The sequence below is a fragment of the Pinus tabuliformis genome, chromosome 1_1 (genome assembly GCF_031772625.1).
Source record: "Pinus tabuliformis cultivar Carrire ecotype Pingquan chromosome 1_1, CPIR1, whole genome shotgun sequence".
Taxonomy (NCBI): domain Eukaryota; kingdom Viridiplantae; phylum Streptophyta; class Pinopsida; order Pinales; family Pinaceae; genus Pinus; species Pinus tabuliformis.
This window is the reverse complement of record NC_142297.1, coordinates 966,757,784-967,020,859: the sequence shown is the minus strand read 5'-3', so window position 1 is coordinate 967,020,859 and position 263,076 is coordinate 966,757,784. Positions and strand designations below refer to the sequence as shown.

At 38.5% G+C, this 263,076-nt stretch overlaps 1 protein-coding gene across 3 annotated transcripts; it reads right to left on the bottom strand.

The window, feature by feature from the left end:
- Window positions 1-19,951: 19,951 nt before the first annotated feature.
- On the bottom strand, window positions 19,952-177,452 carry SWI3C (SWITCH/sucrose nonfermenting 3C). Of its 3 annotated transcripts, none has more exons than XM_089393066.1 (9): window positions 177,255-177,452; window positions 176,597-177,145; window positions 155,378-155,922; window positions 154,727-155,102; window positions 154,531-154,604; window positions 154,020-154,165; window positions 122,871-122,941; window positions 122,570-122,763; window positions 19,952-20,675 (listed from the first exon to the last, which is right to left on the bottom strand). In XM_089393066.1, exons 1-9 carry the CDS (start codon window positions 177,289-177,291, stop codon window positions 20,223-20,225), a joined length of 2,445 nt encoding a protein of 814 aa, XP_089249192.1. In that variant the 5' UTR covers window positions 177,292-177,452; the 3' UTR covers window positions 19,952-20,222. The 3 variants fall into 3 exon arrangements, with proteins under 3 accessions (XP_089249192.1, XP_089249195.1, XP_089249193.1); XM_089393069.1 differs by having other exon boundaries at window positions 155,378-155,634; XM_089393067.1 differs by having other exon boundaries at window positions 176,597-177,171; window positions 177,255-177,406.
- Window positions 177,453-263,076: the final 85,624 nt, after the last annotated feature.

Sequence of the window (263,076 nt, the reverse complement as noted above, 5' to 3'; positions counted from 1 at the left end):
TCCTAAGGATCCAAAGGGCGTAAGGGCCCTCCTGAAGAAAAAAGAAGATGACCTTAATGCATGAAGAAAAGGTTGAAGCTGCTGCCCACAGAGCACCCTCAAACAGCAGAGTTACAAAAGGAAAAAGAGGTCGATGAGCAACTGAACCTTATAATGCAGCTCAACCAGAAGGTCGTCGATTTGGAGAAAGAACTTGAAGGGGCATTACAAGATAAGCAGGCAGAATCTACATCCCAAGTTCCTCCAACCACTTCAACCACTGCAACAACAACAGAGGCAGCAGTAGCCCCTGTCACAACTGCAGCCACAACAGAAGCAGCAACAACAAGAGCTCCAGACTCCAATACAAGCATGGAAGAATTGACTAGGGCTATTAAATAAATGGAGCTCCAGGCCACTGAAATAAGGCAAGCCAAGGAAAAATTGGCAGAGCTGGATACCAAATATGATAAATCAAAAATGACTGTGGCAGAGCAAGGAAGAGAAATAAAGGCTCTCAAAGAAAAGCTAAAGGCCTTAGAGAAAGAGCTGAATCTAGAAAGCACCATGGCTGAAATAAAAAGAATTCTGTGGGCTAAAATTGACCAATCCATCACTAAACGATGGAAGTCAATTAAAATTGTATATGAACAAATGGATTTAATTGGCCAAGCACAGATAGAAGTTCACAAGGCCAAAACAATGCTGGGAAACAGGCCTGAGCAAGCCAATAGAATGATTTATTTTTTGAATAACCAAACTAAAGAAGAACTGGCAGCCTTCGACATTGTCAACAGAACAGAGGCTGTCCTCACATCTAAAAAGGTGCTAACTCTAAGGAATTTTGTACAAACCGTGGAGAGGAGATGCTATGAGATACAGGCTGAGGTGGATGAGTACCAACTCAAAATGGCAGTATTGCAACAAAAGGGACTGCCCAGCCTACTAAACGGTGCAGGAAGACTGATCTCCCGAGAACAATATGCCACCAGAATGTCAAATTATATTGAAAATCAAATCACTGCATCTGGCAGTACTTCTGAGGAAACAGGGCCTCCAACAGGACAAAGTCTATACAATAAACTTGAAGGTCTGTTTTTTATTGAAAATGAAGTAAATCACCTTTTTGAAATTCCTCCAAATTTTTACAGATATACAGAGGCAGATGAAACTTTAGTGAAGATTCGAAGACATCAAATGCCCAAAGAGGATTGGTGGCAGGCAATGCTTCAAATTTTGCCACAATAGCCTCAGCTGCTCAGTCATTGCCAGCTCCAACTCAGCAAAAGTCAAAACAGCAGAATAAAGACAGCATTAAAGGCAGCTGAAAGGTGACTCAGCATATGGACAACGACAGCAAGCCCAAGAGATAAGAAATACGCAATTTTTGGACAGCGTATCCTCAGCCGACTCCAACAGCCACAAAGTCAACAGTTTCTGACTATTTTGGACAGCTAAGGCACTGAAGAGTTATTACAACATTTACTTCCTTAGCTACCATGCTCCAAGAGTTGGCACGACATTAATGAAACATTTATTTCATCAGCTAGATATTTTCCTATGTAAATTATGTATATATACCTCCCCTCGCAGCGTATAAGGGGTTGGTGATTTTCATTCTAAGGCAAATATATTGTATACTTTCAGACTATCTAATACAAAAGGCTGGAGAAGTTCAGTGATTTCCTGAGAAGTTTGATGTCTTGCTGATGCTATGCATGCTGTTGCAGAATTCCTGTGCTGTCTAGTGGACCAATAAGTTTTCTCTATCTATGTTTTGTCTTCTTATGTTTATCTAAATCATATACATGTTTCACTAATCTAGCAGTAGGGAAAAGGAATAGTACAGGAAATGTTTGATTACACCTTGTGCTCAATCTCTATTGCTGTAAATGTCTTCTTCAGAATTGACCATAAACATGAATTCTTAACTGCTCATGTTTTCGTTAATTCTATAAATATGAATGTTATGTAGAAATTCTTCACTGCTTCTAAATAATATTCTCACTGTTCTCCATACCAGTTTGTTGAAAGATTCTTAATTGCCTTTCATGCCCTGGTTACATCACATTTAATCACAGATTCAAAGAATTGTTTCTCAAACACTTATCTGGCTCTGCAGCAGCACCATGGTAACAACACAGACATATCAAGCAACTCAAGCATCACAGACTCCATGCCCAATGGCCTAGAACTCCCTGGTAAAGCACACATATATATCTTGACTGAAATCACCCTCCAGCAAATTCCTAAACAAAACCTTAAGCATTATAACTAGCCTAAAATCTTACACAAACAAAGTTAAATCATAAAGAGAGAGCCCTCTCTAGTCACAGGTAGGCTAGAACCTGTGACCAAAAGATTGGTTAGTGGTTACCTCGGCCGTATTCCCTTGGGAGTCAAAGGGAACAACCTGAGTGATAACATTATTGGCGACTCCACTGGGGACAGAGCATATTTTCAGCTACTGTCTGTTCTTAGACAGTGGTTCCAAAAGCTTAAACAGTCCCTTTAAAACAGTTCTAAAAACAGCCTCAAAAAATACCAAAAACAAGTTCAGAAGCTGGCTCCTAAGAAAAGAACTAGGCACACCAGGTCAAATCCTGACCCAAATCCCCCACCTGTTTTTGATAATCCAAATCTCATCCCTAAAACTCTTAGGAACCACAAGCAACCAGAACAATCTCCTGAAGCTAGCCCTGAGGCAGTTCAACAAAGTCTTATCCCAACCCCTGCTAAGCCATCTGTTCACCTTCATACAAGTCATTCTTCACCCTCTTCATCATCCACTTCACAGAGTATATTGTCCACACCCAACACACAGACTGCGGTTATTATCCCTGTTGTCTCACTTATTCCCCCAAATATGGCTAACCGTTATGCACCACTTCAGTTACCTGGTAATCCTGGGGCTATGCCTCAGGACTACCAAAGCAAGGTTACTTATTTTGATGGAACCGGTACATACACTGCCTTACAGCATACTAAGAAAATGCAAGATTACTTTGAGAACTATGAGATAGATGATGATGATGTAAGGATGAAAATTTTTGTCCAAAGTTTGACAGGTGAAGTAAGAACCTGGTTCAGGGCCCTGACCCCAAATTCAATAGCTGATTCGGGTGCCCTTTATCAGTCCTTTTTAAACCGATGGGAAAAGAAAAAGGACCCTCTGCACATTCTATCTGAATATGACACCATAAGAAGAGGCCCACAAGAAACTGTCCTGGACTATTGCACTAGATTCAACACTATTTATAATGTTATTCCTGAAAACCTGAGACCTCCACCTTATTTAGCATTGATTAAATTCCCTGATGGATTTGATGCTGATATGGCATATCAACTGAGAGAAAGAGCCCCTGCAACTCTAGCAGACATGCAAAACATAGTTGTTAGTGTAGAGGCAAATCTAATTGCCAAAAGAAACCGGGCCAGAACTGAAAGGAGGACTACTTTCAAAGAAGAACCTTCATCATTCGAGCAAAAGCTGGATGCAATCATCAAAGGGATGGATAGACTTGGAGATAGGGTAGAAACCATAGAAAGAAAATCATCATGGGAAGGCCAAACAAGCAATATTAGAAACCCAAACTTCAGAAAGAATCAAAATCCTAATGTTGGTAGGACTGATCCTGACCAGCATGTCAGGCCTCCTTTTCAAGAGAATTATGCTGAGGCTTCAACATCTAGTGAACCTAGTGAGGATCCTCACATCAATCTAATGGGTTTGGACAGTGAAAATCAAGTCTTTTTGACACAAGAAGACCAAGAGGTTTACAATGAAAATCAATTCCATACTAAATCAGGAGAATCTTTCGACTTTAAAGAAGGATATGATGCAGTTGTGTATGAGGTGCACAAACAATACAAACTAAGGAGTAGAACAATAGAGGTACCTACACCCCTCAAACCAAAGGATAATAAACAACTAAAAAAGATCAATGAAGATACTACTCTCCCCAAATCAGTTGACAGCTCAAAATCACCGGCCACAAAAGTAACTGTGGAGGACATTTCAGAACAACAGTCCTCTCAAAATCAGCCAGGTTTGCCCCATCAATCAAAGACAAAGGCAGATACTCCCATAGGAAACAAACATGGCACCGGTGTCACTCAAAAGGATCCTAACTATGAGCAGAAGACCCCTGATAATTCAGCCGAAAAGGAAAAATCTGCAGCACTAAATGCCAAATTTCAAATGGAAAAACCTTTCAACTTGGAAACAGAAATTAGTAAGCTAAAAATATCAGTGCCTCTTTCAGAACTAGCCAAACATGACATATACAGACAGCAGATCAACAAATCACTCCAAATATCAGACAATAAAGATGTTGTGAATGTCCTAGATGATCAACCAGAGTTGCTGTTCGGACCTGAGGTTAATGGAAAAATAGAGAATGGAGGGGTGCCACCCTTTTATGTCAGTCTAAACATTCATGATAAGGTCCTACATAATGCAATGTTTGATTCGGGGGCCTCACACAACTTAATGCCCAAATCTGTGATGGAAAAACTTGACTTAGACATCACAAGACCCTACAAAGATCTATTCTCATTTGATTCAAGCCAAGTCAGGTGCTTAGGTCTAATTAAAGACTTATGTGTCTCCCTAGTTCAATACCCAACCAAAACTATCTTGATGGATGTAGTGGTAGCTGACATACCACCTAAGTATGGCATGCTCTTGTCCAGATCTTGGGGGGCCAAACTCCAAGGATCTCTGCAGTTAGATATGTCCTATGCAACTATCTCAGTCTTTGGGCAGCCAAAGAGATTATATCGGGAGACTTTGATGAAATATGTGGTAAGCAGTCAAGACAAGCCTCAAAACTTCCCAATCTACTCAATACACTCTGACATGGACTCATTTATTCTCTACAATGCTGACATCTGTCACAAAGCCTATTCGGAACTATTAATGACAGTACAGACTGAGGAGTTAGATGAGCAATGTATTTGCAAAGACCAGGGGACCATGGGCATAGCTGATAAAAAGAATGAGGAACATGATGTGCCAACTAACTTGCAAGAAACCAACCTACCCATGATCCAACTTCCTAGTGATCCCAATCTAAATCTTGATCATGAAACCTTATGGTATCTTGAATTTGATGGCTCTGTAAACAAGTTAGGAGCCGGAGCAGGAGTCTGGATCCATAATATGCACAATGACCAAGCTGAGGGCCATGCATACAGACTAAACTTTCGATGCACCAACAACATGGCTAAATATGAGGCCCTTCTGTTAGGTCTGAAACTCATAAAAAATCTAGGTGCAACTAAAGTTTCAATCTTAGGAGATTCTGACTTGGTCATACAGCAGATGAAGGGGAATTTCACCACAAATGATCTGAGGTTGAAAGCATACAAGGGAGCAGCTATCCAAGTACTTGAGAGCTTCTCACATTCTCAATTAACCAAAATTTCTAGAGAACTCAATCTACATGCTCACAGTTTGGCAACTTTTGCCAGCACTTGTAAGTCGCCTTTCAAAACCAATCATACATTTACTGCTGAAATCAAACACAGACCTTCAGTTCCAGATAATATCAAGAATTGGCAAGTCTTTGAGAATAATACACAAATAAATAACTTTCTCACTTTAAAGGAAGAATTTTCTGGTATGAATATTGACACAAGCACTAAAGATGACCAACCACAGTTATGCACAATTACACAGAAAATATCAGCTGAAACAGCTGATTTAGTGTTGCATCCTACCACCTTTGACAAAGAAACTATACAAGAGCTGAAACAATCAGATGAAGAAGAAATGGTTGAAGCAGAAGATGAGGTAATTGACCTAAAGGATAATTTTTTGCCCATAGGTCTTACCCCTTTGGAGGATCTGTTTGATTCAAATGATATCTCAAGAAAACCAAAAATGCAACCACTAAATGCTGAAATAGAAGATTGTAATATTGGGACCCCTGAAAATCCCAAAATGGTCAAATTATCCAAAGCATTACCACCTGAGCAGAAACTGAAATACATTGAGTTATTTAAAGAGTTTCAAGATGTCTTTGCCTGGAGCTATGAGGACCTTAAATCCTATGATACATCAGTTATCCAACACACTATCCCTCTGAAAGAAAATCAAAGGCCTTTCAAACAAAAGCTTAGGAGAGTCAATCCAGTCCTACTTCCCCTTATTGAAAAAGAAGTTAAGCGTATGTATGAAGCTGGGATCATTGCCCCAATCAGATTCTCAGAGTGGATTTCAAACCTAGTGCCTACCAGAAAAAAGACAGGGGAAATCCGACTATGTGTTGACCTGAGAAATCTGAACAAAGTATCCCTCAAAGACCATTACCCCTTACCAAAAATGGATCATATCTTGCAAAGGGTAGTGGGAGCTGCTAGGATCTCTTTACTAGATGGTTTCTCAGGATTCAATCAGATTTTAGTACATCCGGATGATCAAGACAAAACTGCCTTCACAACACCTTGGGGAACATTTAAATATGTCAAAATGCCTTTTGGACTTAAAAATGCAGGGGCCACATTCCAAAGAGCAATGGATATTGCCTTTGCCAAGGAAATTCATGACTTCCTAGTTGTCTATCTTGATGATTTAACTGCCTTTCCAAAATCAGATCAAGAACACTTAAGACAAATTTCACAATTTGTAGAAAGTATGGCATATCACTGAACCCAAAGAAGTCACTATTTGGGCTGGAAGAAGGCAAACTCCTGGGACATATAATCTCAAAAGATGGTATCAGGATTGACCCGGACAGAATTCAAGCTATCCTACAAGTACCTCATCCAAGAAACATCAAAGAACTACAAAGCTTTCTAGGAAAGATCAACTTCTTGAGGAGGTTCATCCCTAATTTGGCTGAACTCATTAGACTACTAAACAATATGCTGAGAAAGGATTCCAAGGTCAAGTGGACTATGGAAGCTAAACAAGCCTTTGAGGATATCAAGAGAGCATTGACAAACACACCAGTCCTCACAAGCCCTAGATTTGATCAAGATTTCCTTATTTTTTCTTTTGCTTCTGAGCATACAATTGCTGCTGTTTTGCTGCAAAAGGATGACCAAGGATGTGAAAAACCCATTGCATTTTTTAGTAGAGCCCTTAGGGATGCTCCTTTAAAATATCAGATCATGGAAAAACAAGCCTATGCATTGGTAAAGGCCATCAAGGAATTCAGAATTTATATCCTTTACTCTCACATAACTGCTTATGTTCCTAATGCAGTGGTCAAAGATATTTTAACCCAAGATGGGATTGAAGGCAAGAGGGGCAAATGGATTGCCAATATCTTAGAATATGACATTGAGATTAAGCCTATCAAACTGATAAAAGGACAAGGCCTAGCTAAACTAATGACTGAAACCAATTTTCAAGCCCTTCACATTAATGAATTGGACAACGAACAGGAGATGGCGACTCCACAAATCAACCAAGCCTTTATGCAATCTCCCTGGTATACTGATATATGTTTTGTATTATTGAACCTGCAAGCTCCTCCAGGGTTGTACAGAACCAAGAAAAGATTCTTAAAGATGAAAGCATCCAAGTTTTGCATTATTGACAATGTTTTGTTTTGGAGAAATCATGAAGGAATCCTACTCAATTGTTTAACAATAGAAGAAACTGACAATGTCCTCAAAGAATTTCATGCAGGTGACTGCGGGGGACACTTATACTGGAAATCTACAGCTGATAAAATCCTAAGGGCTGGATTTTATTGGCCTTCCTTGTTTTCCGATGTGAAGAAATTTGTAATGTCTTGCCACAAATGCCAAATTTTTGAGGGCAAGAGGAAACTACTGCCTTTACCACTCAAACCAGTTTCAACTGAGAGACCATTCCAGCAATGGGGTTTAGACTTCATTGGGGAAATTCATCCTCCATCCTCTGGCCAGCATAGGTGGATTCTCACTGCCACAGACTATTTTACCAAATGGATAGAAGCCATCCCTTGCAGGCAGGCCAATGACTCCATTATCATACAATTCCTAGAAACCAACATCTTGTCCAGATTTGGCTGTCCAGACAAAATTATCACAGACAATGCTGCAGCTTTTAAATCCAAGAAAATGATCAGTTTTTGTCACAAGTATCACATAACCCTAGGTCATTCCACTGCCTATTACCCTCAAGGTAATGGCCTAGCTGAATCTTCCAATAAAAGTCTCATCAACATCATCAAAAAAGTTCTGGAAGAAAATAAAAAGAATTGGCATAAAAAGTTGGTAAATGCACTATGGGCTGACAGACTCACCACCAAGATATCAATTGGCATGAGTCCATATGAACTGGTCTATGGGATAGAAGCAAAGTTTCCTACATCTTTAGGAATTCTTGTCATCAAACTGCTGCAAGAAATACAAGCTGAGCCCAATGATATCCAAAGAAGAATTAATCAAACAATTCATTTACAACAAACAAGAGAAGAAGTCTATCAAAGAACTCAGATTCTACAAGAAAAGCTTAAGAGAATATTTGACAAAAGAACCAAAGCTGAAGATTTCTATATAGGAAATAAAGTGTTAAGATGGGATTCCAGAAGGGAGGACAAAGGCAAACATGGTAAGTTTGATCTTTTATGGAAGGGACCCTATGTCATCTATGCTATACAAGGAAACAACACCTATTTTCTAAGAAGTTTGGATGGCTCAAACACTGAGGAAGGCCCAGTTAATGGGAGAATGCTCAAGCATTATTTTGACTCCCCTTGATCAAACACTAAACATGCATGTATTGTACATAAATATTTGTATTTCCAGTATTTTAAATTACAACAGATAAGTAAAGCAGCAAAGTGCATCATAGTTTTGAGAAGACCAGGATGAAATACTATGATATTTTTTGGGAAATTTGGATCCTGGCATTTGGGCAACAAGCAAAGCAAAGGGTGACTATCAAATCAACAAGAGAAAGTTTGAGAAACAGGTAAAAACAGATCTGCAAATTCACAGCAAATAAGCTTACTTGCTGCTGCTCGCAACCATTTGGGGTCCTAACCATTGGGCTCCAACAACAGAAAAATTCAGCCAGCAGCAAGGGAGCAGAAACTCAGGCAATCTGACCTGCTGTTCTTGGATTTTCATCTGGAAAAGCCATCCCCAAGTGGAGCCACTGTTAGCCTCCTATACCAATAGGTTCTCATCTCTCATGATTGACAGTGGAAGTGCCAAAAATGCTCACCTTCCATGCCACTAAGGTTCCATTTTTGTGAAGAGAGTAGACATGTTAAAAAATGTAAAGAGGGTATGCCTTAAAAGAAAAATCAAAGGGCAAGAAAATGAATTGGTCAGAGAAAAAATAAAAGAAATGAACCCCAAACAAAGACCATGAAAGTGGCTAGTTCAAATTGCCACTACTACCTTGATGGGTGGCCCAACAGCTCAAGCTGGGCCTCACCATGTTTTAAATTGCATGTTGTAGATTAGAGAGGAAGTACCTTTTCAAACAGTTCAAGCTTGACAGATGACTAGGTGGATAGAGAAAGAAAAGAGCCCAACTGCTTAATCTGGGCCCTTGGAAGTCATAAGGGTAGACTTAGATAGGAGGGCAGCAGAAAGAAAAAGAGAATTATCAGGGTTTGCAAGGCTAAGTGCACCCATACAAAATGAAGAAAAAATGTTAGGCATAATAGGCAGGGTAGGCAGTTGAAGGTTGCAGAAAGCAAGATCCAAGCACATCACTTGGAGTAAATCAAATGTTGCCATCAGCAGGAGAAAGGCAGGAGAAATGGCCTATGTGGCATACTACTAAACCATCACTAACTCCCCTCATCCCCTTCAAAATATTTTACTAATCTCCCCATGAGCACTGTAGGATCTGCCTGATCAGTCCTCCTTACACTCTTCATTTGTACAAATTTCATGTCATAAATGACCTCTTTCTTTGAAAAGAAGCCACATTTCTTGTGTAAAATTTCTTTTCATTTTGATCTACTTCCTAACTAAGTTTGATTCCTGAAAAGCTTAGTATCCATCACTTCCCATTCTCATTCCCCAACCAGTACTAATTACTAACTGTATCTACATTAAATCCCCTATGTTCCCCTTTCCCTATTATTATAACACCATGGTGTATAAACCCCAAACAATGTATAAATATCCCCCCTTTAGCATTATAGCTAAATAGCATGTCTAAGGGAGACATGAGTCCACCAGGAACTATGGTCAACCCTGTTTTGGGATTACTCTAACCTCTGGTCAGAGTAATAACCCACACTAAACCCACATTTCCCCTCTTTTCCGAAAATTTCATAAAAAACCCCTTCCCTCTGCTCAAACCTAACTCTAACCCTTTGTTTCCCCCTGACAGATGAATTCACACCCCAAAAAACCCACAAAAACCCCCTAACCCAAAGTTCTAAACCCGTGCAATTTAAATAAATATTTTATTATCGGGCGGGACCCAACCCAAAGTTGCGCGATCGATCACAGCGCCCGCCAACCGTCCATCATCCACCGTCCCCGATCCAACGGTGGGCGGTCTTTTTTAAATCCCGACATGCCTCCCTTTAACGTCCGGGGAGATGGCGGTATTGGTGGCCGTACCCAGGACGCGTGGCAAGCGGCGGGGTTGTTCGGAGCCCCCCTCCCCGATACCGCCTTCGCCCAAAAGCGGTGCGGGGAGACCGCTTACCACTCTCCCCGATACTGCCCCTCCGCTGTCACGTCGGCCCCCACGTCATCATGACGTCATGCCACCTCCGCCCGCCCTCGCTCCTCGTGGCCCTCCACCTAACCATGCTACCCCACACTGTCCACCACCCTGTCCTGCCACGCTGGCCTCCAGCTCAGCGCCCACGTCACCCTCCGTACCCCGGGCCCGCCATGACGTCATGCTGACGTCATCGGCGGAAAAGCGCCAATGTCCCATTATATCCAAATTTGTCGTTAAAACGCGCGTTTTCGGCCGTTTTGTGTCATTGTCATTTGAAATAGTCGCCAGAGACGTTGTAAGTTGTCCAAGTGCGAAATTCACCTCCAACCGCCAAATTCAAAATTGGAGCCGCCACAACTTGTCAATTCAGCTACATTGAGCACCCACTGTTCGACCCGGAGGCTTTCCGCGCTGTTCATCCAGGTATTCACCACAATTCTCCTGTTTTTCCCCTATGCATGCCATTTCTCTGCAAATTCTCCATTAAGCACCTGTCAAATCCCAAATTGAAGACTGTTTACCACTTAATTTAGAACTAAAGCACCCTGCATTGCCCTCTGCTCCATAATTTGATATTGAAACAATAATTCACGGTCTAAAACTAACAAATTCATCCTCGAGGTGCTCGGCATTGTTCCCTTTTGCCGAGTGCGTGCCCAAAGCTGCATTTCACCAGCTTGAATCCTCCACACCCTCTGCAAATCATCCTCATCAATTCACCATCCCTGTGAATTTACTAAAGAACAGCAAAGGCAAGCCTGCATAGCCTGCTTTTCCTACTTTGAAGACAATCTCTATCACTGTCTGAATTCAGTCTGTCACTTGTGCTTTGAAGAGCCTTGCAAACCATTGCACTTGCCTTGTTCAAATTCAGAAATCACATAATGGCTGCTCCTGCACCCACAGCTCTCAGTGTTGCCCCCATAAATGCACCAAATAAAGACCTGGAGTCCTTACCACTTGTTGATAGAGATTTCCTCATCCAAGACTTTGTGGGTGATAGGAACCATTTGCAGACCTTTAGGGAATTGAGGGATGATCACTTAAACAATAATGACAAATATGGGATATGGGAAGTTCAAAATGATGCTTAGACTCATAAATGCCCCTTTGTGCGAAATGGGGAAATGTTGGACACATAATCTTTCAACATTTCGAGTAGCTATAAATACATCGTAAATAGTTAGGAATCTAAAGAGTTACAAACATTATATAGGAAATGAATACAAAGAGTCATATTCCTAACGTATTAAAGAATGATTCATATGAACAAAAAACATCAAACCTTGTGGAGTTAATCCTCAGTTTGACACTACAAGGGTTTGATTCAACAAGTTCACAAGCTCCTACACCTATTTTGGTACCTCACACCTTGAATTGTAGTTATTTTGGCTACTCATGTTGCCACAACCTTGAAACCTCAAATAACAAGCCATTTGTGTGTCTAAAATGTTGGGCATGTGCTCAACCCTTCATCATTTCTACTTGTGTTATGTGTACCATAGTTGCCACATCTCTACCACTCAATGCATGTAAGCTATTTGAGTCATTAGAGCCATACAAGCCTTCAAGTATTCTAAGAATGAACTATTTATTAAGCTTCATTCCAACATAAGAATCCCAACAGTCCAAAACCAACACCACTACGACATATCCCTCATTCAAGGAACCTTCGAGACATTGCTTATTGGAATTATTGTAATTGATGTCAAAGAATTAATGTTGTCATTACAATACACATGACAATAAGGTTTACAATTTTAATAAAAAAAAGAAGTGCACGTGAAAAGTAAAAACCCCATGGTATTGGGTTTGAAAGCCTTTAGTATTTGTCCATGGTATGTGAAGAAGTGAAATAAAAAGAGAATTAATTATTTAATTAATAGGTGTCGTGTCTTTGTGAATTAACATGTCTCTTCATAAAGGGTGGTGATAAAGTACAAAAATAGAAAGTAATGAGAGAAAGTGGGTGGATAAAAATGTAGTATTCTTTTCAAGAAGTGTATGAGCAAAGATTGAATATCATTTCAAGAGGGGAGAGTGCGAATTCAGTTTCAAGTCAATTTGGCATATTCGCTATAACTTAGCTTGAAGTCAAGTTTGGGTGCCTACAAGTATTTGTAACAATAGCTTGGTCCTTATAAAAAACTATAAAAATAACTTGATGGTTTTCTCCCAAAAGGTTTTCCATGTAAATCTTGTGTTCCATGTATTGCAATTAACAAATCTCTTATGTGATTGTTTTATTATGGTTGATGAATGTTTGAAGAAGTAAAAAATTGTCTTTTTACCGATTCACACCATCTCCTCCCGTCCCCACCCCCCAAACAATATAAGGGTGTGTTCAACATCGCTATCTTAATGCTCATTGAATTGGGATCCATCTCTGCCACATGTCATGCATTCAATCCTTCGGGATGTGGAGTTCCAAATGATTCTTTACCATTTTTGCCTCATTGACTACTAAAACCTTCATAGATACTACTCAAGTTTTCAAGCATTCAAGCTCTTTGGATATTTGAGCTGCATATGGGTTTTCCAATTTTTGTTACCTTCAGATCTTGAAAATATTGAATGTTTGCCATGTATCCCTCATTCAAGGACTCGAAATATGCTATTTGTGCTCTACTCTGAATGTTGACCACCCACTACTACATTATCAGCCAAAGCCCTATTGAGTTTTGTAGCTCCAAAGGTACTTCTAGTCTTGTGTCTTGACTAGAAGGACCTTGATTTGTCTCTTTAGGAAAGTGTGTGAGTTGCACGCATACAAATGTGTTACATGTGACATGCATGAGATGTGCATGTAAAGCAAGCTAAATTTATGACTTGTACTTGAATTTAAGTAGAGAAAGCTAAAGATATAAGAGTTAACTAAAGTAAAGTCACTTATCTTCAGTTGACGAGTTAATTTTGCTCATAAATTTTACTTTAGGAAAGTATAAATTGAGCCTAAAGTGAGGAGCTAAGACACAACAATGTCGCAAGATTGAGAGAAGCTTCTCAGTGAGCATGTGTTGGGCCTGAGAGAGTGCAGTGAGGTTGTGATCACTTTTGTATTTTCTCAATTGGGCCATTATCCCCCGGTATGAGAGCCCAAGTAAGTTATGTGATTAATTTATTGATGAAGATTTGTTGATTGGGCAAATATTTATTTCTGTATGTGATTCAGATCAAGTAGTTTTTGTTTTTGTTATATTTTTGTGTTAGGAATTTGGTCATGTATGTGTTTAGTTAATAATCGTTGGAAACTGAATACCAAGTGTTGGATTCAAGTAAATTCTAACATGGTATCAGAGCCCCAACTCTCAATCGATCTCAGAATTATAGGTGTCAAGTTCGTGTGACATCACCAAAGTCAGTGTGGTTGGGATCATACAAACCGGAATAATTTGTTTTCTAAAGGCCAAGAGAAAATTTCTTTTTTCACGAGCAATGTTTTGAGTAAAAAAATGGTGGGGCGATTCAAAAAAAAAATGGAAAATAAGAAAAAATAGGGCAATGTTTAAAAAATTAAATAAAAATAGGCGCAAATTACTATTGGTCATTGGGGTTTGAGATGACTACTAAGTTACGTTACAAGGGTAGGTTGGATGGAGCAGGAAATTTCAGCCCATAAAAAAAGATTGTTCTATTGTTTGAGCAGAAGTTGTGGAACATCGTGGAGAAGGTTGTCACAATTCTTGCAAATACTAATTAGTTGGTTGAGTTTAATAAAATGAGTGTGAAGGCACAGAGAATAATCTCGGACTCCATTAGAGAGCATGTTATACCTCATGTGACGAGAAAGAAGTATGTCTTTGATATGTGGGCATCTTTAACTAAGTTGTACCATAGTACAAACCAAAACAGAAAAACGGTGTTGAAGGAGAAACTAAGAAACACCAACATGTCTGACTCTGACACAGTTACATCATACCTAACCAAGATCACTTGAATTATAGATCACTGGGCAATGATGGGGGAACTTATATTGATAGTAAACATTTGGTCAGATCAACCTTGAGTGGCTTTCCTTCGAAATGGGATGTCTTTGTTGATGGTATCTTCACACGAGAGAATCTACCTAGTTGGGATAGATTATGGGATGTTTTCATATAGGAAGAGATAAGGAAATGTTCTAAAACTGCAAGCCAACATGATGATAATGATGATGAAGAGAATTTTGCTCTTGTTATAAAGGGCAAAAGTAAAGGGAAGTGGGGGATCTGCTTCTATGAAACACTTGAGCAAAGTAAAGTGATTTGTTTGTCACAACATTGGTCACTATACGAGCTAGTGTCCATACAAGGAGGACGATCAGGTGGCTACATCAACATCAACAAAGATTGATGACTTTACAGAGAAATTTGAGAAGGAATTTTCTCTAGTTCCTTGTGTTTCTGACAATGGTATTGTTGTGTATGAGAACAATGGGTTATGACTAATAGACAGTTGAGTGTCCAGTCACATGACGGGTTAGAGGTCAATGTTCTGCAATATTTCACAAACAAGCCCAAATTGCAATGTGTTTAGTGGGACTAGTACCAAGCATCCAGTGAAGGGGATTAGGTGTGTCAAAATCTAGCTAGAGTCAAGAGGATTTCTAAAGGTGATAGGGATTTTTTTGTTCCAAGATTGACTGATGGTACATGTGCTCTTAGTATCAACCTTGGAGGATGTTGGCTATAGAGTTTTGTTCCATGATGGACAAGTGCTTCTATATTCAGACGGAGCAACTTTGGATGCAGCTGTAGTGCATAGCATCAAACAGGGGCAATCATACAAATTGTTGGTATAGTCTATCGGTATATCCAAGGGGATCTTGGATACAGGGACAACGTCAATTATTGAGAGGGAGTAGGTGGCAAGGAAGAGTGATTCTTCAAGTACTAATAGGAGCCTCAACTGGTATGATATGACATTGTTAGACACTCAAGAACAAGATTCTATGAGCATGGTTGGAAGGAATAGGTCTTCAGATCAAATTCCATAGCAAGTAGCAAGGAAGTCTTCTAGTTCATGGGAACAACTACAACAGTGCATAATGTGGTGGTGTTTGAGACATATCTACTTGGAGGAGGTTCATCTAGAAATACCTCCCTCGCTAAGAGGGAGTGTTGAGTTTTGTAGCTCACAAGGTACTTCAAGTCCTATGTCCTAACTCGAAGGACCTTGATTTACCTCTTTAGAAGCTTGCATGCGACATGCAAAGTGTGCGAGTGACTTGCAACACATGCGAATGTGTTACATGTGAGATGTGCATATAAAGCAAGCTAAATTTATGACTTGTACTTGAGTTGAAGTAGAGAAAACTAAAGATAGGATAGTTAACTAAAGTAAAGTCACTTATCTCCAATTAACTTGATGAGCTAATTTTTGTTGTCAATCTTAGTTTAGGAAAATTATAAATTGAGCTTAAAGTGAGGAGCTAAGACACAATAGCAGAACAAGATTGAAAGAGGCTTCTTAGTAAGCATGTGTTGGGTCCGAGAGAGTACGGTGACGCTGGTGATCGGTTTTGTACTTTCTTAGTTGAGCCAGTATCCCTAGTACAGGAGACCAAGTAAGTCTTGTTATTACTTTATTAATGAAGAACTATCGATTGGGCAGAAATATGTTTGTGTATGCAATTCAGATTGAGTAACTTTTGCTTCCACTATATTTTTGTATTAAGAATTTGGCCATGTATTCGTTCAGTTAGTAATTGTTGGGAACCAAATATCAGGTGTTGGGTTCAGGGAAATTCTAACAAGCCCTACCTAAAGAAGCCATCCAAACCTTCATGTATTCAATGGCTTGTGGATCTTTTGGATCCTTGGCCTTTGTTCTTCCCTTCATGGATTTGAGTTGCCTAGAACCCGTGTGACAACTTGTCTAAGGACAGCCCCATGGATATGCCTATTGCCAAGATTTTTGTTGTTTTCACATGATACACTTTTGAGGATGTGCACTTGAACTCTGTTAGCCTTCATGACCATTAATATTGTGAACTCAAACCAAAATATGGATCATCGCAAGTAAAAACCCATATTTCGTGATGTTACATCACTGGTCTCTCAACAATAAAAGTAAATTGTTATCATTGGTATAGCTTAGGGCCAAGGGCTTGTAAACACAAGCCCACTTTGCATTCCATCTTATCCAAGGATAAGACCACAATTTGAATTTCTTAATGTCCTATTGAAACGAAAGACTGAAACAACAAAATACCATACTATAAATAACGGCAACCACAAACAATCTTCTAGGTTTCAACTACAAAAATTTTAAGCATCCCACTTCCATAAAAGGAGCTTGCCAACAAAACACTACTCTTAGGAACAAAAGTTTACTTGAAAATGATGGAATAAAAAAGAATTTGAAGTTTAACATGAACAAGTCATTGAAAGGTCACATAAGCAACCCAATGGAAGTGGGAAAACACAACCACAAGCTTTGGCCAAACAATAGATCAAAGAGACAACATAAAAAATAAACTCACTGAAGAAAAGGATAACTCCCAGGAAAATAGGACTAAAAAACCTGATGACAAGTCGTTTCACAAACAATGTTTTAAAACTCTGACTCCGACTCCAACTCGGCCGAGGGTCGACTCTGACTCCGACTCCCACTCGATATCGACTCGGCCGGCTCGATTTCAATGACTCGGTCGTTGTAAAAAATACATTAAATAATTATTTTTTTATAAAAACACATAATTTTAAAGATTTTCATTCATGTTTCCAAACACATAGCATTAGAATATAGATGGAAGACAACATATGATCAAAGTAGGGTCATGAATATATCCATTATATCAAAATGGCACCCAGTGCATTGTCCAATACATACACGATGATGATATAGAAATCAAAACAAAAACATGTAACCAAGGAGGCTATAAATGGCCTCTACAACAAAAGTCTATGACCAGTACCACTGGCTACTGCTAGAGTTGCCAACATCATCTGGCTCAGTGTTACTTGTGAGCGGGAGCGAAAGTGGGGAGCATGAGCAAAAATGAGAGTAGAAGCGACATTTTCAGAAGCTCCTGGTTTGGGAGCGAATCCCAGAAGAGTTCGACAACCAATGTTACTAACATCAAGGTACATAGAGGGATTGGTGCTCTTGATTAAATACGAGTTCCATACCCTAATACATGACAAAATTCAATGGAAACATTGCAATGCTCCAATCTTGAAATCCTAAAAAACTGGTAAGTCTGCTGAATTTTGAATGAAATCTAAAATTCTATTTCTCCATATGAAATCCAATGAGGCCGGAACCACTCTCAAACATCCTGAGTCATTTGATGGTAATGTTAAAAATTTAAGTAAAAGGATGAAAATGAAGATCAAGGAGAATGCCACTTTTACTTTAAGAATTTAACATTACCATGAAATTTGAATAGCATATCAATACTAGGAGAGGGCAATGGACCCCAAATAGCATTTAACTAATTTAGAAAACACCTTGGAGTCCCCAACACTCAACTAATAGTTAATTTTTTTTTTTTAAATATGAAAAATATCATTTTTTTTGGGTTACACGCTGCATTCATTGACTCCGCCGAGTTATTGCAGAATCGGCCGAGTTGACCGAGTCATGACTGACTCGGCCGAGTCATGCAATAACTCAGCCGAGTCAATCATGACTCGGCCTCCCGTTCCATTTTTCTGCCAGGTCACAAAAAATCCCAACGACTCAGATCAACTCGGCCGTTTTTTAAAACATTGTTCACAAATGATTACTTGATACAACTCTTAATATATTACATGATATGCTTCAGGTATTGCCATCCCTAACTGGAGACATCCAAAACATTCTGCTGGAGAGGATATACCGGCAAGTCTATCTTGTACCATCAAGTAACCAGACAATGATGCTCTAACGAGGACAGCCTAAAACCTATGACCCATCTACCTTTTAGACCCATATACGACTAAAATCAGTGAAATCACAACCAAACTCGATGAATATATGACCAAAATAGATCCAAAAAGTAGAATAGTTATAGACAATTCCAAAACGTATAGCTCTTTCTGCCTCTCAAATGTGTTGGTTGCAAGCAGCCAAAAATAGGACTTGCTGATATAGAGGTTTCATCCTTGCTGTACATAGCTCAGATATCAACTGATTGCTTGCCTGGAACCATTTTTCTAATATAAACTCCAAGTATTGAATAAGAAAATTTAAATAATCATCTGAATATGATAATTTTCCATATATATCTCCTGCTGACTAGTATATCAAGCATGCAATTCTCAGATTGCATCACACAATCCAATTGGATCCATTCCTCCTGTCACGCGGAAGACAACTATATTGGTCTGACAGCAATACATCTTTGCAAAGTGGAAAAGCAGTATAATTTGAGAGGTAATAGTTTACATCTTTGCATAAGAAGTATACAGTCAAGAAATCACCCTTTACACACCCTTCTCATTCAACCTCCTGAAAAGATTAATTACAACATCTGATCACAAGGTCACTGTTCACATGACATTCTGTTTGATTTCCCTTCACTCACCTCTCCTAATTCTCTCACTTTACCAAAAGGGAAAAAAAATTTAAAATATGTCAACCAAATACCATTTTATTAAAGTTCTTGCTCCAACCTCAGTTCAACAAGCAGAATCAGTAATCAAACACCAAAGCTTTAGTCATTAGATGTTGAAATTGTCCAACTTGTTAGTGCATCAGTAGTTGACCAATCACAGACCAGAGCAGAAAGACGAATAAATCTTATGAACCCAGTTCACTAAGCAGTTACCACCTGCTTGAATCAAGTATTTAGACATTAGAACATTTGAACTACTCTGAGAGGCCTAGTAATGGTATATTAGTATTTTGAGATTTAGAATTTACACACTGGCAAATTTGAACCTCACGGATGGACAGGACTTTCAGTAGAAAGTTTTTAAAGAACTGAACATGTTTAAAAACATTGCAACTTCCACAAGAATATAAGGTAAGGATCACCTAACTATCAAAAACTAAGGGAATACTCCATATTAATCGAATTTCAACCCAAAATATTTTGTTGTGGAGAAAATTGAGCATTTAATCTCCATTTTTTCCTTTGCTGCTTTGTAGCTTTACTGGAAATACTTGAAAAAACAAATGTAGACTTTGAGGTCTCGATGATGACCGTAACTGGATATTGTGAAAAATTTTGGGAACAGATTGCTTAGATGGGTGTAAATTTTCTTTCGTAGTTTTCTGGTCCAATTTTATGCTCGCTTTATGGACATGGTCTAGCTGTAAGACCTGTAATCACAATACTGAAGGACAGTCTCATAAATCTAAAAGATTCAGTTGATCAGAAACAAAGGCGCAGCCACATACTTCCACAAACAAAACACAATCTAAATTACAATATAACATCATTAACCCTGTAGGAACAATCTCCATTCACCTGAGGAGCAGGACAAGCAGGTCATGAAAATATTAACAGAACTTCTCTTGCATATCACAGCTATTATCTTGTCACAGACCATGCTTGTCATTGATCGACAAAGAATGAACCAAAAATTGCTAAAAATGCCCTTGGAGCATACTTGAATAACAAACTATAGAAAAATATGCAAACAGCTCAAACAATGAATCTACAATACATTGATGCTTGCAACAGTTTGTTTTAATTTGTACTTGTGTTAGTTCCGGTGACAGGTCTCAACATGTGAGCCACAGTGGAATTTGCAGCACTGGACCCCATCAACACAGAGCCAGGGGCTCCACCTGAAAACGACTGCATTGTAGACAAGGGCATAGAGGATCCAGCACCACCTGGTCCATATGAAAACATAGATGGTCTAGCCATGAAAGGCATAGCTGGGTGAGCTGAAGGACCATAACCAGAATGGGGAGCTGACGGCACAGAAGATGAGATTACAGGCCTATTATTCATTGCAGATACTGCTACAGGCCCTGCAGCCACTGTAGATGACCCACCAGATCCAAAATGACTTGACATAAGACGAACACGCTCAGTTGTCAATCTCTGCCTTGACCTTTCAACCTGCTCACATTCCTTTGACAACACAGACTCAATCTCTCCAAACTGCTTCAATTTGATCTCGGTTCTCTTTAACTGCATTCATAAGCCATGACAGAAATCAGATTCCATAAAATATAGGCTAATAAACGGGACAATTGCCAGTTTCAAAATTCACATTGCAATGCATCTATTATACTGTTACCCAACATAAATATCTGTAATCACGGTAGATATATTATTTGAATTTTGAACATGCTTCAGAGCTAAAGTAAAAGAAAATCCTGAGGCTGCATCATTTTTAAACATTAACATACCTACAAAAACAAGGATAATCTCTTGCTAACCGCCCATAATGTTATGCAGACATCTAGGTATGATATAGGAGCCAATGCTATGCATGTTAGGGACAATATGCATTCTGAGGAGACTTCAACATGGTCTCTCTTCTTAAGTCTGAAGAACGTTGGCATGCAACTGCAACAGTCTAGCACCCAGTGCCCTTTCCAGTATGGGATACTGAATTCGATTATACATATTACAGTGGGAGACAGCAATTCCATGGACTATCAAGTTTCATATACAATGGGGCAGAATGATTGTTAGATCGAAGGAAGGTAAAGCAAATCAAATTCCAAGTCAACATCAGTATACCAACAAGGGATAGAAATGTACCCTTTTGATCAGCTGAATCAACTATTGTTAGATCGAAGGAAGGTAAAGCAAATCAAATTCCAAGTCAACATCAGTATACCAACAAGGGATAGAAATGTACCTTTTAATCAGTTGAATCAACTAGTCAGCACGTTAGAATCACTGCTCCAAATATTTTAAGATTATAAGACAGGAGGGGCTAGGACAGAGTCACCAGATTCGCTCCCTCCCCCCACATGTCACGAAATCATGTCAGGCACGATTCTCAAGGGACACGTGTCCAATTCGAACCTAGAGCATGTCATAGAATTGGGATTCGTGCCCTACAGGAATCCAATTTGTGCCACAAATAATCACCATTTTCAGACACATGTCCGCCAAAAAGCAACCCGTGGGCTTGATAAAAGCCAGAATTGGGCCGCTTTTGCTCATTTGCAATCATTGTTTGGCAGCTGTGGGACTGTGGGAGCAACCAGCAAAGGAGATAAACATGTTTTGGAGGTAATTCAAGCTATAGGCATCTGGATTTCTATTAAAATTGGCAAGTAGGGCCAAACTCCATGTGGGTCATCTTATTTATGGCAGCTGATATTTTTATTGGATCCCTCTCATCGAGATATGTAGGATTGATCTAAAGATCATCCGATTCCGATAAGTATTTATGAAGTTATGAATTTATTTGTATTATAAGACATATTGTCAAGTCGGCCAGCATCCTAAGTAGGCTCAGAAGCCCAATAGTTGTGTCTATTCATCATCTATGTTTTAGTATAAATATAGAGGACTTGAAATCATTTGGAACACACATCCTCTTCATGTGTGGTCTCCTCCTCTCCACGTCTTTGGGTTTTGGTGAAGGCGAGACACAATGAAGATACGCTGGCCCAAAGATGATGCCCTAACCACAGTAAGCCGCAGGCTTATGAGGATGATCTACGCAGCAAACAGAGACCTTATACGTTGATCATGGAGACCTTATACGCAGTTCTTGAAGACTCTTATATGCAAGTCATATCATTGTTAAGAAGAGGCCTAATCCGCAGAAAAGGAACTCGAACTTCTTACCTTAGATTGGGCTGCAGGCAGAGGACACTTCAGCGTGGGAAAGAGGCAGTGTAGGAGCCTTTTGGAGCTGTATTGAAGTCTGTTCACACTCGCTGGGAGGCCGAGTTATGTAAGGAGAAGGGCAGGTCTGTTGTGGCACGTTGAAAGGGCAAGAGAACTCTGTTTGGGCCAAACGTAAGTTACAGGTAGGCTGTGTGGTAGGCCACAGGCCATACCACCACAGCAAAGCACTTGCGTGGGTCTGTTTTGGGGCTGTATTGTGCCCTAATCTCCAGCGTGGAAGCAGAGGGGTCACACTAAGGTGGGCCGCAGGGATTGAAGGCTGTTTGAGGACTGTTCAGGGATTGTTTGAGGGCTGTTGCAGTGTGCTAAAGTGCCCTAACCAGGAACAGTCAAGGGCAGTGTGGGACAACAGATTTGGAGGCAAGGTTGTTGTGTATTGGGTCAATGTGTTGACCAGTTTTGAATCAGATTATTGAGCAGCCTGTGTAAGCCATGATTTGCTGACTTGTGGTATAAAAGATGATCTCACAAACTTGATCTTGATGTCACTAATATGTATGCGCATCATGATGATCTCAGCGGAAGGAATGATGATGGAAGATGCAGCATGATGGGCATGTTAAGCATGATGATAAATAGGACTGCATGATGATGAAAGATGTAGCATAATGGGCAGCATGATGATGAAAGATGCAGCATAATGGGCAGCATGATGATGAGAGCAGATGAGAGCAGCTCAGTCATCAAGGTTCAACACTGTGACAGTACAGCATGGTGTCACACGGTTATGTGCAGCAAATGGACGAAAGACAGCACTATGATAGGTGAAGGAGTCACCTTGGAGAATCAATTGAAGCAACATGTCTTCAACTGATCTCATATAGATATAGAAAGTCAAAGTGTTGACTTCTGTTGTAAATGTACTATCTCTCTCTCTTTCTCTACTGAACTATTGAAGAACATAAAAGAAGAATTGATCAAGGGTTTCCCCACATTGGGGTTTGTCCCTGGCTGGCGCCACATCTTGTGTCCTCTTGTCTTGGCCTGTCTTCTGCGATTTATATTTATGTTCTATCTGCAGTTTACTTTAATGCTGATGTGATTGCTAATCTGGAAAAGATATCGAGCTAACTGTGAAAATTGAAATAAATTGCTCTAGCATAGAACATACCTAAAATTAACATGGTATCAGAGCTAAGGTGAAGACAATGCCCAAGCAAGAGTGAAAGAGCAATCACTGAAGACAGTCAGGAAAGGACAAAAGGATCAATGGGTTCCTCATCCCTCTTCTAATTCACTAAGGGTGAAGTCAAAGCAAAGAATACTATCAGCATGGTGCAGCGGAAGTTTTTGATGGCCTACCTAAAGATCACTTCATTGGAAAGATCGGATCTAAGGATGGAAGGAAAGGCGGATGCCTTGGTTGCAATCAGTTCAGCCATTATACAAATGGCAGAGACACATCTCTTGATGAAGATAAACAATCATTCCAGGGACATCTTCAATGATGAAAGGAATGACAGGTAATGCAGTTCATCAAGGAGAAATGGTCGACTCTTCAAAGAAAGCAAGGAACCCCAATGCTTCAAGGCACTTCATCGAATAGATGGGTGCACTCTCTAATTTGGTAGAGATAGAAACAATCATGGGATTATACTTGGAGTCGATGCCACCTATCCTTGAAAGGATGTAGGGAATGATATCCCTCAACTGAATGAGGGTAACTCGATTCATTTACAGAATCTCTTTTAAATACTTGATCGGAAGAAGAACCTGGTGTCGATTTCAGCAATGGAAGTCAAAGGTTTCAGGGTGGCAATCATCAATGGAAGGTACGTGTTTGAAAATAGAATTCTCAAGATGTTCTTGAGTTCAGGGTTGTATCAAGTTGCAGGAAGTCCACTGGGGACCATGCCCATTGACACATAGCACCAAAGGTCTATAAGTCAGATGGCGACAGGGATGCCTGAACTCAAGAAGAGCATGAAGGTACATGTCTGAGATGTACCGAAGGAAAATCCTACAAGTGGACCATTACCCTTATGTAGCAGGTCCACAGGTTTGGAACAACTCAAGGAGTTTGAGATTCATGATCGGGAATCTCATATATGCAGGTGGAAGAAAGCCCACTATGGCTTGAAGTAAAACACCTCGGACCTAATATGAGAGGATTGATAGCTGTCTGATGAAGCTGAGATTCACTAACAGTGAAGCCGACCCAAACCATTGTTTGAAGGTTGTGGATGATAGACCTCTCATACCGGCACCTTATGAGGACGACCTATTTCTGACAGGTGCATATCCTCTCATTTGCAGAAGTAAGAGGGAGTTGGATTCCGGATGTGGAATGATAAACTGCAAGCCTGTGACTACCTCAAGAATCTTAACTTTCAGAAGTTATATGGTAGCGATGTCGGACCAAATTTGGGAAATGCTTCTGAGTTTCATAAACTCATTCGCGTTGATGTTCTTGGTGAACTTCTATCCGGACATATGTTTTGCAGTTAGCATGGTGAGCTCATATTTGGTTGAGCCTCACTGGATTGGTGCCAAGAATCTTCTGAGATATCTTCAAGGCACAATCTCTCATGGATTGAGATACACTGCCGGAAATATGAAACTGCATGATTATTCGAATGTTGAATGGGCAGGCAGTGTGGAGGATCACTAGAACACTTCTCAGTGCTAGTTCTCTTTGGATTCTGCTTCGATATCATGGATGAGTAGGAAGCAGAAGTCGGTTGCTATAAGCACCACCGAGATCGAATACATAGCTACGAGTATGATCTCGTGTGAAGCTGCATGGTTGCAGTAGCTCTTAAGTGAGCTGATTGTACACATGATGAATACCACTGTGATTCTCTGTGACAACCAAAGGTGGGATTCAATTATAGAGGAATCTTGTATTCGATGATTGCTCCAGCAGATAGACATCAGATACTGCCTTATCTAGGATATGGTAAGTCGATGAGCAAGGAGGCTCCATCGTATTGAGATGATGTACAGGTCGCTACACTTTGTTAAAGCCCTGAGGAAAGATCAGATTTGTGATTTTCTCAAATTTGTGATTTTCAAACCCTTGTAAAAGGGTCCTGCATGTTGCATACATTGAGCTCTGGGACCTTTGGGGGCTTGCGGTTCTTACTGGAGCAACATACGACCACAGGGTGACTCACCCTCCCCTGGTGATGCGCATTGGACATGATGATTCACTCTCCTATGGACAAGATGATTCACTCTCTTGTGTGGACAAGATGATTCGCTCTCCTGTGGACAGGATGATTCGCTCTCCTGTGGATAGGATGATTAGTTCTCCTATCGAGGCATCCTACCCATGCAGTCCGAGACTCATGGGAAGTACCTCTCATCTGATCAATGAGAAGGGAAATGAGGAGAGGGACCATAGTAGTACCGATGGATGCATCGTTGTATCTACCGTACTCCCTATGCTAGGATGACCTTCATTGATCTGGGATCAATGATACTGGTCTGGGACCAGTTGTAGGAGTTGTACCCACTATGACACTGACTTCGGGTCAGTTGAGGACTGGTCTGGGACTAGTGGTACATACTCTGAGACTGACTTCGAGTCAGTAGAGGACTGGTCTGGGACTAGTGAGAGTGGTACATACTATGACACTGACTTCGGGTCGGTTGAGGACTGCTCTGGGACTAGTGGTACACACTCTGAGACTGACTTTGGGTCAGTGGAGAATGGTATGACACATTCTCGATCAATTCTTCTTCTTCATGGTTCAGCAGAGCAGAGTTGAGCCGAGCAGAGCAAAGCAGAGTAGAGTTGAGCTGAGAAGAGCAGAGCAAAGCAAAGCAGTGCATGGCATTGATGGCAGAGATAGTACAGTTGAACATATGGATCAACGGATGGAGTTCTCCCTAGTTGAGAGGGAGTGTTAAAATTGGCAAGTAGGGCCAAACTCCATGTGGGTCATCTTATTTATGGCAGTTGATATTTTTATTGGATCCCTCCCATCGAGAGGTGTCGGATTGATCTAAATATCATCCGATTCCGATAAGTATTTATGAAGTTATGAATTTATTTGTATTATAAGACATATTGTGAAGTCGGCCAGCATCCTATGTAGGCTCAGAAGCCCAATAGTTGTATCCATTCATCATTTACATTTTAGTATAAATATAGAGGACTTGAAATCATTTGGAACACAAATCCTCTTCATGTGTGGTCTCCTCCTCTCCACGTCTTTGGGTTTTGGTGAAGGAGAGACACAATGAAGATACGTTGGCCCAAAGATAATGCCCTAACCACAGTAAGCTGCAGGCTTATGAGGATGATCTACGCAGTAAACAAAGACCTTATACGTTGTTCATGGTGAGACCTTATACGTTGATCATGGAGACCTTATATGGAGTTCTTGAAGACTCTTATACGCAGGTCATATCATTGTTAAGAAGAGGCCTAATCCGTAGAAAAGGAACTCGAACTTCTTACCTTATATTGGGTTGCAGGCAGAGGACACTTCAGCGTGGGAAAGAGGCAGCGTAGGAGCCTTTTGGCGCTGTATTGAAGTCTGTTCACACTCACTGGGAGGCCGAGTTAGGTAAGGAGAAGGGCAAGTTTGTTGTGGCACGTTGAAAGGGCAAGAGAACTTTGTTTGGGCCAAACGTAAGTTACAGGTAGGCTGTGTGGTAGGCCGCAGGCCATACCACCACAGCAAAGCACTTGCGTGGGTCTGTTTTGGGGCTGTATTGTGCCCTAATCTCCAGCGTGGAAGCAGAGGGATCACACTAAGGTGGGCCACAGGGATTGAAGGCTATTTGAGGACTGTTCAAGGATTGTTTGAGGGATGTTGCAGTGTGCCAAAGTGCCCTAACCTGGAAAAATCAAGGGCAACGTGGGACAACAGATTTGGAGGCAAGGTTGTTGTGTATTGGGTCAATGTGTTGACCAGTTTTGAATCAAATTATTAAGCAGCCTGTGGAAGCCATGATTTGCTGACTTGTGGTATAAAAGATGATCTCACAAACTTGATCTCGATGTCACTAATATGAATGTGCATCATGATGATCTCAGCGGAAGGAATGATGAAGGAAGATGCATCATGATGGGCATGTTAAGCATGATGATGAATAGGGTTGCATGATGATGGAAGATGCAGCATAATGGGCAGCATGATGATGAGAGTAGATGAGAGCAGCTCAGTCATCAAGGTTCAACACTGTGACAATACAGCATGGTGTCACACGGTTATGTGCAACAAATGGACGAAAGGCAGCACTATGATAGGTGAAGGAGTCACCTTGGAGAATCAGTTGAAGCAACATGTCTTCAACTGATCTCATACAGATATAGAAAGTCAAATTGTTGACTTCTGTTGTAAATGTACTATCTCTCTCTATTTCTCTACTGAACTATTGAAGAACATAAAAGAAGAATTGATCAAGGGTTTCCCCACATTGGGGTTTGTCCCTGGCTGGCGCCACATCTTGTGTCCTCCTGTCTTGGCTTGTCTTCTGCAATTTATATTTATGTTCTATCTGCAATTTACTTTAATGCTGATGTGATTGCTAATCTGGAAAAGATATTGAGCTAACCGTGAAAATTGAAATAAATTGCTCTAGCATAAAACATACCTAAAATTAACAACTTCCCTTCCATTTTTTTTTCTAATTTTGCTACAGCAGTCGTCTGTCCATTTTGTTTACATTTTTATTTATTTTTACAGCAGTCATGGCTCAATCAAGGGCTATAGACAAGGGGCAAAAAAAGGAGAGAAATATCCCCATTGTTAATGTTGAGAAAAACATCAATTTAGCAAGACAAGAAGCTCAAGAAAGTAAAATCCTTTGTGGAAGAAGTATGTTACAAGAGATCAAGGGCCAGGCAGCAAGTTCAAGGGAGGAGGCAATGTTCTTTGGAGATGCAGCTTTTGCAACACTCAATTTAAGAGCACCTATTTCCATGTGAAAGCACATATGTTGGGCATACCATCTTGTGGAATTGAAGCATGTTTAGAAGTGACTTCATCTAAGAGGAAGGAATTAGAAAGAGAGACCAATGTTGGTGTGGCAATGGTGGCTGCATCATCTAAGAAAAACGAGGATGAGGATCCCCTCCATTCTTGAGGAAAAGAAGTGTCAGTTATCCATTTGGGAGTTCCAGTGGGGGTTCTGGTCAAGCAGCAAAAAGGAGGACACTTGGTCCAATGGACAAGATATTTCAGCAAGAGAGGCGAGAAGAGATTGATGTCACCATTGCCTTCTTTTTCTATCTCAACTTCATATCATTTAATGTTGCATAATCACCTTTATTTATTGAGATGTGTCAAGCTCTAACTCAAGGGGCTCCATCGGGGTATGTGCCTCCTGGGTCAGAGGCTTGGAACTACATTGTTGAGTAATGCAAAGAAGGAGGTGAATAAAATGCTTGACCCTATTAAATCAGCATGGCCAACATTTGGGGTTAGTATTGTTTTTGATGGATGGATAGATGCAGTACGCCATCCACTCATCCACTTCATGGTATCTTCCTTGAACAGACCAGTTTTCTTGAAAGCAGTGGATGCTCTTGGAAAATACAAGGATACACAATATATGGATGAGTTGTTCATTAAAGTTATTGAAGATGTAGGTTTTGATTCTTGTGTGCAAATTATTACAAACAATGCACCTGTTAGCAAGGTTGTTGGCATCATTGTGGATGCTAAACATCCACAAGTATTTTGGACAACTTGTATTGTCCATTCCTTGAATTTAGCACTTAAATCTATTATTTTTGATGTGCCTTGGATTGGAATTTATTGAGGATGCATAACATATCCGCAACTTTGTGCAAAGTCATACCAATGCCCCCACAATCTACAAAAAGTACACACATCTATCATTGTTGAAGATTGCAAATACACGGTTTGCCTCTGCATTCATCATGCTGAAGAGGTTGAGGGAGGTCAAGACTGCTCTTGGGGCCCTGATTATTTCAAAGTTTTGGTCTTTTTGGAGAAAGACAAATCAAGCGACCTCAAAAAGAGTCAAGGACACAGTATTAGATGATGTTTGGTGGGAGAGGATAGATCTTACTATTAAGATCATGGACCCTATCATTGCTTTGTTATGATTTGCGAATAGAAACCAACCCATCCTAGGAGAGGTTTATGAGGGATGAGATTCCATGATTGAGTTTGTGAGGACCATTATTTTTCAGAGTGTGTGCCCTGAGTATGAGACTTCAACAGAGGCCTTCTTCGCCACCATACAAAATATTCTTGTTAGCAGGTGGGGCAAGAATTGCACACCTTTGCATTGCTTGGCTCACTCATTGAATCCAAAATACTATAGCCATAAGTGGTTGAATGGTGGACCTTCATGCAAATTCCCTCCTCACATGGATGGTGAGATTTCACTAGGAAGGAAGGATGCATGGAGATGGATATTTCAAGATAGAGCATCCCTTGATGAGGTGGATGATGCCTCTGTAAAGTTTTCCACTAGCACTAGGTGATTTGCAAGCTATGATGTTATTAGAGACAGGGGGCTAAGAAGCCCTATTCTTGGTGGGAAACTCATGGGGAAACATGCCCTCCTCTATAGCAATTAGCCATGAGGCTCCTCTCTCAAGTTACGTCATCCTCTTGTTGTGAGAGGAATTGGAGCACATATGGGAATTTGTATAGTTTGAAGAAGAGCGGGCTTCAGCAGTGCAGGGCAGAGACAATGGTGTATGTGCACACCAACCTTCATCTTATTTACAAGCCGAGGGAGGAGTGATTGAAGGGAAAGGAAAATATGTGAGATGTGCTTCCTGATGATATGCGTTTGGACAGCAGTGTTGAGTTGCCATTGGCCAACATGGATCTTAATGACCCAGTGTTAGAGCCTGTCAATTTTGATGATGGTGATACTCTTGAGGGGTCATCCTCCACACCAACAGAATCAGAGATTACATTGGATATAGAGGAGGAGGATGCAGAAGAGAGCAGTGGTGGTACTGATGTTGAGCTATAGGCATAGCCTATAGCCTGCTGGCAACAGCCTATGAGATTCTTCCTTCCTATTCTACAGTTCCAAGTTCTAATGTCTACCTTGTTTTGTATTTGCTATTTTCCATTGGCATTCCTAGTCAGAAGTCTGCAAGACTCAGTACGAGGAGGATGCAAAAGAGAGCAGTGGTGGTACTGATGTTGATGAGCTATAGGCATAGCCTATAGCCTGCTGGCAACAGCCTATGAGATTCTTCCTTTCTATTCTACGGTTCCAGGTTCTAGTGTCTACCTTGTTTTGTATTTGCTATTTTCCATTGGCATTCCTAGTCAGAAGTCTGCAATACTCAGTACCTATGTAATACATTTTGATTTTGATGACTTAATGAAAAAATAGCAGTTTATGGTTAATTTATTGTGTTGATGGTTAATTTCTAGTTGTAAACTTGTATCATTGATGAATCATGACTATATGCATAATGTTACAAACTTACAATGTACATGTATGAATCTATGATTGAATTTGTTACTTGTATCATCATGAGAATTTCTGTAATATCATAGTATGATGTATTTATTAATTTTTTTAATATATTAATATTAATATATATAATGTGTCCTACATGTATTGTTCTAGGGGTCTTCATGTCCTGTGTCGGAATCTCGTATTTTCGTGTCCAGTGTGTCTTGTGTCCCCATGTCATGTGACTTAGGGCTAGGATTATGAGGCCTATGAAATAGATGGTCAATGGTGATGCATCATCCCAGTCCCATTTCTAGCATCTAAAATGCAAACAGAAGATGGGCAATGCAACAAATTTCTTAGTAACATTTCAAAAGGACCTTAATTTCAGTACACTTTAATCTTATGCGGAACACTCTTATGGAGCTTGTTAAACAAGTTATTTCTCAAAAGGTTGAGTCTCTTGGAAGAGTTTATCTTTCTAGGAAAGCTAGAATTAGACAAAATGAGACATCTACAAGAGAGCTCACGGATGAGAAATGTCTTGACCCTCATAGAGTTCAGTGGAGTTCTACAAGCAAATGAGGCATGTGTTTGGCTTCACATCCTTGAAAATGTGTCAAGATGCTATGGTGTTATTGAGTTGGTCAATGCAAAGGGGTTTGGTGGGAGGATTGCATCCAATCATACTCCTCAATTTCTCTTAGAAAATAGCTACGGCTTTGTCCAGGAGGATTAGTTTATTGGTTAACTTGGAACCACAGTCTCAAAGAAGCAAACGAGGTTTAATAATGGCATGTTTATTCTTGATAATTTAATATCTATATGGGAGGGGACTAAGTGGCCCTAGGAGTCTGGCCAAAAGGTGCTTTTTTAAGATATATTTTGACAAAGCATAAGAAAAGCAACTTGATCCTTAATATCATAAACTAGTTGAGATTTGGCTCTTTCTACCCTCATTCAGTGGATATTCTCTTTTTGTAGGCATCGACAAGTGCTAGTGTGAACAGTGTACATCGTATCCCCATTCCTCTGTAGCTAAGTTGCACGAAGTGTCGAAACGTTTTGGGGTTTCCGAAACGGGTATGTTTAGAAACATCACTTCCAAAAAAATGGAAAAGTCAGCCGAAACGTCATATATATATATATATATATATATATATTTATAAATAAGTGAATAACACATTATCTTGCAAGAAAAGAGGGAATAAGACCCATAGATGACAATTTAGAAGGAAAACCAAGTCTATATTAATTGTCGTAAATGATTATATGATGGTCATGTTTCGGCAGAGTTTCAGTCGAGTTTCAGAGTTTTGGGCACGGGTACAACCCGAAACATCGGTTCCTAGAAGTTCCGTGCAACATAGCTCTGTAGTGATCTATTAGACAAGGCCATCCTCCTGCTCCTTATGTATTTCTAATTACAGCGGATGACTTGAGACTTTGAAGTATTTATTTATCTCTTGGTTAACAACTTCTCAAAGTCCATGTTGCAGGTGACCCTGCCTTAATGCCTGAATTGCTTCAGTAATCCATGGGGGGGGAACTATTATTTGTCTGGACACATTTGCAGAAGTTGTTGGAAGGACCATTAGTGAGGAGAAAGCAAAGATCCTTCTTATTGGCCAGGATGATCCCCCTAATTGTTTGAACTTTGAATCATGAATGAAGGATTATAAAACCTGTGGAGAACATTCAGTAGTTGGGTATTCCTTTTATTATTCAATGCTCTCTTGTTGCTCAGTAGCAGTGGACAATCACCAAGATGGAAGAAACACTGCAAGCCTAGAGTCAAAAATTGAAGACAGAATTCTAACAACAGGGCACATATAATAGTCCTCGTCTTTTCCCTCTAGTGCAGCTTACAAAATGTTGGAAGAAGAAGAGTATGTACGACTCTGTAGACATTAGCAATTAAATTGCTGCACAGAGGCAGGTCCCTTGTCCCAATATCACATGGTTCGGGTTTGAATTTGGGCTCGATTCAAGTTCGAATTTTTTGATGGGGTTCGAATAAGGTTCGCCATTAGGATCATCTATACACATTTTCTATATGTACAGATATATTAACTTGAAAATAAAATATAGGATAAACTTGGAAGAAATTAACATCAATAAAAAAATGCTATCACGAACATGGAAACTGCAAGGATAGATTACAAGCTCGAGTTGTGACATGAGGTTATGAATTTTGATCTATGGACTTGGTTAATGGCCATGAGGTTCAATGAGGTTCGAAGAACCTCAAAATCTTTTTAAGTTTCACCAAAATTCGAACCTCAAGGTTGAAGTTCAACGAACCTTGTGACATAGCCGGGGGTCTCGTACACCAATTTGGTTTTTGGCTAGGCCGTGACCTTAAAATTAGATGATTATTGTTGTTGTTGTTGCAGTACCTTGTGATCTGTCTTCTTTGAGATCTTAGCTCTGTTCTTCATTTCTTTTCTGCAATAACCTGTGTGAAAGACTCTAGGTGCACAAAGCTTGATTTGGGTCCATTGCCTCCTCATTCCATTGAGGATTCACCATTCAAATGTGTGATACACAATCAACAAACACAACAAACATAGCATTAACACACAGTCACACACAAGCTTATAACTGGAGAAAACCCTCAAGGAGAATGAAAATTATTCATACCATGGAAGTTACAACAAAAATTAGCAATTACAACTGTGACAAGCCCAACGAGAGTATTGCACTGTTGAACTACAGTAGCCTTCAAGCTTTTGGAGATCTAACAGTTCCACTGAATAAAACTAGGTGTTGAGAGCTAAGCTACTGCCATGGATCCCTTCTTGGGTGGATGAGTTGGGCAAATGCTAGGAATAGAATTGATCAAAATAAAAAACAATTGCTGCATGAAAATAAAAATTTCCATGAGGAATTATAATTGTGACGCTTGATTGTTAGGTTCTATGGTGATTGGTATGTGCACACAGGAAAAATGCATAGGGCAACAAAGCACACACACAAAACACAAAGGGAAAGCAAGCGCACAAAAGAAGTCTCTGCCAAAGTTGCCTAACTCATTGGTGAGGTCAAACAGTTAGTGTTGACTTGGACTTCATTATTGTAAAAACTCATGCTACTCTAGAAATTAATTGAAAAACAGAGTCTTAGAAATAAAGACTCTTTTTATTAATTAAAATTTTATAATTGTACACTTGTGCTAATCTAGAAATTAATCTAAAAATATACTAATTCATTAATACACACACACACAATTTTAGTGTTAACATAATCCAAAATTTCAGTGACAACTCATTTCAAACAAGCCTGAAGATACTACATACCACAGAATTTGTTCTGAAATTAGGTTATATATACAAGCAAAATAATTGTTTTTTTTAGTCTTTTATAGATGGACTATTGACTCTAGTCGTGAGACAGACTTGATGGTTCAATTTGACTTGCATTTGACTTATGAGTTAAATTCGTAACTATGAATCCAAGGAGATGACTATATTTTGTTTCCTTCAAGAGTAAAGTAAGAGTTACAGAGTGCACTCAGACTCAAAAGCTTTTGCTAAAATTGCTAGCATGAATGCACCTGTTGTACACTCTTCCTTAGATATCAATAAAATGGAGTACAATAGTACAAAATAATGAGAACAAAATGCTAGAGTGGCATGCAAGGCATGCATGACAAGTCATATCGAGTATAAACTTTAAAGCTTCAGTTTTTTATAATAAAGCTAAAAGTTAAAATTACAATCAACATTTCCAATTTTGACTACTTGTTCTCATCACATAGTTTATAGGTGCAACTAAAGGAGCATTTGAGGTATGAACTGCTATATTATGCAATGTCTCTAAGGGAGGAATATTGACTCGTAACAATATTTATTGTTTTATCTAGTTGCCTAGACTAGATTGACATAAATAACTTCAATAGGTATCTGAGTGCTTCCAAAACCGGTGTTTATGGTCAATAAAATTTACCAGATTCCATTGGCAATTACTGATCTACCTTGCATGATAAAATTAGTTTTGATTGTCCTCTTTTTTTTAGAAACGCTTCGTATGTTAGTTCACCAAGCAAATAATAACATAAAAAAAAGAATACCGTGACATTCCTGCCATAAAAGAACCAAAAATGCACTCACATGATCCTGCACCCTGACAGGAAATGAATCAACTTTCCAGTGGAATATACCAAGTTTGACTATAACAAGTACAGCAAGTTCCAATATTCCAAGGGGCTGTGACTTCTCATTGAAAGTAGTTATACACAATTTTTTACACAGAAAACCAATTGCAGTTAGCCAAATTGTTCCACAAAGATTTGCAACTTTTGTAACAATCAAAGTTTCCCCTACAAGAGACCCTATTCTCATACGCAAGGCAGTAAAGAGGACAATAGCTTCAGCATGGAACCATGCCCAAAATGTCCTTGCAGATTTGCATTTCCTAAAAACATATTCAATGGTTTCATCCATACCAGAAAGGGTTCAAGCAACACTTTTAACACCCAGTTGATAAAGCCTAGTCTTAACAACCAACCCTTGAAGAATCGCAAGGCATCCCATTCTTGTGTTTGAAAAAAGATCAAGATCTCCAAATGCACTGGGACTTCCTAAATTGAGACACTTAGGTTCAAGCAATCCCCACCTTTTGGTCAAACAAAGGATGTTAATGAAAGTGTGTCATGCCAGATCATCAATGTCTTTGCAAGAACGTAAAAGGGCACTTTTCACTACTCCCATCCCCAATCCTTACAAAGAGATGGCCTGACCTTAAATGGACCTGACCTATGAAGCTGCATTTTAAGGAGACAAATTTCCAAAACCATACAACAAATGGCATCATAAATAGTTGTCTAAATAACTTAACTTTTGGGCTTGATTAAAATCTGTTAGGTGTGCCAATGTTGCTGCTCGTGATTTCATGAATCCTTCCAAAAAAAAGAGACCTCTTTTGGCTAATCTAGTGGTTCAACATGGAAGAGCGAAGGCCTTAGTAATACAAATTGTGTCACAAAGTTGAAAGGCTGTTAAATACCATAAATGAGAAGAACCGGCTAGATTTGGTGTTAAAGCAAGGGGTTGCCAAGCAGCATTCCCTTATACTGCTTGTAATACTTATTTTCTAGAGAAAACAACTCCTTGAGTGCTTACATCAGGAAGGCTCTTGTGCAAAAATCCCAAGCCACCAAAGGAATCCCTTTCTTAATTAATTAAACAAGGGGGATTACTGCATATAGAAATCTTTGCATGAATGAAAAATAGAGTAATCCATGCAATAGGATAAGATAATATAATTATATTAACATCTGACAAATGGTACAAACAACATGAATATAATCATGTAACATCATAACAAATGTATAAGACCATGGCAAAAGTACAGTGACAGAAAAAAAAGAAGAAGAGTTTGGGCAATTCATGAACATGTCAGGAAAGAGAGAGTGAAAGAGAGAGATCAGACAATGAGGTTGATGACGTCAAGGGCTCCTGAGTCTGATGGCCAAGGGCAAGGGCCGAACAGGGCACTGGCTCGCTTTCAAAGTTCTCCGGAACCATCAAGGGGTCTGATTATATGATTCTTGGGGGGTGGACGAGTGAGGAAACTCTAGTTGCATCATTGTTAGCTCCTCTAGTTATGGGAAGTAGTTTGACGAGTAAGAGGTGCTCTACTCTGAATCTGTTTGGGGCTAATCTCTCTAAAAACCGAGAACACATGACCTGATGCATGGATTGGTACCACCAGATTGGTCTCAATAATATCAGTTAAGGAGAAACCTAAGGTCTTACCATTCTACTGCATGTTTCTCTTCGAAACTTTGCCTACAACTTGTTGCTTTGATCTGACGAATCAACAAGTAAATAGTAGATGATTAGTTCAGTCAACTCATGACAAGGTATGGTGTACAGGAGCTAAGATATGTGGCAGAGGATCTACCCAATGAAGAGGGCTAAGTATCTTTGGTCCTTGTATGGGAAGAGAGTAGAGAGGAAGCCCCCTGAATCCCTAAAGAGGCAGTGATAGCAACCTCTAATCTCATAGTACAAGGGACAATGAAAGATAAGGTGCATCTCTGTTTCTAGTTCCTAAAGCTGATACACCTGGCAGATCCTATCAAATCGTGGCATGTGGTGATCTGTCTCTATCCAGAGTCAATGAGAGCCCACTTGAAGCTATCCCAAATGGATCCTGAGCCAATGCATATAATACCTACGCGTTTAAGGAGGTGGACAATGATGCCAACCCACAACCCAAAAATGTGCTTTAGGTAGAAGGGCATCTTTGATCATAGATTCATCAAAGGTGAGGTCCAAGTGAACTGAATGTACAATCTATAGATACCTTCTCTGATATCCAGATTTAGTACCCCTGACTAGTTGGCAAGAGAAGTCTCAACACATCAAGGGAGAATCCTAACGAGAAAAAGGTGCTTTGGGTAGATAGTAATCAACTGGAGACGTTGAGTGCCTTTGAGAACCAACCTTGTGCTCGGCCCAAAAGATGATCTAAAGCGAGAACCTTCGAGGAGCAAAGTGCAAGGTAGGGATACCTCTCTCCCAATAGCAGAGTCTCTGAGAGATTAGACTCTATGAAGGAAAATGTCTCCCAAAACCTTCTTGGATGACAAGCTACGGATCTGCCTGGTTACATATAATAATGCGCCTAAGAAGCAAGGTCTGCACTCCAACTTGTTAGTGTTTGTAGCTCAAACAGGTATTTCCATGAGGGTGTCCACTATTGGCAATCATCATTAAATATATACTATGCTTTTCCCACAAGTTCACTTTATTAATTAGCGCTTTTTTTATAGAAGTGACTTTTAATTAATACAATGTTATGAATATAATATTATAAAAAGAATAAAGATATCATAAATAATAATAATAATCATAAATAATGATCAATTAAACAATGATTAGTACATTGAAGAGGCATGTCTCTAAGGACATGATCGTTCATGAAGGGGCACTTGTCCAAATATGTAAGTGGGCCCTCATTTGAAATCAAATATCATATATCATATATCGCATATCTTCTGTACATTCAACATTCTTATATTAATATATTATTGTCCTATAATGGATATTTACATATTTCAGATATTCTAAATATTTCATTGCGTATACGAACCTTGTTCGTTACATCTGTATCAGATCCGCGTTCTCCAATCCCAACCTTTGGTCATCAACCCTCTGTCAACTTCATTGCCATTGCAACTAAAGCATTTCGCTACACAGTTTTCTTCAAGGTCCTCCATTTTGTCATTGGGCCTGTTGACCACTGTAGTGTACCCAAATATTTTTGAAGACTCCATGCCCAAAGGATGTATCAGAGGCTTCATGTACCATCAGACTTTACCATATCATCATAATTTTTCAACTCTACTTCTTCTTCTCATCTTCTTCTATTGTACTCAAATTCCACAAGCCCTACGGGGATGATGTAAAGTGATGCTAGTAGGATGAGTTGTGTCATGTAACAAGCCTAAGTAACTTGGGACCTTGTCATGAAGTGAGTTTACTCTAGGAGGTTTTTTTCACTCTCTTAATTATTATATCCAAACATAACCCCAAAGCCGGAGTACAGCTTGAAGGTGAGGCCTTGCGTGAGTCCAAGTGTCTAGAGTCGTTGTATATTACCATACTAAATCACTGTAAAATTTCGTGGAATTTGATTAGGTGTAGGGGTCATTTTTTAAATTTTTTTAATTTCTCGCAGGGCGGAAATTTGAATGTAATATGTAATAAGTGATGTTTAGAGAAGTTGTATGGGGTATGTGTGCTCAAAATTACACCTCACACCCTCAACTTTCTACTATGATACACTTTGAGGGGTAAAAAATAAATTCTAAACCCTCAAAACCCACTTTTCCTTAGTTTAGCGGAAATTTGGCAATAAATTAAATGGAAAAAAAATAAATAGCTCCATGTGACAAAATGACATGGAAATGACTTGGAAATTATCTCAAAGAAATGAGTCAAAGGGCCAAGTGGAGGATGATTTGGCACCTTGCATTATAAATACATGGACCACTCAAGGAATTCGAATTTATGGCTCAAGAAGTTGCTGACTTGGAAATTCGAATTTGTTGAGTTAATGCACATTTGGGGGGATTTGGGAGAATATTTATCAGAGATTTTTGTGGAAATTTGTCCCCCCATTGGTTTCCACCCATCTACACTTGTCATTCCATCATGAAACACGATTTTGCTCAAGGATTGTGTGGACCTCTCTAGAGGAAATCGAACGGCCACTTGGGAAATTCGAATTTGCATGTAGAAGCATTGGGATTGTCACCCATTTGTCTTGAGATTGTCACCATTTTCCTTGGGATTGGCTCCCAATCTTCTATATAATAGAGCCATGGGCTCTCACTATGTATCAATTGTTTCGAGCTATTGTGCTTGGGAAAGCTCTGCTCTTATGTACACTTGTTCTCATTTGCAATAAAAGACTTTGGGGCTCATTCATGAGTGTTGTTCCATTAGAGTACTATGATTGGCTCATTATTGGTATAATTTCCTTTGCTCATGCTTTTGATTTATGTTATTTCCATATGCTCTTGTAGATTTGTTAATGTGAAGCTATCTTGCATTGGCAATTGATTTAGGAGTATGCTCTAGGTGTAGAAATCTCTAGCTATTTTCCAATAAATTTCTAGAGTTCTCTTATCATTACATTTGCTAAATCTATATGGGACTAATGTTGGATTGAAGTTTTTGTAGAAGAGAATCTTGTTGGATCAAATATCAAGCGTGAGGGGAAGTCTTTGGAGAGACCAACCCACTCTTAACACATTCTCCAAGGAGCTCTCATTGCTTCTTTGAATTCCATAGTTTATCTTACGAAGTGATTTTCTTGTAGGGATTTTCCTTTGACATAGCTTGTACACAAGCAAATACTTCTTAATTTAAATCTCTTTAAAAAAAATTGTGTTCATTGATTTATTCAGCTATTTAAGAGCATTTCCCAAACTAGGCAAGTGATGGAGTTCACTCCCATCACTTGATTTAGTTGTGTATATTTTTTTGTATCATACTTACATGCTCTTTTTACACTAATCTTGTCTTAGTTTTGCAGCCCATAGTTGGAGTTTTGACACAAGTGCCTTAAGGAAAGACTATTTAACTCTAATTAGTTTTCTTGTAGGACCTCTCAAGCATCCAAGATTTATTTCAAAGAAGTCGTGGACACTAAAAGGAGCTACAAATAAGGATAGGTCGTGGGCTTTTATGAAGATTGTAATTTTCAGATTTTAGCAAGTCTCATTGGCCCTTGAGGTTGCTATTGTTGGAGAGATACTATACCTATTTCTAGCTCCAAATCTTGTACTATTTCCCTTCATCTTTTGCGCAACCCTCTAAGAGGCTTTAATTCCATTGTAATATAATAATAAAAGATATATTTTGCTTGTGGGAGCTTGGGTTTTACCCATGGCATCCCTTCTCTCCATTTAGGGAGAAAAATATGTGGGTGGATTAACTTTTGCATTCTCTAGGTTTCCATTTTAATTGCATGCTTAAAATTTACACAACCTCATCATCACATTTTATTTTGCATGCTTAATTTGGGAATTTACACAAACCTCACTCATCACATTTTTGTTTTTGTTTAGATAAGTTTGCTACAATTCAACTTAAGGCTTTGCATTCTCTATTTTATATATTGTTTTGAATTACAAACACTTTAATTTGAGCAATCTACTCTTCACATGCAAGCATTTTGATTTCTAGCAAACTTTAATTTTGTTTACTAATTCATTTCCATTTAGTGTAACAAATTGTTTCATGTATACTTGAGTTCATGCTTCATTTCTAATGCTACATTGTTATCTTGAGTATTGGAGCATTCAATTGCCTACTTAAAACAACTTTGTTTCTCAAGCAAATTGATTGCATCATTCTAGTTTACTTGCAAGCTAATCTCCATTTGAAAGTTATATTTGCAATATATTGTTGACCACCATTTCCTTACTTTGAAGCATTGCAAATTTAATATTTCCTTGGGAGAACGAACTTGCATTTCATTTAAGCATTTTAGATTAGCTTGCATTTCTAATTTACCTCTAATTATAAGCTTTGTTGATAGACATTATAAGGAAAAGACTTTCTTGGAAAATTATTTCAACCGGTACGAAGTAAGGCAAAGAGTGTGTGACCCTGCAGTTATGGAGGTGGTTTGTACTCTTGTAGGAACGAAGGCACATGTTGGCTCGTAAGACTGGGGGAAAGGGTATTGTTAACTTCATCGTCGTGTCCTCAGCCCCTCTTTCTTATAGTCACTCCAATTTTTTACCATTTGACAAGATTTTAAAAGGAAGATCTCTCACTTAGATTAGGCATCTAGCTTATAATTAACCAATATAATTGCAGCTAACTTTAGTTAAGTGCATTTCATATTAACACACTTTACTTTTCAAGATATTTTACTTGCAAATTATTTATATCCTTGTCATGATGAAAATGTTTTGAATTGATTATCTCACTTGGGAAAGTACCATATTGTTCATTTTGCAAAGTGAAGTTTTAGCTTGTTTCATGTTACAAAGTTATTTTATTTGCCTCCTTACATGCTCTAGCATTGTGAATGATTATATTTTGAAAGCATTTCTTTGGAAGCAATTTTAAATCTTGCTAACATCTTCTTGAATGACATGGTTACTTATGTTTCACTATGAAACATTTTTGAAGCAAGTGTTATTTATTTTAAAGAAATATTGAAGGCACTGGTATTATATGCTCATCTATGATTTATGTGTTGATGGTTATTGAAGTATATTTCATTTCATATTTGCTCATAATCTCAAGTAATCCAAATTAACCTTGACATCTCCTAGAAACCTCACATCACCTTTTAAACTTAGCTTTTCATTTAGGGACCACCCCCCTTAGCTTTCTTAGGAGAGAGTTAGGAATAGGTGACAACCCCATCTCTTAGTTTTTCCACCAACCACACCTTGTGTGGTTAAGGGTTTTTCTCACTAACTTAGGTGTGTATGACAGGAGGCAACAACAACGTATTTGGCCATTCTTTAAAAAAAAAATTATAAAAAAAGGTAGTTCCATGGCCAAACTCCAGTGCGAAGAAGAAGAAAAAACAATTTATATAGTATTAAAAAAAGGAAAAAAAAATAAAAAAATTGATATTAAATATATACATATATAAACAAAAAATTGAAATATATATATATATATAATTACATATATATCCATATAATTTTTCATTGCTTATTACATATTTGACTTTATAAATTTTTTAATAATATATATATATATATATATGTAAAGTCGAAAAAGAAAAAAATCAAATTAGCGGTTACAGTCTGCAACACCACCAACAACACAATTACGATCTTCAACTAGACTCTCTTGGAGCGCAGCTGCAACCACTACCGCTTGGCACATGCACCTTGTCGTCGCGTTCGCAGTCGCCTGTGCCCATCCTATCCACTGCATTTCCCTGTCGCTATCCTTGTTCACGTCATCAGCGCTTCCCATGTCGCCGTTAAAGCACCCATCGAGTTCGACTCCAACCACCACACCCGTCTGTTGCCACTATCGTTCTAGTCGCCTACCTACTACCCCATTTTCCGTCGTTAGTCACCTTTTGTTGCCATCATTGTTATACAAATAGATTGAAGACAAAAAAATTAAAGCATTGAAACAATAGAAATGTCACCACTCTCCATTCAAGTCATGACCATTAATTAATACAAGATTTTCAATTTCCAAGGTATTTTTGTTCGAAACATTGTCCGTAACCATATGAAGTATTCCATGTTAATATATTAAGTGAAGGAAACCACTCGATGAAAATGATACACAAGAACTATATACAGAATTGAGTGGAGTCGTATTAATAAGCATTGAATAATTAATAGTCAAAATACCAACTACCTTATTTTATATTGAATATAAAAATCAAGTGCTTTGGAAATTGATGAAAAAGTAGTATAAGATTCAAAAGTCATCTACGAGATCATTTTTAAAAATAAAAAATTTAATTATAGAAGCATAGAAGTACAAGTTTAATTACAATTACAAGAGCATAGAAGTAAAGAGAGTCGCATAAACACACAACCTTTTCCATAATATTGTTTTTATATTACATGAAAGTACAAGGTACTATCAAAGAAAAGTGAGAGTATTAACCTAGAAGTTAATTAAAAAATAAAAATAAAAAATTATTACAAACATTTTAATAAAAATTCTAAAGAAAGGAAATATACCTCAAAAGGTCAAGAAAAGAACAGAAGATGAGTTCCACATATAAGTCAGCATTTTGGACTCAATGTCTGTTTCGTAAATCAGAAAATGCGTACCGGTGGATGTTGAATTTGTAACTATGGTTGGTCTTCATAATGTACTTTTGGTCACTTGATGTAATGATATTTATCATTGTAAAACATATTTATAAATGCTTGAGCCAAAGTCTCATTGCAACTTTTAAAAGATGTAAATTTGAATTTTTAAAATGAAATTTTTGGCACCAAAAGTGAAAAGTCGGATTTTTTTAAAATGAGCAACTAGGACCAAATTCCACTTTGGGCAGCTCATTGACATAAGATGATGTTTGGACAAAATTCCTCTTTCTGAGAGGACCAAAATTGACCCTGGAAGCACTAAAGTCGGACAAGGAGAAATATGTTTTTGATATCAAGCCCACAAGTGCTCATTTGTTCAAGGTTAGCTTGGGGTCAATTAGACAAATTGAATCCCCCTCCATCACATATAAATAAAGGCCTTCAAACTCATTTGGCACATCAACAACACACATCATTTCTTCTATCTCCTCGATTGATTAGTTCATACAGATATGAGGCATTCCTAGTCTTCTTCACACATGCGAGGGTTTGGAGGCATCTTTGACTTTTTGCAGTAGGACAGTTTGACTTGGGTTTGACCAAGTTTCTCACCTTGGTTTGACTCACTTTGACCAGAAAAAGTTCAATCTTGGGAGGCCGAGTTGTTTGGCACAAAAATTGAGGAAATCTGGGCACTTTGACCGGCGTTGACTTCAAGGTTGACTATTGTTTTGACCGCAGAAAATTACAGCAGACTTTCTCTCTCCTTTGACCAGATTTGATTAAACTTTGGAAGACTGTTTTGGGTTGATTCTGACCAACATTGGGCGTCATGTTTCACTGACTTTGACCGAGCTCAAGAGGAGTTGTTTGACAGCTTCATGGACTTTTGAATGCTGACTGGTTAGGGCACATTGACTACTATTGACTTTTCAGAATTGCAGACTTTCATCAAGATTAGATTTGACTTAGGATATTGGTTTAGATTCTCTACAAAAGTCAAGTCAAATTGACTTTGACTTTCATAATTGTACTCTATTGGATATTCTCTCTACTGAACATTTGTATTTGATAATAAGAAGGATTGATTAAGGGTTTTCCCCCTCTGGAGGATTTTCCCTAGCTTTAGCCAAATATTGGTGTTCTCTTGTCTTAACTTGTCTTTTGTATTTTATTGTTTATGTTTTATCTACAGTTATTGTCAATCTGAATTAATGGTTTATGTGATTGCTAGTGAAAATTAAAGTCGAATTGTCATTGGGTTAATAAAAGGACATTGAAAGAATTGTTGCAAACATAGAACATACCATTGTTATCTAAAATTAGCATGGTATCAAAGCTAAGGTGAGGACATGCCCAAGCAAGAGAAAAAGCAATCACCAAGATATTTGTTGACAAGGACTAGTCTCTATGGCTGCTACTTCATATTTCAAGACTGAGGATAAGCTCAATGACAAGTCAGATTATCATGCCTAGAAGATGACTCTTGATCTAACCTTGGAGAAACATGAAGTATTGGACTATGTGCAAGGGAAAGTGGTGGAGCCTCCACCAAATGCACATGTTGCTGCTAGAACAAAGTATAGAAAAGGTGAGGTCAAAGCTAAGAAAATTTTGATTGACTCCATTCAAAAGCATTTGGTTGCCAATATTTTTGATTTGGGGACTTTTAAGGAAATATATGATAAGTTGGTTGCGATGTTCAAAGTGAACAATGCAAATCAAATCCTCTTTCTCAAAAACAAGTTGAAAGATATCAAGAGGAAAAGTTGGACTCTATCAAATCCTATTTCATGAGAATAATGTGAAAATTTCTAAACTGAAATTCTACTACTGCAGCAACTGATTTATTTCACCTACCTATTATTCATAATAAGTTATTTACGAAATCCCTTTAGCAAATATTAAAATAAATTCTACTGAAGTTATCACACAATTACACAGAGAAAAATACATGCACGAGGACCAATCACATCAACACAATTATTTTTGGACCATTGTCCCCGGAAAAACCCAATGTGGGAAAACCGATGCAACAAATGAGGGCTTTATTAATCTTCAACAACAATTGCTTTTACAAGGAATGATTTTACAGAGAAACTGAAAGAAAACACCTGAGACTTTCCCTTTGAGACCTTTTGACACTTTGGGGACCCTACTTCCACTTCTGCGTCACCCCTGAATCACTCTACATGGCCCAGCGTGGCTCTACGTCCCTCTGCATCTCTCCTCTGGACTGCATCTCTCTCTGCACTGTCTCCCATTGTCCCTACGTCACCATCTCCTTGGTCACTGCCTGTTGTTGATGCCCTCCTCTTCCTCCACCCTGCAACTCTCCCTCTGAAATCTATCTCCTCTGCTTGAGAATCGATTTTCCTTGAGATACTAAGCCGGTGTGTCTCCAAATGATCCTCAATTTCTCTCTTATACTTTTCTTGTTGACGAATCAACGATCGAGATTAAGTCCCTAATCAATGGCTAAGATTAAAACAGATGTGATCCTCGTCTCTTAGAAGATTCTCACCCTTATCTTTATTAATACCCATTAATATTTTTATTTTCCTAAGTTTAAACTTAGGAACCCATTAAAAATATTAATTATTTTAATAACTCCTCATCCTCTTGAATTTCTCAAAATGATTTCTGGCTCTTGGAGATCTTATGTGCCTTAGCCTCTCCTCGCAATTTCCACGCTAGAGCACATCTGATGCTACCAAAAATCAACAAATAACTCAAGTGAAGAATGACCTACTATCTATTGGAGAAGTTACTGCTCACAGGGAACTCACTCTCATTGCTCTTGGAGGTCTTTCAAGACCATGGGATGCATTTGTCACCACCATTCTCAATAATGACAGGATACCTGGTTTTGATGAACTATTGCCTAGATGCATTCAAGAGGAAACAAGGATGATGGAGAGAGATAACTCCTCCAATGGAAATGAACCTATTGTTTTCTTTGCACATGCTAAAAGGAGAAATGATTCAAAGAGACAAGGTCAAGGATCTAAGAAGGGATTCAAAGGAAGGGGCAAAGGAAGATGCTACAATTGCAACAAGTTCAACCACTATGCTAGAGAGTGTCATCACAAGAAAAATCCTCCAAGAGATGACAACAACAACAATTACAAAAGCAATAACAATCAAAGAAACAACAGGTACAACAATAAAGGAAAAAGGGATGCTCACACTGCCCGAGAAGGAAATAATCGACCTCCCAAGAAGACGAGGAATGCTAGGTATGATAAAAATAGTGTTGTAGAAAAACAAGATAAGTTCTATTTAATTTTTGCTCTATCTACTGCCTCTCCTTCGGATATCTTGGATCATTGGTTAATAGCTAGTGGAGCCTCAAGGCATTTCACTGGATATAAGGAGGCCCTCTCAAATTTAGTTGAGAGGAAAACTAATTTAAAGATTATTCTTGGAGATAATGCCACCTACCCCGTGAAAGGGATACGAATTGTTACTCTTCACTTGAACTATGGTCAAACCATACATCTTCATGAAGTCTTGTATGTGCCCGATTTGAAGAAGAATTTGGTGTTTATTTTTGTGATGGAAGACAAAGGCTTCAAGGTAGCTTTCATTGATGGAAAGGTACGTGTATGGCATAGAAACTTCAAAGGTGCTTTTACTCTTGGATTTAGGGTTGATGGTTTTATAAAGTTGGTGGAAATCCTTTGGGAGAATTGTCAAGTGATACCTCTATTCAATGTGAGCCATAGCACCGAAGGTTTGCCCACTTATATTACAAAGCCAATGTTTTAAAACTCTGACTCCGACTCCGACTCGGTCGAGGGTTGACTCCGACTCGGTCGACTCCGACTCGGTATCGACTCGGCCGGCTCAATTTCAATGACTCGGTCCTTGTAAAAAATACATTAAATATTTATTTTTTATAAAAACACATAATTTTAAAGATTTTCATTAATGTTTCCAAACACACAACATTAGAATATAGATAGAAGACAACATATGATCAAAGTAGGCTCATGAATATATCCATTATATCAAAATGTCACCCAGTACATTGTCCAATACATACACGATGATGATATAGAGATCAAAACAAAAACACATAACCAAGGAGGCTATAAATGGCCTCTACAACAAAACTCTGTGACCAGTACTACTGGCTACTACTAGAGTTGCCAACATCATCTGGTTCAGTGTTACTTGGGAGCAGGAGCGAAAGTAGGGAGCGAGAGCGAAAACGGGAGCAGGAGCGACATTTCGAGAAGCTCTTGGTTTGGGAGCGAATCCCAGAGGAGTTCGACAACCAATGTCACTAACATCAAGGTACATAGAGGGATTGGTGCTCTTGATTAAATACGAGTTCCAGGATCCATACCCTAATACATGACAAAATTCAATGGAAACACTGCAATCCTCCAATCCTGAAACCCTGAAAAACTGATAAGTCTGCTGGATTTTGAATGAAATCTAAAATTCTACTTTCTCCATATGAAATCCAATGAGGCCGAAACCACTCTCAAACATCCTGAGTCATTTCATGGTAATGTTAAAAATTTAAGTAAAAGGATGAAAATGAAGATTAAGGAGAATGCCACTTAAACTTTTGTAGAGAGGTAGGAATTAAGAGGGAGGAAATTGTTCCATATACTCCGGAGAAAAATGGTGATGCTGAAAAAAAGAATTGAACTATTATGGAAGCCACCTATGCCATGATCTATGATCAAGGTCTCTTGAAATTTTGGTGGAGAGTGTTAGGTCCCTATAATACTAGTGATTACCCCATTACTATTGTAGTTGTATCCCTTATTAATATTGTTGTGCCCCTATTGCCCCCATATTGTTATTATTGTTCCCCATAGAATCCCTCTATTGTTATTTATGTAGCTTTATATTATTATTGATAAGTCGGCTGAGTTATATTGTGACTCCTTAGATTCCTATATATAGAAAGGAGGTTTTGTCATTTGAATCATCAAGGAATCATTCATTTGTGTAATGTAAAGGACGTTGCCCCCGCGAAGAGGCTGAATTCTAAGGCGTTGATCTATCTTTTCTATCTTTTTGTGAGCTGGTTTCATAACATTTGGTATCAGAGCTTTGGATTCTAGGGTTTCGCTGCTCCAAACAGGTCATCGTGGCATTTTTGCTATAACTTTTTTTCTGCGACGTTTTAGAAGCTAAAAAACAAAACCCATTTGAGACGAGATCGCACTGAAGCTCGGGTCCGAATTTCAGAGCTTTTCGCGCTATAGTTGTGGAGATATGATTTGAGGAAGTTGGTCTTTTTGCAGACTCCTGAATTACATTCCAAACAGGTGACCTGGGGAAAATCGTCATAACTTTCTCTCTGGGCATCAGATTGAAAATTCATAAGAAGGTATAGAAAGAGAATGAATTGTAGTTTCTTGTATATATTTTTCAGAGCCAATGGTCGAACAGGGACACGTGGCACGTCGTACAAGTTCGCTGTACTGAGCTAGTCTATAATCAGGTCAGTGTGGGAGATTTGGCATAACTCTTCTTTGAAGAATCCAATTGGGATCAGACTAGTGGCATTAGAAAGAGGACACAAAGAGCTACTATAGGTTACAATTTTAGAACTGGATGATCTGAAATTACAAAGATACATCAGAGGCAATATCGAGCTCCTACAAAGTGAAAAAAAAAAGTGTGTAGATTTTTTTTTAAATTTTTGCTTAAGCTTGGTTTGAAAAATTATTTTGAAGGAATTCAAAGGGCATAGTAGAGCATTATTATCGGTAGCTGATGCCCCGAGGAAAGAAAATGCAAACACCTAGTAAGCAACCTAAAAGCTCTAGCATGACTCATGAAGAAGAGGAAGAAATGCTACATGATATATCAAAATTACAAGACCAAGTGCAACAAATTTCACTCTCAGAAAAACTAATAAAAGCTAAGATAAATGGCGTGGAATCTAAGATAAAAGGCGTGGAAGCTAAGATTGACGATTTGAAGATAGATTTGACGCAGATTTGACAAATTTTCTACAAGAAATACTTACTAATGGTGAAAGGGTAGTAAAGGAAACTCATGATGTGAACAAAGAAAATGTTAATCATAATTTCATAGACTCTAATGTTGGATCAAAAACCCACCATATTCCAAAAATCGATATGAAGAAGTTTGATGGGAAGGATCCCGCGACATGGATATTACAGATGGAGCAATTTTTCGATCTCAATAATGTGCAAAACACACAAAAGGTATGTATTGCAACTTTATATTTGGAACCAAATCAGTTTGTATGGTATCAATGGCTTTTCTCTCGTAAACAAATTATCACTTAGGCAATTTTTACGGAAGAATTGACAGCACATTATGAGGATACAAAAAGCAACACTTTTTTTAGCCAATTGATAAGTCTCAAACAAAAGGGTTCAATAATGGAGCACATAGAGAAATTCAAAAAATTGAACATAAGGATAAAAAATATTCTAGAGGAGCATAGGATTGATGTGTTCATAGGGACTTTAAAGGATAATAGCCAACATGATGTTTGCCTTTGGGAACCTGATTCATTAGAAAAAGGCAGTCAAGTTAGCAAGAAAAATGGAAAGCAAAATTATGGCAATCAAGAAGCATACCACTCACAACTATAAAGATGGAAGTGTTGTTGCCCCTAGTCTTCCACAACCTATAAGGTTGACACCACAACAATTGGAAAAAAAAAGAGCAAAAGAGCTTTGTTACAGTTGTGATAGCAAATACACTAAAGGTCATAAGTGTGCTGAGAAGAAATTATTCTACATAGATTGTGAAGAGGAAGAGGAAAAGGAGCAAGAAAGGTCAAAAGAAGAGGATATACTCCAGGAACAAAGTCTAGATAAAGAAGAAATGAATCCGACCATATCTTGTAATGCATTAGTTGAAATTACCACTCCTCAAACCATCAAGATAGAAGGACAAATCAAGAAGAAAAAGGTAATAGTGTTGATTGATTCAGGAAGTACCCACAATTTTATTCATTGTAAGGTAGCAAAAGAATTGAATTGCTTCCTATATCCAGCACCAGAGTGTCAAGTGATGGTTGCAAATGGAGGAACAATAAATTCCTCTGGAAAGTGCCATAATATCAAGCTATCCATGGGAGAACATGTATTGACTAGCCCAATGCTTTCCATTCCAATGGGAGGTGTTGATGTTGTACTAGGAGTCCAATGGCTACAATCCTTGGGTACAATAGCTTTTACTTTTCAAGAACTTTTCATGAAATTTTATGCGGAAGGAAAGGAAGTTGAATTAAGGGGTATTGCAGGGAAACCGAGAATGATAATCAGCTCTAACGGTATGACAAAGCTTCTAAAAAAGGAACAAAGAGGTGTAATTGCACAATTATGTTCGCTAGATGTTTCCACATCGAAATCATCTATTTCTCCAGATCTCCAAAAAGTCTTGGACAATCATTCCAAGGTATTTGAGACTCTCAAAGGTCTCCCACCTATTCGTGATCATGATCATGCTATTCATCTGATTCTAGGAAGTGTTCCTCCAAACATCAGGCTGTACAGATATCCCTATGCCCAAAAGAGTGAAATTGAACGTATGGTTGCAGAAATGATAGAGGGTGGTATAATTCAACCTAGTCAAAGTTCTTTCTTTGCTCCAGTAGTATTGGTGCACAAGAAGGATGGATCATGGCGCATGTGTCTGGATTATAGGGAGCTCAACAAGCTCACTATTAAAGATAAGTTTCTCATTCCTGACATTGATGAATTACTATATAAATTGCATGGATCAATTTACTTCACCAAGTTGGATCTTTGTTCAGGATATCATCAAATCAGAATGAACACTGAAGACATTATGAAAACAGCATTTAGAACTCATGAGGGTCATTATGAATTTTTGGTCATGCCTTTTGGCCTTACCAATGCACCTTCTACATTTCAAGGTTTGATGAATTCCATTTTCAAACCCTTCCTTAGAAAGTTTGTGTTAGTATTTTTTGATGATATACTAATCTACAGCAAGTCGTGGAAGGATCATGTTGAACATGTTGACAGGGTACTAAAACTATTGGAGGAGAAACAATTATATGCAAAAAGATCCAAATGTTTCTTTGGAGTACAAGAGGTGGAATATCTGGGTCATATCGTATCTCATGAAGGAGTTAAGGTAGACCCTAGCAAAATTAAAGCCATTAAGGAATGGAAAATCCCCACATCCATAAAGCATCTGCGAGGATTTCTCGGGTTGACAGGGAATTATTGCAAGTTTGTTAAGAATTATGGGAGAATAGCAACACCTCTAACAACATTATTGAAGAAAGATGCATTTTCATGGACTCCATAAGCAACAAAGGCCTTCAAACATCTTAAAGAGGCAATGTGTCAAGCACCAGTCTTAGCTACACCGGACTTCACAAAAACCTTTATTGTGGAATGTGATGCTTCAGAAAATGGAATTGGTGTTGTTTTAATGCAAGATGAAAGACCCATTGCTTTTGAAAGTTGTCCAATCAAGGGAAAATTTTTACACAAAGATATTTATGAGAAATAAATGTTGGCAATACTACATGCACTTAAGAAATGGCGACCCTACCTAATGGGAGGACACTTCAAGGTAAAAACGGATCATGGTAGCCTTAAATACTTTTTAGAACAAAGATTATCATCTGAAGAGCAACAAAAGTGGGTCACAAAGATGTTGGGTTATGACTTTGAAATCATCTACAAAAAGGGAAGCAAAATGTGATGGCAGATGCACTCTCAAGAAAGGACGAGGATGTGGAAGCATTGTTGTGCGCCATTTCTATTATCCAACCATATTGGATAAACAAAGCAAGGGAGGAATGGAAGAATGATGAAGAAGTGTAGGCACTTATTCAAAATTTACAACACGATTCCAGTACATTTGATACATTTAGCTAGAAAAATAATTCGTTATGGTACAAAGATCGCTTATACCTCTGTAAGAATTCCCAACTCAAACAAAAGATTCTTATGGAATTGCACACTTCTCCCTTAGGAGGGCACTCAGGATTTTTAAAAACTTACCACAGGGTTAAGAAGAAATTTTTTTGGGATGGCCTTAAATCAGATATTCAAAAGTTTGTGGCGGAATGTTTGGTTTGCCAACAAAATAAAGTTGAAACAATTAAGACCCCGGGTCTATTTCGATGGATTTTATCACAGGTTTACCCAAGTCTGAGGGAAAGAGTGTCATCATAGTGGTAGTTGACAGACTTACCAAGTATGCACACTTTTGTGCATTATCACATCCATTTAAAGCCAGTACAGTTTCTACTGCATTTATGGAAACAATTCAAAAGCTACACGGAAACCCAAAAATTATTGTAAGTGACAGAAATCCCATTTTCACTGGAAATTTTTGGACAGAATTATTTTCTTATCTCGGTACTCAGTTAGCTCATAGCTCATCTTATCATCCTCAATCTGATGGGCAAACTGAGATAGTAAACAAATGTTTGGAAGGATATCTTCGTTGCTTTGTATCTGATAAACAGACACAATGGGTCAAATGGTTGCCTCTGGCTAAATGGTGGTATAACACTTCCTTCCATACAGCAACCAAAATGACCCCATTTATGGCACTTTATGGATATCAACCACCATCCATCACATCATATTTAAGAGAAAATTCTAAGGTTCAAGCAGTGGAAAATCACATCGAGCATCAACAACAAGTCCTCCAACTCTTAAAGGATAACCTCGTGTTGGCACAAAATAGAATGAAACAACAGGCAGATCAACATCGCAGTGAAAGAAGTTTTGATGTAGGTGATTGGGTATTCCTACAGCTACAACCATATAAACAAATGTCCCTCAAGCAAGCTAAGAAGGATAATAAATTATCACCAAAGTATTATGGTCCGTACAAGGTGTTGCAAAAGATTGGTACGATAGCATACAAATTGAAGCTTCCTGCAGCTTCTCGAGTGCACCTAGTTTTCCATGTTTCATGTTTAAAGAAGGTTATAGGCGACAAGCTCCCAGTTCAAACAATATTGCCATAACTTGACGAGGAAGGAAAAATTATATTGGAACCGGAAGCAGTCACAAAAACAAGAACTCGATAGCTACGAAATCGATCAATTTCGGAGTATCTCATCAAGTGGAAGAACTTATCGACTGAAGATTCCACATGGGAGGATGAGAATTTTATACAGAAACATCCAGAACTACTCAAGCGTTGAGGACAACACTTTTTTGAAGGAGAGGGGCATGTTAAGTCCCTATAATACTAGTGATTACCCCATTACTATTGTAGTTGTATCCCTTAGTAATATTGTTGTGGCCCTATTGCCCCCATATTGTTATTACTGTGCCCCATAGAATCCCTTTATTGTTATTTTTGTGGCTTTATATTATTATTGATAGGTCGGCTGGGTTATATTATGATTCCTTAGATTCCTATATATAGAAAGGAAGTTTTGTCATTTGAATCATCAAGGAATCATTCATTTGTGTAATGTAAAGGAGGTTGCCCCCTCGAAGAGGCTGAATTCTAAGGCGTTGATCTATCTTTTCTATCTTTTTGTGAGCTGGTTTCATAATAGAGAGAAGTTGCTAACACTGTTGTATATGTTCAAAATAGAAGCCCTCATCAAGTTTTGGATTTCAAGACACCCGAAGATGTTTTCATTGGTAAAAAGCTTGACGTTTCTCAATTTAGAATCTTTGGTTGTCTTGTGTATTTTCATGTGCCTAAAGAGAAAAGGAACAAGTTAGACACTTCTGGGAAGAAAGGTGTATTCGTTGGATATAGTGAAAAATTAAAGGCATATAGAAACTATGTTCTTGGTCAAAGAGAGGTAAAAATAGAGATGTTACCTTTGATGAAGACACTGCCCTCCGGAAAGCCAAAGATCTCCCCCTCTCAAGGAAGGATGATGATGATGCTGAAAAACATAAAGAACCTACAATGGATGAGCCTATGCCCGATGTTGATGGCTCGATGGATCCTCTTGATCCACCTCCTTGTGAACCATCTACCTTAAAGAAAAGACCACTGTGGCTTCGGGATACTCTTCAAGATGTAGAAAAACATTATGACCCTAGAGGAACATTTCCAGAAAGTAAGAAGCCTAACAAATATCAAGGATACTTGGCTGCCATGAGCACTATCATTCAAACCGAACCTTGCACTTTCGAAGAAGTTATAAAGCACTAGGTATGGAAAGATGTGATGGTTGAGGAGTATGAGTCAATCATTAAGAATGGTGTTTGGAAAGTGGTGCCTAGACCCAAGGACAAGTTTGTGGTGACTTCAAAATGGATCTACAAAATTAAACATGGAGCTGATGGAAGTGCTGAAAAATATAAGGCAAGATTCGTGGGTCATGGTTTCTCTCAAAACGAAGGAGTTGACTATGATGAAATATTTGCACCAGTTGCTCGATACACCAATATCTGATTTATAATTGCTCTTGCTGCCAATCAAGGGTGGAGCCTAATCAAATGGACGTCAAGACTACTTTCCTTCACGGCTCACTTAAGGTGGAAGTCTACTTGGAAAAACCTCAAGGGTTCAAAGTACAAGATAGAAGAACATATGTATGCAGTTTGAAGAAATCCCTCTATGGATTAAAGCAAGCCCCTAGGGCTTGCTATGAAATGATTGATAGCTATCTTATGAAGTTGGGATTTACAAGGAGCTATGTTGATCCAAACTTATACTTCAAGGTTGAAAAAGACATGCCACTTATTCTGGTCTTGTATGTCGATGATCTATTTTTGACTGGTGCAGACCCTCTCATTTATAACGTAAGAGGGATTTTACTTCCGAATTCAAGATGAAGGACCTAGGATTGATGCATTACTTCATAGGCTTCGAGGTATAGCAAAAGTCGAGCGAGATTTTCCTTTCTCAAAGGAAATACATTGTGAAGTTGTTAGAAATATGTGGAATCGTGGGATGCAAGTCTGTGTCTACTTAGATGGAGCTAAATTTCAGGAAATTATGCGGAAAAGTTGTTGGTCCCGAATTGGCAAATCCTTCTGAATATAGAAAACTTATGGGGGCCCTGATGTTCTTAGTGAACTCTTGACTGAACATATGCTTTGTTATATCTACTTTGTGTTGAAGAATCTACGGAAAATTAGGTGTAGTATGATTCTTCTTGACTTGGTAACAGTTTGTAGAGTCTTTTTACTTTTTCTTGTTAGCTTAATCTTCTTCTTATTATTATTAATGCATGTGTGTATACTTCATCAAACTGCTGCCAAAAACATAAAAACAAGAACACAAATGTTGGCTCTCTACCAAGGCCAAAACCTCTCTCTCTTAGAGAGGAAAACCGTTCAGTAAGTTTCTCTTATTGAAGCTTCCTATTGATCACTGCCAAACCCTAAACGCTTGATTGGATGTCCTCCAAGCACAAGTCAAGTCCTTCCTCTTTTCTGCACTTGGTTCCCCGACACATAGACTTCCTCCTTCCGGCACTTTGTTCCCCGGCACTTCATCCTCCTTTGTTTCTTGTCTAGAGATAGACCTTCCTTGAGTGAGCCTTCTAGGTGAGATGTTCCTCTTCTATCCATGAACAAATGAGATCCTTCTTGAAGTATGGTTGTAATACTATTTTGTTGCCCTAGTTTTTCCCACGTGAGGTAGGAACCCTAGAGAATTAGGGTCCTTTTCCTTCCCTAGAGACATATGCTCCTTCACTAGGCTTGGGAGTCCTTGTAGACTTGATTTCTCACCCAAACAATAATATTTCATGGATTGTTCTCTAGCTGTTGTAATTTCGTAGACTTACCCTCCTCTTCTTCGCACATGTGATTGTTTCTAGCCCTAGAAACAGTCCTCTTCACTTCGGCCTTCTTCCTCCTTCCTTCTCTTGTCTTGAAGACCCTTTAGACTAGGCTTTCCCTTGTCTTTTTCGGCTACTTCACTTCACTAATTTTAGAGATATATGAGTGTGTTATAGTGGAGTGGATAGCCTCTATATATAGAGCACTGTACCTCGTTTTAGGCCAACCTTTGAACAATTTGAAGGTCGACTTGTTATGCTTGCTTCGGAGGGCTTCTTGTGGAGGACGTTGCTGCATGGAGGGGACTTGCACTTGTCTTGGAGGTATTCCTTTGAACTTATACATAGTGTAACATGCCCTCTAAGGGTCTTATAAATATATTGACCTTTTGACTTCCTAGAAGCACTTAACCATGTGCTTGACCTACTTCAATGAGCAAGAAACTCATTGACAAATAATATAGAAATAATATTTCTTTTCTTGAATAAATACAAATATCAAAAGTACATTTATGAAGACCGAACCTAGTTACATTTCCTTCAACACTTTGAGCGAATTTATGGTTGAGCCTCATCATATACATTGGATCGCTACAAAGAATCTTCTACGATATCTTCGTGGCACTATCAACTATGGACTGAGATATACTCCCAAGAATTTGAGGCTACATGGATATTTTGATGTTGACTGGGTTGGCAGTGTGATAGATAGAAAAAACACATGAGGATGTTGCTTCTCTTTGGGATCTGCTCCGATTTTTTGGATGAGCAGGAAGCAAAAATCGGTTTCTCTAAGCACCGTCGAAGCCGAATATAGCTTGTTGTGAAGCTATTTGGTTGAGGAAGCTCTTCAGGGAGCTATTTGAGCATGTGTTGGATACCACATCTTCGTTTTCATCATTTTACTTAAATTTTTAACATTACCATGAAATGACTCAGGATGTTTGAGAGTGGTTCCAACCTCATTGGATTTCAAATGGAGAAAGTAGAATTTTAGATTTCATTCAAAATCCAGCAGACTTATCAGCTTTTCAAGATTTCAAAATTGGGGGATTGCAATGTTTCCATTGAATATTGTCATGTATTAGGGTAATGGAACTTGCATTTAATCAAGAGCACCAATCCCTCCATGTACCTTGATGATAGTGACATCGGTTGTCGAACTCCTCTATCATGACCCTCCTAAAAATGCACGCATCACTCAAACAAAATCTTGACTTGACATGCTTTGCTTTTTCTATCTTAATGCTTAGAGGATGATATTAATGACAAAGATCCCTAGACAGATACAGAGGTAATGACAAAGATACCTCTGGATATTAATGCTTAGAGGGTGATATTAATCACAAAGATCATGATTTTCCAACAAGACTAAAAAATTAGAAATTTCTCGTGGTGGAAAGAGGCCCAAGCATAAGAAATAGATAATAGATTTACTTGTCTTTTCTAGTTTCTAGTAGTTTTTATAACTATTGAATCTTTCATATTTATTATGATATTTTTTTAAACAACATATGACAATTTAAGTTTGAAGTTGGCAATTATACCTCATTAGTAATGAATTATGAATATGATGCTTCATGAAAGTTGAAGGTTGTTTCATTTCATTTCATTTTATAACATTTCATTTCATGTTAGATATTATTTGTTGTAATGGTTACACTTAGCTTACAAGTACAAATTTGGTGATCAATGCTGATAAATGTTATATATTGAATTTTGAAAGCTTGAAACTTTAAGATTGATGAATCATGAGACTCAATATGTCGTATGTTACTATGTTACTAACTTGTGGAGGTGGTTGATGAAGATTATAACTTCTAGATGATTGTTTTTATATGGTTCAATCTATGTTTTACTATGTTTTTTATATCTAATTCAGTTTTTGTTGACATATATGTATCAAAAAATTAATATATATATATATAACACTCTTGGATTCGCTCCCAAACCGGGAGCTTCTGAAAATGTCGCTCTCGCACCCGTTTTCGCTCCCGCTCCCAAGTAACACTGACGGGGAGCAATAAGGCTCCAACACATCAAGATTAATGAATAGATTGCTAACATTCTCATGAAGCCCTTGGGGAAGGCCAAGTTCTTAACCTTCCGAGAGAGACTTGGAGTCGTGGAAAGACCCTCTCATGAGGATCCCACTTGAGTTGGACATTGAGCTGTAAGAGCTCCTGGGGGACATGGGGTACTTCTTGGAGCTGAGCATAGGGTGAGTGGTTCAGCTTCCCCTGTGGAGTATATACCCCAACGTGATTGAGCATAAGGTGAGTGGTTCACCTTTCCCTGTGGAGTATATACCCCAACATGATTGAGCATTAGGTGAGTGTTTCACCTTCCCCTATAGTTGATGACATATGCATAGGATGAGTGGTTCAACTTTGGAAGACTACTTTGGGATGATTTTGACCAACATTGGAGGTTGAGTTTGACTGATTTTGACGGAGCTCAAGAGGAGTTGTTTGACTATTGTGTTGACCATTGACTACTGACTGGTTAGGGCACATTAACTGATGTTGACTTTTCAGAATTGCAGATTTTCATCAAGATTAGATTTGACTTTGGATACTGGTTTGGATTCTTTACAAAAGCCAAGTCACATTGTCTTTGACTTTCATCATTGTACTCTATTGGATACTCTCTCTCTGCTGAACATTTGATATTTGATAATAAGAAGGATTGATTAAGGGTTTTCCCCTTCTGGGGGTTTTTCCCTTGCTTTAACCAAATATTGGTGTTCTCTTGTCCTGACTTTTCTTCTATATTTTATTGTTTATGTTCTATCTACAGTTACTGTCAATCTGAATTAATGGTTTATGTGATTTCTATTGAAAATTAAAGTGGAATTGTCACTGGGCAAATAAAAGGACATTGAAGTAATTGTTGCAAGCATAGAACAATTGTTATCTAAAATTAGCAGCACCCCTCCAAATCAAGTCGGCCCTGGCCAAGAGACATGTCCATTCACCCTAGATAGACTACTATATAAAGGTAGTTCGAGCTCCTCATTTGGGCAATTCGCATTCCTTTCTCAAGACAGTTTCTGGGGAGTGAGAGAAGAACAAGAAGGACAAAGAAGAAGGTCGTATTTTCTCTCTCCTCTCTCTCTCTCTCTAGCAACTCGCACATGTGAAAGAATCTCTCTCTTTATGATTTGTAGTGCTTGGGGCAACTGTTGCGGGGAACAAAAAAAATTGGGTTACTGGGGCAACTGCTGCAGGGCCAAAATTCTAGGCAACTGGTTATTTTAGGAGGGCCAAAATTCTAGAAGTTCAAGATCAAGAGCAAAGTGCATGATCAGTTTGTGTGACTTGACTTGGTGGAGAAGACCAAGTTTGACCATGGGTTTAGGTGTCTTTCATTGAACAAGAAGAATTTCTCTATTGAAAAGGTTGTTGGGTTTTTCCCCATAGTGGTTTTTCCCAAGGTAAATCTTGTCTCTCTTTTGTGCATCGTGATCTCTATTGTTCTATTGTTCTATCGTTCTTTATTGTTGAAATTCTGAAGTATAATTGTTGAATGATATACAAAATAAGTTAAAAGAAGATCTAAATCAAAAGTAATCATCATAATTTCAGAAATAATCTGCTAACCCTAATTGTACTAGAAAATCAACAATGGATTCATAAAAATTGCAAAATATGTTGTCCAATATGTGGGAAATTATTTAGTACAGAAGAACATCAAGGTAATGAGCAAATGCAAATGAAAAAATTAGAGGAAGAACTCACAAAACTTGAACAAAAAATTGAGGTGTCAGAAAAGAAACATAAAGATCTCGAAGATATGTTTTACAACGTGTCAAAAGAAAAGGCGGGAATTTTGTGTGTAAGGGACCATAGTAAAAAATTACATGTGAAGGTTAAGAAGCCCAAAGATACAAAGAAAAAATTAGAAGAACAAAAGGAATGTCTCGAAAAGAAATTCAACGAGAATCTATCGGAAAAGGAAGAAGAAAATTTGCACTTAAAAATCCTTAATCAAAGGTTAATCGAAAAAATAAAAGATTTAAAAGATGAAAAGCTTGAACATCAAAACACTAAAAATAAGGTTGATGAATCGAAAACTGAAGAACTCTTACATCTCAAAAATCATAATCAAAGACTACTTAAATTAAGAAACTTTAAAATGATAAGAAATCATTGAAAAACAAATTAGAAATTATCATGAAATAAGTATCAAAGTCTTCAGACATAACATTCCAAGTTGAAGAAAAAGGAGCAAATACCAATCCAATCAATATCACAACTCAAGAAGATGAAAAATCAGTTGAAGTAAATACTAAAAACATATTCAAATGGTGCAGTACAGAGGATGAAAATTCCAAGTGAAGATTTCGTAACCAACACAACAACAACAATACCTGAAGTAAATCAAGAAATTACCACACGAATGATAAGGGGAAATCAAATCAGAAGAACTAATATCGACATAAAAATCACAAGACCATACATCTCAATTAGTCTACGTATTTGTATTGTATAACTCGGAACATTAACAACAGACATGTGTTCCAAAAAACACTGATGTCTGCAAAATCCAGTCTTACGATAATAATTTATCCCAACTATCAAATAATTGCAAAGCTCCACAGAGGATTAATTTAGGATGGTTAGATCCCTTCTCAGTTTGACAATTTTGTTTATCACTGAGACGATCCTATCATCTTGTATCATCGAATATGACAACGAATAATTTAGGATGGTTAGATCCCTTCTCATTTCAACAATTTTGTTTATCACTGAGACGATCCTATCGTTTTGTATCATCAAAGATGACAACTCGAAGAACTCCAAAAGATACAAATAGAATACAAGAGAAGGAAACAAACAACACGCCTTGTCAGCAATAAGCATTAAGGACAGTGGCCAACAACCTACTGTAGAATGGCGTTGCATAGAGGAAGAATCAGTCTATCATCAGTGCATGAAGGCCATGATCCATGATTAGAGTTTCTCAATGTTTTTTTGGGCCAAGGCATGCAACACAGATGTGTATTTGCAGAATAGGAGCCCGCATCGGATTTTGAAGGATAAGAGACCAGAGGAAGCACTCATAGGCAAGAAGCCTAAGATAGGACATCTCAAGATATTTGGTTGTCTAGTCTACATCCACATACATGTGGAAAAGAGGACAAAGTTATAATCATCAAGTGAGACGCACATCCTAGTGGGATATAGCAAGGATTTGAAGGCCTATAGAGTCTTCCTGACATATCAGCAAAAGGCATTGGTGAGTCGAGATGTCAAGTTCAAGGAGAACTTGGCATCTAGGAAATCTCAAGACTTACCAACAATTGCAAAGGGATCTTAAGAGGAAGAACCAAAGGAGGAGCCGAGAGTAGAGACTTCCAGTAGCACAGATAGCTAGCCATCAATGCAGGAGTAGTAGTTGGCTCCTGATATCAGTTAGGATGCCTAGGTGGGTGAAGCAGACCATGTGAGATGCTCGGCAACATGTCAAGCCTCCCAAGACCACTTTCAGGGAGAGTAGACATTCACGGAACTTTCCAACATACATGGCTTTGATTACCAACATCATAGAATCAAAGCCTTCCAGATTTGAGGAAGCAACCAACGAGCAGGTGTAGAGAGATGACATGGTGGAGGAGCACAACTCATCACGAAGAATGATATCTAGGAGATTGTGTCGAGACCAAAGCGAAAGTCAGTTATGAATTCCAAGTGGCTTTATAAGGTAAAGCATGCAACATATGGCAGTGTCGAGAAATACAAGGACATATTTGTGGCTTGTGGGTTCTCTCAAAGAGAGGGAGTAGACTATAAGGAGACTTTTGCTCCCATAGCCAGATACTCCTTTATTTTGTGAAAATTCCAAATAGGAATCTTATTAAGAAATAGGAAATTATTCACTTAATTGTTAATTTTATTTCACAATTTATTTGTTGTTTGCTTCGACAAATACTGAATAAATCACACTGCAACCTACACAAATAAAATTGTGGAAGAATAAATGTTGGAAGAAATTCTTGCACACACACATAAAATAACACAATTATTTTCGGAGAAAAGTCCCCGTTAAAACCCAACTTGGGAAAACCGATGCAGCACCTGAGGGTTTTAATATTAAGCAATAGTGAAAAATCTAAGTACAATCTGGATGCCTGAAACTGGCAATCCATAGCAAGAAAATTTGGGCAAAATACTGAAGGGAAGGGATTTCCCTTCTCCCACAGGCAATCTTTGTCATAACTTGTCTTCAGAAAACTCGGCTTCCAAACCCCAGCATGAGCCTCTCCTACGTTGTCTTTGCTCTATTTTCCACACATGTGGTTCGAAACTGCCACTGATGAAGTCGTTATGCCTCTAGTTGTTGATGGAGTCATCTCTCCGACCTCCTAGAACCTCTGCCTGGCCTTTGAAACTGAAAACATGTTTTCCTCACTAGCAAATCGATTTGCGTGTTGAAGCTATTGCGCAGAGCCTCTGCGCTGCCTCTCTAGGATAACTCGGCCCTCTTGTTGTTGCTTCTCCAAATCTAGAAATATTTCCTCCAGATCACTATCTCTACCCCTCTCACACTGCTTTGATCTCTAGCTCTCCAGCAACTGACTATTGCTACTCAGGAAATTGATCTGTCAAGAAATCGAACTACTCAAGAGTCTTCTCCATCACCACATCAACCTCCTCTTATAATCCTTTGTTGGAGCACCAATGGCCAAGATTAAAACATAATCGATGTCTAGGATCACCTTGGAGTCCATCTGTGTGAGCTTCTAGATCATTCACGCCTTGACTTAATTAATACTAATTAATTAATCATATTCCCTAAGTTTAGACTTAGGAATATTTAAAAACTGGTTAATAATCTAATTAAGTCATTTCTAGGTGAAATTTCTAGAAACAATTTCTGGGTTTTGGAGATTTCATGTATTCTTGCCTCCACAAAATTTCGTGGCTAGAGCACATTTGATGCTAAAAAAATTAACACTTCCTCTTAGCGAGGAATGCGTTCTAGTGCTACTGCACACCCTATAGCAGCACCCTGTCTCTGCATCATCTCCTGTCACGCTGCTAATATCTGGCCATACTGCCTACCAACCACTGCGCAACTCTGATATATGTTGCATCTGTGTTGTTGTTGCCAACATTGCATCTGCACTACAACTCCCTCTTCATCTGTTGTTGCTACAAATACAACATCTGCGACTGAAAAGCATCCAAAATACTGAATCAACTGTGATCAGTATGATGCATCTGTCACCCGAGTCTCTGACTACTGCTATTATTTGCACTTTCACTGAAGAAGTTGCGTTGTTGTTGACTCTGCACTGTGCCAACTGCACTGCTTCCAACTCCGCACTGCACTCCCCAACATCTGACTGCTACTAGTCTCTGCGACTGTCACTCTGTCATCTGACTGCATCAATTATCACTGATCCATCCTGCTACTGAAAAATTGTGGGTCCTCGTAGCTAGGTAATGATCCAAGAGGTGGACTCCTCATGGATCTTGCCCATCTGTAGCGCTCTGGGGCTATAGCACCAAGTCACCCCACTTCACTCCTAGGGGTATATTAGCAAACATGGTGAAGTATTCCTCTAGCCTGGAGGACATCCTATCAATCATTGTTGATGTTGCCTACTAGTCCTACTTCTCCTCGTCCTTCTTCCTGAGAGGGCATTGGGTATTGTAGTGACCAAGCTCACCACATCTAAAGCACTTGACCTTCGACAGGTCCTTATTCTTCTTCCTCTGCTCTCCATGTCCCTGACTGGGACCCTTCAATGCAAGGGCCACATTATCCTCCTCCTTCACCTGCTTCTGCCCACTGTTGTTGTCACTGATGGAGCTCTTTAGAAGAGCCCGCCTCAACTCCTCCTACTGCAACTCAGCCCACATCCTGTCCCAATATGGTAGCTTATCCCTGCCCAATATACTTCGGACAAAACCTTGCCACTCCTCAAAGACATTGTTTAGTGCCAATATCACAAGCTCTATGGGTTGAAGCGTTGCCCCAAGTTCCAAAAGATGACAACTGGTCTCGGACCTCCTGAATCCTAGTGAGGAAGGGGTCTATGCATTTCCCCTTTTGCATCCTGATGCATCTCAGCTTCTCCTCCAATTACAACTTCCGTTGCTCAGAAGTGCCCTGATATAGCGTGGCGAGAGCATCCCACATCTCTTTGGCAGTATCCTTGCCAGCTATGTGTGAAACTATATGGTCTCGACCTCCATCCAGGATCAACCGCTTCGCTCGTGCCATCTCCTTTCTATACTCCTTCAGCTGATCTACGTCTTGAGGAACTGCCACAACGTTGTCTATATAGAGCTTCAAGCCATATTCATCCAATAGGAAGGACATCCTAGCCTTCTAGATGACATAGTTGGAGGAGCCATCCAACCTATCTTGATCTCTCATCCCAATTGTGGCCATCTCAACAAAATGTTGAAAATCTCCTCTTTCCTTCTGCTCAGTTGCTACTCAACTATTCGCACTCCCTTCTAGAGTGAGAAGATCTGCTCACAACGACTATTGATCTACAAGGAAAAATCGAACTTCTTGAGACTAGAAGTTCCCTGAGGAAAATTTTCCCTCTATGTGTGTTCTTCTTCCTTCCACCCAATGCTAGCTCTGCTCTAGCAAACTGCTCCAAAATCACTGCATCATGCTCGAGATCTGCTCTATGAAAATACTAAGTTGCTCCCTCTACCTCTGGAATCACTCAATCTGGAGCAATGTTGCACGAAGCACCAACGGCCAAGATTAAAACATAATCGACGGCTAAGATCATCTTGAAGTCAATCCATGTGAGTTTCTAGATCATTCACACCTTGAGTTAATTAATACAGATTAATTAACCCCATTCCCTAAGTTTAGACTTAGGAAATATTTAAAAATTGGTTAATAATCTAATTAAGTCATTTCTAAGCGGAATTTCCAAAAACGATTTTTGGGTTTTCGAGATTTCATGTATTCTAGCCTCTCCACAAAATTGCATGGCTATAACACATCTGATGCTACAAAAACTAACATATTCAAGTAGTTATTTTGATAGCTTTTGAGATGGGATGGAGCATCCACCAAATGGATGTGAAGACCGCCTTCCTCAACGACATCATTGAGGAAGAACTCAACATTGAGCAGCCACATGGCTTTGAGTTCCATGACAAAGAGACGCATGTATGCAAGCTTAAGAAAGTCTTATGTGGACTCAAATAGGCGCCCAAGGCCTAGTATGCGAAGATTGACAATTATCTACAAGGCATAGGGCTCACCAAGAGTGAGGCAGATCCCAACCTATACTTGTTGAATGGATTTGAGCCCCTCATTTTGGTGTTATATGCCGACAATCTCATTCTAAGAGGTTCAAAGAGACTGATTACAGGTTCTAAGTCAAATATAGCATTAGAATTTGGGATGAGGAATATCAGGGCAATGCATTACTTTATGGGACTTGCGGTTTGGCAACAACTAGGCGAGATCTTCCTTGGACGAGGGAAGTACACTCCAGAGATTCTGAAGAGATTCAGGATGGAAGACAGACAGTAGACCGATGACCACTTTAATGGTGACCAACCTAAAGAAGATTGATTCTTAAGTTTCAGAGTTGGCAGACTCCAAACAATACAAGCAGTTGATTGGCTCACTAATATATCTAGTCGACACTCGACCAAATGTTAGCTATGCTATTAACACTATGAGCTAGTTCATGGTGGAACCAAGGGAGGTTCACTAGGTTTCAGCGAAGCACATGCTCATATATTTGCATGGCACAATAGGATATGGATTGCAGTACCTTGGTGGAGATGGTATGAGATTGCATGGATACTCAGATTCAGAATGGGCAGGAAGCGATGCAGATAGAAAGAGAACTTCTGGTTGTTGCTTCAAATTGGGTTCAGCAACCATTTCATGGTTCTGCAGAAAACAGACCTCAGTAGCATTGAGTTCAACTACAACAAAGTACATGGCAGCCAATCCAACTAGTTGTGATGCAATTTGGCTTTGCAAGCTACTCACGAGATTGTTTGGTCAAAAGCTTGATCTGACAATGATCCACTGTGATAGCCAAAGTTGTATCAAACTCTCAGAGAGTCCAGTGTTTCATGAAAGGTCGAAGCACATTGTGATCAAATACCATTTCTTTAGAAAGAAGATGTTTAAGGGAGCAATCAAGCTCCAATATATTTCTATAGAGCAGTTGGCAGAAATTTTCACCAAGCCCTTGATGAAGGACATGTTTGTCTAGTTTCAAGACAAGCCTAGAGTGGTGGAGAATACCTTCCTCGCTAACATGAAGTGTTAGTGTTTGTAGCTCATACAGGTCTTTCCATGAGGGTGTCTACTTATGGAAATCGTCATTAAATGTATCCTATGCTTTTTCCAGAAGTTCACTTTTTTAATTAACATCTTTTTATTAAAATGGATTTTAATTAAGTGACTAAAGCGAGTCAGTTAATGATTTAACTAAAAGGGAGCCATTGATCTTACGGTTAGATCTTAACCGTTGAGAATTTGGTTTTTGGCTCATGTCAAAGTTATAAAAGAAAGAAACAGCAAAGGACAAAGACACACAGAGAGCATTCATTTCACAAGTCACATGAGTGAAGGAGAAAATCAGAGATCTAATTTTCACCGATTGGTGAGGAGTTTCAGCTACAATTCACCCAGGAGAAGGTAGTTAGTCAGTAACAAGGAGAAGAGCAATCGTACAACCTAGCAAATCAGGTCATATGGATTGCAGAGCATGTCATATGAATTTTGTATAATCATACAAATTGCAACCCTGAGATGGCACCTCTCCAACTCTTCAAAAAGCCACTAGTGTAGAACTATGGTTTAAAGCTTGGTGAATGTATGACCCACTATGATAGTTTGATAGTTCTTGGGATCATAACAGCTCCATGATTTGTGGATCGAACGAATAATATGTCTAGTCCAAGAGGGGATGATGCTTGAGCATACCACACAATTAAATAAATAAATGATATGTGAATCAAGGGGGTGGGCACCACGCTTAAGGAATTCAACCTAGAGCCCTTCCACATCAGCTACCTGATAGGTATACATAACTCTCACTTCTCTCCTAATGTCCCACTCAAAGAAAAGGTAGCAAGCTGGGGGGAGTTGACATAGGTCGAAGGTTGTCGAGGAATAACATAAATGAACGTGGTGTACGAGAAAATTGTCTAGGGTCAAGATCAGGAAAAATGGTATGGAATAGAGGTAAAAGGGCATGCCAAAAGGCTTTCTAGGAGTGGCACACGAGATTACAAAGTTCTCGCCTCCTCTTGGCAAGAAATGATCATTTTTTACAACAAAGGAGGTAATTGTATGGTTTGTGAAGGTGAGGGGAGGAAGCGTGTGTGAGGGTGAGATGAAGCTGCTTGTAGAGGGATTTGCATTCATCATCAAACCACCAATTCATGCAACAAGAGCCAGGGTTAGATTTGCAGGTGTAGCAACGAGTAGAGAGCACGTAGGAGTCAAGGTCCATTTCCACGAGGATCAAGGAAAATATCTCATATTCGGTTGTGATTGTGTCCAATGACCTGAAGAGGGAATGAGGGAAGCAATACCTTAAGGCGAGTGGTGCAAGATGCAATCTAATCCTTGTTAAAAAGGAAGGTGGTGCAAGGGGGTAGCAAGGTAGGTTGAGGTGGGGAAGGGGGAGGAGAAGTAGAGAGGGAGAATGCAAGGATGGCATGGTATGCTAGGGGAAGGTGAGAAACTAAGAAGTGTTGAAAGTGTGGGAGAGGTCATGGTTGGCCCCCAAAGTGATGCATAGGAAGAGGAATGTTTTAAGGGGATGAAGGGACCTAATAAGGGGGGATTTCCTTGTTGACTAAGTCATGTGGTGTTTGTCTTCAAACTCGACTGCAATGTCATTCGATACAAGTTTCTCTAGGCAAAAAGAATATACCTAAACCAACGACCCTAGACCAACCCATTTACTTTATAGCTTGCATTGATGCTCTAGGATTTAAATTCAATTGTATTCATTGTAATCTACAAACTAACTACACACATCGCCACATCAAAGCATCAAAAGTGTCTTGAAACTTTCTAACAAAGCTCACATGGGCATGGGATTAGGTTGGACTCCATATTCTGATAATCTATGAAAGGTGAATAAGAATTCTATTGGTTAAGAGGATATCCCAACGAGTAGAGAGCATGTAGGAGTCAAGGGCCATTTCCATGAGGATCAAGGAAAATATCTCATATTTGGTTGTTATTGTGTCCAATGACCTAAAGAGGGAATGAGGGAAGCAATACCTTAAGGCAAGTGGTGCAAGATGCAGTCTAATCCCTGTTAAAAAGGAAGGTGGTGCAGGGGGGTGGCAAGGTAGGTTGAGGTGGGGAAGGGGGAGGAGAAGTAGAGAGGGAGAATGCAAGGAGGGCATGGTATGCTAGGGGAAGGTGAGAAACTAAGAAGTGTTGAAAGTGTGGGAGAGGTCATGGTTGGCCCCCAAAGTGATGCATAGGAAGAGGAATGTTTTAAGGGCATGAAGGGACCTAATAAGGGGGGATTTCCTTGTTGACTAAGTCATGTGGTGTTTGTCTTCAAACTCGACTGCAATGTCATTCGATAAAAGATTCTCTAGGCAAAAAGAATATACCTAAACCAACAACCCTAGACCAGCCCATTTACTTTATAGCTTGCATTGATGCTCTAGGATGTAAATTCAATTGTATTCATTGTAATCTACAAACTAATTACACACATCGCCACATCAGAGCATCGAAAGTGTCTTGAAACTTTCTAACAAAGCTCACATGAGCATGGAATTAGGTTGGACTCCATATTCTGACATCGACCCTCCCTAATTTGATAGTTACAATGAATGGTTGTTAGTGGGGGACAATCTATGAAAGGTGAATAAGAATTCTATTGATTAAGAGGATATCCCAACTAGTTGTTAAGCCTTTGTCTAGTTTGGGTAAAAATTCAAAGGGACGAAAAAAGGCAGGCATAGTTTTACTGATTGAGTACTCAAGAGCTCTTAGTTTTGTTGAAAAGTGTAACTATGTTCGGTCTTCATAATTATCATTGTACTTGAATCAGGGGGGGGGTCATGTTACATACCTGTGCCCGTTTTGGAAACTCATACCCGTTTCCCCGTATCGTGCAATTTAGCTATAAAGGTGTTACTAAGTACTAAACTAATTCTTAAAACAACTATTTGCAATGCTCTATGAAAGAAAAATTCGAATCACTGATTAGAGAAAGAAATATGAGGCAGATATATGAAGGTCTAAGAGATATATAAGAGACCACCTTGTACCACAAGATGCGATTTCCTGGGGAAACTTTCTATAATGCGAGCTTTTGTGGCACTATAATTTTGTGACAATAAAGACAATACATTTTCTGCGGATCTGAACTACTGTGGAAACATATTCTCGATGGCATTCGAACTTATTGTGGATTATTGCTACAATAACCATTTCACAATTCATCTAGAGTTCAAGAGAAAATCCTTGTAGGGGACCAAAGATCTATAAAGCATCACTATATGGGAGCAAGGTTGTCTCTTTGTGGTAATTATCCTCTGTAGAAAATTGTGAACATTGTATGCTAGTCTTGTATAATGATTTGAATTTGAAAGAAGAAGTTGAGATCTATCTCTGGGCTAGTAAGAAGACTTTAAGGAGAACCAACCCTCAGCGTACGAAACTTCTCTGTGGCATCTAAGTATACTTCACTAGCTAGATTCATTGTCCATGTTACCAGTGTATGAAGAAAATATTTGAAGTCTAATACTTGATATATGATCTCTGGTCTGAAATCTTTTGAAAGACTTAAATATTATTTTCTTTTGTGACGAATCTCTTCACCATTGAAGAACATCGCATATATACTAATCTATGCTAAGAAGGCTGAAGTTGTGACATGAAATATGAGGCATGTAAAAGTGAATTTGTTTACGAGTATGCGATCAATACAAAAAAGTTTTTTGACACTTCTATAAGGTCTATCTTAAACTATATAAGGCAGCTCGACTCATTTGGAAACCATCCACTTTTGACATCCTAAAAGACCATCATCTTTGTAATCAATAAAATTATGTGGCACTATGATTATATACCCAAGGGACGAAGGAGAGAAGTGTGTTGTAGTTAAAGGAACCAAAACCTTATGGATCATCACTAAGTCATGTAAATGTACGAATGATGAAGACATACAAAGCAACATCTTTCATGACATTCATGGCAACATACCTAAGTTTATTATGAGACCTTTGCTACCACAATGGACGAGGTATCTAGAGGATAGAAGTATGACAATTTGTGTCCAAAAAAATGACATCTTGCATTACTTAAGACATCTTTAAAAAATAATCTTTCCAAAATCCATCTCCATGGCTCATATTCTAGTTTGCAAACCGAAACGTTGAATGTTCTGTGGATGAATTGTGATTTGAAGCTTATCTTTGCAACACCAGCACATGCACTTGTCACATTACCCAGATCTCCTTCATATACATAATAGAAGAATGAATAACATCAACGAAACCGACCTGTTTGAAAGGAACCAAGACAAAGAAAACAGCTTGACAGAGTTGAGACACATATATTGAAGACAAGTCAACTGATCGGATCCTTGCAAAGAAAAAGGTAAGGTTGCAGAGGTATTTATAATTTATGTGTGCATCTATGTTGTTTATGTTAAGTTCATTAGGTCATGGTGATGATCACTTGAAAGATAGAAAAAGGGTTTGCATAAATATATATTAGAAACCATGACATATAAGAGATTGTTGATAATAGTTCATTGTGTATGGAGACTAAGTCTTGTGAGCAAGAAATGAAATAGATAAAAGGCATGTCAATAGTATCATTAGGGTTTTGCAGCGTACTTGTGGAAGTTTTGCAATTCTTGAAAAATATGTCTTGGTCACTATGGAGGATCTAGGGTTTGAAAAACCTAGCTAAGATTTGGGTTAGAAAAACCCTAGAAATAGAAACCCTAGCCAATTGTTTCCATTGTAAAAAGAAAACCTAGGACTTGAGAATGACAAGTATGACATCATGCTGATGTCAAGACAAGGTTTGATGAAAAATGTCCAAGATTAAGAGGGAGTTGACTCTCCTCAAAAGCATAAGTATCTACTTTCTTTAATTATTATTGTTGTTATTTTTGTCTATGCACTTTTCCTTTTTGTTCTTTCATAGTCTTCTAACAAAGATTGCAGGTTAAGAGAAGATCTATCTAAGCTTGACTAACAAATGGAAGATTTGAAAGAACATAGCAAAGCTTAAAAACAAGAAGAGAGTATGCATCAATAGAAGTCATTTATATGGTAGCAAGAAAGCACGATTTAAAAGGGAAGAAGTTTACCTGTCTCAACTAGAAAGAGGAAGTTGTTAGATCTTGATCAGTTACAATACTACTTGAAGTTTGGCAGAAAATCCAGAGGAGTTTATGATCAAAAGAAAAGATGACAAATCAATGATAAAACCCTTTGACAAGAAGAAGAGTTATAATATCGTTGTATCAACAGCTGATTGATTTGACCCAAGAACACATTTTGACAGAACTTGTATATGAAGGAAGTATTGTTGACCTCAGAGGGAGCTAGCAGCAAAATTGACATGAAAGATTTTGAATCATGACTAGAGGTCATTATGATTGATTTGGCAACTATAATAGTGCTTGGGATATGATATGACTTCCAGGAAGAATATACGGAAGTGTGTACACTATAGAGGCAGCAAAGGCAGCAAATTGATACAAGAAGCCATGAAACAGAACGTTGATCACATGATGATATGATGAGTTCAATTGGAAAGAGGGAGCTATAATTGGCTCTACTTTCATTGGTTTGACAGGCACTATTGTTGACAAAATACTATTGATGATCATTGGAAGATGATATAATTTCTTGAAAAAGGGCATGAAGGTAGAACCCTATCACGAAGAAAGAATATGTGTGTGTGATCAACGATGAAGAAGTTTGGCTCCATAAGATGTTTGACAAACTACTTGATGACATGTTAGAGCTACCTGAAGATTGACAAAAGTCCAAGAAGGTCGAAGCTCAGTATGATGTGATGCAAGATAAGAGCCCTGCAACTACTACTAGATCTCCACGGAAGACCAAGTAGCTTATGAATGAGACAAGCTAAAGCTTGTGGTTATGTCTCCCTGGTTGAGAGGGAGTAAGGATTTCCTCCCTAGTTATGAGGGAGTGATGGTGGACACCATATTCTCCATGTGCCATGCACTATGGCCAGGACTTACAGTCGCAAGCTTATTGAAGACATTGGTAGGGAGAATGGAGGTTTGGATAAGCAGTTGGGACCGATACTCCTTGAGGAGTGGAAATCCAAGATAAGAGTAGCCCCGAGCACCGATATTCTTTGAGGATAGGGCAAGGTATCCAAGATAAGAGTAGCCTTGAGAAGGACTAATATTATTTGAGGATTGGTAATCCAAGATAAGAATAGTCTCCTTGGTGAACATCTGAATGGGGTGTGTGCCTTGAGATGTTGTGGTGATGGTGTCCAAATGTATTCCTCCTAGCATTGTTCTTTAATCTAGTGGATTGTTAGAGCTTGTCAGTCAAGGCCTTGTTATTTTGTATTTAACAATGTTGATTATGATGATGATGCTTATCAATTTGAACTCTTATAAAAATATTTCAAATTGAGAGTATCCTTGTATCTTGTTATGTAAATAATAAATATGAATACCTCCCTAGTTAAGAGGGAGTGTTAAAAGTGTAACTAGGTTTGGCCTTCATAATTATCATTGTACTTGTATCAATATGTATTTCTTGTAAAAGAGAAAAGAAGAAGAAAAAATCTTATTATTATTATTTTCTAGTCAAAGCATGTTCTTCATGCTTCTAGGGTTTATTGAGTCAAAAGAAAAATTAGTCATGAGTCAAAGTCTCATTTGGACTATTTGTAAAAAAATAAAAATATTTTATTTGAGTCAAAAGAGTCAATTTTGTCACCACAAGACCAAGTCAACTCTCCAGATGGACAGGTCAGTCAGCCCATAAGACATGTCTCCATCAAACAACTATATATTGGCAACTGTGCTCCACATTTTTGTAACCCATCACTTGATTTCTGTGCAAGAGAAAGAAGAAAAATCAGCAAAGTCCAAGGAGAGAGAAAACAAATAGATTTTTGCCCTAATTTTTGTTCACACGTGCGAGTTTCTCTTGCGGTTTTCTGAGATTGTTACAAGGCCGAAATTTCAGGGCCCGAGATTTCAAGGAGGTCAAATTTTCAAAGATGGACCAAAGTTCAGAGAATTGACCAATGTTGACTTTTGTTAACTTTGTTTTGATGAAGATAAATGGAAGGAGGGCTAACTTGGGTCTCTGTGGCAGTTTTGGTCATTTTCTTGGGTATTGGTTATCTCACTTTGATATGATTCTATAAGAAGAGAATTTTTCTTGGGTTTTCCCCCTTGTGGAGTTTTTTCCCTAGCTTGGAGCCTATATCTTTGTGTTCTTTGTCTCTTGTGATCTTCATGTTTTGTACTTTTGGTAATTGCTTGATGAAGAAGAAGAACATAAAATTTAATAAAGCCAACAAACATTCACAAGTAATAATCACGACATTCAAATCAACACTAATCTACAAGCCTATTGGTTTCTCAACAAATTTCATCAAGGGGTAAGTTGGGAGTAGACAGTTGTCCCTCAATTCTTAGTTGCCCATTTCTATGGAGTTGTCGATACTAACTATTGTTGGTGGATGCTTGTTTATGGTTGATCCTCTTCTCCTTTCTTTTGTTGGTCGAATTTCAATTTGTTTGATTCTAGGTAATTCTCCCCACCCCCAAATGATGCAAAGTCCCCAACATCAAGAGCCTAGTTTTGTGCAACTTAAGATCACCAAAGTAGCTCCTCCTCTTGCTTTAGGTTGATTGTTCTCCAACTCAAGGGGGGCTTGCCTAAAAGATAGGATTGTTGAGGCTATAAAGTGGGGTCACAAGGTGATTGATTGAAGAGAGAGCTGAAGAAAAATGAGTGAGAGTAGTATACGTAGAAGAATGAATGGTGTGGGAAGGAGACATGAAAAGAACCCCAAGACCAAACGCCTAATCATAACTTGGGCAAATGGATTCAAGGAAGAAAAGATCAAAGAGGACTAACTCATGAATATTTCTGGCAATATGGGATGCCATGCATGCCACATATCAGCCCTAACTTGCTGATTTTTATAGCAGCAACTATCTTGGAAGACTAGAGGTGCCATACTTGAGCATTGTTATAAAAGTGAGGTTATGCTAATCTAGCAAAAATTGAGTTTGTTATATGAATATTTATTATTAACACAACAAAAATTGCAATAAGAGGGATATCATCCTCCTATTTCTCTATCCAAATGACGCATAAATCACTACAAAGAAATCATAACATGATGCAAGGATTTCCTACTACAAAAATCAACATATAAAAATCAAATGCATGATGAAAGCCTCACAATAAATGATAACATACCTCAAATCCTCCAAAAAGATCCAAGCATGTGGTATATAAACGAAATCCAAGGGGAGAGCTCCTCAATTCCCAAAGTCTCAACAAGCATGACAAATTACAATGGAGAGAGCTCCTCATATAGATAGAGCCTCTTATCTCATACAATAAAAAATCTTTTTTTGCGAACTCACTCCATCACAACTCGAACAAATATTATAAAATTGTAGTTAGATCCCCCTCCTCAATCCATGGTTGACAATGTCATAATATGTTCACACAAGCTTCTCAAGGAGAACTCCCCACCGCCCTCCAAAAATAGGAAAAATATTACACCAAGAATTTCCAATAGAGAGCATACTACTAAGAATAAGAATGATAACTAGATCATCATCCAAAAGCTTCACAAGGGTTCACCCTCCAAGAATAAATGCATGAAAATTATAATTAGATCATGTTCAACCTAGAAGGTTGTGTTCAAGGGTTCACCAAAAAAAAGGTGGCAAAGTGCACCCTCCAAGGCACATGAGTGATAAAACAATAAAATACTTCTCCTACGAGATTGTTCCATAGCGAACCTCCAAAAATACCAAGTGGCCCACATGTGTGAATCCCAAGGCAACCAATTCCATGGATTAATGCAACGTGCCAAGTAGATGTAGTGCTCCACAAGAAATGGTTAAATCAACCTCAACATGTGTGCACAAAGGTTAACGATGAAATAACACCAAATTCCAACCTCCCAATCTCTGCTTTGAAAAGCAGTCGGCTCGAAACCGACTCGGTCGAGTTGGTCCGAGTCATGCCCTCACCAGGTCGACTCGACCTTCAAAACAGTTCGGCCAGCTTGATGAGAGCGGCCCGAAAAAGGACCGAACAATGATTTTTTTCTTGCTTTTTGGGGACCCCAAACTGATTTGTAATTTTCCTATAGGTTATTTGGGGTCCATTCCCCTCTCCTAAACCCTATAAAACCCACCCAACCCCTCTCATTTCCTCACAACCATCTCATTGCATTTGAGTGAGAGTTTGGGAGGAGTTGTGGAGTTTGTTTTTGGAGCAAAAGTGAGGAGTCTTGGGCAAGCATTATAGCATGAGTGAGGAGCTTCTTGGGCAACCATTTGGAGCAGCATTGAGGACTTGGTTTGTTGGAGCAACCTTGAGGAGGCAGTTTGTGCCTAGAGGTATTTTTTTTCACTTGTAAAAATCTGTTTATCCTTATTAATTTTTATGTACAAATCTGGAAATTGAAAAGAGTGTTTTTTGTGAAAGAAATGAACATTGAAGCAATGCTATTTTTTTTGTTTTCATTTTCAGATTTTTTGCTTTCATTTCCAAGTCAAAAAATGGAACCTAGAGTGAAAGATGTTGCTTGGGCATATGTTGAAATGGTTGATAGTCAAACGCATTGCAAATTTTGCCATAGAAAAATTAAGGAAGGTCTTGGGGGCATTAATAGGCTGAAACAACACTTAGCAGGGATTAGAGGCCAAATTATTCCATGTGAATCAGATGAAATTGGGGAGATTAGGAAGGAATTGTTAGCCAACTTTCAGAAGTTTAAAGAAGAAAAGGCTAGGCAAAAAGAGTTAGAGGCTGAAATTGGGAGGAAGAGGATTATAAAAAAATGTTGGCTACCAACCCCCATTTTGATTTTGAGGGTTCTTCCTCTATCCCTTGTATTGATGCGTCCAACCCCTTCCAATATGTTCCTCCCTCTTTGGAGTCTATTCAAGTAAACGGTAAGGGTAAAATGAAAAAGAAGGGTGATATGAATATCAAAAGTTATTTCACTGTCACACCCTCCTCTCCATTAGATGCACATGGTCCTCAAGCTAGTGGAACTTTGCAGCCCACTTTAGATGACCATTGGAAGAAAGAATTGATGGAGACTACTTGTGATTACATATGTAGATGGTGGTATGATGATGATATCCCCTTCAATGCTTCCCGTTCACCATATTATGAGCCTATGTTTGATGCTATACATGCTACGGGAAAAGGCTTCAAAGGCCTTACTATGCATGAGATAAGGGGGGATCGTTTGCAGAAATAAATTGCCTCCATTAATGAGTATTTGAAATATTTCAAGGACTCATGGGCAAGAACAGGATGTACCATCATGTCAGATGGACAAACTGATCAAAGGAACCGTACCATCATAAACTTTCTTATCTTTTGCCCATAGGGAACCATGTTTCTAAAATCAGTTAATGCCTCTGATAAGGTAAAAGATGGACAAGTGTTGTTTTAGCTATTGGATGAGGTTGTTGAGGAGGTGGGGGTGGCTAATGTTGTTCAAGTCATCACAGATAATGCCTCTAACAATATTCTTGTTGGTAAACTGTTAGAGGAAAAACACAAAACCATCTTTTGGACCCCATGTGTTGTGCATTGCATAAACCTCATGCTTGAGGGTATTGGCAAATTAGATTGGGTCAAAAACACTGTAGATGATGCCAAAAGCATAACAAAATTTATCTACAATCATTCATGGATTTTGAGCCTTATGAGGAGACACACAGGGGGCAGGGATATTATTAGGCTTGCCATCACTAGATTTGCTACTCATTTTTTGACATTGCAATTTATGCTTTCACAACATAGAAACTTGCAAAAGATATTTTCCAGTGAAGAATTGAATCAAAGCCAGTGGTCTCAAAAACAGGAAGGCAAAGAATTGAAAAGAAAGTTAATGAGCAAATATTTTGGAGAGAGGCAGCAGAGATTGTGAAGCTTGTTGAACCACTGGTTAAGGTGTTGCAGTTGGTGGATGGGGAAAGATTGGTTATGGGCTTCATTTCATTTATGAGGCTATGGATCAAGCAAAGGAGCAAATAAAGAGGGCATACAAGGATAAAGTGGCTAAGTATGGGCCCATTTGGGCACTCATTGATGAAAGATGGAACAATCAACTCCATCGCCCTATACATGCAGCTGGGTATTTTTTGAACCCACGGTATCATTATAAAGCTAAGGCAACAAGAGCTCTGAAGGGGGAGGTTAGAGATGGATTAATTGACTGCATTGATCGCATGATCCCATTAGAGTGTGATCAGTTGGAGATACCCCGACAGGTCACAACCTTCAGTAATGCCTCAGGTACGTTTGGGAAGAACCTAGCAAAGATTGCAAGGGAAGCAAATGAGCCAGGTAAACAAAATTTTCAATTTACAAATTCTTAATACTTGTTTTGTTAAATCGTTTATAATTTGAAAGTTGGATATAATTTGTAATTTTGTTGAGCTAACTCATTACACTCCTATGTTTTTTGCGGCACAATGGTGGGAGGCTTTTGGTAAGCCATTGTCTTGAATTGCAGAAGTTTGCAATTCGTATTTTGAGTCAAACTTGCAGTGCTACTGGGTATGAGCACAATTGGTTTGTTTTTGAGAGGATTCACGCGAAGAAGAGAAACTGTATCGATCAAAAACGGTTAAATGATCTAGTCTATGTCCAATACAACCTCCGACTCAGACGCAACCAATCGTTGAACAAAAGCCCTGATTCAGATCCCATTGTGTTGGAAGGCATTGATCCAACATCAGATTGGGTAGTGGAGAGTAATCCAACAGAGTTTGATTCTGATGAGGATCTTGATTTGGATTTACAGGTGGAGGCATCATTCGAACATAATGTTCAGTTGAATGCAGATCCTGATTCACTTGTACTAGCCTCAGGGCCAGCCCTAAGTCCTCCAATTGCAGGCGCTTCCTCTGCTCAGCCACGACAGAAGCGCATATCTCGTCTATCTCAGCTTGCAGCCGCTGCACAGCCTGCTAGTGCTACCACTTCTACAGTTGCAGTTGGAGATGATGAGGAGGAAAAGCCATGGGTTGCCTGTCTGACTATGATCCAGAGGTTGAGCCAGATGATCTTGGCTCCTCTAGCAGTAGCCAGTAGTACTGGTCACAGTTTACTTTTGTTGTAGAAGCCATTTCTAACCTCCTTGGTTATGTGTTTTTGTTTTGATCTCTGTATCATCATCATGTATTTTTTGGGCAGTGCACTGGGTGCCATTTTGATATAATGGATATATTCACGAGCCTACTTTGATCATATGTTGTCTTCTATCTATATTCTAATGTTGTGTGTTTGGAAACATGAACGAAAATCTTTAAAATTATGTTTTTTATTAAAAAAAAAGTATTTAATGTATCTTTTACAACGACCGAGTCACTGAAATCGAGTCGATACCGAGTCGGAGTCAGAGTCAACCCTCGGCCGAGTCGGAGTCGAAGTCGGAGTTTTAAAACATTGCTCCCAATAACCACCAACTAATTAAATCAACATGACAATGTGTGCTAATAGAGAGGGTGCACTCCAGTAAGTGTTGTCTTGTGGAAACAAGATGTATATCCTAGTAAATATGACCATTATAGCAACATATTAACAAAATTAGGACTCCAACTGGGTTAGAACCCCTGGGGCACGTCACCTAAGGAACCCCCATCAAGGTAACAGATACTACCACAACCCATCCATCACCTAAGCACATCAACATCAAGCATGTCCCCACCATATATCAAAACAAGAGGATCATGTTGAACACCCCTTCTAGTGACAAGAATATTACAAAATCATCACATATAGTCACTAGGAAACTCCAACGTCATGAAACATATACCTCCTAACACCATCATCAAATCCCTTTGGGGGCTAGAGCCATCATCCATGAAAAAGATGTAGCATATCCAAGATAAACAAGTACACTAAAATCACATTATAATGAGATAGTATGATCTAGGATACCAGCAAAAATGTAACCAAAGGGTGATTAACAAGGAAAGCACATGTAACAAGACTACCAAATCAAAAAGAACAATCATGCAACCAAGGAGAAGTGAAAATGTCCCAACCAAAATCCATCATAAAATGATTCAATGCCACGAAGAGAAATGAAGATTTTTTCTTTATGTGACTTATAGAAGCAATTCTTAATTTATGAGCCACAAACATCCACACAAAATTAACTTTTATGCATAAAATCTGCCCTCAAAACCCTAGCGGCTAGCCCTAGATGTATAAGAATGGGCGAGAAGATGACAATTGATTAAATTAATGGATGATCAACACACCAATGATTAGTGACTTAATCTACTAGAGTTTAATGGGGTCTTTTATGGTTAAAATTCAAGGAAAAGACTTTGATGGAGTAAGGGGGGGCGACTAGGGTACCCACTTTTGAAAACGTAACTATTATTCTTATGAGGTGAGAAATTAAATATATTGAACGCGCATTGAGAGTTTCCCTAGAGGCCTCAAAGAGAATAATTTTACATGCAATAATGTAGCAAGATTCCAACAATAATTAAGCATTTAGTCATGGCACATATAGAAAACCTACTTCATAAACTTAAACATGCAAAATATCAATGATAAAACATAAAACTTACAAATCCTCCACAAAGGCACTTCTTTCAATCCCAGCATAACATCTCCACACAAAAATCGAATACACAATAAATTTGCACCACCAAAAGATCTCATCTTGCCCATAGAGGAAAAGAATAGAAAATCTGATGATGAAAGTGAAATGAGAGTCTTTATTTATATGAGACGTACCACACTCATTTCTACAATAATACAAGTAAAGATTCCTAATTACAAGTTTACTTCGATTGTTCCACAAGGGAGAGGTTACAAGCCAACCTCATAGCTCAAAAACATCACAAAATATGCCAAAATGCCCACAAGTGTGGAAGAAAAACCTCCCCCACCATGGCGTCATCCTCCAAATGAGTTCAAGATGCCACAAGTGTGTCTTAAGTGGACTAATGAGCGCTCCATACTTCAAAATATAACTCTAAGATCATGGGTATGGCACCAAAGTTCCTCCATACTATGATGTCATCTCCAAAGTGCCCAACGCCACCCTTTAAAGGGCATGAAAAAAAGGTGATTTGGCACTCTTCTACTCATGCATTGAGGCCTAGAAGTGATGTGCAAGCTCTCTCCTGTCATCTCAAGGATGATGACCATCATCTAGGCTCCAAGACAAGTAACACCCATGAAACAGTGTCAAGATTAGCTTGGGGGCATCATAGATCCACTAGGCACATCATCAATATCTCCAACAACAAGCTTCATGGGTTGTGTTTTAGAATTTGGCAGTATGCCTTGGAGTGTCAAGTACCATGTGGGGTCATTAAGTAGCCCAACGCTCTGCTCTAGATGGGCAATGTTGCATCTACAAGGTTAAGTCCTCCCTTTGGAATGGGTAAAATGGCCCATGGAATGTTGTTGAATGGAGTGATAATCATGTCTCCAAAGGCCTCTGCTACTCCAACAATATCACCTAACAAAACCTTACCCAATATCAATTGAAATCACTAATCATTAGGGACAATAACCATAAATGCATCACAGTGGACCATACCTAATGTTGGGGACATAGTAATACTTCACACAAATATCACATTCAAATGTCTAACTAGATCAAGTCTTGTAAACGAGTTACCTCCTATTAGGGATGGTTAGATGGATAACCCTATTAGGCGTTTCCAACCCCCAAGGGGAAGTGATAGGTCCCAAGCTAGCCCATCAATTCATAGGTGTATGTCCATCAATTCATAGGTGTATGTAAGAATGATTGTTGCAGAGTGGGAAATAGTTTAGAGCAAGATGCCATAGTCAAGTGACCAATTAATGGAGGTCCAACATCCTAAGTATCTATATGTAAGGAGCGAGCAATTGTGGAAGCATTTGTTACCCCTCTAATGCGCCTTTTACTTCTTTATGATTTGTTTTGATTTGGACGCATAGCTCAAGAGCCCAAGCTTGCTTTTGAGATTTTGTATTTATTACCCTTTTAAGATGAGTTGGTTTATCGCTCATCAAGGTTGGGAAAATAGAAGAGTTCTTTTTAATAAATGAAGCATCATGTGCTTGAGGAACTGGGCAATGGCTACTAAGGGGGGTAGATTTGATGCTAGGCTTTTGCCCACATGCTAATCAAATGTCCCAGCCATCTTTTGCATTTTATCTTTCTCTTTCATTATGGCTTTCTTATGCTTTTATCTTTCTTTTAGTTACATGAACCTCCGGGACAAAGTTTCCCAACCCAGACTCAAGGATGAGGATGAAGAGGTGTCAATCCCATGACTAATGACCACTGGCCCAAAGAAAGGAGAGGAACAAGGGGAAATGTGGAAAGTGGTAATATGGGCTACCTTGGACATGCTACTTTAGTTAGAGCTTCCCAGTAGTTTCCTTCCTAGAACACTAAGGCCTTAAAGGAGGTCCCATTGCACAAGAATCAAAGACTAACCTCCCAAGTGAGGTGAGGTGACTATAATATAGTCAAAATCAATCAATCATCCAGTTTGACCCTACCCATGGATGACCCACTTCCTTCAAGAAGGAATGTCGGATGGGAGAGAGAAATAATTCTTGGAGCAAGTGGAGCATCCTCGCATCATGTCATGTGTTGATCATACGGGGTCGTTAGCTGTCCAAGGAGGAGGAAAAATTTCTCCTATGGGTTACCCACTTTTTGGTTGGTAACAAATCCAATGTTCCAACGTACCAACGACAACTCTCCATCAATGTGATGAAAATCACAATTTGGAACCTCATACAATATAAGGTGTAAGAACAAGATCCAACTCAGGGACATGCACTTTTTGTGAAGGATGCATGAGAACCTCAAAAATCTCTCATCCAACATATCAAGAAGATAGAAGAAACAAACCATGTCATGAGATGGACACACATCAGCATCTACAAACTTAACATACTTATCTCTTTTACATCACAAAGAGTTCAAAATTCAATTTCAACGATGCCAAGAAGATACATGAAAGTAAACTAATGATCTCAGACACCCCTAAACAGAACTCTTCTTCCATGGGTTTGTCCTTTAGATTACTTTGCTCAAAATCACAAGAAGATACTCCATCAAAATCAAAAGTTTGAGAAGGGTCAAAACTAACCAAACTTCCAACTTTTGAAGTGGATGAAATGAATACATAACCAACTATCCCCTCCTCAAGATCTTCAATGGAAACATGATGGGCTCCTTCATGTGCTTTATCTTCCAGAGGGGATGAAGGAAATGTTTCAACAACCATGTCTTCTTCACTTGCAGTTGTCCTAAGAGCCCCAAAAACCTTCACATACTTGTCTTCATTATAACAAGGATCTTGATGTTAGAGTAATACTTTAATTAAATCAGCAGGTGAAGAAATCTCATTCCTACATAAATTCTCATATCATTCTAATGTCTCATCCTCAAGGGTATATGCAAAAGTCATTATTCTAACATCCTTGTGAAAAATAAGAGAATTTGTCATTACTTCAATGAATGATGTAACATGTAACAAAGTTGAATCATGATACCCATGTAATAATATAATGGAAGCAAGCAAATCTAGATCATAACCTTCAACTAGAAATCTCAAAATGCCCAGGAAACCAAATGGAGCATAGAAATCAACCAATTGTAGACTTGATGTCGTGATCTCTCACCTTTAAAACTTCAAACATGAACATGAAATCTACAAACAAATGTCTTCATACCCCATACAAAAGAAATGTTGCCACCAAGATGAATCTCCAATGCCTTCACATTGTTGTTTGATTCACCCTACAGGGAACAACGTCTCAAAAATCTACAAGGAAAAAGGGTTGCATTGCTCCAATGGGATCACTAAGATAAGAATATGATCTTAAATGGACACCATCCTCAAAATATGTATGATTTACAAATGTCTGTAAGAATATGGACTTTATCCCCAACAACGCCAAAATGTTACAACAAAATCTAGCAACCCAAAAGATGTAAACTCCAAAGAAACAAGGGGTTAGTCTTGTGCAACTCAAGAAGGCCAAACATCCTAAATTATTACCTAAACTTTTGTTCACCGCCTCATTCATTCTCTCCATCCATTTTGGGATGATAAAATGAACTATCCTACAAATCTATGCCTAATTTATTCATCAATATCCTTGAGAAATGACCAAGAAATACCATACCAATCCCTGAAGTAATGGTCTCTGGCAATCCATGTAACCTCACAATATCCTATAAAACAACCACAAGCAAAAACTCATATCACTATTCATTGCACAAGACAAGAAATGCAGCGTCTTGGAAAACAAATCCACTACTACAAACACAAAGTCATGACCTCTTTGCAATCTAGGCAAACATAGGACAATGTCCATCCATGTATCTTCCCATGGTACCCTTAGTGGAGGCAACAGGTTATACTTTCCAATATTGTAACTCCTCCCTTAGTTGTCTCGCAAATTTCAATGTCCCTAACAAAAATTATGGGTATGACATTGAAATGTATTTCTTTAAGGTGTTGATCAAATCCAAGAATTGTGTGCAAAAAAAATCATACCATATTAAACCCACATACAAACAATGTAAGCATGGGGCATAGTTCCCAAGAATATTATTAAGATGAGTTACAAAATAATATAATAGAAGAAATTCAACTAACCCCAAATACATCCATATACAATGATCATATGTTCATTTTCCCCAGATGGGGTGACACACACAAGCTACATGGGGAAAGGCGTCGTCGTCATCTCACCCATTAATATATTGTGCAAACATGGCAACACCTTCCCCCTCGATCACCATATAGCACATCATATCAACCTGGAAGAGGCTATTCCTTTACACCATGATCCTCTCGCTGAGACTGCACACGAGAAACCATTCAATGGCTAAACTTTCTCGGTGCACTCAAGGTTCATGACATCTTAACTCCTCTCATCCTCGTCAGTCGCCTATCACATGTGATGTGAAGCTCATGGCGCATATCAGACCATCACAGTGGTCGAGAATTACAGTGCTTCTTTTTGGTTTGCGACCTCAATGCAATGGATTTGGGTAATTACATCAGTTTTGGACCTCATTTGGCAATTCAAATTTTAGGTTTATATCTATCTCAGGCTCTGGCCATTTGTCATTAGTTATTTAGCCCACTCACCTTTCCAATTTTTCTAGAAGTCTCTTTGGGAACAATCATCTTAGCAGATGCTAGTTCTCCCCTACCTTCTTGGCCAGTCCTCCTCTTCAACTTTTGGTTTTCCTAATCCCTTCTCTGAGTATGAATTCAATCTCTTCTGGCATCACTCGTCTCGTTCAGTTCCTTTCATATTTCTTGAAATCGCCTCTCCTTGGCACCTTCCTTTGCCACTAGCACCCCCTCATCCCTAGCCTCCTCGCCATTCATCAGGAAACCTTTCATCTCCTCGCCTTTTGAGCTACCACCTACCCCTCCCCTCGACTCGCCTTCCCCCTCTGGTAATGCACTACAATGCCACGACAATGGGCTCATACTCCTCCGCAAATCTAGTAAACGAATTGTTACTGTCGAGCGAGAAATAGTTGATGAACGCTAGTTCCTAACAAATTCTGAAGTGCTAGTAGAGATGGTGGATTGGGTACTCTGATATAGGGCACTCACAATATCACTTCAATTACTACATGCACACTATTGACCTTTATTGGCATCTCAAAGCATTGTTGGATAGGGTGCTAATAGACCAAAACAAGGCTCGAGAGGAAAACCTCCTCTAGTAGGATTAGCGCCATGTGCTCTCGTGATCTATAGACTACAAAATCAATAAAATTTATGTTCACCTAAAATCGCAATCTCATGCACCAGGTTTCTCACCAAACGGCACCAAGGACCCTATCTTGGTTGACGCCTTCAGCGCCAGCAAATATTAATGCAGTCTTGGTCAGCGGCTTTTTTCTTTCCTAGACTTAATTTTTTTAGTTCAATGATGAAAAATGGCCCTAATGCCCCAGTGTCTATAAATGTCTTTGTTCTGTTTTGGTAAAAAATCAACAACCTCTTCATTTGGCTTTGGTGGAAACTGCAATTCTATTTTCGGTCCAATTTCCCTAGGGGCAAACCAATATAGAACTATGAACTTTTGATGCAAATCTGGCTTCCAGGAATAGAAAATTAACTTCACATTTAAAAAAATAATAAAAATAAAAATAAAAAAATTTGATCACATGCTCATTTTTATAATAATGGCCCCCTTAACCTTGTGTATATACATATTCCAAATAATTATTCATGTAGGTCAAATATAAAGCCAACTTACTATTTACTTATACATGTGACTCCATAACATACCCCCACTAGGGTCATGACAATAACTCTATTGAATGTCTCTTGCAAATCCCTCACCACAGCAAATGGAGGTCATTTTTTTTGTACAATGTTTGTGTTGTATGGAAGGCATGGATTAGGCACGATGCCTCAACTTTGATGACCTTTTCATTACATTGACTTCAAGAAAGCCTATGTTTGGGATGAATTCTTTCATCCAAGCCAAAGTTAGGAGATTTAGACTCATCAAGACTTAAAATGACTACTCAATTCAGGCTTGGCTGGACTCATCTTGCCCTTGGCCTTTGCAACAACTGATCAAATTGGATAAAAAATACATAAAATTTATGTATTCAAGCTTCTGTGATCCATAATGAATTAAGCAAAGTCTTTCGAAAGAAATCACATAAGAGAATTTTTTGGCCGACACGTTTTGAACTAGTGTTGCGGGGAGCGCCCCCCCCCCCCGGATCCTGCTCCCAATCCACGCTCCGGACGAAAGCGTGCTCCCAAAAAAAAAATTCGCTCCCTGCCTTTTCTAGAGCGTTTTGCCTTTTTTGCAATTTTTTTTTGTAGTAATGTTTGAAATGCAATTTGTTTTGAAAGAAACAAATAATTTTTGGGCGGGGCAGCTTAATGATCAAGTCTATGGCCATAGTATTGATATGCTATTCATGGTAATGTTAAATTCTTAAAGTAAAAGGATGAAAATGAAGATTAAGGAGAATGTCACTTTCATTTTCATCCTTTTACTTAAATTTTTAACATTACCATGAAATGACTCAGGATGTTTGAGAGTGGTTCCGACCTCATTAGATTTCATATGGAGAAAGTAGAATTTTAGATTTCATTCAAAATCCAGCAGACTTATCAGTTTTCATTGAATTTTGTCATATATTAGAGTATGGAACTCGTATTTAATCAAGAGCACCAATCCCTCTATGTACCTTGATGTTAGTGACATTGGTTGTCGAACTCCTCTATCATGACCCTCCTAAAAATGTACGCATCACTCAAATTAAATCTTGACTTGACATGCTATACTTTTTCTATCTTATGTTAATGCTTAGAGGGTGATATTAATGACAAAGATCCCTATATAGATACAGAGGTAATGGCAAAGATACCTTTGGGTATTAATGCTTAGAGGGTGATATTAATGACAAAGATCCTGATTTTCCAACAAGACTAAAAAATTAGACATTTCTCGTGGTGGCAAGAGGCCCAAGCATAAAAAATAGATAATAGATTTACTTCTCTTTTCTAGTTTCTAGTAGTTTTTATAACTATTGGCTCTTTCATATTTATTATGATATTTTTTTAAACAATATATGACAATTTAAGTTTGAAGTTGGCAATTATACCTCATTAGTAATGAATTATGAATATGATGCTTCATGAAAGTTGAAGGTTGTTTCATTTCATTTCATTTTATAACATTTCATTTCATGTTAGATATTATCTGTTGTAATGGTTACACTTAGCTTACAAGTACAACTTTGGTGATCAATGCTGATAAATGTTATATATTGAATTTTGAAAGCTTGAAACTTTAAGATTGATGAATCATGAGACTCAATATGTCGTATGTTACCATGTTACTAACTTGTGGAGGTGGTTGATGAAGATTATAAATTCTAGATGATTGTTTTTATATGGTTCAATCTATGTTTTATTATGTTTTTTATATCTAATTCAGGTAGACTAGTTTGAATTTTTCAATTGTTCCCCACCACTTTCTTGAGGCATGATACATGGAAGACGGATGGATTTTTGCAGTTAGTAGCAAGGCTATCTTGTAGGCTACTTCTCCAATGCACTAAAGCACTTGATAAGGTCCATAGAATTTTGGAGCTAATTTCTGACAGCCCTTGCCTTTGAGTGATGTTTGCCTGTATGGTTGCAGCCTCAAGAATACTTGATCCCCTTCTTGAAATGTGCACTTCGAACGATGTTGGTCTGCCTGTTGCTTCATGTGTTTCTGAGCTTGATGTTAGTGACATTGGTTGTCGAACTCCTCTATCATGGCCCTCCTAAAAATGTATGCATCACTCAAATTAAATCTTGACTTGACATGCTATACTTTTTCTATCTTATGTTAATGCTTAGAGGGTGATATTAATGACAAAGATCCCTATATAGATACAGAGGTAATGGCAAAGATACCTTTGGGTATTAATGCTTAGAGGGTGATATTAATGACAAAGATCCTGATTTTCCAACAAGACTAAAAAATTAGACATTTCTCGTGGTGGCAACAGGCCCAAGCATAAAAAATAGATAATAGATTTACTTCTCTTTTCTAGTTTCTAGTAGTTTTTATAACTATTGGCTCTTTCATATTTATTATGATATTTTTTTAAACAATATATGACAATTTAAGTTTGAAGTTGGCAATTATACCTCATTAGTAATGAATTATGAATATGATGCTTCATGAAAGTTGAAGGTTGTTTCATTTCATTTCATTTTATAACATTTCATTTCATGTTAGATATTATTTCCTTTGTAGCGTTGACACACATCACATTCAGCTACAAAAGTAAGAATGTTTGTTTTCATGTTTGTCCAAAAGAAGGAACGACGAGTGCGAGCATAAGTCTTCTGAAAGCCTGCATGGCCGGAGATGAGTGCAGCTCTGCCAAAATGCGTGTTTTGAGGGTGGTTGTCGGCGATATCACTACTCTATCCTTATAGCAAAGAATCTCATCCTTCCAAGAGTAGCCCAATGTGGAATTAGGATCTGCTTTCAAGTTATTAATGAGTTGGGAGAGAGAGGGATGTGAAAACCATTCATTGCGGACTTCTTCAATCCAATCTGGAACGGGAAGAGAGATAGCAGGGTGTTGTCATCCTCAAATTGGCATGATAAAGCATCCGCTACTACATTTTCGCGCCCTTTCTTGTAAATTATCTCATAATCATATCCCAGCATTTTGGCCAGCCATTTATTTTGCTAGGGTGAGGATAGACGTTGCTCCAAAAAATATTTGAGGCTTTGATGGTCTATGCAGATTTGGAAACACCGCCCCAATAAGTATGGTCGCCATGTGTCTACTGCATGTAAGATGGCCATCATCTCCTTCTCATAGGTATATTGTCCCAGATGTTTCCCACTTAGTTGTTGGCTGGTGAAAGCCAAGGGTCGACCTTCCTGCATTAAGACAACCCCAATACCAGTACCTGAAGCATCACATTCAATCACAAAAGATTTGGTGAAGTCAAGTAGTGCCAATATGGAAGTGGAACACATGGCCTGTTTGAGAGCGATAAACGCCTGTTGTGCTTCATCAGTCTAGAGGAATGAAGTTTTCTTGAGAAGGTTAGTGGGGTTTAGCAATGCGACCATAATTGCTGACAAATTTGCGATAGTACCCTGTGAGATCCAAGAATCCCCTCAAACTCTTCAAGGTCTTTGGTTGGTGCCAATCTTGCATTGCCTGAATCTTTTTGGGATCCACCCTGACACCTTCACGACCCACAATGTGGCCCAAATACTCGATATCAGAGCACTTTCTTGGGCAAAGTGAAGAATTTTTTTTTATTTTTTGTAGTAAATTTTTGGGGCGGCGAGTTTGCAGATCAGAATTATAAGTTCGGTTGCAAAATTTGTAGAATCTAATTGCAGATCTAGATTCTTTGCGAAAAATATCCAATTTCAAAAAAAAATCGACCGAATCAGAGTTCGAATGAGGGAGATATCGCTAATTAAAAAATCAGTTGTGTTGCAGAAAATTTTTTACCAAAAATTCATGGACAACGGATCTCCAGTTAATTTTTGTCGTTTTTGTGGGGAATTTTGAGAAACAAATTGCAGATCTGAGATCCTCTTGAAAAATTACCAAATTTCAAAAAAAAATTGGCCGAATCGGAGTCTGGATGAGGGAGATATCGCTGATTTAAAAATCATCTGTGTTGCAGAAATTTTTTAACCAAAATTCTTGGACGGCAGATCAATGTTTTAAAACTCTAACTCGGTCGAGGGTCGACTCTGACTTGGTATCGACTCGGTCGACTCAATTTCAATGACTCTGTTATTGTAAAAAATACATTAAATATTTTTTTTATAGAAAAACATAATTTTAAAGATTTTCATTCATGTTTCCAAACACAACATTAGAATATAGATAGAAGACAACATACGATCAAAGTAGGGTCATGAATATATCCATTATATCAAAATGGCACCCAATGCACTGTCCAATACATACATGATGATGATATAGAGAACAAAACAAAAACACGTAACCAAGGAGGCAAGAAATGGTGTTATCCTCCAAAATAGATTGTAAGTCATCTTCAAAAGGTTCATCCTCCACCATGATGTCATCTAGGAGAGACCCTACGTCACCCTTTTCAAGCATGTGAGTGACATAGCACCCCTAAGTGTAAGCATTAGCATCAAAGAGGTATGTGCTAGCCATCCTAAGTCATCCCAATGATAACCATCATCATCTGTGCTTTGGAAGAAGGCACCATCCCCCAAAACAGGGTCAAGGCCAACCAGGGGCATCTTCAATCCATTTGGGCATATCATCGAATAGTCCAACGTCCAAGCTTTTAAGTTTAGTGTTTTAGCATTTGGAGGCTCATCAAGGGGTGTAGCATCACATGGAATCAACTCAAGGCTCGATGCTCATCATTGGAGGGCCAAGGTTGGGGCCACAAAGTTAGGTTTGCTTTAAGAAAGGGGCAAAGAACCTATTGGAAGGTTTTGAAGAAGAATGAAGCTATCCCTTAAGGAATCTCTACTACATATGTGATACCACCTAAACAAACCTCTCAAGATCAAGCAAGATAAACTTATTTAGGGACAAAAAACCATTAAAGTATCATAGTGAAAACTTTGGAGTCCCCCAAAAGCAAAAAAATAAAAAACAAATCGTCGTTTTTTGGTTCACAGGCCACTGTCATCCAACCCGGCTAGCCGAACCGGTTAACTGGCCGAGTCGACCTGGTGAGGCCTTGACTCGGACCAACTTGGCTGAATCGGTTCCGAGCTGGCCGAATCTTAAAACACTACAACGGATCTCCAAATAATTTTTGTCGTTTTGTGGGGAATTGAGAAACAAATTTCAAATTTGAGATCCCCTTGAAAAATTACCCAATTTCAAAAAAAAATCGATCGAATTGAAGTCCAGATGAGGGAGATATTGCTGATTTAAAATCAGCGCTTTTTTCATAATGTTTTGTGATGGCGGGACAGTTGCAGCACGAATCTAAAATTCCAGTGCCTAGATCGGGATTTCTATCACACGGGTAGATGCAGAATGGTCGTTCCATTTCCGAAAACAAGTCATAATAAGGATTCTGAGCAATATTGACCAAACTGTGGCCATTTCAAATTTTCACCAAGTGAGAGATTTTTTTCAAAACCCTCTTCATTGCTTCTAGCAATATGTTTTCAGGGAAAAAATGATGGGCCGACTATTGAAAAATTTATACGAAAAGAGAAGGTTGACTTCCCAAGGTATTGGAAGGACAAAATAGGGTATTATTTGAAAGATGAGGCTGCTATATATGGTGGAAATCACTTGACAGTGAGATTCTGAAGTTATGTCCCGCTGACGAAATTGAAAAACTATTTTTGGACAAATGGTTTCATACTAGAAAGAAGGAAACCAAAAAACCTAACAAAGATTTTATTTTTACAGGAAAGAAGGAAACCAAGAAACCTAAAGGGTTATTTTCTGTTGGTATCTCCTTATTACAAGTTCATGGATTGATTCAGATGGAGAAGATCATTGTGTCTATAAATCCTAGTTGCAAGCATAATTTTATCAATGTTAATTTGGCAAAAAAATTGCAAGTTCCAGCAAAACACATTGAAAACACGCAGTTGATAATGAGGATGTTCAAGTTTATAAAGATTTGAAGCTTTCTATGGATAAGTATATGTTGCATTCTAAGAAACTGGATTCGCTCAAAACCATGGACAAATCCCGAATCGGTCGAATCAGACACGATTCTATGCCGATTCGTGTCAGGTTTGGAGGGCACGTCGTGTCCAACAACGTGCCCTAATTTACAAATCGTGTCTCGATTCTGAAAAGCGAGTCCTGGTTTTTCGATTCGTTTTGAGGGTTTGCGATTCGGTTTGAGGGTTCTGCAACGTTAAAAAGGGGTGTCCCTCTCAGGCTTCAGCTCATTCACTCATTCAGAATTCTTTGTTGCTGCGAGGAGCGGACCGCCGAACGACCACAGTCCACCCAACGTCACTGCGTCAGGCATCGCCGCATCGTTAAACTGCAGGTAAGCAGCCACAGCCGCACAGGCATCGTTTAAATTTTAATCGTTATAATCACCGGTAGAAAACCCGCGCAGTGGCAATGCTATGTTGTAAACCCGTGATTTTTTAAACCCGTGTGGTTGTAAACAGTCATGACCATAAATCAGAAAGATCGTCATCTTTATATAATACGATACCACCATATCTATGGAACAACTAGCTTACATATTTTCAAAAGGCATGGCTAATCGCAGTTCAGAAATCATGGCAGAAAAAGTGTTTATTAGGGTCGTTGAATAACGATGGAAACGTGAGGTCTATAAACGTGTTCATATGTTATTACAAATCAGGACAGAAAACGTGTAGTTATAAATGGAACTCTGTACAAAACATTGTGGCTCTGTTAATATTCCATTCAAGTAAACAACATAGCAGAATGCTGAAAGTTGTAATCGATTTATCTGATCAATGTAAAATTAATCTTTATGGACGATTTCCAAATGCAACATAATAATCCTACTGCTACAGAAACTCAAGTGGAACTTACTTCAACTTAACAAGGCATTCTATCTTAGTGAATGAACTGAAAAACCATGAACTGAACATATTGAAGTTGTTTACATTAATCATTTAATGGCATGTCTTACAGCTTCAAAAAATTGTAGGTAGTGATGAGTATTATGTCTGCACATTAGGAAAAGATTCAAAGAACCGTGAACGTATTAGTCCAGACTCCATATGGCATATATAGATAAGTAAATAACCTGTGGGCTGTGGCTGTAGGCTGTCAATGTCATCAATGAACTAAGCTAAGCATGCCCATAACTCAGTCAAATCCCAGTCCTGAATCCACTCAAATATAACAAGTTAATAAGTTATATATATGTATATAAATTTAGGTAAATAGTTTCGTAATACAGCAGTTTGTTCATTTTTACAGCAGTTTGTTCATTTAAATTTTTACGGCAGTTTGTTCATTTTTTTTACAGGTTGAGGTAACATGGCTCAATCAAAGGCAGGGGCAGCAAGGAAGGGCAAGAATGTCATGGGTAGAGATGCTCTTCCTCCCCCAATATCATCAGAGTCTGCTGCAAGTAATGTTGAGGGAAGAGGACTTAAAGACAATGAAAAATATCCATTGTGGAAATATGTCACAAGAGAGGATGGGCCAAACAACAAGGGAAAGGGAGGAGGCAATGTGCAATGGAAATGCAACTATTGTAACATTTCTTTCAAAAGCACGTATTACCGTGTGAAATCACATTTGTTGGCTATACCTGGTTGTGGGATTGGATCTTGTAAAGTTATTACTTCACAACAGAGAAAAGAATTGGAAAAGGAGGCCAATGTTGGTATGGAACATGTGGCACTGGCTTTACACCACCAAATTTCCATTTGAGAGTTCTACTTCTACTGGGGGACAAGCATTAAAAAGAAGATCACTTGGTCCAATGGACAGGATTTTCCAAAAAGAGAGACGGGAAGAGCTTGATCTCACCATTGCCTTCTTCTTCTATCAAAACTTCATATCATTTAATGTTGCACGTTCACCTTTATTTGTTGAGATGTGCCGAGCTCTAACTCAAGGGGCTCCAGCATGGTATGTGCCTCCTGGGTCAGAGAAGCTGAGAACCACATTGTTGACGAAGGCAAAAAAAGAGGTGCAAAAAATGCTCGAGCCTATTAAGGCATCATGGCCAACATCTGGGGTTAGCATTGTTTCTGATGGATGGACAGATCCAGCACGACACCCAATCATCAACTTCATGGTGTCTTCCTTGAATGGTCCAGTTTCACTGAAAGCAGTGGATACACTTGGCGAATACAAGGATGCACAATTTATGGGTGAGTTATTTATTAGAGTTGTTGAAGAGGTAGGTGTTGATTCTTGTGTGCAAATCATTACAGATAATGCACCTGTTTGCAAGGCGGCTGGCATGATTGTGGAAGCTAAATATCCACAAGTGTTTTGGACACCTTGCATTGTCCATTCATTGAACTTAGCACTGAAATCCATTGCTTCTGATGTGCTTTGGATTGGAAGCATTATTGAGGATGCAAGACATATCCGTAACTTTGTGCAAAATCATACAAATGCCCTCACTATCTACAAGGAGTACAGCAATCTATCATTGTTGAAGATTGCTGATACACGGTTTGCATCTTCATTCATGATGTTGAAGAGGTTGAGGGAGGTCAAGACTGCTCTTGGGTCCATGGTTATTTCTGAGTTTTGGTCTTTTTGGAGAAAGACAGATCAGGCAGCCTCTAAAAGAGTGAAGGACACGGTACTAGATGATGCTTGGTGGGAGAGGGTAGATCTAATTATTCGGATCATGGACCCTATCATCTCTTTGCTTCGAGTTGCAGATACAGACAAACCCATCCTAGGAGAGGTTTATGAGGGATGGGATTCCATGATTGAGTCTGTGAGGAGCATTATTCTACAGAGTGAGTGCCCCCAGTATGAGACATCACCAGAGGCCTTCTACGATACCATACATGATATTCTTGTCCACAGATGGGACAAGAATTGTACACCTTTACATTGTTTGGCTCACTCATTGAACCCCAAATACTACAGCCATGAGTGGCTGAATGGTGGACCTTCCCGCAGATTCCCTCCTCACATGGATGGTGAAATCTCACAAGGGAGGAAAGAGGCATTGAAGCGGATTTATCAGGATAGTGCATTGCTTGCTGAGGTGGAGGATGCCTTTGCAGAGTTTTCCACTGGCACTGGTCGATTTGGAGGTTATGATGTGATTAGAGACAGGGGGCTTAAGAAGCCCTACTCTTGGTGGGCAAATCATGGGGCAACAAGCCCTCCTCTTCAGCAGTTAGCCATGAGGCTCCTCTCTCAGGTGACTTCATCCTCTTGTTGCGAGAGGAATTGGAGCACATATGGGAATTTGCATACTGTGAAGAAGAACAGGCTTGAGCAGTCCAGGGCAGAGACAATGGTGTATGTGCACACCAACCTTCGTCTTATTTATAGGCAGAGGGAAGAGTGGTTGAGGGGAAAGACAAAGATGTGGGATGTCTTTCCTGAAGATATGGGTCTGGACACCACTGTTGAGTTGGCATTGGCCAACATGGATCTCGGTGATCCAGTGCTAGACCCTATTAGTTTTGATGACTTAGAGGGGTCAACCTCCACACCAGCAGATGCAGAGGCGACTATGGATACAGGGAGGAGGAGGATGCAGAGGAGAGCAGTGGGGACCATCATGATGGGGACAGTGATGCTGATTCTGATGCTGATTGATGCCTTGAGGCTTGAATACCTATAGTTGTTTTATATTTTCTATTTCTATTTGCCATTGGCATTGCACCAACACTACCTATGTAACAGATTTTGATTTGATGACTTAATGAGAAAACTACAGTTGTCAGTGTGTTTATCTTACTATCTTGTAGTTGTAAGTTGTCTTTCAGTTATGAATTATGAATCATGATTTAAATTTTTAATAGATTTATCATTTATGTGACCAGTACCACTGACATTTATTTGAATTTTGTATGTACTATGCATGCTAATAGCTATAGATGAAGATCTATGTTTGAAATCAATAAATTTGTATCATTAATTAAAATTTGTGTAAGAAATATGCTAATAACTAATTTTTAATATATATATATATATATATATATATATATATTTTTAATAAAATAATATATAACGTAACATGTTCCGGGGGTCAGCGTGTCCCGAATCCGACACCACGAATCCCGAATCCTACGTGTCCTGAATCCCCGTGTCAAGTGACTTAGGTTGCATTGTGATTTTTATACTTTAGATATGGATAGCATGGATGTCGTTTTGGGATATACTTGGATGGAATCTGTGGGTACTGCCAATATTAATGTGCAGAAGAAATTCATGAAGCTCCGGTATAAAAAGAAGAAAATTACATTGCATGATATTTTCATTAAAACCCAAGCAGAGACTATGGAGGGAGAAGCACAAAGCTCTAATGACACTGACACATCAGATGATGAGCTTTTGACGGTCGACAACCAAACACAAACATCAAACCAGGGACCAGAAAAACAAGTAGAGTCCAAACAGGCTGAAGCAGAAAATGTTACAGGTATTGATACATCAAATGAGGAATCTGTGGTTGAAGTAATATTGGAATATAAGCAACAACAGCAGGTGCCACAACATGTACCAGATACCAATCAGGCTCCATTAGGTGGTGAATTAAAAGAAAAGTACATTGTTGGTTAAAACTTCAGCATATCACCACCCACATCACCGGCAAAAAAACAATCAACACAATGGCAACAAATTAGCCACAAAGACAACAACCCCTGCATGAAAGATAGAGAGGGGCGACGATCCACCCACAACACATCAACACAAAAGGGTTGTCAGGGTCAACTTCTATCTCAAGCGAGCGAAGCACCAACTAGATCAAGGGTTCACCTTTCTCTTGGATGGCTAGATGCACGTGCATGGTACCAGTGGACTACTCTTTTGAGTAGATCTTATTATTTGTGTTCTTATGTTTAGGGGACGAAATATGTTTAAGGGGGCTGGAATGTAGTATACCTAGGGGGGATAGTATGGGGTACAGAGGGAGGTACCCAAAGGAATAATGTAATAATGGGATGGGCCATAGTTAATAAATAAAGTGGTTAACCCGCATCATATAAGAGACCACAAGTAGTTAGCAATAATGTGATAAGCCCTTTGTATTAAATGTATGGTATTGAGGGAACCATGGTAATGACCCATTGTATTGTATGTATGAAGCCTATATAGAGGCTAGAGACTCCCCATGGAGAGATGTCAAGGAATATTGTATGGACAAGCATATGGCTTGTGGAGTGTTCTCCTTCCTTAAGGAGTGATTGTATAGTGTTGCCCTACCTCAAGGGTTTTCATATTAAGAAAGATTTGGAGTTTATCTATTTCTATCTTATTATTTCTGGATTTATTTCTATATTTTTATATTTGCAGGTCAGATCTATCAATAAAAACACACATATTGTTGTAAATTATGTTATAATTCTTTAACGCGTGATAATTGTCCTAGTCTTTCTTTCTAATCTTTATATCTACGAAAACAGAAACCCAAAATCTTTATCAAAAACTGTAAACTGATTTTTACTAGAAACTTAAATACATGAAGCTAAATAACGTAGCTGCATGTACATATCAGAGAAAATCAACTCACCTCAATGTCTATTAATATTGAAAACAAAAAACACATGGAAATCATCAAACTCCACCCTTCACCCACTACTTCCTACTGTCAAAGACTCCAAATTAAATGAATAAAAGCTATATTCCAGCCTTCTTATAGACTAAAAGTTACAATGAATCTGGACACATGCACAATGGTGCCTTAACTTAAATAAACATCAACACTAGATCTATTTATGGCCTTGGGATTAGCAGCCCCATCCTCGTTAAAGAATTATTCCTACAAAGGAAATTAGAAAACTGAAATCTTTATCAAAACTGCAATCTGAATTTCACTAGACACGTAAACACATCAAGTTGAAGAAAGTAGCAGCATGTACATAGACCTGGAACTCAGATCACGTCAGGAAATACACTCTTTATTAATCTTTCTAACAGGGAATACATGGAAAACTTTGTTAATTTTAGATAACAATGGTATGTTCTATGCTTAAGACAATTTACTTCAATGTTCTTTTAGCAGCCCAATGACACATTGCAATTATATCCAGTAGCAATCACATTATATAAACATAGACAGTAAATGCAGATAGAACATAAAATCATATGCAGAAGACAAGCAGGACACAAAATGTGGTGGATGCCAGGGACAAACCCCAATGTGGGGAAACCCTTTGATCAAATCTTCTTATTATTCTTCAATAATTCAGCTGAGAGAGAGTACAAATATCACAAATGTAAGCCGAAAAAAGATCTGCCAAATCAGTAGACAAACCAGCAGTCAATGCAACCCTAACCAGAAAGTCAACGGGGGTCAAAGCTGCCCAAAATGCCCTTCAATCAGCTTGGTCAACAGCAATCCAATTCGGCCTTCCAAGAGAGTCAAAATCAGCCCAAAACAAGTTGGTCAAAACCAGTCAAAAGAGAGAGAAACATTGCTGTAATTTTCAGCAGGCAGATTTCAAGTCAACCTAAAGTCAACGCTGGTCAACCTGTGCCAAACCTCTCAATTTCTGTGCCAATAAAAGCAGCCTAGAGAAATCAAACTTCTGGCCCAAAAAATGAGGTCAATGTTGGTCAAATCACCCTAAGTCAACATTGGTCAACACCCTAAAAACTTCGACCTGTTTTACCCAAAAAAACTCAGCCCCCTACCACACATGTGAAGAAGAGAGAGAGTTGCCTGCCACACGTGCGAAGAAGAGAGAGAGACCTCCAAGCTGTACAAACCAATCAAGAAAGAGAAGATGATGTCCAAATGAGGAAAAGGTGACCTCTATTTATACAATTCGTTGAGGATGAGCAGACCCATCTATTGGGCTTCATAAGCCTACATTAGACTGTGGTCGACCTTGACAATTTGTCCGTAAGAGAAATAAAATCATAATTCCATTTTGGCTTGTCAGAATGAGATGATCATTATATCAAAATTGTACCTCTCCGAAAAAGGAATCCAATGCAATAATCATCTCCATCATACAAGTTGTCCTAAGGTGGAAATTGGCCCTAGTTGCCAATTTTAAATATCCCTCTCAACTAGGGAGAATTCCACCTGTCAATCCATCATCATGCCAAGCTATAATCCTAAACCATCCCTACCATCACTACCCTGCTCTGCTCTGTTGAACCATGAAGTAATAATGAAGAAGAAGTGATCGAGAGTGTATCATACCACTCTCCACTGACTAAAGTCGGTCCTTGATCCCATATCAAGTTGTAGAACACCATGCATCCTAGTCATAGGGAGTACGACAGTACATGATTCGTCCATCGGTAGTGCTATGGTCCCTAACTAGCGTTTCCCAACTCATTGGCTAGCTGAGGGGTACTTCGCATGAGTCCCGGACTCTATGGTTAGGATGTGTGTTGAGGCGCATCAGCAGGAGAAGGTGAACCACTCATCCTGCTCATATGCCATAGGAGAAGGTGAACCACTCATCCAAGGTATCTGTCAATAGTAAGGGAAGGTGAACCACTCATCCTACTCATATGCCATAGGAGAAGGTCAACCACTCATCTTATGCATATGTCAATAGTAGGGGAAGGTGAACCACTCACCCTACATGCATGTGTCCGAGTAGGGGAAGGTGAACCACTCACCTTACACACATGTCAACCATAATGGGGTATCACAGGGGAAGGTGAACCACTCACCCTGTATCCAGTGTACCGATAGGGCAAGGTGAACCACTCACCCTATGGTTGCTCATAGCTAGCTCCAAGAAGTACCCCATGCCCCTAAGAGCTCCCAAAGCTCTATGTCCAACTCATAGGGGACCCTCATAAGAGGGTCGTTCCACGACTCCAAGTCTCTCTCGGAAGGTTAAGAATATGACCTTCCTGAGAGGCTTTGTGAGAATGTCTGCAACCTGCTCTTCTGTCCTGATGTGTTGGAGCCTCATTGCTCCCCATTGTACCATATCCCAAATAAAGTGGTACATAATATTAATGTGCTTGGAGCAGTCGGGAACACGAGATCTCTGATAGACGAATCCCACTCTAGTTGTCACAAAAGATCACAGTAGTATCTAGCACGTGCTCAAATAGCTCACTGAAGAGCTTCCTCAACCAAATTGCTTCACAACAAGCCATACTCGCAGCAATGTATTCGGCCTCGGCAGTGCTTAGTGCAACCAATTTCTGCTTCCTTCTCATCCAAGATATAGAAGCAAACCCCAAAAAGAAGCAGCGTCCAGACATGCTCTTACGATCCACCACACTGCTAGCCCAATCTACATTGTATATCCATGTAGCCTCAAATCCCTGGCGATGTATCTCAGTCCAAAGTGGATTGTGCCCCGGAGATATCTCAAAAGATTCTTGGCAGCAATCCAATGAATGTGATGAGGCTCGACCATATATTGACTCAATCTGTTCATAGCGAAGCATATCTCGGAACGAGAGTTGCCCAAGAACATCAGTGCCCCCACAAGTTGACGATACTTGGTAGGATTCATCAATCCAGGTCCAGCAGCACTTCCACATAGCTTCTTAAAGTTGAGTTCCATCGAAGTAGTCACAGACTTATAATCCACCATCCCACATCTCTCAAGTAGCTTTACAATATATTTTCCCTGAGAAAGGAAAATCTCACCTGCTTTTTCCAGACCTCCAATCCTAGGAAATAATGCATCAGTCCTAGGTCCTTCATCTTAAACTCGGAAGCCAACTCCCTCTTGCATGGATGAATGAGAGGGTCATCACCTATCAGAAAAAGATCATCCACATAAAGGACCAAAATGAGAGGTCTGTCCTTTCCAACCTTAAGTATAGGTTCGGGTCAACATCGCTTCTTGTGAATCCCAGCTTCATAAGATAGCTATCGATCCTCTCATACATGTGTCTCACGATCTTGAACCTCAAACCCCTCAGGTTGTTCCACATATACTTCCTCCTTAAGGGAACCATGCAAGAAGGCATTTTTGACATCCATCTGATGAAGGTTCCATCCTTGAGAGGCCGCAAGGGCTATGATCGAAAGGATGGTGGTATATTGGGGCAACTGGTGCGAATATATCATAATAGTCTACTCCTTCCTTTTGAGAGAAGCCTCGAGCTACAAATCTTGCCTTGAATTTCTCAGCACTCCCATCAACTCCATGTTTCATCTTATAGAGCCATTTCAAAGTGACCACAGACTTATCCTTGGGTTTAGGAACCACATCCCAGACATCATTCTTCATGATCGATTCATACTCTTCGTTCATCGCATCCTTCCAAACCTGTTGCTTCACGACTTCTTCGAATGTACAAGGCTCAGATTGTACAATGGTACTCATGGCAGCTAAGTACCCTTGGTACCTATTCGGCTTCTTGCTTTCACGAAATGTCCCCTCAGTGCAATGTGTTTCTCGACATCTTCAAGAGTATCATTAAGCCACAAAGGCCTCTTTCTTGTAGTAGAGGGCTCACTAGGAGGTGGGATCAATGGGATCCATCGGACATTCAACATCGTGCATCAGCCCATCGGACAGAGATTCATCCTACATTTTTGCATCAGCATCATCATTGGCCTTCCTAGGAATAGGAAGATCTCGAATCTTTCGAAGTGCAGAATCTTCATCGAAAGTGACATCATGACTTAATTCCACTTCCCTTTGACCAGGCCCATAGATTTTATATGCCTTTTAAGTTTCATTGTAGCCCACGAATGTTCCTTTCTTCCTAGATGCATCCAATTTGTTTCTTTTCTCGTTCGACACATGACAGTATACGGGACAACCAAAATTCTAAAATGAGAAACATCAAGTTTCTTATTGGTGAATACTTCTTCGAGTGTCTTGAAATCCAAAGCTTGATGTGGGCATCAATTTTGTGCATACATAGCGGTGTTGGCAGCTTCTCCCCATAAGAACTTCGGAAGACCTCGATCATGAAGCATAGCCTAGGTGGCTTCAATGATAGTACGATTCTTCCTTTCGGAAAAACCATTTTGTTTAGGAGTATATGCGGTGGTAGTCTCCCTCTTAATCCCAGCTTCTCTACAATAGTCTTTGAATTCATTAGACTCATATTCGGTCCCATTATCGATCCTGAGAATTTTGATCTTCTTCCCTATTTGATTCTCAGCCAAGTCTTTGAAGGAGAGGAACCATTTGAATCAATGTTGCACGAAGCAAGGACGAAGCGGGGATGTTTTTTGGAAGCGGGGACGCGGAAGCGTCATTTTCCAAAAATCTAGGAAGCGAAGCGTCTGCTATATATATATATATATATATATATATATATTTATATACTCGAAACAAACATCCCAAACAGGGGGAAGGGTCCAAAACAGGCAGAAGCGTCCAGGAAGCATCCAAAGCATCTAAAACAGGCGGAAGCGTCCAGAAGCGTCCAAAACAGGTGGAAGCGCGCTTCCGAGGACGCTTCCTGGGCACATCCGCACGGGACGCGCTTCGGGCCTTAGAACCAAGGGGGGACGCTTCCTGCAACATTGATTTGAATACTTCGTTCATCTTCTTTAAGAAATAGATCCATGTCTTGCAAGAGAAGTCATCCACAAAAATAGCATAATATAAATATCCACCCAAAGATGTCACGGGCAACATACTTGATAAAGCAAAATGGACCAATTGAAGAATATCAACCGTTTGAGTTTCACTTGAGGGGAATGGTCCCCTTGTATGTTTTCCAACTTCACATCCCTGACACACACCTTCATGATTTAAGTTGAATTCGGGCATCCTTGTGACCATCCCCCTTACATTGGGTAAGGCTTTGAAATGAAGGTGAGAAAATCTTCGATGCCATAATTCAGATTGAAGAGAGGTGTCACAAATTATTGCTCCCAACAGACTTCCTCCAACCTGATAGAGACCTTCAACCCTGAATCCTAAAGTGAATGCATCTCTTAGATTCCTTTGCCAAAGACAAACCTTCGCATCAATGAATGACACCTTAAAACCTTTGTCTTTCATCACAGAGATAGAAACCAAGTTCTTTTTCAACTCAGGTACATATAGCACTTCTTATAGGTGAAGGGTTTGACCTTGATTTAAGTGAAGAGTAATGGTCCCAATTCCTTTCACGAGATAAGTGGCATTATCCCCAAGTATAATCTCCATATTTGTCTTCTTTTCAACCAAGTTTGAGAGAGCTTCTTTGTACCCAATGAAGTGCCTTGAGGCACCACTATCAATCAACCAATGATCCAATGTATCCAGAGGAGAGGCGGTGGAGAGGGTAGAAATAAGATAAAATTCATTTTGCTTTACAACATTAGCTTCATCATACCTGGAGTTTCTCGACTTCTTGGGAGGACGACCACCTCCATTTCGAGCAGCAGGAGCATTCCTCTTTCCTTTGTTATTGAACCTGTTGTTCCTTCGATTGCCATTGCCCTTGAAGTTGTTGATGTTATTGTTGTTATCATCTCTTGGACTATCCTTCTTGTGAGGACACTCTCTAGCAAAGTGGCAAAGCCTGTTATAATTGAAGCACCTTCCTATTCTTCTTTCTTTGAATCCCGGTTTGAACCCTTGTCCTTGATTCCTTGGACCAACATTGTGCCTTCTTTTAGAATGAGCAGAGAAGGCAATAGGATTGTTTCCATTTGAGGGCTTATCTCTTTCCATCATCCTTATTTCTTCTTGAGTGCATCTGGCCAATAGTTTCTCAAATCCCGGAATCCTATCATTGTTGAGGATGGTAGTGTTGAACACATCCCATTCTCTTGTAAGGCCTCCAAGTGCAATAAGAGTGAGCTCCCTGTCACCAATGACTTCTCCAATAGATAGGAGATCATTCTTGATCTCGGTGATCCTCATGAAGTAGGATTGGATGGATTCTCCTCTATCCAACTTGACATCTTTCAACTTATTCTTGAGAAAGAGAATTTGATTTGCATTGTTCACCTTGAACATCCCAACCAGCCTTTCATGCATCTCCTTAGATGTTTACAAATCAAAAATATATGCAACCAAAGGCTTATGAATGGAATCAACAATAATCTTCTTAGCTTTTACCTCACCTTTCTTGTACTTGGTTTGAGCAACAGTGGATGAATTTGAAGGAGGCTTTGCTATTCTTCCTTTGACATAGTCCATGGCATCATTCTCTTCCAAAGTCAAATCCAAAGTCATCTTCCAAGCATGATAGTCAAACTTGTCCTTAAACTTGTCCTTAGATTTGAAGAAAGAGGTAGTCATCATTGGGACTAGTTCCAAGTCCTTGTCCAACAGCTTCCTTTAGTGATTGCTTTGCTTCACTCTTGCTTGCGCTTTTCCTTGACCTTGACTCTGATACCATGTTAATTTTAGATAACAATGGTATGTTCTATGCTTAAGACGATTTACTTCAATGTTCCTTTAGCAGCCCAATGACAAATTTCAATTATATCCAGTAGCAATCACATTATATAAACATTGACAGTAAATGCAGATAGAACATAAAGTCATATGCAGAAGACAAGCCAAGACAAGAGGACACAAGATGTGGCAGATGCCAGGGACAAACCCCAATGTGGAGAAACCCTTTGATTAAATTTTCTTATTATTCTTCAATAGTTCAGTAGAGAGAGAGAGAGTACAAATATCATAAATGTAAGCCCAAAACAGATCTGCCAAATCAGCAGACAAACCAACAGTCAATGCAGCCCTAACCAGAAAGTCAACAGTGGTCAAAGCTGCCCCAAAATGTCCTCCAATCAGCTCGGTCAACAGCAATCCAATTCGGCCTTCCAGGAGAGTCAAAATCAGCCCAAAACAAGTCAGTCAAACCCAGTCAAAGGAGAGAAACACTGTTGTAATTTTCAACAGTCAAATCTGAAGTCAATGCTAGTCAACCTGTCCCAAACTTCTCAATTTCTGTGCCAATAAATGCGGCCTAGAGAAATCAAACTTTTGGCCCAAAAACCTTGGTCAACGCTGGTCAAATCACCCTAAGTCAACATTGGTCAACGCCCTGAAAACTTCGACCTGTTTTATCGAGAAAAACTCGACCTCCTACCACACATGCAAATAAGAGAGAAAGAGTTGCTTGCCACACATGCGAAGAAGAGAGAGAGACCTCCAAGCTATATGAACCAATCAAGAGAGAGAAGATGATGTGATGAGACGATGTCCAAATGAGGAAAAGGTCACCTCTATTTATACAATTTGCTGAGGGTGAGGAGACCCATCTATTAGGCTTCATGAACCTACATTTAACTGTGGCCGACCTTGACAATTTGTCCATAAGAGAAATAAATTCATAATTCCATTTCAGCTTGTCAGAATGAGATGATCTTTATAATCAAAATTGTACCTCTCTGAAAGAGGAATCCAATGCAATAATCATCTCCGCCATATGAGTTGTCCTAAGGTGGAAGCTGGCCCTAGTTGCCAATTTTAACAAGCTTCAAGCCCTTTCACCCATTACTTCCTGATATAAAAGTTTGAATGAATAAGAGATATACTCCATCTTTCTCCTTTATAAACTAAAATGTACAATGAATCTGCACAGATGCACAAAAGTGTCTTAACTAAAACAAACCTAAACTCTAGATCTATTCCTGACGTTGGAACTAGCACCCACATCATGCATGAAAGAACTATTCCTACGAAGATGCACCCACATAAAGAATAGTGCAACTACGCGTCCATGCATATTTCACTTTTAGGGATCTGTGCCCATCTAACCATGGAAACTTTCCACATGCAAAGTGCCCTAACCAATTGTGAAAGCAACTACTAACTCAAGCAACTCAAAAATAACATTGGTTGTTAGAATCAGCATTTAAAGACTGATCATTAAAAAAGGAACTGAAATAACGGAAGCAATACTTGGCAAATTGATAATGGAGTTCACCCTCATTGGCTATCTCTAGGTATGGTTCAATTGACGATCTTGTCCATTAAAGAGGGATGCAAGTACACCATTTCACCTTTTACATCATTAATGACCTCAATTTGGAAAACACTAACTATGATGCTCTCTAGAAGATAACAATGGTTTCTTCGCAAACCAACTTCATCCATAACCTTACAACATTGAATACCTCTAGTGTGGAAAGAAGATCTACATCCTTCAGTGATCCAAAATTAGTGATAAAATGCTTCATTTCACTAATTCAAATTCTTATAACCAGATTTTCAATTAACTAAAAGTCAACATTTAAAGACTAAGATATAAAACAAGAACTGAAGTAACATAGGCAATACTCAGCAAATTGATAACAAAGTTCACCCTCATGGGCTACATCTCTAGGTCAGCTTCAATTCACGATATGATCCATTAAAAAGGATGCAAGTACAAAATTTCACCTTTTACATCAATTAATCGTCTCAATTTTCAAAACATCTCTGATGTTCTCTATGAAGATAACAATGGTTTCTTCCTCCAAATGAATGAAGGCTTTGCCATATTCTCCCAATGAAGCGGCTCCTTGCAGCCGATCGTGTTCCAGGACCCAATTCTCTGCCCCATATACTTTCCTAAGTGCATGGTGTATGGCTAAGGTGCTATGCTCCTGAATCCCTTCAAATCTGACATGCTTAAACCTAATAGCGCTGGTCAAAGGCTACGAGCTCTCCTCCTTCACACCCTCTCCAACAAATATGCACTCCATCACAAATCTCTCAGATCTATACTCAGTGATCTCCATCTAGAGAAACTCCACAAATCTCTTTACATACATGTGCTCCTCCTAGGCATCTAAGGTCCAAATCTCCTCATGGTCATATGATTTCTTCTTCTGCAATCTATAAACAAATTCCAAGTCACCGGATTTCTTCTCCTGCAATCTGTAAACAAATTCCAGTGAGCATATAACCCTATGATCTAGTCCTCCACCATCGAAGACATGGATAACCAGTTAATTGAGCAGCAATATATATATGTATACTGAGGATGGGAAAATCATGACTTCTCCTCAACAACTATGGATGGGCAAGTGTAGCATGGATAACCTCAAACATCTCTAGATTTCAAGAATCAATTGAACAAAATCCCAATATAGCCAATCGACAACTGTATTCTTAATGTGATCCCACTCTTTCTTGATCATGCATCATCGTCTTTGGCTTGATCTTTGCTCTATGCAGGATGTGGAAAACAGATCGATAGGGGGATTACCCTTCTAGATCACCTGGAAATGAACATTCCAATACATCATCCATCCTCGAAAACATGAGGTGACATGCACCTTTGGAGATCTACGAATTGATGTTAGGGCAACCTTTCATGTGGGCAAAAACATGACATCTATGATTCACAAGATTGGAGAGTCATCCTCAACATCATGGGAAAATTGTTTTGCATTCTAAAGGTAAAGTCAAAACTAAAGATATTCGGTTTCAGCAACACACTGCCATAAGTTAGTCAAACACAGAAATCATGTGTGTAAACTATGCAACCGTTTGTTGCATATCAAACTATTGCAACCAAACCAACATCGACCATTACACATGAGAAGATTGTTACATGTATTTTGGTAACATTACTCCACCATTACTCCTCGTTGACACCATTCATCTTCCAAACAAGATTCTAAGAAGCTCCTCCTTAAACTGGGTTGTGCCTTAATGCACACAACATATATTATTCTCACTATAACAAACGCGTAACTAGCATATTTTGACCAAATGAGAAGTCATTAATAGTTGCACAATCATTTAGATTTGAAAACTTGGAAAAAAGGTGGCTAAGCCCCTTGGTACTCTACCATGGCACCCTACCAACAGCATCTAGCAACACCACCAATACACATTTTGTTACTCATAACACTTTTATCCCTAAACAAATCATCTAGTTTTTAATGTTGAGCTCTTACATCCTTAAAGTCTTAGTTTGCTTGCACAAAAAATGACACAACAAAATCTAACAATCAACATTGACCCAAAGTTTAGCACACATACTCCAAACCAAGTCATAGATTGAAGGACTTGACCTACACAACAAGGCAACAAAACCCTTGCACATTGTCAATTCAAGTTAATTTCTTGCACAATCTAAATACTTCACACTTAAACAAATGTGACAAAACTTTGCATGGTTAGTAATCGGTGCACAATTTTTTTTTGCATCAACATCAACCTTCATCATCTACAGGGACAACATTTCAAACCTTTTGCAATGTCGACCATTGTTGCTTGGGAGAAATCATGATCCATGCATTTATCCAACTTTGAATTGTGAAAAGTGATGCTTAGCCTTGAACACAACAAAAATTGTATTCACAATAGGATATGTCACAACAAACTCTTGTTCTTAATCACAGCCACCTTAGATGTGACCCACACCTAATCTAGAACATGTCACTAATTCTTCTTCAACAAGTCATCCATGTTGCATCTCTAAATATCAACATGCACATTACCATGTTGGCACAACCCCAAATTCCTTGGCACCATCAACAAGATATCACAATTGACCAACTTAGCATGCCCACTAGCTCCATTGATCAAATTTCATCAAGCCAACATCAATGCCCCTAATAGCAGATGAATTTCCAACAACCATGACAGTTTGTTATTCCTTTCACCAACTTGCCAACTATTCCATCGACGACAAATTTACAATGTAGTAAATATGTAACTCTACTCATTGTAATCGTGCATTTTAGAATTAACAGCAAATAGTTGTGTAAAAATCTCTTTTGGATAATCAAGCTCTCTCACAATTGTATTCACAACTACAGCCATAATGATTTGTTGCAATTGTAGCTCACTATTTTGTACCAGGACAAATGAAATTTCAAGTCATATTACAGTTGACTGAATTTATTTACTTTAGCCTTGTTGTCTCTCTATTCCCATAATGATTTTTTTGTTATGGATCACATCTTATCTCTCAGGTAGCATAGCTCAACAATCCCCCCTTACTATGCTTTCTTAGCATCAAAATGTTTTTGCATTCTAATCACTTCCCTTTGGTCAAGCTTTTGTTTACATAATCTCACCGGTCATTGCATTTGAGCAATGTGCCTACTTTGTAGGTTGTGCACAATGCAACATTAATCATGGAACTAAATATTGTCCTATATTGAAGGCACTATGCACCTAGTGCAATCAACCCCTCCTTGTTTCCAGATCAACTACTCGATTATATCATAGCTACTCATCTATGCCCTCTATCATATTAATTGATTTCTAAACAACACGAACATGATTGCATCCAAGAACCCATGTTTTTGTTGAATTTTTTAGCTTCAGAAGGTATTCCACAAACACTTGGTGTCTTAGCATGTGGAAGTGAAGTTTTCTTTGTGTGGTTGTTCGAGAGGAACAACTAATATTATATCCTTCCTATGTTTTAACTTAAAAAAAAGTACATTGCTAAGTATCGGAATAAGGATCCGCCAACTTTTGTAAAAACCAGGATCCTGATACGATAGGAAATGGCAAGTACAAATAAATATAAATATATTTTTATAATTTTTAAAACTTAAAATTATGAATGAATATCTATATCTATATAATATTTATAATACATATATTTTATAATAATTTTTTATGTATCAAATTTTATATTCATTTTATTTATATAATAATAATATATAAATTATATATATACAAGTATAAATTAAATTAAAACAAAAAAATAAAAATAAAAAATTGTATCTAAGTTGCACGAAACGTCGAAACATTTCGGAGTTTCCGAAACGGGTACGTTTAGACACGTCACCTCCCAAAAATGGAAATGTCAGCCGAAACATCATATATGTATATATATATATATATATATATATATCTATATATATATATATATATATATATAAGTGAATAACACATTTTCTTGCAAGAAAAAAGGGAATAAGACCCATAGATGACAATTTAGAAGGAAAAACAAGTTTATATTAACCCTAATAGATGATTACATGGTGGTCGAGTTTCGAACAAGTTTTGGAGTTTCAGATTTTCGGGTACGGGTATGGCCTGAAACACCAAGTTCCTTGAAGTTTCGTGCAACATAGATTAGTATATAAATATAATATAAATTATAGTTTTCTCACAATTTAGTTAACTTAAAATAATCATGGCTAAAATATAGTGTGTTGTCAACTGTCATTGGTGATTTATGAGAACCGAGGGTGCATTGGAGCATGTCGTTGGGCATACAACATAATGAATTGACATCTGAAGGTGCATTCCAACAAAACAAACAGCACATTCACAACACAACACAATGGTCAACACATTCCATAGAGGCTCAAGGGCACATTCTAGCACAAAGGACAGAGAATTGGAGGGAAACCCAAAGGCACATTACATAGCATCACCTTCGGAGCCATCTAAAAACACGAGAAACGGAAAAAACTATAAGAAGTGTGCTTCCCAACCACATCTAATGAACTTAATTGAAATTATGCGAACTTTCTTCATATGTGAACAATTTTGAATTTTAGGGACGAATTTCCGCAGATGGGTTGACTTAGGTTAAACGTTAGTGTTTGTTGGACATATAAATTTGACATTTGTACAAATTCTAAGCAGATCCGAGCAGATCCGAATCCAAATCTGTATCAAATCTAGGGATCCACGAATCCAACACCCAATGATACGAATTGGATCATTATATTGTTTGTCATCCATCTCGATACATTTGGAGTGGGGAAAAGTGGAGGAATCAGCTCACGGATCGTTTTTACCGGCGGGGCCCAATTTAGCGAAACGGGGTCTGAAACCTTCCGGGAGTGTTTTGAGGCATCAAACGACATTTTTTGGCAGTAAAAATTTGATGCTTTACCACAGCACCTTTACATGCTATTCTACACACACAGACCTTTCCAACAGCGCAAAAAGCACGTCAATCAACATCCATATGCAAAATTTATGCCACTCAGAAGCTGGCCTTCCTGTTTTCACACCTATAGTTCGGGAGGATGTCGTGTCAGCCCCCACTACTCATGGAAAAGGGGCTAGCCACGTGTTTGTGATGTAAAAGTCACTAGAAGAGTCTATTTTGTAACTCTAGTTAGGAGTTGAAATAGTCAAACTTAACCATTAGTAGGATATCGGGTTGTGTTATAGTCGGGCCACTAGGAGGAAGAAGCATTCCATTCTTTCGAAGCATTTTGTTCCATAGTTGAGCAACGATAACCAGGAGAGATAGGAGGTAGAACACACAAAGAGGATTTGTGCATTGTAGCAGCCCACGGGCCACAAGCATTACTTCTTTCTACTCGCAGCCATATTTCCAGACAGAGAAAGAGAGCGAAGCGGCCTCACCTTCCAACTGGGTTTTCTCCTGAAAGGATTTCCCAGAGAGCATATCTTGTGTCTTGTGTGTGTGTGAGATTATTTTGTCATTCTCTACTTTTCTACATAATTTATATTCGCATGCATGCACTAATTACTGTTAAATCCACAAATCTTAAAGTTTAATAAAATGTAATAGTGTAAAATTTCAGTATTTTAATATATTATTATCAGATCTATTGTGACGAATTTTCCAGTGGAATATCCACGGCATTTTACGGATCATTTAGTATCAAAGCCAAGTTTCTTGGGGTATTTGTAGATATTTGCAGGGGATCTAGATAGGTAGGGTTGGAAACCATAAAACCCAAATCATGGTTGACGAATCTGTAAACGAACCTCGTTATCCTGCAGAGGTGAGGTTTTCACAACTTGAACAACAAGTCGCGGATATAAACCACAATGTAAACCTCCTCATGGCGGCCCTAAGCAATAAGCTGCGTATATTTGGAGAAGATGGGGGTTTGAATGCAAAGGACAAATCAGAAGAGGGATTAGCAAATCGAAAAGACGTGGAAAACCAACCGAAGAAAAAAAACAGAAAAGATCAACCCAATTCGAGTGTCGTGAATCAATCCCTATTCAAAATGGAAGTAAAAGTCGATATCAAGCCGTACCACGGTGAGATATACACTCTGAAGTTGAACCACTGGTTGCAGCAACTAGAAGTTTAATTCAGCATCCATCAATCAAGGAGGGGCAAAACATCTCATTCGCATGACTGAAATTAGAGAGCCATGCACTGACTTGGTGGGAGAGCCACACGGAAACCCTGAGGTTGGAGGGAGAACCTCCCGTGACTAAGTGGGAGGATTTCAAAACCCTCATTAAGTCATAATTTTATCCCATTGGGTACATGGAAGACCAATGGATCCGGTGGCATTACTTCAAGCAAAAGCCGGGCCAAAGCGTGCAGGAGTACACCACAGAATTGAAAAAGATGGCTATAACATTGGGTACCTCTCCAAAGAACCCAGATGTACTCCTCAAGTATTTGGGGGGCCTGCACCGCCATCTGCGTAAGCAAGTGATGTTGTTTAAGCCCAAATCGGTGGACGAGGCTTGTGTACAAGCACAGTACCTGAAGAACATAGGCCTGAAAAGAGCGCAATCAAGTGGATCGAAGCAGAAAGAGCAACAGGAAGCTTCTAAGGAGGGGAAGATGAAGCAAAAATGAGGAAAATATAAAAGGACGGCAGCCACAGCACACCATTGCAAAGATCCTAGCAACAACTACAACATAGATGGCCATACAGAGGAGAAGTTTTGGAAGTTGCATCCAAAGCTAAAACCGAAGAACATGAAGAAAGATAATAAGAAAAATAATCTCATGGTCACTGATTCGAGCAACCAAGTTGAAAACAGCTCAAACGTGAATGAGAAGATCGTCTTTACATCAGTGCAGAAAGAGGTGAACCTGAGTAGCCTTCCGCAACAGGAAGAGAAAGAAATGACCAAACTCTTCCATATAAAGATATAGGTCAAGAAGACAAAGATTGATGCTTTGTTTGACTCAGGATCACAGGCAAATCTCATTGCAGCAGAGTTGGTCAAGAAGTTGGGCATGGAAGTTCGTGATCATCCAAACCCATATCCACTGGGATGGGTAAATGATGATGCAGAGTTGAATGTAATAAAACAATGCAAAATTAGATTTGCTACAGTGTTGATTTTATTGATGAAATAGATCTAGATGCAGTTCCCCTTGATGTATGTGGAGTCGTGTTTGGGAGTCCATACATGTACATGCGTGATGCAATATTCATGAGGAGAGCTAACCAGTACCAACTCATCAAGGATGGAAAATTGTTCATCATCAACACACACAAAGGCAAGTCGAAAATTTCACTGGTAAGTGCCAACCAAGACAAGAAATTGATCAGTTCCAACAAGAAGTATATTTTATTGTTTTTAAGAGAAAGTCAAGAGGAGTCAATAAGTGGCAAGGCATTCTTGGAGGGGTGTGTTGAAAAGTAACTAGGTTCGGTCTTCATAATGACATGTGTGATTGTGATTTTATGCAATTGATGAAAAGAAGAAGAATAAAATTATTATTGTAATGCTTGTCTCATGGGTTTCATGAGCAAGAAATTTTATTTTTAGTAATGGCTCCCATTGTGAGCCTTTAGGATTGGCCATAAAGTCAAAGGGAGTCAATGTCATGACAGACCCTTCTTGGGCATGATACATTTGTATATAAGTCAATAAAAGTGTCAAACATACAGCTATAAATAACCAGCTCAGATTCTATTTCAATACAAAAATTTCAGAGCAGAATTTCGGAGCTTACAGTCTGAAATACGAGGTACAGTAGGAAGTCTGAAGTGCGAGGTACAGTAGGAAGTCTGAAGTCTACAAGTAATACGAAGGTGATCAGGTATGAAGTAAAAGGTGCAGCAAGTACAGCAGTGGAAAGAGGAGTATAATCCGAGCTCCTCTCTGATTTGTTTCTAGGTTTATATTAATCTCCACCGAGCCTACTTACAGCAGAAGAAGAATACACCAAGTTTACTTACAACAGAAAAAAGGAGCACAGTCATATTACCTCCACCGAGTTTACTTGCAGCAGAAGAAGAGGAGCACAATCCGAGTTTGCTTCCAGCAGAAGGAAGGCCAAAACAAGAAGGTCAAGACTAGAAGGGAGGTCGAATGTTTGAAGCTGAAGAAGGTCGGAGAATAAGAGGAGCCAAGAAAAGGAAAAAGAGCAGAAGGTTGATTATCATTGTCAAAGGATCTCATCAAGAGAACTTGTGTCTTGGTCTTGGAGTGGCAGCTAGGTCAAGGGTCTTGGTCTTGGTATCCGTCAATTGGAATCTCTATAAGAAGAACAATTTGTTCGAGTTTTCCTCTCAAGGAGTGAGAGTTTTGGCCCTGGCTTATAGCCTATAGTCTGTGTCCCTTGTCTCTTTATGGTTTATGCATTGGTGGTTGTTTGATGAAGAAGAACTCTAATAACCTAAGATAAAAGAAGATCCTAATCTAAAGTAGTAAAAAAAACTCACAAGCAGTTACTCTAATAGAACAGAAATCTCTTAATCTTTATGCCCTAGATTTCTCAACAGGGTATACTAAGAAACAAAAACAATAATTGGAGGAGTTGTTACAAGCATACAAGGATGTGTTCTGAGAACCTAAAGGGTTACCACCTAAGAGAGAAGTGGAGCACGAGATACGGTTATTGTCAGACTCCCCATTGCCAAATATTGGGTTGTATAGGAAGTCTGTTATAGAAGCAAGTGAGGTGAAGAAACAGTTGTAGCAGCTACTGGAACAGGGTGTCATTCGACTGAGTACATCACCATGTAGGTCACCCATCATCATCGTGCCAAAAAAGGATGGAACTTGGCAGATGTGTATAGATTACAGGGCGTTGAATAAAATCACGCTCAAAAATAGATACCCCCTACCCAAGATAAACGATTTTCTAGATCAGTTGCAGCAAGCAAACTATTTCACCAAGCAGGACTTGGAGTCTGGATATCACCGGTTCGAGTCAAAGAAGAAGATACATGGAAGACTGCCTTCAAAACCATGCAAGGTTTGTATGAGTCGTCAGATATGCCATTTGGCCTATGTAATGCACCAGCTACATTTATGAGATTAATGAATGATGTATTGCGCCCTATTATAGATTCATTTGTTATTATCTATTTGGATGATATGCTGGTATATAGTGCTACTTGGGAGGAGCATATTTCACATTTGACGCAGGTGTTGGAGACATTGACGAAGCACCAACTACTAGCAAATCTCAACAAGTGTGAGTTTGCGTGGCAATCCTTGGTATATCTGGGGTATGTGCTCGGTGGAGGAGAGTTGAAGATAGATCCTTCCAAGATGGAGATCATCGTGAAATGGTCGGTGCCTACTAATGTTTCTAAGGTCAGGAGTTTCATTCAAGTAGCACAGTGCCTGAGGAAATTCATAGCCTCATTTTCAACAGTAGTTGCACCACTCCATGCCATAACAGCAAGTGGCAAGAGTTTCCAGTGGGGTAAAGGTCAGCAGAAGGCTTTCGAGGAGCTAAAGAAGAAGAGCAGTCAAGCACCAATTCTGGCATTACCAAACTTGCAGCAGCGCTTTGAAGTGGAGACAAATGCGAGTGGGTCTGCTATGGGAGTTGTCTTGCTGCAAGGAGGAAAGCTCGTTTGCTACCATTCTAAAGTATTTCATGGGGAGGTTCTTAACTACCCTACCTACAATAAGGAGCTCTATGCCATGGTGCAAGTTGTGAAGAAGTGGAAGCACTATTTGATGAGAAAGGAACCAGTGATCCACACAAATCACTAGTCGTTACAGTACTTGCAGGGCTAGAGTAAGCCACAGCAGACCAGGCATTACAAGTGGATGGGGTTTTTACCGCAATTCCATTTGGTGATCAAGTATAAGAAGGGCAACACAAACAAGTTGGTCGATATGCTTTCAAGGCCACCCACATAAAAGATTATAGTTTTGGGGACTCTTATGCACATGGAGCCATTCACCCATGATGCATACAGAGCAGCATATTCAGAAGATGAAGACTTCAAGGAGCTGTATCAACAGTTGCAGAGTCAGAGTCATGTGCACAAAGGCGACAACACCTTTGACTACCATCTCCAGGATGGGTTACTCTACAGGTTGGATAAGCTATGTGTTCCTAAAGGTGAGCATTTGCAGTTGATTAGAGAGGCGCATACCTCCAGGGTTGCAAGGCACTTTGGTGTAGGGAAGACCGTGGCTAACTTGCAGAGGCATGTGTATTAGCCCAAGATGCAAGAGCATATAGCTAGGTTCATGATGCATGCTTTGTTGTACCAACAAACCTAGAAACAGGAAACACAGTCTATATAATCCATTACCTGTACCTACTCATCCTTGGGAAATCATTTCCATGGACTTTGTGAGAGGTTTACTGACAACTAGGAAGGGACATGACTATATGTTAGTGGTAGTTGACAGGTTCAACAAGATGTTTGTTATGATGCCCTGTAAAAATACCATCAGTGGACAAGAAGCAGCAAACTTGTTCTTTGGACAGGTCTGGGTGCACTTTGGGATACCAAGGAGCATCATTTCAGACAGGGACACAAGATTTCTCAATGCATTCTGGACTACATTGTGGGAGAAGATGGACACAAAGTTGAAGAGATCTACAACATTCCATCCACATACAAATGGGCAGAAATAAATAGTCAATAGGACTTTGGTGCAACTTCTGAGGGGATACAACCAGAAGCATCCGAAGACCTGGGATGAAAATCTGGTATATATACAACATTCTTATAACAGAGCAGTCCACACTTCTACAAAAAAGTCCCCATTTGAGACTTATTTTGGATATTTTCCACCTTCACCTTTCGATATTGCATATGGGCAGCAAGGAGGAGTGAGGGAAGATCTTACAGGAGATGCTTTGAGGGCTGAAAGATTTATAGAGAATATCATGCAAATCCATCTACAGGTAGAAGAAACACTACAGAAGTCGCAGGAGAAGTATAAGGTCAGGCATGATCAGCACAAAACAAAGAAATCATTCAAGGTGGGAGATAGAGTATGGCTATAGTTGAACAAGGAGAGGTTGCAGGGGCCTGGTAAGAAAATCAAGGCTCTCAAGTATGGTCCCTTTGAGATACTGGAAAAGGTGGGTGACAATGTCTATCGACTCAATTTACCACTGTGTATGCGCATTTACTCAGTTGTGAATGTAGAGAATTTGAAACTCTATGAGCCTTCCATGCAAGATCAAGAAGAGAAACATGTCCTACCTTATGTGGAGGATTTGGCACCAAACGCTCAAGCAGAGTTGATAGAAAATACAGTTTTGCAAAAGAGGTCCAGAACTACAAGACAGGGGCAGCATAAACTTTGGCAGATTGGGTTGAAGGGACAAGTTCTATGCAAAGTTAAATGGTACACCAGAGAGAAGCTGGAGGAAAAATTTCCTCACCTCATTCAGTAAACACATTTGGGGACCAAAAGCCTTCTAAAATGGAGAGGTGTGATCCGAATTGGATCATTATATTGTTTGTCATCCATCTCGATGCATTTGGGGTGGGAAAAGTGCAGGAATCAGCTCATGGGACCGGTTTTACCGGCAAGACCCAGTTTGGCGAAACAGGGCCTGAAACCTTCCGGGAGTATTTGAGGCATCAAACAATGTTTTTTTTTGGATAAAACTTTGTCGCCTTAAATAACACATTTTCATGTTATTCTACACACAGAGAACTTTTGAACGGTGCAAGAAGCGCGTCAATTGGAGTACATATGCAAAAGTTATGCCACTTAGAAGTTGATCTTCCAGTTTTCACACCTATAATTCAGGAGAATGTCGCGTCAACCCCCATTATTCATGGAAAAGGGGTTAGCCACGTGTTTGTGATGTAAAAGACTCTAGAAGAGTCCATTTTGTAACTCTAGTTAAGAGTTGATGTAGTCAAACTTAACCACTAGTAGGCTATTGGGCTATGTTATAACCGGGCCACTAGGAGAAAGAGGCATTCCATTCTTTCGAGAGCATTTTGTTCCATAGTTGAGCAAAGATAGTCAGGAGAGATAGGAAGTAGAGCACACACAGAGGATCTGTGCACTGTAGTAGCCCACAGGCCACAGGCATTATTTCTTTGTACCTACATCCATATTTCCAAACAGAGAAAGAGAGCGAAGCGGTGTCACCTTCCCGCTGGATTTTCTCCCGAAAGGGTTTCCCAGAGAGCATATCTTGTTTCTTGTGTGTGTATGAGCTTATTTTGTCATTCTCTACTTTTCTGCATAATTTATGTTCGCATGCATGCACTAATTACAGTTAAATCCACAGATCTTAAAGTTTAATAAACTATAATAGTGTAAAATTTCAGAATTTTAATATACTATTATCAGATTTGTTGTGACGAACTATCTAGTGGAATATCCATGGCAGTTTACAGATCAAAAACACAAGAAACAGAAAAAACTATAAGAAACATGCTTTGCAACCGCATCTAATGAACTTGATCGAAATTATGTGGCCTTTCTTCATATGTGTAAGATTTTGAAATTTATGGATGAATTTCCGCAAATGGGTTGGCATAGGTCAAACATTAGTGTTTGTTGGACATATGAATTTGACATTTGTACGAATTTTGAGAGGATCCAGATCCAAATTCGTATCAAATTTGTGGATCCACGAATCCAAAGCCCAAGCCTAACAGATTCGGTAACGTAGATGCATTGATTAATTATTTACTTAATGTTGACTTTGGGTTAATGTTTTTTAAGCATAAATAAATAATTATCTAAGTGTCTTAGATCTAATCTCCATGTTGATCAGAAGATTTAATCCTAGCCCTTAATCACTTTGAAAATTAAGGATTTGGCCTATGGAGAATTATAAAAGAAGCCTAGGGGAGAGGATGAAGATACAACACAAGCGAAAGAGAAATTTAGAGAGATTTATGAATAATTTGCAAGAGTAATATTGTAGATTTTTTTTGTGAGAGATTCACAAGGGCTGAGGAAGAAGGAAAAAGAAAGCAGGAGAATCACAAGTGCAAGGCCCTGCACTTGTTAGACAGCCAACATTTTTTTGTGGATGCACAGGGTCTTGAGGAGGCCAAGTGGGTTGGTAGTTTTGCTACAATTTCCTTGTAAATTTTGAGGGCCAATTTCCCTGGTTAGGGAGCCCATGATTTCACTGAGATATTAAATGAGTTGGAGGGTTAATTTTTGTTGTTGTCTTGTCTGACCTTTCTGGGTTATTTTCCGAAATATTTTTCATTGCTATTTGTGTAGTTGAAGTGCCAGAGAATTTTATGTTTCTAGTTTTCGGATTCATTTACTGCGAAAAAAAAATTACTGGGTAAAACAATTTTTTAGGGTGAAATAACAGCATGAGACATTCAATCTAAAATTTGCACTTGGCAAGTTAACATGGTATCAGTACACAGGGGTTTCAAACAGCAATATTGTTTTTTCTGAAACAAATTTTTTATTTTGCAAGAATCGTTTTGTCGCTGAAATTGATTTGGTGAAATAGCATCATCTAGTTTGTGATATGAAGACAAGTTGGAGGGTGTTGCAAAATTCGGTCCATGTAAGGATAGGATCACGATTGTTTTGATGGAAAATAGTCTATGAGAACTCGCAAAAAAAAGAGATCCAAGTTCCTTTGGATCCTACACACGCAGCCAAATAGAAGTTGAAGGACGTGAAGGCTAGAGGGATCATAGATCCCACCAAAAGTGGTCAACATTGATGAACCTGTACCACAGTAAAAACCAAAACAGGAAGATGGTGTTGAGAAAGAAACTGAGAAACATAAGAATGAACACATCTGAAATTCTAGCCTCATACTTCACAAAAATCCAACAGGTTCATGATGAACTGTAAGTTGTTGGGGAACCATGGATGAAGGTGAACTTGTCAAGATAGCCCTAAGTGGTTGTACCAAGCAATGAGCTACCTTTTTAACAAGTATCCTTGTTAGAGACAAGCTTCCTGGTTGGACCAAGTTACAGGGCGACTTCACCCAAAAAGAGATATGGGCGAGTTCGATATCTAATGGGAAGCATAGAGGTGAAGGTGAAGATGAGGAACTTGCTCTTGTTGAGCAAGCAAAGAAGGGAAAGGGTAGATCGAGGCAGAACCAAAGTGGAGAAGGATAATCATAGGGAGAAAAAAAAGCACTTAAACCAAGTCAAGTGAATTGCATGTCACGACTTACAAGTATGGTCATGATGTTGGATAGTGCCCCAACAAGAAGAAAGGCAAAGTGAAGACATCGACAATTGCATTTGCGCAAACAGATGAGTTAAATGAGAAATTTGAGGAGTAGTTTGCATTGGTGTATGGCATGTGGACAACGGTGGACAAGGGAGCTTCTCGTCATATGATGGGATCTCGAGACCTCTTCACCACTATGGCCAAAAAATACTGTGATCTTCATGTGGAGCTTGGTGATAATGCCAACTATGCAGTGAGGGGTATAACATACAATTCCAACTAGACTTTGGGAGTCCCATGGAGGTGAAGGAAGTATTGTATGTACCTAGGTTGGAGAAGAACTTGCTCCTCGTTTCGGCTATGGAGGATAAAGGACTTGAGGTCAGCTTCGGGGGAGGTGAGGTATTTGTTATGCCGAAAGGAGTTGATCCTAGTGTGAGGCGATGATAGGTAGCAAAGAGGTAAACCTATATCTATTAAGAGGACGGCCAGTGGAGGCCCTTGTACATGACAGTGACAGCTAGAGTGAGCTTTGACACAAAAGGATGTGGCATCTACACTACAGGGCTCTACTACTCTTAGGGGAAATGGTCACTGCTTTTCCAAAGTTTATTGTGGGGGGGATGGTGTGTGCAAAGGTTGTGCACTTGACAAGCATGCCAAAGCAACATTTCCTAACAATTAGACCAGGTTCAAGGAAGTGTTGGATTAGGTGCATTTTGATATTTGTGGTCCTAGGTCAATGGACTCTATTTATGGGTGTAGTTATTCTGTGACCTTAAGAGATGACTATAATAAGAGAACATGGATTTACTTCCTGAAGGCCAAGGATGAGACCTTTGATTGGTTTCAAGAGTTTAGAGCTCTTGTGCAGAACCAAACAGGGAAGAAGATCAAAGTCTTCAGATCAAACAATGGGGACAAGTATAACTCCAATGAGTTCAAGGATTTCTGTAAGGAGGCAAGAATCAAGAATGAATTAACAGTTCCCTACAACTCGCAACAAAATGGTGGCAAATATGAGGAACGTGACCATAGTCGGAGTAGCAAAGGCATTTATCCATGCTTAGAACTTGCCTATGTTCTTATGGTCGGAGACTTGTAGCACAACAGTGTACCTACAGAACAAGATTCCTCACAAGGCAGTGGTGGACACGACTCCTGAAGAGGCATTTACAAGAGTAACACCAGAGGTGAGCCATTTCACATCTTAGGTAGCCCAGTGTAAGTCTACATTGCACCAACGAAGAGAACTAAGTTGGAGCCCTCATTTAAGAGAGAGATTTTTGTTGGATACAATGAGATCTCGAAGGCCTACATGGTCTACATTCCAGGGGAGAGTAAGATAGTAGTTAGCCAGGACATTAGATTTGAGGAGGGTAGAACCCTTTTGGGAGGTCACACGAGACAGGGCCAGCCGTGGCAAAGGATCGAGAGCGAGAGGCTCTGATGGCTAAGGAGGGACTAGTAGCACCAGTGGCAAGATCACAACCTCTTGATTAGGAGTGAGATGTTCCTTCGACCTCTACCAGGAGGAGGTCGAGATAAGCCAAGCAGACACGGAGAGATGCGGAGGAGCATGTAGAGGCTCCTAGTGGCACCCATCAAAGAGAGTAGACCACTAGCCATATTTTCTAAGTATATGGCCTTGATGAGTAGCATCAATGAGTCTAAGTGTTAATTTTTGTAGTATCGGACAGGTGTTCTCGTCTCGATTTGTGTCTAAGAGACTAAAGAACAGGAGATCTCCAAATATTGTCAAAGGTTTCGTGAGATAAGCTTGGGAGACAACTCAATTAAATTAATTGATCAATAATTTAAAAAAATCCAAGTCAACTTAGGAAAATTGATTAATTAATGGGAATTAATTAAGGATGATCGAGAATGCTTTAGAGACTCACATGGATCGAGTCTAAGATGATCTTAGTCATTGATGAGGATCTAATCATAGTTGTTGAAACTCCGGCGAGAGATTATAAGAGCAGATCAATGTTATGAGGAGAGACAGAAGCAAGGGAGCAAATTATCCAGGTAGTATGAATTTCCCAATGCACAGTGCTTCAATGAGGGAAGAATTTGAGCCAATGGAGGAGCATCAGTGATTGAGGGAGCAGCAGAGAGAATTTTGGAGCAGTTTTCAAGCAGATTTCCAGTGTTGGAGAGGCAGGAAAGAGGGAGGCTGAATTGTTCTGCAAAAAAGTCCAAGCAATGCAAGTGAGCCAGAAACCCCAATGCAATCCAGTTTCTAGTACAAGAGGACAGTGTGAGTTGCCAAGAGGGAGCAAAGAGATTTCCCATAGGGAGATCGAGACTCAAAGGGAGTCTAGTTTCAAAGGGAGTAGCCCTATGGAAGCTAGTACTTCAAGATCTGGGGGGATCAGATTCATTATTGTATTAGTTGCAGCAGCAGTAGAGCAGTGGCAGCAGCAGCATAGGTAGATTAGAGTTCGCCATGTTCGTAGTTATACCTCCAGGAGTGAGGTGGGGCAATATTGAGCTATAGCCCCAGAGTTGCAGAGTTTGGGCAGGGTCCATTGAGGTGTCCTCTTCATGGATCATTACCTTGCTACAAGGACCCATAGTATTTAGTAGCAAGGTGGATTAGTGTCAAATTGTCAATTGATGCAGTCAGATTCCCGAGTGACAATTGCAGACTAGTAGCACTCAGGTGTTGAGGAGCGTAGTGTAGTGTTGACAATAGAGAAAAAAGGCTCAGTAGCAAAGTCAGCAGCAGTGCAAATTCTTCAGTGGACGGTGCAGCAACTAATAGCAGTCAGGACTCAGGAGACAGATGCAGCGGACACGGTTGATTCAATATTTAGGATGCTTCTTAGTTGCAGCAGAGCAACAGATGAGAGGCAGTTGCAATGCAGATGCAGAGTTGGTAGCAGTGTCAGCAGCAGCACAGATGTAACTCCTGTCTGCCTGTATAGAAACCATTTCCCAAACGTTTTCATACACAAAACACCTACAAATGTTTCCCCAATTTTTCCCGTATATACCTCCCACGTTTTTGTACCAGAAATGTTTCACGCACAGAAACATGGAGAAAGAATGCTATTTTGGAGACACTGTTCACAGGAAATCTCCAATCAAACTTTCTGACATGATAACCAATGAAAACTCAACACAGGAAATTCCAGCAGTTAACTTTATTACAATTATTATCCAAACCAAGATAGTGATACTATCATTACTAACTTCCAAAATAATTACATATGTCAACCATGACTCCTGTATAAATATTGGGACATAGAACTACCGAAAGGTGTTTTGAACTTTGAAGGATCACAACATTTCAATTTTCCACAGAGAAGTCCAAGGACAGTTTAGAAAATCTCTTGGCATAAACATGTTTTTCCTTGATATACACACGAGGCATATGGTGACATTATCCAGTAGAAGCAGTGGTCTATGAAGAAAAATTCTTAACATAGGTGTTTGCTTCATCCTTTTTGTCCAGATGTTGAGTATGTTTTGTGCCTCATATAAGTGAACATAAAATCTTTTTGTTAAGTATAAAAAGAGAATTTAAATGAACTCAAGTCACACCATAGAAAATAGCATAACTATTCTTCAAAAGAAACAGAAGCGCCAAATGGACTTTAAATATAACCTGACTAGACACTATACTTGCTGCTAGACGTTGGATCTCACGTTCCTCCTGATCAGCAAAGAGCTTTCCTTTCAATGCTGCTGCAGAGAGGCCTGCCATGGCAGCCAATTTGACCTTTTCAGCAGGCAAGGATGATGTAGAAATGGATATATCGTTCTTGGCTTGTACAACCTGGGATTCCTCTCTTTCATGGTCTGCAAAACCCATGTGCTGTTAACTATTAAACTATACATTTCAAACACAAAGAAATCATCAGACAATATTATAAGCCTCCAATAAATAAAGCTACAGGTATGCAAACCTCGTTGTTGAATCGAACTTGTAACAGCTACCTGTTTCCCATCTTCTCTCTGCAAATTCTCTGAAATCAACCTTCGTTCACAACAACAAGAGAGCATCCTTTAGTTTAGATAGTCAAAAACATCTCATAAACTACACTCTGAACTGAAATCTAAGTTAGATGTATAAAATTACATTAACACGATAAAAATAACAAATTCCAACAAGGCAATGTAGCAAGAAGAAAACATTTCAAGAGGAATCTAAGAAATGACCAAGAAGAAGAGGAATCAGAGTACTGAATCTGGACACTTAGGGGCCAATCTTAATGGGTTCATGGGAAAAGGAAAGGATATAAAAGGATCAGAAGTTGGAATCCTTTGAACCGTTAGGCATGTTGCCTAAGGCCTCCCTGGTCCAATATGGCTCCAGGTTTGGAGATGCATTTCACAGCAGCTGTCTGTTAGTTGCTTGATAGGCTTCCCTGGAATATCGTTAGAGGTGTGGAAGAAAAGTAGTCTCTGGATATTATTTTGCTGGTTGACATCATCTTCAGATCTCTCCTGTGAGGTTGGATGAGGGACATGGAGCATAACAGTACATGTTCCTCATGATTCAGATCTTTCTGCCATCTATGCATTCTTGGGGATACCATATATTGGTTAGAATTTAAGATAAGAATCTTGGTCTTTAGAGGCAGCTTGACAACCATCCCGAGATTCAACAGATCATGGGGATTCACCAACTATTATGAGTAAAACTGATCTTTCAGCCCTGCACATCATTTCATTTTTCATGGTTGCAAGAATTGACACGTCTTTGTTAATGGGATGTTTAGTTGGTGAATGAAGAGCTGCCAGCAAAATGGAAAAAGCTTGAATCTAGTTACTGGGGTTTTCCTCTAAGACATTGTCATCAAGTTTTTTCCCCAGAGCATACAAAATTCAAATGGCATGCCATTGAGGAATATACTTATTTACCCATCGTCCCCTCAATTGTAGCATTTCGATTGTTGAGAAATCAATAGGGCAGCAATTAGGGTGATTTCCCTTTACTTGATAATTGCTTGTGAAGATATGTTGGCTCCTTAATACTCTTATTATGATCCTTGCATGAAACAATTACCAAACTCATAAACCATGAAGATCACAAAAAGACAATGTGAATGAACACAAAATGTAGGCTCCAAGCCCGGGCAAAACACCACAAGGTGGAAAACCCAGTCATATCTTTTCTTCTTATAGAATCAGATCAAAGTGAGGAATCCAAGACCCAATATGCAAGACCAAGACCTCCCACAAGACCCAAGCCGGCCTCCCTTTCAGCTTCTTTCATCAAATCAACAATAGTAAAAGCCTTCAAATTTGATCAAACTTCTGATTTTCAGCCCCTGCAATTAGGTCTGCAATTTTCGGCCCTTGCAATTCCTGAAATTTTCGCACGTGTGACAGAATTCTTCCTCCTTTGACCTTCGCTCTCTCTCTTGACTTTTTCGCTGGTATTTCTCTTTCTTCTTGGCACAGAAATCGAACTTACTTGTTGGTCTTCAAATGAGGTTGAACTGCAATGTATATATACACATCCAGGAGGCCAAATGGGTCCCTTCCAGGGCCGACTTGGTCTTGTAGGGAAAAAATTGGCAACTTTGACTCAAGTAAAATTCTTTTTCTTGTTTCTTTCAAAAGGCTAAATGGGACTTGACTCTAATACAATAGATTGACTTATGACAAATATTCTTTTCACTCGATAAACCCTAGAACCATGAAGAACATGCTTGACCTAAATAGCAATTTGACTTCACCATGAAACCCATGCTTGAAAAATAAAAATCCTTTTTTTTCTTTTGCTTTTTACATGAAATATTTAATGATACAAGTACAATGATAACTATGAATACCAAACCTAGTTACATTTTCCAACATCAACGACCCTAGGAACTCATTGGGAACATTCCAAAAATAGTGGGAACATCATTAAGGGCAAGGTGACTTTGATGGCATTCCCAATCTATCCCTTGCACATTTCAAAATGGCTAGGGTATGCCTTGTCATCCCTCAAGGCCACCCTCAACTTAGGTTAGAGAAAATAATTAAAAAATAGCTAGCCCGTTTCCCTCCTCTTCACACTAAAGCTTCATCCACAAACCCCTATAGTCTAATCTCTTGTTGCATCCACAATTTAGTCGTGGGTCTGATCCATTCCTACACTCCAGCCATGTGCTACATCTACACTCCGATCATTGGTTTTGTTGCACTCAAATTATCAAAGTTCCGGGGAAGCGAAAGTGCCAACTTTTTTCAACAAGGATCGGATCACTTATCAGCAGTCCATGTGTCATAGTAATCCCATTCTGCAAGTTATATATTATAAATGATCTTAGTTAAACCTTGAGTCTATTAAACAACCTAGGTAAGCCTCTAATTTGATAACAAATTCCATCCTAGGATGTTTTTTAACCTCACTGATTACCAATGTTTTTCGACACGGTTAATCAAAAGAGTTTTTTCCAAATCACTTGGTTTACTAGATCATATTGAGTCGCAAATGGATTATGTGTCTTGAGGGTCTAAGACGAATGTGTATTCCCTCTTTCAGTCTTGTAAATAGAAAATCAAATGTATTAGAGGGTTGGGAAAATAATTAATCCCCCCGTGTGTAAATTAATTAATTTTCTGGCAAAACAAAATTAAATCCTCAACCGGAAAATTAATTAATTAGAGTCAACATTAAATTGTCTAGGAAATTAAATTCTCTAAATGGAAAAATTCGTGGGTCTTGAAAAAATCAATTTTTAAAGGTTCTCCACCAAGGGAATGTCTTTTTCAAGAAAATTTCGACCCTTGGACCTTGGTGGTTAAGTCAAAAGTCAATTTTTCGAGGAAATTAGCTGTAAATAATTAATTTTGAGCTAATTAAAATGGAATTAAATGATAAATTCGAAAATTCCTTAAAAATAAGAGTCATTTGAGTCTGTAGTCATCTTGATCTCTGGCTAGAATTGTTGTTGAAACATTTTGTAAACTATTGTCCCGCTGGGAACTATTTTTTCTACCATTATAAAAGACTTTGGGGTGCAACTCGAGGTGTTCTTGTTTCGTTGATCTGTGGTATGTATTGACTACAGTTTCCTATGTGACGCTTTATATTTTTATTTTGAGATAATACATAGTGTGTGCAGGTACTTAATCCCTCCAAGTTCACAGACTATGGGCAAGGGTTACTTTGCTTGGATCTCTAGTTTTTATATGGTGGATTGAATCTTCTCTTGGGCTATAGTGAGCATTAATTTTTCTAAAGCGTTTTTGTCATTCTTTCAAGGAAAAAATATCATAAAAATTATTTTCTTCAAATCTATCTGAAAACCCATGTATATTTTGTAAATAATTTTGTAAGTTTAAATTTGCAAATTATTTTTCTAACTTGGGTTGGGGTTTTAGTCTTATTTTTTGTATATACTTGGAGTTTGGTGTTGTAAATTCTATTTTTGCAGGTTAGATCAAGGAGTTAAGTGGAAGAAGAGTTAGATCTAGGCCCTTGAGGGTAAGATTTAGTCTCTTGGAATTTCTTGCAGGTTTTCCACGAAAAAAATCAAAGGAGCTAAAGCATAAAAGAGCAAGGGTTTCAGCCTTTTCGGGACTTCCAGGCTTGGATTTGCCTTGCTAAGCCTTTGTGTCAGCCTTTCTCCCCTTTGTGTCTTGGTTTTCAGCCTTCCTAGGGCTAGTCGTGACACCTTAGGGTTGCGGCTTCCCTTCCTTGACTTAGCCGCAGGTCTAAAAGGCCTTGCGGCTTCCTCTTTGGCCCTCTGTCCTCCACCGTGAGGCCTCCCTCCTCAGCCTTCCTTCCTCTCTTTCCCTAAATTGCAGCCCTCTAAGAGCTTGTGGCCTCTCCTTTGTGGCCTTTAAGCCCTAGGCCATAGACCTTAGGCCTTGCCATTAGCCCCTCAACCCTATTTTTCCCAAACACTAGCCTCATTAGGCATAGCATTGGCCCTTTGAGGCCATATTATCCATCCTTGTGCCCCGATCTATCATCCTAACCCATTTATCCCCGCAAATTTTCTTCACTTAGCCTTGTTCTTCAATTATTGACCTCTTTTGCCCCAAAATTGACCTGAAACCCTAAATTAAAGTTTTAAAGCTAAATACTTGGCGGTTTTGCAGGATTAAGGTCTCACAATTCTTATTTTTCAAGCGACAAAGTGATCCCAAAGTTCCATTTTCAACGGTGGGATCTTCAAGGCCTTGGGCCTAGGGTTTGACCTCTAAACCCTTGTTTCCTGCAATTTTATACAACAAGCAAATTACTAATAATTAGGCCCTAAAATCACAAACTAAATTGTCAAAATCATTTAAAATTTCAAAATCTTCATTTTCATAAATTTTGTCCTCTTGGATATTTGAGTTTTAGCCTAAGATCTAACATTTAGGCTTTTTGGATTTTTTTGCATAACTAAAAGTTTTCTGCAATTTTGAAATTTCTGAATCAAATACTTAGTAAGAACCAAAAAACTAAAATTTTCAATTTCTAGAAAACAATTTTTATTTTTGGAAAAATATTGGACACCTATTTTTGGCTTGATTAGTTTGTTGATCTATGGTTAACTCACTGTTGTAATAAACATATCAATTCTGAAAATTGTTGAGTCAAACTCTCTAAAAGCCCTATTGAAATTTTCAAGTTCTAGGGAATTTTGCTATTTTTGGGGCATGTAGGCCATCTATCATTGGCAGTTTTATCTTGTTGATTTGTCTTTACTTACTTCTGTAAATCACGAAATCAGATCTGAAATTTTACTGAATACATCATCTTAAAGTGATCTAAACAAGTTGAAATACATTTGTTGGTCATTAGAATTCCAGTGTTTTATGTGTTGGGCAAGTTTCATCATTTGATGTGGTTTACGCACTGTTGTTACAACATTGTTAAGATCTGAATTTTATGTAGTATTGCTGGTATAAATTGTCATAAATCTGTGATCAGCATCTTGATGGGCTATTTTAAGCATTTGGCATCTTGGGTTATTTGGTATCATGTGGAATATTGTGGAATTTACACTTGTATCTCTAAGCATTTTATCTTGTCTAAGATTGCAAATTCATTATTGTTAAGTACTCTTAAAAGGATTCTAATTAAGTACATAATCAACTTAAGAAGATCTTAACACAAGATAAATCTCATTCATAATCTCTTGCATAAGCATACTAGATCTAAATTTGCATTAATAATTTACCTCCTAGCATCAGCTAGGTTGATAGAGATATAAGACAACCCTTCTTATATAGTTTGAGGGGCCTCGACAACTCTTCGGTGGTTAACACGGTGACCTTACAGTCGTCAGAGCAACAGCCTCTACTGCGGCGGAGGCATCAGGTGATAGAAGCCTAACAGAAGGTATCGTTGATCAGGCCCTAACTTGCTTCCTGTTAGCCTCCTTCCAACAACCTACCTTGGAGCCCAGCTTCAAAATAGTTAAAAGAAGGTTACACTTAGAAGCCTAACAGAAGGTATCGTTGATCAGGCCCTAGCCTGCTTCCTATTAGCCTCCTTCCAACAACCTACCTTGGAGCCCAGCTTCAAAATAGTTAAAAGAAGGTTACACTTAGACTAGGCTTCTAACTAAATTTTACCAAGATCACTGCATCTCACATAGGTCCTAGGATTTGCGTATCATATAGGTTAGTCAATCATTCAAGCAGCGGGTGTCCATCCGGTCATTTGGTTCCAACTCATAAAAAGCAAGAATCTGTGACTCCATTAAGGCACTGGTCTCATAATAGAAAATCTAATTTAATCAATAATCTTGCTTAATTTCAACCAAGTGGTTAGGCCACTCATCCGTGTCTCCCAAGTAAATTGATTCTCAGCTTGTTTTCCTTCACTTCATTCCATAGGGTACCCCCCATAGCCTGTTGCTGGGAGACAACTAGAACAGAGTGGGCGGGGATCAGAGTAACAGCGCTCGTCCTCAGCGTTGTCGCAGTGCCTGTACAATCCAAGCGACAACAGTTTTCGAGTTCATACATAATCTAGTTGTCAGCGTCATCATGGGCCAAGTTGAGGTCTTCATTACAAGCCAAGTCAGAGGCATTTTGAAGCCAACTCTCTACTCACTAAGCCCACGCCACCAGGGTTTGTCAACGCACCACTCATCTCTTCTCTCTATCTGGTCATGCCTGAGCGTTCGTCAACATTGGCATAAAGGAGTCTTGCAACTACAAGCAGTTGCATGTTTACAAATTTATGTTATTGTTCTTAAAGTAGCTTTCATTTGAGAAGGAAAAGTATTGATTTCTTTCATAAGTTCACAAAACCCTCAACGCATATTTTACTCCATTATGCCATATCAAGATGAGGATGGAAAAAATTGTTTACTAGGAAAGGTGACTTTAGTTTATGCATCAATTTATAACCTATCATTTTGAACTTTTGTTGCATGGTTAAAATTTCACATGTTTTACCTCCTTTGCCAATGAGCCCCGATACATGTTTATTGCAAATGTAAAAATCACTTTAGTGTGACATTCACTTCAGAAGGGATATATGCAAGTTGAAATAGCCTCTTGCAAATTCTATAAAGTTATGGCTAGGCATGTCATCCTCGCCCCAATTCCATGGCATTAGAAATCAAGAGTTAATATTCTGTATAGGATGAACACATGGTTGTCCCTGTAACCACTCAAATTATGTGTTAGAATTATAAAAGCTCTAAAACACACCATACAATCCATGTGGAAGCTTGATCGGTCACCCACTATCACCTCAACAACCTACCTCTACCACTCTAGGTCAGCTCTACTCCAACTTGAAGGGGTCTTCCTTAAAGAATCACTTGGGCTAAACAATAAGGAGTAAGGTGATATCACAAGTAATCCAACAATCCAGTTGAGTTTAAGAGAAAAGAAAAGACTAGAGATGGAGAGATTTAAAGATTAATGTCAATAATCAAGGACGATGGAATCAAGCTAAGATCAATTACAAGAGGATATAATGACATATTTTTTTCAATTACCCAAAAGAATGATTCAGGGGAAAGACTAGCATCTAAGAACGGATAATTTCTTAGCCAATTAAGGCAAATTGTGAAGTCAAAAACCCACTAGAGAAGACTCCTCAATAGGAGTGCCCACAGCCCGAGGATCGACTATGGCATGAGATGAACCATGTGTTTACTAAGCGAACCCCCATGAGGGTCTACCTAGCAAGGAGGCTCAACAATTACTTCACACCTAAGTCACCTACCACAGGGACACGGGACATGCATGACACGAGGATTCGAGTGTCCAACACGGGCACGTTGACCCAGGGGAACAAGACACGTTAGGACACATTATATATATATATATATATATATATATATATATATATATTAAAAATTAGATATTTCTTACACAAATTCTCATTCATGATACAAATTCATTGATTCAAACATAGATCTTCATCTAGATGTAAGTTTTACAAAGTAACATTATGCATACAAATACAATTGTGACAAATTCATCAATGATCCAATAGGAGAAAGACAAGAAACTGCAATTTTCTCATTAAGTCATCAAAATCAAAATGTGTTACATAGGTAGTAGCAATGCCAATAGCAAATACAAAACAACTACAAGCCTCAAGGCAATAGGTAGCTCATGAGTCATCAATCATCATCATCAAAATCAGCGTCACTGTCATCATCATGGTCACCACTGCTCTCCTCTGTTGCATCCTCCTCCTCTGTATCCAATGTCATCTTTGCATCTTTTGGTGTGGAGAATGACCCCTCAACAGTATCACCATCACCAAAAGTGACAGGTTCTAGCATTGGCTCATTAAGATCCAAGTTGGCCAATGCCAACTCAACACTGTTGTCCGAACCCATATCATCAGGAAAGACATCCCACATCTTTCTCTTTCCCTTCAACCACTCATCCCTCTACCTATAAATAAGACGAATCGCCTCCAAAATACTCCCAACCCCTTTGTTATTCGCTCCCACACACCAACAACAAGAGAGACAGAGAAAAGTGAGGGAGGGATGAACCCAAACCGACCTTTAAGGGACACGTGTCCCAGATTCGGGACACGATGGACTCATTCCCCAGACACAACCGGACACAATCGGAGGACATGTGTCCCACCGAATCATGTCTGATTCGATCGATTCAGGACACACAAAGGGTTTAGGACGAATCTGGTTTCTTAGCTTCACACCAATAGTGGGGACATGAAGACCTATGTCTTTGACATCCCCATCCATGTGACAACACTACTCCTCAATGGATTGATCTCGTTAAGCCTTGCAGTTGTTTTCAATCGCTTACACATTAAAAGCCTTTAAAATGTTGCAAACGAAACCAAGAAAGAAAAGCCTTCTTTGTTGAAACATACATCACATAATAAACAATAAACATCAATAAATACCAAGAAAGATTTCATTAAATCACAGGGAGAGGAATACTCCCACTATCCAACCAAACCCTACAAATGAAGTCATCCTTCCTTTATATACAGGAGGAAAGGAACTTCTTATACATTAAAATAATAATTTCCATGGAGTTCCTTAGATCTAGCATTGAAAAAGTTAGATCTCTGCTAACTTCTAGAACTAAATAACTATTAATGGAAATAAAATAGAAGTGACTTTGCCAGGTGTACAATTAAAAATAATAACAAAGCCCACAAAAGTCGATCAATCCCCCCAAGAGGAAATCCATGCTCGAATAATCTTTCTAAAACATGTTGGATCACTTTGAATCATATACCCAACGTCCCTTTAAAGCAGTACCACTCCTCAAACTAACAACAAAATAATGCAACTGGTTGGAAACGCTTATCTGTACACTTGTGCCAATATCTAAATAATTTAATGGAAAAAATGCAACTAAGTGGATGAATTTATTAAATATATTCCAATCACTTTGCATGAGCAACAACCCAAAACAAAACAAAATGCTGCTATCATTTTCCAAGTGGACTTATTCATCTCCTACCCTACTCTAGCATACTATAGATGCCACTACTAGATGAAGCCAAAAATTCAGTATAGCCATTTCAACATTGCATCAGTCCACTGCCTTCTTCCTCCATGCTTGATCATCATCTACAACAGAGACAAACTGAAAACTTATTGCTTGTGTGCTAAGAACTTTGTGACCACCAAGCTGAAATGCACATGGGAACCCACATAAGTTATAACAGCGATGTCTTCTAGTGAACCTGCAAATAGAAAGGAGCTGCAACAGGATTTGTCAATATATCCTTGAAGCAGGCTGATATAGTTGTTGTCCTCCTCCAAAAATTGCATAAATTCAACATTTTGTTGCATATCTGATATAAATGTCTTTGTAACACCAATCTACTCTTCTTTACTTGTTGCTCCATGGTTTTCAGATGAAGGGTTTGAAAGATCCCTTTGGACTGTTGTCCCTTCACTTTCCAGATGGTTAAAAATGTTGATTTATTTTTCACATATGGGACTGTGAACTGCAAACTCACATCTGAAATCTTCACTTTCAACCAGATTCCCCGTAAGATATGCAATAGTTGGACTTAAAAGGATGGCTGAAAATATCAACATTACTGCCACCATTTGTTGCCCAAATCTAATTTTCTTGTTTAAGCATTGAACTAGAAACTTCTTTATGAAATTCCGAGCTGCAAATATCATCCGTACAGCTTAAAACCATTCCCTCATCAAAAGCAGGGGAATCATCAAAAAATTCATTATAAGAGCCTCCTGGAATAATTTGCAACTGAATGTTCTCATCAATATCTTGTTATTCTTTTTGATCCGGAACAACCTATTCAATAGGGAAATCTTTTTCAGCAAAAGGTATTTCTACAATAAAGCTGAACAGATCCCTTTCTTCATAAATAAGGGCTGAAGTTGGATCCCTTTTCATTTGATCTTCAATAGCTACTTCATTGATGAGCTTCATTACCTCATAGAACTGCTTCATTCGGTGAACAACAGACAACCATTGCAAACTATAATACCAGACCCATAGTCTATAGAAAGCCTCCAAAAATCTTGGAAAAGGTGCGATATGCTTTCTACCCAGACATTTGAGCCAAATCTCTGATCATCGTCAAAGCTAAATTGAAAGTTCTCCATCATGTGATCCTCACAAACAATAACAAGCTTTGACAAAAACAAAGGAATTGTGAGAAGTAGAATAATACAGAATCTCTACTCCCATAAAACTTTGGTATCTCATTAATATTTACATCTAACCTTTTATGTGGAGGAACCCATACTTTTTAAAAATCAAGAGCACCAAGACATTCTACAAACGAAGGGAGATCTTGCATTTTCTCTATTTCTATAAGACTGAAAATATAAATCCACAATAAAAGTACTTATGCCCTACACAAAGGCCATTGTGGAGTGACCATGCAAGCTTGCTTCTCAAGCCTTCACAATCACTAGATGTGCTCACCATCCACATCCAACAAAGTCTTCAAGGACTATAAGGAACAAGGGCTCTGTTCCTTCACAGAGTCACCATGCAAGAGTGTCGAGAAACACACTCACAATTATCTTTAAAATATTGGGTTGATTGAGCATTATCCTCAACAACAATGACAAAATGTTACCGCTCAAATTGTACATTAGAATGGTAAAATCTCTAACCCACACCGTACAATCGACATGGAACCTTAATAGATCACCCACTGTCAACTCATTGACCTACCTCGGCCACTTTAGGCCAGCTCCCCTCTAACTCAAGGGGCAATTCCCTAAAGAATCACTAGGGATAAACAAAAAGGAGGAAGGTGATATCACAAGTAACCCAACGATGAAATTGAATTTAAGAGAAGAGAAAAGACTAGCAATTGAGGGATTTAAAGATCAGTGACAATATTCAGGGGCAATGGAGTCAAGGGAAGACCAATGAAGAGAGGATATCAAGAAGAATGACCTAAGACTAGTGATGGAGGGATGTAAAGATCAGTGCCAATATTCAAGGGGAATGGAGTCGAAGGGAAGACCAATGACGAGAGGATATCAAGAAAAATGACCTTCGTTTTGCCAATGACTCAAAATAATGGATCAAGAGAGAGAATAGCATCTACGTTCAAGTATTCTCTCAACTAATCAAGGTAAACTATAAATTCAAAACCCCACTAGAGACTCAGAGAGGATTCCTCAAAAGATTACCCTCAGCACAAGAATCAACTATGGCATGAAACAAACCCACCATTTACCAAGGAAACCCCCACATGGAACTACCTAGCAAAGAGGCTCAACGATTACTTCACACCAACAAAGGGAACATGAAGACCAATGTCTTAGACATCCTCATCCACATGAAAACATTGTCCCTTAGTGGATTGATCTCATTAAGCCTCATAGCGATTTTGAATCAGTTACACGTTAAATCCCTTAAAAGTACTGCAGATGAAACCAATAAATAAAAACCTTCTTTGTCAAAACATACACTACATAATAAACACTAAACCCCAATAGACATAAGAAATATTTCCATAATACTCCCACTATTCTACCATGCCTTACAAATGATGAAGTCGTTCCTTTATATAGAGGAGGTAAGGAACTTCCTTTACATTAAAATAATAGTTTCCATGGAGTTCCTCGATATAGCATTGAAAAAACTAGATCTAATCTAACTTATAGAACTAAATAACTATTACATGAACATAAAATAAAAGTGGCTTTGCCACATGTACAATAAATATTAAATATAATAAAAATAAACCCCACAGAAGTGGATCAATTCCCCGAGAAGAATTCCATGCTTGAATAACCTTTTTAAAAATTATTTGATCCCTTTGAATCAAACCCACTCCTTGAACTAACAATAAAATAATGCAACAATTGGTTTAAAAGGTTAATGTATCCACTTGTGCCATTATATATGTTTCAAGGGTTAAAATGACGTGAAGAACATGTCTTACATAATTCAAGGTCTAAAATATTGATTATGAAGACCAACCATAGCTACAAAATTCAACACTCCCTCTTAGCTATGGCGGTATTCATGATGACTATCTAGATGTTCTCTTGTTGACAAATTTCTCTAAGAAAAGGTTATAAAAATTCATCATTAGCATCAACATCATTCAATTACCATAATTCTGGTCAGCAACTCTGACTCGTGGTAAATCAACAATATGACCCATGGTGCATCATTAGCATCAACTCTTCACCATAATTTAGGTTGACGCCACTGATCCATGGTATATAGACTAGTCCTAGTTCACCATCACTTGGGTCAACATCTTTGACCCATGGTGAAACACAAAAGGCCTCACTCTAGGCCTGATGTTAAATGTGCTCACTCAACCTATCTGGAGAGTCTTAAACTGGCGTTGAAAGGCACCTACTCAACTCAGTAATTATGGCCCTCTAAGACCATTCTTCTCGTCAACATCTTGACCCAAGAAGAACAATTGTCCTCTATCAGACCATTATCCCTAATCCTGGTCAACATACTTGGCCTAGGGAGAACGTGTGTCCTCGATGTTATCACATTACACTTTGGATCATTATCCCTAATCCTGGTCAACCTGACCTAGGGAGAATGACTGTCCTTGATGTTGCAATTTCATCACTCCCTCTTGCTGAGAGAGACATGCTCAATCACTCCAAGCTTGTCCTCGAAGTATACAGACTTCATCCTGGAACAAAGGCTTTGTCAACAATCTGCTTCACTGTAGAATAGTATTGGAGCCATATTGCTTCCTTTTGTACCATGTCTCAATACTAAATCTCACTGTGCTTTGCCCTGTCATCATGGTCGTTACTTACACTTGATCAGACAACCCTACAACAGTATTGAGTGCAACAGATGTTTGCTTCCTGCTCATCCAAGAAATCATAACGGAGCCCAAACTGAAGCAATATCCTGATGAACTCTTTTACCTTTTGCACTCTTTGCCCAATCTGAATCTGCATATCCCTACAATTGTACTCCAATTGTTTGAGAGAAACCTCAAACCATAATTGGTTGTGCCATAACCAATTGTACCATGTTGGTACTTCAACACATGTTAAGACACATACCTTGGTTCAACCATAGATCGGATACTTTTTTGTTACCCTAACTAGGTGCTCTTTTTGAAACAACTCCTACTTAGGCAATCCTGGTTGCTCCCTCTGCCACCACAGCTTTCTAGTTTCTATAGTACATCAACTATCTAGCCTAACAATCTCAATGATAGTCCATCATCTCAAAACTCTGAGGGATCTCAATGGTATGCTTCTTTTGATCGAGGAGGTAATGCACAAATATAGGTCCTTCATCTCGAATTCAAAGGTCAACTCCCTCTAAAGCTAAAACACGACTCCCTGTCTGCTCCCTTTGTTACTGAAGTTAACCTTTCTGCCACAGTTGCTCCCACTAACACATGAGTCCTTCTGCTTCCATCAAAAACAAATCATATAGGATCAACCTTGATCCATCAATCCAAGTCTGAGTTGCAATCTTCTATCTTCAAAGTACACTTCTTCCTCAATTTTTGTCAACTAGAGAAAATGGCTTTTCATGATTCTCTCCCTCTTTCTGGGAGAACCCTCTAGTCTCAAATCTCAATCTATGCTACCATCTGTTGCACGTTAGGTCTTGTAGATCTATTTGGAAGTCACCACTGACTTCCACTTGGCACAACCAAGATATACTTCAAACTTGTTGATTTATCTGCTCCCTCTAACCTCGAATCTCATTTAGTACAATATCTCTCAACACAAATCATTGATTTTGGGAGAGTCCTCTTGTCACAAGCTTTGCTTCATTCTTCCACTACTTCCAATTGTTAACACAGCATTGGTAGCCTTCAATATGTACCTACAATCCTCATTATCTTTTGAGGATTGAGGGAAATTTTTCAGCTCCCTCCTGATCCTTGCCATCTTGCAAAAATCATCCATCTGCAAAACCCTTCACCCTTTTCATCATCAGAATGTTGCTTTCCATTCCTTCCTTTACTAGGGTTTCTTCATGCAACAGAATCATCGATGAGGTCCCACTCTAGGGTTTTATCCACAAATCTTAGGGCTTTCACATCCAGGACTTTTAGTCTTCTAGGATTTTACAAACACTAATTTTATAATTCTCCTCTTCAGTTCAACAAACTTTGTAATTTGCAAATTTTCTTTTCCATATCCAAATGTCCAAAAATGAAGTCCAACATGTCATCAAACAATCAGGGATGTTTCATCTTGATATAAGCAAAAGTGAAGAAACAACATTATAGGCTCTAGTGCCTCCTTCCTTCTCCTATTGTGTCATATTTGTAAATCCTTCAATCCTATCCCAAGTTGTTTTTAAGGGGGGATGTTAGGATATTCCGACACATAGGAAATAGTTAAGTATAACTTGGTCTAGTATAGAGTTAGGTAAAGTGTGTTTCTTTACTATGTACATTTTGTAACTTACAATTCGACGGTCACGATATGTAGTGATCCGACGGTTCATTCTCTCCTCGGTATTACCAACACTTGATCTGTGGCTTAACACCCGATTGGTCCATGATCTCTATTTAAAGAGCATGGAGGGTCATTTGTAGGTTAACCGTTCATGAGAGAAGCTTATGTAAATTTTCATTCTTTTATTAATAAATTGCCTTGAAGTGGCCGCGTTGGCTCAGGCCGTGGACTGTTTCCCTCTTTGAGGGTTTTAACCACGTCAAAATATTGGTGTATTGATCTATGATCTGTTTGTGAGCAGTGTCCTTTGGTGTTCTGTCTGAGGAACTTACCCTGTAAATTCCTACATGGTATCAGAGCTATTTGAGGGCCGCATCCGTTGGTAATCCAAATCTGAAGCCGGTAGAACTGCATCCGACTACCGTTTCCTAGATCTACTGTTTCTGACTGCTTTCGGGCCGAGAGGACTGCTCTGTTGTGTTGGGAGCATCTGTTCCAGTGAGGAACCCCTTTCGTTTCACGCGAAAAGGTTTCCGGTAGCCCTAGCTACGTCATTTTTAAGATCTGGAAGTATACAGTGTTTATTTGCAGTTTACAGTTATTTTCTCTCTGTTTATTTCGGTTTCGGTTTATTTAGCCTTTTTTTATTACCGGATCTATACCTTTCATTTCTGTGTATGCTCTTTGCCCCGCGACTTTGTGCGATCTAGGCAAATCAGAAACAGAAAAGAAAGATTTTTCTCATGTGTATGCTCTTTTCCGTTGCGCCTTAGTGTGATCTCGGAAAATCAAAAACATTGAGGAAAATATTTAGTTTTCGGCTAAAGCTAACTTCGAGCCGCAAGGTTCGTTTTTTTTGTATGTCCGTGTTGGGTTTTGTGTTTTTTGTTTTGTAGGGAAAAAGAGCTTTCTCAAAGCAAGCACGCAACCCAAAGCTTCAACCCCCCCCTCTCTTTTTGTATAGCTCACTTGGTCCAAAGCTAATTTATGAGAGTAGAGGTTTTGAGTTCAAGTCTCCTTTTTGTGGGGGCGGATTTTTCATTCCCGCACTTTGTCGGCATCTTCATCAACTTTTCTTCAAAAAGCCATAACTTCTTCATCCGAAAGCAGTTTTCAGAGCCGTTTTTTTTAACCAGCCTAATTTTTCGAGATCTTTCCATTGGAACACTTAGTTTCAGCATCTATAGCTTCAGTTTTTTGTTAAAATGGAAAGTCCATGCCAAGTTATTTTTGACAGCACCAACTACTTTCAATGGTGGTCCTACATTGTGGATTTACTTAGAAGTAAAGGTCTCTACAGAATAGCCTTAGGCCAAGAAACCAAACCGAAAGATGAAGATAAGGCAGCTAAATGGGAAAATAGGCAAGATCAAGCACGTGGGTTGATAGGGATGTCTATTTCTCCAGATCTTAGATTCCATATTGCAGAACTTGATACTCCTGAAGAAGCAATGAAACAGATCACTAAAGTTTTTGGAATTAAAAATGAACTTAAAGCCCATCAACTTGAAAATGAGTTGCTTACATTGGACCCCAATAATTTTTCTTGCATTGAAGATTTTTTGTCCAAGTTCAACACCCTTAGACTTCTCTTGGAAGGTGTTAAGGTTAAGAAAGAAGATAGTAGCCTTATCTACTCCATTCTTACTAAGTTGGGACCAGCCTATTCTGTGTTTGTTTCCACCTTCCATTCTACAAGAGAAGCCTTCATTTCTCAAGGTCAAGCCTACAAGTCCCCTTCCTTTGATTCCTTTTGTGATTCTTTAATAAGAGAACAAGAAAAACTCTTACACCTTGGTCTTCTTAATCTTGGAAACTCTTCTAAGAAAGCGTTAGCCGCCCAGCAGCAACCAAATTCAAACAATCCTAAGAAGTTGTATCCTAAAAGGAATGGTCCTAAACCAAACAATAGTCCTAAGCAATTTCAACCTCAAAATGAAAAATCATTTCAACAAAATGATAAGACAAATAAAAACAAAGGGAAGAAGACTGATAGACATTGCAACTTTTGTAATCGAGATGGCCACTTAGAATCCAAATGCTTTAAGAAGATGGAAGCCTTGGAAGCAGCAATGAAGAAGCATAATATCCATTTGGATAACTCTTCAACTTCAACTTCATCTTCAGGAATGGCACTTTTTGCATGTGGTTGTCAAGCATCTCGGTTTGGCTATGCACTAAATGTATCTTCTTCTTCTCATTCTCATGAGTGGCTCATTGATTCTGGAGCTTCTTATCACATGGCCAAAAACAAAGCCATGTTTTCTTCTTTAAATGATTGTAACACCAAAAATATATATGTTGGTGATGATAGATCTCTTAGTGTTGTAGGGACTGGAACTATTCATATAGACAATGGTCAATTTAATGATGTATTATGTGTTCCAACCTTATCCTGCAACCTTCTATTTGTATATCAGATAACTCATTCAGGTGAAGGTAAAATCGTTGAATTTTCACCTCACAATGTTGTAATTAAGGACCTGAGAGATCCTAGAGAGATTTTAGCTACTGGCATTGCTGATGATTCTACAAGGTTGTATAAGTTTCACAACTTTGGGTCATCAAATCTTCCCTCGGTATTTGTTGCTCATAATGATGAAGTGAGCAAACTTTGGCATGAGCGATTTGGTCACTTAAACTATCACTCCCTTCAGAATCTATGTAAAGAAAATATGGTGACAGGTCTTCCAATGGTATCTTGCAAAGATGGTGTTTGTTTCGGATGTGTACTCGGAAAACATCATCAGGATAGTTTTGAAAAAACGTGCCTCTTGGCACGCCTCAGCCCCTTTACAGCTCGTGCATAGTGATTTATGTGGTCCACTTCCAGTTGTTTCATTCTCTGGCTATAAGTATTTCTTAACTTTCATTGATGATTTCTCCAGACGCACTTGGGTATACTTCTTAAATCTCAAGAGTGAAGTATTTAACATGTTCTTGGCCTTTAAGGCCTTTGTTGAAAAACAATATGGACATCAAATTCTTAAGCTAAGATCTGATAATGGCGGAGAATATGTTAACAACAAATTCATCAACTTTTGCACAGAGAATGGAATTCAAATGCAACATACTGTTCCATATATTCCACAACAAAATGGTGTAGCTGAAAGGAAGAATCGCACCTTAAAGGAAATGGCTAATTGTATGCTTCAATCTAGAGGACTTAGTCTTAATTATTGGGCAGAAGCAATTAACTGTGCAAATTACATAATAAATCGCACTCCTACTAAGGTTTTAAAGAATATCACTCCAAAAGAAGCATGGAGCTCAATTAAACCAGATGTAAGTCACTTTCGTGTTTTTGGAAGTGAAGCATGGGCCCAAACATAAAGCTTTAGAACCTAAGAGTGAAAAATGTATTTTTGTTGGATATTCTGAAGATGTCAAAGGATATAGACTTATTCCACTTAAGTCCAAAAATGTTATCATTAGAAGAGATGTAAAGTTTGCTGAAAATATATCGGCCTACGAGCCTAGTTCGGCGGATGTGCCACCTCTCCCTATCTCTTCTACTTTTGAAAATATTTCTTCTTCATATGATGAAAGCGAGGATGAAAATCCTCCCCCACCTTCTCAGGATCCTCCTTCAGCTCCTCAGCTTCCAAAATGGGTCCGTGCTACTCGGGATGCAACAGGTGATCTTGTCGGTGATCCTACAAATCAGCGACGTACACGTTCTCAGTTTGATAGAGCCTCTTCTTTACTGGCTCATGCTTCAGTGAATTATGATCCTGACACCTTTGCAGAAGCTTTCAGGCCATCCAGATTGGGAAGCAGCTATGAATGAAGAATATCATTCATTATTGGCAAATGATACATGGGATCTTGTTCCTCTACCAAAGGGACGAAAACTTGTTAGATGCAAATGGGTTTACAGAACCAAGTATGGACCAGATGGGAAAGTTGATAAACATAAAGCTCGTCTTGTTGCTAAGGGTTTTTCACAAGTTGAAGGCATTGACTACACTGAAACCTTCTCCCCTGTTGCCAAAATGAACTCTATCCGCCTTGTTCTTTCCCTTGCTGCCTCTTTCAAATGGGAAGTCCATCAGATGGATGTTAAATCTACCTTCTTGCATGGGGACTTGCATGAAGAAATCTATATGGAACAACCTATTGGCTTTATACAAACAGACTCCAGCCTTGTATGTCGGTCTAAGAAATCCCTTTATGGTCTCAAGCAAGCTCCCCGAGCTTGGTATGCCAAAATGGATAACTTTCTTTTAGAAAATGGCTTTTCTAGGTGTCATTCTGACAATATTGTCTACACCAAGAAAGTGGGCAAGTCTCTTATCGTTCTTGTTCTTTATGTTGATGATCTTATCCTGACTGGTAGCAATCCCAACCTTATAAACCATGTGAAGTCTAGCCTTAAAAGGAAGTTTGAAATGACATACTTAGGACACTTACATTATTTTCTTGGTCTTCAAGTCTTGCAATCCAAGGAAGGTATTTCCCTTTCCCGGTCCAAGTATGCTTGTGATATTCTACGCCATTTTCACATGGAAGACTGTAAGCTAGCCCCTTCTCCCTTTCAGTCTGGAGTCAAGCTTTCAATCACTTGTACTTTTCCTGAAGTTGATGCTACCTTATACCGTCAACTTGTAGGAAAACTTTTGTATCTAACCCATACTCGTCCTGACCTTTCCTTTGTTGTTGGCCTTGTTGCTCGGTTTATGCAAAACCCACGTGAAAGTCATTGGAAAGCAGCTAAAAGAATACTTCGTTATGTTCGAGGTACAGTTCATTTTGGGATTCATTACAGTGCCAAAGCATCTCCTCTATTGGTTGGTTTCACTGGTTCCGATTGGGCTGGTGACCCTGATGATCGGAAGTCTACTGCAGGTTATGTTTTCACTCTTGGTTCAGGACCTATTACATGGGCTTGCAAGAAACATGGTGTCATTTCTCTTTCTTCAGCAGAAGCAAACTATCGTGGTGCCGTAGAAGCTAGTAAGGAAGCCTTGTGGCTTCGTCAGATCCTGTCAGAGTTTGGCTTTCAGCAGCAACATCCGACTACACTTTGGTGTGATAATCAAAGTGCCATTCAACTATGCAAAGATCCAGTCCAACATCAGCACAGCAAACACATTGAACTGCACATGCACTTCATCAGAAAGCTCATTCACGACCATGTTCTTGAAGTGCAATATTGTTCAACAGATGATCAAGTTGCAGACATCTTTACAAAGGTGAAGTTCACTAAACTTCGATTTATGGTTGGAGTTCAGGAAGTTGTCACTAAGGAGGGATAGGCTCTAGTGCCTCCTTCCTTCTCCTATTGTGTCATATTTGTAAATCCTTCAATCCTATCCCAAGTTGTTCTTAAGGGGGGATGTTAGGATATTCCGACACATATGAAATAGTTAAGTATAACTTGGTCTAGTATAGAGTTAGGTAAAGTGTGTTTCTTTACTATGTACATTTTGTAACTTACAATCCGACGGTCACGATATATAGTGATCCGACGGTTCATTCTCTCCTCGGTATTACCGACACTTGATCTGTGGCTTAACGCCCGATTGGTCCATGATCTCTATTTAAAGAGCATGGAGGGTCATTTGTAGGTTATTCGTTCATGAGAGAAGCTTATGTAAATTTTCATTCTTTTATTAATAAATTGCCTTGAAGTGGCCGCGTTGGCTCAGGCCGTGGACTGTTTCCCTCTTTGAGGGTTTTAACCACGTCAAAATACTGGTGTATTGATCTGTGATCTGTTTGTGAGCGGTGTCCTTTGGTGTTTTGTCTGAGGAACTTACCCTTTAAATTCCTACAAACATCCTTCAACAATCGTAAGTAGAATCATTGATACAAATCTCTAAGGAGGTATCCAAATTAGCATCTTACAAGAGAACTAGCTTCATTAAGAAAGACTTCAAGAGGCGTGAGCAAGATCCAAACTTCCTTCAAAGTAATTAGCAAATTCTATCTGTAGAATTTGTTCACAGAGATGATATCTCCCGACCATTTTCAAACTAAGTATTTTGGTCTCTTCAAAACAATTATAGTAATGACAATCTTCAATTCTGGAAATGGCTCGACCTTTCAAGTAGTTTGGCTTCTTCAAAATCATTGTAGCAGTGGTAACAATTTGTCTTCGTTCTTTAAGTGAAATACAGTCTTCAACACTAATGAGGTACTCGGCCTCTTTTGCATTTTGAATGCCCCTTTTCAAAATTGAACTTAAGGCACTTAAGCCAAGTGCATTCAATATTTAATTTGTCTCAACAAGTGACCTCAAAAGGATCTTCAGAGTTATTAGCCAAACTTCTCAAAGGTTGAATAACTTCTTCAAAAGATTATCATAGTAATTTGTCTTCTTGGTAAATTAGTCAGAGATTAAATCAAAATTACCATATTTCTAAAGTTTTGTACCACATCTCAGTCAACACAGTCATAATCATTATTGTGCAATGCAAGATATATTACTGTAGTAAAAAGTACGTTGCATTAGAGACTTCCAACTTCAGAGCGGCACTGAACTCAAAGGAGATGTCCTACATAGCTTACTGATTTCAACCTATATCATATTTTAGTGAACCGAACACACTTAGTTCATTGTCCAAATTCAAGGTTTATGCCGATGTCATTTATTTTTCAAATACCAAGGTAGCTTATATGCTACAGATAAGCAGTCCATAGTTTTTCATGACACATTTTGTACAAATGAATTTTCATCCTTCAGGACATATAGAGATCAACACTTACTAGAAATCAATATACACTTTTCAACCAGACCTATACTTGGTCTTCACTGACAGAGTTCCTTTTGTTGAGAAACATTGTGTTATGTAGTTTAATGCTTGATTCCTCCTCCATTAAATTACTTGTGAATATTAACTATATTCTTATTACTATTATGTTCTCTTCATCAAGAAATTATACAAATGTTCAAAGCATAAAGATCACAAGGAGACAAAGAACATCAGAAATTAGGCTCCAAGCCAGGGCAAAACCCCACAATGGGGGAAACCCAACAATCTTATAGAATCAGATATATGAGATATCCAGGACCCATGACCAAGACCAAAACAGCCACAAAGGTTCCAAGTCAAACCCTCCTCCAAGTCCCCTCCAATAAACAAAGTCAATGTCGGTCAACCTTCTCCAAATTTGGTCAAACTTCAGATTTCGGCCCTACAATAAAGGCTGAATTTCAGCCCTACAATACCATAGAAGTAGCCTCAGAAAATTCAAATGTGAGCAGAATTAGGGCCGAAAAATTCAACTCCTTTGACTTGCTTCTCTCTCTTTTAACTTCAGCTCCTTTTCTTCTTCACTAATTGCATAAATAGATAGATGATTATGTGATGAGTGAATGGTTCTCCAAGAGGTCAAGTTGACTCATATATAGTTGTCTAGGAGTGTCGAATAGGTGCCACATAGGCCGACTTGTCCAAGGAGGGCCGACTTGGTATTTGTGTTGACTATTGACTCAAAAATAAAATTCAAATTCTTTTCTTACAAATGTCCAAATGGGACTTGACTGAAATACATTTTTTTTATTCATAATAAATTATTTTTTATTCTTTTGACTCTATAAGCATGAAGAATGTGCTTTGACCAAAAATAAAATAATAATAACAATGATATCATAAAAATTTTAATGATAAAATTACATTATGAAGACCGACACTAGTTACAATTTCAACACTCCCTCTAACTAGGGAGGTATTCATAATGACTCAACAGGATATTCTCAAGTTGAAATATTGATATAAGAAAGGATCTGGATTGATAAGCATCAATGATGATTTACATCATCATAACCAACATTGTCAAAATAACAAGGCCTTGACAAGGATGCTCTATCTCTCCACTAGATCAAAGCGCAATGTTGGGAGGCATAAATTTGGACACTACCACCTCTCAAGGCACATACCCCACCCGGGTGTTCCAAAGGTATGACCTCACAAGATCATTTCCCAATCCAAGGAAAAGTACGTCCTTCGGACCATTCTTTACCAAGTCCATGTATCTAACTTAGGATGTTAATCCTAGTCAACCACAATACATGACCCAAGAATGTACATCCTTGATGCTTATCCAATCCACCATTCTCCCTACTAGTGCTCATGCACTAGGGTTATGGCTATTAGTCCTGGCCATAGTACGTGACACATGGAGAACATGGTGTCCATCCTCACTCCCTCTCGACCAGGGAGGAGATCCTCACCGCCTCTCAACCAAGGAGGAGATATCCACAAGCCTAAGCTTGTCTCAAAAATACCCATGCTTCCTATTAGGAAGGGACTTCATTAATACATCTGCTACTTGTTCGCCACTGGAGATACATTGTAGCTTCATGGCTCCATCCTACACCATGCTTCGAATCTAGTGATACTTGATATTAATGTGTTTCGTCCTCGCATGATAAACCGGGTTCTCTGACAACTTTATGCAACTTTGATTGTCACAACATATTATGGTAGAATCCAAATGTCCTTCAAACAAATTAGCAAGCAATTTACGAAGCCAAACCACTTCACAACTAACTTCACTGGATGCCATATATTCAGCTTCAACAATACTTAATGCAATCAAGTCTTGTTTTTGCTTATCCATGAAACCATAATGGATCCCAAACAAAAACAATCACTAGTAGTACTTTTCCCATCTTCAACACTGCCTGCCCAATCTGAATCAGTGTAACCTAACTGAATCTAACTTCCTGCAACGTATTTAAAACAATAACTATACCAAAGCCTTCGCCAATCTACTTTGTGCAAACGAACTTCAATAGACTTTAAGCACAAGAGACACCTTGTTGGCTTTTCCACATAGGTACTTCCTCTAGGCCCTCTTCTCATCACAGATCAAACCATAAACTTTGCCTTCCTTCTGGCTATGAAATGACTTTGAGGTTTTGTGGCTCCTTATTTATGCTTCTGATTATGGGATTAGGTCATAGAGAGAGGATTTGGACCTCTTTTAGGGGACAAACAAAATATTTCAGTGAATAGTCTTCAAAACCATATTTCTCTTTTGGTTGCTCTTACACCGTAGCTCTGATACCATGTTGATTTTTCATAGGATCTCCTAATCTAATAATTACATCTTATGATTCATATTAATATTCCTTGCATTCACATTTATCCTAAAGAAATTACACACAAGATCTCGACAGTAGAAACAAAATACCAGTAGGATCATAAAGAGAGTGCCAAGCAAGAGGCACAAGAGTTTTACCATAGGAAAACCCAAATGGGGGAAAAACCTAGCAACCCTTTCCTTAGAGAAATTATTCAATTCAAAAGAGATACATCTAATTCTTCCAGTCAAGAATAAAATCAAATTGATCAACAACATAGCCTTGGTCAAACCTGGTCAATCATCCCTTATGTTGATCAAGTCATCAATTTGCCCAACAAACTCCGTTGAATCTGATCTGTCTAAGCCGAAGTTCAGCGTCCTTATGTTTTGAAAAAATCGGTCCTATTGTTGCAGAGAAATTCGGGCCTCTGCCCAGAAACCGTTATCCAAAAAACTCTCAGAAATTCACATGTGAGGTCAAACAATAGAGAGAGAATGCTTGACATATCTTCGTCCTTCTTCATTCTTCTTGTCTTCTTCTTCGTTTGGATTCCCAGAAGATGTCTTTTATCTTGTGTGACCTAAATTGCCCAAGAGGAGGAAGTCGAATGGCATATATATAGTGATTCTGGATGGTTGAATGGGTGTCTCTCTGCTTGGGGCCAACTTGATCTCTTGGAAGGCAGACTTGACTTTGCTTGGAGCCAAAAATTCAAATTTAAAAATTCAAAATTTTCCTTATTGAAAATGACATGAAGAACATGTCTTATATATATTGCAAGGGTTAAAATGACATGAAGAACATGTTTTACATAATTCAAGGGCTAAAGTATTAATTATGAAGACCGAACATAGATTCAAAATTCAACAAATCTCACCAAGAAATCCCCACTCCACAAGTTAGTCATTGTGGGAGATTCAAACAACATTATAAGGCACATAAACCTTGGCACCACCCCCTTAGATCTAAAACTACAATCCATTTACAAAAGAATTGTGTCAAGTCTATCCTTCATCCCAGAATATCAATATGTACATATACTCTGGGATCTCAATTTATCAATGGACTCATTACCCAACCAAGCAATCACTCATCCACCTAAAGCGTTGTGGGTTAACTGTTCCACTCAATTTCATCTCGTCCCTTAGCACTCATGTCATGACTCGTGGAGAACTTTTTGCTAAAAGGACAAAGGAGCAATCACATCAAGGGCTTAACCAACACATAGCTCGACACTCCAACATTATGAACTCATTATGGGCATTGCGGGGAGATCCCTTCCACATCTGGGAACACCATGGGGAAGAACAAAGGGGGCATAGACATAAGATGGCATTCAATTCAGGCATGGGAGATCTAGGATCAATCAAATCGCATGCAAGTTGAACTTCAATTCCTCATCATGAAATTAGTTGGGCCGACCCTTTTCACCTATGTTAGCACCATGGAAAATCTCATTGGTACGCAAGGTTCTATGTGAGAACTTAAGAGTGACAAGAGATGAAGGACCTACTCTATGTCTGATGATAATGTGGTCGATTCAGTATCAACTTCTAGCTTTGACTCTGCATATGGAATAACTAGCCACTCAAATAACAACAACAATGGAAATTTTAATAGAACATTGACACCTAAATCAGAGGCAAAATGATGATATAGTCTCAAAAGTAAATTGGCAAGCTTATAGCATGTGGAAGCCCACCTAGTTTTTCCCTCAATATCTTTAGTCAATTTGATTTGTTCTCCGCCTTCGGTGCTGCCTGATCTGAATTTGGTTGCTTCTCTTGACAACATAGCCTCTCTAGATGTTTTCAATGATATACATATATTGTAACGCCTAATATGCAATCAAAAAGGTGTAAGTTCATGGATGTTTTCCACAGAGAGTTTACCTAGAGACCTCTTTGCTATTTTATATTATGGTCCTAGGTTAGAAAATCTATCAAGCATAATACCTCCTCAAAGCAATTCTAGGAAATGATTATACCACGGATTCTCATATGTAATCACGATGTATTCTTACACAGAGTTTGCTAATATAATTTATTAGTTATTGTTAACAAAATTATATATATATATATATGGACAACGAACAATGTATTATTTTGTTCTCCTTGATTATGTCCATTGCATTAGATAACCAACCATCCGTAGATCACAATTGTATGCATGGAAAAATGTTGTTGCTAAAAACCTTGGGAAGAACTTTGGCTTACCCAAAGACAACTTACACTAGTCACTGGAGTTCATTGTCTAAGAGATGCTTTTTTTCTGTCTAGAATCTTCATCTAAGACTAATCAACACCCAAGGGAAGTACCATTGATTGAGAACTGCACATCAACTATGGAGAGGCAAGTTACAACGCCACCATGTTGTCTAAATATACGAGAGCATTGATTATTGTACATATCTGTTATACACCTAATTTGTTAGGGTTGTGGTGAAGGAATATGAATTGTCACTAGAAGTCCAGGGTACCTCGAAAGAAGAATTCAAAGGTTACAAAACATGTATTTATACGTTTATCTTGTTAATGAAAAACAACTCACGCATATAGTTATCTTCATTTCTAGTCAGCAACCCAACAATGGTATCAAAGCAAGTCTTGCTCAAAATCCCATCAAATTGCCCCTATCAATCCCATCAAATTTGCCCTATCAAATCTACTTATGAGTAGTTGTTCTCCTACACTTTCTATACTTGGTGCCAATTTCCTCTAACACCCATTTCTCTCTCGTCAGGAAACCGTGTGCTCTTCTTTTAGACCTATTCGTGTTATGTATCTGTATAAGTAGTCAGAAACCCTCATGCGCAACACTCACACCATTTTTGTGCCCTAGCTACACGCCCCTTCCACTCTTCCCATGACTCAACGCTCTCCTCTTCTTCATTGTAGAAACCAAAAGTTGTGATCTCCATAGCCTCCGAGCAAAAATTAGTTGGTTTTGTACAACAACTCAATGCAATTGATATTCACTCTTTTAAACTGAATGATGAATGGTCATTGTTGCTTGCCATTGAGTAGGCGAAGTTTTCCCTTTAAGTAAATGTATAGGTGCAAATGATGCTTCCAAGATCGTGTGGATCTCTTCACCTCCATGCCTAGATCGAGTCATTATACTTTTCGTTGCGAGTTCAATCCAAGATACCCTACCCACGATATCAATGAGGGTTCGAATCTCTATTTAAGTGGCATCTTTTACCCTTTTGAGGCCTCTACTTCTTAAGTTAAGTAAAGCACTCTTTTTTCCAATCACAAAAGATCTGTAGCCAAAAAGTGGATTTGGGAAAGATTTCAATGATGGATGCTAAGAGGAGGCTTCTTGCAAATGCACTTCCAGATCCTAACAATCATCATTTTGTGCTACTTCAAAATGTTGTATCCCTATAAAAGGACAAGAATTTGGCTCTCTCTTACGACAACAATCCGTAGTATTCTCATATTGACCACCAAAGTGATTCTAGCTTTATTTTCATACTAATGTCCTGATAAATTGGAGCATAGTATATGGATTATTATCTTTCTATATCTTAGTCTAAGAATGATGGCAACTTCCAAATAGTTTTCTTGAAAGTTAATTTGCATTGTAAACGTAATGTCCCCAAATTTTGGATTACTTGGTGAGATGGTTAGGAGGGTTTTCCAGAGCTTGTGTTAGCCTAGTTATAGGAGCAAAATTACTCCATTGGTGGCCTCGGACGGGGTTTTAGAGGAGTTTTATGGGTCTGAATGGGGTTGCTTACCATATTTCATCATCGAGATCAATTATGCATGGGTTACTCTTGGTTCCATTGCATTCCAATGGTTTATGTAAAAGGATGTTATTTTTACGCATATTTTTATTAATTATGTTTAAGGTGGTGTTTCACGCTGATTACTTGGAGATATACCTTAGTGTAAATTGTAATAGCTCGTTGGAATCGGGGCGAAAAGATCTACAAGGCAAGATGATAAAAAGGGGCTTTGAGTGGTCATTGTGACCACAGAGTTGAATTAAGCATTTTCCGGCATTAAAAGTGACTTTAATTAGTTTATAAAAGCCACTTTATTAAATAAAAAAGGAAAAGTGCTTTTAAATATTTAATTGGAGGGTAAAGGTAAGTTAGTTATAAAAAAAGGGAAATGAGGGGTCTCTCCTCGTTCATTTGTGCATTTGAGTTTTTGGGAGAAAGAGCTCTTGGGGAGAATTTGAAGGAGAAACTTAGGGTTTTGGAACCCTATCCGCCATAGCAGACTTCGGTGTTGAAACTAGACACCCTAATTTGGATTTAAGAGTGAAATCACTCAGATTTCACCACTGAGCTTCAAAGGAGAACAAGATTTTTAAAGGATATTGAGGTATCTTTGTGTTATCAGTTGATTTTATGATCTTATTTGGTATTCTCTATCTTATTCTTTCAGGTTGAAGAAGGCCCACTAGAGCAACGATTTCCCTAGTCATTGAGGAATCTATTTGCTGGAGGAAAGGGTGCAAAAAGGGACTGAGCTACACCCCATACTGTTACTAGTTCCATGGGTCGAATTTCTGAAGGATGGTGGAGAAGATTTGAAGGGTGAGCTGAACCGTGTTCCCCTTATAATTGCTGGACATTTCCACACTGCTAACACGAGTTTCCCTGAAGGAAAAGGAGAAAAATCTGGTTGCTGGTCAAGTTATCATCATTTTGGGTCGAGTTTCCTTGTTGAAAGAAGGCCGTGCCATCACTCATTCACCTTGGACAAGTTCTGTGGTAGTGGAGTTTGAGTGTCGACTCAGAGGACGAGATTCTGGTTACACTTGCTGTGTGGGCATGTATATAAATCAAAGGCTGAGTTATGAGTTGAATGCTACTAGATCTGCACCCAGGGAGACCAATTCCTTGCCCCTGTGTTAATTACGAGTATTGGAAGAGACACAAAGGAAGCAGATTCCTCCCTGTGCATATTCAAGCTGCTGTAAACTTGCTCTAGAGAGCGTGCCATTTCAAGACCAAGTCTTGGTGATATTGCTGGTGTATAAAGGCTGCATTTATAAAAAGAAGCATTGAAAAACTGAGCTAATAGACCAGGTTCCAATTTTCTATTTTCCTTGCATCTTTGTCTGCTATTAAATAATAACAGAATGTGTATCTCCCAGAACTTGTTTTCTGTAGTGTTGTGTGGTCATTGTGGCAAAAATTATACGTATATCAGCTGTATGCAAATTTCTGGTTATTAAGATATCATATTGAATTCCTTGGAGGTTTCACTTGGGTGCATTTTATTCACTGTGTATTTATTGAGGTGGCAATTGTTAGATAACATCTACAGCAGTGTCTAGCTGTTCTACAAAAGACACCGCTGAAATCTCTAGTACAAACTCAGAAATTTATTGAACTTTTTGAATATTTTCCGGAAAGGAATATTACAGTAAACAGGTGCATTTTTGGTAGAAGTTGACACCCTCGTTGAGTTGGCCTCATGAAGGATCATAGTTTTTTACGTTCATCCATGTGAGCAATGACGAAAGATATTCATCTTCTCACCTTGTATCTAATAGGCAAGGATTGATATAAGTGATTGACGGTGAGGCTTCTAGTTTCGAAGCCCTATCAATCAAGCATGTACAAGAGAGCCCTAACGACATCTAGAACTAGGGCCTCAAGCTTGGACCAAAATCAGAGTCGTAGCTAGAATCAAAGCCATGAGCGTGATTCAATTTGCGTTCATCTTCAAATCACCATTTGTAAGCACTTCCAATCCATAGAAGACATCAACTTCTAGCCAAATTTGGAAATGTTCTAGAAATTGTTGAGCATTACAGCCAAGTACCAGAGTTGGTCGTCAGCCTTAAACCACCATTTAGTAGAAAACTTTGGCTTCTACTAGCCATGGCATTTGTGGTCATGCCAAAACCACCAGATTTAGAGAGCACTTCAGCCATTAGCAATTGTCCTCAACTCCCTACTTGGACTCACAAAGACCCCTTCGGATTAAGGGGGAATTGTTAGACACCTAATCCGTTAATGTTAAGGTGAAGGAGTATGAATTGTCATTGAGAGTCCAAGGCATATTGGAAGAATAATCCAAAGGTCACAAAACATGTATTTATATGTCTATGTTATTAATGGAATGCACCTCACACTTATAGGTTTGCAGCCTAACAATGTCAAATATATGAATTTTTCCATCTCCGCATCCAATAGTTGCTTTTATGTCTACATAACATAAACAGTGTGCATGTCAAATAGGTCCACCACATTGACGAAGCATATGACTATTTCCATGACACTTCCTAATGCAAATGTCTCCTCCAACAAGCCCTACAATCTGGCTCTCGTCAAGTCCAAGTCAACATAATGAACCTTATTTGGAGTTCAATATTCCTCCAAACAATAAAAGCTCTTTGAAGACCAAATCTATGCTGTGACTTCTGTCTAATCCAATCCCCCTCATTATTGTGGAGAGAAATAATTTTTTCAGAGTTATGGCCCTCTCAGCTATTTTATTGCTTAGAGATGAGGTTCTCTTAAAGCTGGAGAAAAGAAAATGAGCCAGCCTTATCTGAAGTGCAAACTCTTCACATGCAGTTTTATCAGATTGGGGAAAGGAAATTTTGTTATCTAGGTCAGTGCCCAAAGCTCAAGACTATAGGTACCCCTGATGGAAGGTACTTTAGGAGAAAAGATAATCATAGTTGAGTCTGTTCCAATCAGAAAACGATATAATCATAGCATCATGCAATGAATCATCAACATATCCAGAATAAATAGTAACTTTAGCATCCGTGTCATAAATGGAAATTATAAAAAACAACTCGGCTTTTAGAAATGTCATCCAACACTTGTTGAGAAGTTTTGGAGGTGGAATATTATTTCCGACTCCAAGGTACATGAGCAGTAAACAAAGAGAAAGATGAAATTCGTCTTACTAACTCATTCAAAATGGAGTTAAGTCAACTAATTTCAATGGTTTGGAATCCATACTCATTCATAAAGAATTAAATTAAAATAAACTATTAATATATATAATAAATTAAATCATCAACATATCCAGAATAAATAGTAACTTTACCATCCTTGTCAGAAATGGAAAATATCAAAAACAACTCAGCTTATTTATAAAAATATTAAATACACTAGTAGCCATAAATGGCCATTGAAACATTAAAAGTGCAACAATGAGTGAGCTAAAGTTGTGCTAAGGTATCTCTGTAAGAACTGAAAAGAAATAGAAGAGTACAAGGAGAATCTTGAGATAGGTAACATCAAACCCTGCTTAGCCCACAAGAACATAATATGATGTGTGGAATTGAAAAGGGAACTTATAGGTCAGTTACCGCAGTATCATGAATTCAAGTCATCCAAGGAGTATCAAGCTTCTGCTAGCATATGAAGGGGTAATCCACAAAGAGGGAATAGGCATCTCCAACAGCTCTTCAGTTCAGTTATTTTTTGAATTCCAATTGTTGTCACAGCGACCAATTTGATGTCTATTGTGGTTTACTAAATCTAAAATGTCACAGAATGGATGCAACTTGTGCATATTCTAAACTAACTAAAAAAGCCGATGGGGTTTCCTCAATAAAGTTTAAGGATTAAAAAACTACAAGTTCTTACAGAATGTTATTTATGCTCATTACATGTGTTTTTGATTGGTTGTATGACAAATAATATTAACTTTTCCAAAATTCTTCAACCTAATAAAAAAGTTTGCACCATATAGTATTATAGTACAATAACAAATTACAGAAAAAGACCAGAATTGTCACTAAAGCGAAAAAGGAACAATAGTGTCCACCTGTCACCACGAGCATAACCATCTTTATGTAAGGAGCTATCACCGATAGTTCCTGCAGTGCAGTCATCTTTCGATAATGCAACTAAAGCTGCATGTGCACAAGCTGCAGCAACACGTGGTCCTATTGCAGAAGCTAGGAAGGCAACCTAAAGAAAGTTTGTTATTAGAATACGAAATTTTTTCTCCAATAAAGCAAACTTAATAAGGCATTTCCTCCATTCAGTTTACAATGAGAAGCAACCAAAAATCATCAAGTCTACTAATACATGGACAATGTGTTCTCAAACAATTTTAAAAGCTTAAAATCATTGAGAAGTTTTTCCACTATCACATCATACAATTGCTAGATTTATTTCTAAAATTACATTATAAATGAGAGGCATATAATTTGCTATCCACACAAAAATATATGACTTGATTAAGCTTGTGACCACTGAAAGGGTTAAAAAAGTCATAGTTAGTAGTTACTATGACTTGGTACCATCCAAAAGTTAATGTACACGTAACATACCAGGGACATGACTGGATTACTGGAATTTGCAAAAGCAATTCTGTTTTCTGATTCAAGTTCTGCAGGGCAGGAACCTGAAAAGGGTTGAAAGACAACAGCTTACATCCACTAATGCATCTAAAACATGCTTGCCATCCTATTCTAAATTCAAACTCGATATCATATCATGAATGCAACCAAAAGAAATTCAAGATACCTGTAGAATTTCCATTGGATTTCACATCTAAAGATGATGCTTTTCCAGTTTCAATAGCTTCATATGAAGCGTGAGACTTTAAGCCAGTGTCAGGGATATCAATGTTGTCAAGTAAACCATCCTCCATTGGTAGGCGAATAAAATGTAGTATGCATTGGGCTTTTGACTTAGTTCCTACGTGCTCTGCGATTTCATTCCAATTATCATTATACATTTCCAATGCTTCAAGAAGTAGCAGTGTCTCTTGATCGGTCCAGTTATTGCCATCAAGATCCCCTGCATCTTTTGTACCATCCATCCGAACAAAATCAACTGTTGCCATTCCAATCACAGGCTTCCCATCACTGAAACAATCTGAACATAATATTACATCTGTCTGCCAAAACAGGAATATTCAAAACAGATACTGTCAAGGCTTATCCATAGAAAATTGTTGAACCAAAAATTCCAGTGTTCAAAGATAGCTGTAATTGCAAGCTTTGTACACATCTAGTATGATAAAAGAGACAGGCACACCTAAAAAGTTTGCAATCTCTAGAACTGTATGCCTATGACAAACTATGTTCTGCAGTGACAGAGGAATATTCAACAATGATAGACATTGTAATCAATTTCACAGGTATGATAAGAATAAGTTGCTTTATATCAAACCTCTTTCTGAGACTGATAAAAAATTTCAGAACAGTATTTTGAGCAGGAAGTACATCGATGTTCTAAAAGACGCTCCTGAATTCGACGATCCAAATCAGCAATAACCCCAGTAGAGCACCCAGATGAGACAGAGACATCAGCTGGCCTGAACTTAGAACGAGGCGCATCAAAACGAATCAAACTCTGGATACTCCTCAACGAGCCAGGTGAAATTTGTACCTCCCCATTTGTGTTCTCCTGTAAAATCTCTTTAGCTTCTGCACATGAAGTTCCATTATTCCTTGGATCATTTGTTGCACTGTAGTTTATGATGCCCCAATGATCTAGAAACTCAAAAATCCTAGACAAATATTTTGTGTCTAAATTAGCCAGTCCCTGAATATCAGTTAATGACAGAGCCCTTTCCGGATTTTCCAAATACTTCCTAACAATAGTGTTTCTGAGTTCCATGTATACTTTCGGCGTCCGCTCACTAGACTTCCCACTAAAATACTCTGGAACTAGTTGTCGCTCCATTCTATGCACAGTGTTAAGTGAAAACCAGTCTGCAACACAGACAAGTAATCTTGAACAATATGAAAGCACAATGAGTTTTGTATTGTAATTCAAAAGACGCATTATAAGGCTAGATTTCCAGAATCCAAATCCAGTTTGTTAAACTACTAACCAACTGGTTTATACTATATAGCATGCCTCTATGCGCCTACTAGATATTTTATGTTCAAAACCACCAACTCAACCAATTCAACTTTTAAGCAACCTTGCAAGAACAATAGAAGAAGAAGGCCTACGAAAACAATAAAAGCAGAAGGTAGCAAGATTGAAGGGGATAAAAAACAGTGAAAGATGTCCATTAGGCACTGGCTTAAAGGTTGAAACAGGGTGTAGCAATGCCAAAAAACCCTAGTGGGCATAAAGCCCTGGAAATTAAGTAATGAGCAAAGTTTGACAGTGATATGTAGCATTCATATAAAAAACAGTGAAATGGTTTAGTGTTTCTCAATAATGGTTTCCCAGGGTCATTCGCAATGGTCGGCAAATACTATAAACTATTAAACAGTAATGCATGCTTCATCTTCCCTACATCAAATTTGAACACAATGTGTTTATCACAATGGGCTTCTGGCTTCCTCTGCTGATTGGCAGCCAGATGCCTCGAACTAGAAATTTATGCTTACAATATACTCATCTACTGTATTATTGTTGCCATATGACATATACAGACTTTTTATTGGCATTCCATACTGGCATGTTCAAATTTTCTGCAAATGACCCTACATGTCACATTACGCTTGGCCCTTGGGGCTCTGGAGTATGGGATAAAAGGAAGTAAAGATACCTCGAGCTAAAGCATCACAATCAATTTATTGCATGTGTTGTAACCACTTTTTCCAGCCATAGTTGCTTCCAGAGAAGTAAACTGTGTTCTATGGGCAAGTGGGGGTGTGGGTGATCCATCAACTCTACGTGTTTGTGAATGTACCCATGTGTGTAGCGCTGCAGTGAAAGTAGAAAGTGCATTGAATGCATTAAACATGGGTAATAGAGGAAACATAACAAAACCCAAGTCTGATATGCAGCGTGATATTGTGAAGCTCAGGGAACTTGGGAAGCAATAGCATATCTCTAGTTCACACAAATGGCCAATAAATCAACCATTTGAAGTTGAGATAATCAAGCTCAAGCATTGCAACCTTGAGGTGCATATCCAAGCCCCAGTGTATCAAAAAACGACTGTATAGTATGGGAACCAGACAGCCCAAACTGGTTCACCCCTCCCAAACCCTTAATTTGTGTTATATAATGACAACCCCAAACTATTTGCATATTTATTGCCTAATGGTGTATGTGTGCGTGTGCGTAATGGATGTATATCTCTCTGTCTGTGTGTAAAGATGTTCATCAGTCATTTCTGGTCCAGTCCCAATCTGACCCTCAGCCCACTGTGGTCCCTGTTCTGGTCTTTAATACTTTGTATCAAACACAAGTTTAGATGTGTCTGCTAGTTTTTGAGTAGTATTCTTCCAATTTTGCAAGGAAGCAGAAGGCACTGCTAAATAAGCATCATTCCAAGATTTTTCAAAAGAAACGTGGAAGAAATTAAAAAATAGCTCTGTTGATGTGATCAGCTTTCATATATTTCTGTTTTACAATTATCTGTCCTTTCATAAAGCACGTTAATTTTTCACTATCCACTTTTTGCAATTTTTGTACCAAGTGAGAAGTATTCTACAGCCCAGTTGGAATGGGGGAGGAGGGTCATGTAATGTCCTCTTCAAATTAATTTCCCAAGGGAGGACATAGTAGCCTATTTAACCCCGTAGGATATAGTCTTTTAAAAAGGAGGAAATTATTATTTAATGTTACTTAAGTAACATTAGATAATGAAAGTTAAATTAGGGGAAAATGGAGGGAAACTTACAATACAAGTTGATGTTGGGGCACATGGAGGGAAACTTGCAAGTCACTCAAATTTGAATTTAGAAGGGAAAAAGCCATAGAATCTATAAAGGAAGGCAGGAGAGTCATTATGATCATCATGGATTGTTATTCTTTCTGATTTTGAGCTAAGGCTCTTGGAGGGTTTTAAGACCCATTTTTTTCGCTAATTGGTTTCGGTGGTGAAAGATTCCCCCCTAGCCAATTCTCCTATCTTTCTGGCTACAGGACAAAATTATGACTGATCATAATTTTCTGGGACGGCAAAAAGGGTTGGGACTTATCTATCTGTGGCAGTGTATTACTTTTCTGGTCAGCGAAGTCTTCCTGAGGCTGCGGACTGATTTTCTAGGGCAAAGAAGGTCCTCCTAGAGACAGCGGACCGATTTTCTGTGGCAGCGAAGGTTTTCTGAGGCAGTGAGGGCTGGGATCAACCACTCTGAGGCAGCGAATCATCTTGTCTGAGACAGCAAGGCTGGGATCAATCCCTCTGCGTCAGCGAACCTACTTCCTAAGGCAAACAAGGTCTGGAACCTGGTTCTGAGGCAATGAAGACTGGAAGAGGGGAACGAAGACTGGAAGAGGGGCAGTGGCTGGTTGTCTGTGGTGGAAAAGGGTAGCAGACTGCCAGAAGTTGAATGCTATCCTATAGCGAGCTGATTTAAGGTCAGATTCAAGGCAGCAAGTGACCAAGGGGTTCTGCTCAGGGATCTGATGCTGCAGCTGGTTGACAGCAAGGGGCTAAGGGAGAAATCAAGGTCAAAATAATAGTCTAGGATAGCAGCAAGGTCTGCTGGTGTGATAGCAACCGTTGTGAGTCTAGAAAGTACATTGTGTTATTGGAAAAATTGTGGTCTGCTGGTGTGATAGCAACAGTTGTGAGTCTAGAAAGTACATTGTGTTATTGGAAAAATTGTGGATTTGCAGGTCCGCTAAGTACTTGTTGAATTGGCCTTTACTTATAATGTTGCTGGTGAAATCAACTGTTTACACTATTTGTGCATTCAATAATCATCATTGTTTTAAAGATTGAAGAAGTATTGTAATACTGCTATAAAATACAATTCTGTCATGTCTTCATTGAAACCCTAAACCAGAATTTCCCCCTAAGGGTAATTTTTCCAAGAGGGATATTACAGTGGAATCAGAGTTGTGCATCCTGCCAGCCTGTGAGCATATGATTTCCAGATGCTCGCGGAGGATAGGGAAAACAATCCAGGCAGCAAAAAGAAGGGGACCAACAATTCGGTCATGGCAGACAGGGAAGAGCAACCACCAGAGATTAAACCCTTTGACATCTTGGGGGAGCTAGCAAAGAGGGCAGCAGCAGATGGCTCAGTAGATGGCGCAAGGGCAGCAGCAAATGGCTCAACAGATGGCGCAAGGGCAGTAGCAAATGGCCCAATTTCTTACCCAGATTTTGGCTTTTTGAGTAATGTGGGTAATAATACTGCTAATGGATCTAATGGGGGCAGCAGGAATCTGGCAGAAGGAAGTAACAACCATAATCCTAGTACTTTTAACATCTCTGCACAAACTAACACGGGCAACTAGACCTCTACTACCCCATTTTCTAGATGGTCGAGGAGCAATAAACCAGTGTTGCGAACATCGCGACATAGATAAAATCGGCGAGGGTCCAAAATCAAAAAATCGTAAAAATGGGGAAAAACGGTAAAAAACGGCAAATACAAAGAAAAAAAATTCAATTTTTTTTAATATCTAAAGCATCCACAATATAAAATAAATGCTCGACACATAAATATGAAAAGAGAACTAAGATATAAAATTGTAATATGTCTAGTGCTACATCACACATAACAGTGAATCATGCCCTGAACAATGAGTCCTGAGTCTTGACTCAGCCTCAAAATATCAACAAAAATATAATAATGTATCTCATATCATGAGTCATAATATCATAAACAATGAAATGAACCAAGTAATTAATAATATTGATTTCCTCTGCCTCTCTTGCGAGAAAATAACAGCTTTCCCTCTAGATGAAGAAGGCCCTGGGTTGGCAATGGACTTTGTTGTGCTCTAGAAATTGAAGAACTAGGAACTATAGGAGGTAGACCACGTCCTCTACTGGTGACCATGGTAGGCGGTGTCACCTCCTCCTATTGCTCCTCCTCTACATCTGCTACCCCCTCCACTACCTCCTCCTCTAACCAACCAGGGGCCGACTCCATGATAGGCCTCTTGGCCTCAATCCTCCATGCAGCAATGGTGTCAATCCCATCCAATTAGATGGCCTCCACATCAGGTGTCCTCTCAAGTTGCCTCACCCACAATCAGAGATTGTAGTAGACATAGGCCATGTCATTAAGGCATTAGGACTCCAACCTGTACAAGGGTAATAAAATAATAAATTATATTGTTTATTATTTAATGAATTCAAAAAATTAATTGGAAAAATTTTATTATTTAACCTGTTACGCTTCTTGGTGTGTATTTTTTCAAATACACTCCAGTTGCGCTTGTATCCAGAGGAGCTACATGTTTGGTTGAGCACTCGAATGGCAAGCCTTTGGAGATTGGGTACTCTGCCACCGTAGCTTCTCCACCATGCATCTACAACAAATAAGATAAACATAAGAAAAAAATTGAAATTTGAAAGTTGAAACAGAGTATGAAGAGACAATGTACTTTGAAACAAACTAAAGCTTACCTGTCATTTTAGTCTTCCTATCCACAATAGCCATGCCAAAGCTAAATGTGCCACTTGCCATCTTGTATATCTCCATTTCTTTGGAGATTTCTACACGTTATGTTGGAGGGCACCATCTTTTGAACACAAGTGAATAATCCATCCATGAGCTCAGCATCAAATAAGAAACCACAGGAGTAAGAAAATGTGGTGTTCAAGTATATCCCTACAGCATGAATGGAACGATGGAGTGTATTGTTTCATCGCTTATCAATCACTTCCCATATCAATTGTTTCTCAAACCCCTTATCCTCCTTATCATCATGATAGTTGTGAAGGAATTTTTTGGCTCTATCCATGGCCTCATACAAGTCGCCCATTGCGGGTTTGTCTTCATCAACTAAAAAAAAAACTTTACCAAATGTTCAATAATGCTACACACCTCCTGCACTCCCGCCCAGAAGCTTTCCTAGCATGAAGCTAACCTGCATATGGCCTCTCCCTCTGGTTTGCGGCTATATGACAAAGCACGCCACTCCTATGAAACAAACATTCCCTTCACATCCCACATAGGATTCAAGCGGGATTGAAGAGATATGAAGCTAATGGCAAACCATGTAATGGCGGGGCACCCCAACTCTTTGTAGTTGTTGAATTTTTTCATCAAATGAAGCACATATGCAAATTATATATAAATTTTGTAATGTTTTTTTATGATTCAACAATATCCTTCACAAAAGGAATTTCTCTTATGTCCTCCAACATCAAGTCAATGCAGTGTGCATCACAAGGTGTCCAAAATAAGTTAGGATGCCTCTCCATAAGCATCGTGCAAGCAGCAACAGAATTTGCAGCATTATCCATTATGACTTGGACAACATGTTGTAGACCCACCTCCCGAATGAACATGTCCAACAAATCACATAATAGTCGTGCATTTTTTATATGTGCAAATGCATCAACAAATTTCATAAACATTTTCCCCTTAGAACAATTAACCAAGAAGTTAATAGAGATTCTACCCTTTTGATCGGTCCAACCATCTGACATCACAGTGCATCATGTGTGTGCCCATGAGCCTTAAACTCCTCCAATCTCTTAGTGCATTCGCCCTTTTCTCTCTAAAAATACACCCTCTAAAGTCATCATAGGAAGGGTACCTCGGGCCAACAATAGCAATAGCATCAATCACGGGCTGGAAAAATGGATTGTTCCTGGCAATGTTGAAAGGAACATTACTCCAAAGAAGACACCTGCCCAACACCTTGTCAGCTTCTTCCTTCTCTTTTTTAAGAGCTGAAGTGATAGATGGTTGTGCACCAGTTGTGGTTCTAAAAACAAAAAATGATGAGGCCGTTGTGCGGTTGACTACAAGTGTTGATATTGAAGAAGAACCAGTACCACTCACGGACACCTTCCAATTCCACCACTCTACCCCCTGCCATTTGACTCTTCAAAGTTGCCTTGGTCACTTTGGTTGTCTCTATTTCTTCCAATGATTTGAGGGCTCTACAGATGGTTTCTGGATTTATATTTGTGCAAGGCCCTACTTAATGTCCAAGAATTTATGCAAGGTGGAACTTCAATCTGTATATCCGCCCTGTCATATGATGCCCACATAACTTGCAACTCAAATTTGATCTGTTAAACCATCCATCGGGTTCACCAAATTCTCACAGAGGATCCAATTTCTTTAGCATGTTTTTTTAACTTTGTTGAACTCTTGAGTTAGATTGAAGTTTGGACCTCAGCCATAAGAGAAATTGCAAGTTCAACAAACGAAATTAAAATTTACATACAACATTTTGAATTTTTGACCCCCAAAAAAGCCCTCAACTCAATGCAACAATAATGGCAAAAAAACACATTCAAACCCAAGCAAAAACATGGAAAAAAACTAGGGCACAAGAAGAATTTAAACAAATAAAACTAACAAACAAGATTTTGCATTTTTGACAAAAGAAACCCTCGCCACTAAATGCAACAAAAATGACAAAAAAACACATTCAAATCCAAGCAAGTCATGGAAAATATATGGGCGACAGAAACCAAAACAAAAAAATAGGACCAAATTTGATGCACATACCTGAAAAACACGCCCTGCTGAAGAAACTTGGTCCAAACTCGAATTTTTTTTGCTTGGGATGCTAAATTCCTTCACTTTTCTCCTCTATTGCTCTTATAGATGAGTTCTCCTCCTCCTTAGCTCTCACTCTTTCACTTTGATTGCAAAATGAGACAAAAAAAAACCTTTTAAAAACTCGTCGTTTCCACAGTCCACGATTTTTTGACATTGGATCGCAATTTTTTATTTTTTCAAGTTGAAAAAAACATCGATTTAATCAGGTAGTTAAATCGGCCTTGCGAAAAAATCATGATTTTCACAACCCAAGGACCTACAGAACAGAATGGCGATTTTTCAAAATATTTCTAGGAGTATGCATCACTCTGAGGGGATGTTCGAGCAGTTATGACCTTTACGAAATTTAATAACATTTAAGTACATGAATAGGCCCAGGGATCATAATAGGGGCATACAGCAAAACTATGATCTATTGTGCAAGGTTGGGAAATTGTCCATCTCCTCCTTTGATGGGTCACCCAAATACTCGGTATGGTCTTGGGACCAAAAGTTAGACACTTACTTCCAACTTAACCCAAAGTTGCAAGCAAAGGCTATCAAATTCACCACCTTGCATTTGGAAGGAGAAGCTCATGAATGGTGGTACCACGGATTGGTCACCTTCGGACATTCCAACATTACTTCTTATGTGGAATGCAAACAAAGATTGATGGACTGATTTGATACAATGTTTTAAAAAATGGCTGAATCGAATCCGAAACCGCCGAGTTGATCTGAGTCGCTGGGATTTTTTGTGACCCGGCAGAAAAAACAAAACGGGAGGCTGAGTCATGACTGACTCGGTCGAGTTATTGCATGACTCGATCAACCCAGCCGATTCTGCAATAACTCGGGCGAGTCAATGAATGCAGCCTGTAACCCCAAAAAATGAGATTTTCATATTTTTTTAAAAAAATTAACTGTTAGCTGAGTGTTGGGGACTCCAAGGTGTTCTCTAAATTAGTTAAATGCTATTTGGGGTCCATTCCCCTCTCCTAGTATTGATATGCTATTCAAATTTCATCGTAATGTTAAATTCTTAAAGTAAAAAAATGAAAATGAAAATTAAGGAGAATGTCACTTTTACTTAAATTTTTCACATTACCATGAAATGACTCAGGATGTTTGAGAGTGGTTTTGGCCTCATTGGATTTCATATGGAGAAAGTAGAATTTTAGATTTCATTCAGAATCCAGCAGACTTATCAGTTTTTCAGGATTTCAGAATTGGGGGATTACAATGTTTCCATTGAATTTTGTCATGTATTAGGGTATGGAAATCGTATTTAATCAAGAGCACCAATCCCTCTATGTACCTTGATGTTAGTGACATTGGTTGTCGAACTCCTCCGGGATTTGCTCCCAAACTGGGAGCTTCTGAAAATGTCACTCCCGCTCCCGTTTCCGCTCTCGCTCTCCACCTTCGCTCCCGCCCCCAAGTAACACTGAGCCAAATGATGTTGACAACTCTAGCAGTAGCCAGTAGTACTGGTCACAGACTTTTGTTGTAGAGGCCATTTATAGCCTCCTTGGTTATGTGTTTTTGTTTTGATCTCTATATCATCATCGTGTCTGTATTAGACAGTGCACTGGGTGCCATTTTGATATAATGGATATATTCATGAGCCTACTTTGATCATATGTTGTCTTCTATCTATGTTCTAATGCTGTGTGTTTGGAAACATGAATGAAAATCTTTAAAATTATGTGTTTTTATAAAAAATAAATATTTAATGTATTTTTTACAACGACCGATTCATTGAAATCGAGCAGGCCAAGTCAATACCGAGTCTGAGTCGACCCTCGGCTGAGTCGGAGTCGGAGTCGGAGTTTTAAAACATTGAGTGCAACATGATGAGGTGCAGCATGATGACAAGATGCAGCGCGATGATAGGTGAAAGAGTCACCTTGGAGAATCAGTTGAAGCAGCATGTCTTCAATTGATCTCATGTATCATCTTCTTAGAGATGATCTATCTAGATAAGTCAAAGTGTTGACTTCTGTTGTAAATGTACTCTCTCTCTCTCTCTCTCTCTCTCTCTCTGCTGAATTATTGAAGAACATATAAGAAGAATTGATCAAGGGTTTCCCCACATTGGGGTTTGTCCCTGGCTAGCGCCATATCTTGTGTCCTCTTGTCTTGGCTTGTCTTCTGCAATTTATGTTTATGTTCTATCTACAATTTACTTTAATGCTAATGTGATTGCTAATCTGGAAAAGATATTGAGCCAACTGTGAAAATTGAAATAAATTGCTCTAGCATAGAACATACCTAAACTTAACATGGTATCAGAGCTGAGGTGAAGACAAAACCCAAGCAAAAGTGAAAGAGCAATCACTGAAGACAGTTAGGAAAGAACAAAAGATCAATGGATTCCTTATCCCACTTCAAATTCACCAAGGGTGAAATCGAAGCAGAGAATATTATCAGAATGGCGCAGCGGAAGCTTCTGATGGCCTACCTAAAGATCACTTCATTGGGAAGTCCAGATCTAAGGGTGGAAGGAAAGGCAGATGCCTTGTTCAGCCATTACGTGAAGGACTGTCCGAATGGCAGGGACACATCACTTGATGATGATAACAATCATTCCAGGGACATCTTAAATGATCAGAGAAATGACAGGTAATGCAGGTCATCAAGGTAACAGCCGACTCTTCAAAGAAAGCAAGAAACCCCAGGTAGAAGAATCAAATGGTGTTTCTGATAAGATAAAGAAGCGTTATCTTGTATTGACCCTCTCCTTCAGATTCTTTGGAATCTGGCTTATCAAAGCACTTCAACGGATAGAAGGCTGCTCTCTCTAATTTGGATAAATGGAAACAATCGTGGGATTATACTTGGAGTCGATGCCACCTATCCCGAAAAGGGTGTAGGAAATGTTACCTCTCAATTGAACGAGGGTAACACTATTCATTTACAGAATCTCTTTTATGTACGTGATCGCAAGAAGAACCTGGTGTCCATTTCGGCAATGGAAGTCAAAGGTTACAAGGTGGCATTCATCGATGGAAAGGTATGTGTATGAAAATGAAATTTTCAAAGATGCTTTTTCTCATGGGTTCAGGGTTGGCAATTTGTATCAAGTTGTAGGATGGTCCATTGGGGACCATGTCAGTTGACACATCTCATATATAGCACCGAAGGTCTACTTATTGTGGGGCCCTACCCGATGTGAGTTAGATGGTGAATGGGATGCCTGAATTCAAAAGGAGCATGAAGGTACATGTCTAAGATGCGCTGAAGGAAAATCTTACAAGGGGACCATTCCCCTCATGTAGCAGGTCCACAGGCTTGGAACAACTCGAGGGGTTTGAGATTCATCGAGAATCTCATGTATGCAGGTGGAAGAAATCCCTCTATGGCTTGAAGCAAAAACACCCCGCGCTTAGTATGAAAGGATTGATAGCTGTCTGATGAAGCTGAGATTCACTAGGAGTGAAATCGATCCACGCCATTGCTCAAAAGTTGTGGATGACAGACCTCTCATACCGGCACCTTCTGAGGACGACCTATTTCTGGCAGGGCAGGTGCAAACCCTCTCATTTGCAGAAGTAAAAGGGAGTTGGATTCCGGATGCGGAATGGTAAACTGCAGGCCCGTGACTACCTCGAGGATATTAACTTTCAGAAGTTATATGTTGGTGATGTCGAACCAGATTTGGGAAATGCCTCTAAGTTTCATAAACTCATTTGCATTGATGTTCTTGGTAAACTTCCATCTGGATATATGTTTTGCAGTTAGCATGGTGAGCTCATGTTTGGTTGAGCCTCACTGGATTGGTGCCAAGAATCTTCTAAGATATCTTCGGGGCACAATCTCTCATGGATTGAGATACACTGTCGGAAATATGAAGCTGCATGATTATTCGAATGCTAACTAGGCAGGCAGTGTGGAGGATCATTAGAGCACTTCTCAGTGCTGGTTCTCTTTGGATTCTGCTTCGATATCATGGATGAGAAGGAAGCAGAAGTCAATTGCTATAAGCACCGCCAAAACCAAATACATAGCTACGAGTATGATCTCGTATGAAGCTGCCTGGTTGTGGAAGCTCTTCAGTGAGTTGTTTGTACACATGATGAATACCACTGTGATCCTCCGTGACAACCAGGGGGGATTCGATTGTTGAGGAATCCCGTATTCGGCGATTGCTCCAACAGATAGACATCAAATACTACCTTATCTAGGATATGGTACATCGATGAGCGAGGAGGCTCCATCACATTGAGACTGATGTACAGGGCGCAAACATTTCGTCAAAGCCCTAGGGAAAGGTCAAATCTGTGACTTTCCCGAACGACTTGGAGTCATTGAGAGACCCTCTTATAAGGGTCTTGCATGTTGCATGCATTGAGCTCTGGGGGCTTGGGGTACTTACTGGAGCAACACACGACCATAGGGCGACTCACCCTCCCCTAATGGTGCATTGTGTACAGGGTGAATGGCTCAACCTTCCTTTGTGATACCCCGAGGCGACTTTGGGACAGGATGATTAGTTCTCATGTGGAGGCATCCTACCCATGCAGTCTAAGATTCATGGGAAGTACCTCTCATCTGATCAATGAGCAGGAAAATGGGGTTAGGGACCATACTAATATTATCGATGGACGCATCGTTGTATCTACCGTACTCCCTATGATAGGATGACCTCCGTTGATATGGGATCAATATCAGTGGTTTGAAACACTGTCTTGTGATATTGATCTGGGATCAATAAAACTGACTTCGGTCAGTTAAGAATGGTATGAGACATTCTTGATCAATTCTTCTTCTTCATGGTTCAGCAGAGCAGAGCAGTGCAAGGCACAGATGGCAGGGATAGTACAGTTGGACATATGGATCAGCGGATGAAGTTCTCCCTAGTTGAGAGGGAGTGTTAAAATTGGCAACTAGGGCCAAACTCCATGTGGGTCATCTTATTAATGGCAGCTCATATTTTTCTTGGATCCCTCTCATCGAGAGGTGTAAGATTGATCTAAAGATCATCCGATTTCGATAAGTATTCATGGAGATATGAATTTATTTGTGTTATGCGAAAATTCGTCAAGGTCGATCAGCAACCAAATAAACCCCACATGTGCTCAACGTTTTAGTATAAATAGAGGTGCCTTAAAAGTCATTTGGACACACTCACTTGGGATCTCTTCCTCTTCACTTTTCTTTGGGTTTTGGTGGGAGGAGAGATCCTAAGGGACAACGTTGCCCTAATGGAGAAAGACTCTACGCTATCCTAGGAGATGACCTATCATGGAGGACAGCCCTTATCTCAGCCACAAGGAAGCCTTAACGCTGCCCTATGGAGAAGCCCTAACATAACAGAGATACACTGGAAATAATGATACCCTAAAGCTCCCATAAAGAGCCCTAGGTGTGGAGAAGGAAAAGGTCTTCTAAGAAGCACCTACGTTGCCCTATTACAGTCAATAAAGCCAGCCCTATGGACGCTGTCCAAGAGGAGAATTATCTCATCGAAGAGAAGCACCTACGCTGCCCTAAAGGAGGCTCCTAGCCGCAAAGGAAGAAGGGTTCTATTCACAGCTAGCTGCAGTAAGGATGAGCCTTAGCCGCAGAGATCAAGCTGTTATCCTAGACAAGAACCCTTGCCCTAAACGCTGTCTAAGGGAGCTACAATGCACAACCTAAAAGGGTCCCTTAATCCGCTGTCAAGTCAAGCTCTAAAGGAGCCCTAAACGCAAGTCTATACATCATTAATGATACTAATCTGTTGTTATATATGGTTCAGATGAAGCCCTAAAATGTTGGTAATGGAGGCCCTTATGTTCAGCCTGAAGTAGTCCTAAAGAAGCACTCATTAAGAGATGTTCACAACAAAGGTGGTTGTAAGGAAACATCTTATCACAGCATTAATACATGTGTGCTATAGGTGACAGCATGGAAATCTATGTGTGTTGTAGGTGGTTACAAGGCACAGTGGGGCAACAGTACAGTTGTACATAGCAGCAATACCTGGACAGCATGTACATAGCAACAATAAATGGACAGCAAGTACATGATGCAATACATGGACAGTAAGTACATAATGCACAAGGCACAGTGGGACAGCTGTGTAGCTATACATAGCAGCAATGGTTCATGGTGGATACATGGGACAGCAAGTACATGATGCAACAATCATAGTACAACAATGGTACTTGGCACAGCAAGTACACAAAGCAACTATGGTGCAGTAAGCACATGGGTGACAACATGGTGTAGCAGTGGCACAAGGTACAAGCTACAGCTGTGCTAAACACTGGGACAGCAGTGCAACATAAGGTACAGCAATATGAAGTGTACAGCATGGTCATGGGGTCCAGCATTGTGATGATGGGTGCAACGTGGTGTAGCACGATGAGGTGCAACATGATGACGAGATGTAGCACAATGAGGTGCAACATGATGACGAGATGTAGCACGATGATAGGTGAAGGAGTCACCTTGGAGAATCAATGGAAGCAGCATGTCTTCAACTGATCTCATGTATCATCTTCTTAGAGATGATCTATCTAGATAAGTCAAAGTGTTGACTTCTGTTGTAAATGTACTATCTCTCTCTCTCTCTATGCTGAATTATTGAAGAACATATAAGAAGAATTGATCAAGGATTTCCCCACATTATGGTTTGTCCCTAGCTAGCACCATATCTTATGTCCTCTTGTCGTGGCTTGTCTTCTACGATTTATGTTTATGTTCTATCTACAGTTTACTTTAATGCTGATGTGATTGCTAATCTGGAAAAGATGTTGAGCCAACTGCGAAAATTGAAATAAATTGCTCTAGCATAGAACATACTTAAACTTAACATTTACAGATGGGTTACCAATCCAACTCTACTTATGAGAATTCTTCAAATTGAGAATGTCCAAGTACCGTGTATGAATTGTGAATACCTCCCTAGTTAAGAGGGAGTGTTGATAAGTGTAACTAGGTTTGGTCTTCATAATGACATGTGTAATTGTGATTTTATGTAATTGATGTTAAGAAAAAAATAAAATTATTTTTGTAATGCTTGAATCATGGGTTTTATGATCAAGGAATTTTATTTTAGTTAAGCTTCCCATTGTGAGCCTTTAGGTTTTGTCATCAAGTCATAAAAGTCAAATTGAGTCAATGTCATGTATGAAGGACCCTTCTTAAGCATGTTACATTTGTATATGAGTCAATGTCATGTATGAAGGACCCTTCTTAAGCATGTTACATTGGTATATGAGTCAATGAAAGAGTAAAAAGGCCCTCCAAGGCCAAGCTTAAGCTCCTCCAGGAAGTTAGTCTCAAGATGGAATACTAAACCTACACCAAAAGGACATGTCAGCTCACCCACAATTCAAGTTGGCTTATTTGATGGACGAAACACTATAAATAGGCAGCTCGACTCTCATTTGAACACAGAAGAATTCGGTCAAGCAAGTCTGCAATAAGGAGTGTGAAAAACACTTGGAAAGGAGCCTCATGACCAGTGAAGAGAAGGGAAGGAAGAGCGAAGTCTTTGGTGTTACTTTGGATTTATTTTAGGGCTATTTCTTGTCACATGTGTGAAGAAGAGAGGCATCATCTGTTGCAGGAAAGGTTTAGAGTACTGCTACAAGAAAGGTCGAGAGTATTACTGTCTGCTGCAAGGAAGGGTCGAGATTCATAAGTTCACTCTAGAAGTCGAGTCAAGGAGAAGACATTACAGCCATCAAGCCGAAGTGTAGAAGGAATTCTCCCCATTCAAGCGAAGTGGTCCCTAGGTGCATCAACTAGGGTTTATGAAATAAGGCCGAGAATTGCAGCGTTGAAGCAAGGAACTGAAACACTTCAAGATAGCTGAGAAGGAAGAAACAAGGAGTTTGACTATCGTTGACTCAAGGAATAAGAGGAAGCGTTGTGTCTTGGTCTTGGAGAGGCAAATAGGTCAAGGGTCTTGGTCTTGGTATTCATCAATTGAAGTCTCTACAAGAAGAAAAATTCGATTGGGTTTTCCTCTCAACTGGGAGAGGTTTGGGTCTTGTCTTGTTATTGTTTATGCATTGGTAATTGTTTAATGAAGAAGAACACAATAATAATCTAAGTAAAGAAATGATCTTAATCTAAGAGGTAAAAAGCATTCACAAACAATTATCTCCAAAAGAGAAATCTCCTATTTGCTAAGCCCTAGAATTCTCAACATGGTATCAAAGCTAAGGTGACAAAGTCAAGAAAGGGCATCTTATCAAGGGGCACTCAAGGATCAAATCTCAAGAAGGACATCAAAGCAAATCTAAGAAGATCATCTTGGAGTCAAGATCTACAAAGAAGTATCAAAACCCTAGATCGAAGAAGAAGTCTACACCAGCACAAGTCGTGGGATCCTCAAGTCATCAATAAGGACAACAAAGACCCTACTCAAGTTGAAAGGACAGATTTGAATCTAATTGAAAATGAGGTTATCAATCACGTCAAAGGATCTATCCCCAAAACAGTGAAAGAAGATGGTCAAGCACTTGCAAATTTTATGAAAGGGGAAGTGAGGGCTCAAAGGATTCTCATAGAATCCATCAAAGATCCCCTCATTCCATATGTATCTAAACTCGACACCTCAAAAGAAATATATGACAAATTGGTAGAGTTGTTTTTTGTAAGCACTATAGGAGAAGTTATCTCTCTAAGGCAAGAACTCTACAAGCTAAGGATATCGAAAGAAGAAGGAATAGCCTCATACTTTATGAGGATATCTGAAATAAGGGATCAACTTCAAGATCTGGGAGAAGTAATGTCTGACAAGGAGATGACCACTGTAGTACTAAATGCACTACCAGAGGAGTGGGGCAACTTTACTTCAAGTATTTATGGGAAGAAAGAAGCTACTCCATTCTAGGATATATGGTCACTATGCAAGATTGAAGAAACCAGGCTAAAAGTTAAAACTGATGTGGGATCAAGTGAACAAAATCAAGCATATGCTGCTATGACAAAGAAAAGAGGAAAGTCTGGAAAATTTGGTCCTCAGAAAAAAGAAGAAGAACCTGGCTAAGGTTCAATGCTATGGATGTCAAGAATATGGGCATTACAAAAGAGATTGTCCTAAGCTCAAGAAGGACAATAACAAAAGAGGTAGAGAATAAGCCCATATCACCGAAGAAGTAGAGAAATCTGAAAAGAAGTCCAAGAAAGAGGAAGTAAGAGATCTCTACTATGATTGAGATAGTCTTCCTCACCTAGTTCTTTTCAAGTTCCTGTTTTCAAGTTTTCTGTTGTAAGATATGGCTATCATGAATCACTAAGGAAAATGATAGGATGCATCATGGCATCATAAAAGCATTAAAAGCAAGAGCTCATGACATCATCATAGAGAAGCATGAAAGATAGTTGAAGTCTATGGCAGTCACCCATGGAAGAATATAACTCTTGGAAACCTCATTAGTAATATAAGTGGTACTTATGGCAAAAGGAAGAAAAAGTCATCTAGTACAAAATTCATCATACTTCAGTCAAAAGGAAACATTTTCCAGATGAGGATATTCAAGATCATCTATAGGAATCTTCGTCAGAAGGTTCACCAATCAAAAGGAAGCAAGGGTTTCATCAAGAATTCCAACCTGTGGAATTCATGGGATGATGGTATGATGACAAAAGAGGTAAAGCAGATCAAGGGATTGAAGCTCTTGCAATAAAGGAAGTTGTTGAAGGAAGTCTGGGTGACAAAAAGAAAATGAGGTATGTATGCTTGTATTCAATATTATTGAGTCATGTCATATGGTTGCAGGTAACATGGATCAATGCTCTATCTCGAATCTCGAGCGCATGATTAAAAGAAAGGATCTACTACCTTGAAAAGATGCAAGAAGGCATGGATCACACATTAATGAAATCAACATAATATGTCCTCATATGAAATATGAGGTGATTAACAAAATTGGGTAGCTATGACTGGAAGTTCCTAGAAGGAAATGTGTGAAGAAATAAAGGAAGAGATCATGAAATATGCAACAATGGAAAAGGCAATCAACATCTGAGAATTGAGAAATTTGACTAGGATATCTCCATGAAAGATATGAAGACTTTAATGAAGTATGAAAAAGAAAGAGACTCTTGGCAGTATATATCTTTTGGAAATGTGTCAATGTGTGTGCAAGATGCTGATGCAAACTAAAAGATGTCATAATGAAATACCATCACAAAGGTAATTTTTATTTAATTTTCATTCCTTTATTTTTGAATGATATCTCGATGGGCTTATGCAGGGCTGCCAAGGGAAGATCTATGGATATCTTCCACCACTGATGTCCATGTAGTAGGATATAAAGAAACATGGCATGAAGAAGGAAGCATGGCATGAAGGAAGGCCAAATATGGAACTGATGAATTACTTTCCAATGAGAGGAATAATGACATGATTGACTCATGGATGAAAGTGATGGATGGTTTTTGCCTTACGAAGAAGTCACAAAACCATGAAGACTCCTAAATAAAGAAAAACATGACAGCGTGAGGAGTTCTTCAAGCATCTGGTTGTTGTAGGTCCCTAATTAAGAGGGAGCGTGGAAACAAGTTTCTAACTTGGTAAAAATTTGGAAGCAAATTCCTAAGACAAGAGGGAGCTTAGGGACATTCCTTCCATAGGAATGAGTACATTCATTCATTGTTATAGATATATTCTCCCTAATTAAGAGGGAGAGATAGACACATCATTCTTATCTTCACTTGGTAAGACAGAATGGAGGATTGGGTAAACATCTGCCATCCAATGCTCTTTGAGGATGAGTTAAGGCATCCAAGATAAGAGTATTTGTTGGAGACCGATATTCTTTGAAGACTGGGAATCCAAGATAAGAATATTCCTAGTTGAACACACTCTAAGAGAATCCGAGTGGGGTGTGTTCTAAGAGAGACAATGATAAAGGTGTCTATACATCATTGGACTCGCCAGCATTGTGCTCTGATCTTGTGGAGAGATGGAGCTGTTAGTCAAGGCCTTGCTATGTGACAATGCTGGTTGATATGATGCTATATAGATGGATTACCAATCCAACTCTTTTTATGAGAATTCTTCAAATTGAGAATGTCCAAGTACCGTGTATGAATTATGAATACCTCAGTAGTTAATAGGGAGTGTTGATAAGTGTAACTAATTTTGGTCTTCATAATGACGTGTAATTGTGATTTTATGTAATTGATGTAAAGAAGAAAATAAAATTATTTTTGTAATGCTTAAATCATGGGTTTCATTATCAAGGAATTTTCTTTTAGTTAAGGTTCCCATTGTGAGCCTTTAGGTTTTGTCATCAAGTCATAAAAGTCAAATTGAGTCAATGTCATGTATGGAGGACCCTTCTTGGGCATGTTACATTTGTATGAGTCAATGAAAGAATAAAAAGGCCCTCCAAGACCAAGCTCAAGCTCCTCCAAGAAATCAACCTCAAGATGGAATATTAAAACTACACCAAAAGGACATGTCGGCTCACCAACAACTCAAGTCGGCTTATTTGATGGACGAAACAATATAAATAGACAGCTCGACTCACATTTGAACATAGAAGAATTCGATCACACAAGTCTGTAATAAATTGTGCGAAAAACACTTGGAAAGGAGCCTCATGACCAGTGAAGAGAAGGGAAGGAAAAGCGAAGTCTTTGGTGTTATTTTGGATCTGTTTTAGGGCTATTTCCTGTCACACGTGCAAAGAAGAGAGGCATCATCTGCAGCAGGAAAGGCCGAGAGTATTACTGTCTGCTGCAAGGGCCCAGGTTGATAAGTTCACTTTGGAAGTTGAGTCAAGGAGAAGACATTGCAACCATCAAGCCGAAGTGTAGAAGGAAGTCTCCCCATTCAAGCGAAGTGGTAACAAGGTGCTGCAACTAAGGTTTCTGAAATAAGCCCGAGAATTGCAGTGCTGAAGCAAGGAACCGAAGCACTTCAAGATAGCCGAGAAGGAGGAAGAAACAAGGAGTTTGACTATTGTTGGCTCGAGGAAGAAGAGGAAGCTTTGTGTCTTGGTCTTGGAGAGGCAAATAGGTCGAGGATCTTGGTCTTGGTATTCGTCAATTGAAGTCTCTATAAGAAGAAGAATTCGTTTGGGTTTTCCCCTCAAGTGGCAGAGGCTTTGGCCCTGGCTGATCGCCTACATTCTGTGTCTCTTGTTTCGTTATTGTTTATGCATTGGTCATTCGTCAATTGAAGAAGAACACGATAATAATCTAAGTAACGGAAAGATCCTAATCTAAGAAGTAAAAAGCATTCACAAACAGTTATCTCTAGAAGAGAAATCTCCTATTTGCTATGCCCTAGATTTCTCAACAATAAGTGAGTGTTTTCTCTGTTGAGCAAGAAACCCTAAGCCGGAAATTACCCTAGTCCTTTACAGACTTATCTATATGTTGCAGCAAATTAATTTTCTGGGCAGTGAAGTCCTCCTGAGGCTGCGGACTGGTTTTCTAGGGCAATGAAGGTCCTCCTAGAGACAGCGGACTGGTTTTCTGTGGCAGCAAAGGTTTTCTGAGGCAGCAAGGGCTGGGATCAACCACTCTGAGGCAGTGAATCATCTTGTCTGTGACAGTGACGCTGGGATCAATCCCTCTGAGTCAGCAAACCAACTTCCTGAGGCAAACAAGGTCTGGAACCTGATTCTGAGGCATCAAAGGCTGGAATAAGGGCGGCGGCTTGTTGCCCGTGGTGGAAAAGGGTAGCAGGCTTCGAGAAGTTGAATGCTATCATACAGTAAGCTGATTTAAGGTCAAATTCAAGGTATCAAGTGACCAAGGGGTTCCACTCAGGAATCTGAAGCTGCAGCTGGTTGACAGCGAGAAGCTAAGGAAGAAATCAAGGTCAGAATAATACTATAGAATAGCAGCAAGGTCTGCTGGTGTGGTAGCTACAGCTGTGAGTCTAGAAACTACACTGTGTTATTGGAAAATTTGTGGATTTGTAAGTCTGTTAAGTGCTTGTTGAATTGGCCTTACTTATAGTGTTGCTGGTAAAATCAACTGTTTACACTATTTGTACATTCAGTAATCATCACTTTTTAAAGATTGAAGTACTGTAATACTGCTATATAGCATACAATACTGTCATGTACTCATTGAAACCCTAACCCAGAATTTCACCCCTAAGGGTAATTTTTCCAAGAGGGATATTATCATATTACAGGTCATCCATCAACCCTTTGTGTGAATCCATTTGTTAGTGTAACTGTGTATTGAATCTAAACATGCATCATCTCTTCGTCAGTCCATGTGACTATGCATCGAATCTCATTGTTGCTTTGGGTGCAGTGAATATGGATATGCCACATCGAGCACTACAACCTGAAGGTGCACAACAGAACAGAGTTTATATGGGCCTCGGCTAGTTTCAATTTTAATTTCTTTTTCCACACATACTACTTTATCCCAAATAGTAATTCGGTGAAAACTCAATTTTTTCCCCAAAACATACTACTGTATCCAAAATACTAATTAGGTGAAAACTCGAGTTTAACATGGTGGAGACAAAATGTCACGAGCCTGTGGTCTGGTGGCAAGTTGGAGCATTTGCCATGATGATGATGACCCAGGTTCAAAGCCCAATGGGCACGCTCACTCTGTTAATGTGGTTGACCGACTCTTTCTAAGGTCTGTCTGGGTCGTGTTGAGAGTGCAAAACACTGGTTCCGTGGTAATGTGGAGTATTATCATTAGCGGTCCCCTTGATAATATGCAGAGTGCTGTTAATCGTGGTCAGCGTGATTATAATGTTTTTGCAAGTGAGACCGGGTAGAGTTCTTGATGAATTTGATGGAACAAAAAATGGTGGTCCCATGAAAAAGGGCTCTTTGCATATTATTCAAGTAAGAAGTCCTGGGTAAAATTTGAAGGAATAGATAATGATGTGGTCCCCCTAATAATGTGGACTTTTGCTAAAAGTGGCCAGCTATAAGGAGGGAGAATTCAACTGAAAATATACCCTTCAGCTGTTCGCGGAATGCACTCTGATTGTAAGCTATGTACCCTCTCCAGTCAAAAGACGTGTACGACAAAATGTAAAAATACAAATTACAAAATAACAGCTCACCTGCATGCATTGGAAAGGCGTGCACGCGCTCCTCGGCGTGTTCCGACGCCTTAAAGTGCTTAACCACGCCATTAACATCAATCATGTTCAACGATCCACAAACCGATGAACCGACCTCGGGCTTCTCCTGCTGATCAGAACTTCCAGAGAACCCAACATCGGACATCGTAGACAATACTTGTATTTGCCCATGGGAGATATTTTCCAAGTACGGTACAGAAGATTTCACTCGCTCGTCTAGCAATTCGGACGAATAAATGGCGCGGTCCCCCGCAATTAGGGCCAAAACGGATGAATGAGGACGACCCAGTTTCTGTTTAGTAACGGCAGGGAAATCAGAAACCTGCACGCCTCTGCCCGGGAAAATTTCCATAGGCTCTCCGGTCTCTGAAGTTGGAATGGGGGAAGCTTCCCTCGCTTGCCTTTTAACTGGTTGCGCTACTCTGGTCTCCGTCATTATTGGTTCTTCTCCTCTCTGAGAAACGCTTCCATTCCTCGATAGAATGCCTGCCCCCTCCCGTTTTCGTGTGAATTTGATCCTTATTGCCCCTGTTTCCTCCATTGAACCTCAAAACCTTCAGAAAATTTGAATATGTTGTGAAAATAGAAAATTTTGAAAAATGATGGCTGTGGGGAAAGAAAAATAAGGGCGTAGTACCTGGAGGAATGGACGGAGACGGGGCAGCCGCTGACATGGCTATGCTCTGCAGCGGCCTCTGTTGTTTTCCGGTCTGTCAGTGCCGAGAGTAGTCCACCGCGGGAGTTTGATTTGCTGGAGTTGGATGGTCCATGGTTCGATTCGGGTAGAGTCAAAATTCCTTAAACGGATTTTCGTCGGCTGGAGGGTACTAGGTTTTATATGTGTGTTTTACCAGGCAGGTTTAAACTCGTGGTGAATACATACTCGGAGGACCTTGGGTTAGAATACCATTCGTTGTAAGGATGTGTTTAGAATGGTTGAGGTTTTATTTTAAACATTATATATATTTTATTGTCTTGTGTTTTATAATTAAATGGGTTGGTCTTTTCGGTTTTAAAATATGATGGAGAGTATAAAGGGTAGGAATACATTTAATTTAATTAAGAGTTGTTTGGATTGTTAATTATTGTTTAATTATTAATTAAAAATAAAGAGATCTATTTTCTTGAGTGAGAAATTTTCAATGGAGTTGTTTTTTTCGGTATGTTTTGGATTTTTCCATGTTGGAATTTGGTGGAAAAATTTGAAGTGAAATTTTGATTTGTGTTATTTAAACTAATTTTTTTACTGTATATATGGATTCAATGCTCTAAAAACCCTAGGGCACTTTGATTATGCCTGATTACCTATCAAGTTTGTGATTTCAATAAATTTCCCCCGAATTTTTTAGAGAAATTAGACGGGAAAAAATTTTAAAAAGTCTCAATTCAATTTTAATTGACAATTAGAAATGTATGTTTGATAAAGTTATTGTAATAATTATTAATATTATTATAGATAAAGAGGGATTAAATTTTTATTTTTTATTTTTTTAAATTTGATGAAAATTTTGTAACTCCAAAAATTTGTTTTTTTTCTAGGATATGGAGTTAAAATGAATTTATATTTTTTAATAATTAATATATATATATATATATATATAACAAACAGGTAAATGTGGAGTTTTGAAATATAATAGCTACAAATATGAATCATTATTTTAATTTATATGATAAAATGGATCTTAATTTATAGTGATTATTTATATTTTATATGTGTGACTAATATATATATATATATATATATATATATATATTTGTGTTTTAGTGAGGTGAAAATTTTGTATTGTTTGTGAATAGAAGATTACATTTTAATTTCTGGGCTTATTTGGTTGGTTGTCTAGAAGGCTAGATGCATAATTTAGTCTCTTCAAAAGAGCACTAACAAAAAACTTACCCTATCTTCTAAGTCCAAAAAGCTAAAAAATATAGTCGGGCCTCTTAGACCTATTATTGATTGATAATTACAAAATTGTTGCATAAGATAAAACTAAAGAAACTAAAAGACAATTAAGAGGATTTATCTAAATCGGTGGCTTTGACTTGGATGGGCTTCTTGTTGTTGCTTGGAGAGAAACATGATTCATGAGGGATGCCCATGTGTTTTTCAATGTGTCTTAGCCTTTGATCCATTACTGCCAATTGCCTTTGCATGTGATCCAAAGAGAGAAGAATGTCCTCTCTGCTTTCATTTTTGTCTATCAACACTATGCCTAAGAAAAATTTGAGATGTCAATAGATATCCATAGTGTACATGTACTAATTATATCTTCCACGAGTATGTCCAATATCAAGAACCTAATCAACAACATCTGTTAGCACTTTAGTGTCTGTAAGGGTGCGACGCTCATCCACCAATTCCCTTTCAACTTGAGACAGTTATCTTGCATTAGTTGTAGCGTGAGTTCTCTGAACCTAGATATAGAGCTTTCAGTGCCCAATTGGGCCCAAGTATGCCCACATTCCTCGTAATATGCATCTCCTTGGCGAACACAAGCATGGTGGCGCGACATGGTGCCTTCCTTTAGAGCTATTAAGAAATCAAATTGGACTACAAATCTTTGCAGGCCATGAGCAAAAATTCCCTGAGAAATTAGGCTTGCGATGTGAGAAGCCAGTGAGAGTTGATTTTGCCTTGGGAGGAGGTCTAAAGCTCTCAACAACAAGAGGACTACTAATGGATTTAGGAGAGTAGGAAGGCCTTCTCTAAGAGGTGAGTTTGTCACATTCCCCCTATCTAGATACAACAAACCACGTGGAACAAACAAATAAACAAAAACCGCATGACCAAACCAAGTCACCTTCCACGACCTACGAGTGAGGAAATGTTTGAATTATCTTACACATCTGGCTCAGTTGTTTCCTTCTCAGACTCAGCTGACGCACTGGAAGAGCTTACAAAAGTATGAAAAATACCTTGGAAGCAAGCTCATGTTTCCAACCTAATTCCCCGACAACGCTGCCAATATTTGTGCAAGACGGATACCAAAGAGGTATAATCATGAACCACTACTGCAGTAGATGGGTAAAACACTAAGATTGGGTGCATTGAGAAGGTTTTCTCCCCAAGTTGCCACTCTAAGACTCAAACCCTAGCTAGAGGCCTCCCATGAAGTGAAGCATAATGAAATCCTTGAGTTGGAAATTGGACTTTAACCCCTTAGTATGCCACCAAATGAATGCATTATGTATGATACTAGACAAAATTACAAGCACGTTGGGCAAGCGAGTATCCATTTTAGATATGATTTCAACCCTAGTTGTACTTTGCCTCATCAAATGTCAATTGTAGGGTTTGAAGACGAGCTTCGTGCAAATTGTTGGGAGGCGAGTGAATGGGCTCCCCCATGTTTGTTGCATGCAATATAACAAACCACTATGGGGGTGTGTTGCCATGTCCCATGGGTATGTGGCTTGGTGGGACAATAGTAGCTCACTCCCCCCCACCCTTTCTTGATTTTTTCACCCCAATTAAGGATATAAATATATGTTTATTAAGTTTTTATATGTCTTTTTAATTTTAATTGAGAATATATATGTGTGTGTGTGTGTGTGCGATTTTTAATTTAACATGAATATCTCTCCCATATTGGGATGTAAAGCATCTCTATATGTAATGAATGTGATAGGTCATGTTAAGTTAGACTTTGCTAGCATTAAATCTATGGAGTTAAGGTGTTGCCAAAAAAAGTTTGTTGCAACTAATTAATTATAGTTATGGTCATATTCACAATGCAGTGTTAAATCATATATGTGTCTCGTGGATAATTTATGTATGGTTGTAATTAAAAAGACATCATAAAGATGTTAATAGCATTTTGCTTTAATGATTATAATTTAACATGAATATCTCTCCCATATTGGGATGTAAAGCATCTCTCTATGTAATGAATGTGATAGGTCATGTTAAGTTAGACTTTGCTATCATTAAATCTATGGAGTTAAGGTGTTGCCAAAAAAAAAGTTTGTTGCAACTAATTCATTATAGTTGTGGTCATATTCACAATGCAGTGTTAAATCATGTATGTGCCTCTTAGATAATTTATGTATGGTTGTAATTAAAAAGACATCATAAAGATGTTAATAGCATTTTGCTTTAATGATTAGGTAAGGAAAGTGATATTTCTTCCATAGAGGTTTAAATGGTTTTGATGTATATGTTTTGTTTTTATGAATTGTCTTCTTCATGCAAATGAGTTGTTATATGCAATTAGTACATAGCATTAGACCTAGGTGAATTTAATGAAATAGATACTCCCACATGTAGTGACTTAATGAAAATATTATTCATTAAATGTTGTAAGTAGACTACAATTCCTTGTAATACTTATAGATTAAGGAAGGACATGATTGTCACATTTCTATCAAAGGAAGTTGTCAACAAAAAGAAAGGCATTGCATTAACAAAACTTGGAAAGAAAGGGATCCACAATGTACACTCACTTTTTTTAAGACATTAGTAATGCATTAAGGGAGAATGTTACATCAATCAAAGAAGTTGCAACGCAAATCCAATGTTCAAATGCGCTAAATTTCCCATGGGTATTGCTTAGTTAAAAATCATTCTAATGCTTTAAATCAATTATTGTCTAAATTGTTGTAGAAATAATATATTTTTAAATTTGTCTTTTTTTCCTTTAATTGAGAATTGGTCTCAATTTGGATAGTGACTTAGTTCATTGTGTGATATCCATTAATAATGACCACATATATAAAAAGAAAATTAATAGCTATGTAGATAAGAGAATACAAAACCGACTTAGATATAATGGAAACCATAATAACGAGAATATGGGCATACTCCGTAACAATGGGGATAAGACTATAATCTCATTGCAATAGAAGAGAAAATAAATCATATTATAATTTACTTAAGTTTATAACAAAACTAGGATGATATCCATAAATATAATGAGAGAGGCTCATTTTATGCCCTCTAGTTCATTTCATGCATGTAGCCTCTCTAAAGTCATCTCTTGTAGAATTTATAAGAAAATTAACTAAAAAAATAAGAAATTGAAACCTTGATTTGATAGGCATAAGGACATCTAATTGCATAAGTTGGAGAAAAGGAAAACAAAGTCTACATGGTTTTCTCTTATTTCGTTCCCAATATTTGGCTATGATTGATAAGGTGCCTTTATAAAATTGCAACTTGGGGAGATGTTGAGATTCTTAAAAAGAAAGTGGGAAAATACCATGTTGAAATATTCAAACTCGCGACAACATGTTAGAATTAAGAATATATATATATTTATGATTAAAATTGATATATTTCAATATTTGAAGGATAAGGTTTTAAAATTGAAAAGATTAAAAAAATAAAGATTTTTTTTGGGTAATGGAATCAAAACATTACAATGTTTTAAGGTTAAAATTTTAAAAAATGGAGTAGATATCTCACAGGTATAAATATTTAATAATAACTATTGAGCACATGGCTGAAGAGATCTCTTTATTTATATAAATACTATTAATAAATTAAAATGAAATAAATACACATTTTATAATTAATATAAAAAAAGGGAAAATCAAATCATTTACGTGGGAAGGATTTAACTTAAATATATAAGAGCCTTTCTAGTCTAAGAATTGGCTAATATTGAATTCCAAAAGTTGGAAATCAATTCTTGAATGAGCAATTGGTAGAGTTCAAGGTGATTAGAGGTGCAATGCACAATATTTCTAACATGTTTAATGACGATATATGAATCACCGAAAACCTTCAAGTATTTGACATCCGAGTTAATTGTTTTCCTTAATCCTTGAACAAATGCTTCATATTCAACCACATTGTTTGTACATTCAAATTCAAGTCTGCAAGTAAGAATGGTTTTCTCCCCATTGGGATTTCCCAAAATGCATCCTGCACCAACACCATCAGTAGATTCTGACCCATCAAAATATATAGTCTATAACTGATTATTTAGAACTTTATTTACAGAGGTATCTACAATATTCAAACATCGAGATGAATTGGTTTGCGAAAAGTTTTCTATTTCTGAGCATATAGTAGTAGTTGGAAAAGGAGATGCTTGTGCAGTGAAATTTGCAAAACAAGAATCTGCATAATAATTTCCTAGAATATTTTGTGAAAAGGCGACTGGCTCATTATCCTCATTGATATATGTGACAATATGCTTCATATGCTTCTCACGATCTACTCTTATTTGATTAGGTTTGCCATTAAATGGAAGCCATTGGTGAAACCAATTAGTAGAAAAAGGCCTTTCAATTTCTCTGACCATTCTCTACTAAGACCATAAGATTCTTGGATATCAACAATCATAATATCAATGATTTGAAATACTTGGGTGGAGATGCTAGTCTTATTAAGACATCTTTAAGCTCTCCTAAAACCTTGAATTTTGACCTATCCAGCTGAATGAATTGAGTGGTTGACTCTTGGGGTATAACATTTATTTTCAAACATACAAAGTAGGGCATCATATTAGAAGAGGCACTAGAGTCAACTAAACAATTGTGCATGTTCTTGTTAAAAGTGTCAAAAGTCAAACAAAATGGTGGAGTATGTGAACTGGACTTATTAACTATTAATATGGCATCTGCTTGTTTAATCTTGTCAGGAGAAGGAGGAGGCTTCGGTATTATTTTCCTTTTGGTAACAACAATAGTTGACGGTGAAGGATATTTAGAGGCATCATTTAAAGCATTTAATAAAAGAATTTTCTAGTACTTTAACTTAGTAACTTCATATAATGAGATATTGGCCTTAGTCTTCTTCATTTTATCAACAATATTGTAACCTAATATATCAGAAACAACACGAGTTTTAGAAGTTGACTTATCTGGAGTAGAACTTTTATTTACACGAGCAGTAGGAGTTGATGGAGCAAGAGTAGAAATTTTACTTATAGGAGATGAAGAGGTACTTGTAGCAAGCTCTTTATTAGTAAAAGTGGTACCTGCAGAGCTTTTTATCCTTGTTGTTACAATGACAACCTCTTCCTGTTCATCAAACAAAGGACCAACAAAGTCCCAGGTAGCATTAGCATCGATAACTTCTTATTCTTCTTCCTCGTATTTTGTTTTCTTTGGCTCTTCTCCCTCATCTTATTTTTCTTCAGCAAATGAAATTTTACTAGAAGGATGAGTTTTCTGAGCTCTTCTAAATGTTCTAAATGGTCTTCTTGAAGAGGACCCTTATGTAACCTACTTTTTGAGATCAACTACCTCATCTTATGAGGTCTTTATAACCTTTTGGATTCCTTCCATATCAAACACATCCTTAGTGCTCTTTTTCGTCTTCTATTCTTTAAATGTAACTTTTTTAGTTGGTTGAGAATAAGGGTTTTTTTTATTCAATGGAAGATTTCTTAGCTAGGGCTAGAATTTGTTTTTCAACATCCATTTCTTCCTTCATATTGTTAGCAAGGGTACTCTTGGTTGCTCAATTGACAAAGATAGCCATCGAAGTAGGCAAAGATCTGATATACCATTCAACTTGAACATCCTGACCTCGCTTCGAAGTATCTAGTATCTTATTCAAAACTTTATTGAATATTATATAAAATTCTTTCTCTCTCTCATTAGGACCCATCTTTATATTGGATAGTTATACTATTAATGAAGTTGGTGAATTATCATCACAATATTTTTTTAAAAACAAGTCCTCAAAAGCATCCCAATTAGTAATGTAATTAGCAGGTAAAGTGAAATACCAAGAAGTAGCTTTGCCTTCGAAAGTATGAGAAAATAATCTACAACCACATCTTCTTCCTGAACATCTTTAAATTAACAACTAACATGAAATTATCGATATGTTCCTCAAGAGGTACATGGTTATCATGATTGAATTTAGGCAACCAACGTTGAGGATGTTTAGGGATATGATGTTGTTGACCAGGAATATTTACATCTCCAAGTGTTTAGTAGGGTCTTTGACCCATTCTTGTAATAGTAATTACCTGTATTGTTCTAGTTACAACAATAGTAGAAGTGGTTACGGTGGATGATGAAGCACCAAATATACCTGTAACAATGGAGGATATTACAAATTGAGTTGGATAAGGAGAGATGGATGAAGATGAAGGAGAAACAATTTGTGATGTTATGAAGTCAAAGGGGTAATGGTTTAGTGTAGGAGGACAGGAACTAGGAATAGTAGTTTCACGAGTTGTTGAGTCAAAACTTAAACACAATTTTCTTTTGACAGTGTGTGCGTAATGGAAACTCAACTCTGGTTAAGATACCAAAACTCTTCAATGAAGATGTGACACTTCCTTCTGATGCTTTAGATGCTTGAGGTTGATCTCATGATAAAGAACATCAATTTTATGAATAATAGTTTGAATCTCAGGTGATATAGAAGGATCTTGAGGCATATGTGTGTTAATTGAAGGCTTACTGTCAGATCTACGTAGAGTGTTAGGAAGTGGAGATTCGAATTCATATGGTTGTGTGTGTGTGAGGATTTTTAACTCCAGATCCTAGGGGAGGAGATATTGAAGGGATTTGGAAGTTGTGGGAGATATCAAGGGAAAAGATTAAATCTTCGAATGGTTAGTTCTCTTCTGATGTGATCTTCTTGCCATTCACAATTAGATGGCTTTCCTTCTAGCACCATAAATGTTGATGGCCAAAATTGACCTCATAAACACTTGGTAAATCACTTGGTCAGAACCCCAATTAGACTCTTTTCCATTTGGGTGGGTGGTTTTGACTGGTTTTAATGGGCCCATCTACCCTTATGGAAATTGGTCTAACAAATGGAGACTTTAGTAAATGAAAGCGGAATAGGAATATGAAAGATGGATAGATATTTCTAAGTGATTACAATAACTAAAATGGTATAATATACATAACTTGGGAAGTAATGTATATGTGAAAGTGAAATACAACTTCAACAACCATAAATTTAGATCTCAAGTTATTTTTTTGATTAAAAGCAAACTGTAAATGAAATGTTTAATTGAATTGACACCTAAACGACATTCACACATAAACTTACAAATCGTTATACTTACAAATGAAATAAATAATAAGATAGAAGTGAATTATCAAATCATTCAATCATAAATATAAATAACACTAAAATGATTCCAATCACAAATTTGAGAAAAAAAAATTCAATAATAGTATCAATTCTGCTCTACTCTATTGAAACATGGAATCAAAATGGTTCAATACTTTTATAAAAGATCAAGGTACAATAGTGTAACTGGGCCTTTCCTCTGTAAAATTCAGAACTCCTTGTCTAGTGTTAGAGAGGTTCTTAAATAGTTTTTACAAGCATATAATTAGATGATTTCTCCTAATTTTCCTCAACAAATTTCAAATAAAAAATAACCAAAAATAGAAATTTGTTGCAACCTACGAACTGAAAATAACTTTTCAACTTGGTACAACTACTATTGATGAAGAACGATTGACTGAATGCCATCAATTATGCACTTCTAGAAGATTTTATAGCTTAGGAAGAGGTTGAGATCTAATATCTACTCGGAAACTGTATACATGTGCTTCCAATATAGGAAACATTTGTGTAATCTACTCATTCATTACTTTAGTTACTTGAAGATAGTTGTGAGGTTTGACAATAGATTCCAAAGTTAACTTGAAATTCACCTTGAACAATTGTCCAACCTATTATGGTCTTCAGTTCTATCACTTTATGCTTTTATTTTCAATACCCATATCTTTGGTGACACATAATCTGCATATTCTGATATTAATATTGTTTCCTTAAGGGATTGAGAGATCGACTGAACCATATGCTTCTCCAATTAATTCCTTAGCTAAGTGTTTTTTAACTTTCCATGCATGTAAGACTTTAGATTTTTGAATTTCATTGATTCTTGGCAAGTTAGGAGAATACCTTTTTTGTTCTTTTTCCCATGATAGGAGCTCAGCTATCTTAAGCTTGGATTCATCGTATGCTGTTTCCATATCTACTACATCATCCAAAAATGAATTGAAAAACTTCTTTTGAACTTTCACTAAGTTCACTTTATCACATAATTTAGCAAGATCTATCATGTTTTCCTTTGATAACTTCATACGTTCTTGCGATTTCTTCATCTGAGAATCCTTTTACTGAATTGTAGATTCAAATTGGCTTCTTGTTAGGGAAATCTCATCTTGCATTTGAAACTTATTTTGTGAAGGCTCTTGCTCCAAGTGACAAGTCTTTTCATCTTTACATTTGATGAATTCTTTAAGTTTAACAATTGTGTCAATATTTTCATTGGCATAGGCCCCAATGTACAAAGCTAATTCCTCAAATGCCTAATCTAGTGTCATGGAGGCTCCATCCAAAACTACTTCCTCAAATGCCTAATCTAGTGTATGGCAGCAATATTATATTGTTATTGTATGTAGATGACATGCTTGTTGTAGGTTCTAACATGTAGCAAATAAATGTGCTCAAAAGAAAATTGGCAAACTCATTTGCAATGAAGGATTTGGGCGCTGCAAAACAAATGCTTGGCATGAGAATAATTAGAGACAGGAAGAATCACAAATTAACATTGTCTCAGAGTGAGTACATACAAAAGGTGTTGAAAATATTTATTATGCAAAATGCAAAACCAGTTAGTATACCTTTGGCTAGTCATTTCAAACTAAATAAGGAGGTCTGTCCCAAGACTCAGGAAGAAATGACTTATATGTCTAAAGTTCCATATGCATCAACAATTGGAAGCTTAATGTATGCAATGGTTTCCACAAGGCCTGATATTGCACATGCAGTGGGAGTTGTAAGTAGGTACATGAACAATCCAGGAAAATAACATTGGATGGCAGTGAAGTGGATTCTCGGGTATTTGAGAGGTACCACAAATCAAGCATAATGCTTTGGTGGTTCAAACATTGCTCTACAGGGAAATGTTGATGCAGATATGGTGGGTGATAGAGATAACATGAGGAGTACCACAAGGTATGTGTTTAATGAAGGTGGAACAACTGTCAGTTGGGTTTTAAAACTACAAAGTGTTGTTGTACTCTCAACAACGAAAGCAGAGTATGTTGCTACTAGAGAGGCTAGTAAAGAAATGATTTGGTTACAAAGGTTTCTGGATGAATTGGGTAAGAAGCAAGAGTTGGGCAGGTTATACAGTGACAGCCAGAGTGCCATACATCTTGCAAATAACTTTGCATTTCATTCCAAGACTAAACATATACAGCTCAAGTACCGTTTCATACGGTTAGTGTTGGAAGATGGACAGTAGAAGTTGGAAAAGATACACACTAGTCAAAATCTCGTAGATGTTAACAAAAGTTGTAACCTAGGAGAAACTGAGATTCTGCTCGGTTTCAATTGGTCTTCAAGTATGATGATGAAGATGAGAAACATTCAGGTCAAAAGTGGAGTCATTGTCCAACAAATGAAGCAACGGTGGAGTTGCTATAATCAGTCTCCAAGTGGGAGATTGTTGGGTGTGGAGCCTGATTATCTTTGGTATTGCCACATTGGACCCCAGTTCGTAATGTGGCAGCAACGTCACCCATTTATGTGCGCCACTAGGGGGGTCTGGGGGGGGATGAAAATTCTTTAGAGCGCCCCCTCCGCCCCTCGGCGAGGGATTGGGGGCAATGCCCTCGAAGCTAAAAATAGATGTAAAATTGCCCTGTAAAATGTTGTAATTTCGTAGTCAATTTGGGCCGTTCATTAGGTGGAAATATGATGGTAGAAGTTATGTTTAATTTAGGGATTTTTTTCCGTAGAAGGAAACCCCTCGCTATATATGAGGGAATTGTATTGCGTCTATGTAGATGTGTATTCTGAGGGAGAAAGAGAGACGAGATTGTGTGAGAGAGAAGAGGGAATTACAATGGATCTGTTGTAGGTTGTATCTCTTCATTTTGCTGGATAATATAAAAATGAAGGACTTGATATTTCTCCATGGACGTAGCCCAAATTGGGTGAACGACGTATATCTGTGTCTCTCTTGTTTTATGTGTTTTCTCTGTTTATATTTATGCAATATTCTATGTGTTCCATTGCTCTGTAATATATAATTTTCTAACAGGAAGGTGATCACTCCACAAGCCATATGCTTGTTGATACAACTATCCTTGACATGTCCCAATGGAGAGTCTATAGCCTCTATATAGGCTTCATACATACAATACCATGGGTCTCTCAATACCATACATCCATTACAATGGGTTTATCACTTTATTCCGTAACTAATTGTGGTCCGTTGCATAATGTCGGTTAGCCACTTTATTTATTAAATATGGCCCATTATATTATTACATCACACTATTCCCTTGGGTATCTGTCTATGTACCCCATATGATCCCCCCTAGGTATACCCTCTATTATCCCCCCTTGGTATACTAATAGATATGACTTGTAAATATAATAAATTATTTGAGAAATTAACACAAGAGCCAATACAAGAGATTATTAGAATGAAAATGTTTCTTTATTGATATCTTCAGAAAAACCCTTGAGGTAGGGTAACACGATAAAACTACTCCTTAAGGAAGGAGATCACTCCACAAGTCATATGCTTGTCAATACAACAATCCTTGACATACCCCAATGGAGAGTCTCTAGCCTCTATATAGGCTTCATATATACAATACCATTGATAATTACCATGTGTCTCTCAATACCATACATCCATTACATTGGGCTTATCACATTATTCCCTAACTACTTGTGGTCCCTTGCATAATGTGGGTTAACCACTTTATTTATTAAATATGACCCATTATATTATTACATCACATTATTCCCTTGGGTACCTCCCTCTGTACCCCATATGATCCCCCCTAGGTATACCCCATATTATCCCCCTAGGTATACTACATTCCACCCCCCTTAAACATGTTTCATCCCCGAAACATGAGAATAACACAAATAATAGGATCTACTCAAAAGAGTAGATCCTAGAGTACCATACACATGCATTTAGCCATCCTAGAGAAAGGTGAACACTCAATCTAGCCGGTGCCTTGCTCTCTTGAGATGGAAGCTGGTTCTGGTGGTTCCTCTATGTTGACGTGCTATGGGTGGATCATCATACCTCTCTGTGTGTCGTCCAAGGGTATTCATCCTTATTTCTTATCATGTGCCACCTTGCGGGTTGTTGTCTTGCTGGGTGGTGCGGGTGGTGATATGTTGAAACCTTGACTGATTGTGCTGTTGTCTTCAATGCCCCACCTGATGGAGCCTGAGTGGTATCAGGTTACTATTGTAGTACCTGCTTTTGTTTCTTGTCTTCCTCTATTACTTCCACCACGAAATCCTCATCTGATGTGTCAACAACTGTAGAGTTTTCTGCTTGGGCCTCCTTGGACTCAACTTGTTTACTAGTGGAAATATCTTGTAACGTAATTTTCTTCTTTTTATACTAGAGCTCCAAGAATTTCTTTTACACATTAATATTGGTAGTACCAATGGATGCCATCCAAGGGTGTCCCAAAACAACATCCAAATCATCTATATCTGAAGCATAAAAATCAGAATGCAATACATACTTATCTATAGAAGTCTTCAAATATTTATAAATTTGAACATCATCATCAACCTGTGTGTGCTCAATATATTTTATTGGGACTTGCTATTTTTTTGCCAATTTAACATTGATAAAATTATGTTGACAACTAGGATTAATAGACAAAATGATCTTCTCTTTCTGAATACATCCTTGAACCTGTAAAATAGAAATATTGGTAGGAAATAAGCCTTTATGGCTCTTAGTTTCTTTCTTTCCCACTTGAAACCACTTGTCCAAAACGATTTTTTCAAGTTCTTCCTCAGGAAGTCTCCTCACTGAATTGTCAAGTGAGTTCCACCAATTATATGTCTCATCGTTGATGTGAAACCCTAGGATGCATGTCCAAAAACATGGGCATCGAGACTTGCGATATTGTATAAATTATTCAATAGCAAGGCCATCATCTTTACCTATAAAAATTAGCTCAGTAGAACCCATGAAGTAGAATGAGGGTTTGGAAAATTTTTAATTACTATGTGCGACAAATTTAAAATGGCCACAACTTTGTCAATATGGCTTAAAATCCTTATTATAACTTATTATAGGAAATGGAATGGTCATTCTGCATCTTCCCATGTGATTGAAATCATGATCTAGGCACTCTAGAAATTCAAATTCGTGCTGCAAATGTCTGGTTGTCACAAAAATTTCTGAAAAAAGAGCTGATTTTAAATCAACAATATCTCCCTCATCCGGACTCCAATTCTATCGATTTTTTTTAAAATGGGGTGATTTTTCATGAGGATCTCATATTTGCAATTAGTTTTTTAAAATTTTTCACAAAAGTTGCAAAAAATTACTGGAGAGCCTCCATCCATGAATTAACGTCTGAAAAATTTCTGGAAAACAACTGATTTTAAATCAATGATATCTCCCTCATCCAGACTCTGATCCAACCAATTGTTTTTTTGAAATTAGGATTTTTTTTGAAAGGAATTCAGATACGTATTTTTTTTTCAAATTTTGCACAAAAAATTTCAAATTGGATCTGCAATCTCACCGCCCTAAAAGTTCCTACAAAAAATTAAAAAAAAAGTCTTCCCACTTTGCCTAAAAAAGTGCTCTAATACCACTTGTAATGTAACTGCAAAAATATTGAAATTATTTCCAAAAAAATTCTAAGAGTGATCCAATAATATAAAATAAAAATGCTTCTTTATTAATATCAAAACCCTTGAGGTAGGGCAACATCATACAACTACTCCTTAAGGAAGGAGATCACTCCATAAGCCATATGCTTGTTAATACAAAACAATACTTGACATCCCTCAATGGAGAGTCTCTAGCCTCTATATATGATTCATACATACAATACCATGGGTCTCTAATTACCATGCATTCAATAAAAATGGCTTATTACTTTATTCCCAATTATTTATCATCTTTACATTACATTATTCTCTTTGGTACCTCCCTTTGTGCCCCATATTATCCCCCCTAGGTATAATACACAACTGCATATTTGTCAAAAGAGTCTTTTTTGTGTTTGTTGTGGTCTCTCTACCATTCTTTTATTAAATGGGATAGAGGATCCTCAACTTTAGCACATTCTTTTTGAATAAATTCTTTATGATGATGATGATGGTGGTTAACATCCACTGAGACCAAATTGGTCTATCGGACCTATAATTTTCTTAGTTCTTAATTGTTTGGCTTCTCATCTTTCTTGGTGAGATTGGTGCTATAGCTTTCTTTCTTTTTTTCTCTACGGTTTTCCAAGTTCCTTTAGCTTGCATCTCCTTCATCTCTTCTGATTCTTGGGACATTGGTGTCTTAGCTTCGCGATCTGTTGTGTTTGTCCTTTTGAAGATAGTTGGAGAGGAAGTTTGGTCTAGGAGATCTGATTGTTGAAAAGTGTGCAACAAGAAATTCTTGTTGAGAGTGCAACAAGATGATGGAGCTTAGTGAAAAGAGTCGCCTTCACTAAGTGGGCCCGCAGGCTATTTTTGGCGCAAGTCTATTTTTAGACTATGTCTATTTTTAGACATATGGATCATGTCTATGGATGATTGATCAAGTTGGGAAAAATAGATGGACTTCTATTTTTGATGAAAGTGTGAGTGATCACAGTGTGAGTGATTACAGTGTGAGTGATCACAGTGTGAGTGATCAAAGTCAAAAATAGAAAAGTCAAATATTATTATCTCACAATAATATTTGGACTATAAACTTAATCTTATTCTCTTGGAGCACTTCAGTTTGAGCTACGGAAGTGGCACATGCAGCTGTCAGAAGGAAATTCGTTTTTCTTATGAGTCAGTTGAGTTGTTGCATGCATGACTTCAGTTAGAACTCAAGTGAGTTGAGTTTAGTGGACTGGAGGTACAGTTGATGGAGTTGTGTTCAGTTTAGCTTTGTTAAACTGGTTGTATTTAGTCTAACTGATCAATAGACTAAAGATGAGTTGGTTGAATTAGTTATTAATTAATTCACAAGTTATTAACTCATAATGCAACTATAGAATACATCAGTTAACTCAGTTGCATGTCAGTGCATGTTCAGTTCAGCAGGGACAGGTGTTAGAGGATCAGATTGCTATCAGTTGTGACTATAACTGTGCATGATGATTTGCACAATCAAAGGATTGAGTATGCCAATGAGTTTGCTCACGTATCTTCATGATATTATAGCTGTTGCTCACGTCCAACATAGTGTGGGTGACTATTTTGCAGTGTAAAATCGAGTTTGGGAAGCTATTCTCATCAGTTCTTGAGCAGGTTTGAGCAGTGGAGGCAGGCAAGCAGCGGGGGAGATTTGGAGATCAAATCTGAGCTGTATTGTGTGTAACAGGTGGAGATACTTGTGAGAAGTATTATGCTTTGTATTGTTACATGATTCAATCAATATAATATACAGATAGTGTGGGGTTTTTAGCGAGATGCTTTCCCCGGGATACATACTGTGTTTATGAGTTTGATTGATGCTTCTATGTGTGCCTGTGAATGTTTCTGCTTCTGTAATTTGATGATCAACGTAGAGGAGATTATGTATTATACATGTTCCGCTTAAATTGTATGATCAGGATAATCTCTGTTGAATATGTGTCATATTATTCAAAATTTCTACATGGTATCAGAGCTAGATGATTTGTAGAAAAAGTTTCTACATGGTATCGGAGCTGCTTGATTTGTAGAAGAGATTTTTACAGGATATCAAGCGAGGATTGATCATCAGATCTACTATTCAGGAAGTGTTTACATTTTATTTCTTCAGGCAGAGTCTGTAATCGGGCCAGGTAGCCTCTGGATTCATCCTTCTTTTGGAAGGTGAGATATCCGGTGAATGCCCATACAGTCGATCTCTGTACGAGAAATATTTTGTTCTCACGAATTCTAGATCGGAAGCAGTTGAGTTTTGTGCTGGTGGAATTCGAATTCAATTCCAAAGCAAGAGATAAAACTCAGAAACATTCAGTTCGAGAATGGAGATAGTATGCCCCAGTATCTCACGAGGTTCACTCAGTGTCGAGATGAGCTGGGAAGTGTGGGGGTTACTGTTGATGATGAGGATGGTGAGTCTAGGACACCTTGACCTTCCTAAGAGTTGGAATAGCTACCAGGACTCGGTGAATGGAAGGGAGAAACTGCCAAATTGGGAACGACCATGGTCGGATTTGATGCAGGAGGAGATTAGACGGAGCACCAGAGACGGTTCTTCATCCATGCAGGATGAGGAGAACTGTGCCTTAGCGAGTAAGGCGAGGAAGGGAAGGGGAAGGTTTCTCTTTCCGAATCCAGTTCTTCCAATGATGGGAAGAAGGTTGACAAGGCGAAGGTGAGATGCTTTCGTTGTCATGAGTTGGGTCATTATGCTACTAATTGCCCAAAGAAGAAGTCCAAGAAGGGATCCGGGGAAGGATCTGAAGGTGAGGCAGCCTCACTTGCTTCATAGTTTGAGTTGGACTTCACACTCTTCGCATGCATGGTTTCATCCATGATGGGAAGTGGTTGGTTTCTTGACAGTGGAGCTTCTTTCCACATGACCGGTGACAACAGTTTGTTCAGTACTTTGGAGGAGAAAGATCTCCAGATACTCATAGGGATGGGTAATGATGAGAAGTATAGTGTCTCAGGTGTAGGCACGGTTATTTTTCAGAGGGAGCATGGAGCTCGCCTTACCTTGACCGTTGTCAAGTATGTACCAGGACTGAAAAGAAACTTGGTGTCGATCGCGATGTTGGAAGACAGAGGATATGATGTGGTCTTTACTAAGGGAAAGGTTTTCCTTAGACACATCATCACTAGACAGGTGAAGCAGATTGGTTCACGGGTCAAGAACCTGTATGCTCTTGAGGTTCAAGATGCATGCAAAGCCTTGAGCAGCAAGGCAACTGATGGAGACTTGGTGGTTGAGAGGGAGCGTATATTACCTCTCAACATGCAGAGCCAGAAGAAGTCTCAGACGATTGTGGAGGAGCCACGATTGGTGCAGCAGCTTCAGGAGGTTGTGGAGGAGCCACAACAAGGGAAGCTGAGAGGAGATCGAGTAGAGACATCTACTCATCCAGAGACCTCCAGTAGGGGGAAACTTCGAGCCAGGTGGGCTGAGGGATCACATGCAGCCATACCTCCAGGTAGGAGGTGGGGTGATGTGGATTGATTGTCCCAAGGAGGAGGGGCAGGATCCTTGAGGTACCCAACCTCTTGGATGAGACCTTGCTACGGGAGCCCCGATGTGTAGTAGCAGGAACTAACTGATTGGGTAGAGTCAGATGCGGATGGAGCGGCAGAGAGAGCGACAGTGCAGGGAATCCCAGGACAGCGCATAGCTAGCAGGCTGTAGCAATGCGAGAGGCACAAGTGTTTTGCACAGTGCTAGGTGGCACAGAGAGGTGTGCAATGGTGCGAGATGCATGGAGATGTTGCAGTAGCGCAGATGTCAGAGAGGGAGCACTTGTCAGCAGCAGGTAGAGCTTCAGCATCAGAGGATGTTTCTATCCCAACAGGGAGGTCAGTTGGGAGGTGCAGTGCGGATGCAATGCTGGGAGATAGAACCAGCAGCAGCACGGATGCAGTCAGAGATCAAAGTGACAGAGGCTAGAGCAGTCAGATACTGAAGAGCACAGAGATGCAGAGTTTCAGTTGACAGAGGCAATAGCAGTCAGAGAATTTGATGACAGAGCAAGTGGACCGGCCAAATGTGTTGCATGGAGAACATTCCAGAGTTACAGGATCGGGTTTGAGAGGAAGCCTTTCTTGTTGAGAGGGAGTATTGAAAAGTGTGCAACAAGAAATTCTTGTTGAGAGTGCAACAAGATGATGGAGCTTAGTGAAAAGAGTCGCCTTCACTAAGTGGGCCCGCAGGCTATTTTTGGCGCAAGTCTATTTTTAGACTATGTCTATTTTTAGACATATGGATCATGTCTATGGATGATTGATCAAGTTGGGAAAAATAGATGGACTTCTATTTTTGATGAAAGTGTGAGTGATCACAGTGTGAGTGATTACAGTGTGAGTGATCACAGTGTGAGTGATCAAAGTCAAAAATAGAAAAGTCAAATATTATTATCTCACAATAATATTTGGACTATAAACTTAATCTTATTCTCTTGGAGCACTTCAGTTTGAGCTACGGAAGTGGCACATGCAGCTGTCAGAAGGAAATTCGTTTTCTTATGAGTCAGATGAGTTGTTGCATGCATGACTTCAGTTAGAACTCAAGTGAGTTGAGTTTAGTGGACTGGAGGTACAGTTGATGGAGTTGTGTTCAGTTTAGCTTTGTTAAACTGGTTGTATTTAGTCTAACTGATCAATAGACTAAAGATGAGTTGGTTGAATTAGTTATTAATTAATTCACAAGTTATTAACTCATAATGAAACTATAGAATACATCAGTTAACTCAGTTGCATGTCAGTGCATGTTCAGTTCAGCAGGGACAGGTGTTAGAGGATCAGATTGCTATCAGTTGTGACTATAGCTGTGCATGATGATTTGCACAATCAAAGGATTGAGTATGCCAATGAGTTTGCTCACGTATCTTCATGATATTATAGCTGTTGCTCACGTCCAACATAGTGTGGGTGACTATTTTGCAGTGTAAAATCGAGTTTGGGAAGCTATTCTCATCAGTTCTTGAGCAGGTTTGAGCAGTGGAGGCAGGCAAGCAGCGGGGGAGATTTGGAGATCAAATCTGAGCTGTATTGTGTGTAACAGGTGGAGATACTTGTGAGAAGTATTATGCTTTGTATTGTTACATGATTCAATCAATATAATATACAGATAGTGTGGGGTTTTTAGCGAGATGCTTTCCCCGGGATACATACTGTGTTTATGAGTTTGATTGATGCTTCTATGTGTGCCTGTGAATGTTTCTGCTTCTGTAATTTGATGATCAACGTAGAGGAGATTATGTATTATACATGTTCCGCTTAAATTGTATGATCAGGATAATCTCTGTTGAATATGTGTCATATTATTCAAAATTTCTACATGGTATCAGAGCTAGATGATTTGTAGAAAAAGTTTCTACATGGTATTGGAGCTGCTTGATTTGTAGAAGAGATTTTTACAGGATATCAAGCGAGGATTGATCATCAGATCTACTATTCAGGAAGTGTTTACATTTTATTTCTTCAGGCAGAGTCTGTAATCGGGCCAGGTAGCCTCTGGATTCATCCTTCTTTTGGAAGGTGAGATATCCGGTGAATGCCCATACAGTCGATCTCTGTACGAGAAATATTTTGTTCTCACGAATTCTAGATCGGAAGCAGTTGAGTTTTGTGCTGGTGGAATTCGAATTTAATTCCAAAGCAAGAGATAAAACTCAGAAACATTCAGTTCGAGAATGGAGATAGTATGCCCCAGTATCTCACGAGGTTCACTCAGTGTCGAGATGAGCTGGGAAGTGTGGGGGTTACTGTTGATGATGAGGATGGTGAGTCTAGGACACCTTGACCTTCCTAAGAGTTGGCATAGCTACCAGGACTCGGTGAATGGAAGGGAGAAACTGCCAAATTGGGAACGACCATGGTCGGATTTGATGCAGGAGGAGATTAGACGGAGCACCAGAGACGGTTCTTCATCCATGCAGGATGAGGAGAACTATGCCTTAGCGAGTAAGGCGAGGAAGGGGAAGGGGAAGGTTTCTCTTTCCGAATCCAGTTCTTCCAATGATGGGAAGAAGGTTGACAAGGCGAAGGTGAGATGCTTTCGTTGTCATGAGTTGGGTCATTATGCTACTAATTGCCCAAAGAAGAAGTCCAAGAAGGGATCCGGGGAAGGATCTGAAGGTGAGGCAGCCTCACTTGCTTCACAGTTTGAGTTGGACTTCACACTCTTCGCATGCATGGTTTCATCCATGATGGGAAGTGGTTGGTTTCTTGACAGTGGAGCTTCTTTCCACATGACCGGTGACAAAAGTTTGTTTAGTACTTTGGAGGAGAAAGATCTCCAGATACTCATAGGGATGGGTAATGATGAGAAGTATAGTGTCTCAGGTGTAGGCACGGTTATTTTTCAGAGGGAGCATGGAGCTCGCCTTACCTTGACCGTTGTCAAGTATGTACCAGGACTGAAAAGAAACTTGGTGTCGATCGCGATGTTGGAAGACAGAGGATATGATGTGGTCTTTACTAAGGGAAAGGTTTTCCTTAGACACATCATCACTAGACAGGTGAAGCAGATTGGTTCACGGGTCAAGAACCTGTATGCTCTTGAGGTTCAAGATGCATGCAAAGCCTTGAGCAGCAAGGCAACTGATGGAGACTTGGTGGTTGAGAGGGAGCGTATATTACCTCTAAACATGCAGAGCCAGAAGAAGTCTCAGACGATTGTGGAGGATCCACGATTGGTGCAGCAGCTTCAGGAGGTTGTGGAGGAGCCACAACAAGGGAAGCTGAGAGGAGATCGAGTAGAGACATCTACTCATCCAGAGACCTCCAGTAGGGGGAAACTTCGAGCCAGGTGGGCTGAGGGATCACATGCAGCCATACCTCCAGGTAGGAGGTGGGGTGATGTGGATTGATTGTCCCAAGGAGGAGGGGCAGGATCCTTGAGGTACCCAACCTCTTGGATGAGACCTTGCTACGGGAGCCCCGATGTGTAGTAGCAGGAACTGACTGATTGGGTAGAGTCAGATGCGGATGGAGCGGCAGAGAGAGCGACAGTGCAGGGAATCCCAGGACAGCGCATAGCTAGCAGGCTGTAGCAATGCGAGAGGCACAAGTGTTTTGCACAGTGCTAGGTGGCACAGAGAGGTGTGCAATGGTGCGAGATGCATGGAGATGTTGCAATAGCGCAGATGTCAGAGAGGGAGCACTTGTCAGCAGCAGGTAGAGCTTCAGCATCAGAGGATGTTTCTATCCCAATAGGGAGGTCAGTTGGGAGGTGCAGTGCGGATGCAATGCTGGGAGATAGAACCAGCAGCAGCACGGATGCAGTCAGAGATCAAAGTGACAGAGGCTAGAGCAGTCAGATACTGAAGAGCACAGAGATGCAGAGTTTCAGTTGACAGAGGCAATAGCAGTCAGAGACTTTGATGACAGAGCAAGTGGACCGGCCAAATGTGTTGCATGGAGAACATTCCAGAGTTACAGGATCGGGTTTGAGAGGAAGCCTTTCTTGTTGAGAGGGAGTGTTGAAAAGTGTGCAACAAGAAATTCTTGTTGAGAGTGCAACAAGATGATGGAGCTTAGTGAAAAGAGTCGCCTTCACTAAGTGGGCCCGCAGGCTATTTTTGGCGCAAGTCTATTTTTAGACTATGTCTATTTTTAGACATATGGATCATGTCTATGGATGATTGATCAAGTTGGGAAAAATAGATGGACTTCTATTTTTGATGAAAGTGTGAGTGATCACAGTGTGAGTGATTACAGTGTGAGTGATCACAGTGTGAGTGATCAAAGTCAAAAATAGAAAAGTCAAATATTATTATCTCACAATAATATTTGGACTATAAACTTAATCTTATTCTCTTGGAGCACTTCAGTTTGAGCTACGGAAGTGGCACATGCAGCTGTCAGAAGGAAATTCGTTTTTCTTATGAGTCAGTTGAGTTGTTGCATGCATGACTTCAGTTAGAACTCAAGTGAGTTGAGTTTAGTGGACTGGAGGTACAGTTGATGGAGTTGTGTTCAGTTTAGCTTTGTTAAACTGGTTGTATTTAGTCTAACTGATCAATAGACTAAAGATGAGTTGGTTGAATTAGTTATTAATTAATTCACAAGTTATTAACTCATAATGCAACTATATAATACATCAGTTAACTCAGTTGCATGTCAGTGCATGTTCAGTTCAGCAGGGACAGGTGTTAGAGGATCAGATTGCTATCAGTTGTGACTATAGCTGTGCATGATGATTTGCACAATCAAAGGATTGAGTATGCCAATGAGTTTGCTCACGTATCTTCATGATATTATAGCTGTTGCTCACGTCCAACATAGTGTGGGTGACTATTTTGCAGTGTAAAATCGAGTTTGGGAAGCTATTCTCATCAGTTCTTGAGCAGGTTTGAGCAGTGGAGGCAGGCAAGCAGCGGGGGAGATTTGGAGATCAAATCTGAGCTGTATTGTGTGTAACAGGTGGAGATACTTGTGAGAAGTATTATGCTTTGTATTGTTACATGATTCAATCAATATAATATACAGATAGTGTGGGGTTTTTAGCGAGATGCTTTCCCCGGGATACATACTGTGTTTATGAGTTTGATTGATGCTTCTATGTGTGCCTGTGAATGTTTCTGCTTCTGTAATTTGATGATCAACGTAGAGGAGATTATGTATTATACATGTTCCGCTTAAATTGTATGATCAGGATAATCTCTGTTGAATATGTGTCATATTATTCAAAATTTCTACACTGATTTGCTGTTAAATGAAGATTTATTTTGTGCGGTATTCGAATCCTCATAACTGTTGATGCTTGAAGGGTTGTCGAGTTCACTTTTTTTTTGTTGGGCAAGGCTTTCCCCCTGCTTGTCTTGAGAGTTGTTTCTTTATTACCCGGTTTCTTGCGATTCAGAGTTTTCTGGAGAGTATTCTTCCTTGATGATAATGCAATGTTCCTTTTGTGCTCCTTCCCACCATGTAGATCTGTGGTGATTCTTTCTAGCATAATTTTTCTGGGAGGCTTTTGGGCAATTTTTGGCTAGATGGCTTGTCTCAAAGCAGGATCGACATCTAAAGAGGACACTTTCATAATCGAGTTTCTGGTTCCACACATAGTCATTACTTTTTAGGTTTATTTCATCTGCAAATTCGGCACTGAAGTCCATTTCCACACAGATGCGTGCATAGGTAGTTCTGGCATATTCCTCTGTTTTTGGGCACCTGTAGTAAAATTTCCCAATTGCATTTCCAATGACTTTTAGCGAGGAGAAATTCTAGAGGTGCAAGGGTAGGTTTGGCAATCTCACCCAAATTGGTGCTAAGGTTATGACTGTTGTTGAGGGATCGAATGATGGGTTCCATGGCTTCATGAATAGGCCTGAGTTTTCCCAAAACCAAGGGTCGAAATCTAGAATACATTGCCTGCTTTCAGGGTTTTCAAAATCTATTATAAAGAAACCCCTAGCACAGGGGTAGATATTAATTTCATCAGAAATGACAGGCTTCCATACCTCCGAGATCCAACTGTGGAGAGCTATCAGCCGCAACCAAAAACCATTGAATCGGCAGATTAGGGAACTTTTAGGAAACTTCAAAGCCTCATCGAGTGAGGCCTAGACCACCTAGATAGTGGGAGCTAGGGCTTCACTGACGATATGGGTAGGAGCTTGCCCCCCAGAGGCAGACAACACTGAGCCAGAAGCTATCTTCACGAAGCTGGGAGCCATCTGGATCAAGGCCGATCTCACGTGAAGATTCAATGATCTCTACAATTTTAATATACCAAAATTTTAATATTCACTGTGGAAGAATACCCATGCGAAGATTGCGAAAGCCTGTGGAAGAATACCCCCAAGAGAAAGCGATGGGGGAAACGCAGGCGATTTCTTTGATGCGAATTGAACAACAAATCTGTGATGCATACAAAAGGAAAACCGCCAGAGGCACGGCAACAGAAAGCCCTGTATACAAAGATATTGAATTTTGTGATTCAATTTATAGAATTTCCACAAAATTGTATTATAAAATCTCACTGCATCTGGATCAAGGCCACCAACCCTATCTATGTTTACCCTAAGAGAAAGCGATGGGGAAACGCAGGCGACTGCTTTGACGCGGATTGAACGACAAATTTGCGATGCATACAGAAGGAAACCCGCAAGAGGCGCAATTATAAATGAGTTATGGTTGTGGCAATTTATAAATAGCCTAGATATATTTTGCTCTAAAAGAACCAACTATTGTGTCCCGAGGAGTGATAATTTTCCTTTTGTTGGTATCCACATAATCGATAGCCTATCATATCATATCGGTATATGAAATAATTATTGGATGAGCAACTACCTTGTGTAAGTGAGACTTCGCGGTGTCAAAGAATGTGACCTTAAAACTCATTTTACCTCCTTGATCATCTATAGCAATTGTGGTGCCCATAGTTTCTTCAACGTCATCAATTAATTCTTCCTCAAGCTGATTATACGTTACCTCCCACAAGGAAATATCCACATCCATGGTAGTAACAATGTTTGAAAATAGGAAGGAATTTGGGTGTTTATCGTCCAAATCTTTGAGGATTAGTCTTGATGTCTCTTGCAAAACCCACTTCTTTTTAGCTCTCCCTATCTCGCTAAGTTTTGTAGAGTTCGTCATAATGGTTCACTGAAACTCCAAATTCAAGGTTAAAATGACGATTTACAGGGTGATAGATGAAGTCTTAAGGCAATTTGGTTAAATAATTTGTAATAAATAATAACTCACAAACTTACACAAGCAAAATTAAAATACATAAAAGCGAAAAGACAGGTCATTAATCACATAGGGAATGCTTAACGATATTCCAAGTGGGTTTTGTGCCTACATGAACATGAAAAATGTCAAATGTATATAAGAAGGTGAAGTTTACCTGTCATCTGACTGGGTTCTTACATCACCCTAGGAGTGAAATCATGGACAAAACGAATGGAGACTCTCGTTGAAACCTCCGAGTAGAGCTGTCAAGTTGATGTGGTAGATAGGTCCAAGGCACATCCTCGTGGTTGAATATAAATAAATGTGTGCTTTTAGAAAATGGTGCGCTGGGTGATGATTCATCTCGGGAATAAAACCATATAAGAAACTTATGGAGCTCCTCTTGCAATTGTGAGGGAAATATTACTAGGGTCGCGTCCACTTCATCCCGGCTAAGAGATCCTAGAAGAAATGAGGTAAGGCTTCTAAAGAAATCAACGAGGGAAACAACAATGGGTTTACGTGGAGTTTGGAAGAGGACTAGATTAGGCACTAGACTTAGGTTTATGTATTATTTATGATATGCCCCAACTGTTGTTTTTTGTTTTGTTTTTTTTTTTTTTTTTTACTTCGAGTTTATTTATATAGATCATGCATATTTATATATACCAAGCATATTTATATATATCGGGGGCCATTATGAATATTATATAACATTAAACCTTATAAAAATATCAAAACATTTAATAATTTAGGGGTTTTAAATGTAATTTCTAATTTTTTTGGGGGTTTTAATGTATTTTTTAAATATAAAAGGGTTTAATATAGATAAAAAGTTTATACATGAAATTTTTAAAGGGTCCCCATTTATTATAAATGGGGGGAGTTGTTGTTTGCCGCAACAATTGGCGACATGCTGGGAGAACCCATTATCTCTATTTAAAAAAAAGGGCCATAAATTTCTTAAATTTCAGTAGAAGAAAATAAAAATTAATTAAAAGTATCAAAAATAATTTCTTTTATGATCGATTAGAAAAGCATTAGAAGGATACTATGTTACTCATACTTATTTGATTAGTCTTTTCAAAGGAAAAAAATGATTAATTGAAGTTTATTATACAAGATAAGAAAAATAAGCTTTTGATTTGGATACTAACCAAATAATATTTACCAAGAGCATATGCAATCCATTTGGCTTTACTTTATTTTACCTGGTATTGCTTCATTGCCAACAAGCCTGTTTAGTACCCTAACGAATTTACCTTACTATCATGTATGTATTGACTCATTGTTGGTGAGCTTGTTCATTACCCTGGCGGGTTTGCATAGAGTTCCCAAAACTTCCTATATTAAATAATTATAAATTACCTTTTGATATTATAATTTTATAAATATATTATTTTAGTAGTGGAAAATAGGAAGCAGGGTGATATGATAGTTACTTTAATAATTGCATCTCATAGGGTAGGCTAATATTTTTGCCTTAAATTTGCTATTCTTATCACAATATTTATATTTGTAGTTGAGGGTTAAACTCTGAAGAGACTTCACTACAAAGTACTTTCTAAGACAACCTTCTTTGATAGATGAATTGATCATAGAAGATAAGGTTATATTGACCTATAACAATAGTTTTCTTTATATCTTGCAACCAGTTGATGATAATCCTCTTAAAATTACAAGAGAAAAGTAATATTTCACATGTCACCTATGTTATTGACAAACAAACTTATTATAGGGTATATGAAGTTATTTACCAAGCTATTTACATATTTACAAAAGGGATTGAATTTCTCAAGAAAAATATTTTTGTAAGATTTGGCCATTCACAGGTAGAGTTTCCTCTACTACTTCAAAAGTTTGCAACATAAAAGTGGATGGGCCAATCTTTTGGGAGATTTGAAAGGGACCTAGCCAAAACTTTTGAAATTTGGTATGTTTTCCTTTATCTTCATGGTTTTTATCCCATTTCATAACCAAATCACTAACATCAAAGTGTTTATCACCAATTGAACTACTATCAAACCAATGTTTAATAATGTTTTGATGATTATCATAAGTTTGTTTGGATTTATCCCGGATGCGGGTGCCACGTCTGGAGAAGGCAGTACGCCACATGGTGTACATGGGCGGGCTCGAGTTTAAGCCGCTCCTTAAATGCTCCACGCCGCCCTGGCCAGTGAGCGTGAGTGCTATAGAGCGAAGGGACGGCCATTTATGGTCTGCGATGAGCCTTAATCGCAGAGGCAGAGGGAAGTTATGGGGCACCAGCTTCAAAGAAAACCACCGTTGCATAAATCTGAAGAACATGGGGAATGTTGGTCAGTTCGATCTGAGGAGGTGGAGGTCTGGGTTTCAGGGCTCAGAGAGGGATCACGGAGCCACCTGCGGATTCTCTAGAGCAGTGAAAAAGCCGCGACAGGAAGTGTTGGTAAGTGGGAAGTTATGGCGCCAAGGCAAAGGCCCTTTAGTCGACGCGGCACAGGAAGAAGAGGTGCCTCACGCCCCCCTGTCAATCCTTCGTCGAGTTGCTGCCGATGCCTTTGTCACAGGGTGGAGGAAGCCAACTCCATCCAAGCTCAGCAATTCATGGAAGCCAGGCCACAGAACCCAGAAGCTGCTCCACTTCCGGCGTTTGGCTCAGCGATTTTCTCTGTCAGCAATGTACAAGGTAATTCAAGCATTCAAGCTCATGTTTCAGTTTTATTTGTGGAAAAGGCGAAAGAAAACGGGGGGGAACAACCCCAGGCTCCAATTCAACCAATGGAGATACCCCATGCCCCAATTCAGCTTGCAGAGAGCTCCAAAGCTGCTGAGGACAAAGCTGGGGTACAATCTGAGCCAGGAGCTGCTCTGCCAGCTTCTCAACCAGCACCAGCAAAGGGCAAAGCCAAATATGACTGGGGACCCCCACCAGAAGGGGAATACTGGATCTATCCAGAAGACTCGGAGGAAGACTCCGATGACTAGTCACAAGCTCAACCCAGCTCCAGCTCTCTGCTTGAACTCAGGTTTTTTCGTTTGCTGTTTACCTTGCCACCAATACTTAATGTATGGCGTTAATCTTTTTGCTTGGTCAGATAATTACGATGTTCAGTGTGTGTCCCGTCCCCTGCGTGGGACTCTGATGATTTTTCTACAAGTTTCTTTTCTGCCCCTGCGTGGGAATGGAAGTTTTGTATGGTTTCGTCTTCACAGCTCCTCTGCTATGGCATGGGCCTTCAGTTTTAATAGAATGCACAATGATACTGGTCTCTTTTTGGCCCCTGCGTGGGCGCTTAATCACTGGAAGAAGACCCCTGCGCGGGTAATTGACTCAATGAAGCTTGATGAGCAAGAGCGCCAACCCAGGCCTCTCGCAATGTGTAAACCTGAATGTAATTGTTCTCAGTTTTTAATGTAAATAATAGAAGTAGCGTAGCCTTTAACGATAAAAAAAAAAGTTTGTTTGGATTTAACTATGTTTTCTTCCAACTTAAAATTTTGAACTAAGCGATGTTGTAAGCTGGTGCAAGGTTACTCTTGGATGGTTGAACTAGGGTTAAAGAAGGTAGAACAACATTTGGGCGAAAAATATCTTCTTTCCCATATACTAAAAAGTATGGGGAGGTGCCTATTGCGTCTTTATAAGTTATTCTATCAACCCATAGGGAATAAATGATAGCTTTATGCCAATTTGTTTGATTATATCATCAATGGTTTTCTTAATTATTCTCAAAAGGTTTTTATTTTTCAATTCCACCAATCCATGACTTCAAGGATAATAATTAGAGGAATATTTAAATTTAACACCTTTTTGAAGAGAAAATTCAGTAAGTGAAATAATAGAAAAATAAGTATCATTATCAGAAAGTAACATGTTCGGGAGACCAAACCTAGTAATAATGAATTGATCTATGAAAGATATTACTTGATCAATAATAACATTTTTCAATGGAATGGCCTACACCCATTTTGTAAAATAATATGTTGCGGTGAGAATAAATTTATGTTGTCGGGAAGAGTAACGAACAATCTCACCGATAACGTCAAGACCCCATTGCTCAAAATGTTGTCCTATAATCACAGTCTATAGAGGCAATGTTGCTTTCTTTTCTCTTCCTGCAGAAGTTTGGCAAACTTCGTATTGTTTAACATAGACATGTGGATCTTTAAAAAGTGTTGGCAAATAGTACCTTGCATGTAGAATTTTGTGAGCAGACATAGTATCACCTCCAAAATGACCACATGTTGGTCCATCATGCAAATGATTTAACACTTTATCGACCTCATGTCTTTCTAAACAACTAAGAAGCGTTGAATCATAGTTCTTTGTAAATAAAGCTCCATCTATAAGTTGGTACTTATTAGCTTTCAACCTTAAAGCACACATTTTCTTTGGTTCTAGATGTTAAGTCCCTATACTACTAGTGTAACCCCTTATTGTTATTAGTGCAACCCCCTTATTGTATTATTGTGCCTATGTAGTCCCCATGCTATTATTATTGTGCCCCATATAAGCCCACTATTGTTATTGTTGTTCCCATACAATATTATTTTTATGTAGGCTTTGATTGTATTGGGACCCCTTAGAATCCTATATATGGAAAGGAGGTCTTGTCATTTGTATCATCCAAGAATTGTTCATTTGTGTAATGTAAAGGAGGTTTCCCCCTCGAAGAGGCTGATTTTGAAGTCATTGATCTATATTTTCTTCTATTTTTGTGAGCTGGTTGCATAACATTTGGGGGTTACACTAGTAGTATAGGGACCTAACACTATATGTAATGGTCTTGTGCCATGAGTCATGAAATAGATTAGATATGAATATTATGAATTTGAAAAATCGGGAATTACACATACTTGTTGAGGATATTGAAACTCATGATTATCTAAATTATTTTTTGATTGTGAATTAATAGTTTGAGTAACCAACTTACATAATCCTTGACCATGAAAAATTTTTGCAGCCTTTATCTCCAAGTCATATTCTTGTTGTGCAGTAACCGAGTGAGCTCTCTTCTCTCCAAAGTCTTTTTGAATCAACAAATTTCTTACAACAACATATGCTAGAATTACCTTAGTATGAGATTTGATTAAAAAGGGTTTCAAATGCTTAATATACTTGAAGACGACTTAAGCTTGTTTCTCAACATTTGAAAATTTCAATTTAGCTCCTTGAAATCCACAAATGTTAAAGACTATTGATAGTTTCATGGCCTAATGATTTTGCTAAGTTATGACAAAAGCATATGATTGATCAAAGGCACATGTATATAAAATAAATTCCTTATTATAATTAGGGGAAAACAAGGAGGGATATTGAATGATTGCCTATTTAATAGAGTCAAAAGCCCGTCTTTCTAATGCATTCCATTTAAATTTTACATTTTTCTTGATCATACTTTGTAAGGGTAAAACTTTTTGTGCAAAATCAGGGACAAAATGCCTTACAAAATTAATTTGACCCAAGAATAATTGCATCATTTTGTTATAAGGAAGTGAAATTTCTGAGATAGCCTTAACTCTATTAGGATCAATAGTAATTCCTTCTTTAGCTACAATGAATCCTAACAATTTTCCTCCAGATAGTACAAAAAATGATTTTTTAGGATTCAAATATATCCCATATTTTCAACATCTTTGAAAAATCTACCTTAAATGATGAATATGATCAACACGTTTTTTATAGACTATGGCGATATCATCAATATAAACAATAATAAAGTTATTGATCAAACCTATAAAAGTAATTTCCATTACCCTTTGAAATGGTGCATGAGAATTTATACCAAATGACATTTTTTAATAAGCATAAGAGACCCATTTGATTCTAAAATTTGTTTTAAGTTGATCAATGGGATATACTAAGATTTGATTGTACCTAGAGAACCCATCAAGGGATGATATTAACTCAGATCCAACAACATATTCAAGAATTTGTTCCATATGCGGTAATGGAAAATTATCTTTCTCGGAATCTTTGTTAAGATTTCTAAAAACAATACAAATTCTTATATCACCGTTTTTCTTCCTAACTGGAACAATATTATACACCCATTTAGAATGTCTCACTGGGAAAGTAATCTTAGCTTTTAACAACTTATTCAACTTGTTCTAGATTAAGATGATTTTTTCTCAATTTCTGTTGAATAGGCTTTTCATTAGGGACCATGGGGATTGTATGCAGGATAATTGAGGCATGATAGGTCTTAATGTCATCATAGGTCCATGCTAAAACATTCTTATATCTCCCAAGAAGATGAATGAATACTAGCCTTTTGTTTGGTGACAATCCAAGTCCTAAGTTTACATTTTGAGGATTTTGATCTGTGCCAAGATTGATAACTTCAAATCTCAAGGTGGAACTAGTAGTTTTACTATTTGTTGGGTTTTAAAACTTATCCTTGAGTTAATATAGATCTTCTAGTTTGACCACAAATATAGGAATGAAATTTTCAGATTGGCTTTCATTTGGTGGATTATTGAATTCCTGATTATGAGTATCTTCATCAATGATTTGGTCATAATACATTCCCTCTGATGTGAGGAAATTAATAATGTCTTCATCATCATTAAAGACTCTCCAGTTGGAGATATTGTCTAGAATTGAAGGTCTAAAATTAATTCAATAGAAAAGTGATTAGGGCTAAAATATTTTGGTGGAACAAGTCTAGAAGCAAGATTGGCTAAGAGATTGACGCTAACATTTCGTAATCTAGGAATTAAAGTAATATTGAATCCCAAAAAGTTGGAAATCAATTCTTGAATGAGAAATTGATAGTGTTTAAGGTAATTAGAGGCCTAGTGGATAATATTTTTAACTTGTTTAATGATGATCTCTAAAACATTGAAAACCTTCAGGTATTTGACATCCAAGTTAATTTATTTCCTTAACCCTTAAATAAGCGCTTCATATTTGGTCAATTTTTTTGTACATTCAAATTCAGTTATGTAGGTAAGCACAATTTTCTCCCAATTAGGATTCACCAAAACGCATCCCGCACCAACTCCATCACTAGATTTTAACCCATCAAAATATATAGTCCATAACTAATTATTTACAACTTTATTTATATAGGTAACTACAATACTCACACATCGAGATGAATTAGTCTACGGAAATTTTTCTATTTTTGAGCATATAGTAGTATATGGAAAAGGAGATGCTTGTGCAATAAAATTTCCAAAACAAGATTCTGCACGATAATTTCCTAGAATATTGCATGAAAAGGTGACTAGCTCATTCTCTTCATTGATATCTGTGATAATATGATTCATATGATTCTCATGATCTTCTCTTATTTTATTAGGCTTGCCATTAAATGGAAGCCACAAGTGAGACCAATCAATAGCAAAATAACCTTTCAATTTCACTAACCTATCTGTACTAAGGCCATAAGATTATGGGATATTAGCTATCACAATATCAATGATTTGAAATACTTTGGGTTGAGATTCTAGTCTTATTAAGAGATCCTTAAACTCTGCCAAAACCTTGATTTTTGACCTATCAAGTTGAACAATTTGAGTGGTTGACTCTTGGGGTCTAGCATTTATTTTCAAACATACAAAGTAGGACATCATATTAGAAGAGGCACCATAGTCAACTAAATAGTTGTGCACGTTCTTGTTAAAAATTTCAAAAGTCAAAAGAAATGGTGGAGTATGTGAATTGGACCTGTCACCTATTAATATGACATCTTCTTGTTTTATCTTGTCAGGAGAAGAAGGAGGCTTTGGCTTGATTTTACTTTTGGTAGAAACAAAGGTTGATGGTAAAGGATATTTAGAGGTAGCATTTAGAGCATATAGTAAAAGTCTTTAGAAACAACAAGAGTTTTAGAAGACTTGAAAATATTGTAATCTATGCTATTAGAAACAACAAAAGTTTTATAAGTTGACTTATCTGAAGTATAAATTTTATCTACATGAGTCGGAGGAGTGGGTAGAGCAGGAGTAGAACTTTTACTTGCAGGGGATAAAGAGTTGCTTGCAGTAGGGCCTTTATTAGCAAGAGTGGTACCTATAGAGATTTTTCTCCTTGTTGTTACAATAAGAACCTCTTCCTCTTCATCAGACATAGGACCAACAAAGTTCTAGGTAACATTAGCATCATTCATTTCTTCTTCCTCCTTGTCTTTTTATGTTTTGGCTCTTCTTCCTCATCTTTTTCTTCTTCAACAACTGAAATTTGACTGGAAGAAGGAGTTTGATGAGCTCTTCTAAATGGTCTAAATGGAATTATGAAAGAGGACTCCTCTACAGCCTACTTTTTGAGACCAACTATCTCGTTTGATAAGGTCTTTATAACCTTTTGGAGTCCATCCATATCAAACACATCCTTAGTGATCTTTTTCTTCTTCTCTTCTTTAAATGTAACTTTTTTAGTTGGTTGAGAATAATGTTTCTTTTCTTCAACGGAATATTTCTTAGCAAGGGATAAAATTTGTTTTTCAAAATCCATTGCTTCCTTCATATTGTTAGCAAGGGTAATCTTGGCTGCTTGGTTGACAAAGATAGCCATATAAGTAGGCAAAGCTATGATATACTGTTCAACTTGAACTTCTTGACTTAGATTCAAAGTATCTAGTATCTTATTCAAAACTGTATTGAATCTTATATTAAAATATTTAACTCCCTCATCCCAACCCATCTTTATATTGGGTTCTATTATTAATGAACTTGGTGATTTATCATCACATTTTTTTGTTGAAAAGGAGTCCTCGAATGTATCCCAATTAGTAATGGAGTTAACATGTAAAGTGAAATACCAAGAAGCAACTTTGCCTTCAAAAGTATGAGGAAATAATCTAAAAACCACATCTTCTTCCTGAACATCCTTTAAATTAAAAACTAACATGAAATTAATGATATGTTACTCGGGAGGTACATGGTTATTAGGATTGAATTTAGGCAACCAACGTTCAAGATGTTTAGGGAGAGGATGTTGTTGACCAGGAATATTAATAACTCCAAGAGTTTTACAAGGTCTTTGAGCCATTATTCGAATAGTAATTACATTTATTGTTCTAGTTACGATAGTAGTAGAAGTGGTTACAGTGGATGATGAAGGAAAAACTGTAATTATAACAATGGAGGATAGTTTAGGTTGAGTTGAAGAAGGAGATATGGATGAAGATGAAGGAGAAACAATTTGTGATGGTTGTGAAGTCAAAGGGGTAATGGTCAGTGTAGGAGGAGAGGAACTAAGAGTATTAGTTTCAGTAGATGTTGAGTCAAAAATTGACACGATTTTCTTTCAAATGATGTGTGCTTAGTGGAAATTCAAAAGGTTTTACTCCTAATTTTTCACTTTCAGCTCTAGTTAAGATACCAAAACTCTTCAATGAAGATGTGCCACTTGTGATGCTTCATATGCTCGAGGTTGATCTACTGATATTGAAATACCTTCAATATTATGAATAATACTTTTAATCTCAGGTTATACAAAAATATCTTGAGATAGAGGTGTGTCAACTGAAGGCTCACTGGTAGATATGCATAGATTACTAGGAAGTGGAGACATGATTTTAGATGGTTGCGTGTGTGAGGATTCTGCAACTTCAGATCTTGGGGGAGGATATCTTGAAAGGGATATGGAAGTTATCAGATATATCAAGGGTGAAGATGAACTCTTTGAATGGATAATACTCTTGTGATGTGATCTTCTTTCCATTCACAGTCAGATGACCCTCCTTCTAGATCTAGAAATGTTGATGACCAAATTTGACCTCATCAAAATTTGGGAAACCACCCATTCAGAGCCCTAATTAGACTCTTTTCTATTTGGCTTGGTGGTTTCAAATGGTTTTAAATGGTCCCAGTTACCCTTATGGAAATGGCTCCAACGAATGGAGGCTTTAGGATATGGAAGCTAAATGGGAATATGAAAGGTGGAGAGATGTTTCTAAGTGATTACAATAAAGAAAAAGGTACTCTAAATTAAACTATATTGTATAATATATATAACCTGGGCTCTAATGTATATGTGAAAGTGAAAGACAACTTCAACACCCATAAATTAGATATCAAGTTATTTCGTTGATTAAAAGAAAATTAAATGAAATGTTTAATTCAATTAAAAATTTAATTGAATTAACACCTAAACAACATTCACATATAAACTTATAAATCGTTATGCTTATAAATTGAAGAAATAATAAGACAATAGTGAATTATCAAATCATTCAATCATAAACATAAATAACACTAAAATGATTCCAGTCATAAATTTGAGGAAAAAAAAATCAATAATAGTACCAAATTTGTTTTACTCCATTGAAACATGGAATCAAAATGGATCAATACTTACATTAGAAAATATCAAAGTACAATAGTGTAACTAGGCCATTCCTTTCCAAAATTTGAAACCCCTTGTCTAGTGATAGAGAGTTGCTTAAATAGTTTTTACAAGCATAGGAGAAGATAATTTCTCCTAATTTTTGTCAAAAAATTTTAGATAAAGAGTAGTCAAAATAGAAAGATTTTGCAACCTATAAACTAAAAATAACTTTTCAACTTGGTGCAACAACTAATGATGAAGAACTATTGGTTGACTACCATTGGTTATGCACTTATAGAAGATTTGCTAGCTCAGGAGGAGGTTTAGGTATAATATTTACTTGAAAACTATATACGTGTGCTTCCAGTACATAAAACATTTGCATAATCTTCTCATTCATTAATTTATTTACCTGAATATAACTGTGAGTTTTAACAAGAAATTCCCAAATTAACTTGAAATTCACCTCGAACAATTGTTCAATTCTATTATGGGCTACAATTATGTCACTTTGTGCTTTTTTTTTCAATACCCCTGTCTCTAGTAACACATCCTCTGCATCTGCTAATAACAACCTTTTTTCCTTAAGGGATTGAGAGATCGATTGAACGATAGAGTTAGTAATCCTCTTTGCTTCTACAATTTAATCCTTAGCAAAGCATTTTTTAGCTTTCGATGCATGTAATACTTTAGATTTCTACATTTAATTGATTCTCGACAAGTTAGGAAATTAAACTTTTTAATATTTTTCCCATGATATGAGCTCAGTTAGCTTAAGCTTGACTTCATCATATCCCTTTTCCATATATACTACATCATTCAAAAATGAATTGACAAGATTCTTCTGAAATTTCACTGAGTTCAATTTATCACACAATAGCCCTTGTTCATGGTGTAGTTATCGATTAATTTTAGAGGCTTCATGTTTGAATTTAGCAAGATCTATTATTCCTGCCTTGACTAACTTCATATGTTCTTGCAATTCCTTTACTTGGGCATCCTGTTTCTAAATTTTAGATTCAAATTGGCTTCTTGTTAGGGAAATCTGAGCTTGCATTTGAGACTTATTTTGTGAAGACTCTTGCTCCAACTGATGAATCTTTTCATATTTCTATTTGATGAATTTTTTAAGTTTAGCAGTTGTGTCAATATTTTCATTGGCATAACCTCTTATATATAGAGCTAATTCCTCAAATGCCTTATCTAGTGTCATGGAGGCTCCTTCCCAAACTATTTTCAAGGGAGTTGCCGTTAGAATTTGTGTTTCAGAAGTTTTCCTTTTCTTCTTGCTTCTCTATAATATAACTTGTTTCTTTGAGCTATAGAATACTTCAATAGGGGGAATATCTTCAATTGAAAATTGAGACTCAACAATTAATGTATTAGGAATTTGTTCAAATCCTAGTAAGGTACTGATGGGAGTCTTCACAATAACTTCAGGGTTTGAAAGACTAAAGTCTGATACATTTTAGGAGGAAAAGACAATTGTTGTCTTTTTCAACAATTGTTGTAGTTGACTTTTTAACAACCTATTTAGGAGTCTATGAAGTGATTTTTCAAAGGTTTTCCCATTATGTGTTGATATTTGTATCCCCTATTTCACTTGGAATTGTTTCTTTGAGAGATACAATGAGGGCTTCCTTTTCACCAAGTATTGGTGCTTTTTCCTGCACAAAGTAACCCTGAAAGGAAAATCTTGCAGATTTTGCCACCATTGCTACTTCTTTTGTATGCTGCAAAGTTATTAACAATGAAGCTCTTCTTGAGTCTCTAAAAATCAAGAAATGTTGATATATTTCTTGAGATAACTACATAGCCTTTCAAATACTTCATTGTAATAATTGGCTCTACAAAAGAGATCATCATAGATTGAATCCTCACGAAGTACATATTTCTTTATATTCACCAACTCTGTTACCTTTTCTACAATTTTATGAGGATCATATAATCTCAAATGGATTGTATCTATCTTCAAAGGATAAAAAGTTCCTTTTTCTTTTTCAGAGTGTTAGAAATTATGTAAGCTATATATGCCAACTTGAATAGGAAACACAAACCATGCATTTTCGGAAGATTTTCTTAGTTCAACCACTATCCCTTTTCCCATCGTTTGATAAGCTACCTCTTTACAAAGGATTCTATTTGGAATGCAAACTTAGATAAAGCGTGAAGAACACCATTGCATCCATAAATTTTGACATATGTGAAATTATCTTCGGAGAACCAATCTCCAATTTTGGATAGGCACTCCATGGCCGATTGAAACATTCTTGGACGTTTAGCATTAAATATAGTCTGGTAGATAGGGAGCATGACATAATACAAATTTGGTAGAAATGGTTATAATACTTATTTTCCCATAGTTTACTATGATACAAGTGGATGGGTAAGGGCTCATTAGGTGTCCATTTCTATCCTATCTCTGGAAAGGCATTAGAAAGACAAAAGGCACCCATAATGAATGCTGACATATAATAAGGAGGGTTATAGGTGTCTTCCTTCTCTTTGTGATAGGAACAAACACTGAGAATAATCTTACTAGAAAAAATTTCGACCCAATTGAAGGAAAATTCGTATAAAGCCCTATGGATGAGAGGAACCCAGTCTAGAGTGAATTGAGTGACATTTTGTTTTCAAAATATTCTACATAACATGGCAGTGACATAGGTAAAAGGGGGGTTTAAAGAGGCAATTGCATATTTGTTGGAAGAGTCTAATTTGTGTTTGTTGGGGTCTCTCTTCCATTCTTGTATTAAATGGGATAGAGGCTCCTCGGCTTATGTACATTATTTTCTAATAAATTCTTGAATAAATTTGGCATTACAAATGAGATCTCGTTGTGGAAATTTATACATACCTTCGATATCTTCAGCTCTGAAAGAACCAACTATTGTGCCCCAAGGAGTGGTATTTTATCTTTTGCTGGTATCCACATAATCGATAACTCATCATATCGTTTTAATATATGGAAGAATTATTGGACTAGCAACTACCTTGTGCAAGCGAGACTTCACGATGTCTAGGAATGTGGTCTCATAAATCATTTTACTCCTTGATCATCTGTAGCAATTATGGTGCCCATAATTTATTCAACGAAATCAATTAATTCTTACTCGAGTTGATTATACATTGCCTCCCATGTGAAAATACCCACATCCATGGTAATAACAATGTCTAAAAAGAATAAGGCATTTGGGTTTTTATCATCCAAATATTTGAGGTTGGTCCTAATGTATGTTGTGCAACCGAATTCTTTTTAGCTCTCCCCATCACGTTGAGTTTTGCAGAGCTCATAAGAATGGTTCATTGCAATACTAAATTTAGGGTTAAAATGGTAATTTACAAATGAAATATAAGGCAATTTGGTTAAATAATGTTCAATAACTACCAACTGGAAAACTTATGTAGGAAAAATTCAAATACATAAAAGCGAAAACACAGGTAAATAAACACATAGGGTGCGATTAACAATATGCCAAGTGGGAATTGTATTTGTATGAACATGACATGTGTCAAATGTACATAAGAAGGTGAAGATTACTTGTCATCTGACTAGGTTCTTATGTCACCTCAAGAGTGAAATCCCAGATAAAACAAATGTAGACTCCTGCTAAAACCTCTGGAGTAGAGCTGCCGAGGTGATGTGGCAAGTAGGCCGAAGGCACATCCTCGTGGACAAATAGAAATAAATGTGCATTTTAAGAAAATGGTGCATTGGGTGTTGAGTCACCCTAGGAATAAAATCCCAGAAGAAAATAATGGAGCTCCTCTTGCAATTGTTGGGGAAATATTATCGGGGTTGCATGTAACGTAGTAAAGTAGTTGAGCGCATGCATGAAAGAAAGGGGGGGGGGGGGGGGGGGGGTGGCCACCAAACGACATCATCCTGGCTAAGAGATCCTGAAAGAAACAAGGTAAGGATTCTAAAGAAATCGTCTTGGGAAACAATAACAAGGTTACGTGGTGTGTGGGCGAGAACTTGAGAGGGTGCAAGACTTAGGTTTATGTATTATTTATGATATGCCTCGATTGCAATGGTTAATTTTTTTTACTTTGGATTTATTTATATACATCAACCATATTTATATATACCAAGCATATTTATATATATAAGTAAGGAGCTGAATGATTACTATATAACATTAAACCCTATAAAAATATCAAAATGTTTAGAATTTAGGGGTTTTAAAAGTAATATCTATTTTTTTGGGTTTGTTAAAGATTTTTTGAATGTAAAAAGGTTTAATCTAGATAAAAGTTTTATATAAATTTTCAAAGGGTACCTACTTTTTCTTCTTTCTTTTTTTAAACAGAACATATAACATTTGTATTAAAACAAATGGATACGTGGCCATAACCATTTGCATTTTTCAGATTAGAACACATTTCTTATTATAAAGTCTGGGGTTCAGGGGGTCTGCCAACAAACTCAAATATTGATCAAGGTGGTGATCCGGAAGTCGAGAGTCCATGCTGCTGGTACTCAATGTTGTCGATGCCGGTACTCAATGCCAGTACTACACGCTTTCAGTGCTAGGTTTCTATTTACTCAATCCCAAGAGGCGAAACAGTCGTATCCAAGGTTTGCAAATTCGAGATTGAGCATAGAGGCTTAATCTAAATCCTTAAGCAAGATCCCCCGACATAAATATTTCAATCTGTTTCCATTTATTTTTTTTTCCAAAAAACCCCCAATTTCCAGACACATTTACATTCCATTTTTCACTATTTTAATTTTGATCTATTTTGACTTCTTGTTTTTCTTCGTAAAAAACCTTTTCCTTTCTTCGCAACTTGAGTCCAACCCTCATTATCTAAAAATTCTTGCAGATAATTTTTTGGCAAGTGCACAATAATATTCTTGAGATATTCCTAATCTGCTTGATCTTCCCAAGAAGGTGCCTTTGAATATTATTCCTTTTGGTTTCTAGCAGAGATCTGTTTTCCATCAGGGATTGTTGCTTTTCCACTAACGATTTGTCTGGAAATCCTTACTAGTGATCGAAGGATCCATATTGGCAAGCAAATTTTCTTGCTTTGATTTTGTTGATGCAGATGCAATTTCTTTGGCCGTATCTACTTCCTTCTTGTCTTCTGGTTCTTTCTTGTCTTGAAGCTCTTCCTTTTTGTATACCATATAGTGATCACCTTGTGCTCCTTCCCACCATTTGTGCCTTCAGTATTTTTTTTGGTATTTTCTACTTTGAGAACGTTTGGGGAAATTTTTAATTACATGCTCAGTTTCATAACATGCTCTAAATCAAAATTCAATATTTTCATAGTCGAGCTTTTGGGCCCAAACATAGTTTGGAGCCATCAAATTAATCTTTGCAGGAAAACCCTCGTTGAATTCCATCTCCACACAGATGTGGGCATAAGTAGTCTTGAATATTTTTTCTATTTCATAGCAACGACAATAAGACTTTCCCAACTCATTCCCAAAGGAGGAAAGTGATGTAAGCCTCTAGAAATGCAAGGGAAGGTTTAGAAGCCTTACCCAAACTGGGGTTGTGGAGCTTGATGTCATTACCTGATCACAAGTGGGAGTCTAGGGATGCAAGAAGAGACCAACATTACCCCAAAACCATGGGCCAACTTCACATATGGCCTTCTTGTCATCTATATTGTCAAAACCCACAACAAAATGGCCTTGATCCATAGCGTAAATGTTCAATTCGCTCGTCAAAATGGGCTTGCATGACTCAAATATCCATTTATGTAGATCAACTAGTCACGTTTAGTACCCATTAAACCTGCAAACCAATCCATTCTCTAAAAAATATTTTTCACAATAGAAAGCTTCGTGATCCATAGAAACATTGAGGGAAGGAATTTATTGAACTACCAGGAGATGATAATTAAATTTTAACATAGATATGTATGAAATTGAGGAAGATCTAGCTTGACTGATGACCAAACCTACAAAAGAAACTGTCTTTTTCACCAAATCATATGGATTCATCATTGAACAACCGACATAATAGATCTACAAAAAATCCAAGCAAACAAAGCAAAGATGGGATGGCTAGGGAAAAACCCTAGTTGTCGCAAGGGTTTCTAGAGTTCCTTCCATTCCCCTCCAAATATTTTGTAAATTTGAACATTGTTATCCCTGAAGGGTACGCATTTTTTAGAAATAAGGGGGTTTTTGTTTTGCCATAACAATTAGCGAAATATTGGGAGAACTAGTTATCTTTGTTTAAAAAATGAGAGGAAATTGTTTAAATTACGATAGAAGAAAATAAAACTTATGCAATTAAAAGTATCAAAAATAAATTATTTTATGATCATTTAGAAAAGAATAATAAGGATATTATTTTACTCATACTTATTTTCTTAGTCTTTTCAAAAAGAAAAAATGATTTAATTGAATTTTATTATATAAGATGGGAAAAATAAGATTTTTATTTGGATATTAAGTAGAGAATACTTACCATGAGCATATGCAATCCATATGGGTTTACTTTCTTTTACTCGTTATTGCTTCACTTCCTGCATGCCTGTTCAGTACCCCGACAAAGTTACCTTACTATCATGTATGCATTGACCATCTACAAGCGAGCTTGTTCAGTACCTCAGCAGGTTTGTATAGACATCCCAAAACTTCATATATCAAAATAATTATAAATCGCTTTTTGATGTTATGATTTTAGAAATTGCTTATTTTAGCAATGGAAATAGGAAGCAGAGTGATATGAAAGTTGTTTTAATATTGCATCTCATGGGATAGACTAAGTTTTTCACCTTAAAATTTGTTATTCCTATCGTAATATTTATATTTGTAGGGGAGGGTTAGACTCTGAAGATACTTTACAACAAAGTATTCTTTAAGAGAACCTTCTTTGATAGATGAATTGATCATAGGAGATAAGGTTATGTTGACATATAATAATAGTTTTCTTTATTTCTTACAATTTGTTAATGATAATACTCCTAAAGATACAAGAGAGAAGTAAGATTTCACATGTCACCTATGTTGTTGACAAATAAACTTATTATAGGGTATGTGAAGGTATTTACAATGCTATTTACATATTTACGAAATGGGATTGAATTTCTCAAGAAAAATATTATTTTAAGATTTTTCCATTCACGAGTAGAGTTTCCTCTACTCATTCAAGAGTTTTCAGCATGAAAGTGGATGAGCCAAACTTTTGGGAGATCTGAAATGGACCAAGCCAAAGATTTTAAAATTTGGTATGTTTTCCTTTATCTTCATGGGATTAATCCCATTTTACAACCTAATAATTGACATCAAAGTGTTTATCACCAATTAAACTACTATCAAACCATTGTTTAATAATGTTTTGATGATTATCATAAGTTTGTTTGGCTTTAAATTTGGTTTCATCCAACTTGAAAATTTGAGCTAAGCGATGTTGTAAGTTGGTGCAAGGTTACTCTTGGATGTATTGCACTAGGGCTAAAGAAGGTAGAGAAACACTTGGGGGAAAAATAACTTCTTTCTCATATGCCAAAGTACCATGGCTTCTTTCCCTTGTGCACCAAGTTGGGTATGAAAACATCTCAATGACATTTATTGCTCAAGTAAGGTGGCTATTTGCATAAATACATCCAAACAGAAATGGAGTTCCTGGACATCTCCTCACTTTATGCAACATACTTATATGCTATTGAAATCAAGAAAAAAATTAAATAAAAGAAGTGAGACTTTGGATCCGTGAATCCCTCATAGTAGAAGGAGGGCAAGGGCATCCCCAAATAAAAAAAAGCTAGGGTGGACCACAACAGGACAACCCATCTAAGCCACAAACAATGAATGGTAATGGGAAGATGAAGAAATCCATGGGAAAGTAGTGTGAGTTCCACAAGAGCCCCTCTCATAACACTAATAATTGTCATATAAGGAAATAATTGGTGGCCAAGCTAAACGCCTCAAAGTCAGATGCAAGTTATGACTCTAAAATATACCAAGACAAGGGGTAATAGATCATTTATGTAGAGCCCAATGCCACATTTTACACCACCAAGGTCCAACAAAGTGAGCCTGAAGATACAAAAGAAGGTGATCACCTATTTTAATCACAAATGTGGGTGAAGGGTGCTCCACTGTGTTTCATTGTCGAAAGCGGGAGTCAAAAAAACCTCACCTCGATAAAGGTCATTAAGAGGGGCCTACTAACAACACCACACTCGTCTTCATACACCATATTATGGCTCCACCAAGGGCGAGATCTTTGTGTCAACCAATAGTGCCACCTACCTGACGACATCAAGCCTTTCAATGATGAGGTATTATGTGATGTTTCTCCCTTTGAAGTTTGTGATGTTCTTTTAGGCAAACCATACTTGTGGAAGCATCATATTGTATATGAGTCTAGACCTTGTAGTGTTATTATTACTTTTGGAAAAAAACTATATAGGATATCAGAGGTAGTCTCACCTAATGCCATTCCTTTGATCTCTACTAAGAAATGTAGAATGACCATCCCTCAGAGTGGGAAATTTGTCTTCTTCTTGTTTCACTTTCAAACTAAGGAGAATATTGTGGCTACATCCATGGCATCCACAAAAGGCTCCTCCATGTAGAAAAGGGAGGTGGATAAGGTCATGGAAGAATATAGATACATATTCTCCTCACCCACTTGGGTACCTCTACACTATCAGGTCAAGCATTCAATCGATTTGACCCTTGGCATATATATACCTAATGGGAAAATCTACCATTACTCTATTTTGGAAGATGAGGACATCAAGCAATAGATCCAAGATATACTCCAAAAAAGGCACATACAACAAAGTTCCTCACCTTGTGGAAGCCCAATTTGTACTCGTGTACAAGAAAGATGGGGCTTGACGACTATGCATTGATTATCAAGCCCTAAAAAAAATCATAGTGATGAACCAATACCTAATTCCCTAGATTGTTGACCTTCTTAACCATATCAGGGGGGCCAAGTACTTCAGTAAGATTGATTTGAGGTTCGACTACAACCAAGTCCCAATAGATCCAACTAATGTGTGGAAGACTGATTTCAAGTCCAAGGAGGGTCTTTTTGAATGGTTGGCCATTACTTTCGTTTTTACCAGTGCCCCATAAAATTTCATAAGGCTGATTGATGATATCTTGCATCTTTTCACCAACTCTTTCATGGTTGTATATCTGGATGATATCCTCATCTTCAACAAGAGTTGGACATAACACTTGCAGCATATTCAATAGGTCCTTCACACTCTCCAACAACATAAAATGTGTGCTAATCTGGAAAAATGCTCCTTCAACATGGACAAGGTCCAATACCTAGGTTACATTGATGAGCAAGATGTTCATGTGCATCCAACCAAGATTGATGTCATTCAAGATTGGCCATCTTTGACAATTATAACAAAGCTTCACAACTTCTTAGGCCTTGCTAACTTATATTAATGATTCATGTTGGGGTTTTCTTATATTGCTTGGCACTTAAGTCAAGTGACAAATGGTGGAGAAAAAAAAAAAAATTGGTTTGAGTCAAAATAAGGCATTTGATGAACTAAAACAACATCTTTTCTCTGCACCAATCCTCACCCTACCAGGCATGCAATAACCGTTTGAGATTGAGATATATGCCTTTGACTGTGCTATTGGTGTAGTCCTCGTTCAATAAGAACATATGGTGGCCTATCATAGTGAAACACTCTCTAATACTATCCAGAGATACCCTACCTATGATAAGGAGATGTATTCCATCATGAAGGATTACTGACAATGGAAACATTATATTCTAGGGAAGGAAATGGTCATCCACATGGATCATAGGCCTCTTCAATTTATGTAGACATAAGGGAAGTTACAAAATGACCACCATAAAAAATGGCCCACATACCAACACCAATTCCATTTGAACATAAGATATAAGAAGGGTACCACCAATCATGTTGTAGACTACCTCAGTCAAACCTTGATTGTGTGAATGACCACAATTCTCAACTTTTGTGGGCATGAGACGTATGGATAGCCGCAACTATACAACAATGACTCGAATTTTTTCTTCCACATACTAGATTTTGATGGCAAGAAAGCATGTTCCGGATTTCCACCTCTAGGATACATTGTTGTGCTAGTTGGGACACATTTTTGTTCCTTCAAGTGAGTGTGCCAGGCTAATCTGGGAGGCACATTAAAGTTGGGTAGCAGGGAACTTGGTGTGGAGAAGATAATGGAAGTACTACATAAGTATTTTTAGTGGCATAGAATTTGGCACGATGTTGGCAAGTATATCAGGTTATGCACCACCTATGCAATTTCCAAACAACCAATAAGAAACAATCCATGTACACCCTTATGCCTACATCTAACTAGACGTGAGAATCCATCTCTATGGACTATATGTATAGCCTTCCTTCTACAAATCATGGAAATGACTATGTGTTTATGGTTGTTGATATATTTTCGAAGATAGCCATTATGGCTTTGTTAGACCCCATTTTTGTCTCTGCTCATACACTTTTCATACTACTTTTTGCCCTATTTTAGCCTATAGTTGAACTCTTTTCATGTCATTTTGACCTCCTTGTGCTTGGACTATACGTAATTCCCACCCAAGATAAAAGCATTACAAATGGTGTTGTTTAAGCTATTTTTATGATGAATATTAGGTATTTCAATGTGTGCTTATTTGTTTACTAATCATTATGGGTGATAGATGTGAATATTTCTCTCACAGGGACCCAAGACTTCAGCATCAAAAGAGAATTTTGCACTCAGAAAAGGAACTGCACTTAAGGCAATAATCCAGAATTGCACTCTAGGAAATTACACTTGAAGATTTACACTTGAATATTTGCACTTAAGGATGAGCATGATGGTGAACATGACCTCATCAAATTAAATGAGAAATATCAATGCTTCTTATGCATAGCCAACTCTCATCTTCCAAAACAGAATTCGGTCTTGACATTTAGATCTTGTATAGCAAACTGTTAGTTGCTAAGCCTGGATTAGAATGGAAATCTGATTGGCATCTCCATGATTTGATTTTTTTTACTAATTGTAATATGTGAACTCAATTATAAATCCTGTAAAAACAATGTAGAACAGGATAGATACACGCATCCATACTGAGGAATTGAATCTCTTTTGTTATTGTTCTACTGGGATTTTTATCAATGGAAATGATCTTTGCCTTGGTTTTGCATTGAAGAGGAAATCGTGATTGCAAGAGCTATAAATGTTTGATATAGTTATCTGATTCTCTTCAATTTACTGTAAGTTTCATACCCGATAGTGGCAAGGGCCCACCACCACTGGGAAATTTAATTCCGTAGCTAGTAGTTTATTTGATTGATTTAAGTTTAAATTTATATCTCTGAATTGTTTTGAAAAGAATTTAAATTTAGTTTCCAGTGTTTGATTGATTGTGTTAATTTGTTTCCAAAGCTTCTGAATTCATTTTGCTTACATAACAACGTTCTCGCATTTTGTGACATATCTTGTTTTGGTTTTTGAGTGAGCTAGTTTTCATAAGATTGGATTTGGTTATATGGAAAATGAGTAGATTAATTAACATTTACAGTTGATTGGATTGCACAGTCTCTACAAGTTGATCTCAAAAAAATGCATTTCTTTAATTTCTCTTAGGCACTCTCTGTTTTCAAAGCGAATCAATGGTGAATGTAGTAACCTCTATTCACTGCGTCTTCAACCCAGCATGTTGATTCTTTGCTTCTAATCTAAAACTCCTTTCATAGCCTCTACGTGATCGTTCCATCTCTTGCTACACAACAGTGTTGCCCAATCATAGGCACAACCCAAATCACAAGCCTGAATTACACAACAAGTGAATTGCACAATGATCATCTCAATTCCTCCATAAAAGTCCGATTACAAATACTTATTTGAACTCGAGAAATACTGAATGAATGTTGTGTGTGAGGTATATGCAGCAAGAGAATTAGATTTACAATGTGGAGTATCGACTGATCAATCTCATAAAATCATTGAAACTTAATATAAAAATCCCAGAACTGTCAATTGAACTTGGTATTATAATGATTGGGATAATTGAGTTGCTGAGATAGCTAATTCCACTTTCGATTTTCCATTCATAACTTGTAGAGCATGTGTTAAGCATTAAAAATCGATTTCCAGAACAGAATTTAAGAATAGTTAGTTACTGGAGGATCGTTTCTCTCTTCGATTGATTGGATCGGGCAAAAGATTACTTTTAACTCAAATTTCTATTATTTTGAAACAAAGTATAGGTTTGGAGTGACATAGGTTTATCAATTTGAAGACAAGCTTTCATTGGTTTGATAAGAAGAATTGGTATTTCATTTAGTTAAGTTTTCCTTTCATGATGATTGAATGCTAGAAGATTGTATTTTGTTAAGCTAGGGTTTGATAGCAGGTTTGAAGTTATTGTGTCCTCTTAATTTCAGGCATAGGATTTAGATTTGTACTTAGTCAAACAAGCAAGATGATTGAAATAGGTTTTTAGTTGGAAATTATTCTAAGTTGCACCCAAGAGTGAAGCTTATCACAGAATCCTAAAGATTTGAAGTTACCTTTGAAAGTTTAGTTTCCAGTCTACTTGCCTTTCGAACATGCTTGAAGTAGATTAGAATTTGCAACTTTTCATTCAAGAGTAGCATAGGTAACAAAATTAGGGTTTCTTAGGGCTTTCATGAGATTTGAGTTATTTGATAAAGTGTTTTAATTAGAAGTTTTTTCTTAGCATATATCTCGTGATTCAGATTGGGATTTCATTTAAGTACAAATTCATTAAGAGTTTCAAGTTAAAATTTGATTATTGATTCTGCTTGCTAGAGTTTGATGAATTGTGTGCTAGATTTAGCTAACTCATTTCATAAAGGAAACCATTAGAACTATGACCAAGAACTGAATTTAGAAAGCACAATACAACTCATGTTTACGAGCCCGGATTGACATATAGATGCAGGGGACACCCATTAAATCTCTCAACAGGCTTTCTGCGAGAAGAGTATCACAATAGAAGCCATTGTTAAGTTATAACACCCCAATAAAATTTCACCTTTATAAATGTTTTAAATATTTTGAAAGGAAAATATATGCACATGGGCTAAGGGAAAAGGGATAGTTGATTCCATGGTTTACACGATTTTTTCTATTTTGTTGAGGCTGACAGATGACAGGAAAGGAGGGAAAAGGGCCAAATGGCATGAGGTGGATTGACCTGCAATATTGATTAGTGATGAAAGGGCCAAATTACCACAAAAATCTAAGTATAATGGATAGGTGGGCCATTTTGGTTGATCCATAGGGGTTGGGCCAGACTAGGGCCTAACTAACCTGACGCAGAGTTTGAAAAATAGAAAATGAGGAGGGAATCAAGCTGGGGAAGGCAAAAAATGTCAAGAAGGAAAACAAAGGATGCGAGGAGAGGGTCAAATAAAACAAGAGAAGAAGAAAGGGGCTCAAAAAGAAAAATGAGGAGTGTATTCACAACTGGAGGGAGAGGTATAAGGTACCAGAATGTGTGCCTAGTATGTGAGGAAGGCAAGGTAGACCTGCACAATATTGTTGTGTAGAGAAATATGAATACATAGAAACTACCAAGAAGAGTACAAACAGGATTAGAAGTACCAATGTAGAGGTGGAAGCAACACTAGTCAGAGTAGTGGAATAGTAAAAAATTGCTTAGAGATATCAACACAGAGGTGGAGACATCACTGTTCAGATTGGTGGAATAGTCAAACGATTGGTCTAAGAGATCAATATTCTAGCTTGTGGTATTTAAGTGGGAACATTGTGCTAAATTGATTGGGGGTGGAGGCCCTTACGTTTGGAGTCCATCATTAGCTAGTGGGTGGAGGTACAACATCTCTGGAATCCCTAGACTAGCCTTCCTTATTAGTGCCTCAGTGTTTAGTAGGCTCTAGATTCCCTTCAATAGGGGGAGTTGTTGTGACAACAAAATCAGGATGGAGGAAATTTTTTTTGAGTCCCTAGATTAACTAAGGGTGGAGGCTCTCACCTACGGAGTCCCTCATTGGGTAGTGGGTAGAGGTGGTTTACCTTTGGAATCCTTAGACTAGCCTGTAAATGAGCACTTTTCTTGATGCAGGTGGATATTCGTGGCCACTTGCCTATTCCACTTGGAATCCCACCATTGTTTCTTTTCAGTTTCCTTAATTGTAGCACAACTTACTATTTTTGGTAGTTTTTCAAGTCCTAAACTTCTGGAGTCATTTTGAGGGACTAAAAGATGTTTTTATGGAAAATGGAGAGACTGGAAAAGTCCCAAACCAATAAGCCACTTTGTTTTTGGCCTCTTCTTTGAGATTTTCGAAATGATGTATTATGATAGCCAAACGAAGATTGTATGCCAAAGTTACAACCCTGGGAAGTTGATGTACCAATTTACCCAAACAGGGCCCATAATTTTGGCGCTTCATCTCCTAGGGTTAGGTTTTTGGATGTTTAGGGTTTTCCATTATTTCTCAATAATAAAGAGGCCTTTGAGCCTCATTGTAACATAGTTTAGAGGCATGTATCTACCACATCTCTTCTTAGAGATAAGCTACCATGGCCCGAGCAAGTTTATTTCCATTCTGTTTGTAAGCATATTTCAGTATTTGATATTAATGAAATGAAGTGTTATTTCTGTTGCATCTCTATATTTATGGTTATATCTGTAATTTGTTGCATTCATGTTTAAGTTCGGATTAGTGGTATCTAAGCGATCTAATCTTTCTCTGCTTTTCTTCGCATGTCCCCAACAAGGTTGGGATATAAGGAGTTAGGGCTCGAACTGGTTGAACCTTTGCAAGAGTAGCCTCACAAATCTGGATGAACTCCCATGGCGGAAGAGAAGAAATATGAGGGGGCAGGAGATCCTTTCAAAATCTTGCTCAAAGAAGCCTTGAGTGACAGAGGAATGTGATGATGGACAACTTTTCCTAGAGCCTCTAGTGACTACCCAAAGGCGGCACATGTTCTTCCAGCAACCACTTTGGAAGTACCACACCCTTTAAGGTACAAGTTAACTTTAACATCCCCATATTTGAAGGTCAGATAGATGCGGACGTTGTAGATAAATGGTTAAATCTTCTAGAAAGGATATTTTTCTATTCATGATTTTTCCAGCTAGGAAAAGATTACTTTCACACTTCTCAAAGTCGCCCCCCAAGTAAAGGATTGGTGGGAAACCTACTGTGCGAAGAAGGACGAAAGTTCACCCTCACTATTTTCAGCCACACACACTTGGAATTCATTCGGGATGCCATCAAGGAGCAATACTACCCTATTGGGAGCTATGAGGATAAATACATAAAGTGGAACATGTTGCGAAAGGGAAGGGACCAAGACGTGCCAGAGTTTACCAATGTTTTTCATACCTTTTGCATGAAGTTGGGTATCAAGGATTTTGAGCGACATTTGGTGCTTAAGTACCGCGATTGCCTACATAGATACATCCAGGACAAGATGGAGTTCCTGGAGATCTCCTCGCTCGACATGACGTACCGATATGCTATCAAGGTTGAGCAAAATTTTAAATAGAAGAAGCGAGACTTTGGATCTACGAATCCGAAGCAACGAAAAGGTGCCCCTAAAACGTAAAAAAATTGAAAAAGCCAAGGCGGAGCAACCTAGGACAACCTGTCGAGGCCACAAGCAAAGAAAAACACCACGAAGACAAATAAGGACATGGGAAAATCTTGTGAGTTCAATAATAGCTCCACCCACAACACAAGTGAGTGTTGGGCCAAGAAATCACTAGTGGCCGAGCTGAAGGCTTCTGAATCAGGCACATGCTCCAACTCTGAGTCAAAAACCAACAAGGGGAATGACAAAGGGAAGCAGATCATTGACGCGGAGCCCTGTGCCACCATGGACACCACCAAGGTCTAGAAAAATGAACCTGAAGATCCAGAGGACGGGGAACGCCTCTTCCACTCACAGATGTGGGTAAAGGGTTCTCCGTTGTAGTTCATTGTTGACAACTGGAGCCAAAAGAACCTCATTTCAGTAGAGGTCATGAAGTGGGTAGGCCTACCGACTACAACACATCTGTAGTCGTAAACCATCGGGTGGCTTTACCAAGGAAAATATCTCCATGTTAGCTAATAGTGTTGCCTTCTCTACAACATCAATCCCTTCACAGATGAGGTACTATGTGATGTTGCACATCTTGAATTTTGTGATGTATTATTAAGACAACCATGCTTGTGGAAGTGACATGATGTATATGAGTCTAGACCTCAGTCTGTGATTATTACTTTAGGCAATAAGTTGTACATGATACCAGAGTTAGCCCCGCCTACTACCATCTCTTTGATCTCTGCAAAGCAATGCAGTAAGATCATTTCACAGACCAGGAATTTTTTTTTCCTTATGATTTGCCTTTAGGGAAAGAAGACGATTTTGGCCATGGCTTCCAGACATGTCTCCTTCGCACAGAAATAATAGGTGGACAAGGTTGTAGAGGATTACATGCACATCTTCACCTCACCCACAAGGGTACCTCTACACTATCAGGTCAAACACTCCATCTATCTGATCCTGTGTGTACCGCTACCGAATGGACCGATATATCGATGCTCTATTATGGAGAACAATGAAATCAAGAGACAAATTTGATGCAGGAGCATCAAGACCTTTTTCTCCATTTGTAAATATGGGGTGTGATAATATTAATTTGTAAATATGGGGTGTGATGATTTTTAATATTTTATTAATTAATTTGAATTAGATAGGAGAAGGTGAGGATTTATGTAAATATCTTTTTATTAATAAAAGGATATGAGGGAATTTAATTAGCTGAAGGATTTTAGGGATAAAAACCTATCCTTTAGGGATGTTGAGAGATTTAGGGGTTTGTTGAGGAATTGAAGGGATTGAGCATTTAATTAAATGATTTTTTAAATTGTATAAATAGGAGGGGTTTTGAGAGAAAAGGAGATTGAGAATAGGAGAGGAGTAGAGAGCTGGTTTGGAACAACCAAGGCTGTAAGCCTTCAGAAATTGTAAGGGTCATCAATCTGGAATATCAGGCCAAACAAAGTTTGTAAGTAATCTTGTTTTGGGTTCAGATTATATATATACATTTGGTGATTAGCTGCGAAAGTTATAGTTATTTCTGGTTAACTGTATATATGTGATTGAAGTATCGATTGTTGGGAAGGTTGACCGAAGGAAACCTGTAGTAAAAGCGAGATCGATTTATGTTGTTATCTGTGCATGAGTTAGGATTGGTCTGTATTTGATTAATAGAAAATGAAAAGAAAAGGGCGCCAGCATTTTAATACATTACAAGTCTGCAGTGTCAAGCTTTTGAAATCTTGAGGGGTCGATAGCAGAATTGCTATTCGTTGTGCGTTGAGAGCGCCCAGTAAATATAAAATCATAAGCTTATAATCAATCAAAGGGAGTTCGATTTCAAGAACTGTGTGTTCAATTGACAGTGAATGCGTTGATGCAATGAATTGATTGCCGGAATAGTCTCATATAAAAACTGAATTCAATGTGTAGGAGGATCGATATTATCAGAGTTTGGAGGCGCTAACTGGTAAATTGATTAAGTGTTTAATCTGCAGGTGGAAGAGAGACTCCAATGAAATTCGGTCTACCGCCCAGGTTCTTGATGTTCGCCAAGTCCGAATTTGGATGAAGGTTCAATCTTTTCTGTGGGATCTTTGTCATAGATCTGGTCTCCGTAACTTTTACCTTCTTCGCTGTTCTCATAATTTTCTTTCTCTGCCATTCTATCTGGCTCATAGGGCGGTTCGTGGATAGATTGTTGTTCGTCATTTCCACGCTTTGATGCAAAATTGGTGCCATATTCTGTTGATGTCTTGTCATGAATCTTCTCCTTGTAACTTTCGTCATCCCCGCCCCCTTCTTCATCCTGGCCTGTAACTCCCAAATTCATTGCAGTTGTATCTGTCGATCCCTCAATATAAGTGGCATCCTCCAAAGCTGTTGATCGACCAGACTTTTCATTAAACTCTTCGCTGCTAGCCTCTTGCAGGGCTTTTGAAGCCTGCGGTTCATCTGAAAGACCTGCCGGACCTTTAATCTCTTTGCAGTGTTTGAGCTTGAGGTAAAAGCGTTGGACGCAGAACTGGTAAGTACATTCAGGATAACATTCGATTTCAAACAAAGCCTGAAATCGATATGACAGAAGATGAATTGTGAAAACAATTCAGGAATTGCTAAGGGCGATCTTCAACTTACCCAGAAGTTAATATGAAATTTAGAGATGGATTCGGTCAAGGTATGAACTGAATTTAATGAGAATTGAAATTGAATTCTGGATATTTTGAATATGAAGTAGAATGTTGGGTATTATGGTCAAGTTCGAATCTCACTTGTCCATAGGCGCATTTGTTTGATTAAAGTTTGATTGTGAATGAAATTTGAAAAAGCACATGGGTTTGAATTGAATGATCATATGAATGATGGTATGAAAGTGTGCAAACATGGAGCTATACTTTTGTATAAAGTTTTATATGAAGATTTGAGTGAGCTTCATAATAGAATCTTGAATGAGTTCCATTATGATAATAATGAGGACTGTGGCAAATTGAAGGGCGCAATTTAGTCGGTTGACTTCTAAATTGGGGTTTAAATAACTTTGTTAATTTGTTATGATAACTCAAGGGCGCATTTAACTGAATCCGACACATGCAGGAAGAATTTGTGATGATGTATAAACACATGAGGAATGTTGGAGATAAAATAAATGAGGGACTTAAGGCATAGTTCTGGTGTTAAGAAGCAGGTAAAATCTGATTGATAAATAATTTGATGTTTGAGAAATGATTATTGTGGAAGAGTTTTATAACCATAAATATGAAAGAAAGCTTCTGCATGTTGAAATGGGAGAAAGATGAATTTGCCAGTGATTGATGTTTGAAGTTTGGGAATTTGCTGAGTATGCATTCTTTGAAGCATGGTTATTTGATGATCCTGGGTATGGCAAGCTCTAGGCTTGCGTCAAAATTCAGGAGCTATTGCAAAAAGATCACATTAGGCCAAGTTCATCACCCTATGGGAGCCCAATCGTGTTGGTACAAAAGAAGGATGGGACTTGGAGACTCTCTATTAACTATTGGGCGTTGAAGAAGATCACTGTTCGGAATAGGTACCTAATCCCATAGATTTATGACCTTCTGGACCAGCTCAAAGGGGTCAAATATTTCAGCAAGATTGACTCTAAGTTCAGTTATCACCAGGTGCCTAACGAACCCTCTAATGTGTGGAACACTGCCTTCAAATCCAAGGAGGGCCTTTTCGAAAGGTTGGTCATGCCTTTTGGGTTGACAAATGCCCCCACAACCTTTATAATATTGATGGAATACATCTTGCAACCCTTCACCAATGCATTTGTGGTGGTGTATTTAGATGACATCTTGATCTTCATCCAGAGTTGGGAAGAGAACCTCCACCATATTTGATAACTCCTTCAAACCATGCGACAACACAAGCTGTGTGCTAATTTGGAGAAATGCACTTTTGGCACGACCCAGGTTCAATATCCAGGGTACATCATTCATGAAAAGAGTGTGCATGTGGACCCAACCAAGATACAAGTCATTCGGGATTGTCCAGCCCCAACCACTATATCAGAGGTGCGTAACTTTTTGGGTCTTGCCAATTTCTACCATAGGTTCATGTTGGGGTTCTCTTATATCACTTGGCCTTTGAGTCAAGTCACCAAGGGAGGAGAAAAATCAATTTTTTTGGTCTGAATCCCAATAGAAGGAATTTTTTGAGTTGAAGCATCGCCTCTACTCTGCACTAGCGCTCACATTACCAAACTTGCAACAATCATTTCAGACCGAGATAGATGCCTCCGACTATGCTATTGGTGCAGTTCTTACCCAATAGGGGCATCTAGTGGCATATCACAATGAGGCACTTTCAGACAGTCCAAAAGTATCCCACCTATGAAAAAGAGATGTATTCCATTGTGTAGGCCTGCAGACAATGGAATCATTACATTATGGGGAAGGAAACGATCATCCACATAGACCACTAACCGCTGCAGTTCATACAAACACAAGAGATGTTGCAGAATATTTTCCATCAGAAATGGTCCACATATATGCAACAGTTCCATTTGAACATTAAGTACAAGAAGGGTAGCACCAACAATGTTTCAAGATGCCTCAACTGACCACTGGTCATGGCGCTGATCACTATGCTTGACTCTTGTGGGAACGAGATTATGGGGTGTCTGCATCTTTACAAGAGCGATCCAGAAATCGGCAACACATACTAGAAGTTCTTGGAAGGAACACATGTTCCAAATTTTAACCTCTAAGATGCATTGTTATGCCACTTGGGACACCTCTGTGTTCCTTCAAGCGAGCATGCCAAGATGATTTGGGAGTCGCACTACAATCAGGTCACTCGACATTTCGAGGTAGAGAAAATAGTGGTAGTGTTGCAGAGGTATTTTTATTGGCCAAACCTTCAACTGGATGTTGGGAAGTACATCATATCCTGCATTGCCTACGTCCTTGCCAAATCGACCATTAAGAAGCAAGGCTTATATACCCCTCTACCTACTACTTGTCAACCTTGGGAATCGATCTCCATGGATTACATGTCAGGCCTTCCTTCTACTAAGCATGGCAACGAGTGCGTTTTCGTGGTCGTCGATAGATTCTCTAAGATGGCAGCATGCAAGAAGAGCATCATAACATAAGCCATTACTATGCTCTTCTTTGAACGAGTGTGGGTAAATTTTGGGATCCCATAGTCCATTATCTCAGATCAGGAACACAAGTTTCTAAGTACATTTTTGTCAAGTCTCTGGTCGATGTTGGATACCAAGCTCACCAATTCCATGACTTTCCACCCCTAAATTGATGACCAAGCAAAGGTCATCAATAGGATGATCATACACATTCTGCATTTAACAATTCAAAGCATCCATGCACATGGGATGAAAGTCTCCCCTGTGTTTGACATAGCTAAAACAAATCTCTCCATAGCTCAATTGGCCACAACGCCTTTCAGGTAGGGTTGGGATTCCAACCACTATGTCCCATTGATCTGGCTATATCATTTGCATCTACTCAGGTAGATTTGGCTCATGTCCAGTTCGAAGCTGACAGGGCTAACAACTTCATGGAGTGCATTCAACACATCCGCCAGCAGGTCCATGACATATTAGACAAAGCCAATGCCGAATACAAGAAACATCATGATCAACATTGGGTTCCACAAAAGTTCTAGGTGGGCGAAAAAGTTTGGTTACATTTGCAGAAGGAGCGCCTCGCTAGGCACGACCGCAAGCTTCGCCCACTTCGATATGGGTTTTACACCACCACTAAGGCTATAGGGAACAATTTTTTTGAGCTCAAAATTCCACCACTCCTTGGCTTGCACCCAATGTTCAATGTGGACCACCTTCAACCATACTTTCCACCATTACTAGACACATCTGACATTGCAGAACATGTCACACCAACATAGTTAAACCCAAACTGTATGGAACATGACACAACTAATTGTATCATGGAAATGAAGATCAAGAACACTCGCTAGTAGAAGATCCAACTGTATCAGGTTGTCAAAGTTGGCCAACTCCTACACCAAGGCAAGTGGCTCACCAAGGACCAAGTTCAACAGAAGTTTCTCCATCTCATGGAGGCACTCAGCGCCATGAGGACCATTGCTTCCTAAGGGGGAAGGGTTGATCTAGGTGGATATTGGTGGCCACTCGCCTATTCCACTTGGACCCCCACCATTGTTTCTTTTCATTTTCCTTAATTGTTGCACAACCTACTATTTTTGGCATTTTTTCAAGTCCTAAACTTCCAGAGCCATTTTGAGGGACTAAAATACGGTTTTAGGGAAAAAGAAGAGTCCGAAAAGTCTCAAACCATTTTTTTTTTTTTAGACTCTTCTTTGGCATCTTTGAAACGAGGCATTATGATAGCCAAGCAGAGATCATATGCCAAAGTTATGACCTCGGGAAGTTGATGTACCAATTTACCCAAACGGGGTCCATAGTTTTGGCGCTAGGTTAGATTTTTGGATGTTTAGGGTTTTCCATTGCTTCCAAATAATAAATATGCATTTGAGACTCATTGTAACACAATTTAGAGGCATGTAGCCGCTACATTTCTTCTCAGAGATAAGCTACCATCGCCTGAACTTGGTTATTTCCATTATGTTTGTATGCATATTTCAGTGTTTGATATTATTGAAATGAAGTGTTATTTATGTTGCATCTCTGTATTTATGGTTATATCTGTAATTTGTTGTGTTCCTATTTAAGTTTGAATCATTTCTACCATAAGGGTTGAGGTAGGTTAAACCTCCTTAGTCCCTGGTATATCTGGTTGTTTGATTACAAGACTAGCCTTTTCAAGCCATGGAATTAGGCTTGGGGGTGACAACTGCACAAGGAGTGTGATTGTAGCCTCTTTGAGCTTGAGAGGTGAGTATTATTAGGGGAATTCAGAGGTATAAAATGGGGCTCCTAAGGAAATTATAAAATAATAGTGGAAATATTAAAATAAGGTTAGATTACATCATCAAATTTTAGAGAGAAAAAAGAAAAACTATTTTTCAACTTATCTCCCAATGGGTTTACTCAAATTTTGAGCGACAACACTCGTTGGATGTAGAATTTGATTCCTCTTTCAAAGAGTACCCATGTTGCATACTTTCGATGGTACCTGCTGCACGAAAAATGAGAAATACATGAAAAACATGATTGCAATCACGTTTTTTCATGTATTTCTCATTTTTCATGTAGTCGAGTTCATCGAAAGTATGAAACATGGGTACTCCTTGGATGATGAATTAAATTTTGCATCTAATGAGTACTCACACTTGAAATTTGAGTAAAACCTTAGAGAGATAAGTTGAAAAATGGTGAATCATCCCCCATGGTTGACATCATCATCTTGAATCTTATTGGTTCTTATAAAGTTTATTTTGGTTGTACATTTTTCTTAGGATGTCCATTTAAACCTAAAAATCCCCTAATGGTTGTTGTCCCAGTCTCATTCTCTTTGAAAGTTGAGACTTACTTCTAGTACTCATTTTCTCTAAAGTAGTGACCTACTTATGTTAATCACACTATATATATATATAGATATTTTCTTTTTCTTTTTCTTTTTCTAGTTGGTATGTTGAATGCAAGGTATAATGATGTCCTATTAAAGTAAGTTATATTATTATTTCTTTTATTATTCTGAATGTTGAACTGTTATTACTATAAATTTTGATGCTCAAAGAATCACATGTTTGGACTGATTTTCAATATGCTCTGTACTAGATATAATATACACAAAGTCACATTTAATGCACCTCTTTATGTATTGTGTTTGATTATCAATCTATAGTAGAGAATGAAGAGTGTTCTAATCATAGTGTATAAATCCTAGTCTGAAGGTTAAAATTGCCAATTGACATTGCTAGACTGCAGTATATTACTACGTGTAAATGACATGCTACAATGTGATGAGGGTGAAGCATTCAGTAAAAGGCTTATGCAATACTTGACAGACTTTCCCTAAATGAAGTCAACAATACTCCGCACATGTTAGGATAGTTCTCTCTATGGCATAGAGGCATATGTGATTTTTGTGGCAGAATACATACAATAAATGACATTCTTGTATGAAGTGAAATAGATTACAACTTGTAGAACTGTAGTGTTCTTGTCTAAGGTTGTAACATAATTATACATGAAAGTGTATCTTTGAAATCTGGACTTTGACCCTAAAACCCTGGATAAGCCAAAGAGTGTTTTCCTATTAAGCTCTTCAGTGAATGTATATATTCACGAAGTTACAAATAGCTTAATGGATCATATGCCCAGGTTCTGAATAAAGTGCTTGAACCTTTCCATTTTTGTAAATCCTGTATTTTCATACTTGATTGTTCATACCATAGGGCATAATTGTGATAAACAACGATATGTGGACAAGGTGCCATAAACCACTAGTGTGCATAGTATGATAGGGTGGAACCAGGCTGTTACTAGTTCATAAGAAGTGTCTCGAGTCTCTAAAAATGCTTTCTTTTTTACAATTTATTCCATATATTTCACTCATTTTCCCACTTATCTTCATACCACCATACCTCTATTTTTTGTCAAAATTCATCAAAGCAATACAAATGCAATAATAAGGTAAAAGTCCATTATTGTCTCAAATCTATATGTTTTTCTTTATGGAATTGACTTGATTAGGCATAAGCTACTGAATCTTGCATATTCCATAACTCCACTAACATTTTTCAGATAATCCAAAGGTTCTATAAGATCCTGCAAGCTATAAATTAGCTGAAGCATATAGGAAGTTGCCAAATGATGCCAAGATCGTAATCCACCTATCGGTCATAGGTGAAAGTCAATGGATCAATCACAACACTAAAGTCAAACTCTCAGTCAAAGCAATGCCTAGCACATCTTTAGAAGGAAAAATATGAAGTGAGTGAGATTCCTGTCAAGCGAGCACAATCCTATGGTTGAAGAAGGCACAATAGATCAAATCTGATTGTGTGTTTCTTTCATGATTCACTTCTTTGATAAGGAATTGTGAAAGTGAAGAACTATGTTAGGAATAAATGTCTGAGATGTTGCTTTATATCTAGTTTTTAGCCAATAGACTCTCATAACTATTATGTTGAAAACTCTATAAATTGCTTCATTTGTAAGTGATTAGACAATCTTGGCAGTTGATTTGAATTCCACACTTATTATTATCTTGTAAAACTCTGTGTACGCACTTCCAGTAATACAATCTCAATTATGGCCCTTTTATAAGTAATGGTGATTGATTTAAGTTTGTGACCCGAGCTTTACAATTATTTGTGCATCTCAGGAGGTCCTCTTGCAGAAATACAAGCTAGATTAGTTCGATTTCCATTCAGAATTCATTTAATTTATAACGCTCTGTTTTGCTTTTGGATTAGATGCTCTATCTTATTTAGTTAGTTTTGCCTTTCCTTTTACTTACTTGTTTGTGTCATCTCTCTATAGGTTAAGTGCTTGAGTAAAATTATAATGAAAAACACAAAAAACATTTACTTTGTTTTTAGTCCTATATTTATTCTTCATAAGTTTTCATAGAATAGGTTGATAGATGTTAATTTTGCATATGAATGAACTCTAATTGATGTACACACATTCACAGGTTTAATTATTTTCTCTAATGGTTAATTGTTATTTTCCTTGTTCTTAGAATATAAATTGATTGCTTTCTTTGTAGAATATAATTTTGGTTGCTTTCTATAATAAGAGTTGATAGCATATATTTTATTGCTTTCTTAAGAAACCTATTTTTATTGCTTTCTAGAATAACAACTGTCAATTGAATTTTCATAGAATAAACTTTATGGTTTTTATAGAATAGATTAATTTTCATGGTCCATTAGACTAGAATTTAGAATAAGAACTTAGAACTTTAAAAAGCTTTCATAGCATAGAATTAGTTTCATAAAAATCACATTTATTCTTCCTAGAATAGAACTGTCATTTCAATTCAATAGATTAGAAATTCCATTGCTTTCTAGTTCAAAATTTACTGCTTTCCATAGATTGAAGTTTTGTCTTGCTTTAAAAAGTGTTGTGTGTATTGATTTTGGACATTAATTCATGGATAAGACTTTATTTTAAACTATGCAAGTCCTTTCAATATATTATATTTATTTTCAATCAAAAGATAATTTCCTAGCATATATAGTGCAAGTGTGCTCCATAAGAATATGAACCTTGGATTGACATTTAATACAAGGAATTTAAGAGTTAATTAAATTAACCAACAAAGTGTCAAAGAGAAAGCTGCCAGACCTTCGAGCCTTCAACCAAAGTGATCATACTTTTAAATGATTGAAGGTAAGTGTCAAGGCCTTCAGCCAAGGCCCAGGGCATAGGGCTCTAACACCTAACTAAAAACATGGAACATATAAAAATCACTTAGATTTCTTGCTCAGTCCTTCGAACGAACCCCATAAATCAAGTCAAACTAAGCTACAAATCGAACCATAGGTTGGTGCATGCAATCATGCATGCCTATTTTCCATTCGTTCCAACGAGCTGCTAATCAATCTTTGTGTCAGGTGCAGGTGCACATAGTCATGCCACGCTAAGTTTTCAGGCCATTGGGTTGCCCTTGGGCTGGACCCATTCCTTCATTTGAGTCTACAATCTAGGCCATCTTGGGTGCTTGGGATGGTGCTAGGCCGCCCAATTGGACCACCAAAATCGAACAAATAACTATGATCAAGCCATTTTACTAGGCTATCATTTTGGGATGGCCCCTATTCCGCTTCAGGCTAGGCCCTAACTTGTGTCAATTCTCTTGATCTAGTTCTAGGATCACGATGGGCCAATATACATTTGGGCCATTGGCTAATGAACCGATCAACTTGAGACATAATCATGCCTCCTTAGAGTTGGTCATTAGACCGAGATGCCCTTCACACTTTCCCTTGACAACTAGAGGCCTCCATAGGATTGAACTGAGATGTTTGCAAAACTCCATGGATTATAAGAGAACCACCATAACATGATACATAAAAGTAACAACTATAATCAACAAATGAGTTTTTCTGGGCTACATATGAAGGCTCCAGGTAAATGGTTGTCTAGAAGGGGTCTGTAGCGACACCTAAGCAAAACACACACTAATCCCACTAAAGTTACATGTTGTCGACTACTCAAACAAGTGTATGTGCATTATAGTTACATGTAATTCTATGGGATGATACATAGAGAATGAAGTGATGATATCACCTTGTGTTGTGCTGCAAATTCAATCATATATTCATGAGCTTCATATAGTTTTGAAATATTTGGGACGCATACCTCTTTCTTGCGCATGTTCTAATATAGCTTGAGTGGGCCTAATAGTTAAGAGCATGTGTTTCCTCCTAAGAGGTCATAGGTTCAAAACTAGAGGGGGGTAGAGTATGTATACATCATAGACATAGCAGTCAATTCACTGCACGGAGGTGGGTCTCTTGTCCCACAAAAAAGGGGGTATCATACACCAATGTGGTGTCTAGCTCAACCATGATCTTATAATAATAATAATAAGACTCTAGACAACCTCCGTGACTGATGAATATTGGCTATAATGTTACTTGAATCTTTTTTATTAATGGCCTCACATAACAACCATGTAAATCTGCCACATAGGCAAATTTAGCCATAACAGTGCCATCGGCCTCCTCCAATACAAGCATAGTTTTTATTCGTTGCAACAAGGAAACTTGAGCTGCTATATAGTCAAAGGATGGGGAGGTTTTAGTTTAGAAACTAGACTAGTGATCAAAGGTGATCTAGGTGGATATTGGTGGCCACCAACCTATTCCAATTGGACCCCCACCTTTTTTTCATTCAGTTTTTCAGTTTCTTTATTTGAAGCACAATTTACTATTTTTGGTATTTTTTTGGGTCCTGAACTTTTGGAGCCATTTTGAGGCCATAAGCGACGTTTTTTGGGAAAACCGGGAATAACTTGACTTGCCTACCAATTTTGGTCATTAGAAAGTTGTATTCCATGGATAGATATTTCTAATGAGGTATTGTGCACGTCAAACAAAGATTGTATGCCAAAGTTACAACCCCGTGAACTTGATGTACCAATTTACCCAAATGGGGCCCATAGTTTTGGCGCTTCGTCTCCTAGGGTTAGGTTTTTGGATGTTTAGGGTTTTCCCTTTGTTTCTCAATAATAAATAGGCCTTTGAGCCTCAATATAACATCTCTTCTCAGAGGCATGTAGCTACCACATCTCTTCTCAGAGATAAGCTACCATCGCCCGAGTTAATCTTATTTCCATTCTGTTTGTAAGCATATTTCAGTATTTGATATTAATGAAATGAAGTGTTATTTCTACTGCATCTTTGTATTTATGGTTATATATGTAATTTTTTGTGTTCATGTTTAAATCTGGATTAGTGGTATCAGAGCGGCCTTCTCTTTCTCTGTTTTTCTTTGCATGTCCCCAACGAGGTCGGGATATAAGGATTTAGGGATCGATTGGGTTGAACCTTTGCAAGATCAACCTCGCAAACCCCAACGTCCACCCATGGGGGAAGAAAAGAAAGATGAGGGGGTAGGAGATCCTATCAAAATATTGCTCAAGGAGGCCCTCAAGAAACAAAGGAACACGATAATGGATAACTTTGCCTAGATCCTTCAACAGTTGCTCACCGGCGGTGCATCCACATACAACAGCCACTTTGGAGGCTCCACTCCTTTTAAGGTACAAGTAAAATTTGGCATTCCCATATTTGAGGGCCAAATAGATGCAGACACCATAGATAAATGCTTAAATATGCTAGAAGGACATTTTTATGTTCATGATATTTCCAGCCAAGAAAAGATTACTTTTTCTCTTCTCAAAGCCACCCCCCACGTCAAGGACTGGTGGGAAACCTACTTTGAGCAGAAGGATGAATGTATGACTTCACTTTTTTCATCCGCACCCACTTGGAATTCATTCTGAGATTCCACCAAGGAGTAGTACTACCATGCCGGGAGCTATGAGGATAAATACATAAAGTGGACAATGCTGCAATAGGGAAGGGACCAAGATGTGCCAGAGTTTACCAATGTTTTTCATACCCTTCACACGAAGTTGGGTATCAAGGATTCTGAGAAACATTTGGTACTCAAGTATTGTGGCTACCTACACAGGTACATCTAGGACGAGATGGAGTTCCTATACATCTCCTCGCTCGGCACAACGTACTGATACACCGTCAAGATCGAGCAAAATTTAAACACAAGAAGCGAGACTTTGGATTTTGTGAATCTGAAGTAAGGGAAAGGTGCCACCAAACCATAGAAAAAAGGACAAAGCCAAGGCGGGGTGGCCCAGGACAACCAGCCAAAGTCGTAAGCAAAGAAAAACATTGCAGAGCCAAAGAAGGACACAAGAAAGTGGTGTGAGTTCCATAAGATCTCCACTCACAACACAAGTGAGTGTCGGGCTGAGCAGTCACTCGTGGTTGAGCTGAAGGCTTTAGAATCAGATGCATTTTCTAAATATGAGTCAGAACCCGACAAGGAGAATGACAAAGGGAAGTAGATTATCAACGCAGAGCCCAATGCCACCATTGCCACCATGAAGATCCAGAAGGAGGAACCCAAAGATCCAGAGGAGGAGGAGTGCCTCTTCCACTCCCAGATGTGGGTAAAGGGTTCCCCGCTATAGTTCATTGTCATCAACGGGAGCCAAAAGAACCTCATTTCAATAGAGGTCATGAAGCGGTTGGGCTTACCGACCATAACACACCCACAACCGTACACCATCGGGTGGCTTCACCAAGGATGAATCTTTGTGTGAGCCAACAGTGTCGCCTTCCATACAGCATCAAGACCTTCACAGATGAGGTGTTATGTGATGTTGCTCCCGTTGATGTTTGTGATGTATTATTAGACAACCATACTTGTGGAAGTGACATGCTATGTATGATTCAATGTTGTTATTGTTACTTTGGGAAATAAGTTGTTCAGGATACCATAGGGATCACCTCTTACTGTTATCTCTTTGGTTACTAAAAAACAATGCAGTAAGCTCATTTCCAAAATCGGGAAATTTGTCTTCCTGATGATACACCCTTAGGGAAATAAGAAGACAGAGACCACGACCTCCAGAAAGGGCCCCTCCACACAACAACAACAACAGATGGACAAGGTCGTGGAGGAGTATGAGGACATCTTCACCTCCCCTACAGGGGCACCTCTGCACTGTCAAGTCAAGAACTCCATCGATCTGATCCTAGGTGCACCATTCCCCAACGGACCAATCTATCAGCCCTTCATTCTACATAACGATGAAATCAAGAGGAAAATTCAGGAGATGTTGCAGAAAGGTCACATCCATCTAAGTTCATCACTCTGTGGAAGCCCGATTGTGTTGGTAAAGAAAAAGGATGGGACTTGGAGACTTTGTATTAACTATCGCAGGCTGAACAAGATCACTGTCCGGAATAGGTACTCGATCCCATGGATTGGTGACCTTCTGGACCAACTCAAGGGGGAAAAATATTTCAGCAAGATCAACTTGAAGTCCAAATATCACCACGTACCAATTGAACCCTCCGATGTGTGGAAGATTGCCTAGGGCCTTTTCGAATGGTTGGTAATGACTTTCGGGTTGACAAATGCTCCTGCAACCTTCATGAGACTAATGGATGACATCTTGCGTTGATTCACCAACTCATTTTTAGTGGTATACTTGGATGACATCCCGATCTTCAGCCATAGTTTGGAAGAACACCTTCACCACATCCAACAGGTTCTCCAAACACTACGGAAACACTTGTGTGCCAATTTGGAGAAATTCACTTTTGGCATGACCTAGGTTCACTATCTGGGATACATTATTGATGAACGACGGGTGCATGTGGATCCAGCCAAGATCCAGGCCATTCAGGATTGGCCAACCCCAACCACTCTGACAGAGCTCTCATCTTTCTGGGTCTTGCCAATTTCTACCGCAAGTTCATGTTGGGATTCTCTCATATCACTTGGCCCTTGAGTCAAGTCACAAAGGGAGGAGTGAAAGAAAAATTATTTTGATCTGAATCTCAACAGAAGGCATTCATAGAGTTGAAACTTTGCCTCTACTTTTCACCCATGCTCACATTACCATACTTGCAACAACCATTTGAGATCGAGACATATGCCTCTGACAATGCTATTGGGGCAATCCTTACTCAACAGGGGCATTCAGTGGCATATCACAGTGAGAAACTTTCAAAAAAAGTTTGGAAGTATGCCACTTATGACAAAGAGATGTATTGCATTGTGCAGGTCTGCCAACAATGAAGCATTACATTTTGGGGAAGGAAACGGTCATCCACACAGACCACCGACCCCAACATTTCATACATACACAAGGGAAGTTGCAAAATTATCGCCATCAGAAGTGGTTCGCATACTTGCAACAATTTCATTTGAATATCAAGTATAAGAAGGGTAGAACCAATAATGTTGCAGACTACCTCAGCTGACCACCGATCATGGCGTTAACCACCATGCTCAACTCTTGTGGGCACGAGACTTATGATTGGTCACTTCTCCACAAAAGTGACCTAGAATTCGTCCACACATACCAGACGCTCTTGGAGGGTTAGCAAGTTCCAGATTTTCACCTCCACGATGCCCTATTATGCCACCTGGGACACCTTTTTGTTCCTTAAAGTGAGAGTGCCAAGATGATTTGGGAAGTGAACTACAGTCAAGCAACTAGCCATTCTAGGGTTGAGAAAATGGTGGCTATACTGCAGAAGTATTTCTATTGGCTGAATCTTCGACAAGATGTCGGGAAGTACATCAAATCTTGCACTACCTGTGCCATTCCCAACCTGACAATCAAGAAACAAGGCTCATATACTCTGCTGCCTACCCCTAGTCGACCTTGGGAATCCACCTCCATGGATTAGATGTCGAGCCTTCGTTCTACTAAGCATGGTAATGACTATGTTTTCATGGTCATGGCCATTATGACAGCCTGGAAGAAGAATATCATAGTAGAATCAATTGCTAAACTCTTCTTTGAACGAGTGTGGGTACACATTGGGATCCCACAGTTTATCATCTCAGATCGAGACAACAAGTTCCTCAATACTTTTTTGTCCAGTCTCTGGTCGATGCTGGACACCAAGCTCACTAAGTCCACAACTTTACATCCCCAAACTAATGGCCATACAAAGGTCATCAATAGGATGATCTTACACATTCTGCGCATATATAACTCAAAGCATCGACACACATGGGATGAGATCCTCCTCTATGTCCAACACAATTATAACTGGGATCTCCACAACTTGACTGGCCATAACCCTTTTGAGGTGGGCTTGGGATTCCATCCACTATGTCCCATTGATTTGCCCATACCATTTGTAGCTACTCAAGCAGATTCTGCTCATGTCCAATCCAAATCCGATAAGGCAAACAAATTCATTGAGCACATCCAACATATCTTTCAGCAGGTCCACGACATTCTGTAGAAACCAAATGCCAATTACAAGCAACGACATGATCAACATCGGGTGCCACACAAGTTTCAGTTGGGTTACAAAGTCTGGTTGCATTTGCAGAAGGAATTCCTTACGGGGCCTATCGGAAATTGAGACCACTCCGATATGGTCCTTAAACCATTACCAAGGCTATGGGACACAATGCATTTGAGCTCAACATTCCCCCATTCCTTGGCCTGCACCCATTGTTCAATGTGGACCGCCTTCAACCATACTGCGCACTTAAATTCTAGACACATCAAACATTGCAAAACAACTCACACCTACAGAGTTAAATCTAGATGGCATGGAAAAAGCCACAATTGATTGAATCATGGACACGTAGATCAAGAACACTCGACAACAAAGGATCCAACTATATCAAGTTGTCAAAGCAGACCAACTCCTTCACCAAGGCAAGTGGCTCACGAGGGACCAAGTTTAGCATAAGTTTCATCATCTCATGGACGAACTCAACGCAATGGGGACCATTGCTTTCTAAGGTGTTGTGGCCACCAAAAACTCCCCTCTTTGTTTAGTATTAGCAATAACACTAAGCAAATGGGGACCCTTAATAAAAAATTCAAAAAACATTTTATAAAACTTTTTGTATTCTACTCCTTGAAATTATGTCGCATCGCGTGGAGAAGATAAAACACCCCCTTATGAGCATAATAAAAACTGCGAAGAAGCGACACGAAATTCATCGCATCGCACACATTAAGAAGCGCTCTTAAATGAAAATCTTAAGAAATCTCCGATGGCCGATGTGCGACGTTGCATATCGCATAAGCAGCACACAATGATTTAATGACTCATGCGATCCACGATGCTGCGATCCGTGATGCTGCGATCTTGCGATATCTGCGATCTGTGATAAATGCGATAAACGCGATCTGCGATAATCCGGTCTGAAAAAATTTGCGATGACACATCTAGGTAATGCGATGACGTGATGCTGCTATCGCCCATCGCAAATTTCCTCGGCTCAACATTCAAGAAAAGCTGTCTATAAACCAAAATTAGGCACGCCCCTTAAAGGAAATTAATGAACATATGCCAAAGTGTCAGTGAAGGACAGTTTTGTGTTTTTCGAAGAGTCAGTTCACGATGGGTGTCATGATTTTATACATTCATAGAGGTTAGAGCTTTTGTATCACTATTTATTATCATTACTCTTTTCCTTTGCGTGAACTGCAGGAATGAAAAATAGGAAACAATATGAAGCAATGAGCAGGAAACATCTAAGGAAAAGGGGAAAGCGTCAATGCTCGGAGAATAGAGAAGAGATGCCTTCATGAACGGATGTCGCATGCAACAGAACCACAGATTCCAGAGTATCACTCAACAAATGCTGAGGTCGATAGGTGATTCAACATTCAGGGTCAGAAAGCTCACAAAAGCAACATGTTTACAAAAAATCCTGAAACTTCTACCCGGTAAAGGAAAAAGGCGCTAAAGAAGGAAAACGCACCAGAAAAGCCCGGATCAAAGAACAGAGGCAGTTTTCGATGTGCGATTAGCGCCTAGCGCTAATCGCGCATCGCTAAGAAAATTGTTCAGAAAGCAAAGTCCCTAACTTGCTTAGTCATTCACAAGTCTGGAAACTGAAATAGCAAAAGCAAAAGCAGTTTGAGGGAAATTTGGGTTGTTGCCAAGTATATACGCAGTAAATTCGCCCAACCAGAAGATAATTCTCAAAAATATCTTCTAGTGTACTAAAAAGTAGTGCTAGCGCTTGCCATTTCTATTTGCATAACTCAAACAAAAGCAAAGGCAACCGACCGATTCTTCCTAGGCAAATGTTGAATGCTCGCAACATTTAAGGAGCAAATGCAGAAATAGTTAGGAATTAGATTCAGTTTTTAGAAATAGTTTTGCTTTAGAAGAAGGGCGGTCATTTAAACCGTATCCTAAATTTATGTAATTAAGTTAATTAGTTAGCAGTATTTAAACCCTTCTCATGCATTTGGAGAAGGGTCCAGAAATTTGTCAAAAAATTTGTCCTCAGAACATGCACTTTTGCACCCTCGGAGGGGGTCTTTGATGAATGGATGGATCAAGGTTTATTAATGTTTGTATTTGATATCTGCTACTGATGTTGCACTTCTGTACTCTTAGTAGATGTTAGAGCAAGGAGAGATAAATCATTGTTGCTTAAAGCTTATGAGTAGAATCAGTCATAAATGGTACTTTTATCTCTTGGCCATTTCTGCTTATATTCTTAAAGTGATATACAGTTTTAGTTGTTTATATGTATTGCATGAATGTGTGAGTTACCATTTGGCACTTTTGTACGGTGGAGCCATTTATTTATGTCTGATATATGAATAACTTATTATGCGATATGCTGTTCACAACTGTTTTTCCTAACTTTTTATGCAAAGTAGTTCATCTTAATTGATTTCTATTCTTATGATCGCTGAATTATCTTTATTACCAGTTATTGTTTGAAATCTTTTTAGATCGCATAATAGAAGAAATACACCCTGGATTAGCATAGATTAGATGTGTTGTTTTTCATTAGATTACAATAGCATAGATTTAGTTTAAAAGTTTGAATTAGATTAGCTTTAAGTATTCTTAGATCAGCAACATCCAATTCTGCACACACACACCCCCTTAGATTGGGAAACTGGTCCCATTATCCCCAGTCGGACCCGCTATACCAAACGGATAAGGAGCTGCCAACCAAGGTCCGGACCGGGTGGGTATCCCCCTTGTTGTCGACCCGATTTTCGGGGCTTCAACACATCTGGCACTAGAAGGAGGGCCCGAACTATGAATGGCACCTAAATCAAAATCTAAATACCATTCTGAGAGTAAATCGCCCTCATCAACTCCCCCGACTTCCCCAGTACGTTTAAATCCAGAGTCAGAAGTCGCTCGAGTATTAACCGCTGCTACACACCTTGATATTTCAGACCAATTTACCATTGAACACCCTGAAGTTCAAACTCTGATTCACAAACTCCAGGGATTTTCCATTTCTACTCAGAGGTCTGATAAATCTCAAAGCAGCGTGACTTCACAGTACAATCCTGCTCATCCCCTGACTAGATTAAAGAGTGAAAAGTTTGGCATCCAGCCAACTGAATTGCCTCTCCCCACCAGGAAAAGAGCGAGGAAAACACCACAAGAGTCTGACAGTGAGACTCTTTCATCTACGTCGTCCATTTCAACTCCCTCACCGCGAAGTCAGCCACCCACATCTTCATCCCAAACCATCATCCATCCGCTTACTGGAACTCCCACAACCCCTCTTCAATCACCTACGATCATAGTGTACTCATCCTCCCAGCCACAGGGATCATCTTCTGCACTTTCATTCACTAGCAACTCAACGATGGCCCAGTCTCCATGGAATAATCCTGGGGCAGTTTTAATGCCTCCACCCTTGAGTCAAATACCGGCCCATCCTGAGAAATGGCTACCCAAATTTAATCCAGAAGCAGACATGCTAGCTGAAGAACACATAAACAATTTCATGCTTTCTGTCAATCTCAACGGAGTTACTAACGAAGATGTTTTTGTTCGGCTTTTTCCCTATACAATGCAAGGAACAGCTGGGTCTTGGTACTTTTCATTACCCTCCGGGTCTATCACAAGTTGGGACATTTTCCAAAGTCAATTCCTTACCAAGTTTGGTGATGACAGATCAACGACAACGTTAATCAATGACCTATCCAATATTAAAGCCGAGGCTAGAGAACCCATCCAAGATTTCAATTTACGGTTCAATAAGATCCTCAACAAAATTCCCACTGCTTCCCAACCCAGCGAAGAAGTACGATGTGAATGGTATATTACGGCCTTACCATCAAACTTAGCAATCTTCGTGGATAGGGCAAATAAAACAACCTTAGTTGAAAACTTGACAGAGGCGATAGCAGTAGAGAAACACGTAATAGCCCTGGAAAAGAGATCTACGATAGAGGAACGCAAGTCTAAAAAAGTCACCTTCAAGGAAGACTCCAAGAAGAAACAAACAAAAGACCCTTTCGATTTGGAAGGATTGCAAAAAGTATTAAAGACCATGTCCAATGAGATGATTGACATAAAAAAACAAGTAGCAGAAACTTCTTCGAAAAAGCCCTACAGAGCTTTTAAAAGAGGTCCTTTGATGGATGTGAAACCACCCAACACTATTTCAAATGTCGAATCCGAAGAAGAGGAAGAAGAAGAGAATACCACTGAAGGGCAGACTGATGACGAAGAAGTTGTGGAATTACAAGGAATGTGGGATTTCATCCTCCCACAAGAAGAAGATCAAGAAGCATTTCTGGTTAGCACACGAAGCAAAAATCAACTTGATCCTCCCCAAACTACCCCTAAGCAGAAGAGCACAAGCTCTACAGCAAAAGATGAAGTCGCAACAAAAAAAACGACCACTAAAGCGACTCAACCTAGCCCGGTCCAATCAGATCAAACAACTCCATCAAAAACACTAATAGTGTCGGATGAAATGGAATATAACTTTATTGACGACATGAAAAATACTAGGGCTAATATTACCCTTTACGAATTGAGCAAATTGAAACATCAACAGAAGATAATGATGAAAGAATTACATGTCGTGCCTATTACATCTTTGCCTACAGCTGTAGCTTCCCACAACATGGGAAAACCTCCAACCAACACGATTAATAAGATTGATCCTAATGACATCGCCTTGATTGGAGGAAGATCAAGGTCTCACACTCCCCCTTTCCTTCTCACTTATGAAATTTTCAATAAAAATGTGCACAATTGTTTGGTAGATTCTGGTGCTTCAACGAATATTTTACCCAGATCAAAATGTGCCAAGTTAAATGTTCAACCACAAAAATCCGCAGTGCGCATAGTTCATCTTGATCGATCTCAAGTCGAAGTGATTGGTGAACTTAATCAAGTAACCATAAGATTGTCATCCAACCCAAAGGTATGTCAGGTTATTGACATTCTAGTGGCTGATATCCCAGAATTCTATGGCTTGATTCTTAGCAGGGATTGGTCCGAAAAACTCCATGGATACTTTTCAACCGACTGGTCACACATGTGGTTACCCTATAATGGTAAACCGAATCAAATAAAGGTTGAACGAGAGTTACACCAGAAGTACATAGTAACGGAATTGGAGGGAGAAAATGAAGCAGTAGCGTATAACAACAGTATCATAGGCAATTACTCGGTAGATTCTTTTCTCGGCAATTTCAATGCTCATACATCACCTTACTTAGAAAATTTAGTTTTGTCCCAAGTCGAAATTTTTTCCCAAACTGATAATTCAAAGTGTGTTAATTTTGTAGATAAACCTATAAATACATCTTTGTTTTGGAAATTATATTTTGATGGCTCTAAATCTAACGAAGGAGCAGGAGCAGGATGCGTTCTGATTAGTCCAGAAGGAAATAAGACCATGCTTATGTGCAGACTCGAATTCGATTGCACAAACAATACAACAGAATATGAGGCCTTGGTGCAAGGCCTATACAAAGCAATTGGGTTGAACGTCAAGTATGTTCAAGTCTTCGGAGACTCTGAGATTGTTGTCAAACAGGTACGTAACACTATTCATTGCCTATCAAGTCATTTAAAACACTATCAATATTTGGTGCAAGATCTGACTGAGCATTTCATAGCATTCAATATTTCTTCAATCTCGAGACTCCAAAACGCAAGCGCAGACCTTTTGGCTAACGTAGCCTCTAGGCTTATTCCCTCCGAAGAGTTTAGTCCAGATAGATTCTCAATAGAATTAATCTTTATACCATCCATCCCTGACAACATTACAAATTGGAGAGTATTCAACGACGATCCTGATATTGTAAATTTCCTCACTTCCGAAGGATCCTACTCCAATCAGATAATTGACGAAGACCATCACGATCGACTAATACAACAAAATGGCATTGATAATGCTATACCTAAATCGGTGGTTAAGTTAGAAGACCTATACGATTTAAAAAATCGGTTTAAAAGGTCTACCAATTCAAAGCTCTACAGTTCAACTCTGAACTACGAATTAGTAAACCTAGGAACTGACGATAAACCACAAAACATTAATCTAGGCATCGGCTTAGCCCCTGAAGAAAAACTAGCGTATATTCGTCTTTTGAGACAATAAAAAAATGTCTTTGCCTGGAATTACGATGAGCTGAAGACGTACGACACTTCTATCATTTAGCACACTATTCCTATGATTGACAACGAAAAACCTGTCCAACAGAAACTGAGAAAGATCCACCCCAATTTAGAAAATCAGATAAAAACCGAGCTAAATAAGTTGTTAAAAGCCAGAATAATTTTCCCCGCCAGACATTCCAAATGGGTCTCCAATATGGTACCCGTTAGAAAGAAAAACAGAGATATTAGAATCTGCATCGATTTTCGGAATCTCAACAAAGCCTGTCTAAAAGACAATTTTCCTCTCCCACCTATGGAGCCGATATTACAGGCAGTAGCAGGCTCAGAACTGATGTCTTTCTTGGATGGATTTTCAGGATATAATCAAGTGATGGTACATCCCGATGATCAGTTGAAAACCACATTCAGAACTAAATGGGGCACATACGCATATCGGAAGATGCCATTTGGTTTGATCAATGCCGGTGCTACATTTCAGAGAGCCATGGACACATCACATTCAAGGGTTTAGTCAATAAATCCGTAGTAATTTATTTGGATGATATAACAGTGTACTCCAAGAAACGAAGCGACCATCTCAAAGACTTAAAACAGATCTTTCAACGATGTTTAAGGTATGGGATTTCACTTAACCCAAAGAAATCTTTTTTCGCACTAAGTGAAGGGAAACTTCTAGGATTCATAGTGTCAAAATCTGGTATTCACATCGAGCCTGACAGAATCAAAGAAATTTCTGAAATATCCCTACCTCATAATAAAAAAGCCATGCAATCTTTCCTTGGTCAAATCAATTTTGTAAAGAGATTTGTCCCAGATTTTTCACGAATTGTGTCTCCTTTACAAACCATGATTAAAAAGAATTCAAATTTAAAATGGGGTCAAGATGAACATGAAACATTCAACCTGATCAAACAAGCTATCATTAATGCTCCATCTTTAGCAACCCCGAATTTTTCAGAATCTTTTATCTTATACACATTTGCCTCAGAGAAATCATACGCTGCAATTCTAACTCAAGCAAATAAAGAAAAAGCGGAAGCTCAAATCACATTTTTTAGCTCGAATTTACAAGGTGTTGAACTCAACTATTCAGATGTGGAGAAACAGGCATATGTTGTTTTCAAAGCGGTCAAATATTTCAGACCTTTCTTACTTAAAACCCATACTAAGGTCATAGTACCGTTTCCAGCGGTAAGAAATCTTCTAGTACAGAAGGATGTGGGTGAGAAAAGAGCAAATTGGATCACTGCTTTACAGGAATACGACCTTGAGATCAAGCCAGCAAACATTGTAAGAGGTCAAGGCTTCTGCAAAATGTTGGCCGGAGCATCGCAGATTTCTGAAAATTCATCTAAACAGGTACAACTGTATGAGGTAAGCCTAAACGATGCAGAATCATTATATGCTGACATCATTTATTACCTTAGGAACGGATATGCTCCATCACACCTAGATCACACTAAGAAAAGAGCTCTGAGATTGAAAGCTAAACAATATCAGCTCATAAATGATGTTCTTTTTAGAAAGAATTATGATTCTGTTCTTCTTAGATGTCTTGAGAAAACTGAAGCTGAAAAAGTTTTGCAGAAACTCCACGACGGACCAGCAGGCGGACACTATGCTGGAGATGCTACTGCACATAAGATCTTATGTGCAGGATATTACTGGCCTACGCTGTTCAAAGACTCACACTGTTACGTAAGGAAATGTCAAGTCTGCCAAACAACTGCTGGAAGACAAAAGAAGCTGTCCCTGCCACTACAGCCGGTAAACATCGAGAAACCATTCAGTCAGTGGGGCTTGGACATAATAGGTGAGATCATTCCTCACTCTTCTAAGCAGCATAGATACATCCTCATGGCAACAGATTATTTTACTAAATGGGTAGAAGTAGTTCCTCTCAAGACAACTAATTCTGAAAATATTATTGAATTCATAGATCAATTTATAATCACTAGGTTTGGATTGCCAACGACTTTAATGTTTGATAATGCATCATACTTTTCTGGAAATGCAATGACTGAGTTTGAACTTAAAAGAGGGTTCAAGCTGAAATATTCGGCCAACTACTATCCACAAGGTAATGGGTTAGTTGAGTCAACAAATAAAAACCTAATAAGGATTATTAAAAGAACAGTTGACCAGAACCAAAAGAATTGGCACAAAGCTTTATGGGCAGATAGAATAACGAAGAAAGCTTCAATCGGCACTTCTCCCTTTAATTTAGTTTATGGGAAAGAAGTGGTTCTTCCAACTCACTTAGTCATCCCCTCTTTGTCTTTAGTACAATACATCGATGAAGTATCTACTTCCTCCATACAACTAAGACAAATTGAAATAATTAAATTAGAAGAACAACGAGAACAAGCTAAGAAAACCCATGCTCGTCACCAAGCACTAATAAAATCCTCTTTCGATTCAAGCATAATGACCAAAAAAAGTTTTCAGATGGGAGATTTAGTTTTGAAATGGGATAAGGCTCATGAAGAGAAGGGCAAACATACGAAATTTCAAAAGATGTGGCTTGGTCCTTTTCAGGTTGTTGAAGTCATAGGTCCATCAACGTTTGTGTTGCAGGATTTAGCAGGTAGAAGGGATTCTTTACCTGTTAATGGACAAATCCTTAAAATATATTTTCCATAGAAGATTATTCTTCTATTTTTGTAGAATAGTTTTTCTTTTCTTTTTCATAATAAAACCAGTTGTGAGTGATTACTACAGGTATTCGTGGAAAAGACACCAATTCTCTTTCAGATTTTGAGCTTTCGCTTGTATAAGTAGCAAAAAATTTTGAAAATCTGATTTTTATTATTGACAGATACAGTTAAAAACTTTAGCCTAGAGATGATACTAGTTTCAACTTCAAAATTTGATGAAAGCAACCTTTAGCGAAGGAATTGTTTTATATCAGCACAATGAAAGGTATCAATAGCAAAATAAGGCTTCTCTGTAAGACTGTTGTTTTCAAACTCTATTATTGTCGTCCAGAGCTTTCTTAAGGAAAAACAATGACTTCCTCCCTGCTAAAGAAAATTGCAACATTCAGAGGAACAATCCGAGAAACACTATATCTCAAAGAATAAGAGGTCTCATCACGAGCCGGCTTATCATGATCACATATATTATAACTTGCTGACTTTGCCAATACTGTCCACCAAAACAGGGCAACGACTCAAGATTGTTGCAATCAAAAGACAAGGGGTCTCATCACGAGCCAGCTTGTTCAGCAAAATTATAAATCAAGTGAATGACTGTGTCATAATTTTGGCTACCAAACTAAGACATTGTTCTTTGAGAATAAAAAAGGAAAAAGTGTCGATGTGGATTTTTCTTTGAAGGTTGTAGATAGCCTTAAGCAGGATAAAGGATCATTGCTGGGTAACAGGTAACCCTGTCGAGGCTATGGACGCCTGCTGGCAGCAGAGGCTCTACCTACGACAAATGAGCATATTTTAAAGCCAGCACACAGAGAAGACTTTATTTTATCTTTAAAAAGACCAAGTAGTGGCTGATATAAGTACAAGAACAAGCCTGAGGAAGCAAACAATTAGAATAGAAAGAGGTTGAAACAAAATATCATTGATAGGATAAGGCATAATGTACTCTATCTGTCCATAACAAAGCTTAGATTTATGAAAATTTTTCTGTTTTGAAAGTTTAGAAAAATTCAATAGAAAAGCAGAGATAACTGGTTCTTCCAAGTGAATCGCCATTGTTGTGGCCACCAACAACCCCCCTCTTTGTTTAGTATTAGCAATAACACTAAGCAAATGGGGACCCTTAATAAAAAATTCAAAAAACATTTTATAAAACTTTTTGTATTCTACTCCTTGAAATTATGTCGCATCGCGTGGAGAAGATAAAACACCCCCTTATGAGCATAATAAAAACTGCGAAGAAGTGACGCGAAATTCATCGCATCGCACACATTAAGAAGCGCTCTTAAATGAAAATCTTAAGAAATCTCCGACGGCCGATGTGCGACGTCGCATATCGCAATATCGCATAAGCAGCACACAATGATTTAATGACTCATGCGATCCGCGATGCTGCGATCTTGCGATATCTGCGATCTGCGATAAACGCGGTAAACGCGATCTGTGATAAACACGATCTGCGATCTGCGATAATCCGGTCTGAAAAAATTTGCGATGACACATCTAGGTAATGCGATGACGCGATGCTGCTATCGCCCATCGCAAATTTCCTCGGCTCAACATTCAAGAAAAGTTGTCTATAAACCAAAATTAGGCGCGCGCCTTAAAGGAAATTAATGAACATATGCCAAAGTGTCAGTGAAGGACAGTTTTGTGTTTTTCGAAGAGTCAGTTCACGATGGGTGTCATGATTTTATACATTCATAGAGGTTAGAGCTTTCGTATCAGTATTTATTATCATTACTCTTTTCCTTTGCGTGAACTGCAGGAATGAAAAACAGGAAACAATATGAAGCAATGAGCAGGAAACATCTGAGGAAAAGGGGAAAGCGTCAATGCTCGGAGAATAGAGAAGAGATGCCTTCATGAACGGATGTCGCCTGCAACAAAACCACAGATTCCAGAGTATCACTCAACAAATGCTGAGGTCGATAGGTGATTCAACATTCAGGGTCAGAAAGCTCACAAAAGTAGCATGTTTACAAAAAATCCTGAAACTTCTACCCGGTAAAGGAAAAAGGCGCTAAAGAAGGAAAACGCACCAGAAATACCGAATCAAAGAACAGAGGCAGTTTTCGATGCGCGATTAGCGCCTAGAGCTAATCGCGCATCGCTAAGAAAATTGTTCAGAAAGCAAAGTCCCTAACTTGCTTAGTCATTCGCAAGTCCGGAAACTGAAATAGCAAAAGCAGAAGCAGTTTGAGGGAAATTTGGGTTGTTGCCAAGTATATACGCAGTAAATTCGCCCAACCAGAAGATAATTCTCAAAAATATCTTCTAGTGTACTAAAAAGTGGTGCCAGCGCTTGCCATTTCTGTTTGCATAACTCAAACAAAAGCAGAAGGCAACCAACCGATTCTTCCCAGGCGAATGTTGAATGCTCGCAACATTTAAGGAGAAAATGCAGAAATAGTTAGGAATTAGATTCAGTTTTTAGAAATAGTTTTTCTTTAGAAGAAGGGCGGTCATTTAAACCGTATCCTAAAGTTATGTAATTAAGTTAATTAGTTAGCAGTATTTAAACCCTTCTCATGCATTTGGAGAAGGGTCCAGAAATTTGTCAAAAAACTTGTCCTCAGAACATGCACTTTTGCACCCTCGGAGGGGGTCTTTGATGAATGGATGGATCAAGGTTTATTAATGTTTGCATTTGATATCTTCTACTGATGTTGCACTTCTGTACTCTTAGTAGATGTTAGAGCAAGGAGAGATAAATCATTGTTGCTTAAAGCTTATGAGTAGGATCAGTCATAAATGGTACTTTTATCTCTTGGCCATTTCTGCTTATATTCTTAAAGTGATATACAGTTTTAGTTGTTTATATGTTATTGCATGAATGTGTGAGTTACCATTTGGCACTTTTGTACGGTGGAGCCATTTATTTATGTCTGATATATGAATAACTTATTATGCGATATGCTGTTCACAACTGTTTTGCCTAACTTTTTATGCAAAGTAGTTCATCTTAATTGATTTCTATTCTTATGATAGTTGAATGATCTTTATTACCAGTTATTGTTTGAAATCTTTTTAGATCGCATAATAGAAGAAATACACCCCAGGTTAGCATAGATTAGATGTGCTGTTTTTCATTAGATTACAATAGCATAGATTTAGTTTAAAAGTTTGAATTAGATTAGCTTTAAGTATTCTTAGATCAGCAACATCCAATTCTGCACACACACACCCTTAGATTGGGAAACTGGTCCCATTATCCCCAGTCGGACCCGCTATACCAAACGGATAAGGAGTTGCCAACCAAGGTCCGGACCGGGTGGGTATCCCCCTTGTTGTCGACCCGATTTTCGGGGCTTCAACATAAGGGGGGAGGAATTATCAAGGTGGATATTGGTGGCCACCCACCTATTCCACTTGAACCCCACCAACGTTTCTTTTAGTTTTTCAGTTTCCTTATATGTAGCACAATTTACTATTTTTGGCAATTTTTTGGGTCCTAAACTTCCGAAGTCGTTTTGAGGCCCTAAACATATTTTTTTTTTTTTTGGGAAAACCAAGATAAAAATGGGTTGAATATTCATGTTGGTCATTCAAAAGTTGTAGTCCTCGGATAGATCTTTCTAGCGAGGCATTGTGCGCATCAAACAGAGATCATATGCCAAAGTTACAACCCCGGGAAGTTGATGTACCGATTTACCCAAACTTGGCCCATTTTCTTGGCGCTTCGTCTCCTAGGGTAAGGTTTTTGGATGTTTAGGGTTTTCCATTGTTTCTCAATAATAAATAGGCCTTTTAGCCTTATTGTAACACAGTTCAGAGGCATGTAGCCACCACATCTCTTCTCGTAGATAAGCTACCCTTGCTTGAGCTAGTCTTATTTCCATTCTGTTTGTAAACATATTTCAGTATTTGATATTGATAAAATGAAGCGTTACTTCTACTGCATCTTTGTATTTATGATTATATCGGTAATTTGTTGCATTCATTTTTAAATCCAGATCAGTGGTATCAGAGATCGATCGGGTTGAACCTTTGCAAGATCAACCTTGCAAACCCCAATGACCACCCATGGGGGAAGAAAAGAAAGACGAGGGTGTAGGAGATCCTATCAAAATATTGCTCGAGGATACCCTCAAGAAACAAAGGAATGCGATGATCGATAACTTTGCATAGATCCTACAACTTTTGCCCACTAGCGGCGCATCCACATGTAGCAGCCACTCTGGAGGTTCCACTCCTTTTAAGGTACAAGTAAACTTTGACATTCCCATATTTGAGGGCCAAATAGATGCAAACGTGTAGATAAATGGTTAAATATGTTAGAAGGATATTTTCTCTGTTCATGATTTTTCCAGCCGAGAAAATATTACTTTTTCTCTTCTCAAATCCGCCCCCCACGTCAAGGACTGGTGGGAAACCTACTGTGAGCAGAAGGATGAAAGTATGACCTCACTATTTTCAACCGCACCCACTTGGAATTTGTTTCGGAATGCCATCCAGGAGTAGTATTACCCTAATGGGAGCTATGGGGATAAATACATAAATTGGACAACCTTGTGGCAAGGAAAGGACCAAGATGTGCCAGAGTTTACCAATGTTTTTCATACCCTTTGCACAAAGTTGGGTATCAAGGATTCTGAGAAACATTTGGTACTCAAGTACCGCAGTTTCCTGCACAGATACATACAGGATGAGATGGAGTTCCCGGACATCTCCTCGCTTGGCACAACGTCTCGATATGCCGTCAAGATCGAGCAAAAGTTTAAACAAAGGAAGCTAGACTTTGGATCTGCGAATCAGAAGCAAGGGAGCCAAAAGAACCTCATTTCAGCAGAGGTCGTGAAGTAGTTAGGCTTACCAACCATAGAACACCCACAACTATACACCATCGAGTGGCTTCACCAAGGACGGGATCTTCGTGTGAACCAAGAGTGCCGCCTTCCAAACAGCATCAAGCCCTTCATGGATGAGGTGTTATGTGACATTGATCCCCTTGATGTTTGTGATGTATTATTAGGCCAACCATACTTGGGAAGTGACATGTTGTGTATGAGTCAAGGCCTCATGTTGTTATTGTTACTTTGGGAAATAAGTTGTATAGGATACCAGAGGTAGCACCCCCTATCGCCATTTCTTTGGTTACTGCAAAACAATGCAATAAGCTCATATCCAAAACTGGGAAATTTATTTTCCTGATGATACACCATCAGGGAAAGAAGAAGACAATGGCCACGACCTCTATAATGGGCCACTCCACACGACAACAACAGATGGACAAGGTTGTGGAGGAGTACGATGACATCTTCACCTCCCCCGGAGGGGTGCCTCTGTACTGTCAGGTCAATCACTCCATCGATGTGACCCCAGGTGCGTCATTTCCCATTGGACCTATCTATCGGTGCTCTATTTTGGAGAACGACGAAATCAAGACGTAGATTCAGGAGCAACTACATAAATCTCACATCCATCCGAGTTCATCGCCCTGTGGGAACCCGATCATGTTGGTACAGAAGAAGGATGGGACTTGGATACTTTGTATTGACTATCAGGCACTAAACAAGATCACTGTCCGGAATAGGTACTCGATCCGATAGAATGATGACCTTCTGGACCAACTCCAAGGGGAAAATTTTTCACCAAGATTGACTTGAAGTTCAAATATCACCAGGTACTAATCAAACCCTCCAATGTGTGGAAGAATGCCTTCAAAGCCAAGGAGGGCCTTTTCGAATGAATGGTTATGCATTTTGGGTTGACGAATGCTCCTGCAACCTTCATGAGGTTGATGGATGACATCTTGCAGTCATTCACCAACTCATTTGTAGTGGTATACTTGGATGAAATCTTGATCTTCAGCCACAGTTAGGAAGAGAACCTCCACCAAATCCGACAGGTTCTTGAAACATTGCAACAACACAAGCTGTGTGCCAATTTGGAGAAATGCTCTTTTGACATGACCCAGGTTCACTGTCTGGGATACATTATTGATGAACGAGGGGTGCATGTGGATCCAGCCAATATCTAGGTCATTCAGGATTGGCCAGCCCGAACCACTCTGACAAAGCTCTACGGCTTTTTGGGTCTTGACAATTTCTAACGCAAGTTTGTGTTTAGATTCTCAATATCACTTAGCCCTTGAGTCTAGTCACCAAGGGAGGAGCGAAAGAAAAATTATTTTGGTCTGAATCTCAACAGAAGGCATTCGCAGAGTTGAAACATCGCCTCAAGATGATTTGGGATGCCCACTACAGTCGAGTCGATGGGCATTTCGGGGTCAAAAAAATGGTGGGAGTACTAAAAAAGTATTTCTATAGGCCAAATCTTCGACAAGATGTCGAGAAGTACATCAGGTCTTGCATTGCCTGTGCCATAGCTAAACTGACCATCAAGAAGCACGACCTCTATACTCGGCTACCTACCCCTAGTTGACCTTAGGAATCCATCTCCATGGATTACATGTTGGGCCTTCCTTCTACTAATAGTGGCAATGGATGTGTTTTTTTGGTTGTCGACAGATTCTCGAAGATGGCCATTATGGTGGTCTACAAGAAGAATATCACAGCAGAAGCCACTGACAAACTCTTCTTTGAACGAGTGTGGGTACACTTTGGGATCCCATAGTCTATCATCTCAGATCAGGTCAGCAGGTTCCTCACTACATTTTGGTCTAGTCTCTCGTTGATGCTGGACACCAAGCTCACTAAGTCCATAACTTTCCATTCCCAAACTGATGGCCAGACAGAGGTCGTTAATAGGATGATCGTACACATTATGCACATGTACAACTAAAAGAATCCATGCACATGGGATGAGAGCCTCCCATATGTCTAGCACAACTATAACCGGGCTCTCCACAGCTCGACTGGCCACAACCCTTTTCAGGTGGGCTTGGGATTGCAACCAATATGTCCCATTGATTTTGCCATACCATTGCAACTACTCAAGCAGATTCGGTTCATGTCTAGTCCGAAGTTGATAAGGCAAACAAATTCATTGATCACATCCAACATATCCGCTAGCAGGTTCACGACATTCTAGAGAAATCAAATGCCAAGTACAAGCAATGACATGATCAACATCGAGTGCCACACAAGTTTCATGTGGGCGACAAAGTCTGGTTGCATTTGCATCGGAAAATCATACCACTCTGATATGGTCCTTACACCATTACCAAGGCCATGGGAGACAATGCATTTGAGCTCAAAATTCCCCGATTCCTTGGCTTTCACCCAGTGTTCAATGTGGACCGCCTTCGACCATACTTCCCACCATTGCTAGACACATCAGATATTGCAGAACAACTCACACCTACATAGTTAAATCAAGAATGCATGGAACAAGTCACAACTGATCAAATCATGGACATGCAGATCAAGAACACCTGACAACAAAGGATCCAACTATATCAAGTTGTCAATGCAAGCCAACTCCTTCACCAGGGACCAAGTTCAGTAGAAGTTTCCTCATCTCATGGAGGAACTCAACGAAATGGAAACCATTGCTTCCTAAGGGGGGATGAATTATCCACTTGGATATTGGTGGTCACCCTCCTATTCCACTTAGACCCCCACCATTGTTTCTTTCAGTTTTCCAGTTTCGTTATTTGTAGCACAATTTACTATTTTTGGTAGTTTTTTGTGTCCTGAACTTCCGAAGTTGTTTTGAGGCCCTAAACGATATTTTTTTGGGAAAACCGTGATCAACATGGGTCCCTAATTGATGTTGGTCATTCAAAATTTTTAGTCCTCGGATAGATCTTTCTAACGAGATATTTTGCACGTCAAATGGAGATCACATGCCAAAGTTACGACCCTGGGAAGTTGATGTACCAATTTACCCAAACGGGGCCCATAGTTTTGGTGCTTCATCTCCTAGGGTTAGGTTTTTGGATGTTTATGGTTTTCCATTGTTTCTCAATAATAAATAGGCCTTTCAGCCTCATTATAACATAGTTCAGAGGCATGTAGTCGCCACATCTCTTCTTAGAGATAAGCTACCATCGCCCGAGCTAGTCTTATTTCCATTTTGTTTGTATGCATATTTCAATGTTTGATATTAATGAAATGAAGTGTTATTTCTACTGCATCTTTGTATTTATGGCTATATCTATAATTTTTTGTGTCCCTGTTTAAATGCGGATCAAAAGGCCCTCTTGTTAAGTTGGGGAGAATGCATTATTACTACATAAACTAAACATTCTAAATAATCCATTGTAATCATATGTATGAGAGACTATGAAGAAAAAAAATACCATTCTCTTAGCCACACACTGAATTCTGAGGCGACATAGTGACCAACCCTAGTTATGTAAGGGGATGTGTAATAGCGTGGTATAAGAGCTCCCAGGTTCAACACTTGGACCTAATGGGCTCTATCATGAATAAAATGAATGACTAAAGGCTTAATCCTAGAATCTTGAGGATTAAGATTGTGATATATGGAAAAAATCAACTAAGTAGAAGGTTCAAAGTTTGAATCGTTAGGGATGAGTGGAACTCTAACTCATTGCATGTGTTAATTTTGTGCATTGACAACATAACTTGCATGGTGTTGTGCATAACTATGGTAGCGTAGTAGCATTACTATACAAGAGGTGTAACACTGCCAACAAGTTTTGGTTTGAGGGAATATTCATAGTGGTGAATTTACAACATTCGTAGTTTTAGGTGGATCATTTAATGTGCTTCTCTGAAATTTTATCTAATGCTAGATTGTCCTAAATATGGTGTATACATAACATCACTAAGTTGTGGAACACGTCACATAATAATTTGGATCTAAATCTTACTAAGTGACCGATCTTTTAGGGTTAGCGTCTTCGAACACACAATATGATGATAATAATTCATGTGCTTTGAAATGATTTGATCATTTTATGGCTGCTCAAATGTTATAAGAAATTGGAATATACTTCATACCTCTGCTATCATTTTTCAACAAAGGATAAGAGTTAACATAGCTTTGACACACTAATCCATTACATTTAGACTCAGATTCGAAGAACCTAATACATCACGTTTTCTTGAGCTAGCTATGCCGCAAACTAATATTTTCTTTGGCCATTCTATAATAGTAGCTTTTGGATACCTTGTTGACCATCCCCACATGCTACTCAAAAAGAGAATTCTCACCTATACATATAAATTTTGGGTGATATTTTTCAAAGGCCATGATATCTTGGTGATTCTCTACTTATCAAAATAATGGCACTGCGTTTACATTGTGCCTTAGAATAAACTTTAGAGCTTAGTTATTTTAAATGTCATCCATAACAACAATAAGATTGGTTTACATTATTGGGATTTATCTCTCACTTAACAAACTGTGTGCCTTGGATTAAAATAACATCCTCATTTTGTTTCTCCCAAATCAGGGCTCCCATTGCTAGGTGATGAAAGGCAATCCACTTAATTTTTGGTACATGATTTTATAAGATAAATTATGGTGGACAATAACTAGGTTTTTGGTTGATGATGACATGGTGGAGTTTATAACATAATATCTTCAAGTCACATAGTTCATAATTTCATGGTTCCTTTCCATCTAATTTTACTGTATTGATTTCATTGATTAGAGCAAAGTCAACCTACTCGCACATGGTGCCATTGCCTCTCCAATATAATAATTTTTTTACAGTGAGTGTTTTTTATTTTTTAACCATAATTGCTATAGTTAAGTCGAGTTAGAGAACTCATCTCCTTACACGAATATTTGGCTTGGTTTGATCATTAAGAACACCCTCATCAGGTTAGGAAGTCCCTTTCTTAGTCTTAAAGTGAGAGGCAGGGCCATTGGGGTGATAGTGGGCGGCTTGACTAATAGTTGCTTCTAGGCTCTCCTATGAAGTTTAGGACTTTTCCTTTTCTGAGAGTTTGAGTAGTAACAATCAAATCATTTATTGTCCTAGCACTTACATCATAATTATCTAAGCTTCCTACAAACTTTGAAAAAGTTTTGGTTTACAAACTTTTGAAAGATATATAATTAACAATATTTTTAGGCACTAATTATAGCACCATATAATATGATAGTTCTTGTTATAGACACTGAAATTAGGTTATCTCAGTGTAATCTTGCGACATCTGAATATGACTATGTTGTAATTTATGGGACAATTAAATTTGTTGATACTACTTGATGGTTGTTTTGTTGAGTCATTAGATGTATAAGAAGGTTTAACACTTCCATTATTTTGGAAAATTTTTAGTTTCTTTCATTTATCTCTGTGGCTAATATTTTCCACCCATGTGGAAGGATTCAAAATACATGCACAACAGG

Excerpts from the sequence above, each read along its gene's own strand:
- SWI3C (XM_089393066.1), bottom strand. The coding sequence starts at position 177,291 with ATGTCAGCGGCTGCCCCGTCTCCGTCCATTCCTCCAG. Across the intron at positions 155,923-176,596 it reads CGCCTTTCCAATGCATGCAG|ACTGGTTTTCACTTAACACT; the intron begins GTGAGCTGTTAT and ends TCTGTGTTGCAG. Across the intron at positions 155,103-155,377 it reads TTTATCAGTCTCAGAAAGAG|ACAGATGTAATATTATGTTC; the intron begins GTTTGATATAAA and ends CTGTTTTGGCAG.